At 40.3% G+C, this 288358-nt stretch overlaps 3 protein-coding genes across 6 annotated transcripts; all 3 read right to left on the bottom strand.

Annotated features, from left to right (window-relative positions):
* Window positions 1-10714: 10714 nt before the first annotated feature.
* Window positions 10715-47127, bottom strand: CGNL1 (cingulin like 1; the record flags this gene model as incomplete). Of its 3 annotated transcripts, none has more annotated exons than XM_084267985.1 (18): window positions 10715-10892; window positions 11511-11674; window positions 12554-12662; window positions 13180-13304; window positions 14659-14742; window positions 18789-18878; window positions 19542-19703; window positions 22058-22228; window positions 22823-22975; window positions 25864-25968; window positions 26248-26454; window positions 39500-39712; window positions 41587-41722; window positions 42251-42399; window positions 43115-43216; window positions 44216-44309; window positions 44942-45036; window positions 45547-47127. In XM_084267985.1, 18 exons carry the CDS (start codon window positions 47110-47112, stop codon window positions 10748-10750), a joined length of 3870 nt encoding a protein of 1289 aa, XP_084124111.1. In that variant the 3' UTR covers window positions 10715-10747. The 3 variants fall into 3 exon arrangements, with proteins under 3 accessions (XP_084124111.1, XP_084124112.1, XP_084124113.1); XM_084267986.1 differs by having other exon boundaries at window positions 10715-10889; window positions 45547-47112; XM_084267987.1 differs by lacking the exons at window positions 10715-10892; window positions 11511-11674 and adding an exon at window positions 11707-11740 and having other exon boundaries at window positions 45547-47112.
* Window positions 47128-102328: 55201 nt separating this feature from the next.
* LOC311194915 (transcription factor 12) lies at window positions 102329-151262 on the bottom strand. Of its 2 annotated transcripts, XM_084268158.1 has the most exons (12): window positions 151206-151262; window positions 130154-130259; window positions 128393-128537; window positions 126791-126855; window positions 122557-122635; window positions 117859-117932; window positions 115933-116139; window positions 108897-109011; window positions 107890-108061; window positions 106422-106654; window positions 104045-104198; window positions 102329-102446 (listed from the first exon to the last, which is right to left on the bottom strand). In XM_084268158.1, exons 2-11 carry the CDS (start codon window positions 130253-130255, stop codon window positions 104056-104058), a joined length of 1335 nt encoding a protein of 444 aa, XP_084124284.1. In that variant the 5' UTR covers window positions 130256-130259; window positions 151206-151262; the 3' UTR covers window positions 102329-102446; window positions 104045-104055. The 2 variants fall into 2 exon arrangements, with proteins under 2 accessions (XP_084124284.1, XP_084124283.1); XM_084268157.1 differs by lacking the exons at window positions 130154-130259; window positions 151206-151262 and adding an exon at window positions 128856-128987.
* LOC311195002 (transcription factor 12-like) lies at window positions 149983-264831 on the bottom strand (the record flags this gene model as incomplete). The annotated part of the gene is made up of 8 exons (XM_084268267.1): window positions 264790-264831; window positions 221536-221609; window positions 217868-217936; window positions 207973-208075; window positions 170747-170811; window positions 154085-154220; window positions 151206-151258; window positions 149983-150186 (listed from the first exon to the last, which is right to left on the bottom strand). The coding sequence occupies exons 2-8, from the start codon at window positions 221605-221607 to the stop codon at window positions 149983-149985; spliced, it is 702 nt and encodes a 233-aa protein (XP_084124393.1). The 5' UTR covers window positions 221608-221609; window positions 264790-264831.
* Between the last annotated feature and the right edge of the window lie 23527 nt (window positions 264832-288358).

The raw sequence follows: 288358 nt of genomic DNA, 5'->3' as shown, positions 1-288358 counted from the left end.
CAGGTGCAGCATTTTGCTGCACTTCTGGCCTACCCAGATTACTTCTTTGAGAAATTTATTCATTATTGGTTAATAGAGCACCATTCCAACTTCTGGAAATCTCTGAGTTGCCTGAAAGCTTGAAAAGCTCCCACAGTGGCTGGACCAAGTAACACACGGGACTCTATTAGTTCTCCTGGAGTTGGCCTAATAAGGCACATATCCTGAAGCTTGCTTGAGCAGAATCTCATATCTGTACCTGGCAGGGAGAAGCAGAAGTGGTATATCTCAAGAGACATCTTTAAATTCTTCCCTGTTGCAGGTTTGGGGTTTTTCTGCATAAGTATTTAATCATGGAAAGTGAGTCCTGTAGGGCTTCTGTATTTTTTCCAAAATGCAGCTTCTGCAAGACATCTTTTCCTACAACTCTAACTCACAAAGCTTTTTTTTACAACACACACATACCAAGTCACATGCGTGACAGCTGATTAACAATGCCTTTTAGCTAGTAACAACTTAATGTAGCTGATTTTAGAACTGCAGTATTCTAATGTAAGCAGAGAAAAGCAGATGTAAGAGGGGAACTGATTGTAATGAATGCTGAGAACAGACCTGTCTGGAACACCTATTCTCCCTGCTGCAGAAAAGTGACTCACAGAAAAAACAAAACAAAAAGTGATTTTAAAAAAATCAATCACTAAAAGACAATTGCCCTACTTCTGCTCTCATTGTTACTAGCATCTGCCTGATAATAACTGAGAAGTAAACGGAGGTGCTCTGGATATTAATGTGGGTTAATAGAATTAAAGTAGCACAAAGGAAATGTCTTACTGCTTTTTATAATTAACCTGGAGATCCATTGCTGCTGCAGGTCACTGAACAAAGAAGTTACTTGCACTGAAGGAAGAGATACACACAGATATGTATACAGGATCAGGCTTGGGTGAACTAGCTGGCATGAAATAAGCCAGAGCTATCAATCAGATTTCCCCCATGGCTAGCAATGATCAGGGACAGACTGACAGTAGTCTCCTGTGACACAACTGACATTAGACATGGGGGGAAGGAAAGGAGGGGATTTGCTTTCCTATGGGGCCCTGGGAATTGGCCACTGATGAAAACAGGATGTTAGACCATCACTCTGTCTCTGGAACTTTCTATATTCCTGCCTCCTACAGAAATATTTACCAAAGGATTAATATAATAACACAAGCCCAGTTCTCCTCCCTCTAAAATAATAGCAAAATTTCCAGTAATTTCTACAGATGTTACACAGAGGCCCTAATATATTAATACATTAATAGCATGCAGAATAGAGGTCAGATTACTTGACTACCTTTCTGTTAGCATATTTGGGTACCAGCAACCACTTTGAAACAGCAACACAAAGGTTATAATTCACTGACCCTGTTAAGTAGATATAACTTGAATTCCAGTTTCTGTAGCCACATGTGGTTTAGAAACTTATAATTGCTTTGGCTGAATTTTCAGCTGTCTTTTGGTAAATACCATCTGATTATTTTAATGTAGAACCTTCCAAAATGATTAGGCTTTTCCCATGTAGAAATTCTGAAGTTTCCTTTGGGATAGAAGAGCATGACTTTGTACAGAGCTCGGTGATACCAAGTGGGGAACCTGTTCAAGTAGAAACTACAGTCTTGGTAACATCTAACATTTTAGAAATTCCCAATAACATGGCTAGTGTAGGCTGCCAGTAAATCACACACATTTCATCACAGCTTGTGCTGTCCTGTGTGAATTCTGAAAAAGAGGAAGAACTCTTAAAGCCCACACTGAAATGCTGACTGCTTAAAACTCACTAGTTTGTGGATGTCTCATTGTGCACATCACAAACAGTATCTTTGCAACTAGGCTGGCCACTGGTGCTGATCCATATTCCAGTAAGCAAACAACAAAGTCATGTTTTCAGTGAGTGAGAGATGTCCTAGGATCTTACAAAGTCATATGAAAAAAAGGTAAACTATTGAGAAAGATCACAACAAGAAATGTAAATGTTCCAGTCCCCTAATAAAAGAATGAACATACCTGCTTGTACCTTTCTTATGCTGCTAACAACTTTCTATGTCAGTGCCTAAGTTAGGTAGAATGAAGGTCTACAACTGCATTGAAAATGGTTTGAGAATACGTTAAAAAGTTGAGGCAAAAGCAACTTGGTTTCTGGTAAATTCTTTCTGTCAAGTCAGTCAAGCCACAGTCACAAATTACCTCATATTGCCTCCCAGGTCATCACTCAGTAGTATACAAATAGTAGTAGTAATACATACTACTTCATAGTAGTACACATGTCCAGACTGCATCAGAGCTGCTGTCTATCTTGTCTATCAGTGGCCAGGATTTCCTGTTTCAGAAAGATATTTAAGAGCTTAAGAGAAGATAGATATTAATTATCCTCCTACTCCCTGCAAATATCTCCCTAGATTTCTAATTATTAGAGTCTGGGTTACTTCCTGAACTATTGGTTTAGTAACTCCTCCTAACACATTTTCATGAATAATAATTATTCTTCCTCCCTGATATGAACTTTTGTTTCTTCCTAAATTTATCAGCAGCAGCACAATGTCTCTAATCACACTGCCTAAGAAAGTACCAATTTTGATTCTTCTTGGTCAATTCTGGTGATTGTCTCCTTATTGCAGTGTTACAAAACCACAGAGCAGATGTCATCTGTGCTCTTTCTGCCCTTCAAAAAATGAACTCCTGATAATATTGTTTTCAGTCCTCTTAGACTCATGCTGTAGTTCTGAGTACTTCTTACAGCAGCAGCACTTTCATAGGAAAGCACCATACCCCTTCTCACACGAGTCACCTCATGGGCCTTAACATCTCAAATGCTTTTTTAACTGTGGCTCTATACTGAAAAGGAACTTTGTTGAGCAGCAGGTCATCCATACAGACTACTTCTTGAATGGTAACCTGGCTGCTCTGCATTGTATTTCATTGTTGGAGAATCAATTTCCAAGCGAGATTAAATAATTTCCCCCATCTAGCAAGAAATCCTGTCAGAGCACAAGATTCCCTTTAGTTTGTCAATCTCTTTTAGGTTGGTTTGTATATGAAACCTCCTTGCAGAGGGAGCATCATGATTGGCTCCACACCAGTTCCTGCCTGGGGAAACAAGACAAAAGGTGCACTATTAGAGCATAATTAACAGAAGGCAATAGGGAGCTTCAGCTGCTGTGACAGCCACAGCAAGACTCCCTGGCTGCAGTGCAGAGAGATTAATTTTTTCCATCCACACTATACTGAAGCATGCCAGCAACAAAATAAGGCAGAAGTGCCACTGGAGCATTTATCACCTGCAAGGAGTGACCAGTTCCAGGGATGTAATTGTGATTTTATTTGCAACAAGCTCCTCTGCTTAGGCAAAACGCATACAATCACAGAATACAGAGGGCATTGCATCCTTAAACACAATTCAAAATGGATTAAAACATACTTGCAAAAGGGGATTAAGGCATTTGCAGGAGGACTTTTGAGCGCACACCCATACCCTCCTAGCTGTCACCGACAGTACCACGCCGCAGCGCTGCCCACTCTCTGCAGCCACTTGCTAGGTTCACTCCCCTGGGCACCTTTGGGGGTAAGAATGATGTCTGTGAGCAGCTTGGTCATGCCTGCACATCCCACATTTAAGGCTTTTAAATGTTTTCCATGAAAAACAGTCCTCCTCCATTCAAAAAACTTTTACCAGCTTTCCCTTCTTGTGGTTTTGTGTTTTTTTTTTTCTTAAGAGCAAGAAATGTCCAAGTCTGCTAAGCACAGGAAAGTTTCAGAGCCAAGTTAATGGGTACCAACCTTCCTCTTCCCCTCCATATTCATTCTATGTACCTGCCAATCAAAGTTAAGACCTGCCTGATTGTCTCCACTCAGTCACAGAGTATCTTCACAGAGCCTCACAGCTGCTCTCTGGCAGCTGTGCACACTCACATTTGTGGTCAGCAACATCTATCCTTCAGTAAAATAATTGCAGTTTGTGCAGGGGGTACCACCAGTATGGTCTGTAACTGGATGGTATCTTGAGGACAAACTCTGAAGTGACAAGACTTACAGGTGTTTCTGGAATCAAAGCTCAATTACTTGATATCTGATGCCCTATGCTTGGCAGGCACGGGAGGTACAAGTCTGTTTAATCACTCAGTGTGGAGACCTACTACTCTATCCAGGAGACAGGCATCCTGTGCACTGGTGGTAAGCTCAACAACTTACAGAACCGATCTGTTCAGACTCCCTGCACCGCTGAGCTTCCAGGTATTCAGTTCCCTCCTGCCACCTGCAACTGCCCTTCAGATGCAACTACTATCATCAAGTAGCAAGGCACAGGGAGCTATATTTACAGTAAACATAGCCCCATTCAGGGAGTTTCCTTTCTTTGGTTGGTCGATGTTTTATTGGACAGACTTTATTTTTTTTTCTTTCCTCTTTTCATGGCCATTCTACCTGTTACACAATAAACCATTTACTTCTTTTTTTTTGCAGAAAAACAAATTAGAAAGTCCCCATAAAGCAAGAAAACCTAGACTTCAGGCAGTTGTTCTGCAGCAAAGACACTCCACAGATGCTGCTGGTTACTGCAGAGCCAGCACAAGAGCTCCAATCCCAGATGTGCAGCAAGAGAACCAGCTCACCACTTGGAAAGCACTGCAGCATATCACAGACTGCAGGGTCAACACAGAAAGTGGATACAATGAAAAATCTGATTCACTGAAAAATCAGATCCTTGGCACTTCCTCCTAACATTTATATCCAGGAAGGTTCAATGCAGACACAGTATCAAGTTTTCAAGGTCTAGTTTTGTGTTCCATTTTCTAGGCATGTTGACAAAAGTATGAGGAGATCAAGGCCTGAAGCAACAGCTCAGATTAGAAACCACTCTACTTCAAACTATTAGACCACCCTGCCTTCTCTGGATGGTTCAGCTTCTTTTGTTTTCCTTCTGGCAAGGGGTTTAAACAACACATTAAGAAGTTTGTTGGGACTCTGTCGAAAATCTTTTACACAGCAGATGTAAAATAAAAATGCCACAACTCAGATGAAGCTGGTCTGCCCTGGGAAGGATTTACAGCAACTACAACATGACCATAGCCACTGAATTTGTGTATCAGTTTTAAACAGGATTATCTTCTCAGGCAGGCAACCAAATCAGCTGATACAGCCCTTGCAGCAACACACACCCATCTCACTCTGCCTTCACTGTGTCTCTGTGTAGTTTATTTGCTCTTGCATACTCTAGTCACAAATACCCAATGAGCCTTTTTTCCTTAAACAGTATTTGTTGCACTTTAACCAAAAGACTTGAAGAACAAAATTTCAAGTATACTAAGCTCAATCTCATCTGTAGTGTGGAAATCACATGCTGGCAGCCTCAGTCAAGTACCAGGTCTCAGTTCTTAACTCCCAGGAAAATAAAGGCCAGGCTGGGCTGAGAACAGCCAGCTCTGCAGTTGAGAGGGGTCAATTTTTAGTCAACAGCTCAGCTCTCCTATGCACTGGGGAACTGCTTTCTAGAAAAGGAAATTTCATTTCTGGCACGGACCAAGTTTTCCCAGGGCCAAGTCCCAAACAGTCACATCTCTTTCCATTCCAAGGACAGCAACATTTTCTCTCACAAAAAACCCAGAGAAGTAAACACATCTTTGACAAAAAGGAAAACTCAAGGGAAAATGGAGAGCTACACACAGAATTTCGTTCTAGAAAAAGTAAAGATAAAATGTGAGTCATATAAAAAATAGATACTTCTGATACTGGCAAGCACTTGGGTATCCAAGGTTTCAAAATGCTGAAAGCATTTCTGCAAACCAGAACTACTCATTCTGCCCAGGGGTATGCAGCTAATTGGTCTCCATTAACAGTGCATCCACAGAAAGATCAGAAACATATGTTGCTCCTTTTCCAGCACTATCATTTGTCTCAGCTGGACTCTCATGAGAATCTTTGCTGCAAATGCATACAGGAAATAGGCATTTTCTAGCATTACTTCAGTGTTCTCTCTACCACTCTGATCTTGAACATTTACAGTCTTTCCCTGGAAATAAAAATCTATCATCCACCCCAGCCCAAAGTTAGGGATCTGTAAGTTTAAGATGGCTTAAGCAACATTCAGTTCCAGGCTCTTTAAGAAGAGTAAAGGGAAGATAATAATCAAATTAAGGAGAACTGGGTCCCATGTTGATCATTCTTACTTGTCTGTATTTTCCCTGTTACTTCACATTGGTAGGTTTCCTCACAGCCAGACTGCAAGCAATCAGAGTAAAAAGACATCTTGAAACTAGTGAAAATGGCTTTCTAACCTAATAATAGCATTGTTCAGAAAGTCCAAAGAAACAGAAGTACACAAAGTATAGAAAAACTCAAGTTACCTGTAATGAGTCCCTTCTCTGTGCTCACCTAGAAGTGTTTATACAGTTTTCCTAATGACAACTTGGAGAGCTCAAATTATCATCCTCCACCTGTGCTCAGAATTTAAGTAAAATCTTTTATATTGCCTGATCTTCTGCTAATGACATGAACTTCAGGATCTGAATGAAAGAGCAAATTGTTATTAGAAGTGGAGAAAAGATCAAATGTTCCCTCTTACATAAAACATACAGTCTCTGCTGTTTTCACATGAAGTTTACTGGCACTAATGGTTACAGGGCTGTCATGTGTCATGCTTCTACTGAAGTAGCCCAATTCCCTACTGCACTTGATCTTGTCTGTTTAACTTTACTCCCCTTAAGTCTTTCCTTTCGTAACATGTAAATCAAAAATCTATTCAAAAAGAGAGAATTACATTAATTTATACACCTTTTTCTCAATAGCCCAGTGATAAAAAATTTTGAAATAACAATGACATTTCCCCCACTATAAGACAGTAGGGTCAGAGAATGAGATATGTGACACAATCAGCACCTTATGCAAAAAAGAACAAATCAGAAGTGCTATAAAGCCTGTCAAATCCTAAAGAATGCTGCTCTTTCAGCAAAGTCTTTGAACACTTTGCAATCTTGATAACTGAGTTAGAAATTAAGCAGCTGAAACATGTAGCTCTACTCATAGGATAGGAAGCTCCAGTAAGCTAAAAACATCAACATTTAATTACTGAAATATGCTGTGCAATCCAGAAAAGGCCTGAAAGCTGAAGCTGTCGCACTGTGTAGCTCGCTCAGCAAAGCACATGCAGCTGGTCTGTAAAGCAATTGAGGAACGTACGTGGCTTCTGGAATAGGTTAGAAAATCAGCTTTATATCACAACAGACTATTGAATCAGGAAAAAAAGGAAGAATCAGATTAGGAAGAATGAGGAGAGATTGGAACAAAACACACATCAACCAACAAGTTATAGTCTCATCATCAAGAGACTGTGTAGTGTGGGGGGAACCTACCTGGTGATTGAAACATAAAAAGCAACTGCTGATGCTGAAGAAAGGATCTGCATGGTACAGGGCTTTCCTTAAATGAACTGCAGCACAGGGGACAGCAAGATTACAATGACTTTTTTTCTTTCTCCATGCACTAAAAAGAAATACGATGTCTGAAGGACCTTGATGCTTTTATGAAAAGAGATGCCTTCCAAACTCAAGGAGATTAAAATCCATTCTATGTGATAGTTGTACTAATAATTTATGGCTTGGACAGTGTGTGAGGAGTCTATGGATGACAAGAAGATTCTGTTTGCTTGTTTGTTTTACATTTACACATTTTGCATTTGTATGGGCAGTTGCCATACAAAGATCTTGAAGCACATGCTAAATGCAAGTTCACTTGTATTCTCCTGTCTACAAATGTAGGCTCAGAAAAACAAAACGATCTGCCAGAGCGTAACAGATTAGTGAAACTGCTCAAAATAGACCTTGGATTTGATCCTCAAAACCCAGGAACTCAGTGACCATGCAAGTTCTCTTGAGGCACCACTTTTCAGGAATTGAATATGACATTATTAATCTTACACAGCTGTTTGGAAAAGATTAATATTTAGGAAGAATAGAATTTTAATGGGAAGGAATCCTGTTTTTATAGAAAAATCTTTCACCACATAAAAACAGTCAAAGTCTCAGTGGGATTCAAAAGGCCATTAATCCCAGAGAGGACAAAAAGTTTATTGTTCACAGAATACTTTTCTAGTGGATGTTTCGCTCTCAATGGAAGTCAACAGGTTAATGATTTAGCTTGGGTCTGTTCGGTTTTGACATACTACAGTACTGAAGAAAATTAAAGTTCCTATGGCTCAGAATTCAAGCCATGTCCCTCACACATCAGAAACGCTGATGTTTGTACAAACTTCTAGGCACTCAATGTCTCACAACCATGTTTCTTCACATATTGTCCTTCTTCCTTTTATGGATCAAGAGCTGCTTCTGAAATGAATTTAAAAGTAGATCCATAGCTAGCAAGTATCGAGAAACTGAGCTACTGACCATTCAGGAATGAGTTGAAATACCCATCTCAACATTTTAGAATTTTGATTTCAGTCACATCATTTGAAAACTCTAATGAGAAAATGCCAATCCAAAGTTTAAAGAAGCAAACTAAAGACCAGTTACTTTTATGACATGAGGGGTCTAATAAGCAGGATCTCTCCCACCAGGAGCCTGCAGCAATGCACCTCCCTCCTCCTAACTTAAGTTCAAATGAGAAGTCTTCTAGATATTACACCTGCCACCTGCTTTACAATTCAGAAAGAAAGTAGCTACCCAAAAAGAAAAAAATGCAGACACCTTTTTTTTTTACAGCATCTGTATTGCCCAGAGAATTGTTTTCCCGTTGCATTTTGAATACATACATCTTCCATATGAAATTCAACTGTCACATCAAGCGTGCACAAAGTAGAACGGAAAGAGATGGTGGTTTATTTTAAGTGAATTTTTCTTTTACAGTTCAGTGTAACCAGAGGTAGATGCAATATTAAGTGATTTTGCTTCCAGTGCTTTGAAATAAGTCATCTATGAATATGAGGGCAGAACACTGCAAATGGGAATCAGTTGTTTAAAGTTAAGCTTATATAAACAAGTGAATGAAACAAAAAAATCACAGGAGTTTATAGGATTGTCAGTTTTGTACAGTGCAGATCTTCTTGGAGGAAAGGATGCTGCCAAAATAGTAAAGCTAGTACTTGAAAAGAAATTATGCAATGTACGCTACTTGAAAATATATGCAAGCCTCAGAGTGTTACAACTATGCCAATCACATTATTTCCCATATATCTCAAACCATCCAAATTAAGCTGAAAGGAATTACATGGCAAGAGAGTCTGCTTTCTTGTACGCATGCAAATATTTCTGATCCTGCAGGCAGGAGTTTCATCTCATACAATCATATGAAAATGGACACTGCCATTGTCAGGACTTTTGCCTTAACCAAGTCAGGGGCTAAATGTGTCCTCTTCAGTAGATGCCTTTGTCCACTCAACAAACAAGCATGTGCTCATTAAGCTGTAACTGGGGACAAATACTAATACCTTTCCTTAGAACTCTAGATTTGCAAAGGAGCAAAAATGGCCTGGTATAATATAAATGGCAAAAAATATTTTTGGCAATAAAATGGATTGTGTTTTTAAAATAAGATTTACAATGCTTTTTTTTTTTTCCTCTTCTTTTAAAATTCTTGCAGTTTGTTCAACAGATGGATCACCCAAGAGGCAGATAGATACTGAAATACTTATATCTGCATACATGACCATACAATGCGGTATCTCACAAAGAGATGTTCAAGAACAGTGTAGAAGGAAAAATAAAACCATATGCTTTGTGTTTCCTGTTGCATAAAATTTTGGGATAAATTAATGAACAGATTTAAGCACGTAGTTAATTCAAAGACTAGAAGTATTTTTACTGGAATAAGTGGGACTCCTTAGGGACTTCAGGATAAGCCTGTCCTGATGCCCTCAAACCAGCAGGCCTGTAGTGTTCTGTGCCTCTGGTAGTATGGACTTCATTTCAGGAAATAAAAAATGCCAAGTAATAACTGACCTTTTTCTCACCCTTACCTACTACGAACAGAAAGCTTCCCAAAGAAATTTTACAAGAAAGCTGTAGGCAAGCCTCACTCATCGTGCAGATGTGACGGTCCTTTTAAAGAGAACAAGCAGGATTAACATTTGAAATACAGAGTACAGACAATAAAACTTGCACTGGTTTTAACACAGGTATGTACTTCCTGGCTCGGGAACTGTGAATCTGCTCTGTAATGCACAAAATGTATATATCATTTGATTCCTTCTTACTTAAACCCCAAATACAGCCATCAGTGTAAATTCAAGTACTTTACATATGAAACTGATTGATATAATATTTGAAACTTTACAAAATAGTACTGAAGTAGTCAATAAAAAGACCAGGTTTAAAATATTCACAATTTATACATCATTTCCCCTTAACTTAAAATTATTAAACAATCTTCTGCGGTTTCCTTAATTTTAGGGAAAAGCTTTTAATAACTACAAACTGATTTTGAGCTGCTTTCAAAAGGCTTCTTACTTAATTGGAACTTTAGCAAAATCAGATGTGAAACATTATGCTTATGTTTTCAGTAGCAGTTACATATATATTTATATATATAAAATCTCCATGTTTTATAGCTGCTTTATAGTGAAATCCTATTTTCTTTAATTAACAGTGGAGATCTAGAAAAGAAAATGGCACAGTCTGGATGGAAACATTGTATTTCCAACTCTTTAATCCCTTTATGTCATTTGGTTTCTAGAATATCCAGTTTGCTGAAAATTTATGTTAATTTTCCAGTGCTTTCAAGGAATCATGAGTTTGATACTTATTTAGATTTTAGTGTCATCATCTTTTGAGCAGTTATTTCCTGAAGGTACTTCACAGAGACTATCACCATCCGTGCTGAAATCGTCATCATCGTCATCATCATCATCAGAATCAGCCAACACTTTACTTGGTGACTTCTTCAGTCTACTAAAAACAAAAATACACATGACTTGGCTATTAAAGCTGCATATTTACATGCAGAACACTTATGCAAAACTTGAAACACTGACATCTTTAAAGGACGTCAAAGAAACCTGTGCTCCAGTAGGGGTAGTTTATCACAGAGACTCTATTTTACATGAAAGAAATGCGCAAGAGAATAATCATATTTTCAAGTACCTGTAACTAAGAGTCACAGAGAGGGGACACAGTATGACTTTGCACACTGAGACAGTAAAAAATGGCTGAGGAAAACTAATACAATATAGCTGTACCACTCAGTCATTACCAGGAATTTATTACTACAAATGGCAAGTGTTGAGTCCCACCACTTTTTCCCATGTTTTATTCCCTGCCTCAATGACTTTACTCACCAGGCAGATCTTGGTATGTAGGTTTGGGCACCTAGAGGACTCTGGAAAGAGTTGCACATTTCTAGAGAAAGGAAATGCAGAAGACTTTCTCAAGTCTGCTTCTTAAACTCTGCTTGTGACAGACTTGAAGTTTGCTAGAGGAAGCCCTCAGTTTATGCACTAGAAAAGCAACTTATCAATCTCATGACTGGTGGTGTGATGGGTAATTTTAAGGCCTGACAAATCATCCTACCTTAATTCCTTCTTCGCAGCATTAAGCTGTCCTTGCAATTGTTCATTCATGTCCAGTTGATCTTCCAGTTCTCTCTGGAGTTTCTTTTTAGCATTTTCCAGTCTGTCTATTTCTTCTTCAGCTTCTTCAACTTGACGTTTCATTGCTTTCAAACGCAAACTCAACTGAAATATTTACATGTCAGCTGATTAGAGGACTATTTTAATAAAGTAATTTTATTCTTCCAGCATCTATGAGAGGGAGAATAAAGACACAACTTTGCCAGTGTAGTGACCCTGTAATCCTGTGCTTCAACAATATTTGAAAGTCAGCATTACTTTTAAAAAAAAGTGATAGAAAACAATACTTTAAGAAGAAAAACAGCAACAAGCAAACATAGCTTTGGTAGAGTAAGACAATACTATCTGACAGCAAGAGTCAGTTATCAGTAAAGGAGATTGGAGTTATTAGTGTGTCTTAAGTGAAGCAGTTTTACCAGATACTACAAAAGATGTTTCAGAAACCAAACAGATTTTAAGAAAACAGTTTCCTTAACAGATTTTCACTCTCTAGGCAGAATATTAACTCTCTCACTCATGTAAAACCATGTTTTAAGCAAGGAATCAACAAAGACCCCTGGAGTGGTACAGCACATTGCTATTAGAATATCAGTGTAAGCTTAATACTTACAGAAGCTGCTTTTTGTTAAATATAGGCTTTTTTTAAACAAAGTGGCAAAACATATTATTTGTTGATTTCAGTATTTATAGGAACATATACTATTATTTGCTTTATTTTGAAAATAATTATAGCATTGTTTCTAAGTGCTTCCTCTTCATAATTTTTGAAATTAGTAAGTTTAGTACTAGACAAAAGTATACGATGACAACGGGAACTGTGAATCTCACTAAATTCCAACCCAAAGCATTCTATGATTCTAAATGGGAGCCAATAAACAACAGAGAAATATATATCTATCCATATTATTCTCCTATATTTTATACATGATAATTTATGCTAGTAGGATTAATATCAGATATTTGCATACTAGTCTTTCCCTCTACCTGGTCCTTTTGGTCAGTCAACGAAAGATGTTCATCATCCACTTGCAACATTAGCTCCTTCACTTTTCTCTCAAGTCTGCGATTACTTAGCTGGAAATTAGCTCTATCTCTAGAAAAAAACAAACAAACCCACAAACAAAACAAACTCAACACAAAACAAACAAAAGAGGCTTATAAAAGAAGGAACTGAAATAGTTCCAATCCTGCTGACGTAATGGCTAATTATGACTAACGGCCCTCACTTTTATTTAGTTCAACATATTAAGTCTTTTGTTCAAATGCATCCAAAAGAATTTCTTCTATCTAGAATAAAAAAATACATTCCTCCAAAATTAAGCAATGAAGTGAACATGCAAATGAAATCATTAAACCACAGTTAATATTTCTAAGCCCATTGCTGATATTTGACATTGATAAAATAACGAAGCATGGCACTGTACTGCTCTGTGAAGTTGTAAATTTATAAGGCAACTTCTAATGTGCTTTCAAACAAACAGAAAATCTGCAACACTTCTATGAAGCAGTAACCATTTCAATTTAGTGCTTGTGAGAAAAATAAATCAAGTTGATTATATTAGAGATTTAATATTCACAAACATGCATGCTTTGATCTTAACTAGGTTCACCTCTCTTCATTTTCAAGGCGTTCTTCTAGCTCTGTGATCCTTGCTTCCATTTGAGCAACAAGACCCTCTTTACTGGATCGGTAAGAACCCTCCAGGTGAAGGATTCGACTCTTCAGGTCTTTGTTCTGTAGTTGGAACATACTTGATTACTACATGCATGCTCATATTAACAAATGTCTCCTTTATGCAAAGTCACTTTCTCCATGCAAACATAAGGTGACTGGTAACTTTTTAATTTAGTAAATATGGAAAAAGAGAGTGTCAGTGAGATTTTACAGTTTACTACAAACAAATATTCTACCACTGTGCTTTATTGAAGAGAATTTAGTGCTAAGTTTGAGAAAGTTTTAGGCTTAAGTGAAACCTTGAACTTCAGATGGTTGCAACAACATTTTACAATATGCTAAAATGTTTCAAATAGCATGGAATCTGTCATTCTCCACACAATCCTTTTGTCAAATTCTGTATTTTTCCCCTGCAACTCACTGGTATATGACTAAAACAAGTAAATACAGAAATTACTTGCATCCAGTATTGTTTTACTCTACCAAAGCTGTTACTGGGGGGTGGTTCCTCCACCTCTAAACTATCCAATACTAGCCCTTAATGATAGCTTGAAAACCTTTGCAAATTGCATGATCTGTAAAAGCAGATGCTTTGCTCAGACTTACACTTCCATTTTTATGAGACTAGGTAATTTAGGTTGTCAATGGGGACCTAATGATAAAGTTGCAAAAAACAACCCCAAAAAAACCCCAAACCTGCAGAAAATAAAGCTCTTTGTTACAGAGCTTCAAACCATGACCTTAGATCTCAAACACTAAAAAAGCTACATTAAAAAAATTCAGAACTAAAGTATAAGGATGTACATAGGATATACCAGTAGGTGGCATTGTTTTTCTCTAACAATTAAGATGGGGTTATTTTCACAGTTTAACGCACAACATTAGGTGTCTGGTATAAACACATACTTTAAATTCTGATTATAAGGTGCTTTATGTTTTTAAAACTGTCAATAATACCATTACTTGCTAAGATAGTTTTTCTCTGGAAAAGAGAAAACAATCTTGTTTTCAGAGAACACTGTGCTGAAGAACAGTCTTGCAAAAAGTTAGAAAGTATTTTTAATACTTTCCACCACAGATATTAAAACATACGAGTCATATTCCTTTCTAGACAACAGAGTAGCATTCTCCATCAGATCTGTGTCTTTTCTTTCCCATTTGTTTGCTCCTACAGAAGAAAATATTCAACTAATACCACAATTGCTTGAAATTATGATCTAGCTTCAACAGTGTACTCATACTATGTATGAAATATATAAACTGTGACAAATTTCAAGCTAAAACATGAGGTACAGAAGTAAAGAATACTAAGAGAAGACTTATAATATTATAAGCTGAAATGCTGAATTTCTTAATGAAGGTGGGTGCCCAGCCTGTTACCTTAGTAGTATGATGACATGCCAGCTATAATTACCTGTCTTTCCAATGAGATCTTGTCACACTCTAAATCTTGCTTTATAGCCCTTTCCTGAAGTAGCTCAATCCTCATTTGTTCAATCTATTATAGAAAGAAAAGACACAATTATTAAAGATGTAGTTTACATTTATCTATATGATACTGTGTGTGTATATACATACACAAAGACATAAAAGACATGTATTGGTGCAGTAAGAAAAAAAATGCTCTTAGAACTCAAGATATATGCTTGATTTCAGATGAAGTTCACAATTACAAACTTGAACAAAATTTTCTGCTTCAGGAAGCCCATTTTAATCCCAGTGCTGCTTCAAGGCACCTTACCTTTAACCTGTTGCCTAGTCAACTTTAAAGATTCACTTTACTGAACACAAACTGCTAACTGCAGAGAAGTGCCTAGACCTCAGTGAGACATTCTACAGACAACTCCAGTTTTCTTTGTCCATGAGAATCATAAAAACTCTTTTTCAACAGACTCTGATGCATATTGCATATGAACACTGCTCCTCTCCTCCAGTCAATTTAATGTCTGTTATACCAGGATAGGACAGACTTCAGGATTTGGGGAGGGGATGGGCTTTCTTTTATTAAAATACAGCTTCTACTACAGTTTCTGTAAATATTTCAGTTCCATCTTCAATACCCAAAAGGCAAGGACAGTCTCCATATCTAAGATGTTTAAAAACTATCAATACAGAATTAGTTTGTTATCTCACTATCAGACTTGACTGGAAAAACAGCTAAATAAAAATTTTGAGGACCGAAGAGAAACTCTGACTTATCCAACAGCTGCTACTGAACCTTCAGGGCTAAAGGAAAAACTTGGTAGTGCCCAGACACTTTTGTTGCTGAGACTGACCTCAAGTCTTTACAAATGCCTTTGCAGGCACAGCTAATGTTACCACAGCATTTGTGCTATCCCCTGCACAATGTTTACTACAATGAGTATCACCTGGGGATCACAATGAACATCTACATCAATCACTATACCTGCAAAAAAACAAACACCTGGCAAAGGTTTCACTCAGCACACCATTCTTCCTTGCTTTACAACAGTTATGTGTGAACCTGCATAAACACACCATCAGTGAGGCAGCTCTAAGTTACAGATTCATCTCACTCAAAGCCTTTCAAAAGCCATTGAGAATTCTTGCATTAAAGTGTCCAAAAATAATGCTAAGAATGTGAAATTAAGCAAGTACAGCACACAAAATTTCCCCTTTGGCCTTTATCTACCAGATTATAATATTAAAAGATCTATTTTTTTACTTAATCACATATTTAAAAAGGAATTTACTTGCTTCTGCAGGATTGCAATGACTATATGAATACAAACAACAGCAGCCGTGCATGCACTTGCATATTTTATGTCCCAGTATGGTTTCAGAACAGAAGGCATTCCTGGAAACTAAGGTTGTAAGAGTTACTGGACTGCAAATGTTAGCACGTGGGGCTGTTCTCAACAGCTGGGTAACTGCCTAGAAGTTCTCATTATCACATAGAAACCTAATAACAAATTTATAATTATATATTATACAGTAAAATATTATCTCATATATCAAGATGTTATAGATATAAGATATTAAAATATTATATATACACACAGTAACTGTATTTGTTAATGAAATGTGAGGAAAAAAGTTATGAGAAATTACATAAAAGTTACTCTGCTGTCATTGTTTAGCCATGAAGACAGACAGACAAATGGAAAAAACCTGACAAAATCTGCAGTAAAATCAATGGCTAATTAAAAATGCAACTGTTAACTGAAGAAAGGGGTTTTGTTTTATGTAGGAACTTGATTAATGGTCCACTCTGAAGTTCTGTTGTGCTCTTACTGTGCTCAAAGGCTGTGACAAATGTGTGCCTCCTTCCTAAGATCTCAAATTAAGCAGTTATTTAGAGGACAATTATGTCCTGTTGTTGGACACCTCATGCTAAAAGCAAACTCCCAGAAAAACAGTGGGAGAGAGAAAAAGTACTATATCTGATTAGGATCAGAAAGCTACATGCATATATATATATATACACATATATATATACACACAAGAGCTTGTAAAGAGAAGGGCATCAGGACACAGCTCTTGCTGGGGAAGGTGGAAACTGTTTTCAATTATCTCCTTGCACTTTTTATTAGTAAACATAATTAACATGAACAAAGGAAAAGTGCTTGTCTGCCAAAATATGCTCAAGCTTTTCACTTCTTTCCCATAGGCTCTGGTTATGTACCATGTGGAGCTTTGTGCTTCACATTCTACCTTTCCTCTATTTAATATATTCTAATTAAATTAAAAGAATAAACTATTTCTGCTGCTTAAAGCAACAGTTATCACAGCTAGATCTGAAGAATGTTAACAACGAAGAATTGAGAAAAGCAATAGTTTTACCAGCAGCATTTTGTGCCAGATTTCAGATTAGAAGCAGCTGTTGAGTTCACCATTAGTGAAAGCAATTTGATTTCTAAAAATACTTTTGATGCCATCATCACTGTTTACCATCTCATACTAGGCTCACAGCCTATGTTTCTTGTTAATAGCTACATAGGGAAAACTAAAGTATATATATACACATGCAATTCTCAAGTATGTGACAGAAAAACAGTTTAATAAGCAAGGTAAAGTCAAACTACCCTTCTATCCTTCATAAATGCAAAGCAACCTTCATATCCACGTCTTCATTTGTTGGCTTCCCACACCTGAAGCCAGCTAAAGAGCAGGTATAGAGGTATCTACTGGGAACACTTTAGCAAAAGGAAGTGAATGATGCTGTCAGTGCAATTTTATCCTTCTGTATTTATTCTAAAATCGCCATGGAAACTAACTAGTCTATTTTTCACACTTACTGGAAACAACTCAGACTCATGTTTGCATTTTCACACAATACAAGAATTGATGAATTAAGTATTTTTGAACTGTGTTGGCAAAAGTCACAAGAGTTACTTCATTTCACTTGTTTGTTAAGAAAAATATATAAACCATGAACTAAAGCATGCCTTGTCCCAGCTTGCTAAAGTTAAGACACAAAGGGCAGCTGAGTGCTCTGCTTTTCAATGTGCATGTTTTTTTGACCCTTTTGCTCTTACACCTTATCATTTAAAAAGGAATAGGATATGAGCCACCTTTCCCCCAGGTTGGTTTTTTTTTACTACGTCCACTTTGTACTTCTGGACAAGGATGGGAGTCAAGAACAGTATCTCATGCAGCCATTCCAAGACTCAAAAGGGTGTTTAAATTAAAAGGATAATGTTTCCTGGTAAACTATCAGCCTTGCCAATGTTTATTCAAACACTTAGCTTTAGGTAAAACAGAGCCAGTGTTTCAATTTGTTTTTACTAGAAATTTGAGTATTACAGTTCATTATCAGTATACTAAAATAACACATTTATAATTAAAATATATAGAAATGCAGATATTACCAAAACAAATCCATTATAATTTCTCCTATCGTTATAAATGCTTAGCAGACCCTGAAATACTCTTTAGTAATTTGACTACTTAGTCATTCTGGCATAAAATCAAGACAAAGCAACCTTTGTAACTCATGTGTGAAATGAGAAACTCCAGACCTCAAAATAAACACGTCTTTTTACCTATTATGTAACATTTTGGTCACCCATCTGTATTTTAGGTTTCCATTCAGTTAGCAAATTAACTTACTGTAGAACCCACTAGGGCAGCTATGACTAAGGTTCTTTTAACCCACGCTTATAACACAGACAGAGTCGGGTATTAAAGGGTTCCTAACTTAAGGAATGACTATGACTCCACATTATTATGGGTCCGTTACATTCTATTTCACCCACCGACTCAAGAGTCTGCACAGTATCAATGAAACAAGTGCCAAAAGAACTATACTGCAATCAACTAGAATCTCAGTAACCCAAGCAATGGTCTCTTGGTGTTTCAAGGATACATGAAGTAGAATTCTAATTCACTTTAAAACTCTCCAGCTGTCTCAGTGAAATATATAATTTCATTGAAGATACAGAAGCTAAGATGTTACTGTTTGTTCTCCATCTAAAATTAAGGCTATTAAAGTTATCCAGTACTCTTTTTTTTTTTTTTTGGTGATCCTAATAATATTTTTTCTTCATCACTATATAACAGTTTGAAAACTTGTCCAAGTACCTGTTCTCTGCATCTACTGATCCTCTCAGACAACAAATCCGAATTAGTCTTTTCTTCATCAAGCTCAAGTTCAAGGTGAGATAGCTTGTCCTAAATGGAATAAAGGTAGATAAGGCTTTGCAGTGAACTTGCTTGTCTAACAGAAATAAAATAGAAGATTCATTACCTTTTTTAACCAGTCACCAATTTCTAGAAAATAAGATAAATTCTGTAATGTTTCTAGAGATGGTTTTTGTAATGTCTAACTTACATTATACATTTAGAAGACAAATTTCTTTTCATACCAGTATGATGGTCTAAGTGTTTGTTAATGATAGTCAAATGGCAGCTTAGTTGAACTGAACAGTTATGAAGCTAACCCTATAACAACATAATTAGTGTAACCATGTTATTTAGGTCCTGTGATATTAATTTATATTAGATGTTTAATAGAACTTACATTTCTAAATACTTCTGAAGACCTGAGTGACTGCCTATGAATGACAGTAATATAATTTTGCCTAATATACTCTATAGAAAAAGAATTGAAATTTCATTAAAACCATGAATGAACAATTGCCATTTAGAACACATCATGCTACAATAGGTATGCTAACAGATCACCTTTAGAATATACCCAAATAATTCCTGTACTGCATGGACCTTGAACAGCATCAAGCTATTTTATTTCTGCTCAGGCATAATCTACACTGAAACACCAAAATTACTGTAATCAGTTCTAGTAAGATACCAAACCCTAAAAATGTCTTTTACCTCCATAAGTTTAATTTGTCTTGCCCGGTCGTCTTTTAAGTGGGTTTTGGCTTCCAGTTCATACTCCAAGCCTTTAACAGTCTGTTCTAGCAGCTGAGTTTTTGTTATTGCCTCATCCTGAGCTCTCTGGTGATCCCTCAAGTTTTCTTCCATAAGACGCATCTGAAACAGTAAGACAATAGCAATACCCTCCATACTGAGTGGGACTGACTGCCAACACGACCGATCCAGAAGCAGGACAAGGACTGCCCTGAGATACACGCTTTTCACACTAATTTTTGGTTTATCCACAAGATGGCACCACGAAAATAAACTTGTATTTAATATCAGATCAAAACAGATGCTTTACACTACAAGTTGTACAGCAACAATTATACATGGGGGTGTGTGTGTGGGGTGTATTTATTTATTTTTACACAGTTAGAGCAAGCCAACATTTTTCCAATTTTCTAAGTAGTTACAGCTTTTGAACTTTTGCAGTACTATTCCTTTCTTTTTCAGACTACCAATACCATAGCTCTTAAATAATCATACAGTCTGTATGTCTGATGACATAGAAACACAGCATTTTACCAATGACTTAACTTCTAACATACATAGATGTATGTAACTTTTAGATAAAGTAGGACTATTTATGGAGGACAGATATTTACTACTCTACCAACAGTGTGTACTCAATAAAACTAAAACCTTCACAGTACTTTGACAAATATGTAAGTAGTAAGGGGCGTTTTAGGTGAGACAACAATCATTCCTTACACTTGTAACACGTACATAAGAAGATATGCTTCAGCATGCAGTCTTTCCTCTTTCATTAGTGATGGAGCTGAGATAATGTATTGGTGACTGAGTTTGCTAAGTCCTGACAACAAAACATTGGACACCTGCATGACTTCCTGAACAGTTAGTTAAGTGCAGAGATATGTATATTAATAATAGCGTTTCATATGCATTTAGTATTTCAGAATGACATTGGATCGACAGCTTTCAAGATTAGCATCTTCTAGGTATCTACAGAGAACATACAAGAAACACAGCCATGAAGAAATCCCATACTGCCTTGCAAGCCTGTTTCATAAATTTTCTGCCAGAAGAAGATGCTGCTCATGTTACCATGATCATTACAATCCTTTGGATATAAATGAGACTTTCAAAGAGAATGTTTTGTGTACTATGACACCCACCCAAGGGGATTCTGATAGACAGCAGGCTCATTCAAGTTGAATAAGACTATCTATTTGTAATTCGTGTTAAACACAGAAGTGATAATAAAGAAATTTCAATTATCCTGAATATTTAGTTTCTCTAAGAAGTCTGCTGCTTAGCTTGCTCATCTTGTATTTTCAGATTTTGTTTCCTCTTTTGCAGCTAGCTGCCATACTACAATTTTAAGGCCCTAAGATTTTAAATACTGCCTCATGTAGATGTAGTATTCCACAACCAGTATTATTTTGTCCTTTACACAGAGTTTAGATTATTTGTCACATAATTGAAGTTTCTTTTTTCCCAATTTTTTCTATTTGTTTTGCATTTGTAATAGATAGCACGAGAAATATTTTTCATAACTGTAAATACAGCATGTATAAATATTTACACACACACATTTTGAGCTGTCTATTCTCATTTATACAACTTAAAAGCAACATTCTCAATATCCCAGTTTTATCTTCCCATTTCCATGAGTTTTCAGCCTTTCACAAAGGCTCTCTAACTCCAAATGAAATAAATGTAGAAGGAAGACAGAATAATAAATAGGAACTACACTTTCTTCTATTGCTGTTATTTTAAATTGAATTTCAAACCAGTTTGGTAAGGGGAAAGGGCAACATACAAAAGCAACGTAAGAGAAGTTGTGAACTTGAAAAATTAAATTGTTAAATTATTCTAAATACAGAAGAGATCTGCGAGTAGTGTATTCTCATAGCTTTTCCAATTGCAGAACAAGCATATGCAGATCATTAAAAGACTGGACTGCCTTTAAGGGAAAATTCACACATTAAGAGGCCAACTGGTTAATTCTTGGTTACACTCACATCTTTAATTTAAATCTGCAACTTGGGTCACATGAAGGAAGAGAAGAATGTATGTCAACTCCTTTAGAACCAGAATTTGATTTTTTTGGTTGGTTGGGGGATTTTTTTGGGTGAGGGTAGAGGTTGGGTTTGTTTGGGTTTTTTTGGTGTTTTTTTTTTTTTTACCCCAGATATCTGATGGTGTTTGGGGTTTTTCCCCTTAATTCAAGACTATTTTGAGATTCTTAATTTCTTCAGTAGTAGGAATTAAAAGAGCAGATCATCAGTAGAATCCTTAAGACAAATGTGTTGTTTGACAAATCAACGTATCTGTCAGTCTCCCCTGGCAGAAGCAGCACCCTGACCACCATGCTGCTTGAGATCAGTCTCTCATGAAAAAGTGCACACAAAAGCGTGGTAGCAGACATTCATTGTCCTGAAAACTATCTGAGCTGAATTCTAGGTCAGAGGGCAGAATTTGTCACTGAACTTAAGAGTCATTACCTCATCTTGCATTCTCATGGCTGTCAGGCGTGATTTTTCTACCTCAAGGTTTTTCTCTTTCAGCTGTCGCTGCACGTCTGCAAGTTCCCTGCGATTTTTCTCCTTGTGTTCATGAAGCTGGTTCTGAAGCTCCAGAGTTGATGCTCTTGAGACCTCTACTATTTCAGACATCTAGGAAAAATGTACATGTATTTTTCCCCTTAAACATTGCTACAAAAGCTTTGATCATTCTTAATACACACAAATACCTTTTTCCTAAGCTTTGACATTCAGTTCAGTATTTTTCAATGGAAAATTTATCAAACATGTTCCCAAACAGATTCATTTATATGCAAAGTATGAAACCCAAAAAACGTAACATTACTTTCTAGTAGTATGTGTGGCAAAATTATGAAATTATTCTCTTTTTCTCTATCAGCAGTTCTTCCAGCTGACTGATGTAATGAACTGCAGGCACACTTCAGTACATCATCAGTAAGTTGTAGGTTTACACACAGATGGCAAAATAAGTCTAATGCAGGAATGATTTGAGAATTAGCTCATAAATTCTGAAATATTGCTGTAGCTTAAATGAGAAATTAACTCAGATCTGAGTTCTTGTTTAAACAAAACAGAATTGTTTTACAGCAGTTAAAGAGACTAAGAGTTTTTGCATTTCATTTTTACACATTAAAAACCAAAATCATCCTTTACAATTTTACAGCTCATTGGCTTCTGTTTGTTAGATATTCAGATTCCTACCCCCTCTTTGGAGTAAACTCATACCTCCTGCTGTAACTTTTCGACAGTCTTGTTCAGTTGGCACCGTTCATTCTCCATTTCATTCTTTATCTGCTGTAACTGTTCCTTCTGCTGAGTTTCATCTTTTAGCTGCTGAGTTAACTGTTGTCTTTCCTGTGAAATACAGCGGATGTTCTCCTGCAGCAATTTAAAAAATATATATAATTAAATGTAGACCCTCTGTTCTAATGCCTTAAAGGAATGTTATATAACTATCTCTGTGCAGCAGTAATACCACCAGATATTGTACCATTAAGACAACCTTAAACAAAACGAAAAGTTTAGGGAGTTACATTTGCCAGCCATCATATGACAAACATTATTTTAGCAGTGAGGTGCTTTATCCTTCCTATGAATTCCTAAAACACTGTTACAATATTCATAGGACCAAAGTTAGACCCTTTTCATGAGTCTGTCACATGCAAAGCCAATATTTTGCTGCAGTTGCACACGTCAGCAAATTCTACCTCCTGCACAAGGTTCAATAGCATTTCAGGCTTCACGTTTTTCCTGTAATGCTCCCTTTCAGAAAGTCTTCTCAAAAACCTTTATTCCTAGGTAAAAAAACAAAATCCCCAAAATACAAACAGAAAAAACAACCCCAAAATCCCCAACAAAAACCCCAAACACAAATCTGTTTCTACAATGAGTGAAACTAGTGAAAGTTATTTCTTCCTGAAGTAACTTTTGCTGTTAATGTTCAAACCAGACCTTCATTACCTGGATTAAATTTTGAATGAGCTGCAGACCTATCCTGTATGTTTAGCTGTCACAACCTTCAAACATGCCTGTAGCACATTCAGGATGTTTATGAAGTTACCACCTTCCAACTTCTAAATACTGTCCATCAGCAAATAACTGTCACTAGTTCATCCCAACAGAAGAAAAGCAATTTATCTTCCATCTGCATGTTGGGACTCTCACCTCTTTCGCCCACCTCCATAATAAAATACCTTAATGGCCTTACTCTAAGTGTGCATTGCAAGATTAGAAAAAGGGTTTGTTTTTATTAAGTCTGAGAGGCACCATTAAATTGATTAAAACCAGATTATGGGCAGTTTAAATTGTTCCAACAGAAAAATGTAAACAATTTAAATCACCATATATTGTAAAAAGCATTAGAAAAACAGTGGTTTACCTTCTAATATTGGAATAGTTTTGTTGAATATCTATGACGCTCACTTTTCAAAAAAAACACTTAAAATGTGAAAACACAGTAGTATTTCTGAAGCCAATATGGGTCAGAGTCTCAATAAGTAACTGCTCTAAGAGGAAAAAATAGTCACATATTGGAAGGCAGAGATTCCTTCAGCCTCATTGTCTGTCTTGCATCCTATAACCTGTTGTATCTCTGATACAAAAAGGAGTTATGGTGAACGCCAAGAAGCGTACACATAACCCTAAAACATGCTGGCAGCTAAGAGATATTGTTTTGCAAAGCCTAATTCTACACCAGAATTGGTTTAGCTGACACCAAAGGATTTTAACAACATTGCAAAGGTTCAGTTTTAGCACTTCAGTTCTAAAAGCTGAAGTCTTGGGACCCTGCTAATGTGCTATATTTGCACTGGTTATAAAAACTTCATGTGCACCCCACTCCATCAGCCTTTCACAGATCATTTAACTTTACTGTTTATTTACACATCCTTGAGAAACAAATTGTGCAGACACAGAGCAGTGAAATACACTGTGGCAGAATAATAGTGCCAGCAGGATGCTGTTCTCCAATTCCAGTTTGCTGAAAAGGGAAGTAAACATCAGAGGAAATCTGGTCACTCTCTTTACTTCAGAGTTAACAACAAAACCAAAACTCAACGATTATTAATAGGAGCAGTTTCATCTAACTAAGAGAAGTGACAGAGTAATAATAAGTATCAATAATTAAAATATTTTGAAGAAAACAACAAATAGGGGGCTTGATGGAAGCAGTGGATCACCTCACTTTTCATCATGTCAGGCTCTTTTGTCTGATTTTCAAATATATAGCCAACTGAGATGACCAAAATGGAAATTTAGTTTTTTACAATTTGAACTATATTCCACCATCCTGGAAGGAAAACCTGATTTTTATGTATCGCATGGCCCCATTTTCAATGTATTTTCACTGTTACCAACAGTGTAAAATTTGTGAATATCAAAAGGGAAAACATATAGAAAAATTTAAAAGGATTGCCAGCAGTGTACATGTAGCTCATTTTTGAGTCTGACTTGTTTGATAGAATCACTTCAAAGCTTTGCTTCTAGAAGCAGAACTAAGAGAATTCTAAACTATCGCCTACTGTGGAAACAGATGCTTCTTTTAGTACATGCAAAAGGTGAATACAAGGAGGATAGGTGAAGTTTGGAACTTTTTCAGATACAGAACATGGTGTCAATAGAAAGAGACGTAAGATTTACACACAGTCATCTCATTACTAAACAGATCTTATTTTTCACTCCACCTGATCATTCCATCTTTACTCACACACAATACTGCCAACATCCCTCTCCACTGGACTGAGACAGATGCATTCTCCCCACGATTAATTCCTGGGCTGACCTGAGACAAAGCATATCCTTTTCCTCAATAATGAGTAGAGTAAGGACCAAGGTGGAATGAAGACTGCAAGTTCTAGTGATACATGTTAAATTCCTCTGTTTTTGTGATGAAATATCCTAGTTCCATGCCATATTTGCAAACAAGATAGGTTTGTAAAAAACGGACAAGCCAATTTTCCGGTATTTGTCTACTACCCGTATTTTTATCTATGTGCAATTACCTAATAGGAGAGCATTTTGTGATTCATCTCTCTGAAATTTTGCTAGATCTATAAATCTAACAAAAATAATTTAACAAGAAAACAATCTTAATTAGAAGATGGTATACTTTCAGGAAGTGTTTGAACATTGATTGCAGTGAGGTCTGGACTTTAAAACACAGTGTACTTCATAAAGAATGAGATGCTACTCTGCAGAAAACAATGGTGACTCAGGTAAACACACAGGAAATTTACAATTTAAATATTTCAAATTGCTCTTGTTCTTACCTGTGTATCTTCTAGTTGGCTTTCCAAAGACTTTTTTAACACTACCAATTCTTCTGCCACCTTTTCAGCATGCTTCAAAGCTGCTTCTAATTGTTGTTTCTCTTCCTATAATGACACATTTTGATACACTTAGAAATAGTGGAAAGGCTTTAATCTAACAAGTATGTTCACTCTGGCCTATCACTTATCTTCCCATTTCCAGTTGCATTTCACCAGTGATAATCAGTGTAAAAGCCAGTGTGACTGGTTTTCACTTAAGAAATCTTTCCTATACGTGTCAGCAAACTGCATCCTGCTTCTTGACACCTTGTTGGCAGTTTTTGTTCTATAACACATCCTTTGCAAACAGCAATGATATTTAAGAAACTTGTTTTCTTAACTTACCTCATATGTCTTTATTTTTTCCTTCACTGATTTTTCTTCTCCTTTCATATTATCAATTTGTTTGTGTAACTCTTCAGTTTTACTCTCTAGCTCAGTAACTATTCTCTTCAACTGTTCATTTTCCTCAGTCAGCTCTCTGACTTGATTTTCAATACTATTTCGCACCTCTTGTGCAGCATTTCTTTCACTGGCAAGGGCAGCAGCACTCTAATGAAACCAAATAATATAAGGTTAAAGGAAAAGATAAAGCAATTTTCCACATGTTTAGTACAGCACCACAGCAAATACAGCTAGATGATAACATTAGAATGTCAACAGAGAATGTAACTTAAAGTCTGTGTGCATTACAAATGTTATTTTTATTATTCACATAACTGTGGGAGAACACACAAGGAACACTTTTTTCTTCTCAGATATACCGATGTGCTAAAGCAACATGCAAGACCTGAACAGTCTCATGCCTGCCAAAACATCTTTTCAACCTCAAAACTCTTCCTCTTCACTGCCCTAAAATGTTTTCAGTATCAAACCCCACTGCTAGGTAGTTCCAAGTAATCTAAAAAACTTAACAGATATGGAAAGCCACATGGACCTTTCAGGAAGAAAATATTGAAGAGTGTGCAACACAAAAATTTAGGCACATCTCATCCTACTGCTTTTTCCTAGCACTAAGATATACAACACTCCATTTCCATTAACTATTTGTGGGGCTGCAGATTAAATCAACTTAAGAAACGGTATCAGCAGTGGGGGAAGGTTTTACAGGGATAAAGCCCTAACCCATTCAAAATGTGGTCCTACAAAGTGCTGTGTCAGCACGGAAGAGCAGATGAAGAGCAGGTATGAACAAGCAATAGGGACTGGCAATAGTTCACAGTGGTATTGGTGAAGCTTTAACCACATGCCTGGTTTTCAGCTACTGCCTGAGGATGGAAGTAGGTTAGCTACAGGGTTAAACTTGTTAAAAAGACACACTTTGTATTTTTTTCAGAAACTCAAATTAATATACAGCACAAATGATAATCTACTCATTGCAGTTTATCACATATGGTGACAGGTTCTTTTCTTGGCAGGGTAACTGGCTGAAGCACGTAACTTTATAGAGCTAATTGTCACCTTATTCTTGCCACCTATCCTTTAAAGTATCCTACCATTTATTGTGGAAACCATGAGTGGAAGTATGTGTCTATACTGTTAAGCTGTCTATACTGTTAAGCTATCTATACTGCTGTGCCATAAGAGAGACCAGGTATGTAAACATTTAGTTCTGCTGAGCAAAGAGCTGGAAGGATTTAGTTTTTGTTCTTGATTGACTTGGCAGTCAGAATCCCCTCCCATGAACTTCATCTGAGATACAATTTGCAGTTCTTGCCCTTGAGTACTTAGGATCTGATACAAAGCAATACTCTGTACAAAGATCTTGTTCTCATGTACAGGTTTACTGCCTTCTACACTAAGACCTTAAACAACAGCAAGAACATGAGAACAGACCTATCAATCAGTCTAGACCAGCATTCCCTCCAGTGGCTATAGCTGGTATTTATGGACAAAAAAAAGAAAGAACTACTACAGGATGAACCTTTCCCTGTTGCATACTCCAAGCTTTCACTGTTTTTCCACCATAAATGTATCATCCGTTAATTTCTTTTATCCCTTTGGCCTTTACATGATCTGGTGACAATAAGCAATTCTCATTAAAATATTAATTACTGAAGCACAGTATTTTTGCACAGGAGATTTTAGGTGGCTGAAAACAAAACAGTAGTTAATAAACTACTTGTGAAGGAAGCATGAAAAAAAATCACTGTCCAGAAGTGCTATTTTTGATTGCAGCTCCTGACTTTCCCCTCCCCACCCTCTGAAGGAGTAAGCCAAGTTATATAAAAGAGTGTTTACAAGTTGCGCCCTCACTCGGTTGTTTTCTAGCAAGCAACAGCTTTAAAATCATGTAAATTAGTTTGATAAAGCAGTAACTCAGAAAACACTCAGACTGTCTACAGGGTCAATGAACTTATTATACAAAAACTGGCAGCATAAGTAGGCTGACAAGTTCTGGTCTTTTGAAAATACTGAAAAAACTTGTTCTTCTAAGTACATGATTAGTGAAAAGCTCTGAAATAAATCTCTGTTGATGCTTTAAGTTCTCACATACTGAAATTTCAATAACATTATTTATATATTCCTTTATTTTTTGCTTTTTGCATGCAGCAAAGTTTTATTAATTAGCAAGCACTCCACCAGTGGCTCCTTTTTGTCTCATTTCCCCTTTCTGGAGCTGAATGAAAGCAGCTGAGGCATGCTGGGGAGTTCAAGGAAAGGAATGTTGATTTGTCTGTTCTTTTTCATCCAACCGCCTACGCAGGGCTGCACAGTAGAAGAGGACTGCAGCAGACCCACTCCGTACCTGGAGATTCCACTACCTCATCCACCACGGTTTGCTCCACTTTCCCAACACAGGAAGCATTATTTACTGAAATGTATATACACACATACTTAGAGAAGCCAACGACCAAACAGAATTCCAGATCTACAGACAGAAATACACACACACAGACTTTTTTTTAACCCAACAGGTTCAAAATTTAAGTTCAACCTACACCACCAGTGCAGTGGTATCTAGAACTCTGATCTAGCCTGCTTCTTTGCTGCATGTATTTTAGGGTACTGTTCCAGACACTAAAATTAAATCTAACCTGGTGTTCTCTCTCTCCCTTTTCACTACGTATTTCAGTAAGTTAACAAGTCGTTAGGTGATTACATATAAAAGGCAGAGAAGCATAAAGGGCAAGTTGCAATATTATCTTTATGAACCTAATTTAGCAGGCTGGAAGCAAATTGGATATTTAAATAAAACCTGCCTAAAGTTCCAGCTGCTTGAGTGACCAGCACTTAACCAGCAGATCTTTACAGGTCTCCGATGACCCTGGTTGGCATCATTACAGGGGTTACACCTTCACATGAATGAACTATTCCCAAACAAATTCTCTAACATCTTTAGTAGAAAAATAACACCAACAAGAAATATATACACTCACACACACTTTTTCAAGTAGGAAAATTCTCTTAGCACATATGGGGAACTTTACTGTACTGAAGTTGGAGAATGGGCATTTTTCTTCATATCTTCTGGGCAGAGTAGGAGAAATTTTCTATACAACACACATTTCACCATACAGTATTATTTCAACATCTTTTCAACTTGTTTCAGATAAGACTGAAAAGAAACACAGGAGTATCTATCCTATAAGTTCATCTACACAAGTGTGCTACACACATAAGGCATCTTTAGGATACCATTCAGGATATTAGAAAAATGGATAGATTAGTATCTTCAATTTGACAGTAAAATTTAAACAAAGTCAAACCACACAAATAAAATGTAGGTGTTCTTTGAATAGAAAATGCACACATAGCAACACTTCTCCAAAAGAGTCAAATTACACAGCTGGATTTAGAGTAAAAATAAGCACCTATACTCATGCACACCCAGTGTAATTAATGAGAATGGCACATAGACATCTTCACAAGTATAAATGAACCTTCTGGATTACAGTAGTTTTTGGTAATACATGCCATATCCCGTAGCATACTGCCATAGAAAGAGTACAAGAAAACCCTCTGTGCCTCTTCCCTTCTCCTATTATTCACTGTTAGTCTTATCTGCCACCTCACATCACCTTCTTCATCCCATCCTAGTCTTCTCTCAGGACGACTGGTGCACATGATAAAAAAGAACCTAGGTATCATTAGAAAAGATACTCAGAGGACACAAGCACTGAAATGTAGTTCTGACAGACCTTGTAAACATACTATTAAGGAAGAAACTGATGGAGAAAGAACCCTACACTGAAAAGGTAAAGAAAGAACTATATACTGAACAGTTAGGTAAGGTTCAGGCCAACAGCTATCAAATTGTTCATGGACACTGCTGAAGCAGATTGTTGCATCCTTTGACTACAGAACCCTATCAAACAGGCAGTGTACTCAACCATCCCCAAACAACTGAAGGGCAGTATTACTCACACACAGACCATATATTAAATTTACCTATCTGTCATCAGAGGTGGCCCACTATATTCTGGATAAAACTCCCCTAACAAAACATGCCAGTGGAAGATATGAAAACTACTGAAATTACAGAGAAATTACTATATACATTGATAAATTCTGAATGACAATGCCCTTCATACGCTAAAAAGTTGCAACAGCATAGCCAGTTTAAACTGTACAACAGATGGTATTTGCTAACAGCCAGCAGTAATCCTATTCTCTTTGGTTCTGTCTACATGAGCAAGGAGGCAAAGCTTTCACTTAAAATTCAGTGACTGGCTCACACATTCAAAAAAAGGAGTTGAAAGCTGTTTGCAAAAGTATTGAATTAGAGTGGGTTAGTGATGAGGATGAAAGCAGGAGGATAACTAACACTATAGGATTAGTAAGTACCAATAAGGGGAAAAAAAACCCTCAATCAAGGTGTGAACATGTGTACAGATTGTGCTGTGGATTCATATCCTCCAGTCCACACGTAACTTATTTGTAATTATGTGTGAGTTAACAGAAAGTCCTTAAGGCTTAATGACACTCTATCAGTTAATGACTCTGTCAGTGCCCATTCATAAATACTTTACATTGCCACATTTAATACTTGGGAATCTTGGTAAAGTTTTGGCAATAATTTTAACTAAGTTTATATAAATTTAACCCATAGTAGCAGAGCTGGGTAAAGGTCAGAAAGTAATGAATTAAACTGAATATGAAACATTAACAAAGATGTTAATGTAACATGATCTTTAGTTCACAGAATTTTGGATCAGCCGCTCCAGAGAGCTGAAGTAAGATTACGTGCACAAACTCATACAGACCACAGAACAGATGAAACTGTTTAAACAAGGTTCCTGAAGAAAGAAAATAGAATTATAGTATTTCAAACCTATCTGCCATACAAAAAAAATCCACCCAAACAACAAACCTCAAAACAAACAACTCTTTAAAAACTGGAGAAAAAAATGTATCAAGTATTGAAGAGGGTTCTTTAAAATCAACATATCTCAACTCCAAGACTGCAGTTTCCTCCCTATGTTATATAAAACATGCTTATTTCTTTTTGCTCACACTTGCTAGTTGTGATTGTATGTTTAAGTAAACATTCAGTATACAATTAAGGTATAAACCCTATAGCATATTCCCTGTTACGTTTGCCTGTGTTTGCTTTGTCTTTCCTTCCACTCTGCCTGTCCTCACTCTGCCTTCCAAGGCATTCAGTGCCTTCTATTTCCTATGTTTAGCCTGCTTCACATTCAGATTTCCATGCCTTTGATCTCTGAAGGAATAATACCTTCCTCAATACCCACATTCTTGCAGGCTTCTTAAACACACTCCTAACTTCTCATGGATTATTTTTCAATACATGAAATTTTACTATGCTTTATCAAATTTTATCACATTTAAACTCATGATTTAAGACTGAGCAAGCCTTGTCAGCAGACTTAAGTGTCAAAGATTAGGTAAAAGAAGTTGGAAATGTGTTGTAAATGTGTTGTAAATTTATGAAAAAAAGCAGGAAAAAAAGGAAGCCTGTCTAGAAGAAAGAGAACACAGCTGTAATGATGAGGTCCCACAATACAGAGTCCTCTGTTTGATTTGATTTATAAAGTTTTACCTAGCACAGGTCTGCCTATCTGAGCCCACATAGTCATAGCTGCTGAGCACATATGCATGCAAAATTTAGTTCTCAGTTTTAGGCCTAAGAAAGTTACTCCTCATAAGGCAATTTCACCACTGAAATTCAATTCTATCATTTCTCATCCTGCATCTGCTGAACAAGAAACGCATCAAAGTCTGGGTTTATGTCCTCAAATATAGTTATGTATGTGTCCAGAAATATTTTAATATATATTAAAATTAGTCAAGACCAAGTTTAAATAAAACAATAAATACTGTTCCAACTCCTTTATTGCAAAAAGTCTTGCTAAAGCAAATATATGCTCTTCTACTTTCAACTTTGGTGCAAGCAGTGAGCACATTTAATGAACTGGAGATATAAAGCTCAGTTAGTAAAAAAGGCATCAAAATCATTCCCACCACCCAGTACTGTGTAAACCCAAAGAAAGAGCACAGAACACAAACATGGTCCTCAAGATGAAAAATCAAATATTCTATTTCAACCTGAATACAAAAAAACCCTTCTTGGATAGGAATGTAGGAAATGTTCTGTGGCTCCACGCCTTTTTCTACCACACCTTCAACACTGGCAAAGACAGAGAGGGTTGTGTAACTGATCATTATGAATGTTTCTGGATGACTTCAGTGTTTCAGCTGGTGAAACTTCCTTTTGGCAGTGACTGCACAGTACAGGACCTTTAGAGTCCTTTTCCAAAATACAGGAAGAGCTAAAGTGATGGGAAGCTAAGTATCTCATTTGCAGCTTACTAGAATTGTTAAAGTTTGGCTAGATTCAACATTTCTTAGGCACAACCCAGCCAATTTCTCTAAAAACCTTTACATTTCCTTCCAGAATCAAGTTCCACTGAGTAGAACTGAATTCAACCAATTAACTGGTTTTTAACTGTTTTTTTCTTTAATTGCCATACTTGAAGTACAAATCTAAAGAATAATTCAAAATGAGCTAGAGCATAAAAACAAGTTGGTTGTTTTTTTTTTTTATAATGGTAGGAAGAAACTTTAACTTTCAAATATTCTTTCCAGATTATATACACTTGTGTAATCAAAGTCCATGACATGATAATTTTATAAAACCAGGGGTGGAGGGCAGGGACACGACACACGGATGGATGGGACACGCCAAACAAAACCCAGGAATGGTGCAGCTGTTCACTGCATTCTGTGACCATGCCGTGGAAGGCATAAGGTATCAAGATAGATATTGTCTGCTGGAACCAACTCTAAAGTCCACGAGCCAACTCTTTATACTGATGCTGGACTAAAGTTGTTTAACATCCTGAATTACACGTAAAAAAATTCATGTGGCTTCACAGACTCAGATCTACCCAGCTCCCTCAGATGATCCTCTCCTTTTTGTATATAAACAAATCTAACTTAAATAAAAAACTAGACACTGATTTTCCTAGGTAACATGCAGGTGACTTCCAAAGAAATAAAAAACAAAAAACCAACCTACACCCAAAGACCGACCCAAGGAGAAGAGACAAACATACTGAGTCTCAGCATAGCCCTTGCATTGTAATTATTAGCTCTTCAGAAAGGAGAGCTTCTGAATTCAGTATTATACAGGTACAGTCATCTAGTTTTTAAAGCTCATGAATGCAAATAACAGGTCTGCATTTCTGTCTGTAGCTCAGTTTGCAGTTCCGGTATTTCCCCCCAAGTCTCCCTCTGGGCCATTCTTCTAACCTCAGACACTCTTTTTTAAAGCAGTTGGAAGCCCTGGTATGAATAACACAGGAACACAGGATAGCATGGATAATAAAATCTCATACTTACAAAACAGGGAATGTAAAAAAACTCCTTAAAAGCATCAGGCTACCAACCCCAAAACAAGCAAGCAAACAAACTTTCTCTGGAAAAGAGACTAACTGTCCTGAACAGCCTTACTTGCTGCTTTTCTACCTTACACTGATTACATTAATTCTTCCCATCATCTCACAATAGCCTACCTTAACCTGCCTTTGGAGGTAACTATCATTAGTTACCTATTAAAAGGGTCAGTGTGCTTTTGTCTCTTAGCAAGGTACACTGCAGCCAACCTGAATCCTCAGTGGTACTTGCAGAGATTATCCAAGTAAGCAAGTGCACCAATCTGCAAGCAAACCAGGCTGCCTTGTCTTCCATTTCAGCTAGAGCCTTTCCACTAACTGATGAAAAATTATTCATTTGTGACAGCTTAGAGAAGAACTGTTTTCTTGCAACTGATCTAAATGGTATTATACCCTTAATATTATTTCCCCTTATTTTACACTAAGGATATTAGACAAAACTTCCCAATATAGGCATGACCTAACATCTACAGTTATGAAATCCAGAGCCAGGACATAGCCCAGGGATGTGGTTGAATCATTTTCCCTGCATGTGTTCAAAAAAAGGGTAGATGAGGTACTCAGGGATATGGTTTAGCATAGGATAGGAATGGTTGGACTTGATGATCTTTAAAGGTCTTTTTCAACCTTGTGATCCTGTGATTAACCTCTCAACCAGTAGCTGTATTAATATCATATTATCCTCCTAGCTCTGTATCATGACATTCTCAGACTAGGTTATACTAACAGTTTTCTCAAGGTTAAAAGTTGTTGCAAAGACTAGAGTAAAACATTAACCAGCTTTGTGTTCACATTGTACCCTACTGAATGGACTTAGGGGGTCAAACACTTCACATGCATACACAAACAAACATACACTTTCACAGGACAAACCACCTGAACACACATATACTGTCTTCAGCTCATAAGGACTAGAATTCCTCCTGATGATTTTAAAGAAGAATCTATCTGCACAGGCTCTTGCCAACTTTCAGGAACCAAAACAACCAACACAAACAACCCCCCTTCCCAGCCCAGCCCAGCTGAAAATAGTCCTGACTGAATAAGGTTCACAATGGTGAAATTACTAGTACAGATAAAACAAGGTGTTGATTTGGTTGGAGGTTTTTTGTCTTGTTTAGATGTGGTCCAGTCTGACTCAAATAGAATGCTGCAGAATAGTTTTGCTCAGAAACTTTCCTTACTCTACACACAGTATCAAACCCAGTTTTTGTTTCATGACATTGCCTGCATCCAAACAATGTCTCCACTAAATTAATGCAGGAGCAAACAGCTTGTAAATGAAAGACCAAAGAGGCTGGAACTTACAAAACCTGCCAAAGCACCAAAGACAAAGTCACCAAGTTCCATCTTCTGTGCACTTCTGAGGCAAAATTATAATTCTTGTTGAAAACACAGCTAATATTCCATAATTTGGTGTTTCGTTTATTGGGTGCCTAAAAACATGCATCCTTCCCATGCACAGAACAGACACTTACAGCAAAACAAATCAAATCCATCTCCCAGATTTTCTATATGCAATTCTAAAATCTGTGTTTCCAATAATAACGCCTATTTTAGGAGTGCCTGCAGCCTTCCTTCTACGATCCCTTTCTTTGCCCTACTCTACTTGGTTTGAAGCATCACAATGGAAATCAATCAAAAACATACCAGGCTTTTAGAGGGCTGGTAAAGGAGGGCAGAAAATGAAGGGGAACAGGAAGGAGGTTGTGAAAGAGGAAACATTGACTTGGACCACTCACTCCACTAGTCTGACTCGGTATACAGTTTAGATCAGTTACCAATCAATTTCTACCACTGAAATAAATCCCAAAAAATGTTATTTCATCATGGCAAAGACTGCTTCAAGCAAGCAGGAAGAAAAACACTTCAGTGGTGTTTGAAATTCTGGTTCATCTTCCTTAAATCTTTTCCAGTTATGTATCTTGTTTGAGGTGAACAGACTAGACTCAGCCACTGTATTTAGGATGTGGATTCATAATGAGTTATGGATGTACGTACACGAAAGCACCATGATGCTCTTATGCCCAAGTAATTCTTATCATATAATCTCTTTCTTTTCTGCTATCAAGACTATGTTTTAGACCTATTTATTATAACCCCAAGATTGCACCTTAGAGTGGCAGGAGTTCGTTAGGATCCTATTGGTTTTTTCCATATGTATAATTTTACAATTATATAAATCTATCTTCCACTTCATTTACCAAAGTGTCCCTGCAATGTTCCATAATCAGTTATGTCCCCACTTTACCCTAAGTCACTCAGGTAACCACTGTGCCAAAATTGGTTCTCAATAGCATACAAAACTTAGTTATGTTTCATTTTACATTTAAACTATGTATGCCAAGCCATTCCTAAAAGAAATGGCATACACAGTATACATAAGTATAATTTACAATGCTTTAAGCTAATTTTTGTTCTGGTCTATGTGGGAGCTTTTCATTAGGTTTGAAGAAGTATCATTATCTGGTTAGGTAGAAAAAGACACAGTCATTTTCATTTCAAAGTTCTTTACAACTCTGTGCTAGATTCACCTAAATTCACTATTACTTCACAGAGGTGAGGAAAAACACATGAGCTCAAAACCTCTTCTCATCTACAATGCTCAAATTTGTGTATTATTTTCTTATTTTAAAGGAGTACACTTTTAGTTCATAACATGCACAGAAGGTAACCACTGCCTTTTGCTGTTCCCACCTCTAAGCACATTGCATGTTTTAACACATACATGTCATGACCACAAGACTTACTGCATTCTTAAATGTGTTGATAAAATGAATCAGCTTCTAACCTCTGAGTGAGTGTCTGTTATCACTCTGAGATCAAGGTCAGAACTAGGATGAAGCTTGAATAAATCACTCAAGGTCAGGCTTTGATAAGCCTCTTCATAACATGACAATTACAGCTTTTTCTGAACAACAGAATTTGTGCAGACTGCTTCTCAAAACAGACGTAAATTTGACAAAGCTGTGCAGTTTGCAACTGCACTTCTGAACTGATAAAATTTCAGTGGAATTTGAACAGTACTAGTTGACATTTGCTACAACCTTTCACCTACATTATTACAATCCAAAGGCAATTTCCAAATTTCACTGAAACAGCAGCACTTCATCTGCAGAGACACAGCACTCATGGTTAAGTAGTACAATTCTGGCCTGTTAAACCAGGAGGGGATTCGTATTCATTTCTGCTCTAGCACTCGTAGTTACGGAGAAATCAATTTTTAATTAGAAAGATATGCCTTTTTAAAATTCATTATTATATCAAAGGTTATTATTACCCCACAAAGGTATGTTACCAAAAAGATTAAGACTTTTACTATTGCTAAATGGAAATGGTCTTGTCTCAGTCTTAATAAACAAGCAAGTTAAGAACAATCATAGCTCAAGACTACCACAAGCAAAAGGCATAACACAAAAATGAGTTTAAAAGGTAAAGAGTAGCAAAGAAAATTAATACCTTATTATTTGTGACTTTCTAGAGCAATTTCTATTTTAAAAAGCAAAAAAACCCAGCAGACCACATAAGTGAACTTGAGAACAGAGCCACACGTGACAAAGAGCCCTGGTCTGTTCTCTCATCAGATAACCTTGAGTATGTTTCTAATATGATTTCAGAACAAATCTACATGGCAAACTAAATAAACTGTTCATTACTTGTCAACCTATCTCATGTCTCCAACCACTGAAAAACTGTGTTAACACTGGCACAAAAATTACTCTCTTTTTCCCTGCAAAAACTTCTCTCACATGACAAAATACTTTTATTCAGTCTACCAATTTGGATGATATAGAAACAACACAAGAACTCACAGCCTTCTACATACAGACTCCAATATACCCTGATCCATCAAACATCAGCACCCACATTTTCAGTAGGATAAAATACTATTACAGGATTTGCACATCTGTTTTCCTCATTAAATACAACAGAGTGGCCCTTTCCACTATCTTTGATGTAAATTTCCCATATTTAAAACAAATAATTAACAGGATATGCAAGATCACAGCAGATCACTACTCATTTAACTCTCTGCAGAGACTGGTTATTCTTTCCTGATCGAGGATATATCAAACTCAATAACTGATCTCAGTCAGAAGGCAAAGAAATAATACTGGGCTTCAAAAATCATTAAGGGTACTTATACTAGTCAGATTTAAAAAAAAAACCCAACAACAAACCCCACCAAAAATAAAACCAAAACCAAACACCTTCCAACTAAGCATGATGAAAGTTTTACTTTAAAAAAAGTCACTTGAAGTAAAAACAGAAGAACAGAACTGGTGCTTAGAGCAACATTCGTTAAATTTCACTTTTTAGCATCTTATTAAATTGACTACAAGATAGACTATGTCATGCAAGTAAATAAATGTTATTTGTAAGTCTCTCTAAGCCACAGCAACCCAGTCATAGAGATATTTCCCAGACTGTGTTATTGTTATGCCAAACAGACTACTCTTTTATTTCTTGTCAGTCACAATTACAGTTCCATAATTGAAATACAGTAAATTACCATGCAGTAACTTTGAAAGATGGTTCACTGAGGTTAAGCTGTCACTACAATTACTGCATAATAAAAAATGAAAATTGAAATGTTCTACTTTTTTCTCAAACAAAAAAACCTCAATTGAATTCAGGCAGCTCACATCAGTCAAATATCTTTGTGATGATGTAAACAAAGAGAAACAACACTTTTAAGCAAAGCCAAACAATCTCAAGTAGAAGTCTTAGGCTGCATAAACAAATCAGTGTATGTAAAACTCACTGAAGAAAACTGCACATTTAAAAACAATGATTTAAAAGAATGCTCTATCCGAATTCAGTTTCTATCCAGCATCTTCCATATGTGCTCCTATTGTGCTCATAAAGCACATAAAGCTTTGGAAACTTCTTTCAAGTTTCAAACTTAATTTTAGGTCAGTTCTACATTATGCTTTTAGCCATGACCAGCAGGATAACTGCAATGCACTTAGGTGTGGGTAAAATATATATATTAGTAGGGACATTTGTAAGCATAAAACTGTGCCCACAAGCACAATTTGCATGTAGAAATTTTCTCAAATATTTGACAGAAATAAAATAAAATAAAGGGATAGAGAAGAGACATAATAATGCTCAAAATTTTATGAAAAATTTTGCAAAATTTTTTTGAATTAATTCCATGCTGCTGCCTCTGCAAAGATAACTTCAAAAAGGACATCTTTTGGAAAACATAACAGATGTGCACAAGATAAGCTCAGTCAGTGAAAAGGACACAAAATGAAACACATTAAAACCAAACAGTATACAAGGAAGTAGTTGAAGGGACCAGGTGTAAACAAGGAACAGGCTGTTACACAAAAAGAGCTGAAAGTTAGAACAGTGGACTGCACAGTACTGCTGTCATTTCAACAGCATCACTGGCATAGCACACTAGCTCTCTTTAGGTCATCCTCAGGGTTTCAGTCACTCCATTTAACCCAAGACAAACAAATAGTCCTCTGTACCATGCTCTCACCCATTCTCTCTCTAAGTCTGCAATGACACAAACATAGTAAATAACTGCTTGAAGAAAGGACAACTTCAGCTGTGACAATCAAACATCATACTAGTTTATGACATAAAAGAGAATGTCCTAGCCCAAATCTTTACCTATTTATTTTGCAAGAAAATAGTAGTATCTGAAAGCATCTAGTATACAACTTCTGAGTGAGGTATGATATTTCCCCATAGAGACTAATTGTAATTGCTTATTTCACCTCTGCTGCTTTCTCCAGGTTTTGTTGTAGATGGAGCAATTCTTTATTGTGTTGCTCTTTAAGTTTATCCATCTCCATGTCATGGCTAGATACTTCTTCTTTTAGTGCTCCTTTTAAAGCTGTAAGCTCTCTCTCCCTCTTTCTCAAAATCTCTTCTTGTTGATCCTTTGCCATTAATACTTCCTGCAGATCCTGTTTCATTTGCATCAGCTCCTAAAGAACAAAATGAAACTCAATTGCATGACAAATAGTTCCGATGGATGTCCTGTTTGTTTCAGAGGAGGAAAGCATCTAAGGATAAGCTCCTAAGTCCAACCTTGTTTTGCACGATACACTAAGAATTTACTAAACTCTAAGATGGTTAGAAGCACAGCACATAGCTGATGTTTTACATATTGGGTCAACGTATAAGGTGCTGCAAAACTGAAAATATTTTGACCGTGTATGTTATGCTGTCTGTAAAAAAAGCAGGAGTCAAACTAAGGCTGCCAATTAAACAACTCCTTCAGTCTTACCTTCTGTAGGAAAGAGGTAGATAAGAAAAAAAACACCCTCTTTTTGCCCACACTAAGAGACATGAACTCAATGATTATTTCTTGTTCTCTATTCTGATGGAAAGAACAAAAAAAGTTGGTTCAGCAACAACCAAAACCATGCATCTTCTAGTAGTACCTAATTTGGAATTTTTCAAGTTGTGAATAATTGCACTTTCAAACAGAATGTCAGCTGCCCCTGCACTGAAGCAGGATCAGTACTTCTAAACTGCTCTTGACACAAGTCATCTACTCTATCCTTAAAAGCCCAGAATGAAAGGGATTCTACTACCATCCCAGGCAGCTATGTTCCAGTGTTCATTATCTATATTGATAGAAAATGTTTTCCAACACATACTTGTTTTTCAGTATTATCATTTAGTATTATCATTGGTATTCCAGACATTCCCCTACTTATGTACAAATTCCAACTGCAGTACTTGAGACTAAGACAGTAATATAAGAGTAATCAAATCTCACCTACACAAAATAAGGTAGTTCTACTCAGCACATCTTGCATACAAACATATTCAATAATTCTCAGACCTATGCTTTTGCCCACTGTTTTGCATTTTAGCATTTAGCTTCCACTTTTTAAGCTAGTTCTTTGCACTAGTACTGAGAAGTTAATTGTTTTGGTATCACAAAGTATTAAGCTAATTATGAATTCTAACTGTCCTTTTGAACCATTATGCACTAATACTCTTACACAGCCTCACACACAAATTTAGTAAGCAGTGTTCCCTACTTTACCACCAGTATATCATCAAAGAGCTGGAGCACCTCTCCTATGAAGACAAGCTGAGTTGGGCTTGTTCAGCTTAGAGAAGAGAAGGCTCTGGGGGACTTTACAGCTGCCTTTCAATACCTGAAAGGTACCTGTAAGAAAGCTGGGGAAGAACTGTTCACAAGGGCATGAAGCCATAGGACAAGGGGTAATGGTTTTAAACTAGAAAAAGGGAGATTTAGGATCAATATTAGGAAAAAATTGTTCAGTATGCGGGTGGTAGATCACTGGAACAGGTTGGCCAGAGAGGTAGTGGATTCCCCATCTCTAAAGATATTCAAAGTCAGGCTTGATGGGGCTCTGAGCAACCTGATCTAGTAAAGATGTCCCTGCTTACTACAGGGGGGTTAGACTAGATGGACTTTAAAGATCCCTTCCAACCTAACACATTCTGTGATTCTATATTACTATAACCAGGGCTAAAGCAAATTCCTCTTTCATTCTCTAAACTGATCTTCCCTGTTCTGACCCAAATCCTGCCTAATAGTTAAACCTGAGATCATTACCTGGTAATAGTGGATAACTCAGCTGTCACTCAACCACTATGTTATTCGTTATTCTATAAAGCAATGGTACTTATACTTATCTTCCGTTTAGTGTTAATGGAGTTGTTATGTTTTTTTAGATCACCTAATAATGGTATATTGCTTTGGATTGACAGAATGGGGAAAGCTAAGACATGTATTTATTCTACCTATATCTTAGTTTCCATTTTTATGCAATTATTCTTATTTTTGTTATCCTCCTTCTGGTACTTTATAACCAACCTCAATCAGAACCTCTTTCTCCCCTTCATCAGTATGCTTTGCATTATCCAGTTCATCATGCATCTCAGAGAGCTGGTCTTGAAGATCTCTGATCTCAGTCTGGTGTTGTTCCTGCTCCATCTTCACTTCAAAAAGCCTTATCAGGAAAAATTAGACAAGATTTTTTAATTTGTAGAAATACTAATTTGATCTTTCAAGCACTAAAACAATAGAAGTATCTATTTCTGTGTTCCCTACAAGGTAATGGGATCTAATGAGGCAGAAAAATGAATCTCAGAGGGGTAGAAATGAGAACTCTCAAATAGATATTTAAGTGGAATGCTGTATTTTATTTTAAACCTGATACTATATTCTTGACTACAGCATTCAAGAGTTTCCATATTTTTAAGAGCTGAACTACATGACCACGAAGTAGTAAAAGCAATTCACACTAAGAGAAAGACTATAAATTCAGCAATCTTTATCTTCCTTCTAGATATTCTTTTAAAAAAATAATAAAATTAAAAGTTTAAAAATGCCTCTCTTAAAAAGTAGAAACATTTCCTACAATAACAAATGTCACCCTGATTCCATTACCATATTCTGAAGAGACAGGTACTTTTAATCTGAAAGGTTTAAGAAACACTAAACATTCCAACGAATAACTTTCCTAGAATTAACTCACTCCTCTAGGTTTTGCCTCAGTTCCTTCTCGTTTTCCTCCAGTTGCTTTTTTAAGGCTTCTTTTTCACGTATACTTTCATCAAGCTGCAACTGAAGATCTTTCAGGCTTGCTCGTGTAGCATCTCTCTCTTCTTTGGAATTTTGCTGATTCTGAATTTTGTACATCAAAAGTTAAGCATGATAATAGACAAAGCATAAATTAATTTAAGGTTCTTATTATAAGAAAGAAGGAACTTCAAGACTGTGATATTTTTCACTTGTATAAGGCTTATTCATGTCTGAATATCAAAAGCTTGGAATGCTTATTAAAACACACAAAGCACTGCTTTTTGATTTTTATTAGAACTGTGAGAAGTGAAGTCTCCTCAGTACCATCTAATCAATTTTAAGTGTACTGGTTCTTATGACAGACTCAAAATGCAAACCAAAAAAAATCCAAGTTGTTGTTCTCATGTCTTTAGGGCATGGATGCACTTAACCACTTTGAATTTAGCACTGCAAAAGTAACACTTTAATTAATAAACAGCAGCTACATGAGTAAAACAGTTTATCTCTCACTTAGTGTCTGTCTCACCGCAGTCAAGATTAACAATTACCTGTGCAGATACCCAAGAAGTTTTATGTGCATGTGCCTAAACTTTTTTATTCACCATTCCAAACTCCTCCTTAAATACTAAGAAAGGGATTTCTTAAAAAGAGTAACTACGCTGTAAGCAACTAAAATAAGAAGTCTTCAGTAAAAGCACAGGTATAGCTGGACTAAGAAGAATATGAAGCAAAGCTGATTCAGCTGGTTGATCAGTTTTCCCTTACTTAGAAAAGTATATTTGAAATAATCAAAAGCTTTATAACGACAGTGCCATACCTTAATTTCTAGATCTAGCTTTTTCTCTAATTCTTCTACTTTTCTTTCAAGTTCTGCTTTTTGTTCCATCAATGCCTTTACTTCAGCTGACGAATCTGAAACCTACAATTAAACAGACATGCTTATTCTCACAATGCCAAGATGTTCTTTGATAATTGTAATTTTAAAATCTAAAGTAAAACTAAAAGCAAGGCTAATAAAGTGTAGCATCAACTGTCTGAGCTCACCATGTACTTTTCATATGGATCAAGCCAAGTTAATATTTTCAAAGGAGCCATTACTTAAGTTTCATAAAACTTCTTGGTAATTGCTCAAGGCATGTTGCCAATACTAGAGAAAATACACAAACCTTAGGAAAAATTCATATTAGACCACTTATTAATTAAATTATAAGTACATGGGGCCAAATTTAACTGCCCAGAAAGGACATCAAAGGGATTCAAGCTCACATCAAGACTGATTTCCAAACACTGGTTTTTGGTAATTTCTTATGATGTGTTTCATATTTTCATGTTGACTAATTATAACCCATGCTAAAATAATCAACAAAAGTAAGCATTTAATCACTTTTATTCCCTCACTGAAACAACCAGGCATTTCTTCACTTTCCTTTAGAATTGAAAAACTAGGACACTAAATAGCAGGAAACAAAAAGCCTTCAGTAGGCATACTGTCAAATGCTATTACTGCAATACTGCTTTTAAACAATATCTTAGATTACTGCTTTCCCAAATTAAAATACTCTCTCCACTTAGGTATCCATTTACATTACTATAATGAAAAGATGCTTCATCTCTTTTTTTTTTTTTACAGCTAACTCCGCTGGCTTTTTCATCGATCCAACAGCCTTTTGATGTTCACGTTAAATTTGCATCTCCTAATACATACAGTCTCACAGTAGAGTCCTACATATTATTTTTAATTGCTGACTAATGGGCTTCACTCAAGTCACCTCAGTGCCTGATTAAATTAAAGCTATACTACTGAGGGACTACAAGAATAGCATAACTAAAATCAGTGAGAGGATTCAATCTTTTTAAGCACTGTTTGAACACTGCATCACTATGAAACAAACCAGAACAACTTCATTTCTTTTTTTACCTGTGTCTTTCCAGCAGCTCTTGACTTTAAAGTCTGAATTTTCTCAAAAACTAAGTTGACTTTCCTCTTTGTTGCATCATCATTATCAGCACTTCTAAAACACAGTACAAGCAAGCAATGACATGATCGAAGATACTCTCTTGTTAACATTAAGACAAATCCAGAGTACTGACCATAAAATGACACTTGAACAGCTCCAAGAAACTACTACATTAGTAAGGCAAAGAATTTTAAGTGCATCATGTGTATTTTAACTAATTTCTCCCTCCTTCACGTTTCAGTAAGTTATCATTAAGAAATACCAAGTAAAATTTACAAGTAGACAAGGATTAAATGCATGGCAACAAGACAGCTTCTGCCAAATGTTAACAGCAAAAAACTGTTTTCTATTGTTAAAAAAATCCATAAGCTTAAACCCACATGAAGCATGATTCGAAGTCTTCATGAACCTCACTACCACACGAAGTTCATCTCCAAAGGTTTTTAAAAGATAAAACAAAATTTCAGATTTCATATTTCAACTACATTTAATCAAATCCTGGACAGTACCTTATGTAAGCCTGTGTATTTTCACATTCTATAATGCCTTAAAGGTCACAGGTAAGATACAGAGTTATGAAATGGACATTTCATTTAGTTACAGCTTTGATTACATTTTAAATGCAATAGAAAATAAACACTGAGAAAATACAGTCTCCTCTCCAAAAGTTAACTATGGTTACTAACCCTTCCTTAAGGTAATTGTAAAGTATCTGTTTAGCAGTTTCTTCATTTGTTTGCTGTGCAAGATCCTGCTGGCCTTTTAAAAGATCAGGAGTTGCCTAAAAGGACAAGATTAAAATGTCAAAAATTATAATCCTATGAAGATTTTGATACAACCTGTACAATTGAAGTTCTCTTATTCTATTATGAAAACGTTAATGTACTGTGGACCCAAAGTTGATAAAGGCTCACTGGAGTTTTGACTTCCTGCATGAAGCAAGCATATTCCACACCAAAAGGAAGAAAATGTAATTTTGCATGGAATTACATCTATTTCAGCATTCTCCTGTTGCACACTTATGCTTAAGAATCATCATAACATAATTTACAAATTTTTTTTGGCCCTGCCATCTTCCTTCACACACACAAGGATAAACTGTTTCACAAACCATGTTTGCTATACTTGCAACTATAGTAATAATATTTGTATTTCTCCAGAACAATTCTGCTATTCCATTTGGAAGTATTGCATGATGGAAGTTGTTTCTAACAAAGAGCAGAGACCCATGCATTTAACAATATGACAGCTGTAGAGTGCAAAACACAATTTAAAGTAAATTCAATATTACCTGTATGTTAGGGACAGGTGGAAATGTTTTTACAGAAACCTTCCTGGCTCCTGAATCAGGTGGAACTGTGATTCGATTTGGCAACAACAAAGTAGAAGTTACTGTTCTGGCTTCTTCTCTCTTATTCTGTCCTGGGAGTGTAGATGACCTAGACATCAGGCTCTCAGTATCAGCTCCGTTTTGTTTATGGTATTGCAAAGAACTGAAATTGTTGTTCTGAGTGTCTTTATCAGGCATTTGCAGTTTTCCAATACTTCGAGCAGAAATCTTCATCTCCTTGGAAGGTGATTTCTGAGCTCTGGATAACTGCTTATGAAGGCAAACTTTAGATGGTCTCAGCAAGTGCTCAGTTGACTTACCCAAGCTTTTACTGAATTCACCTAAATAATCCGAATTTACATCAAGCCCCAGTGACAAGGCACTATCAGCGCTTCTTGATCTTTTACGATCATCAGGATGAATTCTATTCCTTTTCCCTGACCTACCTCTTCTGTGAGGATCAACTTTCTTGTCAAACTTTTCAATCAGCTGATCTACTCCTGGTAGTGAACCAGTGTCAATATCACGACCAGTTCCAGGCAAAAATGGGATATATCTTCTGTTTTCATGCCGGTTAACATTGTCTGCATAGATAGCATACTCTTGGTCATCAAGCAGAAATCTGTATAAGGAATTTGCAGAAGTGGGAGTAGCTGATGAGGATGATGATCTTCGTGAGTTATCCAACACTGTCCCAGCCGAATCTTGCCTACGGAAGGGAAGAACGTCTGGTCTAGGTTTTCTTGTCTCCTGATAAGCAGTGGGACTAACGCATGGGGATCCTGCTGCAGATGAAAAAGATTCTGAAACTTCGTTGGGGCTGATCATGCTGGTGGGACAATCCAACAGCTGCTTATTTTGGTCCTCTGCTGACCTGTTCAAATGGGGTTTTTTTGAATTTGCTTTGGTTGACTCTGCAAGATATGTGTTTGTTTTCTGTAGGGACACTACTTTAGATGAGGAAATCCAAGCCTTTGCTTCATTTTTTTCATCTTCAAAAGATTTAGATTTACTGCATACAGAAGATTGGTAATTATCCAAGTTCAAGTTACTTTTTTCAGGATCATAAGGCTGTAAGAGTTCAGGATGTTTTTGAAAGTTCAACAAATTGGAGGATTTAACTGTTCCATCTTTAAAATCTGATATTCCATTTTCCTGTTCATCCAGTGTGGTTATCTTTAGGCTTTTAAGCACACAGGGTTGTGCTACAGGAAAGCTTGTGTGTTCCCTGGTTTTGTCCTCCAACTTAGAAGCAGTATTGGAGTCTGTGGCTGGCTGGCTTACAGTCTGAGAAATGACCTGCTGTTCTTTTCCAGAAGGAGGAGAATTTTCTGACAAACACACTTCTGTATTGTTTAGCACTATGTAAGGATGTCCATCAATTCCTTGGACTCTAATACTGACACCATAGGACCCTGTCCTAGAATTCTGTGCACTTCTAGTTTTTTGTGTCTCCTCACTTGCAAGTTCAAGAGTGACTTCATAGTCCTGTCCCACATGCTTAAAACCAGCAAAATATGGCTCCATGATTATCAGAGGATTATAGCTAAATAGAAAAAAAAAATTACATCAATGTCAGCTTTAAATACTATAGATTATTTCATTATTTGCTTTATTCCACCATTCAGTGTGACTACAAAGATTAACAGTAATATGAAGAGAAATCAATGCACAACTTAAAGCCCAAAGCAAATGCACTGTAATACAAAGACAAATGCCTGACTGATTCTGACCAATGTAACGTTACTTTATGTCTATATATTTTAAGAAATAACAACAGTTAACATTACCTACACTATATTGGTGCCAGTTGCTTTGGAATCAAATGACTTCAAATATAAACACATCTAGTACAATTTTTTCACTCAAAGCAGCCTTTATTTTGGGTATCTCCACTATGATTACTGAAAGACTGGTACCCTTCACAAATCAACGAAGATTTTATAGCCAACAGTTACTACCAACCATATTAACATTTAAAAGTAAGCCTGGGAGAACAAAACTCAACCAGGCAGTTTTAGGTAACTGAAGCACTGCAAGGAAGGTCAATCTCCTCATGTGACTGAGTTGAAATTTTAGGTACCTGGCTTTCAATATTTGTTTCTAAAGGAATCTGAAAACAAACTTTTAAAATTATTAACTCATCCACAAGAATTAGCTTTCCTACATATTAATTAACAATCCCCAAATTGTGGGCTTGTTCCAGAAGCCTCTAGTTGCTGTTCTAAAGATTCTTTGCTGAGCAACAGAAATGGAAAAATACTGCTAGTATTTCCAAGGCTGATGATACTTTTTCAGAAGCAAAAGGAATGCTAAATCCAGCCTGTGTGTGCCCAAACTGTTTCAGGTCTAGAAAACAATAATTAAACCCTACCTGCACTTTTAATGTTAATGTCATCTGCAAGAGCTGAGTTTGTGGATAGTTTACTTTACTGTCTGTTGCATAATATAAGCCAACTGCCTAGTAGCAGAGGCAATGCAGTGACTGCAGGAGCTGTGCCTATAAAAGAATAAAACACAAGACTGTCAAACTGATGCAAAACCAGGAGGCAATAAGCTTTTAAACTGAGCTGAAAAGTTAAGTAATCACTAAAGCCTGACAAAACAAAGATCACTAAGCATGGTCAATAATCATCAAGAGGAAACAGAAACAGGATGTCTCATGGAAAAACAAACCTCTGCAGCCAGTTTCACTTTCCTGTGTATCTCAGCATGAATCATCTCCCTCAGATATTCTAATTACCCTTTTTTTCCTGACAGTGAATGAAAAAGTTTGGCTCAGTACTCACAGCACAATAGTTTCCACCCAACTCTTCCTTCTGGCAAGACAGTTCCCCTCAAAAAACCTTTTCCAGCTCCACCTCAAGAGTAGGCTTTCTTAATCTGAATGGTGTTTCTCTACACACAATGCTGGTTATCAAGTGATTACTTTAATGAAGAAAAGAAGTAGTCTCACTGTCAAAGTCCTCCTTAGAGGACTTAGAAAAAACTAGTTCACTAGTTAAATTCATCAAAATTAATTCAGGTGTTAAATCCACTATATACATTATGAATTTGACTTCCATTTAAGACCTGCTGGAGTAGGAGGAGAAACAGAACAAGGTGAAAGCAAAGATAAGCCAGAGAAGGCTAAGTAGAAAAATGAAGGAGCAAGAATCATTTAAGGAACAATTCATTGTTTTGGATCTCTATTTATGTACTTTCCTATACTTCTTTTTTTTACCTTCTATCCTGAACTCTCAAAATCTCATATTACACTGTTTCAATGTATAAACTGAGATTAAAATGACCAAGTAAAAAATAACAGGCAGATTCTTCACTGACATCCCCAAATGTCAATGAAGAGATCTCCACTGATTTAGTGGGTTTTTGACGAGGGCACTGAGATCAGCTTCTGAGCTGCACTAATAGGGGCTGAGAAAGCAAAGAAGGAAAAAGAGAAAGCTCTGTACAGTTATATCTTCAAATATACACACTGTAAAGGAACCAGACCACACTAATCTAATGAATGGTGGCTGGAGGTAAGAAAGAAACCAGGCTACCGATTCTGTTCTTTAAACGGTTGAATGGGTCCAGCTACATCATCACTGTCTCAAAATGGTTCTTTGTGTCCTCAAGGCAAAAAAAGTTTGCAAAAAAAGCATTTTGAAACTTTTATGTTTTCCATTTTTATATTATTGTTATATAATATTGATCTGAAGTTACTACTATGGGTATGTAATGAAATAATAAAAGTAATTTCCAGTTTTAGCAAAATAAAAATTAGGAAATTAAATTTCTCAGCCTTCTAAACAAAATCTGCATGGTTGTCTAGGGAAAAAGGGTTAACAAGACATGATTTTGCAACTGAAAATTACTAACACAGAAACTTCAAACAGCCCATGAAAAAAGCAACAGAATTCTACATCTTCTAAAGAGTGTTCAGAACGTCTCAGTGTTTTTAGAAAATACAAAGGACTCAAAACTAACTACAAATAAATTTAGTTTGCAGAATACAGCATGTTGGTATTGCTCTAAGTCAAAATCACTCATGGCATAGTTACATAGGACCACGTAAGAGGAAAAAGCCCCATGATTCATACGTAGTTATAGCCTACATCTCTGCAGCAGATCAGTACGTGAGTATCTTTTAAAAGGCTCTCCGCTTAGCAATACAAGCAAGATTAGAAATACCACCAAGAAGTTTAGACAAATTATTTAGTACAGGAAAGTTTACACTACATTGTAAAGCTGCACGTATTTAGCAGACCTATAAAAAGAGTAATGTTCCTCTGAGTTTGTCAATAGTGTTAACAATTAACAAAAAAACAAGAAAAAGAAGTCAATAAGAATAAACCTAAAATATTTAAAATGTATTAAAATCAATCAGCATAAAGCAGTAAATTACAATATGTAAAATTCAGAGTGACTGCAAATGTTGCACTTTCCAACATGTTGCTAAGTTTCTAAAAATATTAAATAACCAGAAAAGAAAACCAAAACCACACCACCAAAAAACCCACCCAACCCACAAACCCCTACAACTCAGAAAAAAACCCACAAAACCCTTGATAGTGGAAATAGTATTTAGGTCAATAATATACCTTAAATTAACCATTAATATGTTTAATTTGTCTCCAAAACTATACAGAAATAAGTGTATTTGTCTTTTTCATAATAAAACACTTAGTTTCACTATACAAAAGGATAAAAGCTTGTAGAAATCAAAATGCTAAAGCAATTGTTTTGAAATAAAACATTTGTGCCCCTTTCATTTTGGAGGTCCCTTCCAACCCCTAAAATTCAGCGTGATTTCATCTTTTTGGAACTGTTAAGAAATTATATATAAATCCCCAGTACATCTACAAAAAATAAAACAGCTGGCCCTACTGTTCAAATATTTGAACGTTTTACTTAGTTCTTATTTTATAGGATGTCAAACCACCGTGGATTATACTCCCATGAACCACATAATATCAAAAATTTATTTTACAGCACAAAAAGCCACTGGTTTTGTAATGCTGTAAATATTTTTAAATTTTAAAAAGCACTGCTGGTTTTCCTCACATGGCCTTCCCAATGAAAATCCAAACCCTCTTATTATGTTAATTGTTTAATTACAGCTACAGCACATTTCTACACATTGTACATGTTTTTGAAGGCTTACAGCAATAGATTAAGATGGGAGGACTGAAGCAGCTTCTTTTTCCCATCTGTCTGCCCAACTCATCTGATGCACATCACTATGTCAAAAACGAGAACATCTGAATGCTCTGGTGGCTGAGTACACACCTCAGCCAGTGAAATGTGCAGGCTGGCACGCTCAGGTAAATGCAATCAGCTTTGTGTTCCACACTATTAACAACTGAAATTCTGACATCTGATACAGTGGAGAAGCTGACAGCTGGAGCCACTGACAGCTACAACTGTCCAGTTTTAATCTTCTTTAAATCTACCGAAGCCCTCAAATGTTATGACAGAACAGTTTGTTTACTCTTAAGCTTACAAAAATAGGTTAGATATTTTAACAGCAGTTAGGAAGAGGTTTTCCCTGTTTGCAGGGTTACTTTGTGTTTCCCTGTAGTTACTTATAAAAAATAACAGGTTGCTTTGGGGTTTTTTGTCTTCACTAGAGAATGATACAGATTCTAATTCCAGGTTTTCTGCCCAACTAAAGCTTTTAATTTTAAACAATATAGTCTTACCAGTAATTTTATTTGCTGTCTCAGAGGAGTTTAAAAATCAGTTTTCACACACAGAAGTAACGATTCTGCATAAAGTCTTAGTTTAGGTGAAAGACTATCATTTTATTATTTTATAAAACCAGTTCTTATCTCCTATTTGTGAAGCAAATACTATCACAACAGCACATATAAATTAATTGGGACGTAAGAAATAGCTTTCTCAATAAGTTGTTTTTGCAAGTAAAATATTTCCAAAAGAAAACAACAGATGATACAGTCAAGGACATACAACAGATATGGAGTACATTCACTGTATGCCCCAGATGTTTTTTTATTTAGTATTTCAGCAAAAGAGTAATTTTCAACCAAGCATCTCCTTGAAAACTGTCAAGAGCTGAAAGAAAATTACTTAATGAGTTTAACAGAAACTCAGCCTGAGCCTGAAGGCATAAGATTTTCTATCTACATAGGCCCTTCCTCACTCTGAAACCCATGAAAACCAGGTGTCACCCCTGTGTGTTCACACCCAGTTTCATCCAACTACAAGTTCTTCAAAAAGTTCCAGATATGTGGCTTGAAAGATATTTGCTTCACTTCAAGGTTGTATGTTACCAACTGAATAAAAAACGTAAGCCATGACACACTATCCCCAAAATCAACAGTTCTAGCATCCTGTTATCTCAGTTTGTACCATCCTCATTTAGTGAGCCACCAACCACACAGCCACACATTTTGTTTGCTGATCTACAAAAAAAACCATACAGTTTTGCATCAGATCAACAAGTAAGGCACCAGGAAACGATTGGATCATCTATTTTGGCAGCAATGTGGCCCTGGAATGCTTGAAGCAATCATAAAACTCCAAACTGAATGTTTTAGTGTTTTAGATCCATTTTCTGGCACAGAAACCTTTAAAATTTCTGTGAACAAAGAAAACTGGCCCACAATTTCTTCTGAACAACTTTTTGGCCAAAAATAGAAACTATAACAGTTTTGTTTATGAAGAGAACTCGTCAGCAGAGGTTCTCATGTCTGAAAAACCAATCCTCTGCATGTTCTTCTGTAGTTGTTTGTTCTTCAGTTGTGATACAACACTTTACAAAGAATCACAAGTAAGGAATACTGAAGTTTTAACAAGTCAAAAACTGTTTGGGTTTGTTTTTTTTAATGCCTCAGAAACATTTCTTTGCACAGCTATGTTAAAGGTAGCTACCAGGAGCTACGTGAGACTTGCCTTACAAGAAAAAAACAAACTCAAAACAAAACTCCCAAACAACAGCAAACACACACAAAAAAACCCAACCCAAAAACAACCCAAAAAACGCACCCACAAACAAGCTCCTGTAATTCAGAACCCTGCTCTCCTGCCAACAAGAGCAGAAAAGAGTGCCTTTCAGACGTGGCTATTCCCTTCAGCGGCTCTGCAGCCTTCCTAACATTACAGCATCATAAAGGCATGAAATTGTGTCTGCTCATCCATTTCACTTCTTCTTTATCCAAATCTACAAGGCAGATTTATAAAGAAAGAATGCCTTCCTAACCCTGTTACATGCCATGCTCTGCACAAGAAGCTTGCTCTTCTGTACCCTGCCTATATAGAGTCATTATTCAGCATCTTTTAACACATCCTCCATAACACACCTCACCCTCTCTGCTTCCAGCATGCAAGGCAACTAGCTGTGCTCTTCGGATAAAATAATACACACAGAGATGGTGACCAGCGTGTGGGGGAACACACTATCCCACTGCTGATACGTTTCCTAGCATCCTTCAAGAGCTGCACAGGTATTGCCACACATTACACGTATGCACTTTGTGCATACAACTAATGAAGGAACATGGCCGAGTAAAAAGGAGCTGACTTTCCCTGTAGCATTAGGACTCCTCCCTGGCTCTCTCATTAGATACGAGGGAGCGCCTGTTTTTCTGTTATCATAATTCTGAGACTCCTAAGACTGAATCTTCTGAATATTATTCATTAAAGCAAGGTAATAGGGCATACCACACGATCTTCTCTTCAGAGGAGTGAACTTTTACAATTCTGAACATTTCAAGCTATTAAAAGGCTAATCTATCAAATCACATTTGGTCCCATGGAAGCTACTTCCAAATTTTCTTACCACAAAAGAGAAGAAAAAAAAAAAGTAGCTGTTTATGGATGCACAGCAAAATGCCAAGTAGGAACTATAACATGTGTCCTCCAGCTTTACATAACACCAAGCTTGCTCTGCCAGCTAAATAATGGGTTCTCTGTGCAACTGACTATTCAGAAAGCACCAGCAATATCACACAAAGTGGATGTTAGGTCAGTAATAAATGGCAGTGCTACAGAAAAAGGACAGGAAATAACTTCAGGAGAGAAGAGGAAGGAAAACATATATTGTGAGGTTAAAGAACAGGAAGCAGATAGGTTAATTCACAGCAACACCAAAACTTTTATGTTTTTCCATTTGGAACACAACCTCACAAACATGCCTTGCAAGCACAAAGGGAAGCTTTGTCACTGTCAATCTCACCTATAATCTAAGCTTCTGCAAAAGGAAGATGGGCCTGGGTTGCTGTCCCTTTTGGATTATATGGAAGACAGCTCTGGGCTGAGTAGAAGGAATAGTGACAGGTATGGGGACTGTAAAACAGGGCAGTGAAACTCGTTTAAGAGCAAACTAACAGTATCTAGCAACAGAACGACACCTGCAACAACTTTGCCATCTTTCCAGCAGATCTCTTGTCCCCAATTATTTTTCCCACTTGAGATACAAACATGAATTTATATTGACAAAAGATGTATCATATCCAGCAGTCAATCCTCAATTATGAGAAGGAAAATTATGATAGTTATGGAACTTCCACAGCTATATCTTCTTGTCCCTGTACTATCTATAAACTGCTGCTCCCTGTCTTGTGGTCAAAATTCAACACTTTCAAAAGGCCTATACAGAGGATTTTCTACACAACACCTTATCATAATTCAGCACACACAGGTCTACAGGCAGCAGTGGTGGGGAAAAAGCCCTACCCTGTGACTTCTTTTATTATTGGTCAGCTCTTCTGACGCCACCATCAAAGACCTACCTAAAATTTCTATAAATAAAGAAGTGTAAAACAGATCACTGATTTAAAATGCTCCTTCCCTTTAAAAGCAGCCAGAAAGCTTCATGTCCCACCTCTTGTTTCTACTTGTTGGAACAAAAACTGAAAAATTCCATTCTTTGAAAAAATTCATGTGTTGCTGGGAACCTAAACCATATGGCATGTAACTGTATATACCAGTGTTAGATCACAAAGACTTATGGTTGGTATCATACAGACACACAAGACCACATCAAGGTCTCTCTCCAGCCTCCAAGACAGGGCTGACATATCATGGGCAGAATTAACCTTGCATATTTAATGAAAAGTAAACTAGCAATTTTTAGTCTTCCAAAACCATAACTTCACCATAAGTGAACTGCAAAAGCAATTTCTAAACTCAGTACTAGATCCCATCTACCACTTTAGATACAGTCCTTCCATGCATCTACATTACTAACTGGTGTAGTGCAAAGGAAAGGGAACAGGTTTTGACCTGCTGTGTTCCACTATGGTACCCAGACTGCACACACATCATCACACTGTGACCTGCAATGAAATCCATACCCACTGCCAGTCCAAGGCATCCATAGTCCCCGTGTACAGAAGTAAATGCTGGAAGACTACACACCCACACTGCAAGCAGGTCACTGAAGCCTCCCTTTGAAAGCAGTAATTCCAGCCTCCACATCAGAAGCCATGCAGGTCTGTGCATTCCAGAAATGCAATTTTTTTTTTTTTTTTTTTTTTTTTTTACTACGTTGTGATTAAATATGGTAGTCATATGGCTTTGGGTGAATAATGAAAAATTAAATCCAGCCAGGAACACTGACCCATAAAGCAGCCTGGGGACAGAAGGAAGCCTGCCATCATAATAATGTATTTTACATTTCTTTCCCAAAATGCAGTATAGAAAAGAGCCTGGGGGTTGGCTAGTAAGTGGGTGAACATAAGCCAGCAGTGTGCCCAGGTGACCTATCAGGAATAGCATGGTCAGCAGGACTAGGGAAGTGATTGCACCCCTGTACTCAGCACTGGTGAGGCCACAAGAGTACTGTGTTCAGTTTTGGGCCCCTCACTACAAGGACACCCAGGTTCTAGAGTGTCCGGAGTAGGGTAGCAAAGTTGCCAAAGGGTTTGGAGCACAAGCCTTATGAGGAGCGGCTGATGGGGTTGTTTAGCCAGGAGAAGAGGCTGAGGGAAGACCTTATTGCTCTCTACAACTACCTGAACAAAGGCTGTAGTAAGATGGGGGTTGGTCTTTTCTCCCAAGGAACTAGCAATAGGATGAGAAGTGGTCTCAAGTTGTGTCACGGGAGGTTTAGATTGGATATTAGGAAAAATTTCTTCACTGAAAGTCATCAGGCATTAGAACAGGCTGCCTAGAGAGGTGATGGAGTCAACATCACTGGAGGTGTTCAAAAAACATTTAGACAAGGCACTCCAGGACGTGGTTTAGTTGACATGCTGGTGTTGGACAGACAGTGGGACTTGATCTTAGAGGTCTTGTCCAACCTTAAAGATTCTATTTTATAGCAAAGTGGAATTGCTGCTTTAGATGTAAGTAAATACTCAGCCAATAAAACTGAGTATTAACAGCCACCCTTTCAAGCGCTACAGGCCTGGGGGAGACTGGCTGGAGAGCTGTCAGGCAGAGGAGGACCTGGGGGTGTTGGGTGATGCAGGCTGAACATGAGCCAGCAGTGTGCCCGGGCGGCCAAGAAGGCCAATGGTATCTTGGCTTGTATCAAAAACAGTGTGGCCAGTGGGTCTGGGGAGGTTATTGTGCCCCTGGGCTCAGCATTGGTGAGGCTGCACCTCAAGTGCTGGGTCCAGTTCTGGGCCCCTCACCGTAAGAAGGTCCTGGAGTGAGTGCAGAGAAGGGCAACCAGGCTGGGGAAGGGGCTGGAGGGCAAATCCCATGAGGAGTGGCTGAGGGAGCTGGGGGTGTTTAGTCTGGAGAAGAGGAGGCTGAGGGGAGACCTTCTCACCACATACAACTACCTGAGGGGAGGTTGTAGAGAGGTGGGTGAAGGTCTCTTCAGCCAGGCGAACAGAAGACAGAACAAGGGGAAATGGCCTCAAGCTGGGCCAGGGCAGGGTTAGATTGGACATTAGAAAATTACTGAAAGAGTTGTCAGGGCTGGAACAGGCTGCCCAGGGAGGGGGTTGAGTCACCTTCCCTGCATGTGTTCAAAAAAAGGGCAGATGAGGTACTTAGGGATATGGTTTAGCTTAGGACAGGAATGGTTGGACTCGTGATATTAAAGGTCTTTTCCAACCTTGTGATCTGTGAAGTACAGCAAGAGAACTGTATTTAAGTAAGACTGTCAGCAGCAAGAACTATTAACAGCAGTTAGAGCAAAAGGTACAGTTTGCTTGCTTACAGTTTGGTTCATACTCCCTCTGGCTGAAAAATACTGTGAGGAAGTCTCAATGTCTCAAATGTAAAACATCTTGTTACTACTATGAAAGTACGTGACAGCTAAGCCAAATGTTTCAGCTATGTGATAAGTAGTAGGTTTTGGTGGTTGGTATTTTCGTGGGGGTTTTCTTGTTAGGTTGGTTGTTTTTTTGTTTTGGTTTGGTTTTGTGTCTTTTTGAAAGGGCTGTAAGTCAACATGACATTTTGGCAGATCCTCAGGTCCCATAAATCAGTTTCATTTTCTTAACCTGCTACGTATGAATTCATACAGTCATAATTTTACAGGATTTATCCCCAGAGAAAATACAGCATGACCTATTAATATTGCTTACTGAGTGGAAATGAAAGCCTTAATTTTTGTTAATGACAAAAGCTTTAAGAAAACCCCAGTTCTCATGTAACATGCTAAACTATTACAACTGCAACATATATGTTGTATCACAGTTAAAAAGATTTTTTTTCTTCATTGAAATAATTCATTTCCACGTTCTCCCAAATCATAAACAAAAGGGAAACACAGACAAAAGGCACATTAAAAGTATACTAAATCAGAAATGAACCTGTAACTGAAATGCAGTTCAAAAACTAATTCATGTCACCTCTCTTGACTAGTCCCAGGTCCTGTATACCATGATACTAGTTAAGTAACTGGAGGAAGATGGAGTTACATTTGACTCCTATAGTTACGTTGGTACAAGCTTTATGTGGACACAAATACCTGCATAAGTGAACTTATATCACTATACTGTTTTGTGTCCCACACAGGCTCATGTACAAGCTCTTTTTTGACACAACACAGAACTGAACCTACTGAGGTTATCTACTTGCATTTTAAGGATCCTGACACCACTGCAGTACAATTAACATTTATAAACTTCAAATACAAGAAGCAAAAGAAACAACAAAACCTTACAAATACTTATCTCAGAGTTAATTATACACATGTGATACCATCACACTCAATTTTTCCTCATTTTTAAGACAAACTTGCAAAGGAAGTTAAAAACAGGTAAAAAAACCACCAAGAAGAAACTATGTTTTATATATACTCTTCTAGTTTATCAAATTCTAGATGTTCACTTCTATTCAAGTGAGAGAAACACAGTTCAGTGACACAAGGATACTTACAGATTCTAAAAGCAGTTTGTGATTTCAAATACAATAGCTGGTTTGTATCCAAAGATCTGATATGATTATACTCACTCCAAAAGAGATTCTATGTTGTTTCACTACATTTTCCACCAATTGTCAGTGTTAGAAACCTTGTATATTGTTCCAAAGGAAATTATCCTACCTACATCCCAATGATATCATGATTGTTTAAAGTATCCTGTTCATATTTTTAGAGGAAAAATCTCAAGTTTGTTAAAATAAGGAGTACCTTAGAAAGCCCTTCACAAAGAAACTGAAACAAAGTTAGGGCAACTTATTTCAGAAAAGTTTTGGCACTGATTCAAGAGCACAAAATAAAATAACTTGTATTTTAAATAAATAGGTTCCTTACTCCAGAAATTACTCCTTGGCTTGAAATGCAACATATCACTTGGCCCTTGTTCTCAATATTCCCACTCAAAAAATATATTCTCTACAGAAATTACAGATACAGCAACACAGCATATTCAACCAGCATAACTTGATTATATAAGTATACCTTATTCCTAAATAAAATTAAGGATGAGCTATATGAGTACAATTGCACATGGAGACCAAGTTCTCACCTATATGAACATACACAAAAAAGGGTTAATTTCTATGGAAATGCAAGTTTTAAGTACAAAAACTACATTTAAGAGAGATCATGGGAATTGCATGTACACAGCCAACATAGGCCTACAGCTTCATGTGTATTCAGACTGGTTATGGCTCCCGTTTTCCTATTGTTAAACTCTGTCTTAATTACATAGTATTCTTTATACACTTGGCTTCACACCCATCTATTTCTTTCAACTAATTCAACCATGCATTTTAAAATGTAAATATGCAGTCAAAGCTGTGGGCCCTGAGCCCAGCCACCACAAGAACAAGATACTATCATCACACTCAGCCTGAGAGACATAAACTGAGTAGAAGCTTAATAACACCATGGAGGAGAGGAGCTTTATAGTGTGCTGGACCACTCCACCAGGAGATGCACCACTTAAAAGGGCTTAGGAAGTCTACGCAGCCAAAGCTGGCTGGTGCAGACCCTGCCTGTACACTGAGCACAGGTTTAATCAGCTCCCACAAGTCACTGCTCTTCTCATCTTCACACTGGAACAACATAGCCACTGGGGGAGGGGAGGGGGGTGTTTGTGTGAAAGGGGTAAGAGAGGTAAGGCTGCTGCTTCTTTATGAAGCTAGAAGTGTTTGTGGAATTATACTGTAACATTACATGCCAGTTGTTCTTGCAAATAAAGGCTGTGATGGCTGAACATTGCTACCAGCATATCATGCTAATGGTGTGCAAATAACTGTATGAAGGCATACCCCAACCCACTGCCAGCTTCAAGGTCTAAAATAATCTGAGGTTGCTTCAAATCACAAAAAACATTCCGCTATCTCTGTATAAAAATTCGTATTTTACCCATTACTTCTATATTACGCTTTATATTGCAATAGATCACAAGTTATTACACATTTTTAAGTGCTTTTATGTCCATAAAATACATCTTCCGTTCTAATAAACTTCAACAGTTCTTAGAGATACCTTTGAATACAACTTAAAATAGGGTTGAAACAATCCTAATAGCTGGTAATTACTTTACAAAGCTTTTGCAAGTGTCTAAGAGTTTACACATAGGCACATATGAATGTGTAAGCATGGGTATCCTAGCCAATAAGGGGTATTTCTATAGTTTCTATTCATTTTAGCTACATTAGAACAGTATTTGTAATGTATACATAACTAAAAAATAATTAACTTCTGCAAATGCCCGGAGTCAAATTCTTGCCACGCTCAGACTGCTGACAGTCATGCAGCTATTTGAATGGTAATGAATCTTATCGTGCCTGGGGACTTTCACAGAAAGGGGCAGTTGTGGTAATAATTGAAGCATCTTCCACTCTTAATCTCTCTGGGTTTTGATTTTTAAAGTCAAACGGCGTTTCTAAAATCACCTTTAAGCCTCATTGCTCTCTGCATTTACCAAAACCAAGTAAAATGTGAAAAAGCTATTGTAGAATGTTCATTTTAAATCTGATACTGTTGATCTGGTTAATACACCTCAAATACAAAAGATTAATCAATTTGATTTAAAACAGAGCTTGTTTGGCTAAAAAATTAGAGACATTAATGGAAAAACTGTATTATGTACTTAAAATGTTTGGCCATGGATTTTGTCATCCATTATTTCACATAAAACAAAAGGCTGTAAGCCTACATTCGAATAAACTCCTTCAAGGAGGCTGCCAGCTCTGTTGGCAGAGATGGTACAAGGTCATAGCAAATACACTGAGCTCTAATCCCAAACAGGAGTGATTCCATGACTACCATTCGACTAAATCTTTAGCACATGCATTCCTAACATGTTCATTTCTTCGGCTTGAACATTACATTTTCATACTTGGCTACACTGAAAAATGCTACTATTTAGATTTAACTCCACTCAGAGATGCAATGCCAAAGCAGTTTCAGTTAAACATGCCTAAATGAACACCCCATGAGCAAGTTCAGTACCTTCCCTCACACAATAACCTGGCAATGTAGCCGTCTCAGTCAGAGGATTCTCCAATCTTTTGTCAAGTAAGGAGAGAAATTATAAAACCAATGTTTGGGGGGTTTTGCACATCCTTCCAACACAGAATTCAAGATGTATTAAAAAACTCTGTAAACTGCCAAACGGAAGTTGGGGATGCATCAGGTCAGTACCATCTTCCTCGATATTCAGTTTGTTGACTCCTAGCAACAAAACTTGAGAAAAAATAGCATCTTCACCTCATTCTGGCCATTCAAGACTCAGTTGTTAATCTCTATATTGTAGAGCTGTAGTTCTTTGTAAAGCCAGGCTCCAAATCATATCACACAATTAGTCAGGTGGAAGGTAACCTTCTAGGAGAGGAGTGGGGCAGACAGAAGAAACACAAATTTGAGTCTGCTTTATCCAGATATATGGACTAGGTAGCTTCATCATTTCTACATCATTTCTGCATCTACCATTCAGAGATGCAGAAAGTGGGAAAAATGGCCCATTATTTTTGTGGTCACTGCCATTCCTCAGAAATCTCTCACACCAGTTATCCCGACCAGATTCTTGCAAGTTCCCCTCTATCAACACAGGAACACAACTATCTTAGGCTGAATATTGGTTGCGTAATGAGGCTTATGTGTTTCATATACATACACACATTTTCAGGTTATCAACATAGTAAAAAGGCCAAATAATAATGACATTATCATCATCATTGCCACATCTGAAACTTCAAAAAGCAGAAATGGTAAAACATCAGGCAGCAGAATTGGACTGTGCTGGTCTAGTTGAGTTTAATTCCTGACATCAGCAGAATTATTTGGCCTTGAAAAACTTAAGTAGCTATTTTTAAATAATAACCTCCCCACTATGGTCCAGAGTGAGTAAACTCCTTGCACTCAGTTCACCTTGCATTGCTCCACAACAAAAGATTTAAAAATTCAAGTCTGAGGTCATGCCATTTCACCTACACATTACAGGTGACACTGCAGAGCCCAGTCAAACCAGTTTCACCAATACTTCCAGAAAGGTCAACTTCCTATTACAGAAGGTAAACCAGAAGAAGGAACAGGATGCTGTCACCAAGTTGTCTTTTTTTAAGCTTTGTCATCCTTCTGCTGAGGTGCAATTCCTTATACAGAATACACCATAGACCATTTTTGCAACGAATTGAATTCCACATCACTCATCATCTATATAACCTGTCAGGGGAAACAAAATGCATTCTTAGATATTTTGCTAGTGACAGTGAGATCTAATAATGTAATTAACAGAAACTAAAATAAGCTGGTTTGATCAGAGACAATTCAGGCAGCCTAAGCAGTTATTATCTCATTTATTACATTTAAAAGTGAAACACAACTAAATCAGATACTGAGAATAAAAACAGTTGTGTGATTTGTAAACAAAGAAGACAGGCCCTTTGGAATATCACCACAAATTCCATAATCCAAGAAAACAGCAATGATAAGCACTTCCTCTTCATTACTGTCGTAACATTACTGACACTTCAGAAAAGAATCCTTTCTAGCATGCACTTGCACTGAAGTGGAATTTAGTTAATGTCTCTTGCAATTCAAGGTGTATCAATTAGAAATTCTTTTCCGATAATTAGAAAACTGCAAACCCACCTCCATAATTGTAAATAAGTAAATGTAAAACAATATCAGTCCCATTATAAGTTACTTGGTTTGAATCACTGCTTTTCTTGCTTAGTTCATATGTTTTTAAAGACATAACTGAAAACATCTAACAACAATTACCTTCTGTATGACTCTTAATATCCCAATATATTAATATTAAGATATTAATTATACATTTTACTTAATTTAGATTTTTGACGTTAAAAAGTATAGGTGTCTCAGAATAACATCCGCTAAAAAGCAGTGTAACAAGACAAACTTCATCTCCTTTGTAAAACCTATTGCTTACTAAACTACTAACGTTGCATTCCAATGCTGTAGGTGAAGTTTTCATTTCCACTTATAATCCACTATTAAAAAAAAAAAAAAAGCCGTTTATATCAACCTGGTATACTTCTAATCAGCAGAATCCACATAAGGCTTAGTACACCTTGTGAGCATAAGCAAGTTTATTCTGGGTCTGACATGAGAATATCCGAAGACAATTCAATGACAATTATGCTTCTAGAAAAAAAACCCTGCTAATCAAACAAGCTCTTACAAAGCACCATTAAAAAGCATTCAGCTGTTTGGTTTTGCCATTTTAATTTGTTTTTATAAAAGTTTTAAAGTTCGGTTAAAACCCGCTCTATAAAAAGATCAAACTATGAGACACATGACAGTCAGTTGCCTGAGTGTCAGACACTGAACCTATTAAATTCATACGGGTATATCACAAATCATTATACCCCGGGGGGAGGTGAGGGGGGGTGTCTTTGATTCATCTACAGGATTCATTTTATATGAAGTTAAACAAGTGTATATGTTAAACACCGTGTATATGTTCAAAGAAAATCCTTTTCAAGGACAGTTTTCCACTATTTCTACTTTGATAACTATTCTAACTACATTACAGTGATATTTTTCAAATACTTACATGCGAAGAACAGGGGGGAGATAAAAGCTGTAACAACTATTCTGCTAACTGCATACGCTAATCCAAACTCACAAGACTTTTATCGTGGCACTGACCTCCCCGTAAAGTTGTCATCATATGGGAGGGATATGAATTATATCAGATGCAAAGTTAATTGGGGAGAAGGACGTTCTTTTCCCATGAAGAAGAACACACACAATGCGGACACACCCTCTCGCGAAAGTGCGCTAATTCGCGGAATAAAGAGGAGATGAAGAAGTCAGAGTGCCCTCAGCCCGAGGAATGCCAAGAATCCCCGGAGGAATGAACGCCTGCGGGCCGGCGGCCGCGGCTCCCCCGACCCACCTCGGTGTCGGCGACCCGCGCGGGTCCCCGAGGCGCCGTCCCGCCCAAAGCTCCCGGCCCGCAGGGGAGGCCCGGGCCTCAGCGCCCCCCTCAGCAGCCAACGGCCCCGCCCGTCCCGGTCAGCGCAAGTTCACCTGAAACCAGAGGCCGGCAGCAACGCCTCCAGCTGAGGCAACGCAGCCACCACTGCGGGGCAGCTGCCCCCGGGGAAAGCAGCCCCCGCTCCTCGCAGCCGCGAGAGGAAAACTAAGTTACTCAGGTCATACCGGAGTCTGTTTTCCCGGCAACTCCCTCTGCCCTCCGCGGCCCAGTGTCCGCGCTCCCCTCTCCGTCGTTTCGCACAGCCGCCGCTCGGCAGTGCAGCCCCGAGAATCGCTCCGGGGGGGGGGGGGGGGGGGGGGGAAGGCCTGCCCCGGCACGGCCGGCGCTCCGCCAGCCTCCCCGCGCCTTACCAGCTGGTCGCAAGGAGAGAGCCGCGCCGTTCTTGCCTCACGCCTGGGAGGACTCGACGTCCTTGGCCTTTGGAAAGGAGCGTGTTTAACGGAGCAAGACGGAGGTTAGCCGGCGACCCAAGGCGCTTCAGTGAGGGGAGTCGCCTCCACAGCCGCGGCATCCCGCCGCGGACGGCAGCCCCCGGGGCACCACACGACGACGTTCCCTTTGCCCGCCGCGCGCCGGTCGGGTCACGCCGCAACCCTGCTCCCGCCCGACCTCGGCCATCTCGGCGAGGAGAAGCGGGCGACGCGGTGCCTGCCTGCTCCCCCACACCCTTCGGCTCCCAGACCTCCCGTCGCAATCGGGCGCCGCCGCTCTCCTCACCCGTCCCGGGCCGCCTTGCCCTCTGAGGGGGATCCCCGTGCGCTTCCTGCCGCACTCGCCGCCAGAGCTGAGCGCGAACTGCCCGCCCCTCCAGCGGGGAAGGGGTTGCCGGGGCCGCGCCCGGGCCCTGCCGGGGAGGAGCCAGGCGGGGGGCGCTCCCTCAGGTGAGCGAGGGGCTTCCTCGCGCGCGCGCTCGGCCGTTTCCGCCCGCCCTCCTGGGCTCCCTGTGAGGGCGCGTGGCGCGCGGCGTCTCCTCAGCCGACACCCCCAGCAGACACCCGTGAACGGGGGGAAAAGCGCCCAACTCTTCTGTGTTCGGGCCGCGGCAAAGGTGCCAGGACGAAAGCGGGGGGCAAGAAAAATCCCCTGAGGAAGAAATCCAACCCCAGGCCCGGGTTCTGTCAGCTGCAGGCCCGCTTGACAGTGGGGTTTGTTTTCCCGCGCCAGCGCGGCCCGCCGGTGTGCGGGGGCGGCTGGCGAGGCTCCCGCCGAGGCAGGGAAGAGCTGAGGCAGCACGAGGACGGGGCAGGGCGGGCGCGGTTCTGAGCGTGTGCTGGAGGTAAGAGGGAAAAGGAGCGAGGAGCTGGGCCGCGGCACGCAGGTTGGAGCGAAGGTGGCGGCGTGCCCGTGCTGCTCAGGGGCCGTCACAAGCACCTCCGGGCACACCGGGGCTGCCCTCAGCGTTTGGGATGATTTTCACAGTGCCTTCAGCTGGACGGGAAGCATCACAACAAGGTGCTCGCAAATTTCGAGAGAGTTCTACATGGAGAGTGAGAAGCGAAGTGCTGCTGTGCTACAGCACGTCTCTCCCCTGACCCGCGTGTGAAGGAAAGTTAGGTGCTAAGGACTTGAGCTTTACAAGTGTCATATAAAATACAGTGTCTACAAGCATCTCCCAAGGAGGGGGCCTTAGTTCATTTGTTTCACCCTCATAAATTTGTTCTCAAGATTTGAACCACTGAAAACAAGCAGCATTGTCGGGGGGAAGAAAAAAAAAATAGTTGGAGTAAATATGAAAGGAAAAAAAGACCACAAAAGTTGATAGGTCCTTGTCTAGATCAGAGAAATGCAGGGCAGTGAACATGAAAGGAAAAAAATCAGTATATAAGCTATGAAAGCTATTTACAGAGCTGTTCAATATCAGGGGTGTGGGTAGCCACACATCCTCTTTCCAAATCCAGTTGTGCTGGAGCTCACTGCTCCCCAGATTTCTGACAGAGCTGCTCTGCTACCTGTTACACATCTGTCAAAACAAGCCTAGTTAAACAACACTTGTCTGGTACTGCATAAAACTATATAGAGTTTCTGTAGAGAAAGCCCTTGTCCTAATTAGGATGTATTTCAACCAGAGAAGGAACTGCTGCCAATACAACACCAATATTGATATTTCTTGGACACTTCGTCCAGTTTTGGGTTGTGTTCTGGGAGAAAAAAAAATGAGGAAAGGTAAAGTTCATAGAAATCTGTGAGACATCAGAAAATTAACTCATTCTGAGAATTTTTAAAAGCATGTGTTTCTGTAGTATTACAAGTAAAACAAGGAGACGGAAAAGTAGCAACTGGCAGCAGTTGGTTGTGATAAAATACTAAACTGATGGTTAATCAGTGGAAAGAACTGTAAACTCTGGGAATTGGACTAATTATAGGCAGTTCTAAAGAACCAGCTAGTGAGGTGTTTCCAGACATCTAACAATGTTTTCCTTTGCTGAGAGCCTGGAAGTATTAGGTGTGACAGGGGCTATAAAGACTTCTTTTGTAGAAAATTGCACCTCTGCATAGTGTACTAAATTCATTCCCCCTCAAAATGGTTGTTGAGAGGAAAGTCATAGATGTATGGATTTTTCTGCCCTTGGTATAAAGTTGACTTGTCAGAAAAATGCTCATGAGACAGCACAGCCTGAACTAATGTTGCCAGCTTGATCTTTTACATATTTTATCATTTAACATTTGCTTTTCATATGTGTTTTTTTCACATAACCAGAGGCCATGACTAATCTTGGGGCTAAGTAAAAGATTTATACAGTTTGCTTAGTTCCTTTCACTCTAATTTTCAGAAAGAGCATGAAGTTTACCCCCCTGCCTCTCTAACTGGTAAAACTGAAAACCAAGGAATTGAAAAGAAACAAAGTAACGAAACTTTCTTTTTTTCCTCAGTCACAGGAGCTATGTGGCAAAGTTTGCAGTTGAACTCAGCTACGTGTGTATGTCTGCATTTCATTACAATTGAAGTGTGAAGAAATATGCTGGCCTCGTATTGTAGTTTTGTAATGTGAAGGAATTGAGCTTAATAGAAAACAAAATGCTTAATTAAAGACTTGTATACACTTAAAATTTTCAGGTTATTGTTAGAGGTTAATTAAAATAGGTGTTAATCAATGATGTTGTACAATAATACTTTGCATTTGGAAGCAAACAAGCAAACACAATCATTTCTTGCTAAAACAACCAGGTAAGCATGACTACTAGTCATTATTATATAGTCTGTAATTAATTTTTTTCATGATGTATTATTACCTATAAGGTAACAAGCTTAGGAGACAATTCAATTGCTATCTGGCATACTCAGCACTAACTGCTTAGAAAACTGTTCTCTTGTTCTCTAATGAGTTTCAGAAAAAAAGTTTCACATGATAATTAGGCCAAGGCATTTTTCTTTTTCTTTTTTAATAAAATAAAATAAAAAATGAAAGAGATGCATGGTAAAGGTCAGATGAGCACAATTGCTAAAACTTTATGTGAGCATCCCAGACTGAAAAAGGGAAACTTTGTATTTGGACTCAAAGGACACTTTATGGACCTTTGAGGAAAGTTTAATTTGAATTTTTAATTCTTCAGGAAAAGCATAGTTTAAATCAAACAGTTTCTTACAGACCTTTGGTGTATTCTGAACATGAGTTTTGGCAGTACTCAGTATAATAATGGTACAGACATTAAGACACTGTTCACTAAGAGCCATAGTCCAGCTGGAATGCTGCAAAAATACAAGGTTGTCCAGTGAGGTAAGAAGTTTTTGAAGGAATGCACACAAACACAGCAATAAGCTAAAATTGCACTGAAGACAAAGTTAGGTCATGCAGAGAATATAAGTTCAGTGCAGGCCAGCATTTCCTTTCCCACCCTGCATCCACCTACTTTTCCCCTCCTTTAAATGAGGGCTTTGGTCCTTGTTTACAAAACTGGCTCGACACTATGATTAATGTCTCTCTGTCCAGGCAGCGTATTATCAGGCAGTTGTGAAATACAATACAAAATGGAGTATGCAGCTAAAGCAAAAGCAAACAGCAATGCCATAGCAGCTCGTGCTGTAGATTAATTCCAGCTGCTAGCTACTCCAGCACTCCCGGGTACTGAATAGCGCTCCCTAAATTCAGCTCTCCTCTTGCATTGAGTCAGATGTTATTGAAAGCTTGGTTTATTAGTGCTATGCTTGACTCCTAGCAAGATGCATCTCTCTCTCTCTTCCTATCCAACTACACATTGAACTGAATTTTGACACTTTATTACAGTCCCCTGATTTCCTTGCAGGAAAGGGTCTGATCCAATAATCACAGCAGAAGGAAAAACCAGTCCTCACAGAATGTAATTACTTTGAAACACTGTTTTTGCTTCATCTGGTACAATATATATTGCATTTTCTCTCAAATTATTATAAAAGACTAGGTATTTGTTCCTTAAGAAATAACAAAATTGCTTATGTTTTTACTATATTCAATAAGGTACCAAATGCACATTTTTATCTTAATAATTTAGGTCTTTTTTGTCTGTGCCACTATTTTCACTGACTTGTTTTCTCAAAACGTTTTATCTTGAGCAGAATGTTTACAGAGCTGATTCTAAAATTTTATCTGTACATTTGTATCTGTATCTCAACTATTTTAACAAACAACAAAACACTTCTGGCTTCTACGAGCATCAGAAAATAACCTTTTATAAATATCAGAGCACTTTGGCTATCATAGAACACCAAGGACAGTTCTATTTTAAATATTAAATTTACTGTAGTATAAATTTACTTTCAGAGGGGGATTTGGGTTGTTTGAAAAAACTTAATTTTCCACTCTTACCAGCTGCTTTTTAATATATGACCTTTGTCTTTTTCTCCAAAGAAAGAGAGGCTCTTTGTATTCCACATTTCTTATCCCCCCACCCCTGCCTTTTCCCAGTGGCTTGCTTTCCTTATATTTCTCTTTCTCTCTCTCCTTCTCCCTTTCTCCTTCTGTTTCCCTTTTTCTCTTTGGGGTTAGTTACTGTCTTTTACATTGGTGAGCTCTTACTCTCCCATTCCTCTGTTCTCCCATATACAGCTGTCATACACACAGGATACTGCTGATACAACCCAGAGCACTGGGTTCACTCTATCTCTAGCCCAGATGCACAATGTGGAGAGGCATGTAACAATATTCAAAAAGCCCTGAATAATCCCAGTCATTAGGGTAGCTATTCAAGAATATATTTACATCGCAAGATATTTATCCCAAGAACAGATGAAATTCTAGAACAAGAGTAATATTTTCAGATATCTTCAACAGAGAAAAATGCCTGGTTTTACTTTGTATTAGACAAATCCACAGTAAGGAGTAAGTTAGGAGATGAAGATTTAAACTAATTTGGCTTCTATATAATTTAATTTTATTTTTGCTAGCTCAAATTTACAATTATTCTTCCTGCTGAAGACTGTACAATTATCAATCTTATGTAGATAGAAATCAAGAGTGAAATACAATATTCAAAGGTGCAAGGTAAGATGAAGAGAAGATACCACTGACTTTAAAAGCTGTTGAGGGGAAAATACACTCAACAGTTTGATCACACATATTCAGTATTTATTTAAGAAATATAATTAGTACTGATGTGAACCTCAGTTGAAGGTTTTGGACACTTCTGTATCTAGCCACCATGACACTCTCTGACCCCCTGTTTTTCTCCTTCAACAACTTTTGGCTATATCCGGATTTCTTCCTTTACCTTAACCACACAGTCTTGCTTCCATTAGCCTTGTAGAAGTAATCCTAGGAATGGCAAAAGCTTTTTCCAAGAAAAGCCTGCAGAAGTCCTAGGTACTGGTTATTTCACCCTGAAATAACATGCATATATGTAATGTTAAGCAAGTGTAAGCATTTGTGTATTTTAACTTTAACCTAACATAAATGTTTTCAAAATTAAGGTCTTACGATGTATATCAAAGATCATCTTGGTTTAGGGTGTGCAGGCAATTTAACACATATCTAGTCTACCAAACAAGACAGCTCATTAGAATAAAATTAATATTTCCATGTTTTAAAATGTACTTTGGTTAAAATTATAGAAGGACAAAGTTTTATTTAATTTATTGTATCTATTAATCTATATACTTAATGCATCATTTTAGTCACATGAGGATTTTCAGACACTTTATCTTATATTCCGTTTTCTTAGAAATGTGTGTGTCTTTGATGAGAACTAAGACAACTTTCCAGTACATAATGGAGGCTCCTAATTCCCACAGAAATAAAGTCACTTCAACAGAGAGGTGAAACGTTAAATACATTCTTGGGTTCAGACATAGATAAGTTTTGGAACAGAGATAAAATCATCACTGTCCCACATAAAAAATAATTATTTTTCTTATAGGCATGCATGGATATCTTAATTATTACCTTTTTTAAAAAACTTTTGTTCAAAGATAAGGAAACAATTCCAAACCTGTGGATGTCTAGAGCAGTATCTGCGCCATACCGGTGGCCCGTTTACTTTCCTGGTGTTGGGCAATGGCACCACCTGGTGGCTACAATAATTTTAACCGTTCTGCTTCCTTTAACAAACACATCCGAGTAGCTTGAAAAGACCGGGGGAAAAAGGTTATCGTTAATATTCTTTAGATTGCTTTTATCTCTAGCCATGCGTCTTAATCAGGTATGGTAATATCATTTAAATATCTTTGTGAAGCAATATTTTAGAAGAGATATAAACGTTTCAGTAATATCCCAGATAAGAAAATTTAATGATTGACTCACAAAGATATTGATCCTTCTGCTTCAAAGGTAAAGCATCAAATCCTGATTCACTTGCAGCATCTAAAGACAGAAAATAATACACTTATCTTTAAAAATCTATGCAAGATCCAGAAAGACAGGTGAAGAAAGATAGGTTTTAGAGGACTGTTTTCAACATTTATAGATTTGCTTTGTCAGGTCTGATTCAGAAAACTGCATAAGCATTTCATGGAAAATTAAGTTTTTAAGCAATTTTTCAGTTCCACTTGTGAAATGACTACTTGTTTTGCACAGCTCTTTCTTACAAAAAATATTCTGAGAACTAAAACCAGGACTAAACAAACAAATTAAATGAACCCAGGGAAACTAGTTCGTCCGGGCCTTTATCATAGTTTATTCCTTGTTTTCTTTTGAAAATAATGACCACTGTCTTGTCCTGGGTTTCCATTTCAGATCTCACAACCATCTGTTGTCATAAGAGAAGTATTTTACACCCTAATCATGAGTCAGCCCAGAATACTTCAGGTATTTTAAATCCTCAAATATGGAAGTTTCAGTGATGAAATAACATCTACCTTTGGCACTCATGTAAAGACTGCTCTTCTTTTCTGGGACTTAAGGCAATCACAAAGATATGTTCATATAGATTTGACACTATACTGATAAACTAACCTGCCAGTACGGTTTTCAGTTAATACTGTTTTCTCTAGAGCTTTTCCTGGTTATATGGTGCTTTGTGACTGTAGAGGGTGCTCTTAAAATACTGGTGATGGCAAGTAATGTATGGCAATCAGTCTGTTTTTCTGTAAAGGCTGGGGTGTTTATATTTAGCAAAGAAAGTTGCTGTACAGCTAGTGTGTTTTATTTTGGATGTGCACAAGAACCACCATCCACATTTGTATCCAAATACATCCCTGCAAACTTTTCTGGCTTTAGTTTATTTTTGCAAGTATGTTTCTGCTAAACAGTGATAGTATCTTCTGAGAAAACTATTGATGCTGCCTAAAACAAGTTGAAAGAAATACTAAATAGAGTGTATTTTTAGTTGCAAGGCCATTCAGAGTTGGATAAGAGCTTATTGTTTCAAAGAAGTAATTTAAATATTCACAAAAATTCTTTAGTTACTTGAAGTTTATGCTCCCACATTGTATTTTCTGGAATTCTGTTGGGAAGGATTTAACTTCATTTTACTTTGGTTTGTCTGTAGTTCAGTTGATTCCTCTACAGTACTCCCAAGCTATCTGTTTTTTATACTTCTCCTACTGAATTAGCAGGGAAGGGGGGGAATCTTAGATACAGTAGACTAAACCAAATTTTGTCCTGCTGTATTTTTCCCTCAGCCATACTCTCTCTATATATATTTAATATAAAATTTGTGTTTCACTCAGTACTGACAAGAAATTGAGTTAATCCTGTATGATTGGAAATATTACCTCTTTCCTAAGAGGGTATAGTCTATAAACCTCAGAAAGATAAGAATTTTATTTTAATAATCAGAACTGAAATAAGCCTGGTTTAGAGCAGTGTGAGGAGAGTTAACAGTTCTGAAGTCAGGACTTTAGCCAAGAATTCAGATAATAAGACTTTCACCAGTGCTCACTCATTTGAGATCCATACATCATATAAAATTAACCCTACTTCAGATTGGGTCTATAGAAGTTATTCATTATATATTAGAGTGTCACAAAGGCTGTGACTCTTCACTGCACCTTTGTAACAGTTCTACTGTAGTCTCAGTTTAGCTTGGGGTTTTTTTTTCTGGTGAAGCCCTCTGAGCTTTTTTTGGCTAATTTCAGCAGCATCTATTTTAAGGAGACTTTGCCAAGATCACTACATTAAGAAACCTTTTAAGCATAGACCAAGCTTAACAGATGTTTGCTGGCTTCTAATGAGATTAACATGGTCTGTTCCAGTCTCCAGTTTCTGCATCAGATTCATCACTCTATCAGTTTGCAGGTTAGGGCATGTCCCTTAACATGTTAGTGCATATATCACACAAAGGGGACTTTATATTACCTAGAACTGTGGCTGCAGGCTTGCCATGTGAACAGTCAAATTAAATCCTAGTTTTGTGAAAGGTGGCAAAATTAACTATCCCCACATATTGGGCAAGTCTCTTCAACAGAAGAAATGATACTGCCTGAGGTCTGATGGTGGAAAATATTCCTGATGGGAGTCAAGGGGAACACAATGATAGGCGGAAGACAAGGAGTTTGTCTCATAGGGCTTTCCTTCCACAGGATTTAGTATTAAGTAGTAATCTGAACAAACCAACCTAGGCCTCTACCAACACTAATATACCTATCTATCACAGTATTTCTGGTTGGCAGTTTTTTCATTTCCATGGGAGAAACTAGAAGTGTTTCACCTAAACATCCCCTATACTGAGGTTCTTAAAATGGGAAGTTTGAAATGCAAATCTAATAACCTTAGTAAGAGTCAAGACTTCCTCTGATCGTTAATCCTCTAATTCACTGAGATAAAACAGAAAATACTTCTCCTCTCCTGTTCTGTAAGAAAAGGTTGGCATAAATTTCTAACTCTAGGAGAGAGTTCAGAAATGTGTTTTGGAGATTTTCACATCTCTACAGCTGACAGTAAAGGACCAGAATGTGAGAAACAACTTGAATTCAAGATCCATCATCCTTTCTTCAGTCTCCCATAATGGGCAGTCTGGGTGAAACCTATCAACTTTGATAATTTCTTTGGTGCACTTCATTCTGTGTTGGAGATTCCACCACACAGCCAAACGTCACAGTGCCAAAGCCTTTAACCTGTAGCCGCTTATTAAAATTACCCAACACATTCTAAATGGAAGCTGCCTTCACTGGTTCATTTTTTAAAACACACTCTAAAATTCTAGAAAAATCTTAAAAGCTCAAAAAAGAAATCTTGCACTATACAGTACTTGAGTATTTCAAGCAGTGAAAACTGTAAATGATGCACATGTTGGAATGACAATAAGACAAATGGAAGCTTTCACTGGGAAAATGCAAACCAGAAGACAGATAGCTTGTTTTGCTTTAGGCAAAGCATGAATGCAAACATTTAAACTGGAGAAACTCCCCTTTCCTTCTGTGGCCCCTCTGAGCCATTACATTAATTACTTGGAACTATTTACCTACTTCCCTTTATTTAGGCCCCAGGTGCAGGCACTCTAGATACTGAAAATTATTTTTATTCTTTTCACTAGAGTGAAAAAACAATAAATGGAAACACTCATCTTTTCTGCAATCCAGGAATGTGAGGAGAGATGGCATTCTAATACATATTTTGTGCTTGCTTGTTTCTTAGCACCCCATAATAAAAAATAAGAGTGGTAGGGCATCAGTTATGTTTCTTTTTCAGAATACAATAAAAATATTTGTTTACTTTTGTTGCAATAGCAAGGGCAGCTGACAGTGTATGCAGTTATGTGTCTTCTAACAATTCACTGAAGAGATGTCCCTAATCTTTAAAGACAGACAAATACCTCATTCTGCAAATGGGCTGACCTGAGTTTATGCAGTGGCTCTGACAGCCTTCCTTTGTGATCAGAATGTTAGCCTGTCTTTGAAACACCTCCTCAAAGGATGACCAGGCAGATCCAGGCATGCACTTTTCCATGTGTGAAGCCAGAGAATTAATGGAGGCATTAAATATTTAGAAAATAATTTATCAATCACATTAGGAAAAAAAAAATTACACCAGAGGCTCAAAACCCCAAGTTTCTAAATTGGCAGCAAAGAGGATCAGTCTCAATATCTATGATTCTTTTTGGCAAGATGACTGTGTCTCAAAAGCTCTTGCTTAAAGTTTCATTTCCAACTTCCCTCTGGGGGAAAAAAAATGAACTAAACCTTTTCTTGTGCTCTTACTGCAAAGTTCTACTCTTGATTATTTTGGAATACAGCAACAGACTGTGGGACACTGACTGTATAGATATCTTTAAATAATCTTAAATAATGATTAACAAAATCTGTGGTTATTCACACAAAGTGCATTCACCTTTTCCCTTCCCAATAAAGAATATCAATCAGTTCCAGGGTAGCCCAGGTCATCAAGGGGTGGCTACTGAGTCTGGCTCCCCTTGTCACAGCTGCCTGGCAGCAGGCCCACCCTCAGGAACAGCCAGCTGGCTCTGCTGTGCATTTCAGCTTCCTCCAAGTTTGCATGTGGACCTGTGAAGCAGCTGAGTTTATTTTGCCTGATTGGCTTATTTGTTGTCAATCCAGAGAGTTTTCACATTGCCACGACTGCTGCTGATGCAGTCAGTTTGCACTTGGAGTTTTCAGCATGGCCTTTCTGCTCTGTCATTTCTGTTGGTCTATGCTGATTCTTGGAAAGATCAGATCTGTTTCACAGATTTTTATTGGTTTCCAAGTTAGTTCAGCTTCTCTGTTTTTATCCTATTGCTTGTCCAGATGCACAAGTTTCTTTTCTCAAGCTGCTAACTGCTGGCCCCTAGCAGACACAGGCTGTGAGAAAGACAAATCCTTCCTCTGTTTTCTGATATATTCCAACTGCATACCTGTGAAACTATACAGGCTACTAGGGTGAGCCTTCATTTATAAGATCTTGTTAGAGCATAGACAGTTATGTTCATCATTAATGGTATATGTATTTTTGACTAAAGTTTGATAACTCCCTCATAGAACTTTGCCCAATAATAATGCAAACAAACCAACTCATTCTATGTTCATCTTCTGATGTCAAAAGAAAGGTATAAGTAGCATCTGCCATAAAACCAAAACTTTGAATTCTAGGATGTAAATGCATGCATTTAAGGATTTTCAGAGGCAGTGATTCAGAGCAATTCACTGTCAAAAGAAGTAGAGGACTCTCAGAATAAAAAGATTATTTCCCAGAACATCTGTCTGTCTTTAAATTAAAAATATGATGTATTCCCAAAGTATGCAGAAACTTTCTATTCCCCAACTAATAATCTACTATTTTTCTGGAAAAGAAAGTTATTTGGCCTAGTAAATATAAGAAGACGACCTTGCAATTCATTTAACTATTTTGTTGTACTTTTAATCTTGTTAGATTAAGTAATATCCTGTTGCATTTAGTTACCTAGAGAGGGAGAGATTTTGTAAAGATCAGATAATAAAATAGGGGGTTTTACTGTATGCTGTTTTCTTATTCAATAGGACAGCACTAAAAACACCTATAGTGACATTCATTGCTCTATGTAACTTCATGATCTTCATTACCTAGCTGCAGCTCAGTAGCAGGAGTTCTCACAAACCTGTCATATGAAAGTCTCTGCAAATTGTTTGTAATCACTCTCAACTTTTGGGCTTTTTCTGTGATTGCAGTATCCTCACTGAGATGTGAATTTGGAGGAGGAAAGCCAGTCCATTCCCAGACTTCCATATCCAGGGGAGCAGAATTTAAGACCTTGTCATGAGTCAGTGGTGGCCTCCCTAAACTGGGTTACTGGTAAGTGCAAGAGAGGTCATTACTCCTCTCAGATTTAAACAGTGGTATTCACAGGCACAGGAAGAGACATTCAGCTGTTTGAACAACTATTCCTCTTCACTTCAGAAGAGTGTCAAATCAGGTGCAGTCATGCCTACGGGCTAGGTGGTAGAACAACCACTTAGTCCACAAGCCATGGCCATCTTGACAACTTCACATTGCATACTTCCACTAACAAATTGCATTTCAATGTTCTTCCAAACCACACTAGCTAACTAGAGTAGTCTCTTTCAGTATGAATTATTTTGTGCTCAACTGGACTCAAATTAATCTCCTTTAGTATGTTCTTTGTGACCTTCCCAAATATAAATAAGCATAGTCCATGTCAGCAGTTAGCACATTAAAACTGGCAGGTAAATTTATTATGACTGAAGCCTAGTTAGGATGGCATCTGAGCTCATGTCCAATCTAGGTGGGCAGAGAAGATACTGATGCTAGTTTCTGCATAAGAATCTTTTCAAAATGGGGCCTCTTTCACCTGTAAGGATGTGCAGCTGCTGAGGTGAAAAAAATTTACACAAGACCTCTGGTATGGAAATCTGTTTTACATTCCCTCCTCAATGTCTAATAATTAATTCTACCTACACTGCATTCACACATTCCCACTCTAATTCCTGTTAAATATCCTGTCTAAAGTCTCAGTTCAGGATTAGTATGGGAGTATATAAATTAAATATGGAGAAGAGAATCGATTTTAAATTGCAATGTTGTGCTTGAGAGTGATTACATTAGGCATAAAATCTGTGTGATTCATGATTGTTCCTGCTATTTCTGATTTTTGCTTAAATTGGAAATGTGCTGATTGTGAAGAATGCTACTGAAATCTTTTGTTTAAAAAGGAAGTTGGAATTTTTGAGGGATGTAGAGTGTTATCACTGTCACAGAGTGTTATCACGGTCATAGTATTTGAGGGTGGGGAGCTAAAGAGCCTGAGAGATGCTTTCCTATAAATACAGCATTCTTCAGGCACAAAGACTTGGGAAGGAAACAATTCCTTCTAATTAGGAAAGTAATTTTAAGCAGAAAAAGATGTAAAAGCTTAAGGACTGTTCTTGTCAGAGGGAGATGTTTCTGAGAAGAATTAGGGCAATAGAGGATTATTGTTTTGTTAAGCCTTTGATTGAAATCTCAGACTTTCATCAGTTCTGTAGCAATGCAAGCAAAAGATCTAAGGCCTAAACACATCTCCAGAAAAGAGATCTTGGAGAAATAAAATAAAATAAAAATTAAAAAACTAGCCCAGACTAGGATTTAGTGTTTGAGTATTTATAATTCCCAGCTGAGACCCAAGGGGAAGTTATTCTGTCATCACCCTGTTACTTTTAAAAACAGAAGGGGAAAAAATTTTGCTTTTGATTTCTCAAAAAATAGTGTTAGTTATTTGAAAAATTCCAGACCAGAGCATGAAAGATCATTTAAAGGAAAACCCCAGAGTTGTTGTTTAGAGGCTGCCCTCAGTATAATCAAGATTAAAGCCTTTAATGAAGGCAAAGCTTACTTATCTGATCAGATCCTAGCATAATGGTCTAGCATGTGATATTTTTCTGTATTAGTTACATAACTTTTTGTTTAAGAGCATACTTTACCTTCAACAGCTCAAACAACATTTTTAACCGCTTCAGATCCTTGAGATATACAAACAGATTTGCAGGGAGAAAAATGAATATTTGTTAACAAAGGAAAATCAACCCTTTCTGTGGCTTGGTTAAGATGAAAGCAAGACAGGAAACTAATAAAGAGGATCAGAGGACCTGGAAATACATGTTGACAGGCTTGTGCACTGGCAGTTGAAAATCACATACTATTAAGCATTAGCTTTCTGCTTAAGTGTTTGCCCACAAGATTGCCTTTCCCTAGTAAAGGCTAGAGATTACCCACAACTCATTTGTGTTTGCAGGTTTTCTGTGAGTATGTATGGGTACATCCTCCCATTTATCAGCCGCAATGCACTGAGGTCACAAGTCCCCTGCCTCATTAAAAGAGAGTGAGCCAATTGAAAAACAACTCCCTTCTCCCTTGGCGCATCTGAACATATGGTGCAGCAGTAGTATGCTTAATTTTCAAACAGTCAGAGCTGGGAAGAAGCTAAGCAGCTAGGCAAAAATCAGTTCATAAAACTTCGGATATACAGGGAGAATTGGTAGACTACAGATTGAAGCTTTTTAGGGTTTTTCACACCCTGAGAAATAAAGATTAAAAATTACAATATTAATAGCTGTAGTGGAATAATAAAAACAGAAGCATGACCATACTACAGTGTGGAAATGTCTCAAAGCTTCACAAAAAACATCAACTGAACATGGTGTGCTGTGTAACTCAGCATAGGATGATGTTGGAGCACTGTAACATCAGGGTGTTTGTTGCTGTCAGAAAACATAATGACAGCAGAGAAGGTGGTTGCTTGACTACTTGTATAATAGAATGCACTAGGTCACACACAACCATTGTTTGTAAGTTCCACAACACAGGCTTGTAACATTTACCACTCCACAACTTAGAGACACAGTCTGAGTAGTGTTGGTTGATGACTTGTCATCAGTCTCACCTTTTGCATTGACATGAAAATTCATTGCCAATTCCTGCAGTTCAGACTGCTTTTTTGCTAAGATAGGGGGTTTTTTTAAAAAATTTACATGTAAAAGTTTAACTTCTCACTCATCTATTCATCCTTTTGCACAGGGAAGCTGTTACTGTATCTTGAGACACTTTCAGGCTGTACAGCCTTTTCCAGGCTCAGGAACGGCTGTACTTTCACTCACCTTCAAAAATAAAACAGTCACTAAAAATTTTACACTTGAATGCAGACCTTAAGAGTTTTGCTCAAAATGATCCTCCAGAGAGCACAGTGCAAACAGCATCTCTTGGGAAAGCAATGGAGAAGCTTTCATCAGCATTGAGAATGCAAATGTTCATTGCTTCTGCAGCCAAGTAAATGCTCACTAGTTTGTGACACCGTATAGTTGATCAAAATAAAATCAGGTTTGGTTTTCTTTGTTATTCGCCCTCTTCCTCCCCATGACATCACATTCCCTGCTGAATATTAAATTGATTCTCATTCGCTAGAAAACAGTAATGTCAGACAACATGGAATGTGACTTCCTTGCAAATAAAAGAATGCTCTACCACTGCATCATTCTGATGGTAAATAATATAGTAGAATGGATAGCACCACTTTTCTGTAGGCTTAATGGTGCAAGTTCAAACTTTTGCATGAGAAAAAGGCCAAAAGAGAATGTTTAAGCAGTACTATTTAACTTTCCCTTCTCTGTCAGATATATAAGCAAATTACTTTTTTGTAATTCAGCAAACAAGCTGAACAAAGCTTCAGAAAGCTCCGCCTACCATAGCCACACAATCAAACCATAATACCCAGCAAGTAAATGTTTCTGCAGCTGAAGAAGGGAAAAAAACCCCAAATAATATTGAGGTAGAATAAATTGAACAAATCTTTTGTTCCTTCTTCCTTTTTCACCAGCTGCACAAAGTGCTGGGATGGAGAGTGCCACATTCAGTTGCTTCCCTCCACAACACACCGAGAAGCAGAGTAGCTGATTTTGTTGTCCAGCTCCAGAAACAGATGTGACTTGAATGTCTATGCATATGAGCATGAGTGTATGTGTGGACAGAAGGATATGTACATATACCCAGCTTATTTCCACATGCTCATACTTGATTAAGAAGTACTACCTGTAACTTTTTGAATCACCCACAGTCTGTAAGCAGTTCAAGAACAGCTCCAGAGCCAGAGTTATCCTTTGTCACCAGGAGAAGGGCTGTGATAAAGCATGATTAATCCAAATCCCTGAGAAGAAGCGAGACAGCTGGGACTACTAAGCCTGGCATCACTGGATTGTAGTGATCAAGTTGTACACTGGAGTAGGAAGACACCTGGAAGCCATTTCCTGCTTGTGCACTGATCTCCCTCCCCCTTCCTCTCAAAGATAAGTATATGCAATGTGGCTTTCGGCCACAGTGAGGTTTTTTGGATTTGTAAGGTCAGGAAGGTTTGCTTTAAAGGCACAAATCCAGGTCTTTCCTTACATATAAAACTTCAAAAGACCAATTTTTTTCCCTCTGATGCTTTTTCTCCCCCCCTCCAGTCTCTTCTGACTTCAAGTTTTTCCAACTCTTTGAAAAAGTCTTTGCAATTTCAACTTGAAGCTGGCAAATGAACTTTAACAGACTCAAGATTGCTTAGGTACCAGCCTGAGCTTTCAGGCTGCCAGTGCCAAAGCCACTGATGCTTTCTAGCCATATGTCACTAACATACAAGAAGTTAAGGTTTCCACCCATTTCTAAAAGAAATCTTGGTTTTTCATAACTGAAGTCTAGAAATTTTTGAAACCAAATTAAAAGAGAGATTATCGAATATTGCAAAGCCAGTAAAACCAGGTTTGCAAAGTCTCATGCAAAATGTCACTCACAAACATTCTTCAAGGCTTCAAGAAAATTACTTTTTACCTAAAGTCATTTATTTTCATGTGCAATTCATAAATATTACATTATTATACTGTTGTAGTTGTAAGATTTTAATCTCTTAATCAGTGATCTATAACTGCAAAGTCTGAATGCAGGCTTGGCCTCCAAGTCTTACTGGGAAAGGTAGGGCTTCATAGGAAATTTACACTCTCACTCTTTAGAAATATAGATGGTAAAGTAAAGTATAAGTGGTCAGAGAACAGCAAGGGCTGCCTCCTGCCAAAGGAGCCAGACTACAGCCATCATGGCAGAGGCCTCACCAGCCAGGGCCCTGGACCATAATGCCAGAGCAAGACAGCAGGGAAGGCACAAAGAAGGCAGCAGGGGTTGAGCAAAAGTCCAAATACCAGTCAAGTCTGCAGCAACAAGGCAGGTCCAACAGCAAGGCAGGCAGTCTGCAGGCCAGAGGCAACCCAGGAATCACCAGGCAGGACCATAGCAACAGTCAAGGTTGAGATGAGGCGAGGAAGCCCAGTTCACGATCTGATCAGCAGGATCCATGGCCTAAAACAGAGCTCAGGCAGAGAATGAAGCCACAGGACTGTGGGCAGGTGTGCAGGCAGAGACTCCAGATGATGCTGGTCATGCCATTGAATCCTATTGGTGCACTCAGGCCTTCTGCCCTAAGCCAGTAGAATATCCAGTCTCATATCTTCACACATATGCAAGAAAAGGGAAGAATTATGATTGTGGTTTGACCTGCGCTGCATTTTCTGACCCCTGAGTGCCTGATTTCTCAACCATGATATTACAATAATGCTATGTCTACCCACAGTTTATATAAACACAGAGTATGTTAAACAACTGATTTATGATGTGGTGCTTTTGTTTTCACTGAATTCTAGCCCATCTGTGTACTGAAAAAGTTCTAGCCTTGGAAAGATCTGATCTATTCAGTTCTTGCACTAAGTAGTTATTGATACCCCTGGAATATTCTGTATGTACTTTGAGATTTGTATTTCATTCTTTTTTTCATTGCAATTAATCCTCTGTTGGATCCCAAAGCTTGCTTGATACTTCTGTATTTTTGAAAAGTATTCCTTGTTCATCTTAAACCCTTAAAATGATATATTTATGTGCTGTTCAAATTATGGAAATTAATCCAAGCTTTTTTTTCCAAGGCTTAGAGTCCCTCTAGTATAGTTTCAGGTCACCTCATTTCTGAGAAACAGTTTAGTCCGTGTCTGTTGATAAGCAATGTTTTCTTTTTCAGCTTTCCTAGCTGAGGTAATCTGCTGCCTTACATTGTGGGAGCAAGATATTAGCAGAATTCCAAGATATAACCGGCACTCTCTACTTTTTGGAATAACTCCTGATATGTGTGTAGTGTCCAGTTGGCTAACTGTACCCCCCAATCTCTAATTAACAAAATGCATGATTCTCCTGTTGGCAGGGAGAAGTTTCAAAGCATACCAACTTCTACCAAGTTCTTAGTGGAGAAGTTTGGGCAGAAGGGATCTGTTTCAGTGCCTCAGATAAAGGAATCTGATCCCAGCAGATTATTTCAGTAGTACTGCAGCACAGCCATTTGCTTCCCTAGTTCTGGCTGGCCAGGACTAGAAGCAGAAGAGAAATAAGTTCTGTGCTAAATGAAAAGTTGAATACATAAGTAGTTAGGGGCATCTGTGCTGGGTCAAACCAAAAGCCCATCTAGCTCAGTATCCTATTTTGAACAGTGGTCAAGGGTGGGTGCCTTGCAAGAAAGAAATGGTTTCCAAATTTTCCTTGCAGAACTTATTTCCTCCAGGCCTCTTCAGAAAATCACAGTGGGCAGGACAACTGCATAAAAGCTAGTAATGCATGTTGTATGCAAAGATAAAAGGGATCCAGATCTTGCTGATACAAACACACAGTGATGTTGGCTTCAGTACCAGTTATGTCTGCTAAAGATATTACCTAAAAATTTTACACAGAAAGAATAGTCTAAATTTAGACATTACTCAGTAGCCATATCAGACTTCATAATCTGTCTGCTTTTGATGTCTTCTAGCAGATCATAGCACTGCTCTGTTTCTAGTCTGACATTTTGTTTTGATTTTAATAACCTAATATGAATTAAAATAGCAGGTGCATAGCAACACCTTTTTAGAATGAGTGTTTGATGCTAATAAGCATGTTTAGCCAAGACTTTGCTGAGCCATGGCTTTCATCTCAGCCTGAAAATACATATATGATAAAAAGCAATTAACCCCTTAGTTTCTGGCTAAAGGGCTGAAAAAATATGTGTAAAATTTCAACACAAAAAAATATGTATCAGTGAAGTTACGGGAGATCATTAGGAAAACAGGAAAGATTCAGTGTGATCACTTGAATAATATCACTGTACTCTGTATTTTTAATAATAATGCTATTGGCACTGGAAAACCTAGACATGGTCTGATACAGACTGATGCATCTAAAAGGAACCAAACACTACAAAGGATTCCTGCCCAACATAAAAATGAAAGAAAAGTGTGGGCACAGACACAAGCAAACTGCAGTCTGCATCTAGTGAAAAATTGAGGGCTCACTGAATGAAAGGGTTAATGAAGGGATTACAAGAATGAACTCCAGGCAGCCAATGGATTCAATTCCCCTAGATTGCTGGGACAAGGAAAAAGCTGCATATCTTTGTCTCTTGTAATTGCTTTGTTCATTGCCCTCCTAAATCCTCCAAACAAACAAACAAGACAAGCTCTCCTGTCACACATAGTCTTGCTATTACAAAGATTTTTCCCCTTGTAAAAACCAGTCTTTTCTATTTCTGCACTTTTTTACATTTTATCCTCTTACTGGGTTTAAGGTCAACAGAACTCATAATAAAGAGAAAATATTGTAATTTGTTTCACTAACAAACTAGTACTTTACTTGAGACACTATCAGACTGTGACAGTGCAGGTTACATATTTAAGCTGAGTCCAGTTTGAAATTCTGAAAAGACATCTTGGTTGGGTTTGATCTTTTCCAACCTAAATGATTCTGATTCTGTTATGGGTTTCAGCTACAATGGGGTCAATCACCATTTAGTTTCTCTTCCAGCTTCTAGAGCAAACCCTGTACGCTCCAAATTTCTCTCACATTATCATGTAGCACAGACCTTTTTGCATTCTTCCCCATTATTTCAGCAGTGCTTTTGCTTCCCTCAGGCCTGTTGTGTAATTTTTTGCCCTACTCCAAAGCCAGTCCTTCACCAGTCTTAATTCTCAGCAAGCTGTAGCTTCAGCTGAGGGAAAGACAAAAGGCTGGGTATCATTTAAGGCCTGGTAAGTTGCCTCTCACCTCACCTTTTCCTCATGCTGCTCTTTTTCTGTATGGGGCCTGAAATGCCTCTACCCACCAGTACCAGCTAATAGCCATTTCACAGATTAATAGTCAAGTTCCTAATTTGTTCTTCAGTTTGTTTCAGCCCCAAGGATCTTCCCACAGAACCATTACAGTTAGACAAGAAAAGCAGAATGATGATCAGGACATGAAGTAAAGCACAAGGAAAGAAAAAATCAGTGTGAGCCTTAGTCACTGGGACAGACCTCTTTCTCCAGACTGAATCCAGTATGGGATGTTGTGCAGTATAGATTAGGTCCAGCAGTGCCAAATGCTGTGTAGAGTGGCAGGACTGCAAATGGCAGGTTATCAAACTACTGCCTCAGGACAAATGTCCCAGATCCTTTATGATGCAGAAATTTTCCAGAGATTCCCTGCATCACTGGACTTCCCAGCATCTCTGTGACTTAAGTACTTGATTCAGAACGATAGACATAAAATGCTGTTCATCAGACTCAGCACTTTCTGGTAGGAAACACCAGCAAAATGGCAGATCTTAAGGGAAATTCAACTCATTTGCCAGAACAGGAGGGATTTCTAGGAGCTGCATGTTAAATTCAATTTTTAAAAAATATTGTTGGTCTCAGATATGACTTAGTGTTAGATGTATAATTGCATTAATTCTCAGCAAGGAAACAGAATTGCTTAAGTAAACACTTCCCCCCCCCCCCCCCCAAGTTTTCTTCTTTATCAATAAGGTGTCTTGATTTAGTTACAGTTTAGACAAAGCTGTTAATAGGCTGCATTCTGCAAAAGTGTCTATTAATCTAGTAAATTCAGATGCACTGCATGCATATTTTACATGGATAAACCTATGTATTTGAAATCGGTGAGCTTAAAACTGTGCAGCATAATTAGAGGAATGAGCCTCAGGTTGCTTTGTCAAAACATTCTTTAATTGCTGGATTTTAGGATTATTGGATTAGAAGATTAGATGGGATGCCTGGAAATCTTAATTTGGAGCATCTAGTCAAGTAAGGCTTCTCATGAATCAGAATTACAATATATCTATAAATCTCACAGTTTGTAAAATGGCCATGGTAGTTGTTCAAAGATATTTTCATGCTAGGACAATAGGATGCTGTTTTCTCTGATCTCCCTTCTTTTCTAACACTTTTCATTTCAAGGAACTTTTCAGTTTCGTGAGAAACAATTGCCAACTTTCCTGTAGCCATGGGTGCTACAGTCTGATCATGCTCTGTGAATCACTAATCTTCCTTGCCCATATGTTACTAAAGGAATCCTGCTACCAACCCGACATTGCATGGCATTCACCTTGAGTGTCTGTTAATTACTTAATTTCTTATGATCAGCAAGCACAGATACATTTTTTATAATGTTCTTACATTTACAAGACATACTCTGTTGTCAAAGCACTCTGCTTTGGTTACTCAGTGTCTCTGAGTCCCAAAGAGCATGATGGTCTGCAGGCTCTCCTCTTTCTTTCCTCAGTGAAATAGCAGATTCACTAGCAAGTGCAACGTCTTCACACACGCATGGCACACACAAAGTTGTTCTGTCAGGCTAGCTTATCTCACTTCCAGGAAAGACTTAGTACTTATGTCCTAAAATTTTATGTGAAGAAGATTTCTCCAGCTGCTGCTGTACTCCCTGCTTGGTCCAACATGCCGCATACCACACATACAGCAATGAAAACCACAAGAGAGGCTGTCTATATGATGTATATATGTGTGTGTACGAGTAGAGAAATAACGGCACAAAGATAAATAGATTACTAAATAGGGAGGGAAATTTTGGGCTCTGGTTCAAACTCCTCTTAAGAAAAATGCTATGAAGTTGGTCATGTCAATATTGAGCAGAAATGTCTGGTAAATTCTGCTGTGAGTTCTGAACCTATAGGTTTAGGATCTATATGTTTCAAAAATGGGACAGTTAATGTAATAGTATTATGTTGCTTTTTCCTGAGATGGTTTCATAAGCACTAGGAAGATTCATTTTAATTAGTATATTAAGAGTTTCAAAAGTTATTACTAAATACCCTGTCATCAGGTTTTTGTGAAGCAAACAGAAGAGGAACTCTGTTCACAAGCAATATGGAGACAGCTGTGCTAGCCAGATCCCCAAACCATTAACAGAATAGTCGTCAGCACTTCAAAGCACTATATTCCCATATCACTGAGTATTTGCACTGCTGAAATGACAGCGTCCAAAATAAAAGCCAAAACACTGAAGCATCCCAATATGATGAAGATCATGACTGTCTGAACAGAAGGATCACTATGGGAAGGTGTAAATTCTTTTCTTTTTCTGCAGGGAAAAAAAAAAAAAGAACCAAGATGCCACTTTTGTACGATTTTGGCGTCTTTTAAAATCAACTGCTATTTTTGTCACTGATTTCCACAAGGCCAGAACTGTGTATTTTGGGTCTGACAGCCTTGACAGGATTTAACATACCTGAATTAACAGAATTGTATGTAGTGATAGCTTTTATAGTTTCAAATTGAAACTGTAGGAATAAAAAGGATAACAGTTTATCACTTACTTCTTTGGTGACAGAGCTCTATCAGAAAGAAACATTTTCACTATTTTAAAAAATTCTGTCTGAAGCAGCCCAGAACTCTCCAACTCCCTTTAAAACAGTGATCTGTGTTTCTGGTTAACCCAGGGACTGCTATGAAATCGTTATACTACAGGGTAGCATAAAAGAAGGAAATAATAGCTTCACAGATGTTCAGTGGGATACATTTTTTTCTCTATTGTGGGTGCCTGCTCGTTACTGCCAAACTGAAAAGAAAGTATCTGTAAAAGCCACTTACATCCCTAATAGAAAAGGCAGTCTGACTAAGTCTTGTCTAAGAGTCAGAACCAGAGGAGTCTCTATCACTGACAAGAAAGTGAGCTCTAATGTGGGGCAGGCCTTTTGGCAGCATGGCCTCTCAAGCTGCTAGCAGGGATTGCAATCTTCAGGGTCTATTTTCCCCCTTTTTTCACCAGTGTAACTGTACTGTCTTCAAAGAATCTCACCACATGCACCGATTTAAGTCTGGCCAGAGTACAGCCTTTCTTAACATGTCTTCCCAAAGCATGTATCTCTGTGAGACATTGCAGCAAAACTCATATAAAAAAAGCTAGAACACACAGCTTGTAAATAGGGTCAAAAGTGGGTAGGAATCATTTCCCACGCCCACCCCATGCCCTTAACTGTTACTGTAAACTGGAGACCTTGAAATCAGGAGAAATCTCTGAATTGCTCTCACAGATAACATTATCCTCAAAGAGCACGATACCAAACACACATGGTTTGGAGGTCAGTAGAACCACTGCTAACTTTACGTCAATCAATCCTTTTTGCATGCCATTGACTAAAAAACCAGTTGGCTTTTTTGTCTTCTTTGCCTCTTGAAAGATACACAAGATATAGTTCTAAAGGGTTTTCTATTCTCAGAAGTTTACAGAGGAGAAAAGCTTAGAAGGTTATAGTAAGTGTGTGAATCCTGCCATTTAGATTACAGAAAGATTTTTGTAATCAAAAATATCCTTGCCAGAAAGTGTTTCAGGTTTCTTTGGTATTTAGAAATCCTTTGCTAAACAAAGTAAAAATGAATGATAAACAAAATCAAGTTTCCTTTGAGCCTGATGTTCTTGCAGCTGCACTCCACTTTTAAGAGTAACCCATTAGCAATTAATTTAAAATGACACTGGCAAGCAGTCCCCAGACTTTAATTAATATCTTTTTGACAAGCTCATAATCTTTCTAGTTAATAAAGTCTCCCTTAAATTAGTTTAACTCTGATTTCACTTACCGTTGTAAGCAATCAGCATCAAATCTAGGGTGCTTTCTCATTTAAAATGCTTTTAAAAAGAGAATATACAGTTTCATTTTACAGAGAAAAACCAGCATTTAATGAAGGTCACCCTCAATCTAGTGGCAGAGCTGGAAAGAAAATCTAGGTTCCTGAATGCCCTGATATTATTCAATTGATTCAGCAATGGTTATGTTTCCTGTCTCAGTGTCTGGCAAGGAAAGGATTAAATTCTGATTCCAGGTTACCTAATTGATTCTTTTCCTTTGTGCCAATATCAAGATCTTAGAAAGTTATAGAACAATATTGCAACTATAGTACAGTGAATTATTGTCTGTAAATGTTATGTAAATAGTAAGTATCAGTACAGGACAATTGAGGGGTGAACATTTCATTTAGATTTGTACTCTTAATATCTCTGTCTACTTTTGAAAACCTTTCCTGTAAAATTCTGTGCCGGGTTTACCTTTCTGTCTCAAACACAGAACCAATCCACAGGAGGACATGGTGCAGCCACATTTTTGTGTCTGGCAGAATGGAAGATAATCCTGTGAACTGGAAAAGATGCTGAGATAAAATCTTCGTTGACTTCCTGGTAAGTCAACAACTTATAAATGTTCTGGAACATGCTCTGTGTGTGCCTGTTTCATATGTGTATTATGAAGGGGAAAAAAGAAATTCTTTACTGAACCCATTTTCTTATATAGATGCTGTAATGAGGTAATTTTTGATATGTAAGATCACCCCAACCTTTCTTTCTACTTTACCTACTAAATAAACTATGAGGTTTACCAGCAAGTAAAGAATTAAACTGATCACACCTACAAAGAAAGATCTTTTAATTTTAAAGCTAATCAATGATTTGCATCTAACAGACAACTGTAAGAAATATCTTTCTAAGCACTGAATGACTCTACTGTAACTTTTTGCCAGGGGGATATCGAAGTAGGATCCTTTTTGAAGGTAATTTTTGCCAAGTGGGGATATAAGAGTTTTCATTTGGCAATTCACAAGGATGCCTTGTTTTAATTTTTACTTTGCATGTAATATGAAGAATGAGGTGAAAATGGAGTATGAAAAAAACCCCAGTATTTCCATATTAATCTTCTCCACCTTAAATAAACATAAAAGCCTAATTTAAAAATCTGTCTCATTAACAAGAACTAAGCTAATCATGACAGGTGAGAAAGGTAGGTGATCCTATGCAAGTTAATTGGGATCCCAAGACCAGAAGACACCTCACCATGTCTAGAAGTTATGAGCAGTCTGTCTGTGTACTCCAAAAGTATTTGCCTGTAAAACTGAAAAAAAATAATGTCTCAAACACCCTATAGAACAACTTTTGGATACTAACCTTGTGCAAAGAACTTTGTCTAGGTTGCTGCTTTGTTTTCTTCCTCTTAATTCAACAATGGGGAAGAAAAGGAAAAAAAAAAAAAAGATGGCATGGGACAGATATTAATTAATAAGGAAGAGTGAAAAAAAGGTTTCAATCAGTAAGATATTACTGAGCTGAATTCTGTAATTTTTCCATACGTGCTTGCTGCCTCTGTCAGTATCAGCATGCTGAACTAGAGGCCTTACTGCTGCTACAATTCCTATGTTTCTGGGGCAATGATAATTCCATTCCAGAAGCCACAAATTAGAAAATGATTTCTTAAAATGAAACACCAAATGAAACACAACATGGTCTTCCTCCTTTCTCATGCGTGTTAACTCTAGAAAGTTTCTGTCTGGAATGTGACTCTGATTACATTTCTCTATCCAAAAATAAACATGGTGCAAAAGAAAAGGATATAGGGAGGGGGGAAAGCCTGTCAATGGGCCACCCTCAGGAAAACCTCACAAGATCTACTGTCTGTCTGTTCAAGCCATGGAAGAGCTAAGGAAGTGATCCCAGCTTGGTGGTCTTATTTTTAATTAAAACAAATGAGGCTCTTTCAGCTGCTGCAGATAAATATTTGATGAAAAGAAACAGGGACAGATGTCAAAAAAATGTAGTAAATAAAGAATAAGACCAGAAGAGCAAATGTTAGAACAGCATTTTATACACCAAAAAATCCACTCAAAAACCCCAACAGAAAAAAAACCCAAACAAAACCACTTTATAGATTTCTGTCTAATTTTACTAAGATCATTCCAAATGCAGGAAGACTAATTCTTCATATTTGTTTTGACAAAGTAGAATGAAAATACAAATGAATATAGATGAAGCAAAGTTTTAAAGCACACTTCATGTGCTTAAACAGAAGGTTTAGTTCTTGGGCAATTGATGAGAGAGAGGACTTCAAAGTCATTTGTACACTTATATGAGAGTTTATGTTGATTCTTGATTGATAGAGTTTTGCTCAAAAATACATGTTAAGGATGCCCAGTGAGAAAGTGCCTAGCAAAATATAACAGCAACATCCCTGTTGCAATAACTTGTCACATTTGTATATCATGGCCTTTATGAATGGTTAATTTTCAAACATGAATAGATACCTCCAGAGGTCCCTTCCCACTTCTATTACTCTATGACTTGATAGCATTTGGTCCAGATTTAGTTTCTTTTTTATCAAATTCATTTATACCATTCTATGAAAAGACTGATCTGATGGAATTAACTGTAAAATAGGCCATAAAAGAAAATCAAGTCATGAAATGGAGAAAGTACCTCAGTAGTTGTCTCTTTCAAGGTTAATGTCTTCATTGGCAGCATTATATTGGCATTACCTGCTAACTGAAGGGCTGATCTTGCCATTCATGGAATCACAAAATGGTAGGGGCTGGAAGGGACCTCTGGAGATCACCTAGTCCACCCTCCCTGCTAAAGCAGGATCACCTAGAGCAGGTTTCACAGGATCAGGTCCAGGCAGGTTTTGAGTATCTCCAGAGGAGGAGACTGCACAGCCTCTCTGGGCAGCCTGTCCCAGGGCTCCGTTACTCACAAAGAGAAGAGATTTCTTTCTCATATTCAGATGGAACTTGCTATGTTCCAGTTGTGCCTGTTGACCCTTGTGCTGTCTCTGAACACCACTGTAAAGAGTCTGGCCCCATCCTCTTGACTGGGTGTGAAAGAACTGATTTTATAAATAGACCTTAAAAACTGTAGAATGAGTGTGAACCACATATTTAATTTAAAACAGCACAGTGGTTCAGTTCACCAGAAGCTGGATAAATACTAGTTAAATAAATACTAGTTCTGACTGGATGGCATTCTGGAATATTCACCTGACTCTGAAGATGGTCAAGAAGAAAAAATAAAAAATAATGGACTGCAGTGTGTAAGGGTCTATCTACATGGACCTACTATAGAGTCACACTAGGAACAGGTGAGAGCAGAGCAGTATATAGTGACATAAAACTAAAGCTAAACAAGATGGGATGAGAGATGAGGAACAAAATTTAAACACTGAGAAAAAGTAACTTTGAATTCCAGTGAACTTTCCCTAACTGGAGGTAATTAAATCAACCTAGCTTTCTAGTAACTATGTATCATTTAAATTGAGAGGTATGAACCTTTATAAAAACAACAGGAGGTACTTTGTGACTTCCTGAAGGTCAAAATAAATAATTGTAATTGTCTCTTCTGGCCCCAACACCTGCAAATTTGTAGCGTTCAGCATAATACTGTATCCCAGCCCTCTTGAGGTTTTCTAAAACTGACACAAAACTCCTAATCCATGGATCATGCAAAATACCTGCCCTTTCCAATGTTGAAAATTTCAGATAAAACCAAAGAGTGATAGTCTCAAGTGCAAAACAATCAGGTAACTTTCAATTTGAGGATCAAGCATAAAGAACTCAATAGGAACCTTGCTTGGCACAAATTTACTTGTGATCTGATGGAACCAATGTGAATCCAACGAGCTCCCAGAGATAACAGTTTGTCAATTTCCCATTTCAAAGGCAGCATGATAATTGAAAGCTTCCAGATATATCACATGGAAGTCAAACTTGCAGCAAACTTTCTGATAAAGGCCTAAGCCAGTCAATGACAAACCTCAGCAGCTTTTAACAGAAGTTAAGTGAGGATCAAGGTGAAAAACAACTCTGAAAACAGTTGTAATCAACTCAGTCCCCAACTAGGACATAAAAAATTATGAGAGAATGCTTTATGCCTGGGTTGAGAGTTCACAAGGAGTTGCAAGGATCTCTGACACTGCCCTCTGAGGTGCCCTTGCAAGAAGGTGATAGCATTTGGGAAGGTCAGTATGTCCCCAGCTAGCATGGCATTACCATGCCCAGCTGAGAACTTACATGGAACCTGACAGCAATTACCCTCTTTATTTAGCCTCAAGCTATCTGCAGGTTGTCAACACAAGCTGCAGCCAAACTGTAGTACTGGAGTCTAAAAACACACAGGGTGGCTGATGAGGCAGTAAATAAAATGAGTGGGCAGAAGGGGGACAACAGCTTTGTCTTCTGAAGAAATGTGTAAGGACTACAAAATGTACAATGCCAAACACATGGATGTCCAGTGTAGGACATGAGGGGGCAGGGACTCGAGCTATATGTTGCCTCTCTATGTCTCTGAAGCTGCCTGCAGCTAAAATGTGATTCAGCCTGAGATCAACAAAGAGTGACTGGACTGGAGCCACCTGCACCAATTGCAGATAAACACTTGAAATACCCACACACCAGTTCCATGCTACTGGAGCTTGTTGCCTGTTGTCCAAGCAACATTGTCACACTGGTAGACATCAAACAGCTTTTCTAAAGAACTTCCTTTCTATTTTTCAGAGTGCAAAGAAAATGTTTGGTGTTCCTAATCATCAGTGACATGCTTTACAGAGATCCACTTCTGTAAAGACTTCTGTGCTAGCTGAAATACAGGCAAAAAGAGAAAACTGTTTTCTCCAGGCCTTGTTAGAAAGGGTAAGAAGAAGGGCCCAGAATAATAATCACTCCTTCCTCTCCTGTACAGATAAGGCTAGGGCAGACAGAAATAAAAGGTCTCACTAAGGTCATACTACAGAGCCAGGTTTTAAACTCAGAGCTTCTGAATTCAAGCCCAGTGCCTGAACCACACATTCATTTTCTTCTCTGTATTCCCCCAGAATCTTTGGCCACGTGGCCACTATTGGTGAAATGAAAAACAGGTGCAGAACCATGAACAGATGGGAGACCAGCCCTGGCTGATCTCTGGAGGATAATACAGGGTTGTTTTCCAGAAAAGAGGATTCCAAAGAATCACATAGGCAGCACCCCTGCCTTAAAACTGAAGCTGCTCTGCCTCATGCTAAACTTTATCTCCACCAGGCCAGCAAGTGGGAGTTTTGAGGCATGGTCTGTTGTTTGTCAGCAAGGGCCACTGCTTTACTGACCTCTCAGACCTGCAAGATTGACGGGGTTTTTTTTTTTTCCAGGCATGCCTATATTAAAAAAAACACAAACTAGAAACCTAATTGCAATCCCATTCCTTGCAGCAACTGCAGCCAGTGCTTCTAACTTGCTGAAACATGAAGTTTCTTCCCTTGAGTAGACAACTCTGGAATTTCTAACCCTCAAAAAATGCCATTAGTCATATGCAGAATCTTTCTCTGGGAAAATCACCAGTGGTGTGGGACAAATCAAGCAGGTAAGAGGAATAATACATTTGTTCTGGATCTCTAAGATTTCCTGTTCATGGGGAGCTGATTGCTTACTCCACAATACATGGCTAAACAAAGAACTTGGGCTGCTTTCTCAGTGGGAAAGTGACAGTAGATAACTGAGCAATTACCTGGCCCTAAGCAAGGACAGAGTGTTAGGATGCAAAGTGCTCCCTTTTCTTGTGCGACCCACAGTTACAGTCCCTGCATGTGTCACCTGACATGTCAGGCAAAAGAAGGCACAGCAATCCTCAGTTTCCACAGAGCACATGTCAAACCCAAGAGAACAGCACATACAGGTATTTCATGTTAGATACTACTGGTCCCAGCCTTCTCACAGGTTTCTTATGCATCTTTCAAAACCACTCTTTTAATGCTTTGTTGAGAGAGATTAGTTGTTCTTGCTAAAGCTGCTTTTACAGCAAAAATGCATATCCACTTGTGCCAAGAAACTCATATAAAACCTGGCTGTTCCCTTAGACTCTATTTAAATTGGGTGCACAAAATCTGAACTGCACCCGTGGGCCCAGCCCACTCAGTTAACATACATGTAGTCTTCTTGTGCTAAACTGTAAATCAAATTGGGGGGGGGGGAATCTCTCTCATTTGTTTTGCTCAGGTTCTGAAGGAAAACATTCTCTACAGATAACACTGATAGAATTCAACTGCAAAGACCACCCAGGACACTGGGCAATCTCAACTGTTTGGCCTAAGTTTCTCTGAGCTGTTCTTCTCAGCTACATGTATGCTCCTTGAGAGACAAAAAAAGAATGTTTCCTTCATTTTGAACTTGTAATTCCCTTCTAGCCAAACAGTCACTAAAGCAGCTGGTCCCAGAGGTGGAGTGTTCCAAACCCCCGTTTGGAGCCAAGCATCTACGTTATGGAGTCAGTTGTGACACCACTTTATAGAGAACAGACAATGAGTTTTGGATCTGTAAGTACCTTTCCTCCCTGCAAATCAGTGCCCTTCCCCCATTCCTCTGGAACCATCTCAGTCTGTATTGGAAACAGAGGATGTAATTTATTTTTATCGCCTTCCCTGTCAAACTGGCCAACTGCCACAGGGTTCTGCTTTCAGATGGAGCAAGAGGCAGGAGAATCACAATGAAGAACCATTCATTTCAGTGGCTCCTCCTCTCTTTCCTTATCTTCTTTTGAGGCTACCTACTGTGCTATCTTATCACTTTTCTAATCCTGCAAAACTTCTCTGCAACTTAACCCCTCTGTAAAAATGCTGACCTGCTTAGACCTCCCTGCTTCTCTACTCCTGCTCCCTTCCTCCAAGAGCAAGTTGTTGTTCCCTCTGTTGCTTTAGGACTCCTTTTTCCCTGCCTCTCTCACCCCATTACTCCTTTTCCTAGCTCAGTACACTGCATCACACGTGCTAGCTGAATGTACTTTCAGCTGTGTGGCCTCCTTGGGGTACACTTAATTTCTCACTGTCCAGTCTGCCCTTTGATGTCTGCTGAAGAAGGATACATCTTCTTTTCCATCTCTTCACATGTGCCTATTAATTACTCTCTTCAGAGCGACTGTTTACTATCACTCTGTTTACAGTTGAATACAGCTAAACATTTGGTCTTCACAGTTCCCCCTCTTCTATACCACCCACCCAGTTTCTTCCCAATTGTTGCACAATAGATGTCTCCAAATCACTTTATAAAGTCACAGGTGCAACATACTTACATTCCCAGGCCCAGCTTCCTGCTTTCAAACACTGTTTTTCTTCATTCACGGAGAAGAAATATTTCATACTGTATTTTTTCCTCCAGTTCTCTAATAAAAAAGAGGCAGCAAGGTTTAACATTTTGACCTTTCTGTTGCACGTATTCCTACCGAGGCAGTGGAGAAACCCCAGACAGATCTGTAAGCATCAGTCTCCTGACCTGTGAAGAAACCATACCACCTGAGTGTGAGTACAGAAGCGTGCCTGCTGAAATGAGAAGGGCTATCCTATGCATAAACTCTGGAACCAAGGACCCCTGGGCAGAGGGAATTTTAGTAGGCTAGGAGAGGATAACAATTACTCTAGTAAATGTGTAGAAGAATTATATAGTTATAACACAGCAATACAGATCTAAGATAAAAATTCTTTCAGATGTCCTTCTTATTCCATATGGAGCTTAAAATATTACAAAATAATGTGAAATAAATTTAAACCAAATGTGGGCTAAATTACGTTTTTTTCCAACGAACAGATTATTGTCAATCTTTTGCCTTAAAACAGTGTTTGGGAAAAGGAAGGAAGCAAAGACCTCAAAGAGCTTAGGGATTATTTATGACAACGTGCATGGAGCTCACTGAGTGTGAGCAGGAGCAGGAGAGAGTGAAAGGAAGGCTGTCAGTAAAAAGGTCACGCACTTGCACAGTTCAGCAGTGAAACAATCCAAATAGCCCTATTTCATTTGTGTGCTCACATGGCATCCTCACCTGTACAATCAGAGATGGTTCCATCTCCCATGGGTAAGGTTGCCTACTGCTTTCCAATTCCAGCTCCTGTTTTTAGTGCCTGTTGCTTGACAGATTTTAACCAGGAGAACAAGTTTTCCATCCTGAGAATTTTGGCTGAAATCTTTTAAGATTTTTCAGCAACAATAATCCAGCCTTTCCAATAGTTTGATTAAGAAGAACTGCTGGTTTGTGTGCATTTTGTTAATATTAGTGAGGAATTTTACTGCCCTTACATTTACTGCTTGCAAATTGGAATGATAACAGAGCCTGACACGTGTCCTTGTGTCAGGAATGTTCCTTTTAATTGAAAAAGGCATAAAAGCCTACTGAGTATATATGCATATGCTCAATACAAGTTTATAATGAGACTTCCCATGTAATTAACTTTTCCCAGCCCTCAAGGTGAGTGCAATGCTGCATGCCAGAACTGAAAAGAAGGACTTGCTCTCTGTGTTCCCATCCCTGCCGCTCTCTTCTACGTGCTGAGGAGGAAGAGTCAGCAGCTGCTTTACCTAAACAAGGCAGCCCCAGTGCTGTGCCTAGAATGAACAGAAGCCAACATGCATCGGGCTGGGAGGGAAAAGAAGGGCTGGACCTAGAGCTGCAAGCCTGAAGGAACAGGTCTTTGAGGAGGGGCAGGATGAGACCAGGCAAGAAGTGGTGCAGGTAAGGGAGGCAGAGATGTCTCTGATGCTTAACCATGGATGCTGGAACCTAGCATTGTTGCACCTCACCATTGCTCTTCACACTGGAGCAATAAGCCTGCACCACACTAATTATTCCAGTAGTCAATTAGCAGCAGCATGTACCTGGAAATTAAAAGTTTTAAGCTTATTTATAACTGATACAATTTGGAGATGGTATCTCATGCAACAGAAATGGGGTGGGGCAAGGCCAAGGGAGGAAGGAGGTCCAGGAAGCCCTGTGGAAGCACGTACAGAGAGCTCAGCCCTCCAGCTGAAAAGTCAGCAGCACAGAAAGTGTGTGGCTGTGGTTATTTTCCATCAGTTATCCTGGAGATGCAGAATAGGCACACCAGAAAAAGAGACAGTGAAGCTTAACAGACACCTGTCATTTCTGGTTTTGTTCAGACTCTTTCCTGTTACCCTGATACTCCTCTAAATGCATAATCTGGTTTTATAAAAAGCCCTTTATACCCAGAGCTTTACTGACACGTTTTTGTATACTTCTATAAAACAGGATGATGACAACCAGCTGGCTCCAGTGACAGGCACTAATTTATATTGGGTTCCTACCTTCATATTCAGTAGGCTGTCACTTTTTTGTTTTAATTTTTAGCATTTTTGCCCTCTTGTACTTGCATTTTATGATGCTTACATTTGCTATTCTTGCATGCTAGGAAAGAAATAAGCATTTTGAAAGCTTTATGTTTAATTACACTTTCAGCTATTAATTAGTCATGTAAACAAATTAAATAGACTTTTAATTAAATGTTACCCTTTTAAAAGAGTAAACTGGAAGCAAAACCCCCTTGACTTAAAACCGACATTGTGTGCATTTATCTTAATTAGTCAGGTAGTGTGAGGGATTAATGTGCTTTAGCTATTATATTTGTAATCAGATACATTAGCATTTCCATATTTGTAGCATATAGAAAATCAGTCAAGATGTGAGCTCTCCTCTGCTAGGTACTGTACAAACAGAACTTGAAGTGTATCTGCAAGACTGACTTGTTCTGTGTCACCTTTAAAGGAAAACACCATGATACTCTCTTCAGGTTTTGCAGGTGGGAACTGAGCATTCTGAATACAATTCAAAACACAGGCCCAAAATTTTCCCTACCCCATGATTTTATATTTACATACAGGCTATTTCTCTACTATAGAGTGAGTTTTCAGTATTTTATGACGTAGACTTTTGGTTTTAGCACACTGAGGTTCTAGTCTGAGTGAACGAGGGTGACACATTAAATATCCAGCCCACAAATACCCTGAAGAGCTCATCTGACTGAAAACAGTTATTTCAGTGCTTGAAGAAAATAATTTGGGAGTAGCCTGGAGCACCTAATGTGGTTGTGCAGCAAACAATTGCCTATTTGGTGTCTTTACAACAAACACACAAACTAGACCTAATGATTAATCCTGTGTCTGTGATAAGCTTATGCTTCTGGTCCTGTGTATTTCTGTGCATGTACTGGTGCCAGGGAGCCAAACGCAGAGCGATGCTCTACCCCTCAGACATTTCATCCTACAAATGAGTTTATAAACTCGTGTTTGGAGAAATTACTTCTATAATGATTGCTACAGACTCACTCAGATTTCTTTAGCTGTATTTGAATATAAAAGACTTAACCTTCTACAATCCCACCACAGGTGTTTTCCTTTTTGCAGCTTAGATAGAGGGGATGTGCACTTACACTGTGTGTCTGAACTTCCACGTGCTTAACTTACTTGTATATAGAGTGATCTAGCAAACCAGTCAGTCTGTTGCAGCGTCTCTAAGAGCCCTCCTTAGCCTGTGAAATAGTGAAGGGACAGCAAAAGCCTCAGCACAAAAATAAAAAAGCGAAGCCAAAAATTCATGTCACCAAGTTAGCAAGTCCCTGTTGTGTCCAGCATGTATGAGAGTTTAATGTCATGCCCATTTACTTTGAATAAGTCCCTCCTGATTTGTTTTTTTTTTTCTTTAAGGAACTGCATTGTTGCATTTTCCAAAACAAATATAACTTACTAGGTTACAGCTATAGGACCTGCATAGGTTTCTCCTGCTTTTCTGAAGTCTAGGGCTAGCAGGGATCTCTCTAACAGACTGAATTTTGAGTTACACTGTAAATTATCTTCTCTTCTGTTCAGTCACATTTGGCAACAGTTACTCTTCTGACTGATGCAGTTTATATTTAATTCCTTTTGTCCCTGTATGTTTAGGTGATACTGTTAAAAATGCAGTGGATCCCTCCTGGAAATAAAAGTATCTCTAGTTTACCTGAAATAACATGACCACCGAGTTGCTAAGAGATCTGCCCCCGGGGTCAGTTTTATGATCAGCATTTTAAGAGAGATTTTTATCTCACTTGGTATTTGACATGTTTTTTTTTAAAAAAACTGTAAGTTTGTTTGCTTAACAGAGTCCATGCTAATTGCATCACAACCTTTGAGAAGTCAGGATTAGGAGAGATTTAAAAGCATTCTGTTTACAACCCAGATAACTTACGTTTTCAAAAAGATCCTAAGGCCTGGTCTGTGCAGCCTGTGACCAGTACAAACAGTCCCAGGTGACTGCAAGTCAAACAGGCAACCAGGCTGAAAGCGCGGTGAGCAGACCCGTGGGACAGGGAATGAATGAATCACGGTACTTCACTGCGGCACCCGGCTTGAACCCATCCATGTTCAAACAGCACAAACCCCCTGCAAACAGCACCTGACTTCTGTGCTCTCTGGCAGCAAAGACCTGAAGGGACGAGAGGAAAGGATTCTAGCAGTGTCCTGCCAGCACCGCTTCCCCACACTGCACTGGGCAGGTCAGCAGCAGGAAGGCAGGAGCCCGGGCTGTGCCTCTCCCCAGGGATGCAGCTCCTCTGAGTTAGTGATGCCCTGCAACTAGCCAGCTGCATTGTGGTGCTCTGTGCTCTGGCCACATCTTGCCTGCACAGAGGCAGGAAGGTGCCAGCTTGCTCCTTTGTTCCTTCTGGGCCTTCTTGAACCGTGCTCTTGAAATGCTGCCAGGCTTGCAATTCAGGAGAAATGATTTCTTCCTTTCACAGGACTTTGTAGTAGCCACAGGTTAGGTGTATTAGAAAGGATAAGGTATGACTGTTAGAAACCAAAAGCAAAGTTTACCAACCAGTGTCTAGGTTGTCACAGATTGTTCCATTTCAGTTTTGTTCTGCTGCAGTTTTCAGATGCTAACAGGGAAAATGGCAGCGTTGACTAACTCTTGGAGAAATGCTAACCCTTCTACAGAGTCCAGAATCTTCTTTCTATCAGCATGTACTCAGTGCCAGAGGAAAAAAGATGGGAATCCATTTAAAGCCTTTTCCAATGCTTTAGATTTACAGGAAAGCTTTCCTGCAACATTCCAAACACTCTCTCTAGAATTGCATTTAAGAAAGGGATCCCAATACACACAGAAAAGTGCAAATGGAAAAGGAAGGAAATTTGAAAAAAACCCAAAAGGAAGTATGAAGGACTTGTGATCACAAAGTGTAAGCACACAGGACAGCAAGAGCATAGTAAAGATGAAGGGGAAAATGCCACTTTCACTCTCTGAAAGAATTTATAAACTCGTAGCAGGTCTTATTCATAGAAAGGGGAGTAGTAAGGGATGCTCAAAGGCTTGAGTTAGAACTATTAGTGAAGTTAGATTTGAGAATGTGTGCAGGGGAAGGCACCAGAGCACCTCTTCCACAGGTACTACTAAAGGTGTAATGAAAGACGTACTTACATGGCTGAGTCTCACCTCCTGTACACCTGGCTAGAAGTGCTGGCACACTAGGGAAACTTGCCTGTAAATGCACACTGACAGGGGTTTTACACAGTGACCTACATCTCAACAGTCATTAGGCTTTCTGAGGTTACCAAGGACAGTATTGAGAACTGGAGGTGATGCAGTACACAGCAGCCACACTGACACACAGCACGGTCAGGCAAACATCACAACTTTATGTATATAAATATATATATGGTCTCATTTGCTTTTGTCCTTGCTGTGTTTTTCCCAGGGTTACTTAGAGAATAGACAAAAACCCTCAAGCATCTACAGTCTGCTTGTTACTTGAGGTTGTTTTTGCTTAAGCAGTTGTGGTCTAGGAACTGCATGAAGATTCCCCCACCATCTGTCCGTGCCTTGGGCACTGTGCGCTTCCATTCCCTTTTATCTGCACTTGCAAAAAGAAAAATTGTAGAAAACGTGAAAAATCCTGTTTGTAGGGTAAGCTACAGCCCCGTGGACCTTCAGAACCTGCGACAGGTTTTGTTCAGACACAGGTGTGAGCTGCCTTTGCCGGTGTTACTCATGACCTATGAGAGAAATTTAAAAAACTCACTGATTTACCATGTTAAAAAAAGATGGCACATTTATTGCTACATAAATGTTATATACATAGTGTTTTCTGTTACATTGACAGAAATTTTTTTGAACTTCTTGCTGCTGGTTGGAAAGGTTTATCAGCAATACCTTGAAATTTGACACAGGGTACAAATCTGCAATAAACCAACAATGGAAACTGGAGAACAAGATGAGAAGCAATTCATCTCGGACAAGTAGCTCTTACAATACTCCATAGGTACTACACGGTATGCTAGAACCCTACTATGGTCTTACAATGCTATTGTAAATTTCTGATATTAATGAACAGGTTATGGTAAATAACCCTACATTTTTACTACCTAATATAGTAAAATAAAGTAAGAAACTTTTTACTGAAAACTTTTTCGATTTCAAAAATCTAGAAAGAGTAATATTTAGAATTCAAGAAATTTTCTTACAAGATTATTGTATAAAAGACTAGCTACAGTGAAAAATAAGCCAAATGTTTTTTTCTTTCTATTTTATGAAGGAAAGCTTCTGGGCATACTGCAAAGTCTAATATAGCCAAAAAGACAACAAGCTTAGAAGGATAAAGGCCAGGCAGTGGCACGTGATCACTTTCACACGTCATAAGCAACAAATTTGTTTAGCTGATAAACACTGAAATGAAGAACAAGGCCACAGATATAATCAGGTGTTATTTGATGATATATGCAAATTAAAAGTCATAGAAATGAATCCACTAATTCCACAAACGGTTTTGTTAGGAACCATCCAAAACAAGAGCGGAAATTCATTAGTTTATTTTAACAATCCATCTTTGTTCTTTCAAATTAAGTGACTTCATGAAAATTACTGGTTTGTTCCTGTTTTGTGTGCGAACCAATTGCCAGTGATGAAAGATGCACTATCTAAACAATAGCTCAGACAACCTTGGCTTGGGAAACTTCCTCCCATGGTCATTGCAGTGGAAGACAGTTGCCATGGAAGTTCAGAGGGACTCGAACCATTCCAACACATCTGTGACAAAGGAATACTTATGGACGCTGTTCTGGCGGAGAAACATTCACAGGTTTAATGCTAATATGGCTTGGGAGGGGGGTTCCTTCGCACTCGATTCACACTTGGGGTTTTTTCTCCACTGACAAGCCATACGAAAAAGACAAGATAATTAATGTGTACAGGAAGGAAAAACTGGTGACCATTGCTCTTATATTCCATTACATAAGTAAGCCCACCTTACTGGTGGTTCTATCCTCATCACACTACCTGCCGTGGTGAATTCAGGGTTGTACGATTCACCGAAATTACAGCCTGAAGAAAAGTCTCCTTTGTATTTTAATGCATTTTGTGCTTACGTACAGCTAACACTTTACAGGTACTATATGTAGTACTTACTGCTCGGAAAACAAAGCAACTCTAACAAAGTAGATTCTCCCCACCCAATTTACACTTCACGTTACAAGCTTTACTATGAAGCCTAGAAGCCTAAAAAGGTTTTGTTTATAATTAGAAAAAAAAAAAAGTTTGAGGAAAGTCTGAGGGAAAATAAAAATCACTTTTTAAATCCAAGAAACGTTACGGTCACAGCGTCGCTCCTGCCGGCAGCCTTCGCGAGGCCTCCCACTGGCCTGAGGCACGGAGCGCAGCGTGGAAGGGTAACTGTGACCATAACTGTCCAGATTACCAGAGACCAAACATAACATAAAAAAAGCTATACCAAGGAATAGTTTCCTATTGCATGGAAAACACTAGTCATATGGCAAAAGGAGAGGAAAGGACAACAAAAGACTTTTCCCTTCCTTTTTTAAGACACTAATAGGTATGCTGGGAATGCTACGGGTCGACGGTTGTCACTGCTTTGTTCTCTGAATGTGAACAGCTTTAGTAAATGCTGGCATCCAGCTGAAATGTTATCAGCTTTTAACATGTTAACTTTTCCCTTTATATGTAGACCTTTACAGTTCCATAACAATAAATAAAATTTGTAGTTACAATGCATTTGTCAATTCAGTTTAGGCACAAGGCAACTTCCACAAGGAGTGGAGAGATCACAACAGTCTCTGATTGTGCAGAAGCGACACACTGCTTGCAACAGAATGATATGTTCAGAGTATTTCATGGGCTGAACTTCCGTCTGAAGATCTTGTATCTTCAATCCTGATGCAGGTGTTGACCAGTAGCTTTGATCATAAGATTGCATTTGGGTTTCTTGCTTCAAGTGTTTTCTCCTGTCAGGTTTGTGTCTTCATGTAATGTTAGTTGTCTGTGTCCTTGTGAAGAAAGGTCACCTTCTGTGTATCCTACCAATAATTCTGGAATTCTAGGGAGAAATTTGGGAGAAGACAGGGGTATTACACAAAGAATCACTAAGAAGCCTCTCATCAATGCTGGAGAACGAGTTTAAACTGTATCTTGTGGCATTTGCAGTCAGCTGAGTGAAAGAGAAAAACCACACTGAGAAGCCTTGAAGTTCCTCTTGCTAGGGACAGCCATGTCAATTATGATACACTGAACAGTTACTCACTGGAACTTTCTATTTGGACTCTCTGGATATGGGAGAAAGATCAACCTGCCAATCTCAGACCTTGAATTTGTGTTTGACTTTGTTCTTTTAAACAAGCAGGAGGAGGTACCTAATTTAATCGCCACTGCTGAAGGTTCACATCGCCAGGTGCCCAATGAGCCTGCAGTCTTTCCAGGGTAACATGTGCTCATCTTACAAAGTTACTGCTGTTTAAAATGCAAAGTGACAGTGAGCTTTGGGAAGAGGCCCACTGCGTTAATACGGCAAGAACAGACTCTAAATTCTGCTCTAAGTCCAGAAGTCTCTGACCACTCAGAAGCAGCCTGATGCTCTGGCACAAAATAAAACAAGTTAAAGAAATTCAAAGCACCTTGTTTTTCTAAAAAGAAAACCCAGCTTGTTGATGAAGAACGAAGCTGCTTATAAGGGCTGGGGAAAATGTACTGCCCGGGTGAGGCTTGGTTTAACTGCCATTTAGCTGGGAACTTCCACAAGACACATTCCAGCAAGGTGCACGCCGGGACCTTAAGCTAGAAGAGAAGCAAACCAGTCTGTATACACAACCACTGAGTTTTCTTGTTGAGGAGCTCTGTTAAGTTACAAATTAAAACAAGGGCACAGAACCCAATCTCTTACTGCTGTTTGAAAATTACAACAGCTGTACAGGTTTAAGAGAGGCAGAATACCCAGATTTGTTTTCTTCTCAAAATCATGTTCTTCCTAATTATTAAAAGAACCCAACTGACCAAGCAACACAGAATGAAGCCAAAGACTAATACTCCTGTCAGGCCCTCCCACCAGTGTGTTTGAAATGAACTGTTGTGTATTGGACTGTGTGGGGCTTTTGGCAACACCGATCTATCTCACCAAGCTGAAACATTGCTACGTGATCCTAACCATCTTACTAATGCAGGCCGTGCCTTAGGCCAGTCTGCAGGCCCTGCTGCACCAGTGAGATGTGAGCCAGAGAGAAAACCTCTCTGAGATGAGAGCTCTCTGTGTGTATCAGCACTGGGAAACAATACGTGGATTTGTAAGTGAATGGATGTGATATTTAGGCCATTAAAAATCTAGAATTCATCTCTGTCACGCTCGGCTTATCTAGCAAGCTGGGAACTGTTCCTCTGATGTCGTGCCAAGGCGGCCACCTGAGCCAAGAGATGCAGCCACTGGCAACAACGCATGGAAAGGAAGAGACTTCTAACAATTTCCTGGGGTTTGGTTTATTACAACACTGAACAAAGCTGCAAGCTTTTGCTTATGCTCAGATATAGAAAAGTATGAAGCAGCATAATGAACCGTGGTGCTACTGGCAGCTCAATAACCAAGAATGGACACACCCAGATCTCCCAAATGTCAGCAACAAGAGCCGTTACCCTCCAGACGAGACTCACCTGGCTGGTGTTCACATATGACCCATAGGGTTGGTAGTTTCACTCAGGCCAGGGTGGCTTCCTGGGTGTGGTGTTGGCGGCTCTGCCGATACGGCAGACACTTTTTCTTCTTCCCTTCTCTTAAGGCAGGCTGCTTTAGGGTTTAGGTTCCGTTCTGCAACAGAGAAACGATTCTTAGCATCCCGCCCGCTGATACCAGGGGGAATATGGACACATCAACCACTGCAGTAAAAATAGCTGTTCAGCTTCCCTCTTCTAACTACTTATGTCCCTGTGCTAAGACACAGGTGTCTACAGCTGCAGACACGTGCTACCAAAAGCCTGACAAGGCACCTCCTAAACTGCTATTAAACAAATCAAACGGCGATAGCAACCAACTTCGCTCGCTGCCAACATACACCTTCAAAGAAAGTGTCTCTCTTGTCACCAGAAGCTGCCAAGTGCAAAAGGAGAACTGGCTGTAACTCACAACGTAATAAAATGGGAATCTCTGTGTTCCGTTGGGATGTTGAAGTCATACCAACCCTACTGACCTCACACCAGTTCCAGTAATGTTCTCTCTTCTGCCTTCACCTTAGCTATTAGCCTGCTGTTAGGACAGGGGAGGTAGAATGTCCTAAGTCAATAGTTCTTTTCACAGGCCCAAGTCTGTGGAAGCACCTTGTGCCCATCTCGTACAAATCAGAAGTACATGATGACAGGGAGGAGGATTATGTTTTTAAAAATCATATTCCCTCTCACATTAAAGTCAGTGCTTCATAATAGCCAGTTGTGGATGAGCTGGCAATATCTCCATCAGTACATTTCCACTTCCCTAATTAGCTTTGATAGATGAAGATTCAGACCTAGTTTTCACCGAATGACAGTTTCCAGCAGTCAGCTGTCTCTGTTCTTCAAAAAGGTTTTTCAAGAATTAAAATACAAGAGATGTAAATTGCAACAGCCAAGAAGTGTGGAATGTACTCTACCAGCCCATGGGGAATTTATCAGCACTCTGAGGTAGGTTTTTTCCTGTATTTTCAGTGACTTGTTTTGCAGTTTAAGACTGCAGATATGGTTTTAACCTTCAGGAGACTGCCAAAACTGAACAGACGGCACAAGCCCTTCTCTTACTCTGCACAGGCGCCCTCCTAGTAATTGCTGTTTGCTGACCCCTGTGCATTTTACAAGGGGTAGAATCCAGCTAATCTGACAGAGGCAATTTTGGACAGACTTGCTAATTTTGCTTTCACCCAAGTCATTATCAGCAGCCTCCTACCGCATTTCCGAAGGATGCGCACTCCCCCAAAGAGTCTGCTGGGAAAAAAACCTGCTAACTTGTCTTAATCACAGTTTTCTTTGTTTAAACGTGGCTTGCCTTGAAGTTTTAAAGATTTAATTACGTGGAAACTTTGAAAGGAAGTTAATTTACAGTGATTTAGGAAATGGAGATAAAAATGCTAGCCTACAGTTAGAGCTTAAAATCTGAACCGTTTTCATTCTGAATAGCACCAATCACAAAATGAGAAGCTTCATTACCAGCAGCGAGAGGAAATTGTGGAGGCAATTACACGAGGCAGTGGTGAGAGCTCCTCCGGGGCTGCACAAAGCTCCGGTCACTCGCGCTCAGAACAGGTGCACAGACAGACGCGCGGGGTGAAACGGGGAACAGGAGGCACAGCCTGCTCGGGATCGGCCTCCCCAAACGCACGGACAGCAGAAGGTGAGAGGGAAACACGAGGAAGGAAAAGCTCTCAGTCTACACTGCCTGCAGAATAGGTCAAATTCAACTCTAAGCACCTTTAGAAAAAGGTTTCTACCAGAGATGTGAGGTTCAGGACCAACCTCTGACCCGGGCAAAAGGGATTTTGTTAGTTTTCATACAGAGCCTTTTGTGGAACACAGAATCTGTGACAGCAAGAGATGGACTCGATGGCTTTCAAACATGAAAACCCCACGCTTGATTAACATTACTCTGACTTCATAATATTCAACCTTACCTTCCAGACTACAAAAGAATTTGCCCTTCTGCACCTACCAATAAGCCTATTTGTTTCCTGGAAAAAACTTAAAGGAATCTAGAAAAGAAAATACATGTAAACTCAACCCTGATTCAATTAAAGTAGAAGTAGGTTTCCTCTCTTCTCCCTGGTATATGCTTAATGCAACAGCCTAAGTACACACTGCATTTTAATATTTCAATTACGTGGGGTTCATTTTAAAACAGATCTCTGATTTCTGTTAAAGCTTCTGTACTATTAAATAAGTGCTTGCTATGATTTAAAGCAAGATGTGTCAGTATTTTAATCCATTTACCTTGAAAATACAGGTGAAGAGATGGCTAACTGGCCAGGGGAAAGAAAGCAAGGTGTAAGGATCAGCCTAATGGGCTACTAACCTCTCACTTGCTGCTCTAGACTGAGGATGACTGCCACAGCCTGGTGAAGAATAAGCAGTTTTGTCTGTGGTTTTTCACTCTTCAGGTGGAGCTGACACATACGGCCAAGTTCTTTGAACGCCTCGTTAATGTCTCGCACGCGCAAGCGCTCCCGAGCGTTGTTTGCCATTCTCCTCTCCTTCTCTCTTTCTATTTTCTGCTCGGGGTTCAAATCCTCATCTTCGTTAGTACTGCTGTAAGAAAGTAGAAATAAAAGAACATTGAAGTATCACTGGCATTTTGAACAAGCGATCTGGCTGCTGGTTCAAAATGTGCAGTTGATGAAATGAACCTTCTTTCCACTTCGTCGCTTTCACATGGAAGCCCATTTAGATAACTACATGTGAGACAGCAACGCTTAACCAAGTATTCAAGGTAGTTCTTGCTGTTCCTGCCTCTTCCTGAAAATAAACTTCAAAAGTTCAACATGAAGAACACCCACAGAATGTTGTCTACAGACAGCAATCACCTGAACACCTCTAGGAACAGTAGTGACCACGTGCTGCCTAAACTACCACTTCACCCGCTCAATGACAATCGTTCCAACAGTGCTGAGGGCACTCTGCTGCCTTGTCAGGCAAAGGGCAAGTCGTTTTCAGTACAAAGCTTTTGCTAGTTTCCAGGGTATCAGCTGACATTAAAAGGCATTCAAGTAATTAGCAGTTTAATGTGCCTATTAAGTTTTAGTTTTGCTAAAGACCTTCCTGGACAATTTTGGAACTATTTTCTTCTAATGCCCAGTGTAGAACTACACAGCTACCTTCAGAATTCTTGTATCACTTCAAGTGACTGTCCTTAGCTGCAGAGCCACCCTGTAACACTGCACTGTCCATCTGAGTCTAAAGCTGCGCAAGACCTCTGCTCTACTGAAATGAGCACACCTGGGATGGGACAGACCCTGCTGCCCCTCCTTGCTGAATTCTGATTGCTTGCTGTTTTCTCCAATTTCAGTGCCTGTGCCAGGCCTGTCAGGCAGACCCAGAGTATTTCACCAGGTGTCACCTCCATGGTTTTTGTCTGTGGCTTGGGAGGGGAAAAAGCATTTAAACATCGTGTTCATCCCAGGCTCCCAGTGATCAGGCTGCCGCTCTCCATCACTACCGGTTCACAGGTACAAAGCACCACAAACTTCTAACATCCTCCCATCTCTATGTTGGGCAGGGCCCTCAATCTTTAATACTCATCTGTAGAGGCAGACACTGGGCAAGGCACCAACTAAGGGAACACATACTTTTTGGGTGATTTTCCCAGAAAATCCCCAATCTTGTGCTTAAGTAGATACAAACACTGTATTTACCTATTCCAGCTGCCTGTTAACATACGCACTGAGGGAATGCAAAAGCCTTGAAATGAATTTATCAAACATAAGGACAACATGCTACAGGGCATTAAAAAAGCACAAATTCTCTAGGTCATGTCAGCAACCCACCTTGTTCTGCCTCTAGATGAGACCTTGATATCCTTCTGGGAGGATTCATCATCTGATTTCATGTCATCCGATGAGGGGGGTTCATGGATATTTTCATCCTTCTCCTTATGTTCAGACTTGATTTCTGTTGGCCCTATAGCCACAGACTGGCTCTGTAAGCCACCCGACAGCGCTGCAAGCAACCAGAGATCAGTGTGAGCGTGATGGGAGTGAGACACTGAAGAGAATAACAAGCAGATACTGTCGACAGATACTGTCTGGCCTGGTGGCTAGACAACAGGAGGAACTACACCCTGGCAACAGGAACAAGGAGACTTCCCGATGACACCGCTGTGCTTGGACATGTGTCACAGGTTGTAAAGGGATCGTAAGCCACAGAGCAGCTTGATCAGCAATAGCTTAATCTAAGAAAGACACTGTCAAAGACTAAAGGACACGTAGTGAAGTAGGGAAACGTGCACCTCACGCCTGGGCTGCAAACCCAAGGGCAGAGCTGCCCTGACACGGAGGCTTGGGCTTACGCCAAATGTGCAACACACACATCCCTAAATGGTGCACACACGCTAACGAATAAGCTGACTTCTGTTTTCTATAGCTTACTTCTTTAGGCTAAAAACTGAGGGAACTGTAAACACTTGTGTGGAATAACTTCCTTTTATTGGCTAGGCTGGGATCTGGCCTCAGCTCACTCCGCAACTCTCCTGGCCAATCTGGAGGCGCCTGCAGCACTGCAAATGGCGTTATGGCTACTTAAGCCAGAAGAATGTGGCTTGTAATGCAGAGTCTGCTGCTGAAGCTATACTGGGACAAGCCCGACACAGGGACGCCCTCAAAGCTGCTGCAGAAACCCCTTGCAGCAGCGGCTCCTGGCACTGAAGATTTATGCCCGTTCTCAACGTTATCCACATCCCTATCCCCTGCACTGATGCAAGTTTACCAAGATCTACAGCCCTACTGCCCCTGGTGCTGCAGACCCTGTCGAGCATGTCATGTTGCTGGCAAGTTACCTCTGTAGCTTTCTTGCGTTTTATGATTTAGTTCTGTGCTCTGAGCAGAAACTGTACTGGGAAGAACAGAGTGGTTGCTGTTGAGGCTGACACTTTCCTCCCGATGAGTCCCAACCTAAAGCAAAGCAAAGGTTTCTATTAAAGATGTGAATGGAAGAAATAGTCCAAAAATAGAAGTTTAAAAGACTTAAAGTATTTGCTGGATTAGAGACCCGAGTTAAAGTTCCAGCTCGGTAAAGGAACCATTTAGCTGAAAGATGATGTTACACTAAACCACTTGATTACACCGTGCTGGATTAAGCTGCATTTCAAGCAGTGACCAACACCTGTTTGGAATAACATAGCAACCCCAATTTTTTTTTTTTTCCCAAAATTTTCCCCTTGCCTTATGCCCAAGGGCTACAAGATTTGAGTAACCTTAGATTGCTTCAATCCAACTATCAACTCTACTACTCAACATTTTCATCCTTAAGAGAAAATGATGGTCTCAGCCCGTGTGAAAGGTGTGCATGCTACCACACACTCATGTATACAGATTCATACACACATCTCCTCACTTCTTGTTTGCTAAAACAGGATTAATAAAGAACTGGATCTAATATCAGAAGAGTAATGTATTGACGTTAACAGTTATCTCTCACTTTCCTCCTGTCCCAGCCAAATAAATTTAGTTTTAGTCCCACAACAGAATCTTATAGTATGAAAATAGTCCAGAGATCTAGCTGTTCTTACTGCCTTCTCTCAAGTATTTCCTAATCTGCTCCTTCATAACACATAATGATTAAATTTCTAAGCAGCAAACACTGAGATGAAGTCTTACAAAACATGAATTGATGGCACTTCCCTAAGACAGTGATGAGTGCACATACCTAGCTTGAAGAGACAAAGTTGTTACAAAACTGCTGCTCAAAACAGAATATTGTTAATCAATGCAAACCTTTATTAAAAAGAAATGAATTCGGATCACAGATCACTTAAAGCTTTTGATTCCTAAAGACACAAAGGTCCTTTAAACATTTATAACCAACATAATATAATTAAACAGTTAAAAAAAACTGAACAAAGATGAGGGATTCTACTATTATTTGTATAGTTACAAAAATTGGCTACAGATGAAGCTTTTTATTGGAACAGTAGCAAACATGTCAACTAGAAGATTAAGCCTTTAATTAAATAGGTTTATTGCCTGGAGTTACACATGAGAACCACTGTTTTTCAATAAATCCTTCAATCCCAGTAAACTGCTGAGCTTTGAATCCCTCTTGAGTAATTAATGCAGCTTTTACCTTTAATGTCTTAGTATGGGTTTTACCCAGAGAGAGATAAATACCCTTATGCAAGTTTATCCTTTGTTTAATATACACTCGTTCCTGTAAGCTAACGCCGAGGAACAAGAAAGGGAAGGGGGGAGACCCCCCCTCCCCGACAACCCACAACTAATATCGGGTCATTCCGGGCTGCTATTTGTATCTATTCTTCTGCAGAAAATCTCCTCTTGTATGCTGCAGAGTATCTGCTGCTATTTAAAGTCTATTTTATCTTCCTTTGTGTGTGATAGGCTTTGTTTGTGCAAAGTCCTACCACAGATGCAGCCATCTCCGCTCCTGTGAGTGCGTGAATTCGCTGGGAGTTACTAGGGAGTGTAGCCCGGGTCTCCCAGCCCAGGAGACAAAACTCTTCACAAGGGGAACGTGAAACTCATTCTCCACACTGAACTTCCAAAACCAAGTCTTTCCCGAATTCTGTCCTGGAGGTTGTGTGTTTTGTTCTATTATTCTAGTCATGCTTAGTGCTAACACATGAGGGTGCTTTTATTCAAGCTACAGACTATCAGCCACTCCAGGGGCAGGTTTGTTCCAAAATCTTCTACTTAAGAAAGGCAAAAATTTCTTGAAGCTGTGTACAAACACAGCAGCTGCCAGAACCCCATCAGCTTTCAAACCTGGAGCCAAACTAAAAGTGTCAGATTAGCAAATCAGTTCCGATAAAGGCAGAAAATAGAAATAAAACCCGAATTGAAGCCCCTGTTCCTCTGAAACAGGCTTACAAATTCAACGTGCCCAATTTAGGTTAACAAGATCTGTGCCGAAATCTGAGTTTAAAGTGTTACCAAACTGACCACGAGTTTTAATCCCTGATCTAGGATGTGCTAGAAAATCAGAGAGGCAAACAAAAAACCAAACCACCCGAGTCAAGAGACTTGCTGGGAGTCGCTGAATCGGGTCTGAAGGCCAAGAGCTCTGTTTCCTATAAACACGGCTTATCGGTGGCCGCTTCAAGGCACCGAATCGGGCCTCGAGTACCTTCAAGATCGAGCTTAGAAAATGTCGTTTTTCTTTCCCTGGACTCCCACTTCACAAAAAAAGAGTCTCTCCCCATCTGCATTTCAATGGGCCCAACCTCGGGCTCCCTTTAAGTCCTCTGAAAGGCGTTTTATACCATCAGCTCCAGGCCCGCAGAACAAACAAGCCTGCGACACGTTTCATTAGTATTGTCCCGAAGCGGCTCTGCCAAACCCTCTCCCCGCGCTAAGGGTGGCTGGGCCGGTGCGTCTCCAGCCCCAGGGGCTGAACCCCCCCGGCAGCTCTGCAGCTTCTCCTCGGGCTCTCTCGGGCGCCGGGGCACCCCCGGCCCGCCACGACAATACGCGTGAAACACGCGCAGAGCGTTTGCAGAGCAGGAGGCACCCGCGGGGCCCCCGGCCCGGGCAGGAGCTGGCAGCCGCGGTCTGGACTATTTCAGCATAATGACGTTAGCAGAACTCCCTTTGTAACCCGATTCCTCCCACAAATGTTTCTCTCGCGTTTCCTGGCGAATTCCGCTTCCCCCCCCCACCGCCCCCCCCTCCTCCACCTCCAGCCCTCGCCCGGGGCACCCGCCGCGGCGGCCGGGCCGCGCCAGCTGCGCGGGGCGGGGCGGGCGCATTAGCATACAGCTGGGCGCCCGGCCCGGGCAGCCCGCGCCCCGGCCCCGGCCCCCCGCCTCGGCCTGCCCTCGGGTGGCCGCGGGCAGCACCTCTAAGGCGTCTCAGGCAGAGCCGGGCCGCTGCTCGGTACTCCGGTACTCCGCGAACAACGGCCTGCGGGATTTAATTTTATAAGCAAACTTGGAGTTAATTCGTTCTTTCATGAGCTCATTTGGTCTCATTTTCCTGATCCCTCTCAAGTAAACCCCGGCCGCTGCTCGGGCACACAAAATGGAAGGCAAACGGAGAGGCTGGGATCATCACAGCGTAACGCCGGAGCTCCCTGTTCAACAGGCGAAACACTTCAGAACAAACCGAGAAGCCCTCAGCACAGACACCACCGTTGCTGAAAGCAAACCCCTCGCCTCTATTTTCTCTACGCCAAGGCCACTCAATGTGTATTTAGGACTCTGCAAATGCGAGTTCCAGCTCGGTAAGATCACAGCTGGCGGAACCAGCAGTGCTGTGGGTAAGGCCGCCAGCCGCTCACTTACCAGGTGAACTGTCTTTACCTGCCAGGGGAGCGCTGCACCTAGGCCAGGCTGCAGACACACTCTGAGGCACTTAGGGGGAATTTAAAAAAAAAGGTGCTGAAATTATTTCAGTTGATCTAAGTGATAACATTCGGGATCTGACACCAGAAAACGAGTTCAGTATTTTTGGCAACTGAATAAAAAATCCCGAGACAAAACATGGCAACCGAGGACAGCCAGCACCTCTAAAAACCACGAGTGACACAGGGAAGAGGGCAGCCTTTGTCCACTTAACACTGATGCTGCTTCAGTTTCATTGGGATAAAGGCTCCTGAGAACTGGAAAAACTAATGAGTCTTTGTTTGTATCTGCCACAGGACTGACTTAAGCATACCTAAAAACACACTTTTCAAGCCACACTAGCTGCTCAATTTGGCCGTGGTCATTAACGTCATTTTAACTAAGGGAAGCGAAATTGAGACACTGAAAAGGGCTTTGGAAACCACGATTTTTATACTTCGGACAGCTCAAAGTCATTCAGTGGGAACACAATCTCTGCGGAGAAATACTGTTTATCACAGGAAGGGCTCTGAGCTATAACTGCCCTTTCGTGCTTATACTACAGCACACGCAGGGTAGAAAGAGGGAGATCGCCAATTTTCTTAGATTCTGTTATACCTGGAAAAAAACCCTGTGACTTAAGGATTGAGTTTCATCCTTAACTGAGTTTCCAGACCTTTTATTTATTTATTTTTAATCAATTCAGGCTGTTCTTTTTCCATTGTATTGCAATGACAAATAAAAAGCAGCTTGAATAAGAACAAAAAGAGTATTACTTCTGAACTTTTCAATAATACATGAAATAAAATACAAATCAACTTCAAAGGCCACTTAGCAAATATTTGATGAGTTTGAGATAGTAAAAATCTATTTGAATAAGTCTAATGGCCAACCCAGCTAAAAAGAAAACAAGACCATTCAGACCGAGCAGGAAATGAAGTCAACTAGAGTTTTAAAATAAATCTGGCTCAAAAATTAAGCAAATGTTAAAATAAAACTATGTCTGGTTACACTAATTACATAAAAAGGAGTTAAATTACTCATTTCCTAGCTCCTTCTGCCAAGATCATCTTCTTCAAGGGAAATTCAATTTATTTTTTTCTATTTTTTTCCTAAAGAACAAAAATGTTTTGTAAAAAGACCTCCCCTGCCTCAACAAGGAAGTTTCATTTAATGCTGGATCCCAATGAACACTTTTTGACCAGAAAAACCTTACGAGCACGTCAAACATAAACCAGGCAAACACCCTTACCCATGATGACATTTCTCTCATTATGTTAGCCAATACTTACTATTTTCTTAAAATTTGCTGGGAGTTCCTCTGAAGTACAATAGTATTTAATTCCTGAACAAAGTCTTACAGTTCAGGTTGAGGCTGAGCATCAAACACACTGCTCTCCTACATTTACAGATAGTACATCAGTGTGGTTTGAAATCGATTACTGCACAGTGTAAGAATCACACCTCACACACGGGGGGCATTACTGACGAGCAGTTGTCACTAACAAACCCCCCGCTCCCACTGCAGCCATACGTGCCAACCTCTGCTCGGTACGTATTTCAGGACTCCATCCTGCGCTGCGCTGAGCCCCTGCAATTGCAAATGATGTCAAAGGGCACTCTTTGGGGACTGGGCAAGGCCACAACAGGATGCCTTCTGTTGGAGCCAATTATTCTGATGTAACAAAATTAAGGTTAGTCCAAGACATTCTTTAGCTGACTCGCTTTTCAAGCCAGAACTGATCTGCAGGCTTGTTTCACAAAAGCAAATCTTTCTCTCATTCTCTCGCTCCCAGTTCCTTTCAGACAGCAGTGAGAACTGCAGAGCAATCACAAGATGGGAAATCAAGCCTGTATTACACTGAAGTTACACAGCTACCTTAAAAATACCGCAGACCAAGGAACTCTTATTCATTTTGGAGTCATTTTCCAGTGTCACCTATTTTAATCAACGCTGAGTGATACCCTACTTATTGTAGTTTAGTTTAAAAAAGAAACGGATTTTTATGTACAGTTCGGCACTACCTGCATTTGCCTGTGTCTGGCTTAGCAGGATCGGAAGGCTCCACAATCCAGGGAGAGAACAATTTTGTCCCTACAATTTCACTCCCTCCCTCTACTCCACATCATTAAGAACTAAGGAAAAAAAAGTTTTCTTTTGTGTGAGTAAATTTCAGTCTACCCCAGAACACTGTAAAACTTCCCCTTTAACAGCATTCTTTAAATATTAAATATGAGACAGTATTAAAAAATTCTGAAGAATTTATGCATCACTTCCTTCATTACTGAAAGTAATTGTGAACTTGTATAGAAACCTGAAGTTGGACGTGTGTTTGGAAAGTATTCCCCTCCTGAAAAGCCCCCAGACACACGCAGCTCATAGAAAGTAACCAGTTCTTTTTGATGTTTACTGCAGTGGTTCTGAAATTAATATAAATGGATGTGTGACGTGCGAATGGGAGAGCCTGGAACTAATTCTGTTTTATAGAATACAAACCCTTCAGCAATTGGGGTACCTAATTATTTTGATGATAGGTGAAGTTTTGCCTTGATCACACAGTACCCAGCTGTGAATCTGTTTTATAACAGAAAATTTCACAGCATGTAACTGGTCTTTACAATTATGCTGTAAACATGCAAACACATGGCACACTAAAATAAGCATGTTTTAAAAAGCTCTTTTTCCTTTAAGCATTTTTGAGAAGGGAGGAATGAAAAGGAAGAAAAAGGGAAGTGAGCAATGCTGCAAATAGATTTCGTTTACTGCATAATACGTTTAACACATTTCTGGTCTATGAAAAGCTCAGCGACGTTTTTTTCAGAGCAGTTCACGTTTTTAAAGAAACTCAAAAGAGATGGATTGAATTATTTCACTCTTCTTGGGGATTAATCTAAAAGTTGTTTCCTCTTCATTGTTACTTACACTACAGCTGTGCTCAAACTCCTTTTCATTTAGAAAAAAAAAGTTTAAATTTTGAGCCTGCGCACACTATGGTTCCACATTCCAACAGCTTCCTCCCAGTCCTCTGCCAGCATCTGCTATTGAAGACTAGTTCCAATTTACAATAAACAGCTTTTCCAGACCAGAACACTTGAAATTCAGTCCTTCTTGACTGCTTTTCCCATTCAATCTCCCTATTCACCATTTCAAGGAGAAAACTGTTCTGCCAATTATTACACATCTGGAAAAAATGCATGTATAAGCTGAAACGCTCTCAGCAGAAAGTTTCAGCTTTCTGCATATGGTCACAGCAGGATTTTATGGGCCACTGACCAGGCCAAAGTCTAAGTTTTCCCATCTTTCTCCACGCCCCCCCCCTTCCCCATTTCTGCCCACCCCCACCCCAACCCTCTAATTGGAAACCCATAGCAGGTGCAAGTCGTCTGCCATCTTTTTCCTCCACAAGAATCTCAAGTGGTTTCTTCCTGATAAATATGACTTACAGTCCACTTGTAACTCACGAGGCTCTGAGACAATTCAAACACATCACCCGTAACTGCTCTGCATAAATGGATATGTGCTTATAAATATCCTTACCATGGATGCTTGTCTGTTGGTGGTTACAAGGCTAGATGCTCCATAGTTGGAGTTCAGGCTTCCGATTGGCCCATTGTGGGATGGTCCCAGTAAACTGTGTATATCTCCGTGGCCGCCCGATAGGCTTGTTGAAGGCCCCACAGCGTGGTTTCGTAGCACGTGAATGGCATCATCGAGCCTGTCCAAGCGATCCTCCATCCGAGACTGCTGTTGGGGTGTAAAGGGGACAGGAACAGCCATTACTGAAGAAACCTGCAGACTCATTACACTGAAACAGTCTCTACCTCAGAGATATTCAAGATAGAAGATGAAATATGGTATCAAAAGACTCTGAAAGCACCTACCAGCACTACAAACAAAACAGGAAAAAGAAAAGATGATATCTGGAGATTTTGCTCAAGATAGCATTCATTCCACAAATAGGTGGCAGCTTTTAAAGTGAAGCTTATTATAAGGTTAATGTTACTCAGCTTCTATTACAGGACATGAACGAGAAAAAAAAGGAAATGCTACAAAATCAGCTAACTAATTCAGGGCAAGAAAGAACGATCATAAAATCAGCCTCATCATACCGGTAACAATTAAAAGAGGCAGCAGGCTTTCTGAGAACCTGCATTGCAAAAAACTGGGCAAAACCTCAAGTTACCATTTTCGAAAACGGATCAGATTAGGTATTTCAAGAATAAAAAGCAAGTTCTGTACGTTACTGGAGATAAGCCTGTCTTAAAATTAGTGTCCTTTAAAAAAAAAAAAGACGACCAAAAAACCCCAAAGCAAAACAAATTCTGACATCGCAGCTCTCTAGAAACTGAAATAGCAGAATTCCAGAGTCAAAAGCTGGGTCATACACTACACTAGTTTACATTTTTAATGGGGAATCCGAAGGAAGCATTAATTGAAACACAAAAAGGCACCATCTAAAGTGAAATAGTACCTCACAGACATCCTTTAAGAAGGACATTGCATCTTGCAAATGCTCGTGAAGTTGCTGTTCAACTCGATTTTTCTGGCAAAGTCAAGACAGAACAGGAAGCAAAGCACAGGTTAAGATTAATTCAAAAAAGAGGTGAGGAAACAGCTGATGTGCATGTCAGCAATAAATTGTTAGTCAAGTTAATGCAACAGAGATCTGATTATATTAAGATAAGAAAAGGCTAATATTTAACTCTGCAGTTACGTTAGGATTCTAAGATGTACGTATTGATTATGTTTAATTGCAAAAATACTGAAGAAAAGAAAACTGATTTCCCTTAAATGTATTCATCTTAGTCAAAAAAAGAGATTAAATCGGTGGAAACTAGAAATATTAACAAGTAATCAAAACCTTCCTCAAATTTTCCCCTTTCCTGATGCTGTATCAGAAATTTAAGAAACAAGTCAGTAACTTAAATCCCCTGCTGAATCTTGCAAAGAAGAGAATTTACAATGCTGTGGATTATTTCCTGTGTGTTTTTTCTGTAAAATGTTTCATTATTTAATAAATGAACATTCCCCAATGGAAAATAATGATTACAAATAAAACACATTAATACTTCAATGACAGAGTCATGAAAACAAGCCCGAGAGACTACCATTTCAGGAAGAGAGGGGGAAGGACGAGTAAATGCGACGGCATGAAGTCTTTATCTTTTCTCCAGACTGAACTTTAGATAAGAATTAGCTATGGATTTGTGAAAAGGTACCAGAATCTCATAACAGTGCTTTAGCACCAGCTGTCCTCAGCACAGAAGCCTGATGCCCAAGGAACAGATGGTGAAAGACACACCCTGCACGTCTTATATTGTTCAACTGAACAGGCCATTTGTTAGCGAAGAATTCATTTGTAATGCTATCCTACTGTTTCCTTTAATGATATGCAGGATTTATACAAAACCAAGCCTTCAACATTTAAATAAAAAGTACTATGTTGCTTTCAGCAATTCTTACCAAGGAGTGTAGAGAGTTTTCATAGTTTGGAGATGAGGGGGCTTGTCCTCCGCTCCTAGACCACTGACTGGCACCTGTCAAGATTGTCTAGGTTAAGGCACAGATTTCGGCAGCAGGAGTGGGAAGCAGACATGCAGTATTTCTCAACATAATTAAACCCAACATACTCTGCATAAAGGTAAGCTAACATATGGGGATACAAAGGAGGACAAATTCCTTCATCCTGCCTTATTGAGAGAGATGACTTTTATATCCTGGCATCTGCATGGTTAGACACGTTACCGATGACAAAAAGCTAAACCTTCAAAGTACTCCAACGTGAAAACAGTCAACACACACACTGGATCTAAAATACCTGCCTTCTGCCAGTGCCATCACAAAGAGGCTGCTGAATTCCTCCTTCTTCAGATTACGTTCAGTTTGTGTAGGCAGATCTTTAGTAGTGTTAAAATATGTGGGGTTTTGCATATTTAAAGAAATGAAACAGACACTGAAACGAAGAAAACTGGAAAACTTTTTATGATACTTCTCTACTAAAGAGATTTTAAAACTAGATCTAAAAGCTTTATCTATCTTATCTCGTTCTACACTATACCATTTTAGAATTCAAAACATTCCCAGTTTAGAACAATAAAGATAAACCTAGGATATTCCCATTTGTTTGGGGGTTTTGATGGTCTTTTCTGATACATTTACGGTCAACTGGCAGCTAAAGAATCACTGACTGTGCAACAAATCAACAGTTATATCCATATCACCTATACACTACAACTACGTATCGCTTCTAATCTGACATAAAAATACCTAGTTACATGTAAAATTTAGCAATAATTACACGTGAAAGGCAGTAACTAATAAAATGGTAGTTTAAAAACAAAGCCTGAAGTAGTGTAACATATATTTTTCTCACCAACTAATAATGCATCTTTTATAAAGATACTACATGAAATTCTACGTCCATTAGAGACAGCTTCCTTTCAGCCATACAAATGTAATAATAAAGCAATTACATTAATAAATTATGGACATACAATCCAAAGCAGCTCATTAAAGGAAGAGCCTGTGGGCTTGTTCTTTCAATAACAGCCAGAGCTGTACGTCTGGAAAACTGGGAAAAGGTTTAATAACATTACAGTTCCTTTGTTCAGAGAGCTGCAAGTAGTTACCTTTAAAGAAAGGGTTTTATTTAACAAAAAGAGTACAGCTTGCATAGCTATTAAGGTACCTACATATTTCCTTTCTAATTAAAAAAAAATAAACCACCTCCAATTTCATAAAAGCCCAGAGCTGCCATAACTGTGCTGGAATTCTCTTTTAAAATATAACTACATCAGCGAGTAAGTTTATAATTACCAATTTTCCCTTCATGCAGCTACTCTGGGTCTGGAGCTGTAGTCTCCTTCGGCATTACTGACATTCCTGAACTTGGGAATAATGCTCAGCGTCCCACTTATTTTTGCAAAGTGTTAATGAGAACTTTAGAGTATTTTATCTGCTCAAAACTCTTTCTAGAGGCAAGGCCATAGTCAAGGCTTTAACGAGTGCTTACTACTAACACAATTGAGTGCACTACTTCCTACAGTAAAGCATCAGCTGCATATTAAGTGGAAAGGTAATCAGTTAAGAAGAGAAGGCAAACAGACTCAATGCCTGTGCCTTGAGTCTGATGGGGTTTTCTTGCTTTGTTTTGTATGACGATTTTTTTGTTGTTGTTTTTAAACGGAAAAAACACATGTAAGCCCAGAACAAAACTCCTTTGAGTTGGGCCTTCTCACAAAGGAAACCAAAAGAAAAGGGGGTGGGGGGAAATATTCAACTCCTCCTCTCAAACGAACAACCCGACTGCAACCTGCAGTTTTTAATCACACCTCTAGTAATGCTCGTGCTCTTCCTGAGCGGTGGCACACACTGTCTCCATGTCTGTGCAGGTTGCCAGATGGCACCGATTTCCTGCTTTCTCATTCCACTCCCCCTCCTAGAAGTTTGTGCATGAAATCCACCAATTATGTTAAAAAGCATCCTGGCACCACAAGCCCTGCAATTAACAACTGCAGCTTTTAGTGCAGCACCAACATAGCGGCACGAAAAAAACAAGTAAGCCAGGCAAGTGTTGGGATTTACAGGGGTCATCCATTGTAATCACTCTAGCATTGTTCTTACTTGGAGTCTCCCCAACACTAATCCCCTGGCTCCCCTTTCAAGCACACCCTCGCACTGCAGTCGGCAGAGAGCTGGGTTTGCACCCTCGGAACCGACAGAACCCCGCTGAACGACTGATGCTGGGAGAAGGGCTCTTAAAATGCCAAGGCTCCCACCACCCAGACCCATATATAAGCTCCACATACGTGTAACACCATCATTCAAACCATGCCAACAGCTACACTCTGGGCACCTTTATGTAAAATTCGAAGTAAAACGAGGGTAAGGAAAATGAGGCAGGCACTACTGTCTCACTGTACTTGGGGGGTTTTCATCATGTTGTTCTCAAAGCTTTTTTTTAATAAAAAATATCATGAGTCCTTATTCAGCAATGTAGCAGCCAAAGATGCACTCGTATACTTAAATGTCTCACAAAGCTACTACCTTCCAATGTTCTAAAGGGCAGATAGAGTGCTCCTACTGCAATTTACAATTCAAGGATGGGTAAATTGTGACTTAGTCAAAACTATAATAATGCTACATAAACAACTACCTGCAAAAGAGAAAAACACAGTGAAGGCTAAAATGCTCCAAAATACATTATTTCAGTATACGTAAAACATTTGTTTTATCTGCAATAACTTTTTGGGTCAAGACAGAAAATGGGTACCAGGAGTATAAATAGCAATAAATACAGTAGTAATTACTTTACATTGTGCTTCACTGTGTTCTTAGTGACTCATCTGGGAATAAAGATAAAAGTCCAGATTCATAAATGAAGGTAATTAACTACTGGAGCAATTTACCCAGGGCTTGATAAACTCTGTATCACTGGATTAAAGGGGGTGGGGTAGGAGGGTATAACTGTAAAGCAGATGCTAAGTTTGCACCTGAGAAGGATTTCACTATTATTTGCCTCTACCTACTACTGTCTTACCCACCAGAATCCAGAGCAGGGAACACAAAGTGCAGAGTTCTACGTTTGATGCGGGTTCTGACAGATGAAGGCATCAACAACAAAGGGAAAGCTCAAACTTTAGGAATCTCAAATTTGTTTTCTGAACCCAGAAATTAGGTAGCGCTTTCACACTTACATGGTTAGGTGTGGTACCCAGTCAGGGAACTCCAAGTGGGATCTTACATTTTTAAATACTTTGGAATATCAGAACTTCTTTCTTCCAGCCACAGAGCGCTTTTCAATGTTTGCTTTGATGTCAAAATGAAAACAACAGTTTCCTGGTCTGATGTGCCCTTTCAGCACAACAAGGATACACAAAACTTTTGTCAACTGTAATCACTAAATCAAAAAACCCCATTGCTCCCATCATTACTCAAACTCAGCATGGATTTTTTAGCTATAGATACGTGACGCCGAGCAAGCAGTTCTCAGCTCAGTTATGCCGTGTCAGATAGCCATTAACCCATTAAGTCCAGAGAAAACCAGAACAGTGTCCATTAAACCTGACTGAAGTACAAGCAGGGAAAGTTTCCTGCCTGATGCTGTTTGGGTAGATGCACATATTCACATACATATGTATACGACTGCATTTTGCATGCAACAGCTTCACTATTGCAGAAGTGCCCACGTAAGCTCATTTGGTGCCCCTTTCATTATAAATCGGGTGGGGTTTGGGTTTTTTTTTTTTCCTAAAAACCAGAATTCTTGGAAAAAAGCATCCAACTGCCAGGAGTCTGCAGGGATATATTAAACAACAGAGAATGGGAAAACAAACTGTTGTATAAACGTTAAATAATTTAACAAATTGCACTATAGGAAAAAACAGGGTTAAAGTTACATCATCTTACTTGTAATTCTAGTTCTTTGTTAAACAACAAATTTAAGTCAATGGAGCTTTCACAGTCCTCTTTGTATGGAGAACAGCTGTTCAACTTTTACTAGACAGCTGAGGCCACAGTGTCTGTGAAAGCTGCACTACCCACTAATAGCTGTAGGCAGCTGCCCACAGTTCATCTCCACGCTGGAATGCTTCTTCCCACATTCACACTACGAACACACAAAGCACAGGTGACGAGGTGGCTGCAACACACAGCATTTATTTTTGAAAAATGCCAGAAATTCTTCTCCCATAGAATGAAAGCATTCACGGGAGATATGAATGAAAAGCTATCCTGTATAAAAACTGCAGTCTCGTAGCCGACTGTATTTTCATTAGAGGGAACACACATCTGCTGTGTTTGTCACTGAGCGCTGCCACAGAGGTTTAACATACAGCTTTTAAAAAAGCCCAGAAACCAAGCAAATCACTTCTCTCCAGAGGTAGAGAGCTGGACATGTATCTTTAGAGCTGTGATAGTATATGGTCATTCAATGTTTTCAAATATTATTTTAGTAAGGCAATTTCCAAAGCCAGTTGCCAGGATTTAAATGAACACTCGTAACAAAATATTTAAGAATCTGGATTTACAAGTCTGGGTTTAGTGCAATGGAAAAATAAACAAAATATATAAGTCATTATGCAAGGAAGCTACTGCTGATTTTGCTGTGATTTAAACCAGGATGTTTTCAAAACAAGTTAATGACAAATGGCTAGTCTCTACCTGTAAGAGGCGATGGTGATCCAACTGGTGTTGATGGATTCGATGGAAAACTACTGCTGGTATGATCAGGAGAATAAATCTAAAAACAGACAAAAGAGACTGTATATCAATACACATCATAAGGCATAGTAAAAAAATAAAATATAGTCATTAGGATTCAATTTCAAGCTTTTAATTGTCACTCAATGCTGGATTGATAAAAAACCAATTTGATCCTTCAATCACAGCTCTCCTTTATTACACTCAAGGTTCTAAAGATGTCCAGAGAACTTTCATTTTCAAGCAGCTGTCAAAATAAGCAAAGCCTGTATCTGATAGCAACGCAAGTGCAACTGATCTTCCTTCTACTTTAACAGCAGCAGAAATTACAGCCTTTTTATCACTGAAAGGGAATGATATACGTAAGAGTTAACAGTACACAGATAATTATAACAATCAGAAGTTCAGAAAAACACTGAGGAATGACGACTTCCCAAACTTCAGAGACAGAAAGGATCTTGGCAGTCAACACATGTTATCTCCTAAAAATTAATCCTTCAATGAGAGAAAATACCAAGGCAGCGTTCAGCTCTAGTTACTATTGGTACCTACCAAACAGAAAACATCTGACATCTTGTTGCTCTTGCCACGTACTGCAGCACACACAATTTTTCCTCTCTTATTTCTGTATCAATTGCTCCCTTAAGACACCAAACCTCAACTTGGAACAATTCATTCCTTGCTATTAATGTAATTAAAAAGTCTTGATAAAAACAGAAGACATAAAGCTTAAAGCTTTAATTAAAATTTAAAATTCTGAGAATATTGTAAAGCTCATTTTGTGAATCCAATAGGTTTAGAGGCTGACTATGGGCTTTAGAACATATTTTTATAGGTCATCAGTTCAAACCTGTTTTACTTGAGCAGAGACCAGGATTTGTTAGTCATCAGATGGCAGTTAAAAAATCCTCACTGGCAGTGTGGTTGATGTCTCTTCACACAGACAATATGATATTTCAGCATGTAGCTGACAATAAACTGGGACTTGGTTAAGTTCCATATTGTATTTTTTGAACTGACAAAACCAGGACCCGCTAGACCACATGCTCCTTCCTGGTCTATCGTATTTTTTCATTAGAAACACCATCAGCTCACTAATAGAAATACCTCCTTTTCATGCATGCTCAAAAGAAAATATATTTAAAAGAACAAGCTGCTTGAGATCATCGTAGGAAATTCACGCGCTGCGCATCAGTATAAAAATAAATCTTGGGTGTCAGTATGGGAACTGCAGTGAGTTCCAGACAGATAAGATCTGGAAAATTAAAATGTTGTCAGAACAAAGGCCACGAAGTTTCCTTTGCATCGGGTTGTTTTCCACCACTCTACCTGCCAATTTTATTTTGCTGTACTTTTCTAAGAGGGAAAACCTACATTGTACCAAAGCCCCAACTAAAACATGAGGTCAGAATTCATTCTGCATGCAGTCCCTGGCCGCTGTGCTGTTAAATGACCAATGATGAACAACCCTGACACCTTCTGCCAGGCTTAAACGGTAACATGACTCATTTTACTGCAACAAATAAGACTCCTCCTCCTATCAGTCATGGTCCATTCCAATCAGCAGGGTGCCAATATGCCAGGGTCTAATGAAAAGGCTCTTAGACAAAAGCTGCACAATTGAGAGCCTGCAGAGCCAAACCTCGGAGCTGTTAGTCCAATTTTTTAAACACTACAGTGTACATTTCAGTTAGGCTTTGTTATGTTAATGTTATTGAGTCTAAAGCAACAAAGAAACTTAATTCATGAATTACTTTTAGAAGTCAACTTCCCTACATTTTCTTTTCTTTTGTGAGAGGACCAGTGGCTATTTAAACCAGGAGACCGTACAAAGGCCTTTACCCTAGTTCTGAGGTAGGAATCAAAACATAAGTTATCACAAAGAGGTCTGATATAATCAACAAAGTTAAACAGTCCTCCTGTTTGATCTCCTCTAAATTAAAGACCGAGTGTTTTGATTTGGCATTAGGCAATGAAATAAACCAGATGTTTCTCCTGCCATATAACCCTCCATGGGCACAATCTTAAAGGGTTATTGTTTGGCAAATGTTCAGGGAAACACATTAGAAATGGCACGAATACCCAGATTTTCTTTTCTTTCTATCTATACTAGTTCATTATCCAAACTAATGCATAATCCACAGGGCTTTAGGAACTTTGTGTAAATACTTTCATGTACAATTCTCTTTCTTGCCTACCCTGAGATTAAGACCACAATTATCCAGGCTTAAACCTAAAATAAAAGAACCTTTGCAAATGTATTATCTGGCCTTACATGTTTAATCACATACTATTCTGTATGGTCTTTAATACCTAAAGTGAAGAACAAATGTCGTATCCTCTGATGTTTCGCACATGAAAGGCTTATTGTGAGATGTGCATCAACAGCGTTTCAGAACCAGGAATTCCTCTCGACAGTTGCAGCGGTAGCCTTTAAAACCCCAACAGAAAGGCACACCACCTCACCACAGAAAAAACTGAAGCTAAGACAACTGCGGCGTTCAGACAAAACTTGGTTCAAACAGCAGAATATTCCTGGCTTCCTAGCCCTCGGAAGGCATGTGTGCCAGCTTCACCTGCAGCACAGACCACCTCCCTCCGCCAGCGCCGCTCCTTGCCCGACGAGCACAAGAAGTGTGCTGGGTGCGCGCGTGTTGCGGGGGAAGCAGATGGATGAGGCGAGGGATTTGAAGTGTGCAGACTATGGCATGCACTGATAGAGCAGATGGAATGCATCACCATCAGCTATGACAGAAATGATTTATGGAATGACCTGGCTGCTCCTGCCAAGCAACAACACGGGATGACAGAAACAAGTTTCTATGACAACCAGAGCCCACCCACCAGTTAGATTAAACATTTCTGCCCTGACTTCCACTCGCAATATATTTAGAGTTTTCCCTCAAAACATCAGCCTGGTTTTCTCAGCTTAGTGGCTTAGTCACTTGGGCAGAAACATCTGAAAGGACGAGAAGGTGGTTTAGGAAAGGAGAGCAGTGGAAAACGTCACAGTCACACAGGTCTAACTGGCCAGTGTGTCAGACTTAACAACAGAAATTTTGGTCAGGCTGCAGAGCAGCAGACATCCTGATACATCTGCAGAGTAACTAACAGCCTTAAGTATGTAAGCACTGTGATTTCGCAGCCAGAACGATCCCAGTTCTTTTCTGACAGGTCTCAGACAGACAAAAAGAGCGTGGTAACTGCCCTCTGGACTTGTGAATTGTTATCTACATTGCTGAATCCCTGAAAGCAACAGGGAGAACATTTTTCGCCTCAAAGCCAGTAGGTCAGAGTTCTCCTACCCAGTATGGACATTACAGACATTATCAGATCTGGTATCTTTTAACATATGACCCCCTGGGGGATGCAAGGGTAACAGGATCTGCGCGAATATTTGCATTCACTGGTATGGGATGAGGGATGCAGAATCCAGCCCAGGAACTGTCTTTTGGGGCTGCAAAGTAGCCATGTCCTTCTTTTAAGTCAGACATAGTCTCCTTATTTGCTATGTATGAGAAATACGAAGTGTTCCCTCAGCCACCACGCCTAAATCTGAAATTTCTGCTATAAACCCGTAATTAATACAGTAAAGAAAGTACATCTGATTATATTAATGCAAAAATAATTGCTGTACGCATGCATATGTAAATGGAGCTTTTAGTAGACTGAAGATACTTGCAACGTTTTACATTATCTACACTATTCCAACAGGAGTTAAAAGTTTAAACTTTATGCATATACAGCATTTTTAAAGGCTGTTCCATAAATTACAGCTATACAAGACAGCATTCAAAACCTCTCAGTTTTATAAGGCCACTGAGAAAACATTTTAAACCTTGTGGCAGGACCTGCTCTAAGAGTAATGTTAAAAATATTTAACTGGAAAATGATTGAAAAAAATAAAAACCAAGCCCTGAACTCTTAATGGTTATCTTTTACTTTGTCTGAAGAACTTTCTAAACTGTATTTGCCCTAAATTTTTCAGTCACCAGAAAAAAAACGAGTCTTCCACAAATAAAAGCGTTTTCCACTGCTTTTCTATCGACATTTGTCTAGTACATGACATCGTACATTATTCTCACTTCACACATGAAAATTCCCAATTTGATAGCATAAAATGAATGAAACACAAATAATGGATGCTATGATCAAAATACATCTTTCACATCTGAATATTGTAACTGCTACTTACAGATGCCAAAGCCTTTCCAAGTGCATCACCTGTCTGTGAGCTTCCAGCACCATTTCCTCTGTTTCCTGTAATGTGGAAAGCAAACCCAACACTTATTTTTAAAGCTGAAATTTTATTTAATTATTTTATTCATCACATACAGTTGAGCAACCACTTTTTAAACGGATATTCTGAGGAAGTCAGTGTCAACAGAATCAGTTCTCATTATACTTAAAAATTTAATTAAAACAATTAGATTTAAATTTAGATGCTCTCCTCTTCAAAGTCAAACACAGTATCACCGTGATAACTTAAGGACCAACAAGCAAAAGCAGTTAGAATGAAGACTGAAATAATTTTAGGATGACAGGCCAATTTTAATAAAATGCAAAAAGAAAAATCAGAAATTATTTTATTGCAGTTTAATTCTAAACTTATCACTAAAGTGCTGCACGTTTCATTGATTCTCAAAGCCCAATTCACTGAACAGTTCTTCGTGTCTCCTTGCTCTCCCTGCTCTAATTCCCTGTGTTGTACTCGCATCTTCATTTCAGAAAATCCCTGAAAAGCTCTTATATCCACCAAGCTTTCTGTCACCCCTGCTCTTAGTTGCATGTCAGCAGCTTTGCGTGTCCTTTTGCTCAGCACACCATCAAGCCAAGAGGAGGTCTGAAGCCTTGCCAACTGGAAACACAAAAAGGACCTGCTTTACTGTAGAAGGCAGACCCTTTAAAACTGAATCTCTTCTCTCCAATTACTGATTTCTAACATTAAAAAAAACCAAAGAGGTATATACATAATGTGAATGTAAGCTATCCACATCAGAAATCGAAATCATGCAACACTTGCTGTTTCAAGTGTATGGTAAACTTGGATTTTCCAGGTTGAATTTCCCATGCAGATTCATCAACGGGGTTCTGTTCAAAGATCTGAGCGCAGAACATGTTCCCAAATCAAAGCCAATATAGTCACTCTAAATAAATTCCACTTGCCTAAAATGAAGCGAAGTGCAAATCATATTGAACTGACAAGGCACAAGGGGCTCCTACAAGCATTTAATTTCTACAATGTATCTTAAGATGTGCAAGTACGTGCAAGGAACAGATGATCATCCTCTATTTCTCCCTTTCTAGGTAAGCGCAAAAGGGACTATAGCAGCCACCATCCTGGCTACTTGGTACTCTCTAAACCAGCTGAGAGAGGAATTTATGATGCAGTTTATCAAGCTCCCCCAAGGAACAGTCTTCCTGCCTCTCTCCTGCACTTCTGAAAACTGCAACACCAGAACTAGTAGGTGAACATGTACATTTATCAACCTATGGAAGGATAATTGCCGTTAACTTAGAGGGACAAAACCTCCTGACCCACAGGCTTGGCTGTGAAACCAAATGAACTGGTAAGACTTAAGCTGACTGCAAAAGAATTTGCTTCTCATTTCAGCCATAACGAGGACAGAAACCTCACAGCAGTGCAATATCCCTGATCTACAAGCATCCCATAAATTCAGTCTTATTAATTTTGTGCATCATGCAGCCCTAAATTTAATTTTTTTTGTAAAATAATTTTTTTTTAAATTAAAAAAGAAAGAAAAACACAAAAACAGGGGCAGGAAGAACTTTTTACCCAGAATATTATCTGATCCATTGACAGGTGGAGTGTGAGAGGCAGCTACATAAGGTGAACTGCTGGTACTGCCACGATGGAAGCTAGACATTGGAGGAAGACTGGCATTTATATCTGTAGGTGAGACTGAATGCGGGGGATAGCTCTAGAGAGAAGAGAAACAGACATAAGACATTAAGTAATCTTTAAATAAATGCTGGTATTTTAAGATACCAAATATACAACACCCAGCTCTTTGCTAAAGAAAAAAGGATTCATCCGACCTCTGAACAGACCACCACACAGCCAGAGACTTTTATTTACACAACAGACATAAAGGACGTAAATCTAATACAGGAAGTTTGTGATTTCTGACAACTGAGTTTTTAACTGACACAAACAAGCAGCAAACAAGAAATGAATTCTTGCAAGTCAGACCTCCACATACAAGTACAAAGACGTGAATCTGCGCTGCGTGTCTTACCAAACGGTCATGTGTGTGCAGACTGCCGTAACTGCCGGACTGGGACATGTGGGAAGAGGAGCCTCCCAGCATCCCACCATAGCCAGGTTGGCTCATGCCATTGGATGAACTCCAGAGGTCAGAAGAATTGTGGGTCCCATCTTTTTTTCATTTTTTGGTTAAAAAAAGCAAGCAAGAAAACCACATTTAATGAAGAAGAGTACTGAATTCCACTTTTCTTTACAAAAACGTGTGACAAGAATACAGATTTCTGCTACCCGAACTACCATCAGCAGGGAAACGGTGACCAGTTTAAACTGTGTCTTCTATTTTCAATGCCACCACACTGTTGCTATATTTATAAAAAAAAACCAACGCAAACCCAAAACAACAGAGGCTTTATAGCTGAAATACAATCCAACCACAGCTGAGAAAATACCAAGTACTTCTGCTAATTACACAGACCTTCACTAAGGCCAGATTTATATCAAGAGGGTTGATAAAAATTCCAGACTGAAAGAAATAATAAAAAAGGGGGGTGGAGGGGAGAGAAGTTTGGCTAAGCAGAGCTCATCATAAACATACAGGGCAAAGCATCTATTAAACTAAAATAAGCAATTTATAGTCTAAAATACCTTAGCACCATAAAAATATAAAAACATTTCACAACAGCAGATTTAAGTAACTGAAATGACCGCATTACATAAGCCTTACGCCCGTGTGTCAATGCAGTTTTCCTTCTGCAGCACAAACTGAAGTGCTCTGTGGATTCCTGTACTGAGAGGCTATGCTTTCAATATGCTCCAAAGCCTCATCAGGCTACAGCACAAGCTAATTGTATGACGTGAGGCCAAGGAAATGAATTCTGCTCTTGTTTTGTTCAATGGAAAAACTTGTTGGGTTTTTTTTTTTTTTTTTTGGCATGCTGGATATACAAGCATTTGAGAACTTGAGACTGTTAGCTGATATTGTACAGTCAAATTCCAGAACAGTCAAGAAGCCCTCACCTCATTTTTCTCTATCACTCCAGTGTGCTCCTCTGAAGCCCCTACAAATCAAAGGATGGGGGATTCTGCCCATCTGGCCTGGTGTATAATCCCCTTAAATTTCAGTCAGCAATTAATGTCATGAGAAAAACTTTAAATCAACAGACAGCTCCCTTCATCTAACTGTTTAAAAAGTATGTAAGACTTAATCACAGGCTCTGGCACAGTATGTTGCCTTTATGCTTCCTCATTCAGTACAACGGTGGCTGATGGCAGACTTCTGCCTGAAGGACAAGTGACACCTGCCCATACATTTAAGGTCCTTTTACCTACCTTGCATAAAGAAAGTGCTAGCAAACATACTGCTTGGTGGCTTAGGAGACGGGTAGCTTGGAGATTCTCTGTTGAAATCATCAGAACTCGGGGATGGTGCATACACCTAAATATTGGAGAGCAATAAAAGGAGGTTAGTTCCACTTGGGTGTCGTGCACTGAGAAACCTGTAATGGCATACAGAGACAGATAGAAAGCACAAATAAAAAAAGAACAGTGTAGCAAGCTGCAGCATTTGTTGCCCTTGTTTTATTTGCTTTTTAGCAAGTTGCCACAGTACAGTGGAACTACACTAGAATGATCCTAACAACACACTTTCTGGTGTGCCAACTCAGCCAGGTGGCCTGATAAAAGCTTGAATGTTGATTTTGCTTTCTAAGTGCACGACTCGCACAGACTTGTTGCTCAAGATAAAAACAGCAAGATAAAACAACTGGGCCCCAAACAAATTTTATTTTAAAACAACTGCATGCCTGTTTGAATAATGAATTAGCTGGCATCCCAACAATCAGTAAGAAAAAGAACATCCAGTGACAAATAGAAAGGTTTTAATGCAGCCGTTCTATCACCCATTCAGAAACTCGCAGGCCTTTGTGTAGTCATCAGAAATACAGGCACTGCAAGTCCAGAGGAATAACCTGAGAACTGCAACATCAAGCAAATTATTTCCACGCTGGCCCAGCGTCACAAGAAACCCAGCACCATTGTTTTTTCTATGTGGCACCACATTCTCAATTGCAAACAACGAATCTTCTTAACAAGTTAAGAATTCCAAGATACAAATAAATATAATTGTTAGGAGTCTTTCACTGCAGTGACTCTAAGAAGAAACATAAAGAGTACTCAGGAAGAAGTAAGTCAAATCAGCAGACCAGTGTTCACAGGCTTGAAGACTCTAACCACAACATTATTTGTTTTAAACAATGTGTTTTGGTCAATATGCTGAATACTGCAATAAGACTAGTGTGCATAGAAATATTTCTTTTAAATACAAATCAACAGATAGGGCAGCAAAGACTCAAAAATATAACACTGAAAAACCAGAGCATGTTTTTGCTACAGAATAAAAGATGTGGTATTTGTTTTTTGTTACTTGTTCACCTTACTTGTAAATACGTAATGCTTCATAAACACACATGCAAAGAATAATTTCCAATTTTAAGGATTACATAATGCAATTTGCAAGGCACATTATGCCCTAAAATCCCAGAGTGAGGGTTTTTTTACCCTTCCTATGCAAACGCAAGCACATGCACGTATCTCTGACATTCACATCTCTCCCTTGTCGTTCTGGGGTGTTGTTTACCAAGCAAGAGAAAGGCCAGGCACAACAGGCCAGCCAAGGAAAAGGCCCAAGTTCCCGAAAAGAGAGCCATTGTTCTCCTGGAGGGTGACTGCTCCCACACGGATATTTAGGAAGTGAACTGGGCAGGTCCTGCTGCCATTTGCACAGCAATACCCCTCCTCCCTGCTTGCCAGGGCTTTTCTAGCAAACTCGCTGCTTGGTGGCTCTTGTCAGACCAAATGGCTGGGCATGTGCCTGCAGACAGCACTCTCTTCCATCTGAGGGACTAAGTTACCACCCTGACACTCCTCTTACACCAAGAGAATTTCAATAAAACCTATCACACTTCAGGATGATGGAATCAGGGCAAGGGCAGGAGGAATCAAGCCCGGGCATAGCTGTCGATACGAGCCATGTAATGAAAACAGCAGCAGGTAAAAAGACACCTGACTGTGAGTGGAAAACTTGCCAGCCTCAGTTGCATGCTTATTTTAACGTTTTTTAAGATGAAAATAAATTAATTTATTTTTAGGGAAGAAAGCCTTTCGGGGAGCTCTTGCTCAATATTTTACTCGCCATTTTCAGTGCATGGAATAAATGCAAAATAGAGATGCTCACCAAACCTGAGTGACAGAGTGACAATACGTTACAAGGGATGTTAACAGTACATATGTATTTACTATATATGATGAATGCATGGATATTCCATGCCTCGGACATATTTTAACAGAAATGTCACTCTGTCAAACTGTAAAAAATACTTGCACCTTTAAGACTGCAAAAGTATTAGGCAAAACCGAGCTTAATTTACAAGTTCTCTGTTGTGCAGAATAACGCAGCATATGCTATAGCTGATGGATAATCTATCACTGTCACAGGACAGCAGTGGAAACAAAGCTTTATGACATTTAGCACTGCCATGGAGATGTACACTGATTAATGCAAAATCACCTACAATGAGGAATTATACTTTTAGACTGTAACGTTATCAATGAGATTTGTAAATACAAGCTTCAGAGTGAAATCCAAATATTTTACATAATCAGCTGATTTATAAAAACTGATTAAACACTATCTCAAACGGGAAATTAAACTGAAAGCCCCCTACAAACGTATCATTTACAGATACATATGTACAAGCCATTAACATAATAAAAATGTTATGAATTGTATTAACGTAAAAGAGGCCCTTCCCAACAGCTACATGAAAGTCCTAGCACAGACACATAACTTTATATAGTTTCTGCTTGTTTTGGTATCTTAACTATAGCTTGCAAAAACATAGCTGCAATGTTATGAAGCTGCACTTGTGCCAGTCTAGATTTTTCAGATCAAAGGGTTCTTGCGGCAAAACACAACTGATGTGGTCTCAAAGACTTCATTAACTCCAGATGTGGGGAAATAGCCAGCCAATTCCACAAAAGGAGCAAGTCTCTTTTAGTTACAATCAGAACTACCCACAAATTAAAACCAGGCCTCTGATGTCATCTGATCACCTGCAGATGAGCGCCAGGGTTTTTTTTTTTTGTAATGACCTAATCGTAATTTTTATGTCGTGTTGCTACAAACAAAACTCAAAAGCAAAGAACAAAATCCACTAAGATTAACCTGAAGCCCACGAGATACAAAAAGCAAAGGTTTTAAAGAAAAAAGTTGATTTAAAAAAAAACCCCAAACAACCATTTCATTTTAAAGCTGGGAAGTGATGTATCAGGGCAACTAGTCTGTTCCCTCTGAAAGCCCCACTTGTGCTAGGACCCCTATCCAGCAGAACATCCCCTCTGTGGCTGCTGGCCCGCAGGAGGCTCTATGGCCGCGCAGCAGCTCCCGGGTCCACGTTACTTAAAGGGCTTTCTCTTCTGCAACAGCTGAGTAAGGCAGTTATAACTATGACGTGGCTGCTCAAGGCAGCCTCTTTTAGCTATTAAACTGATAACAGTGACATCCAGAAGGCATCAAACCAGTTTTTCCTGGCTGACATTCCCACTAAGACAAGGAATAATGTTAAAAGGTCAGCCTGTCTGCAAAGTCTCCTTGAGGAGGGTTGTCTCCAGCAGGTAGAAGAGGAGCCCATCTTCTAATCCCCTGAAACACACTGTGCCCAAAGGCATCGGATGTGTCTCCACGCTGACAAGCAAAAAACCACTGATTATGAATGGGAAATTCCCTTCTGATAAACACTGGCCAAACCCAGTTTTTTTACATGACTTACCAAGTGGAGGACTTGACTTTTTGGAGCCGTGCTAGAATACACATCAATCCTAGTGCTCCAGTGCTTCTGAAGGGTAGGTAGCCTCCACAAAGGGAGGTAGGACAAACGAGTTGCAAAGGACATGAAGTCAGAGACCCACGTCTGTCTCTTCCACACCCTGAACTGGTTTATGTTTCTCCAGTGGGAAAGGCAGAATAGCAACCAAGACACTTTTTGGAGGGGTAATGATGGGAGCTGATTTCAGAACAGAGCCAAGACGATGTTATCTGTACTACATCAGGTTTAAGCAAAACAAACACAACATCCAGCTCTGAAATCTACCCTGGTGATTAACATATGCAATGAACACTATCATGAAAGTTACACAGACCTAATCTAACTAAAAGATATCAAAGCACTGCACAGCGTGCTTCTGTTTACTAATATGAGTGCCAATAACATGAGTATTCATTTGAGGATCTGGGTTTACCAAATTTTATGCTAAGTAGAACTTCCAAGTCTCATCCTATAAATGCATTTAATAAATAGAATATTTAAGAGTCCTCCTGTTGGCATACTTTCTCTCAGGCAATTTTCCCATAATCTGTTTCAAATTCTTAAATATTTATTAATGTTTAATATTAATGTTAGAAGCAGATTGAAAAACACAGCAGTGAAGCAACCAAACCTTACTTCTGATGTAGTATCTCAACACCAAGGTTCCCATCATGCATACTGTTTATGGAATTACGAATGATTTTACTCATTTAATCCTAGTTATTAACAACTTTTGGAAGCTCAGGAAAATATTTACCGAACTGCTGGAGACAGACAATTTTTTTGAAGCCAGTAGAGATAGATAACCTATTCTGTAGCTTGTAAACTCTGTTAAGTAGTCTATCTACATTCCATCAGCATCAGTCATGCACTAAGCAAGTGCACACTGATGAATGATTTGTACATGTGGCAAAATTTTACAGTGTATTATCTGCAGGTTTTGAGGCAAAAGCTAATTCTGCTGAAAAGCAGCTCTGGGAAAAAGAAACTTGTTTTCATGTTTATTATATTTCTGACAAAATCATGCTCTAAAACTTCAGGAATGCAGAATACTAACTATAGTTTTCCGTGCTCCTCTCTACGGCAGGACAGAAGCTGCCAACAGCTCCCCCCCTGCCCCCGCCTCAAATTCTTGTTGATATTTAAGCAGGATGAGAAAATGAAGATCAGTACAGCATACTCTCAATTGTACTTTTTGTTTCAAATACCAGCTTTAAAGGTTCATGCATTTTGAAAACTCTTTTCACCTCTCTGAATGAAAATAAAACACTCCTTTAAGAGGACAGAGCATCAGTCTAGTCTGCAAATCCAACCATAATTTTTAAGGACGGTATAAAATTCAAACTCCTTGAAGTAGCTAAACTGAATTCCATCTTAAGCAAACATTTATGCAGTTTAGGGATGCTATACATGCCGATTTAGGTATTTTTGAAATGCAGAATCCTACTGCCATGCTACACAGCACAAACACTTCCTAGCTGCTTCTCCAGTAAATGGCAATTTTGAAATCACGTTAAAAAGCAATAGGCAAACTTACCAAAAATCCCAAATTCAGTATATGGAAAACTTTTGGTCTGTTCGGTTTTTTAATTATTATTTGTTTTATTAATCCATTTTTTAAATTGAGGGAAAGGAGGAAAAAGAAGGTAAGGCAACAGGAACACCATCAGAAATAAATCTATGTGTACAGCGCTTGAAGATTCTTTTATTATTTTATTTGTGAAACAAAAGCTATTCCCCACACTCTTCAATCTATACTATTACTAAAGGATGCATACAACTAAATCTTTAAAAAAATAAGAGTCCTGATTTAATTCAGACTTTAAGGAACTAAAAAAGGGGAAAAGTCAAACAAATCAGCCTGTTTCTTCGCCTGTTCCCTGTATTTCAGAAGGCTGTTCTAGCCATGGTAGGTATTCCCATCACCAGTATTGACCATAGACAGAGGGGTTGATATAACATTATCTTTTGCATTTCTCTTCCCCCAAACTCCCTAGTACTCTCAGTTTCTGTACCCCTGACACAGACTATTATATTTCTACAAACAGACCTTCAACATGCATGTGATTATGAAAGCAAGCAGACTGAGCAAACGGGGGTGTGTTACTCTCTGGTGCTCACATTTTGAGATATATAGATCCATCCAATACAGCACCTGATCCCATTCCTAGCTGCTTTTATTTGCCCAAGGAAATGGACATAACCTTCACTTTAAAGCATCAATAAAGCTTGTTGCAGACAAGACACCCTTCTGGCAGGGGACCACTGCTCAGTAGATTGTCAGTTCAACCCAATGCAGTGAGGCAGGGAAAACTCTCTTGGGCTGATGCATTGTAACTCATCTTTTTTTCAGCGGAATGGGGAGGGGAAAGAGGAAAAGAGGAAAAAAAATATCCAGCTGACCAGTGTTTACTACCTCTCTTTATTCAATGTCCACAGCCATGTACCCCCAGAGATTTTCCAGATGATCCTATATTTGTCCTGACTTACAAATGTTAGCTTTGACCTTGTCCAAGTTACTGTGGGCAGCATATGGTACAGAACAGCTTTAATTGTACTTTTCTCCCTGTATACTAACTGGCCCACTACTAATAAAGGGAGAATTGAATCGTTCTTTTTCGCACCTGGTTGCACCAAAATTTACCAAATGAACCCATTTTCCAGTGCTGGAAAAGGCCCTAGTGCATTATTTATTGCACAACAGCCACAGAAAGGCGTGCTGTCGTGTCATCTAAGCACCATGCAGCACTGTTAACGTGTTTATCTCCGCTGTAACGGAGAGCAATGCCTGCAAGACAGGCATTTTCCCTACTAAAAAACACCCAAATCTACACATATGCAATTCACACCTCTGTGGGTTTAATCACCTATACACACAGACCTGTCCATACACATGTATATGCAGTAACACAAAACTCTCAAGAAAAAACCCTCCCCCCAATCCCAGTAATAAACTAGTTGACAAAAAAACCCAACAAATCAGGAGACAAATACATACATGCCTGTGTGTAGATATATTTTAATTATTTTTTGCTGATTTACTTCCTCCCTTTTTCAAGCAGGCATTGTAGAAATCTGCTATGAAAGACGCAGACATTTCACCTAGGAAAGGGCTCAATAAAATCCCAGCGTAGCTGAGAAAAACAGTTCTTCATTCAGCACTGACAAATGTCCCTAGATAGGCTGGTACACCACATGAACCCACACAGTGTGCAGAATACAACTGCAATGTGTAACATATACAGAGATTTACTCTTGTACAAAATAGTGATCATAGGTGGTATCACCAAAAAAAACATTTTAAGGAATTATATTGATTTTATTTTGATAACACAGTACTCTATTGCCATTATATAAATCTAATGCTACATTACATTTAGAAATTAACCAATTTATTAGAATTCTAAATGTGTAGGTGAACCGAGAAAGAGTGGAAATCTTCAAATCTAGATTTTAATCTTTATGCATAGAAGAGATAAAACTTCTGTTACTTAAATATTATCTTGGTGCTACTGGAATTTATACAATTTACATTAAAAGACCCAAATGAATGAACAAGCTTGCTTAATTATTTATTAGCTTAGAAAGCAAAATCAAAATGTTTAAAAAGCGTAATTTAAATTCGTATTATTTCTACCTAATATTTGAGTGGGGGACAAGTGTTACATGCTTCAATTTTTGGGGGTCTGTAGCATAGCTCTTAAATCAAAGAGAAGAAAAGGTAAAACTTTAAAGACAGACAGAATTTTTAACTATCATTTTTCCCAAAAAAAGCCCTGTATTAAAATTTTGTAAGCATCCCATAAATTGAGACTATGTTCTATATATCAACAGGTGAAGGACAGAACAAACAAAACCAAAAAAAAAGAAAAGAAAAAGAATAAACAACTAAATGTCCCAGTTCAGTGCAAGTGCATTATTTCCTTTCTGAAATAGATGAGGGTCTTTTTTTTCTTTTTAACTTGATGAGGATTCCTAAATTATTTTTTTAAAATAACAACTATTACAGAGAAGGGATTTGTATTAAACCACTACTTTTCCCTTTCATGACTCCCTCCTAAAACATGCAGAAATTATAAAAATTTACCCTCTTCTAATAGTAAAAACCCCTACCTTAATTTTTAAACTTCTAATTTATGTGGCAGCCTATCTATTGGGGTGCACAACAGTCATTTTTTGGCTTAGTACTGAGCTTTCTTCTATGTTACAAATGTAAGAAGTTGAAAGGAACAAAACTTATTTACTAACACCTTTAGAACATTTCCTACATATGATTTCCCACTTTTTTGTGTGTAAATAAATCAGACTTCAGATACCTCAGCAGGTACACATCAATATCCAAAATCTAATACAATAATTGAATAAAAATCTGAAGCTCAATGATGGACTGTACTGCCAACTACTAACTGACTGAACAGCACAAATGTAGGTACTGTTCTCCGGGTATGGAAAGGTTCATACAAAGATTTGGCATACACACCAAGATGTGTGCTTCAAAAACTGTAACACTCCCTCCCCCCCCAACTTCACATATCCTTCTGTGTATTTACATTAGTAATTCAGTCCAACCTGCAGAATTTCTAGGAAAGAAAATGCTAAAAAGCTAGTGAGATGTTAAAAGAATTCAAGAAAACTTTAGGCAACATGATACAGGATCATCATATGATTTGTCATCTATTTACTAACTCTTCAAGCTCATAAAGGTCACCTCTGACCCATAACAGGCACATGCTATCAATTTTCAAGCCATGCTCTTCTACAGTACCAGCACTTCCATCTACTATATGCCTGGAAATACTTAATAAGATCAAAGCCTTTTTTTTCCCTGCTACAAGAACAAAGAGAAATGTTGTAATAGAGTGATCTGCGCTCTAGAAAGAATAAAATCAAAACTCCATGCAAGTTATATTCCCTTTGCTTCAGGGGTATTGTATAGTTAATTTTCCTTAAGTCTTATATATATCTTCACATAAAACTTCAAACGGATTGTTTTAGCCGGGGAGCAGACATGAAAGGAAAATAATTTCATATTTGAAAGACAGCTGGCATTTGTACCAAAGGAAATGAAATAGAGACCGAGCAATTTCACTCACTGCCCTAACCTCTCTGCCAGTATCTTTTCTCTTAGTCAGGAAGCTCTTACGCGGCGTCTTTAATGAACATAAAGATCCGCAGTCTAATTATCACCGAACAAAAGTCTTGGCAAGAAGTTTTAATGAAGGCGAAGCTGGCAGAGGTCGGCAAGAGGCGAGACACCAGCGAAAAACAACCCCAACAACTAACCCGCAACACAGATCGCTATCAGCGTCTCCCTTTTCCCTGTTAAACGTTATTTTTGTAACGGAGAAAAAGCCAAAACCACACGCACCAGACCGGAGAAGACACACGGTGCTGCATTTACCGCTGTGCGCTGGTTTTCACACCCACAAGTCAGGGCTGAACTTACACTGAACTTAAAAATTGTATCGAGCGGGACCCCGAGTTCCCCATCCCGCTCCCAGAGGCGGATTTTATTCCCCGCACCCCGCCGGTGGCCGCGGCGGTACTTCGGTTGTTCAGACCCGCACAAGCGACGCTCTGGGCAGGGCAGCGTTACGGGCTGGCTGGCAGCCGGGCGCTCCGCGGCTCCGGCTGCGGGGCGCGATAGCGCAGCGGGCGGCTCCCGGGCCGCGCCCGGGCGGCTGCTCAGCCCCAGCGCACCCCGCACCCACCCAAGGGCCGCGGCCGCGCGCCGACACCAACTTCGCCGCGCGGCCGGCGCGAGGGGGGACCGGGGTCCGGCGCGTGCAGGGCTGGGTGCGAGCGGAGCGGCGGGCCCCGGCCCTGAGGGAGCGCCGCCCGCCTGAGGGAGAGCTGCCCGCCTGAGGGAGAGCCGCCCGCCTCAGGGAGAGCTGCCCGCCTCAGGGTCGGGCACCGGGCGTTTCTGTTCGGGTCCGAGGAGACTTTCGCGCCCGCCCGTTACACAAAGCGGCCCCCCAGCCCCAGTGTAGTTTGAAGCCCGCTCCCACCCCCCGTTTGGTGCGGCACGGGCAGAGGCTGCCCCGTCGGAAGCACCCGCCGCCCTCAGAGCGGCTCCGCGACGGACTCGCTCAGGGCACCGCCGCGCTGTGAACTTGTATTTGCCCGACGAGCGGCCGCCAGCAGGGCACGGCGGCCCGGCGCTCGGCAGCTCCCGAACAAAGGCGGCCGCCCTTACCGTCTTGCCGTTGTAGTAGTACATGAGGGAGTTGCTGCCCACCCCGGGGACGGGGTACGCGCAGTACATGGCGAGGCTGGCGGCGGGCCGGGCTGAAGTGCACCGCCTCTCTCCACGACATCCACCCGCCCGCGCGCTTCCCCGCGCCGCCCGCGCACATGGAGCGCCTCAAAGGCGACTTATGCAAAGCAGGACTGAACCATCTCGGGCCGCGCGCGGGGGTAGGGCCGCGCGCGGGGCCCCCGCCAGCCTCCGCGGCCCGGGAAGCGGGGGGGGGGGGGAGTGGGGGGGGAGGGTGTGTTGGGAGGGGGGGAAGGGGGGGGCACGCGCACCAGTGAGCGCGCCCGGGGAGCGGCACGCGATGCCGAGTGCGCCGCGCGCTACAAAGGGCGGGCGGGCGCGTCCCGCGCGGGCTAATCCTCTGCTTTTTGTTCTGATGACATTAGGGCACCGGCGGCCGCGCGGCCGCTGCCTGACGCGGCACAGCCACGCGGCCATCTGGCCCTGCACGAAGTTGCCTCCAACTTCGGCCCAGGCGTCCCGGAGCCGCGGGGAGCGCCCGGGCAGCCAGGGCCCTGCCTCCGGGACCGGCGGGCCTCGGTGGTGACGGCACGGGCCGAACGCCAAGGCAGCGGCGCAAGGTCCTGGGCTCAGAAAGCCCCAAACGCCTTCATTTCCCGGAATCATCCCAAATCCGTCCCTCAGATCCAGCGTGCCTGGTGCTCGGCTAACAGAGCCCGGACGCCTTTACAGTGCATAACGCGTCTCTGTAAGAACAGAGCAGCCCTGTGCCCAGATAAGATCGGGATGAGAGCAGCAAGGGGGGAGGGACCCCAACAGCTCTGGCACATCACAGAAACCCGAGTTACACAGCCCAGCACAAACCCCCCCTCAGCATTCACCACCCAGCCGTAACTGCATTCTTCACAGAACAGCGGCATTTCACGAGTTAAGGAGGTCTACATTTTAAATTTATTTCAAATTTTCTACCTACAGTTGGTTATTAACTTGGCTCCTGAGAAGGGAGATGGGATTTCCATCCAGAGAAAAAAAGGTTAAAGCAAAACACACATTTCTCCACCTCTTTGTCAACTGCCAATGCTGTGAATTCTCCTGCCTCCCTCCCGCACAAAAGCAGGAAAGGAACTTCAGGAGAAGGAAAAACAAAACGGGCAAAGTTCAGTTCGGCAGTTTACAGGGAAAGCAAGCAAGCTGCAGAAGTTGGGTTCGTTCTGCCAAGCACCTCGTGTGTCAGAGAAGTCTTCTGAACTGGAAAGATCTCCTCAAGGGTGAAAAACCCAACTGCAGTAGAATGCTGCAGTGAAATAAAAACCATAGTGTGTCCTCTGTATAGTGTCCGTTACCCCAGGTCATAACTGCTGTCGTGTCTGTAAACACACAGAATGTATGCACATACTGACACAAGAGTCACACCACCAGCTTCAAAAGCTTTTTCAGGGAACTCTGCCAATCAATTAGGAAACCACTGTGCTCAGAGTACATCGGCAAATACATCCTGAAGTTTACATCAGCTGAAGAACACTGCAGCTCAAACTACACATCCAGAACTATTCAACTAGGCAGTACAGCTAACGCCATCTGAACTAACTCTCCTCCAAAGGAAAGGCCTAGAGCAGCTGCAAGAAAGAACATCGCTGTACTTCAGACTATTAAATCGCCAGGCCTGCAGAGTGACTTGCAGCTTCCTTCTTCCCCAGGGCCCACAAAGACCCGTTTCAGTCCCCAGAGTGTCTGTAAGAAGCTTTGATTTGCAGCTAACAATGCCATTCCTTAAAGCTTCGCACTAATGTTCAGGACTCTGCACATGAGATATGCTAAAAGATCTTCAGAGCCTGGCATGTGCTACTTCTCATAGCGCCCTACATTAAAATCCCCAGTTCACACTAATGTGCAACTTAGGAAAAAAAAACCCTGAAGACTGGAAAAGGTGCTCTCAGCTTGCAAGAGCTGAGGGAAGAGAACTCTTTTCCCCCTGAAATAATTCAAGCACACAAACTTTAAAATCACTAAAAACACTTCCAGGGTCACTGGAATCAGTGTACCATCCCCGTAGATGCGATTGTCGCCGTGCCTCTGTGCACACACGCTCAATTTGCAGAATAGTTGTATTTGTGATGAAGAGCATGACCAAGCCTCCTCTCCAATAATAAGCATTATCCACCCATAGTACAAGCAACTGGAAACACATTAACATGTACAGCAGAACCAACCTTACTGTGAAGCACAGGGAGGGGCTTTGGCACTACAACCGCCCTGTGCTTGTACAGCACAACTGTAACAAAGAATAGAGGTACTACTAATGGGTAATGTTTACTAACACAGACAACATCTATCAGCACAAGGCAATCATTGCCATTGTTCATCATCATCACATGGGTAAGAACAGCAACAAGATGATCAATAAAACTGACTAACACCCCTGCAAATCCTGCCTGTTTGTAGACAAACCGTTTTAAAGACCGGTACCTCCGTGATGACTCAATAAACGCATTTGCTCCAGAGTTTCTTTCCCACAAATCAAAAGGCTAACAATTTCACTTTACTGGAAAGGAAATCAGTCATCCTACCCTCAGTTACATCAGTGGGAATAAAATCTCGGTGTACACTGCTTAAAGCCTGTCACTGTCTCGGCTCTGTGTTCACTGCACAAAAACACAGCTTCTTACAGGACGCTTGCTAGCTCGATTCACCTTATGGCATCAAACTGTAATTCCACCAAGCACACCAAATTTCAACCCACAGAAGTTTCCTTTCACCAGAGTAGATGAAAGATCAACCTAAAATGGAAGAATCTGAAAGCCTGCACAAGAAATTGCCAAGTTGTTCCCAATAACTCCGTATTTGCAGGAACTACCACCAGATAACTATTCCAAAAGCTCCTGAAGTCTAAAGTAAGTTTTTGTTTCGTGGCTACAATTTTTATAATCCCCATTTAAGCCAAGCAACAGCTGCTCTGAAATTTGTTTTCTTAAGAGAATCATGTTACAGTGAAATGAATCATAGCTGGATCAGCGATACTGTACTGGGTACAGTTGTTTACTCCATTTTTCCTCAGTGACAAGTCAAGGGTTAATCTTATGACTCAGCCTGACAAAACAAGTCAGCTGGAGACAGGGCCAATTTTTTAAACTTGATTTCAGACAGACATGCCGTCAGCAGAGGAGCACTGAACTGACATGCACTTTGTAGCCCGAATTGTTTCCACTCATGACCCTGTACTGTGTGTCAAAAACAATAAACTGCCTGTTTCTAAAGTATGTAAAGAGATTATGAGAGCTGATGTCGAGTGAAATACTGACCTAATAATAAACCAAGCTACCTGTAGGAAAATATTTCCAAAAGACCATTTTAACAGTAAGGTTTTGTGAATGAACTGCATGATCTCCCTGAAAACAAGCTTTTACGTGAAATACTTTGTTGTCCAACTTGTCACAGCCACGCAGAAAATACACACCAAGCAGATGCAACCCACTGCTTCAAGTGATAAAGAACAAACAATTTCTCCAGACCACTGAAAATTACACCATATGAACGATAATCATGTAGCTATCTCAATGGGCAAGAGCCATCCTCTGGTCAAAGGTACCCCACAAGAGCGCAATACCAAACTACTTTATAAAGGTTATTGCTTTTTATCACAGTTTTATTATTTTAAATGAGTCAATTCAAACACAGCAAACAGCAAAAGCTTTTATAATTAATTACGTGCAACTAGAAATCCAAGTTCCTTTTCCTCCCACAAACGCAACTGTGATGCGAGAAGGAATGGTAACGTGGTAAGAGTCCAGAGCCAGCTTGGACAGGAATCCTGATCCTGTTCTACTAATTGCCATTCAGCTTCTCAGGGGCTAGATTAACCCGCTATCTTTAGAAATAGAGCAAAGGCAACTGCCCCAGGAGGCTCTCCTTTCCTCCCCACTTACTATCGATTTCAACCACCTTCAGCAGAGGAACAGGACTTTCCCAAGTGACTAAGTTGTTACCAGCTCTAAGAAAACTGGAACCTCAACAAGCTGATGCCCCACTGAATTGAAGGCAAGGAGAAAAGAGGATGGAAGACAAACTCATAGAAAATTATTCTGATACTGAACAACCTGTTGCTAATTGAAATAGACATATTAACTTCGAGCTGCGTCTCCTACAGCAATCCAAGGAAATAAATACACAGGCATCTTAGAACTCCCAAAGTAACTTACTTCAATCCCAAACATTTCTGATGATTAACTACAGCAAGGCCAGAGTTGGGATCATCGATGAATGACACGTTAAACATCATGCATAATGTAGTTGTTCAAATAGACAAGATCCCAAGCCTCAGGAAACAAACCCGGCTGTTTTCAGGGGAAAACACATCAGTCCTCTATTTAATTCATCTGTTAAGTACACGTTCATTTATTTTAATGTCCTGGAAGTATAGCCTTCTGTTATTAACCAGCCACTTGGTACACTGCTCAGCGGAGTCAGAGCACAGTAACTTAGAGAAGACAGTTCAAAAGAACCAAATTTGATAGACAAACCCTCTGCAATATCCAAAGGGAGACGTTATAAACAAATCAGTTTACTCATCTGTACAAGAGCTAAATTAGCTTGGTGGTTTTCCCATTCAAAAGGTTTCTCTTAAACACATTTAGCATCCGTGGCTCTGTTACCAGAGAAGAAGGGACAGTTTGCAGGGACAGAGAAGAGACAACAAATACTAATGAAATTGATATTGACTGCTACCCATCCCTTTTACCTAGCAATATTACAAGTTTTGGGAGGGGCTGGGGGTGGTTGGGTTTGGAGTATGGTTGGGGTTATACTGTTGTTTGCAAAAGCCTCCAGTTACTTATGACAGATAAAAAATAATTTCTTTTTTCATTTGGAAACTACAGATGGGAATGTCAGTAGTTTTCCAAGCAATACTGATTTTCAGATGTTTAAGTGTTTACAGGAATAGGGAAAGGAAAGAATGAGGAACAAAGTGCTGCACATCACATTCTTCAGATCAAACACAAAACAATTTGAGGAGCTTTTAGAAGTTGATTCAAAATCTTTCAAACACAACTTCAATAGGACATTGCCCCAACCCAGAAAGTTATTGTTTCACTGAAAATATTAAGTACTTAAGGTTTGAGAAGGCCTTGACTACCCATCCCTGAATTAAGGAGTAAACGAGCACATTTAGTATCCCGAGGCAATCAACAATCCCATCACAGCTCAGACAAGCATCATCCCAAAGCGTGCTAAAAACCTGCCCAATCTGACAACGAAACGGGCCCTCAAGGCCGCGCTACTGGAACTTGCAGAAGCCCCGTGAACGGCACATCTTTCAAACCTGCCAAGGAAATGGATCTGAGAGATGAAGACGGGCGATGGGGGGGTCCCTCTGCTGGTCCAACCTCGGCAGCGTTTCACTCCCAGCCCATGCCGCGGGCGGTGGGCGCCGCGCTCCCCGCGCTCCCGCGGGCTGCCTGCAGGTGGCTCCAGAGGCAGGACCCGAGCCCGGCCCGGCGCATCAGCGGGCGCCGCTCCCCTCTACTCGGTGACTCCCCGTCAAACGGCGGGGAGCTAATTGTGCCTCGGCGTGTATTTCCTCGCTTCCCTACCCTTGTTCCGTACTCCGGCTCGCTGCTTGGAAACCCTGTTTTGCAAATGAAGCCGAGCGAGCTGACAGAAGCCGAAGCAGCAATCCTTCCCTCAGCCGCTGGTAGGAATCCGCCTGCTGCTTCCCTACAGAACGGCAACAACTCCTCACAACTAATCCCAGCTATCAGTGCAAACAGCACGGCATCTCATAACGGAATCTCCAAGAACATAAACTCTCTCAGCCCTGACATCACAAGAAACACTGTGGTACTGAGCCTAGGCGCAACTGACGCCACTGTCTCGGCTTCAGTGCGTAACGACACGTCTCCCACCCGAAACGGCATTCCAGGATTTTACAGAGCTTTCATTTCAGAACCACTTTAAAACAAACAACCAACCCAGTTATTTCTGTATTGCCCGTTTCTGACAAATGGCACAGGCACAGGGAAAGCGCCCTGCCCAACAGCTGGGCTGAGCACGCTGCTGAAAAGCAGCATCTCTCTTCAGCACATCAAAGTCCAGCGACACAACACTGGCCGCTACATCCCAGCTGACTTCAGGGCTTATAAAAGCCTCCCCATCAAAACCAACAAGTATTATCAGGAAAAAGATACTAAGAAATAGTCTTCAAAAAAGCTTTTATCCTTATCTAGTGTTGTAAAACACCAGAGTAATTTATGGCAATTGACACATTAATCTCGGAGGTAAAGCAGAACTTGCAGCAATTGCATCTAACTTCAGATAACAGTTCTGGGACTGTGCGTGGTTTCAAGGTTCTTTTATGCAGATCTACACTGTAAGAGCAACTAATATACCACCTTGCTATGTTGCAGAAGCTTCAAATATAAAATACATCCAGTAAATCCAAACACAAAGAAATTATTTGACATTACTATATATTCCTCACACACATATAGGCGGCGTTTTCACACAGAGAACATCTCCCCATTAAGCACCCTCACAATAGTTCACTGCAGCCAGGTGACAGGATGGTTAGTTTGGAAAAATGCTGAGAGCAATAAAAAAAAAAAAGCTATTAAGTGAGGGTTACTTAAGTACCTTCATCCTAATTCACAGAGAACTCGATCTGAACTCTCACAGCAGGACTTTGCAATGGACTGCCTAGTTGTTTAATGACAAGTAAATCTGCTCATATAGCAAGGAGTGGGTGGGATGCTATAAGCTGAGGTCACTGCTGTTTTCAGATGGATTTCAAATAAAGGCTATGTTGAACAAAAAAATTACAATAACCTAACCAGAAAAACTGGTCTTTTTCTTAAAGTCTCCAAGAAACACTTTGTAACGTAATTTAGGGTTTGAAGGTTTTATATATATGGGCTTTTGTTCAAGCTCAGAGTTGAACACAGTGCATAAAAAGGGGTCTAGACCAAGTCCCTTAAAACTTTATCTCCTAAATCAGGTGACCAAAGAATGAGCAGAAAGCAAAGATGGAAGAGCAAGTCACAAGGAAGAAATCACAAGCTGTGTTGCATTACCCACCAGGATTTATTTGCTCAGTTTTGTTATTTAAAATTGCCTTCTAAACCACAGCACAGCATCAGAGGCAAGGGTCAGGCGAGTTACTGCTGTCTTCAAGGGTGTTAGATGCTGAAGACAAGTGACAGCTGAATGTCTTACTTGACTGTGCAAAGCAATTCAGAGCAGCTCTGAACAAACTGAACGCTGCTTTCCCATTCTGACATCGTTTCTGGCCGGTGGGAGCAAATCTTACCAAAAAAAAAAATCCCACCATAAAGTCAGTTAAACACATTGTCACAGTCAGGTAAACATCTACCCAGGATGCTCCAAAGCTTTAACTCAGAGCCAGAGGCTTCATAAAAGTATTCCAAGGACGTTGCTTTACACCAGGCTACCTCAGTGCACACTGAGGACAGAACAGTAAAGATCTTATTATTTTTCTTCTGGTACCATTGGTATCTTTTTGAGACAACTCTTGAAACATGTTTCTCAAGGTTAGTCTTAAAAGATGAGCATGATACCAAAAAGAAAAGCACCTTAAATGCTTGGTAGGTAGTTCTGTGCACGCAAAACAAGCTTCCCCTGGCATGGCTTCATAAAGAACTCTTGCAATAAATTAGCACCCATGGCCTATATGGATACTGTAGAGGATGAGATATGAGGAACCCCTATAATCAAGCTGTAAATTGTTTTAAGTGTATTGAAAAACACAATGAGTTCAAAATTAGAAAGATCTCTGGTATTAGAAAATATTATTTTGACACTGTCTTATTGAGTAAGTGGCAATCTAGAGTGTAATATTAACTGCTAGTCTCCAGTACTGTGCAAAGTCTGAAATAGTTATTAGAAATAGCACCACACAGAAAACAATCAGGTATTTGTGCCTGTGTGCCACAGCTGATTTTCTGTAACAAAAATCATTACGTATCTCAGGGTATTTCTCTGATATGAGACTAAATAACAAAAGAACAATAAAAGATATTCACGTATGATAACCTCACAACAGCTACTGAGTGTGGTACAGTCACAAATGTTAGCTGGAAATTTTTTCTGGCTACACCTGTAAATAGCATGTTTCTGCTCTCAGCCCATCCCTAAAGATGGCAATCTCCCTGTGCATTTCCAAGTGAGCCTTACTCTGCTTTCTTCTCCCCTCTGAGGACTGAACAGCTCTTTGAATACCTCACCACCCTGTCCTTCTTTACAGCCCCATCAGTTAGTCAGAACTGGTGTCAGGCCACATCACTTTACTAACTTCTTGGCTTAGTTAAGGCAACTCCTACACTCAGGAAAACTCTCCCAAATACAATAGTTTTGAAGCTCTGAGGATAACGGAACTCACTGGCCAGTATTTTTCCTTCCTGCTATAATACACATGGCACATCCTCATCATCCCTCTGTTCACCCAAGCCTGGTGAGAAAAAAATAAACCACCGAGTTTTTAGTTTCTCTCCTCCCAACAAGGCTTTAAATTTAGTAGTTGTAGTTTAACAGAAATGCTTGCACGTCAACATTCAACATGTTTTGGGCAGTGACTCACCACTGAGCAACTCACGACAGGAAAAGTTAAAAAATGGATTTGTCTGGTGCATTTCATTTTTACAGCCAAAGGACAAGTTCAGATTGACTTGCAGTCCTGAAAATAACTAGACAATTCATTAGCACTCTTCTCCCTAACTATTTGTACTTTAGGCCCTGATAAGAACACATGAAGACAGAAAAACCTCAGAAGCAAGTCATTTCAGAAAATGCCATACAAATCCAAGAGGGAAAGAAACAAAACTAGAGGCAGTTTTGGTTTTGGGGTGGGGTTCTCTGGTTTGGTTTGAGGGGTTTTGTGTTTTTTTTTTTTTTTAAATAATCAATGTTTCTTAAACAAGATTGCTATTAAATTACAGTTATGGAGGAAATTAAATTCCTGTTGAGTATCTGTTGACACAGCAGGCTTATACCAATGCAAAACCACTGCAGAAACCAACCTCTCAGAAACAAATAATGTAAAAAAAAAATTTAAACAATTTTTAAAAATACACCTTTGTGTAGCAACATTAAAGAGCATTTCTCTTGTGACTTTCCATATCATAATTAAACTTCTCTGAACTATCTATTAGCTAAATCAATTTTATCTTTCTCACAATATGTTCTGAGTTCTTCCCAAGGTATATTTAAAATAAAGACACCGCTTACACAACGATCGACTCAATTTAAATTTCCTGTGATGCTCAGTGAAATTTAGGTTTGTGTCATCTTCCAAACACATAATGTCTCTCCTCACTGCTTTGGAGGCAACGTGTCATTTTACTTCAAGGCTCTATTCAGCACTGAAAGCCCCGAAACACAGAGGAACAGTACTGAACACTGCAGCACCGCAACCATCGATGACTCACGGCAACCGCACTTCACTGCCCAGATTGGTACAACCTTCATACCAATAAAATTCATCAGCCTTTTGTCGTCTCCAGCCCCCTCACAGAAGAAGAATTAAATGAGAACCATTTGAAAAATATTGCTGCTTAAAATTAAAGCCTGGTAAGAGAAATGAGAGAGATTTCTCATTCCCTAAAATGATCTCTTTATACCTGGCTGACACTACTAAATATTAAAGGTGTAATGTAAGCTTTATTGCTCACCTAGAATTACAGCAATAAATTACCCCAAAATTGCACCGCTATGTGTTTTAGCTTCTCTGACATTTGAAATATGTTTTTGTTAATCTAGCAGAAATCATCTGCTAGACTGTAAAGCCACACTACATAGCACGCAACTGTTAAAATGTAAATTGCCAAACTATTTTTAGCTGCTGCTGAAGGGGAAAAAAGAAAAGGGGGGGGGGAAGGAAGAAGAATAATATTCCTGGCCTCGGGAATAATGATTTGAGGCATTGTGTTCATTTTGTTTATCAAGCAGCTATTCAGCCTCTAGTGGGGCCCAAGTGCTTATGCAAGCAAAAGCTTTTAAGAGTGCCTGCAGCTGCAATCCTGGCTTCCAGGTAGGCTGCAGGTTCAGAGCACAGCTGCCCCAGGCTATCTGCGCTATCGCAGCTCCATCTGGAAGTACGGCTGAAACAGGATTTCACATCCCCGTTTCTGTACGTATCGCGGCGAGCAGAGGGAGGGAGAAGGCAAAGAGAGGGAGGAGAGACCCGTGGAGACGCGGAGGCTTGGAGACACCGTCCCTACTCGAGACTCAGCGCGGAATACAAAGCTCAGAGCGGCTCGGCTCCCGCTCCGGCGCTGCTGCCTGTGCAGTATGTTCTATTCAGCCTATCCGGCTTTGAGTTATGACTCATCCGAGTGCACCTGCGCCCATGTGTTAAGTACTGCCAAATAAAAGCCCAACATCCATTTACACAACAAAGAGATGTACCCCGCAAGGCAGCGGAGCTTCCCCCTCCCCGCCTGTTTGTTCTGAGCCGGGGGAAAAAATCATTCTGTCCTTCACTTCACTGGGGATTTTTCCCTTCACATGGATGTTTAAATGCAGATTCATTTATAAACAATTTTCTTCCTTTTAAGAATAAAGCACATTTAATGCCACAAAACACCCCTATAGCATTAGATTATCACAGCCGTTAATGATTTTTCCACCAAAACCCTTCCAACCTTTTTCATCAAAGCCCTTTATTCTCGAAGGATAAATTTTCAAGCAAAGAGGGATCAACAAACTAGTTGCTTGAAAGCTTTCCTGATGCTAGGCTGAAGTTAGGAAAGGCTTAATGAAGGCTTTAAAATCCACCAGGGCTTCACAATGAACATCTGACTCGGTGATTTATGCATATTAATAACCTCAGTCCTACTGAGGCAAGCTGAGCTGTACATGTCCTCCGAATCTTAATGTCTTCAGCTCCACTGGGATTATTACAAATGTAAATTTCTAAGATTCTCAGCTATTAATCTCTGTCTGTCCTCCTGTTCAGCAACATAATGACTAATTAAACATCAAAAGACCTGTACAGGAGATCTTCTTTGACAGCTCCTGGCCCAGCTCTCTTCCCAAGAGAGGAATTCAAATGACAGGGACAAGTGGGTAGGAGCATATGAGCAAGCCACAAATCACTGCTATGAAATCTAAAAATTCCACATCAAATGTGTACTTAGTCCTCCAGAACCACTCCCAATTACCTAGCCTGGCTGTCCATGTCCAGTGGAGAGCCTTCCTAACGCTGAAGGTTGGTAATTTGTATGTATGTCAGATAAAGAGAGCACAAGTTGAGTCTGATTCGTTTACTGGGATTAAAAAAAAGTCTAGTACTTACCGAAGAAGGCAAACCAGGAGGCACCTTTCTTACTTTCTTTGTCTGCAAAGGATCTGTACACAAATAAAAGAACATTTCATCAAGTATCTGTATTACAGAAGACAAAGAATAAATAGCTCTGCTACACAGCTTTTCCTTGCCACGACAGATTTCTGATTTTCCACTTTCGTGCATTTTTTTATTCTGTGCCAACAAAATTTGTCTTTCACATCAATACAAGAATGTGCTTAAATATGGAACATGCTGATGTTCTTCTCTAAAATAGAGCTTTGCAGAATAGCCACTTTCAAGTCTCCTTCTGAGGAAAGAAGTGACTCCGATGAACACGGAGGCTGGAGGATACCCTGGTGCCCTTAGACACTTGGTAAGAAACAACATGAGATTCTGACATCTATAAGGAGGAAAATGGGATTGATGAGTACAAAAGTACTCAGCAACTTCACTACCTAATCAAGAATCTGAACCAATTTAGTCAGCTGCTAATAAAATTAATCTGAACAGTATGCATGCAAGTTAAACAGTTACCTGATGTTCTGAAAATGAGGATATGGCAAGATTATAATTTCTACAGTTGACCAATTGAGTCTTCAATTAAAATATGAAAACCCTATTTTTCTGTTTTCATTCAGAGCATTTAATCACAATTTTATGATACGTTATGACAAGATAAAGGTGTGATAAGATGAAAATATCTGCTGGATATCTTTACCCTGATCATTCCCCACAGGGTGTGTTTGAAAAGGAAATAAAAGGATTTCCAGAAGAGAGATTTACACTGCATTCCATGTGTCACATGGAAGGGAACATTGGTTGGTTTCAATGAACCTCAGTAGTAAATGTAAAGGGTTAGTCAAAATCTTGGTCAGGCAACTCAGGCAGCAGTTCTGTAACATTTAACTAATCCATTAAAAAAACAATAAATATTTCAGACATACTTTTCTCAAGCCATTGGAAACAAGACTAGAGATAAAAGTGCACTTCCTTTTCCTGGCTCTTCTGGAAAAGCCTTTCCATACATTTGTAGCCACCACTTGCCATGTCCCAGGTTACAGTCTCCCAGATCCAGCCATGGGAGAATGAGCAACATTCTGCTGTTACCAGTTTGAACAGGTTTCCACACCTTGAGCTTTTTCAAAGAAAAAAATACAGAGGAGTCCTACCCTGAAAACACCCCACTGGGCTTCATTTCATTGAATAATATCTGGAACTTTACCAAGCTCTATATAGTTTGCACAACAAACCAACTTAATCACATATTCAAGTATATAATAGAGATCAGACAGTCTCCTTCAGGGCTCTCCCCCAGTGACTGCTCCAACCCATGACTTTTCTGCCCACCTCAGTACCACTTGCTGCCCAGCACCCCAAGTCATGCTCCAGCAGCCCCCAGTTACTCAAAGCCACAGCAGGTTGCCATGAAAGGAATTCGTCACTAAAACCAGTTCAGTGGGGGTTAAAACTTAATGATACTGCTGCTGGTGTTGCTAACAATTTTAAACCCCAACTCTTCACTGCTGAAGTTCAAACAAACACCCTTCCAAGCAGCAAACAACTGAACTTCCCTCAGACTGTCCCTCTGCTGAAACAGACCTGCACAACTGCTGCATTTGAGTCTGGTGTTCTGAGGAACATGAATACTTACAAAAATATTTGTACAGAAATACAACCCCCAGATTAAACTGTGGTTGTCTTGTTAACAGGCTAAAAAGTTGTACAAAACTGATATTTTAAAATACATATATGCACACAGGTGTGTGTGTATATATATATGTATATAGGTAAAGTTCCAGAGTTGTATTTTTATAATTAGAGATTTAAAAAGAAATTCCAAGCATGTTCAGTGCTATTTTAATGCCCAAGGAGTTTCCAGTTCTAGTTAATACTAAAGTTATTTCAAGAAACAATGTACATTTCATGAAATCTTATTTTGGGTAAAGTAGGGTTTAAGTTACATGGTTCCAACAAACAGGATTTTATTAAGGAATAGAAGTGCTCTACAGAATGAGGAGCATTAAAAACCCAAACATACAACTAGAGTAATCCTAATGACATAACATACTAACATTGAAATATGGTAGCTTTTAAACTAGAATATCAGGTTACAGTCTCTCTTTTTGTACCAAAAAGAGGGTTTTTTTAAACTTGCACACCCAATTATTCATGATAGTCTTAGAGCAGAAACGACAGAACAGCTGGCTCATTCTTGATTCCCTAGTTCAATAAAAAGTCTTTAGACCTCTGAAATATTGCCATTGACTATGACCTAGTAGGAAAATTCCATTTACCTCTAAGTATCTGCAGAATAAAATATCAATACTGTCACAGGATTATAAGAAATTCAAAGCAAGTTCTTGCCTGCATAGTTTGCAAGATGGTTTGATTTCAGGATAAACTACTAGTCTCCAATTGCTAAGAACATTACAGGCATGTTGAACCAATTACAATGAACTATATCTCGCCCTGAATAAAGTTACTTTTAGCATATAAAAGGATAATTGTTTCCCCTTTGTGTCTTTCCCCTACTAAATAATGGTAATGACCTCAAGGTCAGGCATTTCCAGGAGTTAATGATGGCATGGGTTAAGGGCACTCAGCTGGTCATCAGCTCCTATCCATCTGTCATTATTGCTTTTGCAATTAAGGGTTTTATTGGAGTTTCTCGTTTGTTTTATAAGCAATACTGACCAGTGTTGAATCCAAACTAGCATCTGAAAGAGGATGTTAACAATTCCGGGTTCTCTCTTACGTAGCAGTTTGCTGTACTCTCCATCTCTCAGCACAGAGAAATTTCCAGTATACAGAATGAGCTGTCAAGAAAAGACTACAACCTGCAGGAACACACCAGGAAGAGAAGTTTAAAAACCATCCAGCTTACTCACCAAGAGCTGGTGAGTCATGAAGTGGTCTTCGGCGCTGATTTGTGCCAGAAAACGGGTAGTAGGGTGTTCCAGGTTTTCCCGAGGATGACAGCTGACCTGGACTTCCAAGCCCCATGTCTGACCGAAGCAGACTAGACTGCAAGACACACAGAGAGAAGGAAAATTAAGCTTATAGCAACTCAGCTGTTAATATACCAGGCTAACAAACTTTTAACCACACACACTGCTCTTGGCATTTTTAAAGAATTGACAGGGCTTTCAGCTGAAGGTTCAAAAAAACCAGCTGACTTCTTCAAAGTACTGTTCAGAGAATATACTATAGCATAAATCAGAAAGGAAGACCAATTTTGGCTATGAGCCTCAAAAAAAACCCAAAACCACAACAAACCAACCCCACACCATTTCGGTCGAAAACATCTGAAAGAATCAATTAATACTTAAAGACTAAACAAAAATCAGAATACTTTGTTTGGTTTGCACTGTAACACCTCTTCTATTACACAATATAAACATGAGTGATAAAAACTGCTAAGAGTTTATAGTGTGACGTTAGGTTTTAGCACGTACTTAGAAATCCAGCCTTATATTACATTCATAAAAACATGGAATAATTGTCCCAAAAAATCATATGCAGGCGAAAGCCACAACAGATGAATGCACAGAACATAAAAAGTTAAAGACATTTGAAAAACATCAAGCCAACAATGTAGTTGAACCCTACCCTTTTTGTTCCCTTTCCATGCAGTAAATACAGAAAGACTCTGAAGGCTTCAGAGGTACATTATGTATTGTTTGGGCTCATGTTATTTGGATTTCTTCTATGACACTGAAATGAAAGCTAATGAATTATGAGAACATAGCTTTGCCGTGGTTGATACTATGCTTCACCTTGTTTTAGTCTGAAAAACCCCGGGCTTGGAGTGCAAACCCCAGAGCTGTTTGGACAGAAAACATAATGCCACCAGGCAGGGAAAAAGCATTCGCCGCCGCTTCGCTCCGGGCTGTGGCACACAGCTTTCTCCAGGCAGCAGCCACCACTCAGCGCTGCACACAGGCAAGGACACCTTGCTTGCAGTATTTGCAAAATCAGACAGCGTTTTAAGGTCACCAGCCAGCAGTCTTCAGAAACAAGTAATTTGAATTCTTCACACTTGGCCATTATGTGGTGCAGCCGTCCTGCTGCACAGGGGGCACAGCACGCTGTTGGGTGGCAGGACAACAGCCGTGTGTTGCCTACAGTCAAAGGGCACATACATTTCAATTGTTGGGTGATGGTAAGACAAACTGCTGGCTGGCTTGGCTTTTATACCAAAGCAGACTTGAGGTGCCAGCTAAAGTCTCTCCTTCAGCCCCATGGCTCCCAAGCCAACTTTCCTCCTCCCATCAAGCAGGACAGGAAAGGCTCACCCGTTACAAGCTAAAGGAGGCTCAAGAGATATTAACTGTTTCTTGCAAGTCTATCACATGCTTTGAAGAACCAAGTTAATAATGATTAAAAATGGCAGGGCATAAAAATATAGTTTCCACTCAATTTCTTCATTCTTACCCTCACTATAAAATGGTATTTAATTCAGAATTGTTAATAAAAAACTCATACTGAAATGAAATACCCTTGTCTCAAGTGAACATTAAGCAGAAAATACGGGGGGGAGGGGGGGGGAATCTGCTTGGAGACTGTTTCAAAATTTGCTAACTTTGCCTTTGAGGAGCAGTGGAGAAGTTATTGTTTTTCAGAAAACAATATGATTATCAGAATATCTGCTTACATAGTATATGAAGTGTGAATTTAGCGAAGATGCTATTCTACACGTTCATTAGAGTTTCAGTGGTGAACCCTGTTCAGGAAAACTGGGCAGTGTTTTGTGAAAAGAAGTTGCACCAAACCAACACTATGCCAAAAGAAGACATCAAATCAGTTCTGCACTTGGCCCAAGACTTCACCTTTAGCCCAGGAATACCCAGGGCTGAAGGAAAAGTTCTTTATGTAGCCTGTGGGAAAGGAGAGGATGTATTGCAAAAATTGTCATTTCCAGGTTCTTGGATCCTCTGTTCCTCTCTTCATTAAGGGGGAGAGAAGGGAGATGGCAAAACAACCCCCAAACCAAAAAAACCATCAACAAAACCTCTGAAATTCACTTCTAGCAAGCCATTCCAAAAGGCATATGGCAGCCTTCCCCAGACAATCCCAGCCTCTGCCTCGTGACATTTTGCCACTCTTGCTTTTGTCCTAAGCATTCCATTCTTGACACTTTCACTGGACCCTGAATTTCAAAGCAGCATGGCTACTACACAACACAAAGTCAGTGTGTAAGTAACAGAATACATAGCCAATAAATTTCAAGCTATGCAGCACACTTGAAAGACATTTCCTGATCTATATTGTATTTCAGTGAGGGTTTTTTTACTTAAAAAAATGTGAGGGGAACACGACACACTACCCTCCCTCCCCCCAAAACACAACCTACTGTTGTCACACTCAAACGAAGCATCTGTTTAAAATTTTATAATTGTTCCTCAGCCTTCCAAAAGAAAATAAAAATAGATGTCATTAGTTCAGCTTATTGATTTTTCTGTCTGTCTGAACCAATTGAGAAGCAATATTGATTAGGACTGATCCTTTCCTAAGGGCATCTGATAAAGAAAGGAATACAAAAATACCACTGAGGATAGCAAAAAAGCTCCGTATTATCAGCACCAAGCTTCTCCTAAGTGCCTGAGGTCCCTGCACAGAGGCAGATCACTTACATACAGTTTGCAGCATTCTCCACAGAGAACGTTCACGCTCACTCCGAACCTCATCTGCTAAGCATGGATCCAATTACTGAAGAATAATCAATGACTGGTTATTCTCCTCAACACTGCCGAGTCCTGTCTGCGTTATCGTTATAAGTGGGCATCACCCTTCAAAACCCACCTCTTTGGGTTTTGTAAGGCATATTTCCAGCTTCAAGATAAGCCAGAGTTTATTTAAAGCCATACTTTCCCCAAGGAACGTGTGTTCAATAACCGACAAAAAACCTTCAACAACCAAACAGGAAAGCCAAATAAAAACCCAACAAAAGCCCGAGAAGAAGGGGCTTTCATTACAACCAACTGAGAACACAGCAAGCCTGATTCCAAAGAGAACAGAGGAGGAGAGGTAAACATGACTACTCTTACTTTTAAAATTCATCCCTTTCAGCAACACCCAGAAACAGTTTTGACAGCCTGAGGGGAAACGGCATGGCCTGACCCCAAGAAGAAAGGCTCTTACAAGAGCCACTGTCTGGCCAAATGCTTGAAGGGAGCCCTTGTCCTAAAAAGTATTCTCAGAAAAAACAAAATGCAGGGGAGTCATCTATTGGCACACTGAAGGGTGAAGCAGGGGAGGAGGATTCCTACCTGCCTGTGTCTGTGCATTATGCACCTTTGTCACACAACACAAGCAACTCGGCGTTGCAGCTGCGCTGACGCGCACGCAAAGTTCGCTCCCATTCAAACTAATCAACCATATGCTGCTAGCAAAGAGGGATGCCTGAGATGGAAAAAAAGCTCCTTACTCAACATATTTTAAAATGGATTTTGAATTGATTCTTCCAAAGAAATTGAGCATAAAAGTAAGACGGAGTTTGACTACTTTGGAAGCTTGGTGGTTGGTTTTTATTTCCTCAGCTCAACTCTAGGAATCTTCAGAATCTCAAACATACTATTTGATGCCAAAAATACTGCTCTGCCTTCACTGCACTTCTAGGACACTGGCCAGCAGTGTCCTAGTATGTTGGTAAACACTTCTCTGAGAGTCTTACTTCAATTAAAAAAAAAAAAAATCCCCAACAAAAACCCCACCAAAAAACCCACCAAAAACCCCACACCAAAAGATGGACAAGTAAAGGCCCACGGGTGTCCTTATGCAACAGTCCTTGCAGCTTTGCAGCATTTAGGCTACATGCAGATAGGAAAGCCAAGCTAACCTGCAAAACACACAGACATTTTCACCAAACACGCTCCCTACACTCCGCTACCATATATAGGGTTTTACCTTTTCAAGAATGTATCTGTTACAGGCTCTCAGCCTCATGCTTCTTGGTCTAAATCTTGTTCAGATTCATTTTTTCCCAATGCAAACGTCTCTGCAAACGCTTTAAGAGCTCAGGTTTTCCCCACGTAGCCATAGCTGAGCTACGCAACAGTCCCATCCCAGCACAACTGTGTGCCTTTACATTATTCATTATTTCCTATCAAAAGAATAATATGCTGGAGAATAAAAGCGTTAGCCCATTATATGCAACTGATTATGACAGGGCCATTGTGCTGGCATAATAAGGCAGGCTGCTTTGGCAGTGAAATGAGAGCTGCGACTTAGCGACTGCAAACTTAGATCTTGAAACCACTGCACTGGGTGTGCTCCCCCCACACCACCCCATCTCCCCTCCAATTAACTGGGCAAGGAGATTTCATATTTCCTAGGTTTTTTGCATTAGCTTCCTTTTCAAAAACCTTATGCTTTGAGCCCCAGTAGTCAGACTGTCCATTTTTAAGGCAGGAAAACTATCTAAACTTAACAAAAGGGGAAAGAAATGCCAAAGTGTTTAGTTAGAAGTCGGGAGGTTCAATAAGATTGTTCTGTACAAGTAAAGTAAACCTGTAAAAGTAAAGTAAACTTAAATCAAATCCCTCCATCATCCACCACACAGATGCAGACAAGCTCACCTGGCATTTCTCTATTTCCCAGAACGGCATAGAGCAGGTAGCAAGTGTGTTCCTTGCCTTATGCACTGGGCAGAGCAAGAATTTCATGTACATGTCCTTTTATTCAGTGAGACTTAAAGCACGTATATAACACGTCTTAATACTCCACGTTTTACTTTATAGATAAACCAGGCAATTTGCACAAGCTAGTTTAAAAGAATGGAACAAAACAAAAGTAAAACTCTGCTAAACTTGCAAAATCCCCAACAAAGTTGTATATATTGCTAGTGGGATTCCAAAGGAAAGCCCAGCACAAAAATAAAACATCAACAAACAATTACTCTGTGAGATACTAGTACAGAACACAGGTTTGGGCTGCAAGAAGACCGCTCACCTGAGCTCCACACCATGCAATTTAAACCAAAAATATAACCAAGATGTAAAGTCCTGAATTTCACTTTACTCAAGTCTGCAATCTTTGGAAATTGTAATGAATATGCACTCCAAAATAGGAGCTGAATTTGGAAAAACACTGACATATGATGTAAATTCATTTTAAATTTAAATTCTAGAGATATGTTTGCAATTATCAGCATGTTGTTAAAGAATCTCATCCTGAGAATATCATCAAATAGTAATGTGAAATACAGTGTTACCATTTTCAGAACAAAGGGACCCTGAATGAGTAATCAATAGCAACTGGCAGAAAATGAGGCATTAATTATCATCCTCTCTAGTGTTTTGTCTCAAACAAGGTTTCATTAAATATATTGTGCTAACCTGTACATCTTCAAGCCATTACCAATAGATTTGATCGGATACATTTTTGGTCTGTTTCAAGAGGAAGAAAATATCAGAATTAAAAAAACAAAACAACATCTAGAGTGTTATAGGATAACTGGAGCATTTTTTCCTTGATCAATTTAAAGGAAATCAGGGGTTGCTAATAAAACGTCTCAGGAGAGGATCCTCTAACAACACGCTGATAATTGCAAACATATTCCTCATTTTCAAAAAAACACTCAGATCTTATAATCTCAATGTAGTCTCTTGAAAATTTAATTATCATCTCCTATACCTAAAGTATCACGCAGGTTTGAGAAGATAATGACAGTCATCCATCAACCGCATCCTGCCAGCGTAATCAGGCTAATCTAGCTCACTGGAGTAAAAAACAGCTACCTAGGGTACTAAGCACTGCAGTGATGCAACCTTATCGACAACATAACAGACATTTAGTTTTACTGTCACCCCAATTCATGTTAACAGTGAAAAACATCAAGTTATCGATGTATTCTCCTTTAACACCAAAGCTTTGCTGGATCCCCCCACACTGCTGCTTCAGTGTGTATACCTGAGCGGGATCTGCTCCCAGGGATAGTGCTGGTTACGTGTACATACACTGAGGCTGAGCACAGGGACAGAGAGGGAGGGGAGAAGTTTATTCCGGATTGCATATATGTTTCCTTAAGCAGTGGGAGGAGTAAAGATTGAACAGGAAGGGAACACTTTGCATTCCTGCTGCAGATGAATGGCTTTAAAGCTCCCGATCAATACAGACACTGAGCGAGTCCCTTCCTTCCTGCCAGAGCAGCTTCCCTGCACTGACACCTCTACTGGCAAGGCTACAAATTCTGCCTCACGCTTCTAAAAGCAGCACCCTGCTGATGTCGGTGTCCAATCCCCGAGGTTATGCTGGCTCAGCTTGTCTCCGCTCATCCCCCTCCGGGCAAGGTATTTTTGCATTGCTGACTGAGTTCTAGGAAGGCATTACTAAGCATTGTGATCACAGGTCAGGCTCCCCTCCCTTCGCCTCTGAATCTTTTCGCTATAATGTGAAAACAGTCATTTGAACAGCTTCCTTACTGTGATTATACAAAAGCAGAAGGTTTGTGGAGAACTGAAAAATGTCAGAAGAGAAGCAGCTGAAGGGCTATTCATCTACTTTTAATTTTTTGGTACCAGCCTTCCTGCTTTTCTCTATGATTACAAGATATGAGCACGAGAAATCAGCGCTAGAAGAGAAGATTTTATGCTGAATCTAATCTACAAAAGTCAAACTATAAAGAATATTATGAAACAAACCATCCTGGCATCTGTTTCTCCCTCTGCAACTTCAGCAAAATGATTTTAAAAGATTTTGGACCATTAGTAGAAGGTTTAATTTGTATGGTATGGCAGCTGGTACATCTCCTCTCCCACACAACCAAGAGAAAAATCTCACTTGCTCTGAGGACCAAGTCAGAAAGTGCATAACAAAGTACAGCCCAAAAACTGTAATTAAAATAGCAGCCATTAGGACTTAACATGGAAGACACGTATGTTTTCACATATGATCACATGAAAGCTGAGTCCAGTACTAGAGTGCTAGTAAACAGATAGACAAGCCCAGTAAAGATCTTAAACTACACTCCCCTCTCCTTAATAAATGTTACCCCTCTCTCCCTGCTCTTTAAAATCTGTGCCATCAGGAGCGCTGTCATCTTGACAAGCACTCAGCACAGCAGAAACCAGTGCAAGCTGGATGGTTTGGTTCCACAGAAGAGGAATCAAAACGGCAAAGCTGTCTTTCCATCCACTGCCTATCTGCTCCAGCTACAGCCTCCCCCAGCCCAGCCAGTAAATACTGAACAGTAATCTCTGCAGATGCAAAGCTTGAGAAGCAACTTCATCACCCCGTGAAGCAAGAAAGGAAGATAAATGGGGACTCAACATAGAAGAGTAACTTTAGACAAAAGGAATAAATACTTGAAGAAAATCCAAAGCGCAACCCGGCTCATTTATACAGACAGGGATGGCTGGGAGAAAAGACTTGAGCTAATCTTTTCCCCATCCTCCAATAATACCATAAATTTGTGATTGAGAAGCACCCAGCTCTGAGGCAGCAAGATTAGCTGAGGACAAATAGTAATTGGCCAAAGAAATTGTATCTGCACACCATGGTGCAACATGCTTTTTACTTGCTCGCGCAGCAATGCAGAAGGTACTCTCTCTATATTTATATATAGCAATTCACAGCATATTTATTACCTTAAATACAATCAAACACCATCAGAAATTACAAGGAGGCCAAATTTGCCAACCTTAAATAGTGTGAGAAAGAGAAGGGCAAAGACAAGTAACAGTTTGCCTGCTCAAGACACTCTGAAGGATTCCTTGCAGAACTGTTCCCTTTTATAAATAGCATCCCTCCCCTCGCTGCAGTCCCTAGCACCTGCTACCCGCCTCACTGCGGGGATGTCTTCCCCGATTAACTTCAGGTGGTCACCTCCAGCTCTGGAAAAAGCCATCTAGCCTGTGCCCAGTACATTTCTGCTTTCTAAAAAAGTTCTGCAGGCTCCTCATCTGTTGGGAGACAGGAGCGATTTTCCCAACAGCACAATAAGTAATTCACTTCTAATAAATCGTAATCAAGAGAAAGTTAGTATTGCTTGATTTTACTTGAGATGTAAAATGAAGGAAAATAGACTGAAGTTTGGACATCCCATCTGCCCTTAAACTGTAAATCCCTCTCCCCAGCCCAGCCTTTTAAGATGGTATCAGCTGGCAGAATCCAGAGTCACTGCCTCAGTTAACATTGTGTCAGCCGCTCCTTCAGAACCCATGTCTCCCAGAGATTGATAGCTCAGCTGTGAAAATCTGCTTTAGGGAGACACCTGATATCAAAGGTGTCAGAGAAGAGGAGATTAGAAAGAGGAAACTTACAAAATAAAATCAGTTTGTCAGCTTTAGTTATTTCCATGTTAAAAAACCCCACACGTGCAAGTCTTAAAATTCCGAATGCTTCCACAACTCGGTGTTACTTGGATTCAAATTGGCATCACGTTCTCTATACTGTTTCTAAAACTATCTGAAATAAAGAAAACCAATGGGTGCCACTGCTGGTAACCTTTCCTAAGGCCCTACAGATAAGGAAGATGCAGAATATGAGGGATTTTTCTGCATCCTTGGAAAGATGCATCCACAGCATCTTCAGATACACTGCCAGCAGTGAGCAGGAAGAGCTCTCGTGGTGCCGTTTAACAGATGCAGCAGGGCTTGTTTGGGTTTTTTTAACAAAAGAGATAAGAGAAAAAACCCTTGGGAGTCCATCACTAATGCAACCTGACAGCTTTTATTAGCACCAAAGTCAATTCTAAAATTTAATTCCAAGCTACAAAATGGTAGCCCGAGCCTGAAGGGATCCGAGGCGCATGAGCTTCAAGGTCCAGCCTAACATTCTCCACAGACAATTATCTACAGTCTAGCATCTCTTCTGCCAAGGCTGCTTCTACAGCCTAGGTGTGGTCTAAACAGACCTATTTCAAATCATTCCTGAGACAAGCTAGTTACAATTTTTCTATTAATTTAAACCCTTTCATTAGTTCCATTAAAAAAAACAACAACCCCTTTTCAATAACACTGGAATATCATAGGAGCAGATGGCACATCCTCAACACAGAATAACTGCCTAATTATTTCTCTCAAGGAAGCCAGACAGGGATAGAAGTCTTAGAGACAAGCAATAGAAAACAGTTTCAGGATACAAACAGAATACCTCCAGGAAGAAATGAAAACTGCCGAACTCTGGATGTGAGATGGCTTGCATGAGCAAACTTCAGATACACATCAGGTTACCCAAGAAGAAACTACAAAGTACTGCTGGCTCTACAAAGAGCCACCTAATGTATCCATTCTACAGTTGTCCTGTTAGTTCTTTCATCTCCCAGCAACACATCCAGCACTCACTTCTGATGTACAGTGCCACAGTAAAGCATGTTAGTAGGGGTCTAGAACAACCACCCTTGTACTAAGTAATGGATCATCACAAGCTATGCAAAGCACCTGAGGAGCAACTGCAGAGAGACACTGCTGTGCTGCTATCCAGGGGTTCACCTGCAGATGCAGAAAGACTTGCTGAGCAGCTGCAAAGAACACCCCGTTTCAAAACGTGATGCACTACAAATACCCACCTTCTGCCCATCTGAAGTAACACGGCAGCTGTCAGACAGCCTAACACCCTGCTCTATCCCACCCCTCACCAGCACTCATCTCTTACACTCATGCCACTTCCAAGTTCGTTGTTCTTACAAATGCTGTATTTCAAATTGCCTTTTTCATACAGTTCTTTGCTTCCCCCATTTCTATCGGGAAATCTCATCTCTGCTTCCCACAAACATGCTTAAAAGCTTTTACCTCCCAACATTCACATTTCTGTCTGTGTGCATACTCTTCCAGCTCTTTAGTGTTATGTGATACTTAAAAAATGAACCAGTTCATCTTCTCCGTGATACCTTATGTACATTCTCCATGATACCTTATGTACAATCTCACAAGCATGTAGTTCATGATCATATTAAATACATTTAAATTGGTACTACTCAGTCCTATTACCTCTTCTCCATGCAGCAAGCTGGTATCTACATCCTACCAGGTAAGGATACCTTCTTTCACTCTTGCTTGCACGTTCCTCACCACCTCACCAGTAACAGGAAAGTTGCCCAGTTTGAGCAGGCTTCCGTGTTCTCCCTAGACACCTCAAACTCCAGAAGTTTTACTCTTACTACATTTCAGCCTGTGAGATTGCTGTTAGAGAGAGAGTGCTCTGAGATACTACTTCCCCAGCATTGCCAGATTGTTCTTTAGACTTGCATTCTGCTCAAACTGCTTGAAAGTCCTAAATTCCAAGGAGGCAAACTAGTGACTATACAAACATTTCTTCTGAAAAAGTGATCATCTGTTAAATTGCCCAAGAAATTGGTGCTAACAGCACAGTTGGGGTTTCAAAACTCTCATAGTATGTTTAAGAGACTTCATTTTTCCCCCCCACAAAAATAAACTTTTTAGTCTGAGAAGGATGTAATAGCTAATAACTAAAGCTTTTCATTCTTTAATACAAGGGCAAATTTGCAGATAACAAGTTGCAAGCCTCTGACATTCTATTTAAGTCAATAAACAGCGACCACATTTCTTTGCTAAAAAGCCAACAGTACGAATGAATTCCAGGTGCCCAAGACCAATACTGTACTAAATTCCATAATATTTCTGAGTGTAAGGGAGTCAGGCATGTAAAATCTAGCTTTCTCTGACTGGCACCCAGATAAGGAGAATGTTTTTATGTTCAATTATAGCAACAGTAGAAGATGGATGAGTTTGTTTCAGCTTACTTCAACAGTCAGTGAGAAGTCAGCTTATTTTTCTCTCCAAGGTACCACCCAACTAACAGCATGCATTTAAAGTCATTTAAGAACTACAAAAGATTCACAAAGGCCACTACATCTGTCTTAATATTCCAGAGAAGCTTTTCTCTCCCCAGATAAAGAAGAAACTGGTAAATCTTGAAAACTTGTCTGAAATTATGTCTTAATATGTTTACTTGAAGTATATTCCCATAAGGAGCACTAAGTATGGTGCTAATGTGCATAAAATGCTACTGTCATACTGCAAAATTCAGGCTAATTTAATAATGCCTGATGTGCCTTGCATCATGTTGCCATGATGCAATAATATGCTGCTAAATGAGTCACCTCACATTAGCTTCACAGCAATAGCAAAGCTGATGACTATTGAAGGGAAAACGGTGCAGTGATATTACTGGAAACACTGAGGGACCAGCTTTCTGTTGGGGTTTTCTTCTTTCATCCAAAAAGTAAAGATTGCAAACAGCTGTATTTATCAGCAACATGTACAAAACTATTTTAATAACAGCAGCAGAAATGAGAAAAATCCACCTGCCACTGCTAATTAAATATACAGAGAGAGCATACACAGTATCATCTAAATTCATGCAGCATGAAATATATAGTAGCATATGTATATGCATCATGCAATAAATAGAGTAGTATATATTTTAGCAGTATTATATATATATACATAGACTAATTAAAATGTGTTTGGTAAATAAAATGCATATCTGCTTCCAGGATTCACGTATACCACAGATTTAGCATAAGTTAACTTTTTTTCCTGAATGGATTTTGTAACATTGGAAGTGTCCTGTCATCATACAGAACATACAGCTTAGAAAGTTAAAAAACTGAGGGAGTGAAGTTGCTTTATAGAAAGGTTACACTTCAAACAAAAATTGGTGAATGCCTCTTCAGCTCTTGCCTGCCCTTCACCACCCTGAGCACTCGAGTCCAGCTCCTTTCTCACATGCAGGCTTGACATTGTCATGAAGGGAGTGTAAACGTGCTGTCTCCACGTGTCAAAAAATCCATACCGGCTGTTTCTCACCCGTGATTGTTTAGAATTAAACCAGAACATTCAGGGGACAGTCACAAATAATTCAGTATCTTCAGCTTAGTGATGCCAGTGGGGAGAGACAGGCTTTGCCAGGCACATGAGAACAGGCGCCGTTAGGCTAAAGGAGCATCCCCCCCTCTCTGCGCCAATTAGCCGGGGCACTGACAGGCTCATGGGGATCAAGTCAGCTTCTGTGAAGACCCACAGAAACAATTAGAAGAATTAGTCTAACAGCTCCACACGTATTGCACATTTATCTCAATTTCACTTTGAAAATAGCGCAGATTCCTGGCTTTCTGAGCCCTCAGACCTGTCAAAGCAGCACACAGCGACAGCTGGGTACCTTTCTGATGACCTTGTAAATGCGAGCCATGCACTCAGTATCTGCAGCCTCATCTTACTGCTTGTACAGAAGCTGCAGTTTCAGTGGTAAGTGACACAAATGCAAAGAAAAAAAAATTACAGGAAGCTTTCTGAAAACTTCATCTAGATCCAGCTAAAAATTAGTGGACACTGCCCTCCTCAAATCTGCCATCAGACAGAGATGTCGTGTCAGGCTCTGTAGCACTGCTTTTCATTCTAATAGCAACGTTTTTTGTTTACATTTCTTCTAAAAGCTGTCAATTCTTTGTCCAGGTAAAGGTTTTGGACAATTCCTCTAAACCAGCTCTACATAAGCCTCTATTTGTCATCTTACTCATATGCTTAAGAGTCTATATAGTCTATGAAACATTGGAGAGAAAAAAGGCTGTAAGAGTTGGAAAGGTGCAGCGTACAGCACAGACCTGTCAGAAGCAGAAAGTGTATGCAGTGAAGTGCCAACAGAGCCAAAAAAGGAAGAGTATTCAGAACTCAACTGCAAAGCACTAGACAAGCAGAGATTTTAATGCAGCACACAAACCACTAACCTTATTAATGCTAAACCACATGAAAAGCACAACTCCAGACAAAGGCAACTACCTTAACTCAGCACTGCTGTTTGTGTGAACGGGCTCAGTGCAAAGTGCTGTACTCAAGGCTGCTTCTGTTGGCTTGTGAAAACACTTGATGGAAATAAAACCTGAACGTGTGCACCTCCTGCTTGTAAAGTGTTCAGAAATTAGCCGTGTTTACACTCTCGAGACTAAATATAACACCTGAATCGCAGTTCTTCACCAAATTTTAAGCTACACTGAAAATCAACCACTCTTACAGCCAGTAGGTAACCATGGGTCCATGGGAGCCACTGCTTTGGTCACTCAGTAAAGGCTGAGAAGTGACAGCAAGAGGCTCAAGTATTTCCACATGCAGCTGTCGTGAGAATTTTCCTTTCAGCCCTCTGTATACTTAACAGGAAATACAAATTAAAACTCATCACACATCCACACCAGGTTATTAATACCATTCACACCAATGACATGGAAAAAACCTTGGTAAGAGAAGAACAGGTCAGAGAGCATTTGGGGAAGTTGGGTATTTTCAGTTGGGGAGGCACTCAGAAGATCGGCTCTTGCCATTCTCACAGCTTCAGAGACCTCAGCCACTGTCTTTGAGAACTCGTGGTTTGGTGAGAACACAGAAGGAAAGAGTAGGATTTCTTGGTTATTTCAGGGAGAAGAATAGCAGTGGCTTGTAATTCCTCACTGATTTAAACTGCTGGGAGAAAGAGACTGCAAATGCCAGAACATGACAAAGCAGCGATAGGGATTCAGCTGCAATACACCATGTAAAACCAGTCTCACCTCCTTCTCAGACAGCATAAGGGATGCTTTAATACAGCATTTACTACTTCCACATTTCACAGGTGAGCTAAGGAACCAACGGCAACTAAACCTACTGCTGAATACAGAGCACAGCTGTTTAAAAACCAGCAGCTAGGACCATGGATCAACACTGGGTGAATGTATTAACTGAGACTTTGCAGGCGTCTGCTTTGGGCATCATTCCACCTCTTAATTAGTGACTTGGATGAAAAATGAAGACCACATTTACTAAATTCACAAAGCAAATAAAGCAGAAGGAGTTTGCAGTGCAAGCCTGGAATTCAAAATCGCATTAACAGATTTAGAGAAGGTAGGAGCAACATGCTAAAAAGTAAAAACATTTTTGCATATGGAACTTGGCAACTTAAAAATAGAGGCTGAGGAATGATGAGCTGGACAGCATTACCATAAGAAGGTACTGGAAATTTTAGGCCATCCCCAATCAAGCACAATCCAACGACTGGGTATTTGTTATGAAAAAGTCAAATGCAGCACGGCAAGAAATTAACAGTATTGTCAGAAAGACCCAGGGAATTTCTTTTTGCCACATTGGTAAGGCCTTAGATGAGGCACTTCACCTGAAACTGTAATTCCCTAGGGTTGTCAACCTCCTGGAGAACATCTAGACCACAGCATAAGCTCTCCTCCAGTATTTCAATCTGAAATAGCCCCTATGAGTTACCCACTATTAAGAAGATACCCACGCTACCTTCTGCCCTGTACAAGCATTAACATCTTGTGTTTTCTAAGGACTCCTTATCATCTTAATCATCTACTGGATTTCTAGCCTCTGCAGACTTAGAAGAGCACAGATTCCTCACTGCGCCCGCTGTCTGTAAGACAAGAGTCAGATGCTTTTGTTACAATGATATTTAGATAAGGCATCAGGGAAACTTTTTCAAAGTATGTTTAAGCAATGGCATACAAAAGCCAGCGTCATAATGCAGTCTCTTCCCTCTCTAGAGGTTTATAAGAGCATGTCAGGGGCACTGCAGCTGGCTCTTCATTCGGGTTGTCAAAATGAGCGCTCGGGATGGCTTTCAGCCTTCTTCTCTACGACAGCTTTCAAACATGGCACCTCCTGTGAAAGCTGAATTTCAGGCACTGCCATGCATTTAGGAAAAATACAACATACACCAAAAGATTCGGAAATCCCACCACATTCCAAGTTAGCAATTGATTTCAAATCCTGTCAGATTTCACTGTTAGACCAAATAGAAGTACTAACTATAACTTACCACATAACTTTAAATTTTATTTTAATTTAAATTTAACTCTGGTATTTTTTCTATTGTCCTGAATATATAACAATAGGTTTACCTACATCAACATTTTTTTCCCTAAACTAAAAATGTTTAAGGAAGAAGAAACTATGGGAGAGCAAACAGTAGGAAGCGTATCAAAGGAACAAACAAAATTAGAAATTGATGTTAATGGAAACAAATACATACAAGATTTTGGCTTTAAAATAGCTATATGTAAAAATTAGTATTAAATGGGACTAGCTATAAACAATTAGAAGATTTAAAAGCATTTTCCTCAGTGAGAAGCCAAACAACAGGAATTACACTCATTACTGCAAAGCAAAATAGAGTTTTATGCAAAGTTAACATAAACCCATTTTCCAATACAGAACATTAACTTAATGAAAGAGCAACGTGGAAATTAATTTGCTTCCAAACTGATGTCAACTTGAAGTTATTATATTTAAATACAGCACACACAGAGTTACTTGAACAACAGTAATAACTCTCATACAATGTTTTACTGTCTAGACCGGCAATAATGTGAAGCCTATAACTGGAACTGAGAGAGCTGCAGTGCTTTTTGTGAGGCTCTTACTGAAAGCTCACCCATACAGTTACAAATGGGTCTTTGTTCCTCACATCTGTGCTGCAGAGTAGTAGTAAAGACTGCGAGCATGGTACCTTCTTAATGGGGGAAAGGCTGTGAGGACTGCACTGCCACATGGTGCTGCCCATGCACGCTTCCCAAATTACTAGGTAAGAGACTCAAAACCAAGATGTCAAACTTGTATTAGAAGTTTTAGCCTCCAGAAGAAAGATGTTCCTGAAAATACCAGTTCAAAGCAAATTGCCTACTTATACTAAAATTAAACAAGATTGTTCTTTGAGAAAACATCCGTAGCGAATTAATTTCTTGGAATTAAAACCATAATATATTAGTTATTTAAAATCTTTGTCAACAAATACTGAGTGCAATCAAGTGCTAATTATACTTTTCAAACATTCAAACTTCCTATATGTTCAAAACAGACTTTTAAACAATGATCAGAGTATTCTTAATGTCGATTATTAGAAACAACATGGAAGAAATCCTTACTCTAAAATGAAGATTTAGAGAGACATAAAAATAAGGTTTCCTTAGTTAAAAAACACATCATCAAAACCCACAAAAATGATACAGTATTGTACTGGATTAGCTCACTGTTCAAAATTAAGAGCATAGTAACACTGTTTTTCTTAAAAATGCACATAATCTCCACCAGGAGAAGCAGTTAATGAATGAACTTTATTCAGCAATTACCCATTTTTGGGGTTGGTTTGATTTTAACGATTTACACATGAAAAATCCAAGTATCAGTGACTAACCATGATGTGCAATCAGTACTGGTCTGCAATTCTGCTTGCAGACTTGGAAGGAGGAAGGAGTAACTGCAAAGGGGTAAGAAAACTAACCTCACAGTGATCTGTAGGAGAGATGTGATACACACAACTGAAGCACACTGCTCAATAAATTCAGACTAGTAACAACCTCCCATTTACTAAAAACATCACACCATGCTCATGAGCTACAGAACCAGTTCCACTTGCACACAGCAAAAGGATTTCCGCTCAGCAGATGTACCCAAGTGCAAGGCACTCTGACCACACAGAGCCCAGAAGATTTGTTCTGCAAAGTGCAGAGCACATTTTGTTTGGCGTGCTGAGCAGCCCAACACAGTCACATCACAAACTGCATGTTAGTTTGGATTATTCTGCTTGCTTTGAATTGTCACTGTACTCACCTGACAGCCTGGTAAGCCCGTGTCTCTGCCGTACAAGGGAAATGGCCCTCTGTCTGAGGCTTTTCCTGGAAGAGAAAGACATTTGAAATTAGGCTCTCTTTAAAATCTGCTAGCAACCTCCATCAGGTGTCCTTACATATGCTATTCAGGAAATCTGTTGGCATCATCAAAGTTGAACAGTGTGAATAGACGTAGGGTTTGAGGCATTTGCATGTAACACACTCCAAGAGCACCACTGTAATAGGGGACATACTCACTAAGCAGTACAACACAACCATGTGGAAGTGAACAAAGACTTCAACTCTGACCCCACACCAAAACCGAACCATGGCTGGACCATTCAGCTTTAGACACTCAGCCCTTCAATTGTTTTTAGTCCTTCCATTTCAGGGACATGCCATTTGGGTACAAAACTCAAGCAATACAAGGGGTCAACACAGCAAACTAGACTCTTCTGCCACACGTGCAGTATTTGCCCATAGATAGCACACCCTGGATATAGTGCCTCGAGCAGAGTGGCTGCCCTCTGATGCTGCAAGGCATTTGCAATGTATTTGTCAATAAAGAACAACTACTTGGTGCTATATTTGCTGCTGATGCTGCCAGACTGGTATGTGTGTATATTAAAAATCGGTGTGGAAATTCTCCAACGGGCTGATAAGTTTATCAATCAACACTGTTATAAAAGAAATCGTGACGAGGAGTCTGGGCTGAACCATGTCAAGGATCAGTCATCAAGGACGTGCATACAAAAACACCAAGTGCATGTGCCTGCCTTAATTATGACACAGAACTAAGAAACACCCCACAACACCACTCAGAGTCTTATCCAAAGGTAAGCATTAGTAAACCATAATAGTAAATAAATCCCATCTTACCCAACTAGGCACTCCCTCCTCTAAATAATGCATGTATCCTCCCGTCCTCACAAGAAAAGTAGCCTTTCTCTCAGTTCTCCCATTTCAGTGACAAATGGCTCCATGCTATTGCAACTGCACGTCTAGAACAGGACTTCCTCTGCTCTTTCTGATTGTTTTTGGTCTTACTACCAAAAATCCCTAATTGTCATTTTGTAAGAGGAAAAAATAACGTATGCTTATTGTTCCTTTGCAACGTGCACGTCGTGCAAGCAGAGAGGAAGAGGAAGCTTGAATCTCCTGGAACAACATCTCTGCAAGATTATCATCTTGATAACTCCAGGTAGTCTGGTCAACAATAGCTTGTTTGAAAAATGGCAGCTCTGCCATAACAAAGGGAGGAAAAAAGTGAACATTTTTCTGCTGAAGCAATTTTCTCTAACAACTATCGGGCACCAAGGAAATAAAATACCTAGCATGCAAAATTATATGAAGCAGGATGAATCATGCTGTTCATATTAAGCCAGACTCAGCACTTTCTTCCCAGAAAATGAGAATCTTCTACCACATGATAAACAACTTTGACTGAAGTATGCAGTATTCCAGGCAGGCTTGAAAACAAATATTTGTACAAGAGTCAATTACAGAGGCTAGAAAAATTATTATTTAAATTATGGTTTGTGTAGCAAGCAAGAAATTGTTAGATAAGAATGCATAAAATCACATTATTTAAATGTTATAATTTTAAAAGTCTGGCAGGTTCAGACTAAAGGAAAAAGCTGTCTAGAGTAGCCCAATCTATACTAAATTTGGTTCTAAGTAGTGACTGAGAAAAATCAAGGCTGCCTGATGCTGCACTGCCTGAATATTTACCAAGAATTAAAAGCTGGAGCAAATTAACACTTAACCTGTGTTCAAATGGCTAAGCTTTTCAAGTAAGGGTTTGGAAAGCAACATAGGATTAAGTACAAAATGGTGCCTTTTGTAGTCTCCCAAACTATTCCCACACAGTGTCCCAATGTTAAAAGTACACATTTTTCAACAACAACTTCAATAGGTAGTGCTATTCTCACTGTTTAAAGCCTTGTGAGCAAACCTACTTATCCATAGAAAGAGATAAGTAACACTTTGGAACTACTACCACAGTGAGTCAAGTGCTTGAAAGGCAGGTAATGTCAAGTTCAAGAGGATGACACTTCCTCATCAGTTTAACAACAGGTAAATCCCATACATAACACATCTGATCAATACACAGGCAGTCTCTGGCATCCAATGAAGTTCAAACATGTAGCCAAATATATCAAAGCAGAATCCTTTTAGTGGTTTTTAGTAGTTGAATACTTTTGTTAATGATTCAAATTCTCTACAGACTGACAGAAGAACAAAAAAACCATAGAGGTTACTGTAAAAAAACAACTTACTGGACTCCCAGTGTTCATAATACTGAAAGTCAAGGCAGACCCTAAAACTTCTTGCAGGTTTACCCCACAAGATCTGAGTGCTAAGTGTATTACACCCTCTGCCTGGTCCTATCCTCTCCATCCCTCTCTCAGGTCTAGTCTCAGTGCTCACTACACAGATGGCAATAACATCATCTTTATTATAGCTGGAGATCCAGAAACAGTAATGCTCAGCATTAAGGGGACATGAGGAAACTCACTACAGCATCTGACATTAATCAGGAGATGGGTATGCAAAACTACTAAACAACAAAACCATCACTGAACACTTCCCTTTCACAGGGTTGTGCAAACGTGGCTGTAAGGCAGAGCGCAGACACAGGGGCTGGGAAGGTGAAGTAATGCCCAAATTAAATTTGGTTCCTCTCCAGATCCTTTTTTATTTTCACAAAACATTCAGGAGAAGTAAAGCACCTTTGGCCAGTTTTCTCAACCCCAACACATCCCACCAGACCGAGCAGCAAGGCTTCCTACACAAGGCTGCTGAGAATCATCAGCTCCTCGATACCTCCTAACTCACATGTTTCTGAACTCATGTGCTGTCACTTCAGAAGCAAAATCTACACCTTGCTTATAAAGTAGCATCACAGTAAACGTATGTATTGGTCACTCTACATCCCCAAATTTTGTCTTCTAACCAGATTTTAACCAAAACAGCAGACATTTGAGTTGGGGGTGTACAGAAATCTTCGATCCACGCAGGTCAACTCACGAGGCATCTGAATCTTTAACTAACTTGGAATAACTTTGTTAGGATTATTTTGTTTGGTTGCTTGGGTTTTTTTTAAAGCAAGTTTCATGTGTTTTCATCAAGAAAAACATCAGTGACCTAATTGCTATCTGACAGGCTTAAAGCCCAAGGACTACGGAGTTAAAAGAAACCCAACAACACAAAAAATCCCACTGAGCTCTCCGATCCACCAGTATTTCTTAACATCATAAACACAAAACCTTGACACATTCTGTACCAATTCTAACATTAATAGGCATTTAGTAAATAATTATTTTTCCTCTTGCAATTGCTTGTCTAAACATGATATGCTCACAACTTAATATAGCCTTTTAATACAGCGTGAGGAATTGTATTCCATAATAAATCTATCTGTATAACAGCTGTGCAGCCTAAATACTCTTAACACAGAATGAACTGAAACAGCAAGATGCAAAGTGATAGTGAGCTGAAAACAGCCCTGCATTAACTCAGCTGAGGACTACTTCAGTGAATGTGCTATAAATGCCTGCCAGTAGTAAAACAGCCTTTCCCCACTGCTTCTAGATAATGCTTGGTTTATGAGAGGATGACAGCATAACTCTGCAAAAAATACTTCCATTCCCACAGAATTAACTCTTCACTGTCTTAAGACCTTTGTATGCATTGCTCAGAATTTATTTGGCTGGCAGTATAAAAAAGGACCACGATTTTTAATGAAGCAATGTTTATCACCCAGTAGGAATACCATAGTGACCACAGCTGGCAGCTGCTCCGTTTGTCAGACATGAAGTGTGTCTGCCCTACTTGTACAGCAAATCATCTTGCAGTGAATCCTGAAGCATGGTTTCACAGTTCCAACCAGCGCTTCATCCTCAAAAACACTGCTAACCAGTCACAACAGCGAGTCTAACTAAAACTCAGATTAGAACAAAACATTGCTGAGAACTTAAAAAAAAAAACCCTCAAAGGTATTGAAGTGGCTTTGGCAGATTTGCCTATAAATCCATTTTACACTGCTCTTCCCCCCCCCCCCCCATTAGGTAACCAAGCATTCAGCATAACATGCATCTTCCCTACACGCTGCATAAAGACAGTCAGATGATTTTTCATAGGCAGATCCAATGTAACAAGGAACAAGCTGCTGTATTGATAGGTACATACACATGGATGATGCAAGGAAAACATCCAGCAGCACAAACACTTTTCTGCAGCTCTTGGTAGCACTTTCCCCCATGCAGCACACCGTGCAGCTTACAGAAGAACATCCCTGCTGTGTCCTTTTTAAAATCTCACTGGTGTTAAACATTTTTATTCAGTATGGTGACAAAAAGTTGTTTGCTGGAAACACAAGGCCAGCCCTGCTCCTAGGATCTGGTGTGCTGCCTTGGCAGAGGCAAGGCTGACACATGCAGCCATAAAAGCTTCACTACAAATCCAGACATTTCCCACAGCACCCAAAGAATCCTTTCTTCCTCTTCTTCCACATCAGCCCTACTCATTAATAGAGGCTGTCACAGTTCTAGTATCTGTCTCATACCTACAATCTCATCTCTAGTGTTTTCAAGGCACCTAATACACACGTGAATATTTTGATGTGTGTTCACAATATATCACACGTCTTTTCCCTGGTAATACTTGTGGCCACAACTCATGGAAAGGAAACAGGTACAAGAAGCAACACCATTTGAAGAAAGTGCTTAAAAGAAACGACCTCCCTATTCTCTTGGCAACAATTTGTTTAGGCATTATTGGCTAATGTGTGCCAAGCACGCAGGCTGCTGGCTGCGCTGAGGATGTTTAGCAAGCCAGTGCCAACAACTGCAGCTGCTGGACTTGCAGCACCCTCCTCCTGTTCAGCACAGGCCAAATGATTCACTCGGCTATGAACAATGAAGCAGCAACACAGGAAAATGCTAAGTGCAAGTGAGATTAGTGATAAACTGTGGGATCCCTACAGAGGTCAGTGATTAGCAGGTCCCCAGTCGTAATCACTTTCCTAACCTAGCCTTTATCTCATCATAGCTCCATCTTAGCTCAGTCTCCCGACTGCAAGCAGCTCCCCAATCAATAACCCTTGAAGCCCTGCAAACTCATCCACCCTGTCTTCCCTTTTAATAACGCAAGGAAACCTTCATAATGCGAATCGTCTGCACACTCCTAGTACACATGTTGAACCTGAAGATTAACAGGCAATCCACACGTAACAAAATCACCTCACCAGAGAATTTCCTAATAAAATAACAGACCAGAGGGAAAAACACAACCATATTGAACAGGGAATGCCATGCCCAGGTGATGACCAGCAACACAGCATATGCAGGTATCCTTAAGAACGCTGGTCTATGCACTCTTGAATATAGCAATGGTATGCACAGACTGTGACTACTGAAAAAAATGGCATTATTTTAGATATTTTTTTCTTCTCCGTGCTGTAACATCTTCACAAAACAGTTTTTCCACAACGGAGAAGAGAAGGTTTAACAAAGATGGGGTTTATACTGCAGATTTACCCTTTACTCCTTCCTTTGGCCATAATTTTGACAAATCGTGATCCTACAGAACAACTCAATCTGCAAGAAGTAAGACATGATCATTTTGAATGAGATTTATGGGATTTAACTGTCCAGTCTCAGGTCTGCCAGAAACCTCCCAGGATTCTCCACGCCATAAATTCTCATTTGTAAGACAGCATTATACTTCTGCTATCCAGTCCTATCACTTATTTCTCTAATTTGAAGCAAGAGCTATTTTTCATACCTAAATGATCTAAAATGTGGAAGTTCTGAAACTGGAGTTACCTGGAAATCACTTTCCATGTTAGCTGCTGCAACTTAGGAGCAATGCTTTAGACAGTGAATACTAAAATATTGCTTTTCCTGACATTTGGACAAGATGATCTGAGGAAAAAACATGGTTTTTATCATTGTGCTTTCCAAAGATTGGAACAGTTCAGACGTTTTACAGTTGTGGGGGCATTTGCAGCTGTCTTTCACTAAGAATTCTGCTGATTGAACTGACCAGGCAATAAATCTCAGAGTACATTTACTAAGACATTAAAAACAGAAGTCAAGGGATTTCTCACCATTTCTTTAACACAATATTTTAGAAAGAAATAACACGAGTGTGTGAAGTGGTATTAAAGAACCTGCTTCCCAAAGACATGCCTTTGACACTTTCATCCCATTGATTTGTAAGTACTTCTAAGAAAAGATGGAAAAATTTGTCAGTTTGCAGAGCGCTGCACACATCATCTGCTATAAAAACAATTTATTAATGCTCTTATGTACTTCAAACACACAGGAGGTAAGGGGGGGACTAAATTCCACATTATATTTGGATTGACCCTATGAACTTGTAATTTATATGCTCACGTCGAACTGAGAACATTTCTATTCCATCAGTAGCTGATCCATGAATGCTCCTTCCTCAGTGCTATTCCTGTCCCTCCACTCACCAGGCTTATCCTGTGCTAAATTACAAATCAGATGTTTGCAAAGCTAAAAGGGACTGACTGAAGTCTCTGGTGGGAAGATACACACGAGTAACTGAGGGCACGGTGAAAAGAGGGAGCGCAGACCTCTTAGATGAATGAAGAGCTTTCTTCTCCTCCTCCCCCAAGCAAATGTGGGCAAGTATCTGTGGACCAAATAATTCTTCAAGAGCTGTTTGATGTATTTAGTTTCAATTCTCCACTACTATGTCTACCCTAGGCTGACCTTACCATAAATAATGTCACTGCTCTATTAACCTGTGAATTCATGCTACGCACAGACAGAACATCCAGTGGAAGAAACAGACTAAGAATTACCATGATAAAAATATACTTAGAAGGAGGGAAATCAGGGATGCTCAACATCCAGAAACTAGTAACTAAATTAAGTATGGACCTATCCATCTCGACTATGTCTAGAGTATCCAAGTGTCTTCACTATTAATGTTTTCTCCTTTTGCCACCTTCCTCATCTCTTAAAATTTTCAAGCAACTAACCAAGCTGCTCCTTGCAACTAACTTGAAAAACTCCCCTTGCTCTCCTGGTGTGGAATTTGTCCCAGATGTAAGGACAAAAATTACTCAGTGACTTTGAACATCAAGTACATTCTTAAGTCTAAAGTCAAGAGGATTTTATAATTGGAAATGAACAGAGAATCCACACTTTACAGCAACATGCTACACCTGTTTCTGATTATAAGATTATGTAGGTGACACTACTTACTACAAATTGCTGAATTACTTGATATACATATGAAAGTCTACAAAAATCTTAAAAGTTACTTGTATAGGTATCTATAGCTCCTCTCAACATCCAAGATCCATTAATTCTCCTTAAACTTGAAAAGCCAGCTTCATCAAAGACACATTTCCCCCTTCACCCATTCTCTATATAAACACAGGTACAAACACATCAAGCATCTGTAACTACCTTCTATTAGGCAACACACAGAGCAGTGCTCTGTTGTGCAAAGGTTCTGACAGTTTTCAAGTGGATGACTTGTTCAACTTATTCAAGGTTTTCCCTTCACAGGTCATACAGCTATCCCACAGACACAAGTCTGTAACACAGGTATTCCCAAACTATGGTCTCCAGACTAGCAGGAGCTGCTCAAAGGAAAGGGAAAAAACCCACCCCTAAACACACACCCCACCACCACCCCCCAAAAAACCCAACCCCACCAAAACCCCAAAGCAAAAGAAAACCAAACCCCAAACACCCATTAGGCACCAAAACAGATTTCAGAAGGAAACAAGACAACATGTGAAGTGTTTTCCCAGTATTACTGCTTGAAGAGAACAATTTCTGCAGGGACAGCAGAGCAACCAAGTTATCTGCTGAAACAGGAAGGGGGGAATCCTGACCAGACAGTGCTTGAAAGAAGCTGCCTCCTGTTTGGGGGCTGAAAGCACCTAACTGTTCACATCCACTATATGCAAGGACAGGGGAGCCAAAGGAAGGTGAAACAACCCCCCACGCCCCCACCCCCACCCCCCCAAAAAAAAAAAAAGAATAGTTATAGTCTGAATTAATACAAAGCACTTAAAATGCTGAGAGCTTAAAATAGGGTCTCTTATTTCAGTGCAAAACCAGTAAGGGACTTCAGACTGTTCAGAAGTTGAGAGCAATCCTACCAAGCCCCAAAACATTGAAAATAACAGCATAAAAGAACATGACTGTATTGCAGAAAAGCAAACTGGTGTTGGACCTATGCAGAGCTTTTAACTACTTACTAAAAAAAAAAAAAAACACAAACAGATATCTCAAAACCATCCCCTCATCTCTAGCCACCCCACACCTCCACACTTCTAAGAGGGCACTGATACCTTACTGCCAAGACACCTGAAGAATGAATATTGTTTAGGTCATACTAAAATAAAACCCAAACCCAACAAAAAAACCCCACAAAAACCCAAAAATCTGCAAACCCAAAGCAGCTGCAAAGGAAAACGTGTGTTCCCTGTTCAGTTTGGGAGGTGAGACAAGTGGCATTCTTGATACAGAAAAAGTCTTCCTGAGAGATTGTAACAGTCATGGGAATGTGACGAAAAAAATTAACAATCCCATCCCAGGTCAAGGTGAACATAAGTCTCAGGTTTAAACACACTGAGGAACGTGGTGTGCTATTCAATGAACTAAAGAATAAAACTTCACATATCAATAACTACCACCTCTCTGCCTGGATACCCTTGCTTTAAATGGGCTGAAGCAGATAAGGAAAACACTTTTCCTCTGCACGTTAAGAACAAAAGGAATACCCATGGTAATGGCAGTAATTATTTTATAGAATTGGAAGCATGAGTAAGAATGATGAAATATTTTCCATTTCAACAGCAAGGAAGATGTAAAAGCAATTACCAACATCCAGCAGGTCTACACTGCCTGACTCCAAAAGGATAAAAATATTTTCTTATATATAAAAACAAAGGGGTTTTCCCAAATATCAACACTGGTTTTTCCTTAAGCCTCGTAATACTCAGGAACTGCAAGATGTCTGCAAGAAAGTTTGTGTTGTACAATATTTAAAGTAAGCAAATAGGATTACCCAACTCATTTATTCCTCAGATAGCAAATCATAAATAATGAAATCACCAAAATGGAATGTTATTAATAAAGGATCACGTTAATGATAATGCCAGTCAACCTGAATGTGTGGGAAAGGTGGGGGTTTTACACTGTAAGCTGGCAGAACGCACTATCAATGCAGTTGATTTTTGTAAGGTTGGTGCCTTCATACAGCAAAATATTTTGACAAAAACCCCTCTAGATTACTTGTTGAAAATAGTAATTTAAGGGAATAATCTAATTACTCTGTTAATATAATAATGCATTAAGGGAGTAAAAGCCAGGCAACAGGCAGGGTTTTGCGATGCAACTGTAAACAGAGGATCATCCCAGAATATTTTTCAGTGACATCAATGTGACTCAAACCTTGCCCCTAGATTTAGTCTTTTTTTTATTTTTTACTACTTTTTTTTTTTTTAAATCATCAACTTGACAATGTAAATGTGTTACTGGAAATTCAGAGCTTGTTGGCAGATTGAAACAACTGAAGACAGGTCACTGATCTGGAGCGCTCTGAACTGCACGTAAGGAAGCAAGCTGCCTTTTTATTCAGCCAAGTGAAAAAGATGCCTGCAGGATTGAGACAGGGCCCTACAGCCTCCTGTTCCTTAACTAGATTTATCCGGGGGAGGAGGCAGACAGCTCTGGAAGCCTTCTGTGGCTCACCATTACCCTCGCCTTTCCTGCTGGCCAGCCTCAGCGAGAGGCACACCGGCCTTGGCAAATCCCGCAGGGAATCTCGCCAGGCGTTGAATGGGGAACCCCACATGTCTACCTTGGGGTTGGGAACACGTAGCTGCAGTACCAGAAAACGCCTTGCAAAGTGAAAATGTTCCTTCTAAGCCTAAATGGTATTAAAGAGGGAAGGCAAAAGACATGTGGGGTTTGGATCTCTATCTGTTTTACCTGCTTGTATTTCAATTCCCCGCATTACAGCACGGGAACTGTGGAGCCTGCGTATTATTCCAGAAGCCTTTTATACACAAACTAGGATTAATTTCAAAGACACTTTCCCATTTTATATCTAGCCCTTATCTCTGCTGTAAGCTCTCAACTACACATTACTCCTTGGTATTAAACAGCCAAAAACACTTATAAAAAAAGACTTTTCTTGATCCTGCTCTCTCTTGAGTTACTCATCTAAATCTCAGCATCTCAAGCACCTATTTTACTTCTCATGTATTCCTTTTCAACCTAAATTTATGGTTTTATCCACCTCCCTGCATCTATAATTTTGTCGTTACAAATTATACAGAGTATATAGACACCATCCAGCTTAATGTCTTTACCAGTAGCCAGGAGGAGAAGACAGAGAACATCCTAAAAATGTTTGAAAAAGACCTAAAATTTGGGAGAAGCGGTTGGTACACTGGAAGGCAGGACCACTATTCAGAGGAACGCAGACAATCTAGAGGACTGGGCCAAGAGGAACCTCATCAAGTTCAACCATAACAAATGTAGGGGATAGACTAACCCCTTGCAATGGTGCAGGTTGGGGACCAAGTCCTCCCAGAAGGACGGGTTGTCTTCAAACACAAGCTGCACGAGAGAGCACTGGGGGAGGGGGGGCGACTGTCCATCTCTATTCAGCACTTGTTGCACCATATCTAAAATACCACATCCAGTTTTGGATTCCTCAATTAAAAACAAAGCACAACACTCCCAAACAAACCAAAACCAAACCACCCTAGGCTAGAGAACAATACAGTCAACAGGAAATTCCCACCACTTACACCACGCACAATGCTGCATCTCCCCTTTTAATCGGTATCCATCCTGGGCTCTGAAATCCTGCAACTGGCAATTTTCCCTCCAACTTCCTATCACTCAGGTGAAATCACTTCTGCTCCTCCAATTTCTTTGCTCAGCTTCCTTTCTTTTTTTCCCCCTCACTTGGAGACAATGATTATGTATCTATTTCTGCATTGGGTTCTCTTTACCTTTTACACTCAGTTCTCATACTTCCCTGCCCCCAACATAAAAATTTAAGTGAAACAAATTCAGCTTTTCCAATTCAAGTGAATTAACTCCTCTAAGTAATTATTCTTTACAGGCTGGCTCTGCAAAAACGCTCCTGCATTCGCAGAAAGCCACACACTATTTATTCCACACCATCTTTCCATCTCTGCCCACAAGAGCACCATCCTGGGTACCTGGTCTCTGCAGCAAATTTTACGACTTCCAATATGCTGCATGAAACAGTAAACGATACTGAATGATGACCAAAACTATTCTGCTTTGAGCAACCCATTTGAAGAAAGGCAATAAAAAGGATTAAGATGCTATAGAAATGTCTGTACTTCTCCATTTTTAGATTAAAAATTGCACAGTAAAACACTGAATCCTTGTAGGAGTTGCCTGCCACAGTTGTGTCTTAAAACTCCCACTACTGCTTTGTTGATTTAATTCACATGGATATTCTAATAGAAAAACAAAGTAGCACTGAGGTGGTTTGAATTGTTGCACTTTTACTTTTAGGGTTATATTCACAAAGTCTATTTTAAGACCTGCTTTGGAAGCAACTGATGTTTTATGCAGTGAAGTGCTATTTTCCCCGATGAATAGAATATCCATTCTTTGGCTCACAGTTTCCATGACACTAAAAACAAAACATTCATCGGCACCAGCTCGGTGTTTGATGGTAAATGCAGCTGCAGCTCACAACAGCTCGCAGTGTACCTCAGCCCGCCTCGGCTGAACAGAGGCACACTATTTCCCCAACGCAATTTCATTGTTTTACAGACAAGCCCTTTCTTGCCAAACTCAAACATTTCAAACCCCTCCTGGTGTTCTGCCTTCAAATGAAAAAAGTTACTCAATTCTACAAGTAATGATGCTACTGCAAAGGCTTCCAAATCACCCAACAAAGTACAGAACCAGAAGAGAGACTTCAGTAACAGTAGCATTTGCCACCACCCTTAGGAAGAAATCTTCTGCCAAAGAACTCCAAACTTTGCTCCCTGTTGCAATTCCAACTCACTGGCTTCAAGTGAGTTGAAAGAAAAATATTGCAGGGACCATTTTAGAAGTGGTAAGTGGAGGAAGTCACACAGCGATTCAGAGAGGAGGAGCAGCGCTCGGCTGTCGGTGCTGCTTCTCTCTCCAAAAGGAGCACTGAAGTGCACACCTCTCTTCAGAACAGAAGGTACCATGAGGGATGGAGGAGCATTAAAGTGCACACCCCTCTTCAGAACAGAAGCTATCATGAGGAACAGCCTTCTGCTTTAGGGGAAGATGCAAGGCTCCAATTCACTAATAATGTAATCCTGCCCCATATTATCTGGTAATATATTCATTTTCTATATTCATTTCACACTGGTCAGCACAGTGCTCTTAGGCACATCTTGACTTATCCACACTGGTCCGACACCAAAAGCCACACTGAGAACAGGACCAGCACTCCACACTGCTCAGGTAAGTTAACGCTGCAGGCTGCTGGTGGGCTGCAGAGCAATGACTGAGACCTGACAAAGGAGGATGTCGTCCCAGCCCACTCTTAATGCTGCTTCTAAGAAAGTCAGTCAGAACTTCTGAAGATACCGAAGAAGTAACACATCAACAATAACCAATGTGCAGCCTACGGCAACTGCTCTTTTAAGCTAGAAAATCATTTCCCTACGTTACACAGCCTGAAAGACACGTCTGCTTTTGCCAGAGCACACAGCACTGCTGCACCTTCTCCAAGCAAAGACACAACACCCTGGCTCCCCGCACGCACATCTAAGGACAAGGAAGGAGACAGACATCTGAATTGTCCTGAAAATAACTTCCCAAGAAGAGTTTGCGGGGCAGGGGGAAGGAGGAGGGGGCTGCCCGCGCTCCCGGGGCGCGGCCCCTCCGCCTCCGCTGCCGCCGAGCGCCGCGGGGCTCGCTCGGCGCGGCCCAGCTGCTGCCGAGGCGAGAGCTCCCCCTCCTGCCCGACCGGCTCCCGGCACACTGCGGGCCGGCCGACCCAGGGGTAAGGCCACCAAACGCGCCCGTGTCCGCGGCGGCCTAGGACGTGCCTGCGCCGTTACAGAACCCATCAGACGGGAAACACAACCTCCAGGCGTTTCCTCACACCCACGTGGAAACAAGGCTCCTCTTCCAACCGAGTCCCTTGGAAACACAGCTCAATGAAGGCCGACATCGGCCCCAGCCCGTGGCAAGACTGATTAATAAAGCATTAGCAAAGCGAAAAGAAAAGAATTATCGTTGCTTTTCACCCCCCAGCCGCTGCCTCCAGGTTGAGGTTCCGCAGGCCCTTCAGGATCACAGAGGGTTCGAGCAGCTCGCTGTCAGAGGCGGCTGGAATGCGCTTGCAGGTGCTACTCAATCCATTGCTCTCGGTGGCCCTTCCACTGACAGCCCGCCCGACCTGCACGGCAGCCGCACGCCAAGCCAGGAGCCAGGCTGGATCACCAGCGCGCGCCCCACAGGCCCCTGTGGATTACAGGATCGGCAAAGAGCAGAGCCTGCTCTTCCAGGAGCTGAGAAGGAAAACCCTACAGACACGAAAAGCAGCTTCCTTACTGCCAACACAGCACTGGCACCTCGACAGAGCCGCACGGACTGGGCTGTAACACACGTGCAGGTAGTCACCGCTGTCACCTGGGGAAAACATTCATGGGCTTTTGCAAACAGAGCCTTGCAGAAGCTCCTCAGTGAGTCAGTAAACCCTGATACAGGGCACAAACACCACCTGCAAATTTTCACTCTTACTCAGTGTTTGCCCAAGTTGCAACCCCGACTCTCCTTCTGAAGCCAAAACGGACACAAGTTGTCCAGGAGGTGTTAGAAACTGTCAACTCCCCTTACAGTTCCTGGAAACAATTCTTTTATCTACAGATTTAAATTCTTCAAATTTACTGCAACACTGGTGTGCGTTTCCCTATCCCAGCGCTTCCCAAACAGTGGGCAATAAATTAGAGTGCTCCACCGCCTGGCTGGCACACTAGATAGGATGTTGTTCTCCCTCTACTTCAAATACAGAGCAAATTTTATTAAAGATGTTAGGGATATATTATGTGTCTTCCTGGGACAGTGGAAGACTGCAGTGGCAGTAGCAAATAAGGGACTTCACAGTAAGAATACAAGGAACACCGTCCTTAAGTCCGTAGTAAATTCCCACCTGGTTGTGATTATCACTCCTCCAGCCTGGTATGCAGGGGGAAGATGAATGAACCCAGAGAAGCTTTTTCAAGTATAATTTACAGCATGAAAGCCTGAAAGAAACCCCACAGAATCACAGAATGACCTGGGTTGAAAGGGACCTTAAAGACAATCGAGTGCCAACTCCCTGCCATGGGCAGGGACATCTTCCCCTAGCCCAGGCTGTCCAAAGCCCCATCCAGCCTGGCCTTACGTGAAACTTCCAGGGTGCAGGCAGCCACAGCTGCTCTGGAGAACCTGTGCCAGGGCCCCACTTGAAGAATTTCTTCCTATTACCTAATCTAAACCTCCCTCCTTTAGCTGAAGGCCATTCCCCCTTGTCCTATCACTCCATGCCCTTGTGAACATTCCCTCTCATTTTCCTGTAGGCCCCTTTAGGTACTGGAAGGCTGCAATAAGGTCTCCCTGGAGCCTTCTCTTCTCCACACTAAGCAACCACAACTCTCACAGTCTGTCCTCTTCAGAGGTGCTCCTCTGGACTCACTCCAACACATCCATGTCCTTCTTGCACTAGGCACCCCAGAACTGGATGCAGTACTCCAGGTGGGGTCTCATGAGAGCACAGAGGAGGAGAAACCACCTCCCTGAACCTGCTGGTCACCCTTGTTGTGATGCAGCCAAGGACACAGTTGGCTTTCTGGGCTGCAGACACACATGAATGGCTCACGCTGAGTGTCTCATCCACCAACACCCCCAAGTCCTTCTCCTCAGGGCTGCTCTCAATCCATTCCCCACCCAGTCTGTAGTTGTGCTTGGAATTACCCTGACCCATGTGCAAGACCCTGTGCTGAACCTTGTTAAACTTCATGATGCTCGCACAGGCCCTCCTCTCAATGTCCCTTTGGATGGCATCTCTTCCCTCCAGCACATCAACCACACCACACAGCTTGGTGTCATCAGCAAACTTGAAGGTGTACTCAATACCACTGCCCATGCAACCAACACCTATGGTGAACATCAGTGCCAGTACTGACCCCTGAGGAACACCACTCTGCTTGGATATTGAGCTGTAATCACAACTGTGACCATCCAAACAATCCCTTATCCACCAAGGAGCCCATCCATGTCCTCCAATCTAGAGACAGTGTCAAATGCTTTGCAGAAGTACAGGTAGATTACATCAGTTGCTCTTCCCTTATCCTCCATTACAGAAGGCCACCAGATTTGTCAGGCACAATTTACACTGTCACCAGCCCCCCTATTTGCCATGTCCCTGAGCATGGTTTCCAAGAGGACCTGTGCCAGGCACAGACACAAGACCGACTGGCCTGCAGTTTCTTAGATCTTCCTTTCCCCCCACCCTTTTTAGAACTGGGGATTATGTTTCCCCCTTTTCAGTCAGCAGGGACTTCACCAGACTGCCACAACTTCTCAAATATGATGGAGAGTGACTTAGCAACTTGCAACTTCTGCCCGTTCCCCCAGGACCCTTGGATGTGTCTTATCAGGTCCATGGACTTATGCATTTCCAGGTTCCTTAGATGGTCTCAATCTTCTCCTACAGGGAGTGGTTCTTCATCCTCCTAGTCCCTGCCTTTGCCTTCTGCAGCTTGGGTGGTATGGCTAGAACACCGGTTGGTGAAGACTGAGGCAAAAAAGTCTGAGCACGTCAGCTTTCCCCCTAAACCAGATAACCAGGTCTCCCATTCACTTCTAGAGAGGGTCCACAGTTTCCCTAGTCTTCCCCTTATCACTAAGGCACCTGTAGAAACTTGTCTTGTTGCCCTTGACATCCCTGGCCAGCTTTAATTCTATCAGAGCTTTAGCTGTTCTAGCCTGCTCCCTGGCTGCTCACACGATGTCTCTACATCCCTCCCAGGCTACCTGCCCAGATAGGCCTCCTTTTTGCATTTGTGGAACTTCTATTTTAAACTAAGACAGAGTGTTCATAGGCTTGTTAATGATCCTTTTATTTGCTCCTATCTCCTTTCTGAAACTTTGGATAATGATTAGAAATGCTAAAGTGGGATGTCAACCTATGAACCTAGCAATAGGGGAGGGAGACTGGAGATACAAAATGATACCTGTTATAATCACAACCAGTATCCCTCCTCCTCAAACATGAGCCATGTCTTCTCCATCTGCTCCGGTACTTACCTCCAGAGCTGATTTTTAAAAAATGGACAAATTCATATCCATATGATAGTGGATCAAAGAAAAAAAAATAGTTACAGCTGCTATTTTGGATAAGAAAAGTCAAGATCTCCAGAGTCTCCAAAAACCCTCCAAAAATGATATTCAAAAGATGACTGCTTTTCAGAGAGCAAAACACCCGATTTTATTTGGAGTGAAACTCAACCACAAGTGCAGAGGAATGCTGAAACCATCTCATGTAGCTCTATTTGAAAACCTAAATATGGATTTATGGCCCTGATCCCTCAAACAGCTACATACGTGCTTAATGGGATTATGCATGCTTAGAGTCTCTTAGATGTAGAAGTATTTGTAAAATGAGGACTTACCTTGGGCACACAATCATTCAGTAGGACTCATTAGATTTATACTGATTTTTGTTAGACTTTAAGACATTTGGACACTTCCCATTGTATCAGGCAACCACCAAAGAAAGCAACTGAAGCCATTTCAGCAGTATTTTACTTCCTTATATTACAAAAAGCTTATAATGATTATTTTTTTCTGTAAAACAGGGTGCCATGAGAGCTTTACCAAAACATCAGGATCTTAGAGGTAACTGGTCATTTTGCCCATGACAAAAAAGTCATCATATTTAAGCAAAAAATCAGAGATTTGTTTCAATAGTTTTCCCACACAATCCTAGAGCATCTGGATACTTGAAATACTAAATACTGAAACAGAAGATACTGAAATATTTTGAAAAGCTGAACCACTTATGATGTTACTTGCAAAAATCCTGTAGGCATACACGTGTGTGAGTAACAACACTTCACCTACGTTTCTGCGCATCCAAACCAGTTCAGCCACACAGACAGAGTTTCACTGAGATTTTTCTCCCCTGAGTAAGATCCATTCTTTGTTTACTACTTTTTAATTCTTTTTTTAAAAGTCTTTTTTTTTTTTTTTCCAATTACAGGCAGGAAATAAAAAGAAACGCAGCTCTTTTATGTAAAGTAAATCCATCTGGATGTTTGCTGCATCCTATATTATAAACTTGTGATCCCCAACCAGAATGAGTTATAGTGAAGCTGCAGGCAAAATTGTCTCCATATACCACAATCCATTATCCCTGTCAAGTTAATGTTCCATGTTGAGCCATATGGCATGGGTACACACTCAACAAAGGAAATTCCTTAAACTTGTTATAATCAGCACTTACAGTCATCCAAAAAAAACTGACATAAACAGCTTTATTGTGTTTTGTGCATTTCAGTTGATATCCATGACAAAAAGAGGAAGCTTCAGGAAAAAAAAAAAGAAGAGGGGGGGTCAAAGTTGCAATAATAAAAAGGGGGAGGGAAGAGCAAGGCAGAGACTGTACATTTCATAATTACACAACATTTTCCTTAGCAAGTGATTTTCAATTACAATAAAGCTCAAGCCTCCTGACACTGATACACTGTGCCAGATTAACAAGAAACAAACAAAAAAACCCACCCAAAACCCCCCTACATCAATACCTCATTTTCAGTGCAATTAAGAAATCCTATAGTTTCAAAGTGCCTGACTCATGTAAAAGGCTCTCAATGTAAAAAAAATCATCATCATTTTTAGTTTTCCTGACTTTGGAGGAGGTTTGCCTTCAGTTGTTGCATAATTACCAAGAATTTAGCAGTCCTTCATTAACAATATGGTAATTTAAGTAAAATATCTTTCTATGCATTAAGTGTAGGTCACAGCTGAATTAAGGACTCCCAGAAGCCTCTGCTACCTGGCACAACCCATCACATCAAGCCTAAGTCAAGGTACAAGTAGAGCAGAACTTCATTCCAGCCCCCGCAGTGACAACAATAAAACGCTGAGAAAACACACTATCAAATACTGAACTCAGCATCAATTTCTGTTAATTACAGCCTTGTCAGCAACGTGATTATTCAAACAGCTCATGCAAATGTTAATGAGTCCTTATTTGCATATTTATTTTTTCCTTTGTTGAAATGTCATTGATTATTACATTCTACAATGATGAATGCTGCTGATGATGTGCTCTGATATGTAATTAGTCATTAAGTGGAATGAATAGATCAATTATGAAAAAGGAGTGAGATTAAGAAATATCAAACAAGACCGCCCAATGTAACTATAGAATTTTTTTTAAAGGAACTAAAATAATTTCTTGGCATTTAAAGTGCAACATCAGTAGTTTTCAATAAATAAACCACTACTTTTCTGAGGTTAAATAAGATCTTCCACATGCACTGCTACTGGGGTAATCTAATTACAATAGCAGAGCGCTTTTGTGAAAACAGTACGAAATCTGCAGGGTAACACAGAGGTTTTGGGGTTTGGTGGTTGTATCCTGTCCCTCCCTGGGTGTTTTTTTTAAAGAAAAAAAATACAGATGTCTCAAAGCTGCTCAGGAGGTAGCCTGTGGCGTGCTCATCTTTCAGCAGAAAGGAAAACAGCACTCGCTGCACTTGCAGCAGCCCCACTTTGTTCTGGAGGCAGAGGCTTGTGCTGCCTTTTGCAACTGCCGGCTCTGACTGCCCAGCCAGCGCTCGCTGTTTGCGGGTGGAGGGGAAACGGGAGAGAAGAGGAAGGAAAGAAGGAAAAAAAACCCCAACACAAAAAAAAAAAACAACCCACATTACTGCAGACCAGATGGGAACATTCCACATGACCAAACCAATCAATCACCTCGGTGGGGCGCAGGTGCAACACAGCCGTGTAGCAACACACCATTTCACAGTCTATCGGGCACAAACACATGGTCACCAATCAATGGCACCCCCAGGACCTGGGGGGGAGGCTCTCTCGAGCCTTACTGGTCCATGCCTGATGACTTCATAATCACACATCATTTCATTCACTGGAGGATACAAACCAGCATTCTAATAACCTTCCCCCGAAACCGGTCATGTTGTGCATATTAATAGAGTGCCGGGTAGAGCTGAACCACCCGCTCCACGCTGCAATCCCAGCACAGCCTGCAAGGAGGGAACAACCTGAAGCCAAGAACTTCTGCCCGCGCAAGGACAGCCGGCTCGGACCCAGCGTCACTCACTCTGCCGAAATAAGAGGTGTGTGATGGTCACCCCCTCCCAAAGCACCCCCTGAACAACAGCAAGCAAGCAGAGCTAAGAGACAAAGCAGGGTGGAAATCACTGGGAGAACGAGCTTCTGCACTTGGTGATGTGTTAGGCAACAATTCCCAAGCAAACTGGACCATCAGCAATGACAACACCTCAAAGTTACAACTTGGGGGGAAAAAATCATCTCTACACTTGCCAGTGCTCTCAGGGAAATTCTGGTCTTTAAAGCCAGTATCACAGATGAGTTTTAAAACAAGCAGGAAAACAAAACGTTTACAGAACATGACGTGATCAGGCCACACCAAGACTTGAATCACAGCACTGGCTGCTTCTGACTAGTTTGCAAAGAAGGGCAGTTACAAATGTTAATTTATGTTTGTGTTATTGATGTCTCCAGAGTATAATGAACTTCAAGGACATAAGGATATGGACACATTTTGGCCAGAGCTTATCACACCATACTGTGAAGAATTTGCACTGTCAAAAAGATACTCAGGAAACAAATATGAGCATCTTCTCCTGAAATTATATTATGCCTTATGGCTAAAAGTCAAATGAGTTCCAACTGAAATGCAAAAGACCAAACAAATTATTAACGTGCACTTGTTACATTTAGAATGCTCTAAGTGCCCAGGTAGGTGTGACTCCACCATTTGGTATAAAAGCCAAGACCTGCATTTCACTTAATTTTGTTTCTCTTCAATTGATTACATGAAGAACAGAGATCTTGAAATTATACAGTTAAATCAGGTAAATCTACTGAACCACCTCAGCTTTGCTTTTGGGCATAAATTGCTGAGAACTACTTGGAGAAATAAGAACAGCAGGTGTCCTAAAAGTGTATTTGTTAGGTAGCACTCTATAGCACTACATGGTGCTTCAGGCCAACAGTAACTCCTCCTTTCCCATCCAGGAGGCTACAGTGTCAGCCTACAGCACCCTTTAATCCATAAGGAGGGGACAAAAAAAATCACGTTGGAGGCAGAAAGCACATTTTTTGAATAGTCAGAATCCAGATCATTGGGTGATTGGTACTGTTGCAGGCCCTTTTTATTCTTCCCTTGGCGTCTACCCCAAAGATCTTTCACAAATGCACAACAGCATTTGCATTTTGCTCTCAATTCAGAATCTCCATGTGATTTGCCTCTTCACAGGGCCAAATCAAAGTCCTTCAATCCAAAAACTCCCCATAAGAAGGTGGCAGACTTGGTGCGGTTAGACAGGGAAGCACAGAAGGGTTAAAGAACAAACATAAGTAACATCAAAGGAATATTCACATCCTTTTGCTGAATTACATTCACCAGCAGCAGATGAAGAAGTATTCTCCCTCACTAGAATGCAAAAATCATTAATCAATAAATCATTAAATTAAGGGCCTGACGACCAGTTCTATTCTGGGCACTTACAGAATGCTAATTACTGGAGTATCTGGGGAAACTACAGTGTTAAAAATCAAAGTGTCTTCTTTAATAAGATCAGATTTTTAGATTAAATCCAGCTTCTTTTATTTTAAAAGCTCTTGAAAAGAAATGAAAAATGTCATGTAATGAATTAAGTACTAATATTAGTCACAATTCAGATGTAACACAGGGCAAGCTGATGGCTATGCTACAGACTTGACACCTCTTCAGAGAAGAAGAACTAACAGCTGGCGACATCCACAATGGAAAGGGCCAGGAGGAGTTTGACAAAATCTCACCCAACATGAAGCCCTCACCTGGTAACATTAAGTAAGAAGGAAGAACAAGGAAACAGCCCAAATGTCCAGGCCAATCTGAGCACCCCACCTGCCTCCACTGAGCAAAAATGCTACGTGCTTGATGCCAGGGACACACGTGTATCTGCTCGGGTGTACAGCCCAGACACTAAGCCTCTTCTGAGCCTCTCTTCTCACTGACTAAGGTGGGAAAGGCAGGGGTTTTTGCTTGCTTATGACATAATTATACCTAAAAAAGCGAAGATACAGAATCTGAAGGTTCAGCTCAACACATGGAAACTAGAACACAAATAAGTTTATCAAGACCAACTGCAAAAGGAAAGGCATCCCGAGCTGGCTAAAGGTGGCACTGCTTGCCAGCAAGGGCATTGCTACAACGGCAAAAGGAAGTGCAGAGGCAAATTCTGGTGACCTTCTGAAGACAATTAAGATGTGCACGACCCCAGGTTCAGACAGCAAGTGTTGTAGGAATTATACAGCCTTATAAGGCCATCAAGAGAACAGGAACAGATTTTGATCAGTTTGTTCAAATGAGTGAAGGAGTCTGACAACAGTAACATGGGTTTTCACCCCTAAACAAAACACCACATAACTCTGGAAGCATTTCCAACAGTGAAGGACCTATACTAAGATTCTGAGCTTCAAAAATTACAGGAGGGAAGTGATTAATAAAGTATTATATATACATTTCACAAGCATATAGCATAGAAAATAGTACAATTTATCTTGCAAGAAGTAGCTTTGATTTACTAATTGACTAAAAATTAGACAAGCACTACTCCTTGTAGCACAATGGTAACTAGCTACAAGGTTAACCTGGAAGGGATTGCTGCAAGAAGCTCTCATGGTACCACAAGTGGAGCAAAATTAGTATTTGCAATTAACAGGAGCAAAAATGTGCCAGAACTGAGGAGTTAATAGCTAAGACTGAAAGGGTTTTGTGATTTCTTGAGCAGAAATGGTTGAGAGGCAGTCAATGCAAATGTTATACTAGTAAAATATGCACATTTGCTCAGTGTTAAAAAAACCCAAACTTTACACAGTTCATTCAACAAATAAAACTGCAAACTGAAAACAAGGCTAAAATTAGGTATATACCTCCCTCAGTAAAAACAATTTGTTTAAGCATTCAAATCCAAAGAAAACCAGTAACACTACTAGGAATGGGTTTTAAACACTAAAGAAACATACAAAGCCAGCTAAACTGAATGCTTTAGAGTTCAGATACAAGCTACTGCTAGACTGGTCACTTCAATCACCTACACTGACATTACTCAGCTTTATCCAGGGTCAGCAAAACCAATCCATTCTAGGTTTTGCCTAACTGCGTTCCTTATGGTCAGCTGTTAGCATCGAGCTGTCCCATCTCCACTCAGGCTTCTCAGCTGGATCCATCATTTAAAAGAGAACATCAAACCTTGGGCAGACACACATAACTGCCTTGGACTTGAAAATAAGTATTCTATAACTAATCATGCTATACTTGCTCAAATAAAATTTACATTCCAATAGGATTTTTTCAGTGACACAGACCATATACATTAGAGAATCGTCAGCAGCTGTCCAAGTTGTAGATGTAGAAAAGCTAACAACCCCAACCTTTTTAATAAAAAAACATCTGGAAGAGGGCCAAGAATTTATTCCAATCACTGAAAGTCTTACTGTAAAGAAGAGTTAGAATTACATTGAGGCTAAGGTTGGGGGGGTGTTTTACTTCTTTAAAAAGGAATAAGGAACATTTTGGGCTTTGTTTTAACAGTAGTTACTGAGTTGGTTCTTAAGGAGTTGCTAACTCTTAAATTCTCAATAAAAAGAAGGATTTTTAAGGTACTATAGAGAGAATGCTTACACTATTTTATCTTTAAAGGTTGTTCTTGATAACAAAAATATTTTCCACAAGATAGACAGTTACCCTTAAAAAAAAATAGGAAAAAAATCAATATCCTCAGGGGAAAAGGGGAAAGCTGTGGAAAATTTTTCATTTCAATTTGTCTTCCAAAGTAGAACAGAGATGAACAGCTCTCCCAACAATGCTTATTTAAGCAAATATTTGAAAACAGTCAACAGAACAAAAAGGAGAAAGGCAGCCTAAGTTCTAAAAAGTGGTTCTGTGTACAAATGCCAAAGATGAAATATGGCCATCTAGTAACTCACAGTTCTATTTCCACCCTGGTTTTAAATCACTGCACAAGTCTGCTCATGAAGAACAGGTGGATTTTCTCATGGGGAGAGAGTAGAGAAGGTACTCCCCCCTCACCACAGCAGACCTTGAACAGGCTACAAAAGGAGTTAGGGACTCCACACGGGAAGAGGAAGACACAGGAACAGGGACTGTCAAGAAGACAGTCAAAAGCAAGAAGGCAGGAAGGGGAGGGATATAAATAACTCAGAAGGATAACAAAAACAAAGCTCAAAATAAAATTTACTTCCTGTAGTTTGTCACTTGGTATGTCCTATTGTTGACATGCTATTTGTATTCATTTGCAGAAATGGGAAAGACACATCTTGCCACAACAAAATCAAAGTACTTTGGTTTACACCACTGAATTTGGGAGCCAAACAACTGGATGTGAATTCAAATTTACCTGCTGCAAACGTTGAAAGCATGAATTGCATGAAATGCTAAAAACATTACGATATATTTTGAAAGTGTTCTTCGTAGCATGGTTCCCCCAGGTTCCCCACAGCAAATTTATGGGCCCCTAAAGGAGACAGTGGAGCAGGATTCAGCATCTTACCAGCTGCCATTACTCCTGTCTCACCAGCCAATACAAAGAATATATCCACGAGAGGTATAACCAGGAAAGGTATGAAACACATCACACCCATTACTTCATTAGCAATAAAGAGAAAGGAAAAAAAAAGAAGGAAGAAGTTAAAGACAGGAGAACACATTTTGGACCACAGCCTGCAGTTACAATCACTCAACATCTTTCTTAATTTCATTTTTTTTTAAACTTCAAATGAAGTTATATTATCCCTTTAAAGCCCAAGTAGTTCTTTTTGTGCCTTGTTTCTGGAAGCAGTGCCCTCTGCATATATAAGGTATGACCCCTTTTGTTATTTACAAGCAGAAATAAAATGTGAGAAAGTTGGGATTTAGTACTTTCTCAACTGGTTACAGCAGAGTAAGCTCAGATGGGTAGTGGAACAGTATATCCTCAGGGAGACAAGAGTCACCCCAGAGGCTTTGTGGGCAGAAAAATCTTTAGGCAAAGTGATTCATCATGTGTGGCAAGATGACTGTGACATCTAAAGCCTCTTGCCTTGAGCAGCATGGTACACGCTGCAAGGGCCCAGGCATTCTGAAAAGCATCCACACACGTCTCAGAAGCTTCAGGAAAAAGGACATGTTTTAAATAACACACACAAACGTGTGTGTGAATTTGCTTCTTGCAGTGGAAAACTACAAAGCTCTCCTTCAGCACCTCTGAACTGATGCTGCTGATCTAACATGGGAATAAGCAAATTTTTACTGATTTTGTATTCAAACTCACTCTGTCAGAGTCTAACCAAAGGATGTTTTAACATCTGGCTCACACTCCTTCCTCCAATGTAACCAAGCCACAGCCTTGCAGGTTTGTTTACAAGTTAGACAATTATTTTTCCACTTTAACACTTATTTCCAGTAGTGGCTTTTATTATCCTCTTGTCCACTCACCACCACTTCTAGTTCTAACAGGATCAGAGAATGCATCACTACGCCTCCACTGCAATATGAGAACAAACAGTTTTAATTTTCCAAATCTAATCTGTCCTGTGAAGGAGAATAATGACTGTGTACACAGCACCTCTCTTCAGAATCTGCACTTGAAGACCACCCAGAAGTACTGGGTTTGAACATAAATGTCTCAAGTGAGCCAAAAGACCCTCACAGAACAGAAGTCTCCTCCAATATGGTGTCCAACCAAGAGCACTGGCCAGTAACAGGTGCACAAAGAACCACAAAAACCACCACAGAGTTAATAGAAAGGATGATATGCTGGTATTATAGCCAGGAAAGCACCACAGCATAGGTAACAGAGTATAATCTGCTTCAAAACTATATTTACTTGATATTTAAGATGAAGGAAACAGAAGGAAAATAGATCTACAAAGACAAAAAGCACAAAACCTCCAAAAAATGGCCTTTTAAACCAGTCAAAAAAGTCAGCAGCCTGAGGAAGACAGACAAGCCAGGTAAGGGCAGGAAAAAAATCCCCAAGTGCAGCCGAGTGCGGGCCTGATGGAAGTGCTCAGGTGGAACAGTGTACGGATCCAGATGGGTGCACCCAAGGTTTAACTGCACAGTAAAACTGCAGTAAAATTATACTCCACTGATTTGAGGACAGCTGATTCTGTTGATCATTTTAGTACAAATTAAAGTTTATGTTACTTCCTACCTCTGATGCTTTGGCATATTTGAAGCAAATAAATTGAACCAGTGGCACACAGTTGAGTTACATTAGAGAACAAGAAACCACCATGAAAGCACCAGCAAGAAAACAGGAGAGGTTCATAGAAGGGTAGCAGCAGCTTTAAAAATCATAGCTTTCATTTCAATAGCAATGCTGAAGTTGATTATCAAGGGAATAATGATGCTTTTGAGCACAAGTTAAAAGAAGATTATAAAAAAAAAAGTTGGTGGTGCCTGGATAACATTTTCTCCTGATGAATCACTGCCGTTCAGTTGGGGGTTTTATTTCACATCCATTTACTGGCATTTGCACTATGTCTCTATCATGAAACCACGCTGTGTCTGTGCTAGGGGAAGAGGGGGAGGCACACAAAACAAACTTGGAGGAGTACAATTGGCAGGGAAGCTTGCCTTCATATTGCAGAATGCCAACCAAGCAGTGAAGAGCCAGCTAAAGACAGTATCTTGTGTTCAAGACACTCATGGCTCCAAATTTTCTTCCGTGAAGGTAAAACGAGATAAATCAATATAGAAAACTTATAAAACCCCAACTGTTCTTCACCTTTACTCTGTTCTGAATGTATTGCTGAAAGCCCAGCATTTGTTGTGTATATGTAAGCAAGTGATCCTACATGAAATGGCTCCTGACTGGAGAAACACACAGAGTTTTTCCTTCTGCCAACAAGCCATTCATAGTTTGCAATGGTGACACTGAACTAACAAAAACCAGCAGCAATTATCTTCTGGTCCCTCTCCCTTTACCCTCCGCCCCAAAATACCAGAGGAACAGGTTCATCCTCAAATTGTTTAACAGCTTTCCAAAGCTGTTGAGTTTTTTAACCGTGTACCTTTCCAGCCACATTTCTAGGAAGATGTTTCTAATGTAATAGCAACAATATAAATGAAATAAAGAATATACACATATACTGGACAAAAACATTCATTACAGTTGTACACAGGGCTCAGTGCCAGATAGCTGTCAAACAAAGGAACAAAATCATACAGTTGTTTGGCATTCAAGGCTGAAATCATTGTGAAACATGCACTGTTTATAAATTGTCATTGATGAATAAAAGCAGTGAACAAAAAAAATTAAAGGAAATGCAGCCAAGCACCAGAAAGACAAGCCAGTCATGGCTCCTCCTCCCACCACTCTCAGGAATCAAACAAAACAAAATCACCCCCCAAGCCCCCAGTAAGCTGGGCAAGAACAACGTGGTGGAGCAAGGCAAACCAAGTACTGCACCAACACGTGAGTGCCTTCAGATTGTGCTCCCAACGCAAAGCACCCAGAGACGTGAGAGATTCAGACACTTGGGAAAGAAAGGCACGTGGATTTCACAGCTTTGTTATTTATAAAGTCAGATGTTAAACATTAGTTATGCTAGTGACATTTATCTTAAGCTTAAAAATATCAATCCCAGAAGATGTGAGGAAAAATTACTTCAGTGATGGTGAAGTATATGGAGAGTTCTTTCACCAGAGAACACGGCACTGCTGAAAAAATATCACCTCACCTATCACTGAGAAAAAAGATCTAATTCATGTCAGGTGAAAGGATGACATTTCTCCAAGTACAAAGAAAGACAGAATTGTAGTCCAGAAAATAAGAAAGAATTCAGTTTCTGATCTTGCATATCTGTATCAATTCCAGTACCTTTCAAACTTGAAGCTGTATAATAACGCAGCATATCTATATGGAACCAAACTCTCCCCTAAAATTAAAGAAAAAGGTACTTATAAACATACAAGAAGAAAATCTAATTTTTTGACTGATAGGTAGAACATAAAGGCATGCTAAACGTTTAACAGAGGTTAACACACACAGCCTTCTGCAAGCTCCTTTGAAGTTAGGGTGACATGATCAAAAGATTCTCTGTATTTCATACGATGTGATTTTAAGGTAGGTAAGGCATATTTAAGATATACAGGCATTAATTTTTCTAAATCTCTATTCAAGCAGGTCAATCAGCCTGTAGTTTAAGTTGGAAAGTACCTCAAGATGCCAAATAAATATATGTATACAAATTATTTAAGTAAACTCTAAAGGGGCAGCTTATAACAAACTAGCAATATGTGAAACTAGTTATGCCATAGGAAAGAAATTAATCTGGTCTTATTTATCACAGCAAAATAGTGAGGCAAATTTCACTGTGCTCCTATGATGCAGAAAACTGAAACCAGCAGTACTCTGCAGTACTCTCTCTCTCCGCAGAAGTGTTTGAAGACACGCTACACATTTATTTAGGAGACAGTCAGACACGTCGGTACGCAGCGCAGACCCCAGGGATCAGCCCTGAAGCTTGCAAGGCTCTTAAGAACTCACACGTTACTCTCCAGACTTCTGCTTTCTATGCCTCATTGTATAAGAGGAAAAAATAGTTAAATGCCTTTTATATATATATATATATATATATATTGCATTTGTGCCTCAAGTGCTGACCAGGCTTATTTTAAAGGTCCCAATTACACCAGAAATTAAACTACGCTCTGGCTACAGTTACAGTGATGTTAGTACTGCTTCTGCACACAGTGTGTATAATCCAGATTTGAATTTACACACTTGATCTTCCCAGGTTACGTATTTTCATGTGCTTGTTCCCAACTACCTACAAGTATCACCGCTAGATTTCAGTGGGTTTGAGAAAACTGTAAGATCAGTCTTGACTTACTTCAACAGTAATTGCTATATTTCTTTCCCATTCCCATTTCAATTAACCTTTTTTATTTCACCACTGAATTTAAGGCTACTGCTTTTTTTACAGGAGTCAGCAGCAGTTATCCCAAGCACTGTCAGTTTCTTTAATCCTATATATAAAACATGATGTATCAAACCTCTTTCCTATTCCCTCTTCAGATGGGTGATGCCTGTGAGCAGCCCCCCCCAAAAACACACACTCTCAAAAAACCCCCAAACAAACAAGCAAGCCAGCCAACAAACCCAAGCAGCAGCACCCTCCCTCTACTGAACACCATCCTGGTGCAGTATTTCCACACGTGAGATAACAAGGTTTCTATTTTTCCAAGTGACCCTCCATCTGTGTGCCTAAGAAATCACTGCAGAATTTTCAGCTGACTTCCCAATATACATACATGCTCTGGGGTGACAGAAGCTGAACACCCATCTGAGAGCTGTGAGGCTTCAGAAAAGCACAAAATGACTGCAACCAAGAGAGCCGTGCCAATAAAGCAAGCTACTACCATCGCTTAACAACACCAGTTGCAGCTTCTCTGGTCTTCGGCACATTTCTGCCACACTGAAATCTTGCACCCAATTTCCAGAAGCAAACACCTTGGTGCAACAGTGGGCTGAAGTGGGAGAGTCCAGACATGATGGTTAAAAACAAAATGAAAAATTTCAGCTTCTTCTGAAGAAACTTGTTTCATTCATCCACTACAGAGCTGAAGCATCACACACCTACAGCAGCCTGCAAGCCAAGGGAAAACACCGGGACCAGCCGAGAAACACACAAACACAACAGTGTTACAGGTCCAACATGCACTTAAAAAGAAAATTAGGTCTTTTAGAGGCTCACTCATTCCATTTCATCTGTTTTCCTTTTCCCTCTGAGGTGTCTGTGTATCTAAAAGTCAGGTTTCCAGCAGCAACAAACAATCGACTCCCTGAAACAGCCTCTGAAGAAAGCCCTTAACAACTTCAACCCATATTAATGCAAATACTATAATGCCCCAAATCACAAAAGCCACTTGTTTTGGCACAAGCAGCGCAGTTACAACATTTTGGTTGATCAGTTCATAATTTAATCACTGGATCCAGGCTGCTGCATTTATTAAAAACCGGACTGCCAGCAACTGACAGGCTGCAGCTACGTGCATGAGAGAAGGAAAAAGAATTAATGGAATGAAATAGAGATTAAGTAAATGATTTTTATGCACCTGGCGATAAGCAAACATCTTTATTGCAAAACAAAGACAAGCCATGAAAAATTACAAAATTATCTTTTAATCACCAGTGAGCTTTCTCCAGTCTCCTATTTGAACAGGATAATAGTTATTATGTAGATCCCTAAGCAACTGCCTCATGGGGAAGTTACATCACCAGTATGGGAAAGAATCACCCCCTCCTCCCTTCTCCCTGGGAAGGAGCTTGGCGCCTTCAGACAGACTGAAATTTAAAATCCTACAGCTTCACCCAGCTGATCCCATCCACTGGAACACATCTACAAGTGCCCAGGGATGGCAGGAACCACAGGAGAGAAATATGCCCTTTCAGCATTTCATGCACTGATGAGTCTTGTAACAGATAAACATACCCTACAGCAGCTAAACTGACATGTTATAACAAAGAGGAAATGCAAGACTTAAAAATTTCATCAGATTACTATTTATTCCCCTTTTCAGAGGCAGAGTACACTGTGAATAAATCAGCACTCAAATGTATCAGACTACATCAATGAAAACACAAGCTTTGCAGAACAAATTTTGTCAGAAGTAAAATATTTCAAAATTTAAAACCCACAGACTTGCATGTTTAGATTCCCAGCCTGGCAATTCAGAAGTACTTAGTATGACAAAAATTCTGGGTTTGAGTGTGAAACTGTTTTGCAGACAGCAACATCTCATCTTCCTCCAATACGACCACTGCTAGGTCCCCCGTGTTCTCCTGCTCACACACAGTGCAACACTACTGCCTGCAGGACAGCAGGACTGCGAGTTCTGCTTTGGGGCAGGCTGGGGGTTTGCAGAAGCTGCTGCAAGTCCTCTGAAGGCACCTGGGGCACTGGTAGCACCCAGTGAAACCGTATTGGCAGCTCTTCCTACCGCGGTGTTAAATCGTGCAGTTCAGTGGCTTCCCAAGGACAGATTTCTTCACTTCCTGACAGGCCAGAAGGAAAACCTCTCTGGCTTTTCTCTCGAACCGCAGCTCCCCAGACTAACCCTGCACACAAGGCTGATGTGGAGATGACAAAATGCAGGTGAACTGCTCGGCACTCCGGCACACTCACGGAGGGAGCGGATCGCTCACGGGCGGGGGCAGCCCAGCCGGTGCGCACCTGCTCCCCCCGCTTCACCTTCCGCGCCGCGAGCTGCCCACGGCACAGCGACGGAGGCGCAGGGAGGGGAGGCAGAGGAGCCAGCAGGCAGCTGCGGCCTACCTGGAGACCCACACCTGAGCACCACCTGAGGAGGGTCATCAGGGCCCCCCTGCCACAGCTGCTAACTAGGAAGAAGAGGGAAGTCTCAAGGGGGAGAGCGCAGAAGCAGACACCTGCTCCAGCACGGCATTACGAAGGACACGAGCTCCCTACCACATTTCTGGGAAGCCTTGAGGTATCACTGTATTTAAAGAAACGTTAGGAAAGCCATTTGATTGAAATATTACTGTAAACAGAAGGGAAAACGAAGCCTAACACACTCTTGTGAGCAAAAACCCCAGGGTAAAAATGCCCTGCACTTAGCACTGTCACTAAATGACTGTGTAATTTAATTTCCCAGAAACCCATTAGCTTTCACAAAAGGAAAATGAAGAGCAGATGAGAGCAATTCTTTGGTGTGAGTGGAATTTATTTAATGCAATACCTGGGGAAAAAAAAAGAGAAAAGAAAGAAAAAAAGAAAAAGATAAATCTGAAACTACCAGCAAATACGAAACATCCCAACTCTAGAAAGCTTCAGCCTGCAGATCGGCAGCTCTGCTCTGGCAGTAACCAGCATGTCAGGGTAAAGGTGCTACAGGCCCAGCTGACAAGAGCCCTGCCTCTGCCCAACATGAGACACCAGAGCCAGGACACAGCCAGATGCAGAAATGCCCCCAAAAAAGAGATTGCTAGCAATTAAAACAAAAATGGGGAGCGGGGGGGGAGCAGGAAGAACACAGACATGACAAGGGGTCACAGACACCTCAGCTGCTCTCTGGAAACTTTATTCATATAAGAAGGTAAGTATGATTAGCTGTAAAAAAAAGAAATGTTTGATATTTAATTTAAGACTTTGCTCCAGGTTTGAAGTTTTCATTATAAACCCCAAGGTACTAAAAATCCACATTGGACTTTCAGTCAATCTATGATATCGTATGAAAACAGCGTCAGTCAAGCAGTTAAACCCAATGACACACCCAAAAAGGAAAATGAGCATTCTTAAAAGGAAATTTAAATGTAAATTTTCCCTTTGCCAGACTCATTATATGCAATGATTTGGGAAAAAAAAATGAATTTAAAGAACTCCACACTATTATCTGAATCAACAAAACATGAAGCTTTACTGGGGTGAGGCAATGGCAGCACTTACTCTGGCAAAAGTAGCCCTGAGTTTGCTTCTTGATATTTTTAGCTTGAATAATTAAAACATTAAGTGATTTGATAAAATGGAAACACAACACTGAAAATACACAATGCCAGTTACTGTGAAGTAAATTTCAAGGACCTTTTTGAGCATGGGAATCCATGCTTCTGGTGGTGATGTATCTTAAGAGCAGACCAGTATCCCTGCGCATTGTGGCTGTGGGTGACCTTGGACCTTCTTACTAAAAGTTTCACTGAACTCTGAGCCTACAATAATATTTGACAGATAACTGTGCATTACGTGAAGCTCATTAACTGTATTTTTACAATTTTCTTTCAACTTACTGCCCAACTTCTAAATGCCCATCTCATAAAGAGATGAACTGAAGGACTTGTCATAATCTTTGGTCTGCCCCTGTTTTGTCATTTTCTTCTTTTAACATCTTCCTCTTTCTTCCTAATGGAATCTCCATGGGATACAAAATACTCTGTCCCCACCATTCTCCCAGTTAACACCACTGTAACTGCATATAAATTATTTCAGATCAATCTTGCCATCACTCTTGTCTCTAGAGATCATTCCCATTGTAATGCTTTTTTTATTCCACGTACTAAATTAGTAATGACTAGAGAAGGCAATTCAAGGAATCTAGCTATTATTTTGGGCAAATACAAGGTCTGCCAACTCCCTACTCACATGTGCCCTCTCCCTTCCTATAAGGTAATTAAAACAAGATCCCTTGCAAAATCTCTAATGACATATCTCTTCATGTTTGCCATTTTAGTAACTATTTCCTACTATTGCCTTCACCAAAGTAGTTTGACAATAGTCTCTATCTCTTTGATTCCAAAATTCTTTTACTGAAGTGCTGCTCTAGGCAGAAAACTAGCCTTTTTCCTGAAGATTCCCTAGCTAAGAACTCACACATGCCTCCATTCTTCTAATTGTACTTTCAAGTCAAATCCCTCTCCTTTTACTGAGAATAATATTTCTCAAATTAAGTTTTAAAAGGCTTACATCACCTGTTCAAGAACAGTATCAATACTGGAAAGCTTACAGAGGTTTCAGCTACTTAACATGTTGTTTAAAAAAAGCCACTAAAGTTTACCTTTAAAAATCCCTGCCGGTCTCTCCAAGCCAAAGTGCTTCACTTGCACTAAAGATCAGGCACAGGCATTTCACTGCTTTGAAAGATGCACTGGCAGAAGCACAACCATTCTTACAAAACCACATAATCTATCAAGTCAATTAGGAGAACAGCAACTCTAAAAACAGAAGGCACCCCAATCCAGGTATTGGTCATTCACTCATGTGATGAATCCCCAAAATGAGAGTTGAGTTTCACGCTGGCTCGGACAGACCCGTGGAGTGATGCTGCCTCTGGAGATCCATGGAACCTCGCTGCAACTCAGAGCACTTCACTCCTGCTGCCCCTCACTACACCTGGTACAACACAATTCAACACTACGAGAGAGTAAAGTAAGTGTGTGGGGGTGTATAGATGCCATCCACTAACAAATTCTGTTTTGTGAAGCCTGATGACACCCCACCCCACCCCAAAGTGATTCAAGCACATCAAGTACAACTAATGTTCAAATTCACTCTGCAAAACACCCAAAACATGTAACTCTGCTTCCATTAGAGGGCTGTGTTCTGTTCTTTCACCTATTCATCACGATCAGGGCTAGAGTCAGGCTTACTCTTTATGTTCACAGCATAAATAGTTTGAGTATAAGAAATTTGATTACCAATTTCAATCATTCCTAGTTAAGCTTCTACTCCCTCCCTCATAAACACCAACTGCTCTGTGTCTTAACATCCCCCATACTCCTAATGCTAGCTTGAAACCAGTATCATAGCCGTACCTAGCATGTTGCAGCAGTTAGTTTATTAGGAAGAGGAGCAGGCTCACCACCTCACTAGAATACTAGCAGAGGTAAGTAGTAACATCATCAGATGGTAAGAAATGAATTAGTAACTACAACCCTGTAGCCAGGCTGAAGTCATCGAGTGGAATCGGAAAGATGCAAATGATCTAAAATCCTCCATTCCCACACACTGACAGTTTCAAATTATCTTGGTTGACAGGTCTTCAAACCTTGTGGCTAGCTCTGGAACACCCAGAGCTCTAAAATCTAAACCAATTAAGCTGTTGAGAAATTACTTAAAGAAATAATGAGAAAACAAGGACGTGTACTTGTACATGGAACACAGAAGTTTTGCCTTTATCTTTTCTACCTCCTGTGGCAAGACAGATGCACAAAAGTAATGAAGACATTCACTTCATATTTTCAAGATGGACCAACAAAAACCCCTTGAAGTTATATTCAAGAATGACCTGCTTTCTTCCTGGTAAGCAGAAGTAGTAAAGCTCAGTAGAATAAAGCCCAGGGAACAGTACAAAAGATGCAATACCACATGCTTTGAGAGTCCCAGCAAAAACTGACCTCTACTTCATGTAGAGAGTACTAAAAGGCAGCATAATTACAGAGAAAAGAATCTCATATCCCTGTGAACAGTTTTCTGGAATGTAATTAAACCAGAAAGTGTTGAATAAGCAAAGATTATCAAGTCTAAATGGAGCTACAATACCACCAATATATCTTAGCCTGATTTTCTACATATCTCTATGGATACCAACAGACTACGCTGATGCCAAGAGGATTCAGTGGTTTTACTTAAAATACAAGCAACGGCCCTTCTTTTTTTATACTAGCAAATCAACAGGATAATTCTGGAATTCATTAGTGAAGAACACTAACCAATCCAACATAATAGCTTTACTTCCTCTGCAAAACACTTCAAAAAATATCTAAATGAATATGGAAATGCATCTTTCTGTGGCAAATTGTTCATTATTGAATCATTATCAACTCTTGTTAGACAAAATTTCTCTCTTTTGCAATGTACAAGATCATTAAAATGTTTGAGAGCTCCATCATGAGAGACAGTGGCACTTTATAATCCACTATCTCTTCAGGCAAATATGCTTACGGCTGAACATAATACACAAAATAACAACATCCCCTTGACACACAATTCTTTCTTTTAATGGTGCTCTTAAGTGTTGACAGCAATGGTGAAATATGTTGTTGCTCTTTCCTTTTTTTTTTTTTTAAATAGTTTTTAACTATTTCAGAGATATGATAAAACATTGGGAAGGGACCTGTTTCTTAGGTCTTCAGCATGAAGCCCAGACACTCCATCCTTCTTATGAGACCAGCGAGACATTTCCTATAAGCTTGTCAAGTTAGTGTTCTTAGCCTCCATCTCCTTTTAACCTCTGAAGCCCATAGAATATTAAATCAATACAGAAATATCATCTGCAGTAACTAATAAAATGGGTATTTTCATTCTGTTTATGGGAACATGTCCCCAGGTTGATATTAACAAGCTGCGTAAATTTGTCTAAAAAAACAACCAAAACAAACTTAAATTTCATTTTTCTTTTCAAACCCATAAACACAGATAGCAGCACTACATAAAAACATGGAGTACTGGTTTTCTATGTTGCTTTTATCACCTCTCCATACTTTCAGCATCAACTTAAGATACGCTGCAAAAATTCATTACGTGAACGTATGAGATATAAAGCTGCATCCTACACTGTAGCAGGGATGGAAAAGCCACAGGTGGAATACTCATTTAAACCATGCTTTTATAGAGTTTTGAAGTGTACATTTCTTCAAGATCTCTACTGAAAGCTTTTTGTAATTCTTCACTGCATCATTGCTCCAACAAAATAAAATCCAAGTACTGTTAGCCAGGCAGCACTCTGAAACTATTTCAGTTCACAAGTGCTTTGGGTGACTGACACACACAGATCTTGCAATTCATTAATTCTCTATACAAATCAACCTCATGGAGTCTTCTTCTGAAATCTGTATTAATGATATAATTCTATTATGTCTAATGAGAACATTTAGCCCTCTCTTCAATACAACTGAAGAACTAAGACAAAGTTGCACCAATCGTTTCCTTAATATATTGAACAGTAAATATAGTTTAGAATCTGGATAGCTCAAAATAAAAGCATGAGCAAGTGGTTTGCCTTTGCTCATACAATCTTTAAAAAATAAAATTTGATACATGTTTTATAAAATAAAATCAGTATCCACTACAAAACCAAGGGCCATTCCACATGTGCTAGTGATCAAAATACTGGAGAAGCCATCAACGTACCTTGGCCTTTCAGTCTCCTGTAATTAAGAGGACAACGTATCTGAAACAGCACTGAAGGGAAGGTCTACTCTGCTTTATCAAAATAACTAAGTGAAACTGCATTTTAGCTTTGCTGTCTTCAGATGCAAGTATTATTGATCAACTGATATGTACTCTCTCAAAGACTACAGACCTGCTCATTTTAAAATCACATTTTTGGGTCCATATATGAAGACTTAAACAATATTTTGTTTTCATCACTATCTGTGGGATATCTGCCTCTATTTCAGAGAAAATTAAAGTAGTAAACAAAGACTGAGCAAAGTAGAAAGATTTCCAAAAGAAATTGCAGACCACCAGGATTTGGATTTAGGTAATCCACTTAGATTACCATGGCTATGTCTTAAAAGGACAATTCTGAGATCACAAAATAGGTCATGTCTGCAAGACACAACATACACGTGAAACAATGACAAACATAAACATTCAGAACAAGCATTCAGAGTAATCTCTAAGTTTATAATAAGAGAAAAAAATAATCCCCAAACCATGTACTGCTAAACAATAAATATTTTGAAATAACGTTTTCATGCTCCAAACTGAAATAGGAAGAAGAGTCACAAACCAAGTCATCAATGCTAACACATTTCAGTAACACAAAAGTCAAGTAATGAAGGAAAAGCTTTCAATACCTAAACCTGCAACACTGCACACATTCTACTTCTCACAAGTAGAACATGTTGAACATCCACGGTCCTGGAAGTGGTAACCACATTTGCCAAGCAAAATAGGAGTCTGCATCTATGTCTTAGAAGTGACAACATTTCTAAGGCAGCTAATACCAAAGAACTTATAAAATGAGAAAATAAGCCAAGCCCTCAAATTATTAAGAAAAGCCTAAAATAAATTGGTAGGTAGTTCAAGAATCAGTAGCGTTAGAAAAAAAATTTAAATACACAAATTAAGAATTGCTACATGTATCTTCTCACCAAAAATTAAGGAAAATTCAGTTTTAAAATAATTGAGAATTTACAAGAGCAGTGGAAAAATCAAATCGAAATATACAAGCTTTTTACACCAACTTGAGAAAATCTAGGTGGTCCCATTCCTGCTTCTAAAAAAGTCCTGGACAAGACCCTTTATGAGGAATCTGCCCAACATTAAAAGATTTCAGTAGGAAAGTCACTGTTGCTACAGGAGCAACTTCCAGATGCTTGACATGTCAGGCCTAGACAAGGGAATGAAAAATGTCTCTTTCTGACCAAAGAGGCTTTGAGGGGATACTCGTAAAGAATTACCTACTTACCCATCAGATTTGAGTTCATGAAAGGTGTCGGGGACAATCCTTCATGGGGCCCTAATCGACTGTCATTCAAGTGATCACTGTAATGAGGACTGTCTGCAAAACCCTAGAGAAAAAAAAAGACCAGAGTATTAAACAGATTATTTGGCAGCCCTGCTAATTGAGTGTAATGACACTTTCCTAATTAAATGTGCAGAGTCACAATTGGTCATTAATCACAAAAGTTGGCTTTTGGGTCTCTCTCACAGAAATTACTCCCTGCCCACATTTTACTTTCTTCTCCTCTTTTTATTCCTCCCCCACCAAAAAGAAAACCCGTAATTTGTTAATAAGCTGGGTCCTCACAGGCAACAGCTTTAAAAATTGAGTAATATGGAGATTTTTGAATCCTCTTAGTGTGACGTCACTAACCACTGAGAGACAGTAAAATTAGTCTGAAGAACTTGCAACGGATTTTTTTTCCCCCTTGAAGGTTTCTGTTAATAAAATAACACAGTAAGAAGGTCATGAAGAGTCACTGACACTCGGAAAAAACGTTGGTGTGAAGGACAAGAAGAAATTCCATTTCCCCTTGCAACCTGCTATTAGTGTTACAGATTAATAGGCATTTTGACACTATCACATTACTAAACAACACAGCTCACTGACAAAAGGTTTGCTTCCAAATAGCCATTAAAGGAACAGCTTTGTCACCTGATTTGCAAAACAGCATTCAATCTGAAATACTGTTTCACACTTCCCTAGCATTAGTACAGACAACTTAGGAGTCAGGAAACTGCCTTCCTGAAACCTCATGCCAAAGGTGTAAGCACAGAGAACAGAGATGCCCAAGGATGCACATATTATTTAACCCAGTAACTTCAAACTCTCTTGTAGGTTTCAAAATGCTTCCAGCTTTTCCATCCAAAGGTATGAATACCATGCTTGTCGTTCACACTGATCTAATGTGCACCAAAGTACTTACTCAATACCCAAACATGACAAGCCTGGCACTCAAAATGGGACCTCCTTTGTAGCCAAAGGTTTGAAAAACCTCTTGTAAACCTTCTCTTACACTTCCCACTTACTCACTTCTCTGAGGCTGGTAGAGACTAAAGCTCAGACCTAATTAAAGGAGGGAGGAAAATTGTTCACAGCTACCAGAAACCACCCCAAGAGCCCTGGGACTTAAAAAAAAATCATCAATCACTGAACATTTATCATGTTTTCAGACTGCAGGCTCACATTCAAGACAACATTAATGGGGCTGAAACAGGCCTCACTGTCTTTGCAGGCGTGCTGTCAGTTCCACCAAAGGGCCAGTAACTGAGGGCTACGGAACTGTCACATCGCCTCGGCTGCTTATGGATGCGTGTCACAAGTCCTGCTGCTGTTCAGCTTCAGAAGTAATCTTCTGGGAGTCCCAACTCCCAAATGGATCTTTGGCTGACTTTATCTACTTCAGAATCGACGATACACATGTGATAGGCATTCAGAAACAATCTTAGTGACATTTACAACTTGGTTATGACCACGAGGGTGTCCTCTGGTAACCATGACCTCGCCCTGTCTGTCAGACAAGCAGCATGGAGCAGCAGCTGCTGAGGAAACCGAGTGGCTCCTAGCTAAGGTCACCACATGTGGTTTATTTTTATGCTGAAATGAAACAAAAGAGAAATTGTATCTGCTGAATAAAGAAACAAAAAATTTGCAAACAGAGAACCAAAAAAACCAACATTCCAATTTGGCTCTCTGCTTGTACTCGTTATTGTGGGGGTTTAAAAACCTTTTTCCTTAAAACAATACTTCATCTATATTTAGTTTTTAAAAGAAACAAACTAGGAAGGATACTACAAATGATAAAAGAGAACCTGTACCACAGACACTCAGAAAGCAGCATCTAGATGAGTCCCAGAAATTAAAATCTTCAAGACATCTTTTTTTACAAAGCAAATAAAAATACTGATATATAGTAAGACTCATTTCAGACACTGCTACACATCTTGCAAATCAAACTACTGAATACACAGGATTAATAGTGCTCCTCCCCACACCAATATTGCACATCTCCCCCCCACACCTCCCAGTAGAAGAATCAGAGAAGCAGGTGTGTAGTTTACACTGAAAGGAACACTCTCCCTTCTGCCATCAGACTGCCTCCAAATAATCCTTTATCTCACCTTCCTCTCATATATACCCTCAGTTTCCCAAAATGCATTTGCATCCAATTACCACAGCATAAAAGTTATATTTCTACACCATGAGACAAATCAGCTACTTGATCTACCTGAAAAAAGCTCCAATTCCTCCTTCACAACACTACAGCCATAGAAACAGAACATTCACTATACAGGGGAAAACATACTAAGGCACATGCAAAGACAATTGTTTTTCCTGCACTGGAATTCAACTCCTAACTAAAATTAATTGCCAGGCATTTCATTGTGTGTCATGCATTAAAGAATTCACATTTCTGCAGAGTAACCTCTCTCAGCCTTCACCTACAGCAGCCCTAGGTAAAGAAGCCTTAGCTTGGCCACCATCCTTGACACTGGTCATTCAGAGTCTTAGTAAGGAGCTATGGATTATCAGCTCAAGCACCAGAGTTTTGTCTGGGATTAGAAACCCTGGGCTGATTCCCACATAACTCACCCACACTCAATGAATACAAACTAACCCCAAACACACGCAGTTTTCATTTAACAAACTTCTTTTGCACTTCACAGAAGCAAATGAAGGAAAATCAGAAGGACTCTGAGGACAAAGATTTAAATTACACAGAGTTATTGCAGAACATTCTTCACATTTAAGCTGTATGCAAGTGAAACTGCATTCCTGATACCATTCCTGGATTTTACATCTGTATTGTTAACTTACATAATAAACAGCACAAAATTCTACTGGGAAGAGTCGTAATCAATCATAGATGAAAACTTGAGAAGCTTCCAATAGCTTCTGAAAAGCTACTGGAAGCTTCTAGTCATACAATCCATGCTTAAAAAATGTCTCTAACAAATATGGTCATGCAAATTGACAACATATGTTTACTCCTTAAAGAAGAAGGCACTTGAGAGTCTTCAAAAGTGTCTGCAATACCAATAAAGGATAGATGTTTATTAAACTGTACATCCCACCTGCATGACAGTAACAACGAGAAAACACCATCCACTGGCATCCAAACTCATCCCTCATGGCAGAAGCAACAGAAGGAGATATATATATATACACACACACACAGATATTTCTATCAACAGCCCTTTTCAAATCCAGGTTTTGAAGAAGACTCAATAACACAGTGCCATATTTCACCATTCATTCTTTCTGGGAACAGAAGGGAATTTCAGTCCACAGCAGCTTTGCAAACCATTCTCTGAAAGGTGACTCAACTGGTGGTAGCTGGGTTGATACAGGCTCCCAGCAGAAACAGGAGCTAAGCAGTTATGTGAAAAGGAAATCTCCATCTTGGGAAAAGCTGTTTGATGATGTATATTCTGTTGACATATTTTCCTTTGGACCACAGGTGGGCTTCCAGAGCCCCTCAGAGGGTTGCTACCTACTGTTACCTACAAGGCAAGTCTGTCATAGAAAGGTTGGAAGGAACCACTTCATGCCAAGTACACACCCCCACTTCTGCCCCCCTGCTCCTCAGCAACCAGAGCAATGGATTAGCAGCCCAGTGCACAGTTTGAGTATTTAACAAATAACTGGCAGAAGTCTGCAAAGTAGGAGTTACTGGACAAATTTGTTGCCTGTTCTGAGCACCCTATTCTGGAAGGGCTGCAGACAGCTTGGGGCATTTTTCTGTTCACAGACAAAACCTTGTTTTGAATATTAGACACCATAGTAGTTAACTCACAAACCATCTCATGAGTTCTGACTCGTATACAGCTACTGGTCCTGGGTCTGGCCAGGCCAGAGTTAGCTACAAATGCAAGCTTTAACCTTCCCAAAGCAAGACAATAATTTTCCTTCTGTATTACTAGATCCCTAATGAAGTCTAAGAAGGGTCTAACGAACTGTTCCTTACAGCATCTTGTACTGCTGTCACTGTTCATTTGGCAACAGCCTCTCCTGGGATTTCAGTCTTGCTGCATGCTTGTGATCAGAAAGACAAAGTCAGATATGTCTACAAATAAAATCAACAAGCATTGCCTACTAATAATACCTGTCATGAAATACAGTTAAAAGACTAAAACTAATTAGTTCTCATTTTACTGAGCAAGAGACTCTCACTGTTGAACGTTTGATTCATTTCCAGGTATTTGGATCTGTGATGTTCTCAAATCATTCCAATAAATTAAGTCCAATTTAAAATCTAAAAGAACCAAACAAAACAACAGTTGCAACCGTTCTCATTCCCACCTCTTCTGGGTAAGATGCCCCAAGTGTCTAATTGATTTAGGCTTGATCTGCATCAGGAGGATTTTTTCCATGCATAGGTATGCTAACACTGCCAAACCATCTGAAAACCTGAAACTATTCACAAGATCATAAATAGTAGTGCACATCACACCTGAAAATTATCTTGCAAAATAAATTGTTCTAGAAGATCTAGAAAAGGAAAAGAAACTTAGTAATTATTTTCTGAACTCACACCAGGATTTGTGCCTGCATAAGCAGAACTGTACTCCTGACCCTCATTCAAGCTGTAGGCTTTCTGAGTCTGTTTTTTAAATATGCACAACAAGCTATTTCCACTTCAAGATAAAATTTGAAAAATGAAGGAGATGCTGTAACTACCTGGCACATTTTATCCTGTGCATTTATTGACTCCATGGCCTAACTTCTCCCTGTTGGTTAACAGCCCCACAGCATTTTATTTGCCCAAGTCCACTGAAACAGAGAAATTTTTTTTTTTCATCTATTTCTCCTCCCTCATCCCCAAGTCCTCTCCCTATGCAAGTGCCTTGGCATAGATCAAAACCTGAACCAGCTGTGGTACATGACCAAGCTGCCACATCAAGGAGTTGGCATTTACATTTTAACCAATTACAACAGAGCTCAATTATCCCCTTTCAATTTAAGGCATTCGAATTCCACTAAAAGGAACGACGGATTTCGGTTCGATGTGGCTACAACCAAAAGATCCAATTCAATGAATTCTACTTCTGATTCCTTGAGTTTTGTTGTTTTAAACTGAAGAATACTGAGGTCCCACCCAAGCTGAATTTGGCTATGATTATAAAAATCACACAACGGTCACCTAAATGCCCGACGTGTAAATGAATGACGGTGAATCTTCTGCTGAAACCCACTTCATTTTGCATTATCTGCCTCTCCAAACTAATCTCAGAGTTCTAGAGACAAGCAAGAGGGGAAAAACACAAGGCAGAGGAAGTGGGGGAGAAAGCTAGACTCAGAAACAGCAAGACAGATGGACAGAAACACGGAGACTGACTACACCCGGAACATTGTGGTGAGTCACTGATTGAAGATTAGACAAGAGGCTCTGGGCAACAGTCATACCAAGGTGTCTTAGCTAATTTAAAAGATTATGGATTATGGGATCATGTATGTTTCCAGAAATAAACAACCATTTTGTTTTGGAATGAGTATTTCCCGTCACTGAATCTAAGCATTTGACAAATGCTCTTAGAGGAAAGAAAGACAGACATCTCCTCTCCTCTCTGCAGGCTCCACGTGTGCCTTCTCCCAGCCTGCTCACAACAGGCAATACTGCAAATCCATCCTCCTTTATTGCGTGAAGAACTCATATAATACATCTTAAACCAACGAGTGAATGTAGTTAGCTGCTGGGGATAACCCAACTGCACAAGAAACAAGGAGCTGTACACTCTCTAGTTTTAGTTCCAATTCCCTTTCACTCTCAGCCCATTTTAACCACTACAACACCCTAAAGACAGAAATGTAGCTTGATATGTTACTTAGTCACCTGCTACATGGGGAAGGGGGGGGGGTGTAGAAGATAACACTAACCCAGGGTTCAGGCATTGTTGAGAAAAATCAAGAGAGCTTTCACAAGTACCCTCCCAATGTCACCATAAGTTATGTGCCTTCTAAGAGAGCTCTACAAATAGTCATCAGCTTATTTCCACATGCCAAGTTGAAACAGATTAAAAACTATGCATGCAGGAATGGAATATGAGAAGAACTGAAAGCATAGTTTGTTTATTAACCTGGGAGAGCTTTGGAATGGGAACCTAACACATTCAACAGGGAAACTATTTTGAAATAATCACCATTTTCTCCAGTTCTAAACCCATTTCCAAAAACTTATCTTACTGAGTGATGAATCTGATTTAAACAGCTAAACCCTATGGCCAATTACACCCTCCCTAAGCTCATGAGACAAATATCAACATGATACGTAATGGAACAATTCCCTGGCCACATGGAAAATTAATTTATGAACAGTTTCCAATGCTAATTCCAGTACAATAGTAGTTGCAGTAAAATAACACAGAAAACCCTTCTCCAATATATTTCGTAGGATTGAAAACAGATTTTTCTGGCTCTTATCTAACCTATAAACCAGGAAATAAGATAACATGTAAGTATGTATATACACTAACAACAAATGCTTCAATACAATACTTTAAAAACCTAACTAAAGCGTTCAGAACTTAAATATCAAAACTGGCTTTGAAAAGTGCTGCCCATAAAGCAAATTACAAAGTAAGATGCAATTGTGAAAGTGTCCTGTGCACTGAATGTGGGATATTCAATTTAGACTTCGATTTTGCACTGAATCATCTGCTTACTTACAGAATATAACAGGAAAAGCAAATAACCAGCTGAAGAGTCACCAAACAACCTCCCTCCCCCGCAGTGGAAACCAACAGAGGACAAAAAGGACACAAATACAACAGACTTGATAACACTTACTGTATTTCTGTGTCCCTCTTGTCTTGTTTTGCTATTTAACAGCTTCCTTTCTTGTTATGTACCTGAGATTAAGAGGTATAAAATACTATTTCAAAACCTGCTATCTCATTGCTATTTTCTTGACTTCTGTGCAAATCAAAAATGCTACTGTTGGTAGAGGGAGGAGAAGAATAGTTTGGGCATACAGTATTTCAGGTTCCAATTAGTCTCTGAGTATTTCACATACAATAGAGGGCATAACCTGTTGACAACCTGTTGACTGATGCTAGGAAACCATCTAAATCTAGCATCTTGATCAGTTCAACTCTGGCTTCAAGTTGATACACAGCAGTTACATAAGTGAAAAAGAGGATGAGCTGCATTCTCAGAGCTGAAGCTAGATTCGATGGTAAATCAGGTCAAAACGTACACTCACAGCTTTTAGTGAGACATACATGCTGGAAGATACTTAAAACACCCACAGTTCAGATTTGGAAGAAAAATACCTCAGTTGATTTATGCTAAATTTTTAAGAGTTAAAGTTACTTATTATGTGTGTGTATATGAAAAGGCTACTGGGCAAAGGAATGTCTTATGAAAAATATTTTTAGATTTGTTTGAAGTGGAGACAGGAGCCTAAAGAGATAAACTAACTTGCTCCTCTTACTGTCAAGACATGCTACAAAAAGAGAAAAACACCAGAAGAAAACCTCCCAGAGCATTACTCTTCATGAAATCACAGCAATCATCAGCCATGCCACCATGAAAAGCATGGTAGAAAAATGGTTAATTAGAAGACAACGTTCATCCCCCAGAAAGTGATTATACCCATTTGTTGCTAGGTTAAGAGCATAAATTGCAATTCCCAAATGAAGTGGGAAAGCTAAAAACGTTCAGAAGCATCTCATAACAGGAACACAAAACTTTCAAGTGCTATGGGACAAGACATTACTGTGCAGCAAACATGCTACTTGGTTCAAGTGCCTCGGAATTCGCTTCAAAGAGCTCAGTAGAGCAAGGCTTTCAAAAAGCAGCTTTCCAGCCCTCTGCAACATACACTAAGAGCCAGCTACCCTCCTAATGCAAGGGATTATGAACACACACAAAAACATCTCTAGCTCTCTATCACTTAGATAAGGGGGGGACTCGCACACATTAACCAGAAGACACTCACTGAAAAGCCACCCCTGTTGCACAGGTGAGAATAAAAGCAAGATCGGAGAGTTCCAAGAGAAAACAAGCACCATGAGACAGAAAACTCTGACACAGGAATGCATATGGACTCCAGCACAAGGGAGAATTCCACTGGCTTGCAGTTACATTGCTGAAGTAGTCCTCTAAAAATATAAAGGTTGCCTACTTTTTTCTCCATCCCCTCCCCCCCCCCCCGATATATTTGCAAATGATTCATTTTTCTAACAAAACACTTGGCCTATGCAAAAGAGATTTTGCACCCAGAAGTCACTAATGTACCTTTCCACAAATTGAAGGTCACCACAGCCAATTCTAATACAAACAGTCACTGCTGTCTCAGTGTTAGAACACTATTTAACATGATAGGTAACGAAAAACAGGGCTTGAATAAGGTTCTCTCAAGCCTCCAGTGACTCTCAGCCTTCAACGTTAGTTCAAAACACTACTGAAACAATATTGAAATAGCTTCTACTAAGATATTACCAGAGACTCTTAAAATAAACTGCTGTAATATATGAGAGAAGGATCTTCTGTGAATTTAATCAAAAGATTAAAATCCGCAAACACCCAACCCCAAGCACAGGAATATGTCACACTGAGAAGTTACCAATGTGTTTTCCCCACTTCCCCAAATAACTGTGCTCAGCCCAGTGCTCTTCAACAATCCCATGAAGAAATCAAACAGAGTGGGTGAACAAAGACTCAGTAACATCTGTCAATAACAAAACCACCATTTAAAGATGATCCTAACTCCACGCTAGTGCAGTTGCAAAGCAAGTTCTCCATGAAACTGGCAGCGCAAGAGCAGATAAAATTTGGTGTAAACTACCACAAAAGCAGCATGTTAAAAAATAACTCAGTGTCACAGCAGTCTGGTAACTACTACACAGTGTAGGGAAAAATACAGTGTTGTTACATGGACTTTTAAACAATACCACTTCCTAGAACACTGACAGTCAAAAGATTCAAGCCTTAGGAAGAAGTGAGAAAGGAACAGAGAATGAAAGTATCATTATGTCATGCAGAAATTGATGGCATACCCTCATCTTTACTGCATGCAGCTGTAGCCACCCTAACTCATAAGTTACACAGAAGCAACAGAAAGATTCAGAGAATGGCACCAAGAACTAACCACAGGTGGGGAGAAGTTACTATACAAGCAGACACCAATAGATTATGATTCTTCAGTTTGGTTGAGGAGAAACATATGAGTGGCATGTCAAATAAAGATGTTGTTGGATGGGAAAAAGTAATTATGAAGCACATCAGTTACAACCAATCATGTTCAGAACACATGAACATGGTAGAAATCAGTTACATCACTGGTCAGCACACTTAAGACAAAACCATCAACATTCTATCCACAAAATGCTTGTAATTGTTGCCAAAACTGCAGTCAAAAACCAAAAACTCACACCTCTCAGAGAACAAGTCCCCCAATAGCTATAAGAACAACATCCAGAAGTTCAGCTCTGTCCAGGACACATCCTAAACCCCCAAGCACTGGGCTTAGCCAGGAGAGTACAACAGTGAAAGCAGCAGAATACCTGCCCTACGCTTTCCTTAAGCATCATTGCTGGACACCACCTGACCATCCATACTGACCTTCAGCAGGAGTTGGGAAAGTAAGATCTCCTTTAGCAAGTCTTCCCCTATATTTAATTAGCCTTTAATACATATGTAATTAACTATAGCCAAATGACAATTCCATTCCATTGATAACTGCTTATCTTTATGTGCCTTTGGAAATTCCAGACAATACTGAGCTAACAACTTAAATTCTTAAATAATTTGGTCACTGTATTGTGACCTTTAAAGGGAAAGTCCAGCAGTCATCTGGACACAGATTTAAAACCAAAACAGACTGAAAAAATAACACAAGATGAAGAATAATGGGTACCTCTTGAGGTTTCAACTTCTCTATGTCTGTGGAGAGGTCTGAGCTTTTCCCATGAAGGCTGCCATTCTCCTGTGAACAGGCAAGTAGTAAAAACAGTTAGGGCAAGAACAACACTCTGTATTGAAACTATAGGAGAAGAACTGGGTTTTGAAGTTGAACTCATAAGACAATTATAACTTAATTCTGTATATGTTAATCACCACAAGGAGTAACAGAAGAACATGAAAGGCTAAGTGTATTTGCCCTGCCTCCTAAGAAACTGATTGATATTCTTACAATAGACCCACACTTTAGCTCTTCCCCAGTCATCTGACCTGGCAGCATATGAAATAGCAGTCTGAACTTATCTTCACTCAAAATTTTGAGCCAGCAATGCAATGTGCCTCATCAGTTGAAAGAAAACCAAACAAAAGTAAAGACCACGTATCTTATCCACAACTGATGTATGCAAACTTGATTTAGACTGGTAAATGAAGTCCAGTGCTTTTTTTGGGTGATTTTAATGCAGGAGAGAGTTTCCTCTCTTCTCCATTTTTGCAGAAGAACATGGCCATGGCATGAATTAGCCATCACCAATTCTATATACAGACAGTATATATTGCTAGTGTTCATTACTTCTCTGGGGAAACACAACAATTGAGTTTTCCTATAAGGAAATTCAAATAATTGAAAGAACATCCTAAGCAACCACATTCCTTGTTGGTTCATGCAGAGCCTCCACAGAAAGTTAGGGGTTTTTTCCCCCTCTCACTGTCAAATTTTTAGGCGTACTGAAGGCCTGGGGAAAGACCTAAATTCATTGACCAAACCCTCTGAATTCCTTCAGACAGCCATTTCACATCAGTTCTGCACATCTTTGCCAACCCTGTGGGACAGGCTTTCCTTCTTCCTCAGTGCATGAAGAGGATATGCTGCATAAAACCGAGCAGCAACACATTTTGCAGTCTTTCAAAGCCTAGCCCCAGGGGCTGAGCCACCTGAGACAGCCCAACTACACCAAAATCTCAGGAAAATCTGAACCTACCAGCATCCACTACCTGGTCAGTGATCCCAACAGGAACTGCTGCCATAATGATGCTGCAGGGCTGCAGAGCCAGCAGATCACAGCTAAGCATTTTATGGGCAGTGCAGTGCCACATTCTGTGCTAACATCAGAATTGCTCTGAAATTTATATCATTCAGCACGTTTTTTAAAAAATGTGGTTTTACAAACGTCTTCCTACATCCACTTTCATCTTAACATCATCGTTCCATAGAATTTAGGGCTATTGGGCATTTTTTCCCCTCCCACAATTTCTGATGATGTTAGAGAAATAAAACAATTCACTTAGTGAGAGAGACTTTATCACCTCAACACAATAGGAACAATTTATTTATTCCCCCTCCCCCCCCCCCCCCCCCCCAAAAAAAAAGAAATGGCAAAATATACACAACTTTTTTCAGGAGCCAGAGGCAAGAAGTGATCCTGATGATTTCATTTTTAGTTTACAAATCAAGAAAGCTTGTGTGCTTGGGTCTTCTGTTCCACATTTTATACTGATGCACACAAAAACCATACCATAAAAAAAAAAATCACTAAATTCAGCCACAAATACAAGCAGGGAAATAAATTTACATGCAAGCATTTCAAAGCCTCTAACTTTCTGTAAAAGTCAGACAGCATCAACTGCCCATTCTCTAAAATTAAACACATTTTACAACGTGTTTAGTTTCAATTAAGACAGACCTATTAAAACAGTATGCTCCAGTTCAAACAAAAAAGAACGTATTTTTTTAAGAAGCAAAACAACAAAAAATACCACATTACGAGCTGTAAATAATTGGTGCTTCACAATGGACTCTCTGTATCATCTCCAACTACCAGCATGCAAGAGAAAAATCATCTGCACTTAGCCAGCAGAGGAAGAAAAACTTCAATAACATTCTGGGGATAGATTCCATCAACTCTTAACAATATATTCACTCTGGCTACAGTCCAACTGGCTTTAGCTGCAACTGTCCTAACATAAATCATGATTCAGCAAGAACTGTTTGCTGGGAGGACAATTTTTTTCTGTCTCCTTTGCTTCTTTTTTTAAATATATAAGCTATTTTAAGTCTCAGTTGCAATTGCTGGGGGGAGAGAGACATTCAGTATCTTTAAGAATGTAACATCCCTCTTATCCCTGAAGTCTTCCACAGGTCTTGAGACAAACCTACATTTATTTACATGTGCTTTTCTTGGATGCACCCAAATAGCACCAGCCTCTTGCTATGATTCTAACTTCTCATATAGTTCTGTTAGAGTATTAACACCTGCCTTTATTATCAACTTTAGGGTATAACACTGATCTGTAGAGAGTTTGATTCTTGATCAGTGTTTAAATTTCCTAGTCATCAGTGATGGTAAAAAACCCCAACAGACAAACACCCAACACCACAAAAAAGCAAAACAAAACCCAAAAATGAACCAAAAAGATGACTAACACACCCTGACTTTACTTTACTGGAATGTTAGCTGGCAGACCCTCCAACATGAGAAGTCATTGAAATAGCCACAGCCAACGAATAACAAGTTCAAACTCCAGTTAACTCAGCTTAACTCAAATTGATTAAAATTAATCAGCATCATCATACATTAGTGCCATAACACCGACCAAACACAATAAGAATTATGCCTGTGCAATAGGATTCCATTTCAAATGTAGAAAATGCATCTGAAGGGTGGGCTTCATGCCTCAGATTACACGGGAAGTTTGAAAAGCACATCTGATTTCAATGTTGCACAGAAATACTTCTGCAATGCAAGCTCTATCTTTTGATTAAATTTACTTACCAAAGACCAATGGAAAAAATAAGACTTGACAATAAATCTTTATAATGCTCTCTTCCCAAGTCAGACAGAGGTTTTTGCAATGTCCAGTGAGCTGGACAAGACCTTGCAGCCTACCCACTAAATCCCACAGGAAGAGAAAGCTGGAAATGCTGCAAGAGCCCTCTGGCTCAAAGGGACTGAGATCCAAACAGATTACTGAGACTAGGCCCCTTGCTTATGCTGTATATTTCAGCAATTAATCCATTAGGTACTTAGCTCACTGGCTTTTTAGGGAGTAGATATTCATAAAAAGAAAACTGAGTAGATGAAAGGGAATGTGATTTACTAAAGGGAAAGCTTGCTTTTGTCCACTGAGTCGGGCTTTAAAAAGGCAATGTTATTTTAGGATATTAGATACCATCCAAACCCTTTAGCTCAATAAAGCAGGATGGATGAGGCTACAACAGGAAGAGGAGGAAGGTATTCAAAAAGAGAAGCCTCTCTCCAACTTCATGACACAGCACATACTATAGCTGGCTAACATTAATGGAGAGGCAAGCATTCCATATGCTGTGCCAATAAATCTGGTCCTGAATAAGTAACATGACTTCTGTTTTCATTTTCTTACCACGGGGTAAATAGAACACAATTTCATCATTCAAGGACAGAGTTATGTACAGAGGTTTTATTCATAAACTCTTAGCCTATATATTTTTTTAGCCTTTATAGCATAAAGCCATTAAAGTCTCTGAAAGATGCTATTCTATATAGTTAAAGGAGATCACCCCTCAAAACCATTGCCTTGTTCTTACAGCCGATTTTCACCGTACATTGCCATAGACTTGCACTGTGAATTATTCCATGGGAACCTTACCCTTGAAGACTCATATGAAGGACTTGGCTGACCACTTGTTCCCCAGGATGTGGCACCTGTTCGCTCATCCATACCTAGTAGTAAAGACAAAAGATACAGGACTATAAGAAACGATACCCACAGCAGTATGTCCTCTGACGCAACTTGAAAGCAAACACATCCACTTCCACACACTTAGAACAAAATCATCTGTTCCATGTATTTAAAGCAGCATTTCTAAACTCAAAACTTAAAGATGAACAGTTTCCTTGTTAATGAAGCTGGCTACAAAGCAACCTACTCATTTGGACACCTGCAGCTGCTGAAAACAGGAGCATGAAACGTCAAGAAGATGTGCCAATCTGCAGTGTCTACCCTACCCAATCCATAAGAAATTAGCATGAACAACAAAACAAGCACAGCGATGTTAGTCTGGCCTCCTGCACAGCCTGACTTATCCTGCAAATCAAGTGCTGAATATTGAGGCACATACTAGCTATCTACTCTTTGCTTTCATGTCTTGCTTCATTTCACACATTTTATGATACTTATTTCCCCTACCTGGTCTTTTCATGACATGCAAGATATTTTAGCGTAAGGGGGGAAAAGGCAAGACAGACTGGTTATGTTTCAATGGCTTAATAAAGCCACAGAGACTCGTGGTGTCTGCTCTACTGAAACAGGAATCTAACTCAGTAACGGTTCTTTTAGAATCGGTTCCTTTTATGCAAATGCAGTTACAGCTCAAAGGAGAAAGGGGAAGGAAAAAACAGGGAGACCTTTAAACTCAGTATCAGTGTGTGTATATATATCCCCATGTAATCATCAAGACAAGTAGAAATATCACTGCCAACACTTTCTACAGTTGCTTTCTATTCAAAGTTAATTGGACAAACCATCTTTAAACCACACTCCTGAACAACTAATTGCAAAGGTACCTGAATTCCTATAGCCAAGTCATCCACCTGGGATAACACTATACTCAGTAATTAACTTTCCAACTTTTGGTATCACAAGATTATTGGCCTTTTAGAACAAGTGGGATATTTCCATCCTCAACTGCAGACTTACACACTTCGGCCTACAAAACACATCTCCTTAGTTCCCTGTCACCCAAACACCTCTCACACAGAGCTCTGATATAGAGCATAAACTCTCTGTGATGCCTAGTATAAACTGCTTATGAAGTTTTAGAATGTCCTAAGTTGTAACAGTTCTTATTCATAATTCAGAAGAGCTGAGTGCAAGTTACTCCATACAACCAGCCCTAAATCCTTACTCTGTATTGCAACTCCAAAGTCTTCATGCACCTCTCTCCAACTGGCCACACTACAAAATAAGCTGCAAGGAAACACTGTCAATAGCCACCTACAGCGCAACAGCATTCGAATCAGTTCCTTACAGAAACTGCTTTGGCCAAGACAGCCCTCAGAAGGCACGTTAAACATCGTACAGTACAGTCACCCAGATGAAAGCACTAGGCACCTCTGGTGCATTGCAGGAAAGATCTCCAAGGCTGGAGAACACTCTAAGAAAATGCAAGCCACCACAGTATTGAGGCAGCAGTTTGTGGAAGTTGGTTGCATTTTGCAGCTGACAGCATTGTTGTTCCATTGTAACTGGTCCAGGAGCTGAGTAAAAACTGGTGGCTGGCACTGACAAAGGCAAAAGTAATCTTTTGGCACAACTGACTCTTTTCTGACAGAAACAACAGCACCAGTAATCCAGTGATTACCATAACAAGTCTTCCATTGCTTTAGTTTCTAAGGAGACACGGGGGTGGGGGTGTGTAAGAAAATCAAAACTATCTTCTTACAAGACAAAGTCTTTGGGAAAGTCTAAGATACAGTAGGTTATACCAACCCTTTTTAGGTCAGCAATGCTCAACTATGAAATGGAGTACATGTCTACAGTGGTGCTCAGGAAATCTCCTCTGGCTTGCACACAGATGTTTTTCCACCAATGATAAGACTAAAACCAACCAAACGCTGCAAGAGACAAAGGTCCAGAGAAACTCCAGCAGGCTGGGCACAAACAAACAACGTGCACTTTAAATATGGACAAAGGTGGCTGTGCATGAATGAGCCAGGAGCATAAGATACATCTTCCAGCTGGGAGGAGAGCCTGAACTGGGGAACACACAGTAAGAAAGGGCACAGGAGTCATCTATGGTAATAAATTCAATAAGGACTCCAAGTGCATCAAAAGTGTTCACATGTTTTCCTGGGAAACACAAAACAGAACAGAGGAACCAGGGGGATCATCACCTTCGTATAATGCCTTCAACAACGAAACTCAGTGTCCAATTCCAGTGCCCACTAATTCATCATGGATGTTAAAGGGCACAGAAAAGCTGTGCCAGTTCACAAAGCACTGAAAAACACGCTGTACAGGAGAGGCTGCAGCATCTCAACCTCTTCAGGCAATACAGACAAGGGGGAAATCCAACCACTGCGTGTTCTAAAGGTCCAGTAACACATATATGTGCAGTCAGGTAGAAAGAAGCCTAATGAGGTTCTATCCCTGCTTCTTTTTTTTTGTAGCAGGCATTGAGGATGAGAAGTAACTGAAATGACTCACGAGTCGATTTCATAGTGCTCGAAATCAGCCACTTGTGTAACAGACACGCAGGAGTTCAACCAGGGAGTAAATCAGTAGGTTCCATCTTTGTTCAAGTGGATTCAGCTGGCAGCCCGTGGCTGGTCTGGCTCTCACAGCACCTCCACCACACTCACTACCGCTGGACCAAGGATGACCAGCCAGTCAGACAGATGGAGCGCAGCCCGAAGCCGGGACCCCGGCCAGGCTGCAGGAAAGGCCAAGTGCTCCTCACTCACCTCGACAAGCAGCCCATGAGGATGCTTCCTGGCTCTGCACACTCTAGCATTATAAAAAGCTTTGCTTAATGTCACTTTTAAAGATGGCAGTGTGAACATTCCAAGCTCTTCTAGAAGAAAAGCTGAAGAAACCTGTTGCCTCATTACTTCAACACATGTATTCACTCTGAAGAAACAGGTCCAAACATTCATCTAATAAAAAAATTGGATCTTACAATCCAAGTGAAATGAAACTCGTTGTTCTTGCTGGCATAAGACATGACCATATTTAAAACTTATTTCAAGATACACAGGCTCTAATGTTCGTGTAAACAAGATATTATACTTTATAGGGTTACCATCTGCTATGATGTTGATCAAATAAACCAACTGACAAAAAAAAAAAAATCACATTGTAGACAGTTACACTAGGTACTCAAGGTATGAGTTTCTATCTTTTATAGCTTCTTTATTCAATTTTGTTTCAGAGTAATGATATTCCTTCAGATAAGATTCAACAACTGAAATCAATTGCAAAAAATCCTAGAGCACAAACCATAACAGCATTGATTGCATTTTGCATCTTAGACTCCCAAATAAATCAATCTACCATTAGACCCTATATTGAAACAGTCTATTGAAGTATGATACAAATTATTACCTAAAATTATATTTTAGGTCTGGACTTTCTAGTAAGGAGATATAAAGAGAAATATTATTTGCTGGAGAAACACTACCACAGTTAAAGATTTCAGATTTCAATAGGTTAAGAGTAGCTGCAGGCCTCTCCTTGTTGATTCCAAAGAGAATTTGTCTTATTTTATAGTAGACTTAATATTTTAAATAACAATCAAATCATCTGTATTCTGACAAAGTACCTGAAATTTGCAAGCCAGATAAACAAGTGGGGGTTCCCCACATTCCTGGGGGGTGGGTATGTGGGAGGGACACCACTCAAAACCAAAACCAGCTTTGACAATACATGTCATGTGGTAGGCTTAAAATATATGAAGCAAAGGACATTAATCAAATTGAGAAGAGAAATGAAACTCCAGTAACCTATCAACAGTCTAACCACTTATGTGCCATTGGGATAAATTCAGATGCAGCATTATAATTAGTTAAAAGACAAACCACTTTCATTTCAAACTATATAAATAGAGGGCTTTCTCTCCACCCACCCCCAAAAGAAAGGCATGGGGAAGTACTTCAAGCCAGGGTTGAGGGCAGGGGGGAAATCATAAGAAACTGAAATCTCAATCCATACGGTTTCCTGGAGAATATACCAACTGCCTTACAGCAGCACGGGGATACTGAGTTCCCCCCATCCCTATGGATTAAAAAGGAAGATCCCTCCCCAGTAACACAACTGCAGTAGCAGAGCTGCATCCCTTTTTACACCTTTTGCCTTAGAAGATTAATGGGTCTATGTGTGCCACAGAAACGCTATCTTGTGGCTAAGTTGTCTGCTACAACCCATGGACTCCACAACTCCTTCAGTAACTTCCCCAGACAACTTCATTCCGTGGCATGGTGCTGCTCACTCTCCTTGCTGCGCTGAGCCACGCTGAGGCGGCACCGGTTATCTCCGCTACCCATACACCTCCAGCTTCATTTGAGTGTTTTTCTCTGCAAGGATCAGTTTGTAAGATCTGTTTGAAATATCAACAGTAAATATTAATAGCCATAAATAAATTCATTTTCTGTTTTGAAACAGTTTATCCTGGAGTATCCCAAAACATGATTACGTGACAAAGAATAAACATTCACTACGCTGGTTATCGTGAAAAAGATTTGAAGGACAGGCAATAAAATATGCTATACAAGTTTATTTCCTTCCTCAGAATAAGCAAACACAATTAACACTTCAGCAGAACAAAATTATTCAAATGGGAGAAGGTACAGTAAGTACACAACTTGTCTGGGCAGTAACCAAAACTCAGACCAAAATTAGCCTTGACAGGTGTTAAAAATTAGTTGGAACCTACAACATGTCAGGAGGCTGAATTCTCCAAGTACAGAAAGCTGGTGAAAACCTGTACTTCCATATAGAAAATTATCCGTGGGAATGTTTTCTCAGGTGAGAATACAACTTTAGGGAGTACACCTGAACTTTTTCTAATACAACAAAATACTTCCATTGTTTAGAATCAGAACAAAATGGGGGGGGGGGGGGGGGGGAGAGGGAATCACCACACTGGTTCAGGAAAACTGATGAAAAGCTCTGATTTGCTTTAACAGAGTTTGTTACCATCAGAAATCAATACCAGTAATACTGTTCCTGCATAACTATCAAGTATGGTTTAGGTTTGTTTCCACTCATTACCTAAATACAATTTGCTATAAAAAAGGGCAATTACTACTTTTAACTCAGTTTCACAAAGAATCCTATTCATTCCTTGCAGTAAGGCCCATGCATTCCCCATGAACAACACTGGGTTATTAATGCCTGTAATAGCAGCTCTCTTACACAAGTGTCACAAATTACCTGCTGCTCTTGCCTTGCATTCCCTGCTTCCCAGGCTCAAAATCACGTCACCAAACACACCGAGTGACCTGGCATGACCTGGATACTTTAAATACTATACAACCTGTTCAAAAGGAAATGGGAACTGGCATTTCCCACCCAAACTGTACTAAACCAGAAAACTGCACATTGCTACACCCATCTTGCCAGAAAAAAGTGCATCAGGTACAGTTCAAAGAGATCATATTTAACTGTGTTACATACAGCATGGTATTTCTGTGTGCTTATTCAGATAGTTCAAGTATAAACTAAGGACAAAGACTATCAAAATTTGCATTTAACTTTTTTTTTAAAAGACTTTCCTTTAGAGTCCACAGAGATGCTCAGAGCACTACACATTAAAGCTATACTGTGTCACTAAAAAAAGATATTTCCTTTCATTAATACAAGATTTTATATCTTGCATTCAATTTAAGGTTAAAATTCTAAAAGGAAAATTGAAGTGCAAATCTTCCTGGATTATATACTGTTTATAAATAATATTTACACGTGTGCATACACAGCCTATTTTGAAACCTCCCTAGTTACAGACATGAAGACAGCAAACCTGCTTAGAGATCAAGCCTTTGGGCAGGGACACAACCCAGAGCCTTGTATTCACATGCAAACACACACAGTTAAACCGCTACTGAACTGCATCACACTGCTGGTTCTCCTCCCTGTACTGAACCATGAAGTACCAGATTGAACGGCTCTTACAAGCACCTCTTGGACCTATTAGCTATCATCATAATCCATTCTACCACTGGCACATTTTCCTGTGGTTACTTCAGTTATGACTCATCAACTTTATATAACCACACACTTTAAAACATATAGATATAGATATTTATATATACACCAAATCAAGACCAGTGTCACAAGACTGCACGTGCCAGGCCAAAAATATCCCACTATAGCCTCACAGTCAACAGCTACTGTGACCACCTCTACTGCAGCCCTACAGGACACTGACAACAGAGCACAAGACCAGCCCAGTTACACAGCATTACACTAACTCACAAGCAACACCACACTGCAGGTGTGGCAGCTTTTTGAACAAGATATCTAAAATTGTAAAGAAGTAGTGGTTTCAGTCATTTACTCTGTAACAAGGCATCCAAGCAAACCCTGACCCTGCTGAATGCAAACTGCAGGATCAAGCTGAGGTCAGCATCCTGTCAAGGTGTTGGTGATTGCCACACCTCTTATTGTGCCTATAATTAAAGTTATCTGAATGCAAGAAATTACAACTACTTAGTTGGGAAGTAAAAGGCCATAAATGCATTAACACTCAAACCTTGTAAAGAAAAGGAGACCCTCTAACACATCAAGCAGTTTAAAGCTGAAGGGGGGAAGCTGGAAAAAGAAATTTCAGAGAAACATTTTGTGTGTTGGATTTCCAAGTTCTGCATGTGGCCAGGAGGAGAAATAAACTATCAGAGAGAACTCCTGCATCTGAGCAAGCCAGGGTTTTGAGCTTGAAGTAAAACAGCAAGTGCAGGGAACAGCACAGCCAAGGAAATACCAGTGCAATTCCACTTTTACACTTCTATGAACAGAAACTGAGCTATTTACAGGTAGGCAATCAAGATCAGAACTCTGAGCCTGACCTTGTGAAGACCTAGAGGAAGCAGTTTGCTAAAAACCTGTGAGAAAACCTATACTTTGCTAAGCTACATACCACCTCTCTATCAGATTTCTGGCTACATTACTGAGATCTGTAGTCAACATATTAACAGCAGCATGGCATCTCCTATTAAAACCATAACAGTATAAAATAATGTTTTTCATAAAACAAAGTGTGCAGAACACACATAACTTTGCAAGGTTTTCAGGTTTACCTCTAGAGCAGCATATATTTTAAAAGATTTCTTATGATTATTCATTCTAAAGAGCACATCTAGGACTCACCCATAGGGCTGAACTCTCATTACTGAGCAAAACAGAAGTTACACACCAGGGGTTGTGTGAATACAAGTTCTTTGTAAGAGAAGTTGTTCAGCTGGGGAAAAGCATCTATTATATGAACATACCAGCATTGAACATCATCTTTTCACTCCAAACCCAAAGTATATCTATTCAGTACTTAAACAGGGAAGGATGCTTAATGGATAAACACAATCACTGCACATCTTTTCATCAAAGCCAGAGAGGTGGTAGGCTAGCTCTAAGTTACATGGGAAAAGACAATAGAATAAATACAGCAAGTGTTGACTTTGGTCAGCAGCCTGGCTCACTTAGCTCTCTTCTCTTTCTCAAAATCAAGAAGAAACCCTCCACACTTCTCCATTTTAACCCACCAGAAAAAGCTTTTGCAAGGTTAGTGCCTCACAGTTTGCCCTGCAGCACAAAGTCCCACCCCGCTGCTTTGTCCAAGGAAAAGACAGCACTGGTTCCCTCTATAAAAAAAAAAAAGCAAATGTTTTCCTCTATTATTTTATGTATGGAGAAAAAATTAACATGTAGACTAAGCTGTTAAAAATGTTCAAGAAGCATCTCAACCTGCATTTAGAGTTGAGAATTTGAGCTGATGGACGTTAGCATTAGCCTGTAGGATCAAGGGTTGCTTTTTCCAGTACGCACTTCGCACTAACCAGTACTTCCCCCTCCATAAGCTAGCTGGAATGTAGTAAAGCTCTTGCCAGGTGTTGTCCTTTTGCAGAGGTCCAAAACCAACAGCTCTCAATAATTCCACGACTTCATAAGTTATAGCCAGAATTCGCTCTGAACAAATGATGGAGAGCTGGCTCAGCCTGTGCTACCAACAAGACCTTTAGACACCTTACAAAAAAACAGCCCAAACCCCCCATTCTCCCCACCCCCCCAAAAAAAAACCCCAACCCTGTAACACAAAACCAATATGCCTTTCTTTCCTCAACACTGAGACTACTTCAATGGAGATTTTATTGGCATACTTGAGCCTTATTCTCATGTAAGAAAACATGATGTTCACTGTCAAAGGAGAGACACCCATTTTTACATTTCCCAGATATCGCTGCATCTTCCCAAATATTTGCTGAATCAAGCTCCTTGCTGCCTGGGCTGTTAGCTGCCTGCTGAGGCAGGCAGGCAGGCTTTGTGTTGACAGCTCCCTTAGCATGAGTGGCAGTAAATGACGGTGTGCCCACAATGCTGGAAAGCTGATATGATACAGTTCAGTCTCCTACATCAACAACCGAGCTGGAAGGAAGATCGCTGCCTGGTGTTAAAGGGCTTTGCACTAACAGCAGTCGTGCAGCAACTGAGATGTCCAAGGAAACCTATTTTTACCTTCAACCCCCCACAACATTTGTTTCTGTTCATTAGGTATTTCCACTCCTCCCCTTAACTTAAAAGGAAGGATGCTTCTCCCACTGAACCATGATGTCTTGTCACAGCTCATTCAATTAAGTCACCTGACATCTATATTCATGGGTTTTTTTCATAACCAAAAGCTATTACCTTACTAATTTCTGCTGCATTTCAGGATTATCTATGTTTTAACATTCTCCTGCTACTATATCCGAGTTGTCACAGCTTCTTACTCTGGAAAGATTACCTTCTAATCACAGAAATCACACCTTCAGAGAGTCAGTAACACAGAAGTAACAACTCTAGAGCAGTCAGGACCCCTAGCACAGAGGTATTTAAATGCTGACTAATTATTACAACAGTTTAACGCTGCTAATTTAGCAGAAACATCCAACTATTCTGAAAAGAGCTTGAAGTAGTTTCACACTAACTAAAAAAGCCCCAACAACCCCTTATTTTCCTATTACAGAAATTAACTGCTCAACCTGGCAGGATCTGGGTCTGGTGGAAATGAGTCCAGAAATATCTACACTTGTTAGTGAAGATGTTGAGATTTCTCCAACTTCACTTCTTAACCAAAGATTCTTTTCCCCCTGTTTGAAAACTCCAGTGCTCTTCTGTCTATTTCTTCTGCATTTCATTTAATGCTCCATAGTCTGGTTGGACTGGGTAACATTCTCCTTGGCTCAAATCCTAAATATCACACTTTTTATAGAAATGTGAGTTTTCAATGCTTTTCTTGTAACAAGTGTTACATGAGCTAAAACACTCTTAATAAAATGCACCTCAAAACTGTACACACTTCAGAAGCAGAACTTTTCCATCCAAGTTAGAATTGGAATTTATATTCAAGTAGCCCCATTTTAACTTGCCTTCGTTTTCTAACAGCACTACAGCTGGAACTGACATACCTGTCACTGTTCAAGTGCACTCATGACTTTTCCTCCTTTCTGTTTTTTAAATGAGGACAAGTTGCACTTTTGAACAAACAAAAAAATTTGCTGCTGCTTCTCCCAGCTTGCTGATACAGCAGCTTAATAGGTTATAGCTAGAAAAAGCTCAAAGCCAATAAAATGCAGTAGACAGTCTGTAGTGAAAAGCACCCTTACCATGTAATTATCCTTCCTACAATGATGCAGTATTAAACACTTCCCAGCATTAACTTGAATACTCTATAGACAAAAAGCAAGTAGCAATCAATAACTAATTTATTTCTAAATATCTTCTCCCAAGATGTTTTGGAGTTCTCTCTCTCTCTCTACAAAAGCATCAGTCTCAAATTCATTCCTATCAAATTCTTGCCTTAAAAGAACAAGAGATTTCTAAGGATACTTCATGAGAACACAGAAACTGATGTTTTTACATGAAAATCAGGACAAATGAAGTTTAATATTACAGGTGAGTGAGAAGCGGAAGGACATTAGAACCCTTCCATTCCCTAGCACTGCAGAGGTGCGGTCACGGCCAGCCCAGTGTCCAGCAGAGCCCTTACCCAAAGCACCAGCTGCAGCAGTGCAAAATCTCCTCATGCTAAGCCTTCAAACAGGCAAGCAACATGTAACAACTCCCAACAAGGGATTTTGATGCAGGAACCATTGCCAGACAACAGCTTATGAGTCAAGTTTTACGTACACGAGCACAAGCCTGATGACTAAGATCTGGCTGTCACCCAAAGGAGCCCATCCTGCTTCACTTCATGTTCTGCTGTCCCCACTGCCCATATCCCAGCTTTTAGGTCTTCCTCCCTTATACAAGCACCAGTATTTTGTAGGGTAAAACTAGTTCAGGAAGAAACTAGTTGAATAACGGAACCATAAAAACCCCCTTGTTGGTTTCTGGCCAGATGAGCTCACACAAGTATTTCACTACCAGGCCAGAACACCATCAGCGCTGGCAGAAAGGAAGGGGAGAGTGCAAGGAAACAAGAGAGACAAGGCCAAAGTCAGGGTTGCACTAAGGGCTAGGGAAGCCAGCCCACCACTTTTCAAGCACTCTCGACTAGCTGTATTTTAATAACATAATAATTTCTTCAGGGGAAAAAAGGGAGACAGGAGAGGAGAGAAAAGGAAAATAAAAAGACATGCTGTGGTGATGCATAAAATCTGGCAGCTTACTTAGGGACTCCTGGCTTTACTGGACCATTGATACTGTGCCAGTGGGGTGGGGAAAGCATGTTTGAAGTGCATCAAAGACTAATAAGCTTTATAAAATCTTGAAAATAGCCAATCTGATCAGCATTAGGGTAGAAACAGATTATCCACAAGTTCAACACTGCCAGAACATGCTTACATACACTTTATCGTTCACTTGCTGAAATTTTGGTCCAAATTTAAAGGAAGAGTAAGTTGCTTTCAAGTAAATTGCAACAAACCCAAAGAATTTTCCTTCCCTCTTTTTTCTGTAATCGAAAAGATAAAACGTAAGAATCTTTATTTAAAAGTTTCATTACACTTTGAGTTTTAGCCAAAACAAGTCTTGGGTTCCATGTCCCAAGGAAGTTGCTTCTATAAATTCCTGCAGCCCATTTTCTCCCGTACTTTAGAATCCTCAGCATTGCCAAAACAAGCCAATTGAAACATATTGCCTCTCTAGGTGGTGACTAGGTTTAAATTTTGTTGGCCTTTGGTTCTCTTTATGTTACTGCTTTTAGCTCTGGCAACAGCTGTCAGACCTTGCTTTACTTTGTACTCTGCTTTTTCACACTCCAATACAATGAAATCTGTACAAGTGCCCAGCTTTTCTCAGCCACTAAAAATAAAATATTACCATTTATAAGGATTATCAGATCATTTTAACAGAAGAGAGATTTTCACATTCTGTTAAATATATACAGTAACAAAGGTGAGGGAAGAGTTTCTGCCACTTTGAAAGGGACAGCCTTCAATACTTGGGAAAGAACTTCTTATATTCCAATCCCAAAGAATATTCTAACCCTCCAATGTATTATCACTTAAATGTTTTGGAGATCACACTTAGTGTAAGGGTAATAAGCCATCAAATGTCTCTCCACATCCCAATGTCTATGTGAAGTACTGACAGAGGTGCAGAAAAACAGCATCGACCTTCCCTCCCAGATGTAGGAATTTCTGAAAATTCACACCTGTAATTGCCCAGAGAGGTTGTAGGGCCTCCTCTGGAGACATTCAAAACCCACCTGGATGTGTTTCTGTATGACATACTCTAGGGGATCCTTCTCTGGCAGGGGGGGTTGGACTAGATGATCTTCCAAGGTCCCTTGCAACCCCTAACATTCTGTGATACAGAGTAAGCATCACAGAGCTCCACAACACGTGTTCACATGGACTAAAAATAAATGGAGTGCATGTTCCTTCAGGAAAGGCTGGCCCACACACTTTTAAGAACATTAAAAACTTGTAAATTTAATTAATACCTAAACATTCTTCCCCTGAATTCAGACAAGTATGCTACATTCTCATACCTGAAGGGCTATACTAGGCAGCACTGGTGTCCTTTTTGCCCATTCCACAGATGCATGTGGGATTCCCCTGACAGCCAAACCAACACAAGTACTTCACTGAATTTGCACAAGTGATATGAAAGCCCAGTGGATCAAACAAATACAAATTAAGGCACCTGGCAGGACGCTCGCAAAAGAAACGTAAGAATTCAAGTACCAAGAGCTTCAGTGGCAATTCTGTCCTACTTCATGGCACTCACCATAAGATGTAAAGCTTGTATTTAAAAGGCCACACAAAGGAAGTCACCCAGGTGTATATATATATATGCAATTTGGACTTGAAGCTATGTGTATACCACTGTTACACAGTCAACTTCAGACTGGAGAATACGGATTGTCATCAGGATTTTATTCCTTCCTTAGCTGTTTTTAAACACCGGGGACATCACTTGCCTTGAGTAAGATATATATACACACACACACAGACACGTAACCAATTATCAAGAAACCATGACCTTGTATATGCTTCAGCCCTTGAGAACCCTTTAGCCTAGTTTTCTTTTTCCCTAAAGGACTCGGAGCATATCATTACCTTAATGCTGAACCCACTGTGGAAGAAACAAGAGAAAGCAGAAACCAAACAAACCCCCTAACACCTATAAAACTGTACACTGAAGAGAAACCTGAACTACAACCAGCAAACCAAACAATGGAGAGACAACCTATACCTGCTTTATTTAAAGCTTTACATGTGATGGGACCTCTGAAGATTTATGCATCCTCTAAGTTATCCAACAACTAACTAGGTTTTAGTGAAGTCTCACAACTGTAACACAGCCTATCTGCACAGACTTTCAGCTGAATACAGGTTCTCAACTCTTCCATTGTAAAACCAGAGTTTAGTACTTTACAAAACATTCTCAAAATGCAGATGAAGCTAAGCACAACCAAGTACATGGGAAGCCAAAATCCTTTGCTCGGCACAATCAATTAAATCCAGAGTAATGCCATCTATAATGCAGGTTACAGACATGTAGAAGAAGAATCTGATGTGGTGCCTGTATTGATCTAGTGTTGTACTTCTCACTTCTTCTATTGAAGGTCAATTACATCTCCTTCACACCTACATCCCTCACTCTAATACAAGGTTTACAAGATTTTGTTAAATCATAATAATAAACTTTCTCCTGACCAGAAAATAGAAGAATTCTAGAAAGGAACATCTGTATTTCAATCAGGTCTATCAGACTCAACATTTGGCTTCAGAAAAACAGTGACTACAATTACAATAGTGCCATTATTACGTGCATGCCATCTATTACACAAGAAAATCCACTCAAAGCCATTTCTGAAATAGCTTCAAAATTAGAAGTCTCTAACTGCAGCAATCTTAAGGCTGTTAAGCTTCTAGACCACAGCCAGTTCATAGCAGGGCTGATTAGCTCAATCACAGCACCTTGTTAACAGCAGCAGAGAGCTCCAAAATGAATCTAAATCACATCAAGCAACTCAAAGCACAAGCAAAAGAAGTACTTCATCCCCAAAGCATCAAGAATACTGAAATAAAAATGGATGGATAACCTACAAAAGTTTGCAAGTTAACTACAACCCTCTGGTACATCCTGTTCCCACAGACAGCAAACACATGTTTGCAACAAGTCTAGAAACTAACCTAATCAATGCTCCTAAACTATGGAATATTTTCAAGTCTAATGCTCTGTCCGAACTTAGTGACTGCCAATATGGCAAATAGCCCAAAAAACCCAAAACATTTGGGGGTGGTGGGAGAAAATATGCTCTTGATGAGACACTGGGAAATAAGAGCTGACCGTTCTACCTAAAAAAAATCCTTTATTAGCTTTTTCTTTGTCCCTTGACATTGCCAGCCTCAGTGGAAAAGAAATGTCTCTGTAGGATTTTCTTTGCTTTTCAAATGCAATAGAAATAATTCAAGGCCACCAGCAGTCTAAAGAGGAAGAATAAACCACCTGTAGAGGTCAGTATCCCAAAAGCCTACCAGTAAAAATGAAGCAAATTACATCAAGGTCTCTATCTAAGATTGTGTAATGATCATCTAACTCATCTATACACAGACACACGTGGTGTTCCCTGTCCTTTTGACAGACACCAGTACAGGAGTGCTTTTGCTCTGATTAATGCAATGTGGAAGCAGATGAAATCAAACAAGATTCCTGAACTGGTTCACCAGAGGAACAGTACTTGAACAAAACCAGTTTTCAATAGAAGGGAGCCACCAGTATAACTGTTTAATGAATTTAACATCAAGAATTGCTACAGATAATTTCCTAGGAAAACAAATATATAGATGGCAGTATCTTTCAAATTTACATACCAAGTTTTTCATATTAAAATCACATGGTAAAACTCATTCCCCAGACCACAGAGTTTTGCTGAACTCATCATCACCAAATGTATATGCTGTTGTCAAAGGCCTTTCTGGAAGACTGAGAAATACACGTGCACAGTTCAGGAATTTAAAATACAGACTATACAACAATTAAAACATCTTTTACTGGATCATATAAATGAGTAAGGTATAAAAGAACACATGTACTATTAATATGCTTTAAGGTGAAAAGGATCCTAAGAATTCTCCTCAGTGCATCTTCCCTCTGCAAGCGTATGGCACACACTAGCCAAGACAGCAGGTTTAATCAAACCCTTCTATTGATTCCAGCAGGAAACAAGCACGGAAAACACCTGCTCCATAAAATCTCTGATTTGTTTCTTTTGGTTACACATAATTCCTCTGTGTTGACCCCAGCATTTCACATGCAGTTACTCCTTGTGTGAAGAGGAGAGAAGCAACCTGATTTTACGTTAGAAAAGTGAAAAGGAAAGACTAACAGTTCTTAGATTTTCCATTAAATTGTTAGTTGAAAAAAATTAAACCAAACAAACCTCCAGCTACAACATCAATGCCAAATTCAACTAGAAAACTTTGGCTTTGAATTCAAAAGAAGTCAGGCACCTACAGTATGAGACAGGAGAAAGTTACCATACCTTCTTAGCAAGGAAGACACAGAAACCAAGCATATTGTTGTTCTGAAATGGTATATGAGCAGAGTAATTTAAACAAATTTGTGTATCACCCTGCAGTGCTACCTCACTGTTTTTTAAATACTATAACCTCTTTCTCTTACTCATTGCTTTTGGTCTTTAGAACATGCTACAGATGTCTATCTATTTCCTGACTGCAAATCCTCCCCTTTGGGAAAGAGTTGTTCTCCATCCTCTTCAATGCACATCCAGTTACTGTATTTGGATCTGGCTTCAGTAACAAAACAATTCAGTCTCCAGACAATCACTTCAGCAACAGAGGTCAGCAGCAATGGTCAACGGCTGTTCTGACAGAGCATCTGTCTAGTAACCTGTGCCTGACAAGTCATAGTCCTGGCTGCTGAAAATCTTTCTGCATTAAAAACAAGGAATCCATCTACTAATCCAGAACACTCATGTTATCCATCTACACTGGCAAAGCAAGAAAAAAGTTCTTGAGCAACATGACCTCTGAGAAATCCTATCAGCAGGACTCCCTGCATCAAGGAGCTCTGCACTCTTCAGCCCATTTAAGCAGCCAGAGTGTGAAGGAATTACTTGAGTGCATGATCAGAATATTAAGTATCTCACCCTGTCCAGATTCACAGTGAAGCTATCAAGTAACACAGTCACTAGTGCAGAGTGAAACTTCTTTTGCTCACTATCACCATCAGCAGTACCAAAACCAGCAGCAGCATCCTCAGTTTCATACAAGGCTACACACTACTCCAAACTGTCTGTCACCATTTGGGAAAAACACTGTTGTAGCTGTCAAATATGCTCTTCCACAATCGCTGCCAGAACCACTGCATGCTGTGACAGAGACCAACTCCCTACAACTTCAGCATCATCTAATTTTAGGGAGCACTGAAGTGATCTGCCATTTCTGAGAGCCTTAAGTGGATTAGCATTTATTAAAAAAACTTACTTGAAATCCTATCTCATAAAGGATGTCTCCTGTAAGTCTTGAACCAAAAAATACTTGCAGGCACTGTGCTAGAAACACCACAAACCTCACACAGGTGATATTTCCTTGTCAACACATTTCCACTGCATACCCACATCTGTAATACGTGGTAGCAAAAGGAGAAAAGAAAAAAGCACTGAAAGAAAATATGAAAGTCTGAAATGGTTCCAGTCCAGAAAATACATAAAAACATCTTAAAACTATCAAAATAATTTACTGCTTCCTTTTGTCATTGCAGCTCAAGGACCTTTATTAAAAACAAAGGAGAATCATCCCTGCAATGCACAAGTACTTTTAAAACTGCAGAAGCAGGTAGTTTTCCATTGCAGTTACACAGCAAAAATATACATTAAAAAAATGATGAGCCAAACAGTTTCAGAGTTTGATGCTCCTGATGACAAGCTTGCAGAGTTAAACATGGAGAGATGCATCTTAGCTTAATGTCACTTATTTCTCTGAGAATAACTGTGGATTCTAACAAAGCACCAACAGAAACCTTGATCTTGGCAGTTCCAAGAGTAAACTTGACCAAGCAGCTTCTTTACAGGAGCTAGGCAACTGTATATTGATAAAAAAAATAAATTTTCTTCAGAAAACCCTCAAATTGATGATGTATCCTTTTCTAGAAAAGGCTCTCAACTTCACTCTCTTCCCAATAATGTACAATTTTCTATTAGGCTGTTTTCTCTCAAGTTCCCAAATGCATGCAAAGAACTCAGCAAAAGCTTTTCTGACTCAGTTGTAAACAAAAACCATCTGAAAGGAATTAAGAGTAAAAACAATTTGATCTAGAGCTGGACTAAGGCCACTAATCATAAAGACGACCCAGAATCTTTTAAATGGTTTCAACTGGTTGAGCTATAATACAGAAGTATCCTTGCTCTTTCTTAGAAGACTGCATCTCAACATTTCAGCAAAGTTTAAGATGCAGGTGAAACTGAACCTGAAAAAGCACAAGCCCAAAACAAAGAAACAAATAAAAACGACCCACACCTCAAAGTGCAGAAATTTAAAATCAGACATTATCTAGCACACTGCTAAGAACCTCACTAGAAAAATCAATAGCTGCATCACTGCAAACAGCATTTCTTCTGACTTAGCTGAGAAGCATAGTACGAAGTCAGAACCTAGCTCAGTCTCCAAAAGTTTAAATTAAGTCTGCTAAAAATCTAAAAGAGACACTTAAACAAAGAAAAAAGACAGGCAGAAAAAGAACCCTGCAACAGGAGTGCTCTTCAAGTGATGCAAAAGGCTGACACTAACTCCAGAAAGAGGCAGTATTTCTTCAGAATTTCTCTCTCCATATCATAGCATATAGGCAAGACAATCAGCAAAATAAATGTCCATAAAATGGTTTTCCAGATACATAAAGCCATCCACAGTTTAGGAATACAATGCAGAGCTGCAAATTTTCATGGACTGCTACAGCAGCCTGTCAGTGTTTGCTTAAATGCAATACTGCAAACATTCTATTGATGGATTTCCTTTTATAACATATATACACAAAGTACTATAGTGGAGTGTTGAAATGGTGTAAGAGTGAGGGATAAAACAGAAGAGAGGTATTCATCCATCCTCAGGTGCCAGACACCAACATCCAAATTCTGTAAGGAGCCAGAAGGAAAGTACAACCTTTGCTTTTATCTCAAGTTTGACCTATTCATACCACTGATGATTCATATACATAGAGGACTTCAAAATTTATGCCAGAAGTTGCATAATCTAAGCCAATGGTACTACTTAAGATTCAGCTGAATATGTAAACTCATTAATTCCCCGTGCTGAACACCACACTTACTTCATTATCACAGGTAAGTGCTGTCAGTTGCACTTGTTCTACAAGCGTAAACATTCTTGTGCACCGTGTTTGTTACTCGCTGTGTGCATCAGAAAGTAAGATTTGAAAAGCACAGAAGCCAGGATATGGGTATGAGGCCAGCCTCTCCATCTGGAAGCACACTAGGAAGGCATTCACTGCCGGCACTCTGGATGGGCTTTGGGGTTTCCCACACCCAGCGTCACAACACACCCAGCATCAGGTTGGCTCAACCCAGTGTTTTGCTGCCATTATTCTCCTTCTCCCCAGTCAAAAATATAAACTATTACAACGTGCCTGGGAACCAGAGTAAGATTCAAGTCTCACCAGGTAGATCCTGTTGTGAGTTCAGTTTAGGTACCTGACACGAAGCCGCTCCATTGAAACTCTGGTGAGTGTTGCTCAGAGACTTCAGGAGGAATCATTAGATACTAAGAAGGTTTTACATTTCTCCTAATTACACATATGACATACAGCTGGTTTCATATACTAGAGTCTGACATCACACTATCCCATTTCCTTCTCTCTCATTTGGTAAGTGTCTTACATGAGCTGCAGTTTCATGTGTACTAAAGCCATTGCTACTCTGCCTACTCAGATGGAAAGTCTTTGTGTAAAAGTTACAAAGTCCAAAACTAGGACTGTTTTTAACATGCAGACTTCCATATCATTTCATTAGCTATTCCAGTTCATTTAATCCAGGACCAATTGCTTTCAGTTTTCTCTCAGGTGCCTCTGCTCTCACTTGGCAGCGTTCTATGGCACTAGCACAAGCACCACCAGTTACCAAATGGCAAGGCTACCAGCACCGGCTTGGTGTTCACTCGCTACTATTCCTGCTTAACAGCTCAGAGAGTGTTCATCATAAAACAAGCAGCTGACCATTTACCTTCCACATCAGTATAATCTCTTCTAGTAGTCCTAGTAGCTTTCATTGCTTTAACATTTGAAAAGCAGCCTTTGGGGCAAAAATAAACCAGAAACAGTTGGTTCCACACCCCATGTCAAAACAATCCTAAATCCAAGAGAGGGGTTGACAGCTTTCAGTGCACACCAAGACAACCAGGTAGTACCACAGAACTCTACAGACAGATCTCAGCACCTCAAACCACTACACATTGTGCAGTCTAAAACGTAAAGAAGCTGTAATCTGCTCCACCAGTTTACATTCAAGCCATAAAGCCCCAATTTTACTTCTTAGTGGCAAACATTTCACTCAACTGCCTGAAAACCCTGAACTGCAAGCCCTATTTAATAGCAAGTAAGAATTATCATCTTTCACAAAATAATACCTAAAACAGTGAACAGAAGCCACCCCCATGATCCCTCTCTGATGATGGGTACCTCTCCACACTAGCAAATAACAGCCAGTCTGAGACAGAAACACTCCTAACCAGTTACAGCTCTAACTGCTTTCTGCATGATATTCACTGTAGCATATATATTAGAAAATATGTACCTGATCAAACATGTAAGACCACTGCCAGTAAACTTGACTTCACCAATGGATATAACTTTACCTGCTAACTAGGAACTATCTGTGCCATATCTGTATTGCTGTAGTACAATCTTAAAGATTACATTTGCAAGGAAAGTATTTTTGATTGATATATTAAGTTTATAGTTATATTCTTACATCTGTTGCTACATGTCTTTGGAAGCAAAGGTGGGCAAAGGTAAGCTTTACCAGATGCTTTTTTCCTATTAAAGAAGGTCACAACTAGATTCAGAGAAAGCACCACTCGGAAATAGTGACAGCTGGAATAAAAATGTGAATAAAAGGAAATGGGGAAAAAGGGATTGCTGCAAAACAAGCCAAAGGAGTCCTAGGGACTCACGGAGTGAGATGGGTTTGGAGGGAGAGTAAGCAATTAAGGACAAGCACAACGACACAGATAGTAAAGTATTTTTTAAAAGGAGAAACATTTGAAAAGCACCAATGGAAGTATTTCCCAATAACCAGCACACGTGCACACACAGCTCCCTGCCCTTGCCTCCTCCTCTGGGGTGAGCAGCCCTGCCTGAGCCGCTTCCAGCAGGCAGGGCTCCCCCCACACCCCAGCCTTCGCTGTGCGCCCCACGGGCACCAGGCTTCCTCCAACTGCAGTACAGGCAAGTGAGCCTCTTCTTGCTCTTACCTCAGCAAGGCTACTTGTTTGGATGGCAAACAGGGAAGGTGGGCTACATTACCACCTTGAATAGATCTGGCTTATAAAAAGAACAAAAGGCCCACACCACCTCTGCCTGCATTTGAGTGCAAGGCAGAAAGCCAGGGAAACTAAGGGCAGACCTTACCTCAATAGACCTACATGAAAAGGACATTTATTTCAATAGCAGGCTCCATTCTATCATCCAGGTGCTACAAGAATACTCATTTTCCAACTTAAAAGGAGATGATCATGTTACAAAAGATCAGAGTAACAGGCAACATCAGACCACTAATGCCACAACCTCCCAGAGCAAAGTATTTCAGCATGATACCGACTCCGTAAGATGTAAGATACCAGCACACGTGCAACAGCCCATCCTTTAAGACACCGGTATTAAATGGTTGGATTAATGAGTTATAAGGGAACAATAGCAGAATACTACTGATACTTCTTAGCAAAGTTGCTGAAAAAGATGAGGAGGAAGAAAAAAGAAAAAAAAGGAGAGATCAGCATTCTGGAAGCATCCCCAGGGGAAAGCAGCAGCCGATCGTGGCACACATTACCTCTGCCCCCTTGTTCATCCATCTGCTGCACCCCAAGGAATGCCACAGGGGAAGCAAACATGTGGAGCACAGCTAATAACAGCAATTCTGCCCATATTAGAAACTAATTATCACCCTTTCCTATCAGGATCAGTGCTTCCAGAATTATAAGCAATTTACCCTACTAAATGCAGTCTAGAATTTAACACTCAATAGCTTTTTTTATAAAAAATGATGATTTGGACCATATATAATACAAATTATATTTCCTGTCCTTTCTATATAACCTGCCCTCCTGCATCTGAAGATTTAACTATTATTTTATTTTTATTTATTTATTTGATAGCAGAAGGATGAAGAGAAAGGAACTCTGCTTTAACACAATCCGGTGCATTTTCCCTCTCAGCTCAGAACTGCACAATAGCTGGGATTAAGTCTACGTAAATCTAACAAAAAAAGACAAACATTGGTTTTGTATTGTATTAGCAATCTTCTGGAAATAACAGCATGAAATCTCATTGCTCCCTACCAAATATATTACTTTTCATTAGATACACAGACCATAAAACTACAAAATGAGATAAAAAGCTGTGAATAGCATTTTATATACTGACCTTGCAAATAGAAATCAAGAGTTTTTCCTTGGTCTATTTTCATTCCACCAAACTAAAAAATTAACAACTTTTGAGAATTGCTGAGAACCCTCCCCTCCCCACATTAGGCTGCTTTATAGGAAAGTAATTATTTACTTCAAAACTATCAAGTTAACATTTCTTGTTTTAATTAACATCACCTATTTGAGGCACTACTTCTGCACAAGTAGTCCAAGTGTTCAGCAGCACAACCCAAAGAAACAGGATACACCCAGGAAAATTACACTATTAGTTCCAAGACCTGAATAAAGAGCATTGCTAAGGATCAAAACAGTGATTCTCCCCTCAAGGGTCTTAATTTCTATTTGTTTTCTGTCCAGCCACCCCTTGAGCCAAATACTTCCATAGCACTTGCAAGCCAACGTTTTTGTATCCCAGCCTACCAAGACCAAAGTACCCTCTTCCAAATTCCCTCAGAGCCCCTCCTGGTTAGCCAGCAGGTGCTACTTTCTGAAGGAAGACAAGGTCAGCATTCCCCTCCGGATCTGAGCAAAACGCCTCCTGAAGCCAGCAGCCTGGGATTCAGCTCGGGTCTGCTCACTTGAGACTCGCACATGCTGGCTCAACGCCTTGAGGAAGCAATGTCAAGAGCTGTTAAAGGAGGATTTACAAACGTCCTGGGGACTGGAGTGAACAGCATTCTAATGAAAACCCAACTGCTTCGTACCTTCGAAGAGCAGACACCGACGTTACCATATAAAACATCCCCAAAACCAGTTAATTTCAAAACTGAACAGAACTTGGATGCTGAGGAACTGCAAATACATCTCCAAGCACTGCCTGTTGTGCAGAGCCAAGCGTATACTGGTGTGTGTTTGAAGTACTTACTTCAAGACAGTATTTATAGCCAACTATATCCTTGAGCATGAAAGGACACGAAGAACAAGCCTAGTGCAAAACACCAGCAACTTGGCTTAATAAGATTACAGTACATTAAAAGGTGCTCATAAGCATTTTCTATAAATGAAATGTAAAGCCTCATGACTACATAGGATCCGGAAGACCAGCCTAAGCTCATAATGCAGGTACTGTGACAAAGCTTAGTCCCTAAAACACCAACAGAACGGTGTACTCCTGACATAGCTGAGCATTTCACACCCAGTATGAGACACCCATGTTCAAGTGGCTAGTTTCAGGGTAGTAGTGTTCTAGATTCTGTGATCCATGTACCAGTTACAAGGCAGATAATACCGAGTTTATCTAGAACATCATATTCCTTCCTGTCAATCCCACTTCTCCAAATGACAGCATTTCTACAGCACATGGCTGGAAAATTTAATCCATGTGTTGAGCACTCTTAAAGAAATCAGTAATAATAAATGCATGTTTAACTCAGCACAAACCAGTTTATTTTTCTCAAATGCAATGAAAAAGGGGTTATTACGATGATCTGTGGGAAAATCCAACTGGCAGACTACATAACTAATCCTACCCATTAATTCATTAAGTAATGGCAGTAAGAAGAGAGGAGGGGCGGGAAGAACTCCTGCACTCCAATCACACACACCCTCTAACAGTACACAGCAGTAAGTACTAGAGCAAATCAGTAAATATTAGGCAAATTTGGTTTTGTTTCCTCACCTCTGCAATTTTGAGCATGTTTAACCCCACGCCCACCAGTAATATGCACAGCTATTCTTATATCATCTGCATCCCTTCAGAAAAGTAAACAATCCTACCCAAGACAGTCTCAACTAGTCATGACGCTAATTTTCCAAAACAGATTTGTCAGCAGGGGAAAACAGCATATAGATGGTTTTACCAACATCCTACTTACTTATTGCTCTTAGTTACGTTCACTAACTAAATTTACATTACAATAATGCTACAACTGTACTTCAGCATGCAATATAAACTGTGTTCCTTACTATCTCAGCATGAATAATCCCCAGGCTTAGGAAAAGAAAAATATCTTTTCTGTGTTTTTTGCTCTTTAAAGCCACAATCATTGACTTCATACCTGGATGCCAGACCAATCAAAACATCACACCAGTTCAGGTCTTTATATATATTTATATATACATGGCATCTCAAACCACAGACAGGCAGATCAATTTTATTTGTAAGAGTTACCAGGAGGTCATTGTGCATGCATGATGCATACAGCGTGCTGGGGAGGAAGAACTAAAATAAGGATGCTCTTACCAAGCTATCCAACCACTCTTGCTGCCATCTATAAAAAAAAAGAAATTATAAAAGAAAAAAAAAAAGAGAGAATGAAAAAAATTCTCTTCTGTAAACTGAAGTACCTAAAGGATTTCTTTTTTTTTTTTGTGAATTAACAGGAAAACTGAGTTCTACAAGAGACAGATTAATTCTTTTAATTTGAATTCAGTAAACATACAGGCCTTTCAGCAGATGATAAATCTACAGCCAGGTGTCCATTTCTTATAATTAAAGCAGGGCTTTAGGTGCAGTGCCTAAGTGAGGATGTTTTTTCTTAAACACTAGCAACTTCTCACAGGCCAGAATACAAAACCAAAGGGCAAACTTCTTAACCAACTTGTCATTCCTAAAAAGTCCAGATCTAACTACAGACACCCAGATGTACAGAGCTGAATCAGAGGCTGCACAAGGAAGAAAAACTACAGCTAAGTACCTCCAGAGTCAGCACTGGCAACACAAGAGCCAAGTCACATTGGCAGAACATCCGTACTCCCAGCAAGCTCCTCCTGTGCAATACCTACAGCTTCCCAGACACTCCTTCACTGCACTGCACCCTGTGTTACAATGACATTTTGGCTTTCAATTAAAGCTCCAGCCACATGTCACAGAAATTGTTTCCATGCACATGGAACATTAGTAAGTGTTGTCTGTAACACAGAAGCATTTCCTAGGCCGACTGTCACTAACACCAATGCTAACGAGCACTAGAGGTTAAGTGCTAAGAGCAGTCAGCAGAACACCCAAAGTCAAAGCAAAACACCAAGATGTGTTACATCCAGCATGGCAACACTTGAACAGTCATATTAAAACAGGTCCAACTGGAGGCAGCACATTAGAGGCATGCTGAGAAGAGGATACTCTCCGAACTGAGCCAGCCCTCCCTTGCACACTGCCACATGCACAAGCATCCCAAGGCACTGCCAGTACTGGGCCACAAGCAGGTCCTAAATGCAAAGAACAGTAACTGACAGGCTATGGAAGCAAACCTCTCCTGGACTTATACTTGCCTACAGATAATCTTGTAAAAGAGCAAATGACTACTGAACAAAAACAGTCTGAGGCAACAACCTTCAAAGAATAGACACTGCTCCAAGCCATCAGAGTGAAGTTAAGGATAGCCAGATGACCAAGTTCCTAAATATAAGTTTCCACACCCAAAAAACCTTAGCATCCTGGTTGAGCTCTTTCCCTCCGAGCAGCCAAACCCTACCAGCCCCCTTTCTGCTACCAAAACCCAGCTGGCAGTAAGAGCAGAATGAATTCACCCACTGCAGAAAGTGCAACATGACCAAGCCCTGCCACATGTGCAATGGTAGCTGTACAGGCAAACAGCTTCCAGCCAGCCTGACTCCTATCAGCCCCAGGCAGACACTTCAGCAAAGGCTTGCTCACTGTGGGACAGCCACAGAAGGTTTTTACCTGCACAATTGGAGCCACTATGCCAGCAACTTCTGTTCACTGACACCCTTTACCGAACCATGTAGTTACCTTCCCTCAACAGGGGAACATCACAGCACAGAGATAATGAGAGTACATGGGAATAGTCCCAAAATGGCTGAGACCACATGAATTTAGACACAAGTGTGTGAAGAGACGTGTAAAAACTGCCAGCATGCAAGTGGCAACAATCCCAATGCTATGAGATTGTTAACCCTGCACCAAAAGCAAATTTCAATGGTCATATTCTGTCCTATAAAGGTAATGCCAATACATTAAGTGTGTTATATTAGACATTAAGTTATTAGTCTTAGGAACTTTACAATATCAATACTTCTTTTGCAGTCCATACATAAATCAAGTGACATCTCCACTGCTTGATCCTCCCACCCAAGCCAGGTATCTAAGTAAGTGCTTGACTTTTAACCATACAGGTATCATCACTGGCTGTTCACTGATCTGAAGTTACATCTTCTACTCAAGAGAGATAAATGTAAATCTGAAGTCTGGGAAAACAAAGGGAACACAAAATGGACATATCCTGTCAGTTTATTTAAGGTAAAAAAATAATAAGAAATTAGAAAGAACTTTAGAAGTGCTTAAGAATAATGGCAAAGGACTACCAGTGTAGAAGTGACCAGTAAGAAAAAACCAAGCTTATTAAATTTTTAACACTAATAATATTATTTATAATTATAATTTATTAACACTAGATCACCACAGGCAGAATTTAAAAGAAGATAAAACCCTCCAAGATTATGTATGTGGAAAGTGACAAAACTAAGTAAAATTAGACAAATTAGTAAATGCTCACTGAAGTTCCACATGTGCACAGAAGGGTTTTGGATACACACTGAAGGTATTTTGGATAAAAGAGAAGGAGAGATTACTTTCCCTAAGAAACAAGACTATTCCAGAATTGAAGATTCAGCATCTCTCATCACAGCTTCTGCCCATTTGCACACTGTAATAGGGCAGGATCATAGAGGACAGGTGGCCAGTATTCCAGTGCAGACAGAAACAGGACACCAAATACCTCTAGTTCTTTTTCACTTCCACTTTGCTTATTACTACCACTGTTACAGAACACAATATAGCATTTCACAAGTGCAAGCATGCTTTACATTAAGCTTTTTTTTTTAAAAACAGGAAAATAAAAAGCCCACAACAGATGCAGATACCAAATTTGCATTTCAGCATAAAGGTGCACTGGATTTTCAGAGGAAAGCTGCCAGGCTTCTGACAAATCAAGTCATTCCCTATCTTCCTAAATTTTATCTGAATAAGTTCAACAAACTTCCTAAGAAGAAACAATATAATTCTCCATATTATAATTCCAGATGTGTGCTAATTAGTTCTATACACTGGGTGGGTATTTCAAAAAGGGCTGGAAATATTTTCATTTTTTTTTAAATCTGTCTGCATTAAGTCAGGCAGTCACAAGGCTTTAGAGGAAAGAGCAGGTTAAAACCATATTTAGAAACATATTTAAAAGCCTACTCCTAGCCCCAGGAGAATGCAAAGTCTCAAAACACTGGGTCTGTCACTGTTTCAGGGGTGGGTGCAGACACTGCTCTCGAATACACTTCCAGTTGCACATTGCCAGAAACATCCATAAGAGAAGAAACTTTAAGACAAATAATTTTTAAAATTAAAAAAAGATTTGAAGCTTTTTAAAGGTGGTTGTGACAATCTTAATTTCAGGCATTCTGGAAGAACATACAGTCAAAGTGAATCAAAATATAGCTCAGAACACAGAGACTATTTTTAACATTTATGGCCACATCCTTCAGCATATCATGTATTCTCTTACTGTACACACACAAAATATCACTGCTACAAGACACCACTAGCAAGAAAAGAAAAAAAAGAAAGATGAAAAACTAAACAAACCAAAACAAACCCAAAGATCCCCACAGCACAGCACCAGGAACATCAATGAACGAGAAAGTTATTGAAGCATACCTGGGAATTTTGTCCATCAAGGCATATTAGATTAGTTGAAAGTACAAATCACACTGCAGAACACAGCGTTCAGGACTTGGCATTTGTTTGGTTCATACAGTACAAGAGCCTGGAGGAACCACAGGCTCCTAGAAGCTGTATTAGACATGGGTGAAAGCAATTCTAAGACAACACAAATGCCCAAACAAAATTTTAAAGTATTGTTAAACATCAGCTGAACATCCAGACAAACTGAGGTACACCCTGTGTGAAAGGGGTTAACTTCACTGGTTTTCTTGCTACCCAATATATGAAGAAACTTCTAATGACAACATTAATACTTATTAGAAGCAGCACCACTAACAAACTGTTGCAAAAAAACAACAATTCTTGACCTGGAATTGAGAACTAACTTCATACTAAAAAGAATTTGTTCAGGAATTGAGAAGTACTCCACACCAAGGGCAGAACAAAGCCATTCCCAACTATCAAAACCAGTAACAGAAACCTGGTAGCAGACAGCAGTAAGCACAGGGGAAGGGACGTGGCCATCTGCATGAGGAATGCCAAGGGCAGTGTAGCAAGTTCTTTATTTCCCCGCTTCAAAGTTGAACACTACTCTTTAGAAATGTTGATGCTCTTAAGCTTTGTTCTGAGTTTCTGGATAACATAATCCTGCCAAAATAAATATGAAAGTTACTTTCATATTGTGTCATTACCACTTAACTCAGGCAAATATTCTTCAACAAGAAGTTGGAAAAGACTTCTATCTACAATAACAAAACAGGGAAGGATCAAACATGTACCTTGCACATCAACAACAAATGAGGTGGTAAGAACCCTTCATTTCTTGCACACCAGGCACGTGGGAAAGCAAGTAACCTTCCCACACAACAGTTTCAACCAGATCCATCTCCTGGGCTCCCCTGGAAGATACTTCTGCCTCCTGATTTCCTCAGTTATCTCCATCTCCTCAAATACCAGCTTCAGTGCCAACATCCCACCCCTCTCAAAAGCTGCTGTGAAGTTTAAAAGGAAGCACCTCAAATCATTTGAGCCACAAAAAGATGAAAGACTATATATCATTTTAAAAAAATATAGAGATCCTCAAAACAAGTATCACGTTTGAAAGTTACTGAAATACAACTGTTTAACCCTATTTATAGGTTAATTCCTCTTCCTAAAGGAACGTTTAATTCCTTACATGGGTTCATACATTCTCCCCCTTCAGTGTTTTCTAAGACATTGCTAGCCATATCAGAAAGTCAATTGAAACTACAAGAGAACAGAGTTATGATTTTTGGAACACCTGTTTCTATCCTGACCTGGTTGATTTTTTGAGGTTTATAGAATGTAAAGCACCTTCACCACCACCACCCCCCCAGAAAAAAAAGCTAGAACCAAATACCAAATAATGGTCACAACATGAACATTTGGCAAAATGCACTACTGAGATTTTACATTATGATGAATTGTGTGAGGGCCAAGGCATTTTTTTTCCTCTTAAGGGGTATATACATAGAGATAGGTTTTACCAGTCAAATACAATTGAGACCAAAGCACACTGTTGGCACGTAATAAAGTGTTTGTTTTCAAAATATCTAGTGTTTGAAGTCTTCCCCTTTGACATGTATTTACTCATCAGTACTTCTTACACTTCCCCTCACCTAGCAGGATTATGATATAAAAGACTTGTGCATTTCACAAAGGGCTCTATTTAATGGTATACAACTGTTCTTAGGACAGGAGAAACAAACAAGGTAAAAAGCACTTCAGGGGAAGGAAAAATTAATGTTTTGAAATTCAGTTCGTGATCATTAAGGTTAGATCAAATTTGTTTCATAACTTTAAGACACACACTGTTGTAGCACAATTAGCTTTTGCATCTCTGTTAAAGCATAGGCTGTGTCTACAACATCCCAAAGGGTGTTTATTAAGTACTCAGAATACAGGGGCGGTAGCAAATGCAGCCACATTTAACACGGCCTCATTTCTTGTTCCAGTCAGAGCAGGTTCTGTCAAAAACCACACTTGATTACTGAATCTTTTTCGACTACTTGTTACCATATCCATGATTATTAGATCATGGCCATAGGCTAGACACTGGTACATATATCCAGCTGTCAAACTGAATTTAATCCATTAAATACAAAAGATAGCTATGGACAGGGCTGTTTTCTGTTTATGTACCAGGAAACCTTTTCAGACTAGTAATTTTCTTCCTTGAAATTTAGGCAAATCTATTTCTCTGTGCTTTCTTATTTGGATTAGATTCAAATAAAAATTTACAGAAATGAGAAGCAGATGTAATCTGTGATGGTGTGCTGAAACAGTCTCTAGAATGTTGCTGTGAGTCCTGAACTGAAATTTGTATTTCTGTATTTTTCAATAATAGAGCTTGCATTTTAAAGGCTGTCTAGTAGATACAGTAAGAACTTAAAAAAGAATAATAAAATGTTTGGGTTTTTTAAGTAAAGGATTGAATTAAATAAGCAGAGACATAGAAATTACATATAAAAGGAGGGAGTGGATATTAACACTGAAAATCCGGGCAAGCTAATTTAACTCTGCTTGGGTCATAAGAAGTTACTCTGATTAACCCATTCCAAATCCACTACCTCTCAGATCAAAGGAAGTTAGAAAGTACTGAGTGTCTCTTACACAGTGTGAGCACTAGTTCTTATTTCACAGCTGATGGAACCAGAATATGGGTGTGGGGTGTGTGTGAAGGCACTTCCTCAAAGGGTCATAGGAACCATGCAGCAAGATGGCCAGAAATTTCACCTCTTAGCTATGTCCTTTAAAACTCAAGATTATCCTCCTTCCTTATGTAATAATGCAATCTTGGCAAAAGTCTGTGATAAATTACAAAAATAACAGCATAAAGTATCAAGCAAGTAGTAACACATCCTAGGAATCTCCTATTCCTAGTGAATTTCTGTATAAAATTCGCATTTTAAAAAGTCATAAAGACCAAAAATCGCACATTTTGAGAGCTTTGTAGTTTGTTCATAATTCAGTATTCCATATCTCTTTAATTTGACTGATCTGATAAAACAGTAGCATAGATGGAAACAAAACCAGAGGATATTAAAAAGTATTGAATAGCAAGAAGCAGCTCGTTACACAAAGTACAAGAGCAGCTCATCTCATTTTAGAATCAGTCATCCAACTACAAAATGCTTTCAGAATTAGAATTTCAAAACATAAACACCTAACTTCTCAGACTAAACTCATTTTAAATGTTAGCTTTCCTAAGCCTGACAAAATCAGGCCAGTATCAATACATACTTCCACATTCAGAACAGAGTGAGTTTATCTAGATGTATTTCAGTGAACTTATGGCCGCAGCCCCCAAAACAGTGCCTACTCAATCAGTATTAATTGACTCAAAGGGTAGAAGAGGACTTTTGTTGGAGCCATGAAAGATTGTTTTTCCCTAAATGTGACTTGAGACCAACTGGCAAAACAGCCAGAGGAAACCTGGGTGATTAATGTCATGCTCACTCCCAAGAACAGCCAGGGAGCTTCAGTACACACGTCCGCTGATGCGGCATTAAATTTGCTTAAAAAGGGAAAACAAGAACACAGAGGCACCTTGCAGAGTCTAATTCCCTCGGTTCAGGCTCTCAGCGTAATCAATGCTGATTTCTCCTTGGTACAGGATCTGGTCACCATGCCAAGGTCACTTAGACCATGTCTTGTCTACCCAGGTTAGACCAAGACATGTAGAAACTGTAAGTAACAAGCCCTGTCTGTACTGCTTACAGCAGCAGCTGGGTAACGCTTCCCAAGGCCAAGCCTATCTGACACCACACTTCTTTCCCACACTGGGAACGGGGCAAGAGGGGGCAGGGATTAAAAACCAAGACCAAGCTAAACATGACCACATCTTTATGTGCGCACACACACACCCCCTCTGTTACAGCAGGCAGAAGGTTACTTTCAAGTACAAATAAAGCCTTAATTATTTCATTCTTTCTTAATTTCACTCAGGAGGAGGAAAAAAAAAAAGAATGAAATGTTTGTTTCATTCTCATCTATTAGATACCTACTACTCCAGATAAAACTAAAGACTATGTTACATGAAAAGCAGCAAAGGATGGAGCAAGCTATGAGGGTGACGTCAAGACTTTTCTCCTCTAGAAGCTCTTGGAGTAATAAAGGAGCAGTTAAAAATGGCAATCCCAGTCCACCTGAAAGAATATTCTATGCACTGTTAACCACTTCAATTGTCTCCCGAAGACATAGGAAAGTTTTCACATCTTTATATTCCTCAGTTGTTAAATTGTTTGATCTTTTTAAATAAGGACAAAATTATTCAATCCATCCTTACAGCACGTGTAGAAATGGATGTTACCCATGTCCAGAGTATCAGTGCTCTACAAGTTGCCTTTCAATTCCTACACTTTGCCATGGAGAAGAAAACCTTGTTTATCAAAGAACTGTATACCTGATGAGACACAAGTTACAGTCTTTGCTTACCTTGATAACAAAACCACACTCTAAGGAGGAAACATTTATACACAAAGATCTATCCCAGTTTCCTGAGAAAGGCATCTTAGTTAAGGTATATTTCCCAGAGCTATACAACTCCACAAGTGTCATGTTTAGGCTTCTGTAATGAATAATATGGGAGCAAGACAAATACTTCACTACAGGGAAAAAAAACCCCAAACCATCAACTTGAAAAGCATTATGAATAAAGCAGTATGTTTTCATAACTGTTTTGTGGTAACCAAAATCACAGAGGAAACTCTAAAAATATATTCAAAGTACTAAAAGGGACAAGTACATTGGGAAACTAGAAGTCAGGCAGTGAGACTTCTGTAAAAGGTAATAGTTGGCTCTTACGACAGCTCAAGCTATCTCTGCATTCCAGCTACAGGTGTCAGATATAAGAACTGTTCACAGTGTAAGGTTTTAAAAAGCCTTAAAAGGCTTTATGAACAGGGGGTTCAACTAACAATTAGCTGTGGGGAAAAAAAAGTGATGGTGTGTTGTGGTGGTTCAGCCCCAAGCAGTGGCTGAGCGTCACAAGCTGCTCTCACTCCCAGAGCAGTGACAGACAGACAGAGCCCCCGTGGGCTGGGACAAGGACAGTTTACTGACAAAAGCAGGATGAAAGTAGAACAACACCAAGTTACACTCACAGCTGGTGATAACACAGAGTACCTTACCAAACCTGGTGATAACCAAGTGGTGCATGAAGCAAGGACCAACCCAAGGACCGTGCCCTGGAGGCACCCCTCCCTGACCAGACACTTTTATGGGGCAGTGATGTCAGGTGGTGTGGAAAACAGCCCAGGCTAACTCAGCTCACCTGTGCTGGATGCTTGGGGAGGTCAACTCTGGCCCAGCTGGAAGCAGGACATGTATTTTGAAGAGATGTATACTTGCCACTCTTCTCACTCCAGCTAGGTGCTAATACTGACAAGGCACTTTCAGATCAATGCACCAGGCACTTCAGGAGATACAACAGCTCTGCCAAGAATCCTGCCTTCAAAAGGACTTCCATTGCTATGGCAACAGCATGTTCTCCAGCATCCAATTTGGAGACAACCTATGACACATGCAGGAGAAATGGCCAAACTCCAACTGATTCCGCGCCGCACTGCAAGTCACATTGTCATACAGGCACCAGTGTTCACTCCCAGAAATACCAGGTACAAAACCAGGGGGGGTTAAATAATAGTTCACCAGGCACTTAGGTAACCTACAAATAAACAGCCTCATCTAGAAGAAAAAAATGCCATTCATCCCATAAAACAAATATAGACTATTGAAAGGCCTAAAGGAATACAGGCATTAGCATGGAACATAAGTTGTGTTACACAGCATCTCCCACATGCAGGCATTTACCTCTTGTCTGATCCCAACTTCCCCAACAGGACAGGGCACAAGGAAAAAGTGTTAGCACACAGGAAACAAGCAGACGATTGAAACTGTTACTCAACAAGTGTCTTGAAAATAAACTGGGTTTAATGAGTGTTACACATGCATAAACTTTGATTTTACTGCCTCACTTGAAAAGTGCAACTACTTCTAACCCTTCAACTTCTACCCAGAGATGTATCTGTGAATGCAGTCTTGCCATATCTTGAGGTTCATTCACCTGACATGCAGAGTTTTAACCATCCATGATATATATACATATATATCACAAATACTGGTAAGAGTTTTTGTATTACTGCATAGGGACTAGCCAGCAATTTAAGCCATTAAAAAGGATAAGAAGGAAATTTAAACTGCATACACAGTTCTGCACTTCTATTACATGACAGTTTTCAAGAGGTACATAAAGAATCCATCCTGTTGTTGCTCACCTAAGTTCAATTCCCCCAGATGGCCAGATATATCTTTCCTCTAACAACATGGTGGCATTCTTCACGTTCCTGGTAACTCTAAAATAGTTTAGCAACCTTTATGTCTAGTTGTGCATTACAGTGGTCATATACTCTAGACTAACATGCAAACAGGAACTTTCTGTAAACAATCACAACATACTTTAATATCTCAGTGGGAAAAAAGAAAAGAGATTAACTTCTATAGAAGTTGACTACTTCCCACTTTAAAGGGGCTGACCCACATAGGGGGAAAAATAAAAAGGTCTTGTGGTAGCACAGTGTGTCCTGGAAAGTGAATGGTCTCACATCCTTTAAAGCCTCTCTGTTTCCTTTTGAAGTATCAGGCATTACCTAGCTTGCTTTGCAAGTATTAATATTATAACTTAAGGAAAAAAACAAACAAAAATCCAACAGCCACCCCCCCCAAAACACACACACACCATACCTACTAATGAAATTAATAACTGAAAAAGGCAAAAAAGACAAGGTTGGTGGGTGGGGGAGGCGGTTTGTTTAGAGTTTTACTGGGGCTTGGGTTTTAGGGAGGGGTGGGGGGAAATGTTTGGTTGGGGTGTTTTTTCAGTTGAGGAGCTTTTTTTATTCAGTATCTGATGAGTACTTGCAAGGAAAGTATCTAATTCAGATGTTCCTGTCATCAGCAATACTGACAAAGTTCATGCTCTGGTTTTTTGTGTGCTTATTACTGTCCTCTGGCAAGGGAATACGATATCAGAGATGGTTTCAAGGTTACCAAAACACAAGCATCACACAGAGCAGAGAACGCCTGTCAGACATTACACACATTCATACACACCAAGTGGAAGAGATGTGCATTTCTCTTATAAAATCAAATGAAGGGAAGTTTGCTGATTTACTGCACCACTCAATCACCTCACATCTGAGCCTCAGGAGCGCTGGTCTTGCCAAGACACACTACAGAACACTGCCATTTCAACTCTGCAGCAGTGAGCACCACACATCATTTTTAGAAATACACAAAAGCTTTTCATTACTCTAAAACTCGGTCATCTTCATTAAATCACCATCTCTTCATAAAAGCCTTGGCTTCATTTAGCATTCAGGAAGATGAAAGAGCAGCTACTCTCCTTATGGATTACTTCTCTATTACAAGAGAATGTTTTGCACGTCAAAAGCAAACATTAAAGGATTAAATGATATTGTCATTTCTGCTCTTGTTTATCTGCAGTGGGCAGTGAATAGAATTGCAAAGAAACAATCGGTGATTATTTTAAGCTGTGTTCTTTTGCAAGGATTATGACTCATGAAGTTGCTGCATAAAGAAGCTGGAACAGGATAGGTGTCGCATTGAAAACCATCAAAACATCACAATATAAAAAATGTTTGTCCTACAAGCAAAGCTGTCTGGTTTAATAATTTCACAGAGTAGCCACAATAGCTCTTGGGATAACACCAAGACAATAGCATCTTGCACTCAAGCAAACAAAAAAAAAAGTATAAACAGTGAATTCCATTCTCCTACAGAAGGCTAAAAATACTTTTTGGATTTTTGGACAGTATATTTATCTCCACAGCATCCTACTAACACTAATGCAACACAGCAGAAAATTCAAGAGATCCTTGGTTACAAGACACCTCTGTAGCATGCAAAATTTAATTAATTTATTGTGGATTTATCTACATCTTTTAGGCTTTAATCATGCTTTTCAACAAAACTAGAGAAAACAGTTTTGCAAAGCAATGTTATTTTAAATCAAATTCAACCTTTTCCTCACACATTATGAACTAGTGGGTATGAAACACTCGGGTTAGGTTTAATATTTCACTAAATCTTCTGTCTGGTTCCCTTACTGCCTCAAATCAAGTAAAAAGCAGTTCATTTTGGCCTTTTACATAGATGCTAAAACCAAAGCATGTACATGCAAAGTGCACCAATGTGCTTTCAGTTTGTACTTGAGGTAAGAATTGGAACTACTCAATACAGTAAAGATTTTACCTGGAAACCCCGAACACGGACGACGACTGCTAGAAGACTATAAATCAAAGAATTACACTGCTGATTGAAATATGTGTATACTTTGGCCATACTCTAAACAAATACACACAACAGATAATGCTACAGACCACGTTCTTGTTTATATTGAGGGGTAAACTTTGGTTTAAAGTCAATTTCATTTGATAGACAGAACAGGCACATTCATGCTCTGATATTCATTGCTAAGTTACCCACAGGATGTACACAACTGGAAGTGACCACTTTTGGATTCTGTCTTAGTAGGCACATTTTTCTAACCATTAATTCTCCCTATTCAGCTTTATACTTGAAAAGGGAAAACACACACCACCTAAAATGTGATTCTCACAAATCAAGGCTCAGGATACACTTGTATAAACAACTCCAACCCAGACTAACTTAAATCTCTCCATGTTACCAGTGCTTCATCAGCTGCAAAGAGCTTTCAAGAGACAGGGCACAAACAAAACATTTCCTGTTTTGTTCAGGCAAAGGAAAGTAGAGAAAGTAGAACAGCAAAAGCAGAACAGCAAAAGCAAGCAGTTCAATCTATTACTAGAACTCCACATAACTAAAACTGATGAAGACATGGGTACACGACCAGTTCTGCACTACTGTACCCAAAAAAACAAGTCTGAGATAGCAAAAAAAATACACCCAGACTTGAAAAGCAAAACATAATTACCTCACATGCTTACAAAAACAAAAAAGGGCAATTTCTACAACACTTCAGGAACCAGAAATCAGATCCACTGCAATAAACAATTTACTTCATAAAGAAATTAATTCAAACCTGCCAGCTCTACATCAATATATATACACACAACTACTTCACACTTACCAACACAGAGAAATTGTGTGTAATACCAGAAAGGTACAATTTTCACCTTCTTTAAATGCAATCCTATAGCTTGAGCAGCTTTTAAAGTTTTTCACAGCATCAACATGGATGTATATACAACTTCCCTGTCCAAGACCAACCCTATTTTATGCTAAGGTTTTACTAGCATTCCTAGCGAGCATTACCCTACTCACAGTGCTGCAAAGTGAACCCCTTTATCAAGTCTCTTCCTCTTCACTTCCAAGAGCTTTTTTAAAACTCCAGCAACAATTCCTTTGCTGCAATCAGGCAAGATTCTTCTGCATTACGTCAGGGAGAACACGACTTTTGTTTCACTTCAAGCAATTTCAGCTCCTCCTTTCAAAAAAATCACTTAAATCACCCCCCACACTGCTAGCAGACAAGAAGACTCTAACAAAGTCCTACAGATTGATTTGGTACATTTTAGCCTGATTATCCTCTGAAGACAGTGGGATATTATTAAATATAACAATAGCTGCTCTTTCCGATCACTCTTGGTATTCAGTTAACATCTTCACCAAAAAAAGATGTCCTTTATGTTTTTGAATGTTGTGTTTACAAACACAGCTTTGTTTTACAAGTGAAAAAAACACAAGGCATTCATTCAAGACATGAAAAAAAAATTCATTATCTCATTTTAGACTCATAATAGAAAAAAACCTTGCCCCTACAACCACTCCTAAATAATGGATGGTAGTATTCAAAAAGTTCACAAGTACTTTCAAATCATCAGGATTAAGTCTACAGTAGAAACAGGGACTTCTAAACTTTGATTTTAATAAATTTTTTAAAGCCCAAAAAAATTGAAGGAGTGATCATCACTAGTTAGACAAGAAAAAAAGAGACTAAAAATACATTCCCTGTCCTTCGACTTGTAATTATTGACTGAAATACTTCTCACCCTTTTCTTAGAATGCCTAATAACTAAAAAAGTTATTAAGTCCTATACACACTTTAAAGCTATTTATTAGAATAACAGTCCCCATCAAATAATTTACAGACATTAGACAATGCCCCTAAAAAAGCTTTTTAGAGAGCATGCTTTATTGAAACTGAATTTACAAAATGATAAATATTTATTTTGAAGGAAATGTAAGATACAAGACTTATTAAATACATAGATCACATCTGGCTCTATAGCTAACTTAAAAAATTTTATAAAGCTCCTGAAAATGCTCAATGCTATTCCCCACAACCTAATCCCTAAATATTAAAAGTACCAAAGAATCCCAAACTGCATCCCACAGCCAAGGTAAGTCAGTTTAACTAGCTTAAGGTCTAGTATAGTCTCCAAGCTTATGCACATCTTTCACTTTTCAAAATTGTCTCCACAAACTCCAGTCTTACTAGTGTGCTATTACTGTACTAGTGCCTTACACATCCTTCTGTTCATGAATACACACACATTATTTTCAGCCAGAAAAATTACACTATACCTTCTGCAACTTAAAAGAAAATACAGTTTCCCAAGTTTACAGTATATAGTAGACTACCATAAATTCATATAACAGTATCCACAGGCTCAGCTATGGATGAAGTAGAATTGGAAGACAAACAGCTGTCATACCAACTTGCTAGCAAGATGACTAAGGGGTTAAATCCTCTTTGTGTGACAGCTGGAAAGATGAGGGGGAAGGGGAGTGTTGGCATGTATGTATGAATGACAAGCTTTTCACATGAAATACCCTTGCCAAAGACCAAAAAAGGACCACAAAGGAAGCCCAAATCTTAGCTAAAAGCTACAGACATCATGAAAGTTCTGTAGCACTTAAAAGAACTGAGTACCAGTTCAGCTGCCATTAAAGAACACACAAATACCTAAGAATCTCATTTATACTTCTCTTGAAAGAAAAGGAATTCCTCAGATAACACATTTACTCTTGGGTCTCTTTCCAGTATTCTTCCCCCACCACCCAACCCTTTAGTCCTAATATTTGTATCAAAACTGCTCTCTGGATAAATCCAGGAACACAGCAACAGGCCATTTCAAATCCTACTCCTTCCCACATGCCATTAAGGCTGCTCTCCAAGGCATCTGGATACTCTTCATCACTTAAGAGTAGATCAGAAAACTTTGGCAGATCAAAGAGCTACTGGCTGGGGTAGAGGGTGATGGCTGCAGATGCCCCACTGCCCCATCCTGGGTAGCTCCACATGAGGAAAGGACAGGGCACTGATGCGACCCCAGACCTGAAACCACAGAGAATTAACTCCCCTGCTCTGTGAGACAGGAAGGTTTATACAGGGATTGGAGGTCAGATGTTGTGCTTGTAAACACAGCAGTGGCATCGCTGCTCCCACTCAGGGAAAACTGATGGAAAAGTGAGATGAACTTTTTGAAAGAATGCTTTCCACATGCCAGTGCAGCAAGAGTTAGTTTCCCCTATTAACAGTGTTAAGTGTATCTTTAAACAGAAGACAGGCCAAATGCTACTAAAAATTCTAAAATTAGCCATTTGGCAGACAGCAAGGAATTCCTGGCCAACTGACATGGGGTTCATACCATCACCTTCAGAGAGAACAGTCAGTGCAAAACCGTGGCTAATGGCAATAGATGACGGATGCCTATCTGCTCCCCAAGCCAGATGCAGAACACAGAGCTGCTCCAGTCACTTTTCCTTCTTCCTAAAAAAAAACCCCAACCAACCAAAAAATCACAAAAATACCTCAATATCACATACACACACAAACACCTTGCAGGATACTGTCTGCTTTCACATTGGGGTATCAGAGTTTTCCCCTCCTCTTTCTTAAACAGCAACCTTGAAGCAGTTACTTGGTGCTTTTATAGGCTGTACTTTTCACAACTGTTCATGGAGTCAAGTGTCTGATAATTTATCTTTCCAAAGATAAAGGATGGGGAGAAGAAAAAGAGACAGCACTGGTGAGACAGAGGCCACCAACAGCCAAACTGCAGATCACATTTACTAGCACTGTACCACCCTGCTTGGATTTTAAGCACACTAGATGAGGAATGCAGACCTAAATCCTCATCTCATTTACATTTGCACCATTGGAAGGATAATCCATGGGTCTTCCCTACAAACAACTAGAGGGGAAAGAAGATACAGATAGCTTTCTGCTTTCAAGCATGCAACTTCTACAACATTCACCCTGCTCTTGGTTTGTTTGTTTTACAAGGAACTGCTGATGCCCAACCAAAAAGGAAATAAGAGTTAACAGGACTAACAAACAGCAATCAAGGCAAGTTTTGCTTATTCTGGAAGCACTGTTTGGTAACTTAATAGACCTGCTAAAGAATTGCCATTGTGTCCAGTCTCCAGACACATGGTGTTAATTTAGGGACACTCAGGTTAATGGCAGGCTATCAATTTAAATGGTCTTTGCATCAAGCCACTAATTAGTACCTATCCCAGTCCATTCCTTAAAGCTCAGTACAAGAGTAGAGAGAGGTGGGAAGGGCAGCCCCCGAATGTACATAAAAGGGGACCAAACTGATACAAACAGGTATCTGAACGGGCACATTCAGGCTTCTTGCATGTAGGTCTAGCATGAGGAGTGTCGGGTACACACACCATTTGTGCCCAGCACTGTCCAAACCTGCATACTCATTTTCCATGAGCTTCAGAAGAATTTTACAGGCAAGAGAAGCATCATATTTGGACAGTTTAGCTCTTGAACTGTACCTCTGACTACAAACACTTACCACTCTGTTTTCTGTTAGCCATTCACATCCTCCTTCAGCTTTTCAACAGATACCTTGCATATGCATGTGCAAAGATAACCTTATTGGTACAATGAGGCTACAAAAAGTGAAGGTAGTAGGTCACAAAGGAAAACATTGGCTCTGGTATATTCTTTTTTAACCTCTAAGAAGTTATTTTCAAAACGGAAAAAAAAATAGGATGTGTGTGGATATTTTAAGACACCAAACCTGAGATGGAAAAGTTTCAGTCACAGGAAAAAACTCAAAATTAAGATGAAACCTATTGGGAAGCCCAGGAAAACTGCACCATCACTGCTCATGGCAGCAATCTGGATATTGCCACCGGATTTTCATGTAGTTACTGTTACAGGTAGAGGGCACTGGGGAAAACCAGTAACCATCCATTTATTGGCATACGTTTTGTGGGCTCGACCAAGGCAAAACAGAGCAACCTTTCACTATTAACCACAGTAACAACACAGAAAAACATCATTTTAAGTAAAACCCGCAAAAAAAGCCTGGTTAAAAGGCCCAAAAGAGCCCACCTCTGACCTTGGTTTTCTCTTTCTATGACTTCTAAGACAGAAATGGCTTTACCTTCACAAGTTTGTTTGGAAGGTAACAGAATGGTAACTTCTGTTTTAAATCACAGGTATGACAAGGGCTATTTTGTGGCTTGACTCCCTGATGTACGTATTGGGTTACCTGTCCAATATGTGTATTTTCACCAGTAGCCTGGCCAAGTTATTTGGCTTTATCAGCAGATCACACAACTTACTGTCATAAAACGCTCCGATATGGGATTGGTTTGACTTATTTCATCTGCAGCTTTCGCTGGTAACTGACCTGCAGAAAGCAAGCCCGCCCCAACACCAGACTTCAGCTATCTTTTAACCAAAACACAATGTTCATGTTAACCCACAGCAGTATTTCCTTTTAAATTATAGATATCAGTCATATTAGCTGTTACACTTATGCAACCCCATCACAGATATTTTTTGCAGCATAATCAACAGAAATATTGCAGAATTAGACCAGATCAAGCTTGTTACATCGGGATTAATAACACACACCCTAGTATTTACAACACTTCAAAGCCACACCTGAAAACCAAACAGAACTTAACCATCCTTTAACAGTAACTAATTTATCTTTTTTAACTGGAGACCTGGGGGGGCAGTAAGGAAAATGCATCAGGAGCATTCCTTCCTTCTAAATTAGATTTACCAGAAATATAGGGTCCTGAGAGCCACCAAGACAGGCAATTGATTTTCACCTACTTAATGGGGACCATTAGGCTGCATCTGGAATCGCTGTTGGTTGGGAGGGAGCAGGGAAAGTGTTTTCAGATTTGTTTATTTTAAGTTTAAATGAGAAAAAGGGGGCTCCAATAGCAAACAATAAACACATTCTTATTTCAGCTAAGGAAAGGAAAAACACTTTCCTTCACTATACTTGTTAAGAAAAATAAGACAACCAATTTAAAGGCAAAGACAGTGAAGTAAGCTTCACTTCTGTAATTGCCATCGAAATCACAGAAAGTCTCTGCAAGAGGCAGCATCATTCCACACTCAAAGAAAAAAGTACTTTTTAGCAATCTGTGCCTACAGTGCTTTTCAGTACTAGATAGCTCAAAGCAGTAAACACCTCCTCCTTCCATGTTTCCCTCTAAAAAGTGGCCTCTAGTAGTAAAAAAAAGTTCTCAAGCACTGTTTGTCATAGAAGTTGAGAACTCTTGAAATTAAGTCAAGATCACAATTAGATCAGAGTGCTGGAAATTAAATGCCTATACTTCATCAATGATCTTTACACAGTCTTTCTATAACCCTTAACGCTGACTCAGAGCGCCACTGATATAGAAGTTTGTCACCTCACTCCCGCAGCATAATCCCCCTAGGTCAAGGCTTAGGTCATAACATTACAAGAATTAGGGCATATAATCCCACTAGCCAGTAAATCTCTACAACTAGAAATGTTTTGAATTAAACCCCACAACATTATCTTTTCCGAGGGGAATTAAGCTGAGGTTGTAGCTTGTTTGGCAGCTGCAGTGTATTGTTCATGATTGGTATCTGTGTGATGATACACCACGTTGGTAATGGAATTCATAGAGTCCTTAACAGAGTTTCTCTCAAGAAAGCAAAATATTCCATCATTCTCTCTTTTTCTGAGCCATCCAAGGGAAGAAGGGAAAGTGTCACCTACAACCAGGGCAAGCTGTGCCACCTGTGACTGATCTCAGAGCTAATCTAAAAATTAAAGCTTTTCAACAGATAGTTACTCTACTCGTTCATGAAAAAGGGGAAAGGGGGACAAAATGCTCAGGCTGTGCTCCCCACAGTAAATTTTAGCTGTCTGGACGTTTCTCAAAAGCTTCTTTTAAAAGACAACTGCCTTGAATGTTTGTATTTCAAGGGAAAAGTAAAAACCACAACAAACACCTTGTGTACAGTTTTGTCCTTTTCCTATTGCAAATAGTTTAAGTTTTACATACTTTCAAAGAGCAAAACAAAAATACATGGATATTTTAAGAAAGCATGCTACAGCTACATCATGTGCTACCCACTTTCATTAAATTAAATGTAGGAGATAGTATTGAAGAAGCTTGCAAAAACATGCAGCTGAGAAACTTAAGGTGCTTGTAAAAACAAAAACTCTGAAGTGTCACTGAACCGCAAGACGTCATTTGGACTCTCAAGAGTACCAGCTCAGACACTGCAAGAAGCAAAGAGGGGATGCTACTGCACAATTTCAAGCAGCTACTTAGCTGCTCTACTGGCATTCTAAAAATGTATTTTCATTAACCTGAACTAAAAACATAAATATAACTTGGCTGCATTCACAAAAACAAGAACATCACTGTATTCACAGAAAATAATCCTATGTAGAAGAATGAAACACAATATCAAAAACTTACTTGAGTTCCTCTTTTGGAAGTAATAATAAACAATCCCATTGCAAGAGTGAGACAAGTATCCTGTTAAAAAGTATCACTTCTTTCCTATCACAGGTTTAGCCTAGAAGTCCCTGAAAGCAGCCATTAGGTGGACCCCAACGAGAAGGCATTGGAGCCACAAAATACAGGAAATATATACATACAGTTATTTGCTTTCCAGGTGCACTGATAAAGGTTCAACATGAGAATAATACTTCTCCAGACTTTGAGAACTAGAAAATTGTATTAGCCTTACATTTTCCTTAAGAACTGCATGTTAAAATTTATCCTCCAGTCAGAAGTATTTCACCACTTAGCTTATTACTGCTATTTTCCCCTTTCATACAGGGGCTAGGAAATACTTATATTGAAGAGGTAGGCTTGATTTCCATGGAACAAACAAAACAGAAGAAGCTGTTCCCTTTTAACCTAACAGCCAGACAACTGGCACACCAGTACAATTAGATACATAACACTTCACCGTGCCGGAACACGCAGTCTAGGGCACGGAGAGGAAAAGTGTGGTTGTGGTTAACAACACGCACTATAAAGTCAGATCAAAACAGCACATCTCTCATTAATCTCGACTATCTTGTAAGAATAAGTAAAAACAAAGGATCACCATACTTTTAGAACATGAAGATGAAGCTAAAACATCAAGACCTAGTTCCATGAACTTTATGTATCTCAGATGCATCCTACCTGATCCACTGAACTGGCTGCTCCCTAGCGTGGTTGGTCTGGTTTTCCCACTGTTAACAGGTGGGGAAAACATCTGCAAAGCAAGAAAAAAAGATGAGTTCAAATTGGCTTTGAAACTCCATGCTTTATTATTAAGGCAAACTTAAAGTTAATAAAAACAATTATTTGATTTTTTTTTTGTTAGAAGATGAACAGAATGTTGCAAGGTTCATGTTCAAACCCATGAAGTCAGCAAGCTAAAGTACTACTTGCAATTTGATAATAGCACTAAAACCTCTTTTCTAGATGAGCCAAAACAACTTAAAAATACAATTAAAAGGATACCAACGACTACTATGGCAATTAAAGGCTGTAAGATATCTTAAATTTTACTAATCGAAGTATTTATTTCTTTCTGATCTGTGAGTTTAAGTCACTGGATAAAGACAGCTCTTGAGAGGCAGTGGCTTTCTACAATGTTTCTGAATCAAGCACTTCCTTGCAATCTACTAAAATAAGAGTATCACATAAGAAACTGCTACAATAGTAAAAGCCAAAGTTGCTGTAGAAACTATCAATGAATAACCTGTTACTTATGGGCACTAAGAATTATTTTGTTTAAAAAAAAGGGGGAGTGGGTAGCCAAAGCAGCAGCACCACACACCAGCTTAACAAACGTGAATGACTAGATTATGCCATCACTGGGTCAGCCTGATTTTAACCAGTTAAACCAATTGACCCAGCTGGTATTACAGTATTAAATCTGGAAGTCTAGACATTACATCAAAGTTCAGGTGTCCAACTCGGCCGAGGCGGACCCAGCCAAGCCCTGCACGCTGCTGCCCCTACCCCTCCGCTCGCTTTACCGCGCGAAGACCTCGAAGAACGTCCTACCGCACTGAAGTCCAGCAAGTCGCTCAGCTCCTTGTCGGTTCCTATAGCGGCCATCCTCTGCTGCTGGGAATTCATCCTCCTCCGCTCCCCTGCTAGGGCACAGGGAGAGGGGCACGGGCAGCGCTTCCCCGCGGGGCTGCTGCCGAGCCCCAGCACGGTGAAACCGGCCGGCAGCCGAGAAGGGCCCCTGGTACCCGCACCGCTGACGCGGGGCTGGGGGAATCCCGGGGAGCCCCTCTCACCGGGCGGGCTGACGGAACCGGCGGCGGCAGCTCCCCCGAACTAACCAACTCTCCTTAAGTTTCCTCGGGCTCCCTCTTCTCCCTCGCTCCGCTTCTCGCCCGCCCCGAGCGAGGCGCAGGGACGCCGCGGCGGGGCCGCCGCCAGGAACTGGGTCCCCCCCAGGCAAGCGAAGGCAAACAAGCGGCCGCGGCCCGGCGAAGTCCGGAGAATTAGCGAGAGATTAAGTGACTCAGGGCCTGCACAACAATGGGGCTGAGCGGCGGGGCTGCGGGCGCCTCAGCAGAGTCATCGCTGCCCCGGCATTACCGCCGGCCAGCCGGCCACCCCTCCCGGCCGCGGCGCCTCTCCCCCCGCCCGCGGGCCGCGATCGCCGCTCCGCGCTCGGGACCGGGGCGGGAGCCGCCCCCGCGCACCGCACGCGCACACGCGGCGCGGGGCCGGGCGCGCGCGCCGCCAGCGGGCGGGCGGAGTGGAATGCGCGTGCGGCGGGGGGCGTGCGCGCGCGCGGCGGGGTGGCGGGGAAAGGCGGGGGGGGGGGGGAGGGGGGCCGGGAAGGAGGGGCGGCGGGGTCCGCGCCTTCCCTTGTGCCTGGCGGGCGCCGCGGGGGAGCGGCGGGGGCGCTGCCGCAGCCCCTCTCCCCTCCAAGTTTCGGAGCCGCCCGGCGCGCCGGGGCCGGGATGCGGCCGCCGCGATCCTTTATGAGCGCTGGGAGCCGCGCGCCGGGGAACGCGCGCCCCGAACGCCGCCCGCGGGGACTCGCTCCTGACCGGGGCCGGGCGCCGCCGCCCGCCCGGGGCCCACGGCCCGGCCCGCCCCACCGCCGGCGGAGACCCCGGCGCCCTGCACTCGCGCCCCGCCACCCGGGCAGGCGGCCGGCCCCGGCTGCCGCCCCTCGGGCTCCCCGGCAGCGCCTCCTCCTCCTCCTCCGCGGCCTCCCCGCCGCCCCCCGCGGCGGCCCCCGGGCAGCCCCTCTCCCTCCCGGCCGCGGCCCCTCGCCGCCGCCTCTGCCCCTACGAGCGCCCGGCCGCCGCTTCCCTCCCCCCACCGCTCTCTTCCAACTTCTCCGGCCCCTCGTCGCCCGCACATACCTGCTGCCCCCCGTACGCTCCGGTGACCAGGGCCGGGCCGGCGGCGGCGGGCGGACCGCGGGCTGGGTGGGAGGCGACGAGCTGAGCGCTCCCCCCCCCCCGCTGGAAGGAACTTGTGGGTTTCCCTCAGGCAGACATTTTTTTGCTTACACAGCCTCAGCACCACGTTCACGGCTCCGGCTCCGTATCCCTCCGCGCCGAGCGCCGCCACGGCCTTAACCCTTGACGCGCCGCGCCACCACCGGCCGGGAGGCGCCGCCGCGCTGGCGGCCCCGCCGGCACCTCCGCAGCCGCCCCGGCACCCGCCTCATCCCCGGGACGCCCCCGCAGCCGAAAGGGGTGGTGGCGGGGCCCGTCCGGAGCCCGGGGGCCGCCGGCACCGCCGCGCAGGACCCAGGCGGGCGGATTTCGGCGGCGCGGGGTGAAAGCGGGAGCCGGCGGCCCCGGCCCGCTTCGGGAGATGGCAGCGGGCAGCCGCAGGCACACGCACCGCGCGGGAACGGACCCGCCCGCCCGAGCCGCCGGCACAGACCCCGACACGCGGCGCTGACAGCAACGCGCGTGTCCCCGAAGTGCACTGCCCCGCTCCCTCGGACTCCGCGTACCCCAGAATGAGCCTCAACACTTTAATATGCCGCTGTACACGCAGCCTTGCTTCGCTGAACGACCCCGCGCGTGAATGGCACATGGCGCTTCACACGCGCGTTAACAGCTCCCTCTTAACACACACACACACGCCACCGAACCCGTCCCGTGTCAAAGCACAGAAACGCGTATCCAGCTGGACTCTGACGTTCTCCCAACCGGGTGACGCTCAGGGCGAACGAGCCCCGCGGTTTCCGCGCAGGAGAGGGACGCAGCGCGCAAAGAAGCTGCGCCCTCGCCCCGCTGCAGACACGCTGCTCCCCGAGCAGCGCTCCCGGCCCGGCCCGCCGGGAAGTTCACGTCGCGTCCCTGCGCTGCCCGCGGACCGGCACAGCGGCCCCGGGGAAGCGCACGGCTTCTGCTCACGCCGAGGAGCGTGACGCCGCTGCCGACGCTGCCTTGCACGGGCGTCTCTCAAGCCTGCAGAGCCCCCAGGTGGCACCTCCTTGCCACCTCCCGGGTCTCGGCCTCTGCCTCCCGACGCCCTGACACCGAGGGCCACCAACTCTTCTCTCTGACAGCGAGAATTAGAAAATTGAACATCCCCGCAGCCACTGGCAACTGTTCTGCTGGAGCAAGGGGGGGCTTGCAAATCGCATGGACAAAGAAAAGGGATACTAAACATCCTGGAGAACCGAAAACGCTCCAGGGAGAGAGTAAGCGCCGTGAGGAGAGGCACTCTGTGCAGAGCGTTCCACCCCTCACTGGCTGCTGCCTGGCGGTGCCCCGGGTCTGAGAAGCCCCAGGCTGCACGGAGGGTTCTGCAGCCCCATGTCCGTCCCGTCCAACTCAACTCTGCCCACCCCCAGATCCTTACAGTGACATCTGCCAGAGGAAAGGGAGGGTGACAACAAACTGACCACCCCTGGAAAAGATAAACTGGAGGTTCTGGGCCCCATACATGTCATGTAAGGGATAGCTAGCTTGTGATTCTATGAATATTCCTATATTTGCCACTTAGAAATGCAGGAAGCAATTTGTATTAAAATACCCACACAGTGACTTCCATTCTTTGTGCCTCTGAGGAACAGAAATACCCACTTCTTCCCTTTGATGTATAAATATTTCACTTCAGAGGAAAGCACCCAGTGACAGAGATTATACATTTCAGGAGGAATGGCCTTTTGCATATTCCAGGTGCTAAAAAGATCCCCCATACACACACAGTGAAAAGGCTGTTGTTCCCCTTGGAGTGGTGTTTTTTAACCAGTACTGGTACTGAGTACCAGCTGCAGCAGTCATAAGCACTGATGAGAAAACTACTACATCTGAAGAAGGGGAAAGCAATAGTTCTAACAATTATTTATGCTGATGTGTAAGAGCATTAAAATTAAAGCTTAAGTATAAATACAGTACTTTTTATTTGCCCTCTAAGGCAACATTTTAAGGTTCACATTCATAGGCTTTTAGTTGCAGCTAGAAACTTGGAGTGGAAGGTGGTATTTCCACATAATCTGCAACACCAGGTTTCAGGACAAAATACCATAAGAAAATCTATTTGGTTCACAATGACATGTCACTTACTCAGGCTGATGCTGGCTGTAGATACACCCACTAGCAACAGTCACATCATAGCAGCTGTTCCTTGGCATCACACCTCTACAGGTTGACTGCTCTCTTTGAAAAACTTCATTTCCAAGCACCTGTACAAAAAAGACCAGAACATCAATGAAGTCTCCAGAAATTATGCCAGTGTATTTTGGCCCAAAATATACTGTGAGTCTGACCTAAAGGAGACTGCTCTGGGAAGCCAAACTTGTAATGAGTTAGCCAATTCAGAAATCTCAAAAGCAACTTGACTAAAACTGTTGTGAGAGATCAGTAACTATTATATCCTGTACTACAATAAAACCCTAAAAAGAGATTTAACCTAATGTTTCCCAGTCACCGATGATCTGCCACATTGGTGAGATCTGAATCTTAAACCTCTTCAGTTTTGTCTTGGTTTTGGCTGAAATAGAGTTAAACTAGCTGGAGTTAAACCAGGACAAGTTTTTAAACCCTCTTCATGTAATGCTGATCAGAATGAACACATACATTTGAAACATTGTGGCGTGATATTCTATGTCCATGTAATATTGTATTTCAACTCTTGTCAGAACCTCAAACCCCTTTCCCAAGCTGGTACTTCGTATCCCTTCATTTCTGCTGCTCCCAATAAATGTTTCCTGTTCATGGCAAAGACAGGAATTTAAAAATAAAAGCCGCCACATACCCTTATCCTGTCATAGTCATACAAAGAAATTGAAACAGAAACAATGTGGTCAACGTTCAAAAAAAAAAAAAAAAAAGCCCCAAAACAACCCAAACCAAACCACCAGCAAAACAAACCCTCTGCTTTTAGTTATTTAGAGATCTATCCTCATGAGGACACATGACAGAGTAGGATACAAACATTTTAAAACATTTCAAGAAATGGGTATCTGAAAGGAGTTTAGGCAATTGCACATTTTCCATTTACAACAGAGGAAACACTTCCAGTTTCGTTCCTGTCTCAAACCCGAGCTACGGCTCCTTCCTTCCTCCTTCTTCCACATGTGCCAACACAGCCAACACACTACACAGCCCATACAATGAAGACTCCCAGCGTCGCTGTCACGCAGCACAGCACACAGAAAGCTGAAACACCAGTCTTAGTTACACCCTTTATTTGTCAAGAAGGGAAAGAAAAAAAGGTCTTCGCTGCCCACAGAGCAGCGGATCAGATGGACAGTGCGGGAACACAGAGCAGCCGTAACCACCCATCTTTCTGCCAGTGATTTTGTGAGCACAGACTCCACAGCACTCAGGGCTGAACTCCTGAACATGCCTGCCCGATCACAGCATCACCGGTTAATTTTCTAGCAGGATAAATTCATTTCTTAGTCTGGCAGATAAATAGCCTTTCCTCAGAGAAACCTTAGGTCTGTCACAGAGGAAAGGCAGGTAAACCCATGCACGCAGAGTCACTGAACTCCAGCCTGTGGCAGAGCATAGGACACAACTGTAAATCTTTACAGTAACAGCCCTGACAGCTGATCTACCAACATCAATATGGTCAGCTACCAACCAGAGCAATCAGGGAATTACTAGTTGCCAGATGGCGATGGCAACATTCTTCCGTATGCTTCAACATGACCATGAAAATGAAGAATTACATACAGGATATATTTAAAAAAAAAATAAATTAAGAGGCATACAGAAACCAAATCATCTCAGCACAAATGCCTGAGAATAATCACACCCATACGCTGTCTCCACAGCCTTCATGAATTGCTTTCCACCCACTCCTTAAAGGAAAAAATACTTGCTACAGCAGGCAGCTGTTGTGCATTCAGGGATGTGAGAAAATGTATTCTATATTACTATTTAATGTATCATGCCTGTGTGAATAAAATCATTAAGCTTGCATACGTCCTCTTAGTTTATTTATTCTTAATTTTACACATACTGGATCAACCCACTACCACCCCCTCCAAACTGTAGGAGCTCCTAGGGTGTACCTTGACAGAGCATTTGTGCCAGGATGGAGTTTTCACTGGAATGGCTCCTTTAAATCAAAACGTATGCACTCAGCTTGTATCCACAGCCAGCAATTTATCCCTGATAAATGCCATTTCTCAGCAAATCCATAACCTTGGAGAGAAGTCAGCAAACTGTCTTTCCCTCTCCAGTTTGGGGTTTTTATCTGTTTTCTGCCTGTTTTATCTGGGTGTGTGTTTGTGTGTTTTTTAACAACAAATTCCCATCCCCACCTAAACAAAATGAATCCTCCCTACTGCTTCCCGTGGCCTTGCTAGCTGACAGCAATGCTCATTCGGAGTGAGCAGTAAGGAGAACACAACCTTGCTTCCTGCAAATACGGCACAGATCAAGCAATTCTGTTTTCTCACTGACTTCTGCTTGTGGTCAGCTGGAACCTGACTCAAGCCACCCAAATTAATTAATAGATTTCTGTTGTCACGCTTAAAACTTTCGGATGAAGCTCCTGGGGAGGCCCTTCCCCAGCAGACTTGAGGGCAGTACCCTGGAAACAAGCTTACAGCTGCCTTCCAGTGAGAGCCCCGCGCTCGGGCAGCGCCTGCCGCTATCAGCACGGCCCATCTCACCGATAACTGAATTCGCTGCCTCACTCGCTCTCGGCTGTATTTACTTTGCGGTAATTAACATTATATAACGCAGATATTATGTAACAGCCCACAACAGGAAACGTTTAGAGCGTTCGCAGGAGGCTGTGCGGGTGAAGCCGCTCACCCACAGTACGCATCACTCGTAAGGAGACCTGAGCAATCGCGCAGGCTGACGGCTGGGAAGCCGAAGCCTGTTTCGGGGGCACGAACAGCTACGCTACAGCCCTCGCTGACAAAACGCTGGGCGGCCAGTACTCCTGGCTGAGCGGGAAAGAGGGGAGCGCTTTAGCTCGCCCTAAGGGACGGTCCTCACAGGAGGAATGCTTGCGACAGCAAAAAGTTGACTGGGTGGAAGGAGGAGGGGGAAAAGAACGCCAAAAGCAAGCGATTCGAAGCAGAAATCGCGGCGGGAAGTGGCCTCTCCCGTCCCCGATCACGCAGCCAGGCCCGGCCCTGAGCAGGGGGCCTCCCGCCAGCCGTGACCGCCGCCAGAGGCCCCGCCGCGCTGAAGGACGAACACGGCGAGGCAAGCGGCGCGGAGAGGCGCGGAAAGTTGCCGCCGCCCCGCCGGGGGGTCCCTCAGGCGGAGCCGCCCCAGCGCCGCAGAGCTCTGCAAACCCCGCACCGCACTAGCCCGGGCCGGCGGCGGAGCCCTTCCCGCAACGCGGCGGCGCCTCGGGGCGCGCAGAGCCCGACCCGCCCCCAGCACCGCCCCGGACACGCCGAGGTTCGCTTCCCCGGGGCCGGCCGCCACAGCGAAGGCGAGGTGGGGGCACCGAAGTTGACCGTGGCCGCCCGGCCCTTCAACTACCGGGCTCCGCGGCCCCGCACGCACCACCCCCCCTCAGCAGGGGCGGCGGCAGGACGGCACCCTCCGCCCGGCGGCCGAGGGCAGCCCCGCTCCCCGCCGCGACGGACGAAAGTTGTAGGGGGCCAAACAATGCGAGGAGGACTATTTGTCCTTCCGCGGCCGGCTGTGACGGGAGGGGGTGGTGCAGCCCGCCACCGAGCGGGAGGGGCCAGGGGCCGCTCTTCGCCTCAGGCTCCCGGGGCGGGGCGGCTGACCCCTCCCCGGGGCCGGTTGTGAAAGCCCAGGCAGCCCGGCCGCGCTGAAGGCCTTTGCCGGAGCCGCACGACGTCCCGGCTCCCGCTGCGGGGCTGACAGGGAGGCAGCGGGCGAGATGGCGCGTCCCGGCTCCCCGCGCCGTCCTGCCGTCACCCCGAGAAGGAAGCCCCGCTCTCGCCCGGGAGCCCTCGGGCTGCCCGCCCGGCTCCAGCCCCCCGCCGGCAGCTCTTACACACGAGCACAAGGTCTCCGTACGGGCGCAGCGCAGCTCGCGGGCCGAGTGCGGCCAGGGAAACTTCTCCCAGCTCAGGAAAGGAACCCGAACGGCAGCAGCGGCACAGTGAACGCTTCAAGTCAAAAAGCGACTTGAAACTCACACGGGAGGTGGTTTGGATACTTGGGCTGTTCAAACCAGCCTTTCCCCCGTTAACTACAAACCATTAACAAGTTTAAGCTGCAGCAGCACAGTGTGTTCCTGCTTTTCAGCACCGTGCCGCTTAACGGGCAGGGAGCAGCCGCGGGAGACCTGCGCTGGCTTCACAGCGCTAAGCCACACTGGCACTGCCTCAAAGGTGACTGCAAACAAACAGGTAGATACAAAGCTTGATTTAACTCAACACCCAAACATATCCCTAAGCACAGCATTCCTTACATCAAAAGCAGATTGATATGCCTGGAGAAGAGTGTTCCTCTTTCAGCATCTCCCACCCTTTCTGTTCAGGAGCTCTCAGCACGGCCACGCCAGTCCTCCTAACACAGCCACGGCCAAGGGTACCGGGGGCCAGCAGGCAGGCTGCAGGCTGCAGCACAGGGCTCGGCTACTGCAAGGGCTCCTTGCTGCTCGTTCAGAAAACTCCTTTATCAACTCAGAAGACACAGATTACAACAAGGAATCACGTAAACTGAGACTATGAAGGAAGTTATTTTCAGTAAGGAAGTACATGCGAAGTTTCCCATGTAAACTATATGCCCTTCATTACAAATGTTCATACCGACTGCATCACATGGCTCGACCTGAGCAGTTCTGAAATATCCCTGGGATCAGCATTACTGCTGAAAGCAACTAGGGCAAAGCATCTTTCACCAACCAAAAAGGTGTCTCACGCTAAAAGATGTTGGGTAGTTAGTCAGAACGGAGTTCATCAGCAGAGAGGATAGCGCATGAGTAATAAGCACCGTTTTTAGCCTGGTTTCCTAGGGAAATCACTTGCAGACACCTACACTGCCTTCAGCTAGATGGGCGTGTTTCCTTAAGAAATCATAAAATTATTTCACACACTTTTAATGGAAATAGGGATTGAAGCAGTAAAAAAAAGAGGGTTGTGTCTTTTCTTCAGTAGGTGCACCGATTAGTTGAGGTGGACCCTTGTCAGCGACCAAAGAACCCAGACACAGGCTGCAAAGCCAGAGGAAGCTAACTTGAGGTAGTTTCCCTTCTGGCAGAAAAATTTCCGGTATTCTGCTTGCCTCTGAGAGCTGGAACCAGGAAGTAATGGCTGTAATGTAACCAAAAGCCATATAACCCACAGATAATGTTTTCCATTCTAAAACTGCTTGAAAGAATGTGACTGAAGTCTGGCTACAGCCATTCATCAGCCAGTCCCAGATGGGCCTCTCATGCATGAGATTCCCACTGAAGACTAATTCCCTCCTTGGCACTGAAGGGAACAGGTTCTCTCCCTCACACAACTAATGGACCGTCAGATGATGCATTCTGGGGAACTGACGGGTGACAGGAGACCAAACTTAGAGAGGAAAATCGCAGCTTGGAAGAACAGTGGGAACTCTTTATACCCAGCACATACAGAATTAGACTTCACATTACACTGAAGAGTTTCATTTCTTAAATCAGTGGAGTGATAATACACAGGGGTTTGTATTGCTTTCTGTTATTGGTCTGGGGTCTTCCTAAGGTTTTATGAAAAAAACCTCTTAAAGCTTAAGTTCCATTTTGAAGACCTCTGCAGCCTCATCTTAGGTGGGCTCTCATACAAAGAGAATTGTGAACATTCAAGTAATTCCCTCATATGTTATGATGATTTTTTACAACATTATTTGGAGAGCACAGCAGATGAATTTTCATTTGGGAATATAACTGTGTGTAGTCTCTTCGTCATATGTATTTCTAGTTTCATTCTGATTAATATAAATATTTCTGTTAGAAATAAAGGATAGTCTTGCAAGTAACTCTGTTCGTACAACTATTGACTAACTACATTTAATCTTCCTTTTACATCAGTCATTTAGGATTGAGCTCCATAAAATACATCTTGCTCCACATTTGCCCTTTTGTGGCTTTTAACATCATAAAATCTGGAGGACGTGACTCAATTATTGGAGATACTTGATTATCTAATGCCCAGAAAATCCCGCTGGAAAAATGTTTCACATATAACAAAGTGTTAGGATTACTGTGTACAGCATATTGCCATTCTGTCCATAAGCGTTTCCATGACAGACATGCAAATATTCAAGGCCAGATGACTTCAACAATGGTACCCATGCTTTTGATGAACTAGTTTGCATTATTTCATCTGATCCCCTCTTTTATCATATGTAGATGACATGTTATACATTCACATGGCTTTTAACATTGTCACATGCAGATACTTATTGCAACTACATAGTTTCCAGATGCTAGAGAATAGTGCAGCATCCTATTCAAGAATGTGTCCAACCACAATTCTCCGTGCTTGCACTCAAACTGGAAACTAACATGGAAAATTATGCACGTTATACCATGTAGTATGTAGTTTCACACAGGTTTCAAGTCTAGAGCTTAAGTAGATTTCAAAGAAAGTGAAGGTTTTAGGTTTTAGTTTTACCTCTCTTTAGGGGAAGGGTTTACTTTTTAAACAGCATATTTCAGCTTTCAGTTCTTCTGTGCTTATACAGCACTAGTTATAACTTCCAGAGCCATCATACATCACAGGTAATCTTACCCTAGACGCAGGTGACAAAGAGCTGGCATGTTTCAAACAGAGGCTTCTAAATGAAAATTGACCTTTGATGAAGGTTTATCAGCTTGTAAGAACAGAGAATATAAGAAAGGCCATGCTGCTCAGACCAAAGGTCTACCTAGCCCAGTAGCCTGGCTCCAAACCACCACACACTACAGTGTCTGTTCAGTTTAATCTCTCCTATCTTCTCAACGTAGTGACTATTCAGTGGGATTCTGGAGAGCAGAGATGGGGTTGGCCCTGTGCCGGCTCCTGGTACTGCACTGTTTCCAGAACAATGAAGAAGAACAGTCAGCAGCCAGTAGGGCACACGCAGGGAAGAACCTAAGAACCAGGCATGAGCAACGCCATCCTCTATCTGGCGTTCCCTCTCCTGCCAATTAGAAATCTGAGAATTCATCAAACGAGGAGGTGCATTTGATTATTGTTCTTAATGGCTATTGAGGGTTTATTCTTTATCATTTCTTCGGTTCATGTTGAACTGTTGTAATTACTTAGCAGTTGCACATGTAGAGATCATGAAAAAAGAGTCAGCAACTAATAAAACTTTTTTATAGTGTCAATGAGACAAACCTATTCCCAGACCACAGCACCTGGAAAGTCAGCAAAAGAGATCCAAGTCTTGAGGAGGAAGACTTGTATTTGTTCTCCATCAAATACAGGATAAATATATTGAAAGCTCTAAAGCCCAAGCTTGATTTCTGATAAAATCAGAGATTTTAGTCAGTCATTTTGCACTTCCTACATCACCTTATCTCTACTTGTAAAACTAGATTATCTAATACAGAACATACTGTGATTAAGCCAGGCTTTCACAGTTGGTTTGTTGTTACAGGCAAGCTATTGCCCCTTGATTGCTGGGCAGACCAAGCAGAATGGTTAAAGCTCAGTCTCTCTCTGCATTTGCCTTAGTAGGTCCTGGGGTCTTTCACCCAGGTTCTTATTTTCATGAACCTGTAGACATTTAGTGTCTTTGACTCAAGTATCCTCTCTTAAATTTATTGGAAAGACAGGCAAACAAATGAACTGGTACTGTGACCACATAAACATATCATCCATAAAGGAAAAAGAATAAAAGCTGTTAGAGAAGATTGAAGTCAATGGATATGAAGCTGTTGGCTTCAAACAGTGACCAAAGCCTAGCCTGACTAGTGCCCCTTTGGGAATATTCCCAGCAGAAACATCACAGCCTGTCAAAATAATTCATTTTACATGTAGAAATTTTTTCATGAAGTTCCACATGAAAAATTATTATTTCAAAGCTGAGAGTTTTTTCTTTCCAACATTGTTTTCTCTTAATCCTCTGTTTTTCAAACTGCAGAAAAAATTCAAATGAGTTGTATAACTCAAGGCAATTCCAAAGTATACATTCATTGCTGCTGGTGATTGAAGTGATGGTTATTAGAGACCTGAGCAGCTGCATTGCCATCAGGGTCCTGGCTCAGAACTGATAATTGAGGGGTTGCTGAGCCCAAGCTGAAGTTCAGAACATACTTTTATCTCTGGGAGGCAAGAATATGGTACAGTTTGCAAACATTTTTTCCCAACATCAGACTTGGTGTAAGGTTTCTGAAATGCTACTATTGCACAAGGAAGGGTGAATGCTGCCTTCCACTTCATAGCTTTAAATATTACAATCCCTGGTTTTACACTTAAGGAAAATATTTTAGCTGCACAAACAGAAGACTTGCAGCAGAATCTTGTTCTCCTGACCTGCCTCAAAGTTTTAGGTTTGTCTTCAGTGGAGCTATGATCTACTCTCTGGCCTTTCAACTCTGCCAATAACTGAGGAGTTTTGTGTAGCTCAGTTGAATTTTCTTTATCTCAGTTGTCTGCCATGTAAAATGAGAGTAGACAATAACCTTTCTTAAAGGGTTGCCAAAAGGAACTAAACTGTAAGATCTTCAAATGAAACACATAATAAAAAATAAGATTTTAAATAATTTAGCATTTACAACTAAAAATGAGTAATTTTCTGCATACCTATGTGACTGTATTTTAATTTCACATTATAGGATAGATGGGCATAGAAAAAACCTTACGTAATTTATACAAGCTATCACTATGGATATACTACCTTCATTTAAGAAAGCTAATAATGTTCATCTAAACCCCCCTCATTATTACTATTTCATACACAAATATTTAAAGTGAAATTGTCCTACAACTTCTTTAAACATATTTTCAAATTTTGTTATAAATGTATTTTAAAAATATTACCTGTGGAATTACTAGAACATAAATATATTACCTGCATTTCCCAACTGCTGTACATTACCTAAAAAAAAATAATCTTAAGATTCTATTAACTGGGAAAACAAGGATTTTTCTAAAGAATTGTTTATATGCAGGGGTGACAAATGTAGTTTTCTATATAAAATTCCAGTGGCTCAATTTATTGATTTCCCAGATTATGTTTTAAAATATGTTATTAATTTCAATAGGAAACAGTTTCTATGGTTACACCTTCTACCTGGTGTTACAGACCCACTGTAAAATATATGTAGTGACTCAGTATCAATATAGCCTGTAAACTCTCCTTAAATTAAATAACAAACCAGGAACTGTTACAGTTGCAGTTAACTGAGACCTGCTTGTTGGGGGGATGTATTGCTTGTCGGGTATTTCAGGTTTGATGCTGCAGCTGTGTATTTGTATATTGCATTTATGGCATCAAAACCAGAATGGTAAGACAGCAAGAGAACATGAATTATCCTGTGATCTTGTGATCCTAAGATTCTTCATATTAGTGGGTCTAAGGTTTCTTTTCAGCTCTCACACCAGCAGGGCAATTGCACATGAAAACATAAAACTTTCTCACAGAGGGTGGAATGATGATGCCTCTGACCTAAAGTCAGCCTTTAGAAAGGTTAGCAATGAAGCATCAGTGTCTCAGATCTAGGGGAAAAAAAAAATCAAAACTATTTGTTTAGCATGATGTAAAGCCAAATTAAAACTAGGACAGAAAGCTTTTGGGGGAATAGATGCATGGTAAATAAAAGTGGCTGCTGCCACTGCCACCCTGCAGGGCCTTACAAGATATCATAGAATGTGTCAATGTGATTTATTTTTATGAATTACTCCTGTGGGCATTATGTATGTATTCTGTGAAGATTCAAAGTTGTTGTTTCTTTAGCAATACTACATTAAGAAACACCATAATGTTACAGTTTAATTTCATAAAATAAAAGGTCGCACTCGCGGAAAAGAAATCACTGTACTTAATATTGCATACAAATTCCATCACAGAACCATTCACAAGGCTGAATAAATTTTTAAAAGGCAATAAAACCAGAAATGAAAGACATGAGGCAACAAACAAAAATATTTTCCAATTCTGAATATAGTCAGAGATGTATTTCCTCTACTGTATGATTTAATTGTCGTAATTATATCTGTGAGCCCTTCAAGAGCTAACAAAGTTGTTCCCTTTGTTGCCCACTTTTTAAAAAGAGGTCCAGTCTGTAGAGGCACTGGTTTCAGTGGATCTGTAATCTCAACCCACAACAAGCAAGACTGTGACTATCTCAAAAAGACTTCCAGTGGGTTTTGTGTCTGATGATCCATACTGAAGGTCACACTACCCTGGATGCAGGATTACCAGTTATACACACAGAATCACAGAACTGTAGGGGTTGGAAGGGACCTCGAGAGATCATCGGGTCCAATCCCTTTCTATAACAATTAACCACAACAGAATAGAGTATGTTTCTGCACAGTACTGAAGCTTCAAGTAACCCACAGCCAGTGTGTTTCAGCATCAGAAAGCATTTAACCACTGGCCTCTAGAACCTGCACTGATTCTGACTGTGGTTATAAAGTTTCCACCAGAGTACATATATTTTTAACAGTTGCTGCTTTTGATTTAGACAGTACTCCCTACACATTTAGCCACTGCTCTCCAGGAAAACTACTACTGCATCCAAGAAGTCTGTCAGAATTCTCTTCTGCTACAACCTTCTAGGGCTGGCCTTGGCTGCTGGCTGTGGCTGATACCCACGCTGAAGGGCTCAACTCTGAGCTGTGCTCGCTTTGGCAGACATGACCTGAATATGTTTCAGGCTTTAGGCAGTACAGAAGGTTTCACTCCTGTGTGTGAGAGGACATGAAAATAATCCATGTCCCAGCTTTATACATAGAGTGGACATCTGCTTCTAAATTTAAAAAGCCCACCTCATGACATTAATTTTGAAGAGTATTAGTTCATTTAATTTTCTGTATATATAGATAACTACTTATGTCTTTTGATACTTGTATATTCCTCACCCTATCTCATCCTGTCCTGTGATTAAGGTAGACTCTTGTGTTTTAGAATTGTTTTGTCTTTATCATTAGATGCAATTTGTTGTGGCAGACCTCTTATACACAAGAATACAACTCCATTTGTGCATCAGCTATACACATGTATTTGCACAGTTGTATATGTTAACTACAGCACAGGGTATTTGAAAAGTCACATCACAAAATAATTGTTAAACACATTATTTCTTAAATTAAAAACTGCTCATTACTGATGTCCCAGGTACTCATTTGAATATAAAAATTACTTCATATCGGCTTAGTTTTAATTAAATGAGCTTATTGAAAACACCCATGGACACAAAACCAACAGAAATCAGGAAAATTGATTCTGTCACGTTCTGGATATCATTATAAGGTAATTTATCACTCATGAAGGGACTTGAAAAGCTCATGAACATTTAAGGAACCACATATCAAAAAGAAAGTTAAGTTCATAAACGACTCACCAAACACTACAGGAAAAAGATAGTGACCCTGGGCATCTCAGAAAACACTGATTTATGTCCAAAGGCTGTTCCAAAATAACAAAGAGTCTGAAGAATGAACAGCACATGTAAATTTTCTCCATTTTTTTCAATGTGTACATTTGTATTATGCTTCTAATAGTAAAAAAAGACATCAGCTTAGAAACCACATGACAAACCTTGCACGGTCTGAGGCAGGGCCCCAGTGCAGCAATAAGCTCTTTTGGTAATTGCTCTGACCAGTCTCACCTGAGGTCTCTCCACACCTTTGGTCAGGGACTCTATTTAAGCTCAGGTTGGGAAGCTTAGCTGTTTCTTGAGCTTTGTCTTATATATGCTTGCTGCTCACTCTGTTCCTGAAGTGCTGTAATGCATTCCTTTGTGAGCCTTGTATCCTGTCTTGTTTGGGGATTGTTGGACTGCTGTTTGGAACTGTTGCCAACCTGCTCTGCTTGTGGGCCTGTGGTGCTATGAGACCACATCCTAATGGTGAGGTCGGTCCTTGTCTAGTCTACTCTGTAGCCTCCCCTTAGTTGCCAGCTCAACTTGCCTTAGGGAGTAATCTGCTCTTGCTGTTGCTTTCTGCTATTGTGCTTAAACTGTATTCCTAAAGAGAGACACAGTGGAAAGAATTTCTGTGTTGTTAGAAGTGTGTAAAGCTCATAATGAGCTATCTGAAGTCTTTGTTCATCTTGTGATGGAACAGAAAGCTGCAGCCGGATTGATGTGCCCTTTCTGGGCTTGTAGTTTGTACCTGGTTCCTGAGGAATCTAACTTTGGAGTCAACACAGACTGGTACCAAAGTACACAGCATATGATGCTATCCAGGTACTTACATTCAAAATAAATACTGTGATATGACTTCAATATGAAACCACTATTAGAGTAAGCATGCTTATTTTATGATGTACTACAATGTAGTTAATGGGGGATTTACTGGAAAACAGAAGCTGTTTGCAATAGGTTCCATGAATGAGGTCCGTCTTGGCCAGTAACTAAGTCTTGACTGTTACTTTCCCATTTTGTTGTGAGAAAACAGAACAGTCATGTTTTTAATAAGACATGAAGCTCTCTGTACTACCTTTCAGAGATTAAGCAGGATGGCAGCTTACCTTGTTCCTCCATTGCTCAATTTCAGCCTCTAAAACAGGTTTTAAAGAGTTAGGTACTAACCAAAATTTTTTCATCCACACAAAGGTAAGTCTTATGGATTCACTTATCTGATAAGTGTTGGAAATGAGTCATAATTTTAGGAGGTGCCCCTTTTCTATAGTATGTTAAATGCAAAAGCATAGCAAGCATATTACCACTAAGGTTTATTAAGTCTGTCAAAAGCATTTTGTTCAAAGTAGTGTTTGCTGTGTATCACACAGCTCTAAGTTGAATTTGAAATGAGTTCCTTTGTTGCAGTTAACAGGGGAAAAGAATTCTTTCCCTGCCTTAACTCTCTGTGAGCAGTAATGGTGTCAGCAGACAGCTAGGCTACAAACATTAGTGGTGCTCATTTGCAGATATGCCTTGAGCAACTGTGGAGTCTCTTTGCCATGATACCTTTACCCCAGTGTAAGACTGCTGAAGGATGATGCTACATAGTTGGCCCTTCTCCTGTGGCCTCAATCTCAGTCTCTAATTTACTGTATGTTATAGCAACAGCATTATTTTCTCCAGGTTAAAAGGTTTAATTGTTTACCTGATATTGCAGCTGATTGCAGGTGCATATGCATTGCAAGTGAGTGCTGCATCTCACATATGCATGGTTGTGTATGAAATTAGTCACTTCATGAAGTGATACTGGGGGGGGGTTGTGAAATAAATTGCAGCAGCTAACATGGACATGAAAATATGAGTGATCTGAGTGTTTGTTTCAGTTACTTTAGTCCAGAAGGCTCTGTGAGGCTGTGTGTATCATTAAGAGCCTCCTGCGCAATTAAAACACTTTCATCTAGAGAATAGCCTAAATAAGCAGTACAAGAACACAAGGAGCCTCTAATTTATGAAAGTGGTGATACTGTAAGACATGCCTTTCGTTTTGACCTTTGCACTCTGAAGCATGTGGGTTTGTAAACGTGGTGATACAGCCACGACTTTTTCAGGGTGAATGTGAAAATACACCCTATCCACACCACACTGAAAGATCGTGAGAGTCTCTGAATATTATTGACAAGTGAAAACTTACTACAACCTTCTCATGCACCCTTCTGCAGCCTGCCCTGCCCCCAGTTGTGATTCATGAGAATGAATCTAAGTTGTGCTTTCTAAAAAGAAGAGTTGATTCTGAATGTGGCATGTATTTGTCTAAGCCATAAAAATACTATAGAAGGAGAGGCCCAAGGCTAAAATAGCAGGTGTTTTTCAAGCTAGAATAGAAATCAATTGGCAGCACTGCATGGGGGAAACTTGCACAGCATCTTCCTGAACTCTGGTTTAAGCAAGTGTGGGGTATCCTTATTTTCATGAAGTTAAGATTATCTGTTTTTTCCCCAATCAATTAATAAAAATATCATTTTTCATCAGGCCTTTTAGCTTAATGCTGGGATTCCTGACAGGTAGAGAAATCTGGGAATTTCTTGGATACAAGCAAGAGCTAATACAAAACTGCAGCTCTTTGCTAAGTTCTTTGAGCAGTGGCTTTGACTGCAAAGTCTGTCAGGTTTTTTTAATGGTTCACATTTCAGCATCAGAACTACGGGTGGTATTGGGTGTCTCAGTTTAGCACCATTTCAACCTGGCAGCTGTTTAATTTACCTTTGCATAATAAAACCTTGGAATAAAAAGGGAAATTTGAGAGGACTAGTCAGAGCAAGATCACTAAATGCCACTTTAGATGAATTACAGCTCTTTGTAGTGTCTCACTGAGCGTAGGTAATAATTTTGAAGGGACAGGTTCTCTAGGTTTATGAACTCCTTGTGTTCTTCAGCCAGTAAGAAAAGACCAGAAACAGGGCTGATGACTGGATGCAAAAGCTCACCACCAATAACTGGCAGTCTTAATGGGGCAAATGACTACAGCACCCTGGGGTGGGGTGGTGAGGGTGACTCCAGTGCTCAGGGTCACTGCTAAGGAAGGATTAGTGCATTCCCCAGGTTGCTGACATCGGTTATAGCCATAGCATAATTGCATCCACAGATAATTTGTAGTACTCTTCTAATCCCTAGCAGAAATTTGTTACAGCAAAGTACAATGTATGCATTTTAACAAGGTTTTCTGAAGGTCTTGCACTAAGGAGTGCCTTTGTCCTGGGCACAAGGAAGGTTCCTGTCCAGGCTGATCGCCGTCTTTCCTGACACTCTTGATCAGTTGTTTTACTAGGGGTCCTGCTAAGCAGTGTGCAGGATGGTGGGCATGAACATTCTTCCTGGGATCATGGCTGAATGTTTACCCTGTTATTTCTTAACCCATGTGTGTCATTTTGAAGGTAGATGGTATTTCCAGGTGCTATTAAACAAGCTCAGAATGTGTCTTTCCTCTTTTAGGCAGAGCACGGCCAGACTAGCACCTCAGTGGTGGTGAGTGAGAGGGCAATAGGCACAAACTAAAACACATTAAATTCCATCTAAACACAAGAAAACACTCTACAGTGAGGGTGACTGAGCACTGGAATAGGTTGTTGAGAGCGACCGTGGAGTGTCCATTCTTGGAGACATGGCCCTGGGCAACCTGCTCTAGCTCACCCTGCTTGAGCAGGTGTTGGATTATACACAATTCAGATGTCTTCCAACCTCAACTGTTCTGTGATTAGATCACTTTCTTTAATGCAGATCACATGATTAATGCCTTCCACTTTGAGATTGGATATTTGTAACTGATCCAACGGGGCAAGGCCTCAGGCCCCCAGAATATGGAGCTATGAGAGTCACAGCCTAACAGTGAAAATGAGATACCTATTAGTGTTTTATGTCTGTCATGACTTGGGTGTGCTTGAGGAGGAGTCAGAGTTGAGTTGACTACAGGTTACCATCCTGGAATTGCCTTAAATGCCACCACACCTCTCCCTCTCAGTACTGCACAGTGCTGTAGAGATGACTGAGCTACCTGCCAGCATCTCCCCCCACTGGTGCACCTTTCCCTCTGGTCTTGAATAAGCAAGTGTTGTGAACTCAAGACTGTCTAAAAAGCTGCAGGAATTTCACAGTAGAGAGGCATTGCTGCCAAGATTTTCTTCAGCGTTAACAGGGATTTTTAGTCCTGTGAATGTTCTGAGGACAAGGCCTATCTGCTGCTTGCTGCACAGGGTTTGTGGGCATCACTGCTTTACAGAGAGTCATTTCAAACAACGAGAAAGGTCACAAGTATTCTGGCTGAAGTCATGCTATGATTCTATGTCTTCATACATTGCAATTTACCCCTTTTCAGAAGCCACCCATACAGAAATAGCTGGCTTTTGCTCCAATGGAACAGTATAAAAAGAAAGAATTGCCGAGCAGACAGGTTAGCAACAGTTGCACTTCCAGGTGATTGATACTTTAAGCTTAGCTCTCTAGTCATTTTATACTTGTGGAAACTGAACAACAGGTACAGACAGTGGAGAGGCCATGAGAATTGGGTTTATACTGTGACTTGTTGGCCTCACCAATGTGACTAGATTGCTAGCAATAAAACTTGCACAGATCATGGAGCTAAATATATTTGAGCAGAAAGGCCCCAGCTGTACTGGCTTGGAGGAATGCACTTGCTGAGCAAAGACTTTGCAAACAAAATAGCTCACTTCAAAAAGTAGATGCAGAAATCTTAGAGATTATGATGTTATGTGTCCAAATGTGAGCAGAATGTGGTTTCTTAACTTCCAAAAAAGTTTATCAAATTTCTTTCAGGGGATAGCAGTTTCAAGGGAAAAAAAACCCAACAAAAACCCCAAACAGTCCACCCAAAATCCCAAACTACTGTAAAGCAAATAACTGATCAGTAATTTTTAAAATGTTATTCCTATGACACTGGAACCAATTGTATCTATCTATTTCAAATGTAGAGCCTTAAAAACTGACTGTATTTAGGCAGCCCTATCTGTATAAAGTTACATGAGGCATTAATACCAGGACACCCTTCCCTATACCACCAGAAAATGATCCCCTTTGCTATCTTTTCAGCATAGCAAGCTCTTTCACCCGTTTCTTTCACAAGCTGCTCTTGCCACTATTCCCCTTCACAAGTCTTGACAGCTGACTCAAGTTGATGGCCACACTTCCAGTGACTGCTGTAATGCAACTGCCAAATCTGTTTCCTAGTGTAAGACCGGTGCTATCTGTAACTCTGGGTTCTTAATTTGCTCCCAATACATGTATCAATTCATTATGCATATGTTATTGTGGAAATGATACATGGGTCAAGAGAAGAAAAAAAAGCTTTGTCTTCTTTCTTGCTCTTTTTCTGGAATAACCAAATCTTTATGAGTGAAAGCACAGGATGGCTGAAAGCAGGTGAAAAGAACTATGTTTTAAAAGTAAACTACAAAAAAAGGAGGAAAAAGTAAGTTGAAGACGCTAATCAAACAGTAGAAAGTCCTTGAGGAGGTATGTGTGAGATGTTTCTGACTGAGGAAAGAAGGGCAGTGTTAGTTGAAACACACAAGGTATGGGCCCAGAATCAGAGATTATGGGCAACAGTAGTTGTTTTGCAGACAATAGGAAGTTGGGTTTTGACTGGCCATCTGGTCTGCAGTCTATAGCTACAGCTGTGTTAGCGAGCTTAGAGGAGGAGCTGCAGCTGTGTAATGAATACATACAGCGTAGGAGGGTGTGATATTTATGGCCAAGATAAGAATTGATGAAAAAGTAGGACTGGACATGCTTTAGGCTTAAGATGTCATTTCAAATCCTGTTGTCGATGATTCAATTTGGGACATACTCTTAAAATATTCAGACACCTGAAATAGGGTATTTGATTAATGACTTTTCTGTAGTGTGTGTAAATACCTATGTTAGGAATTCATATATAGCTGCTTGGCTCCAATTGTTCTGAACAGTTACACGAGCACAGGAATTTTTTTGCCAGGCAGAATGATCAGATGTCTTTGCCTTGACAACTTAGTATCTAAGAATTCAGAATTTCTTTTACATAGTGGAACTGTGAACACCTTGAGCACCCTTCATAGTACTCATGGCAATGAATCAGACTCAGAATTAGAGATGATCAATAACAAATATAAAAAAAACAAAATAACAAATTGTCATCACAAGACATCTTCACTGATGTAACTTGTTGGTATTTATACTTTAGTACAAAATCACAAATTGTAGTGGAACTTTTCATGTTTGTATTAAGATATCTACAGCACTTGTTAAAAACATTTTACCTACTGGCCCTTCTACAGAGGTTGTAAATAAATAATGTGAATATTAACTGTCTAAATGTATATCTTTCCCTAGAGAATATTATTTACCTGCCATACATAGAGCAATTTGCGATGGCTCAAACACTGGTAGGGAAGTATTAATCTGCCCACCAGTGACTAGTAGACAGAAGCTAACATTCAGCTGCCACAAAGTGGCACAGTGTCACAAAGAAGGTAGACTGTAATGGGTGGAAAAAGAACTGCCAACAAGATATCCTCATTTTTGCCTCGTAGAAGGAATGTACTTTGGATGGTAGGTACTGCCCTGGAAAAAAAATATGCAGCTAGAAGCCCCGGAATAGGGAATTAGTCATATTCCTAGTTGCTTTTCCTGTGCCCAGGAGAATTTGTGACAAGCATGAAGTGTGAAAAGCATTGATAATAAATCCAGAGATAACATTAGTCTGAAGAGTTCGTGTCCCTGGAGCATAGAGGAGAAGTGTTGTTCTCTAGTATTCCTTAAAACACTAAAAGCAAGTGGGTATTACTCTGCCTATGAAGACGTTCTCAGAAATCTAATTCTATCAAGTGCTATTGCCTTAAGTACTAGAAGAGAGTTACCACCCTATGTCTTCAAGAAGCATTTGTTCTCAATGGGAAAAAAAGGGCCAGACTAAGTTGTTAGATACATGGGTGGACGTAAGTAGTTGGCATTTGTTTCTAATTTGTGTTTATCTTATTTCATTGCAAATTTTAATTCATCCCTTCCAAATGAATATGGAACATTTCATTTGCTGATCTTTTGCATTAATGTGGTCAATATAATTGGATCTGAAGTGAGCTGTTTGCCAGACTTTCTAACTGCTGCCAAGAAAAACTTGGGTGTCATTTTAGAAAAATCCATGGGTGGAGGAGGAGGAGATCATGACCATCTGTCTGTGCATCAAAGGCTACAAAGGCTAAAGCCTTCTTTTTTTTTTTCCTTTGGGGGGGCAGGAATTTCTGTGTTGTGCTTGCCAGCCATGTTCCCCTCTAAAGTACATCCAGTTAGTAACTTTTGAAGATAAACATCCTCAAAATTGTCTCAGTGGCTCAAACTTTTCTTGGAAGGAAGTGGGGGAAAAATTTAAATGACAAACTGTACAGTTGGGAAGTGAAAGATAGAACAAGAGGGTAACATTGGAGGAAAAGTGTACAGTCTCCTTGGAGCCTTCCCAAATGTCTTCTGTCGCATCCCTCTCAGTTACAGGATTGAGGAACTATATAGAAAAGGAAGTCTACAGTCTCTCACTCCTCCTGCAGACAAATTACACCCTGTGCTCCACAGTATTTACAGGCATCTTAGCATTTACAAAGGGACAACTGACAAACAGCATTTGAGCGATGTGACAGTAAATATGCACCTGGACCTAAGAATTTTGTTGTCTCTCAGGATAATAGTCTGAAAATAACTGTAGGGAGAAGAGGGGCATGATCTGTAGCAGTGCTAATATTTTGCTTTTTAACTTGGTTGTTATTTTAGTTAATGCACTGCACAATTAGAATTTTGG

Source organism: Gallinula chloropus, assembly GCF_964237585.1.
Source record: "Gallinula chloropus genome assembly, chromosome: 9".
NCBI classification, from domain to species: domain Eukaryota; kingdom Metazoa; phylum Chordata; class Aves; order Gruiformes; family Rallidae; genus Gallinula; species Gallinula chloropus.
Note: the sequence above shows the minus strand (reverse complement) of the source record. Positions and strands in the feature narration are given on the sequence as shown.

What these genes read in the sequence shown, in the direction of transcription:
- LOC311194915 (XM_084268158.1), bottom strand. Translation starts at nt 130,255, where the DNA reads ATGCACCATCCCCGAGTTCTGATGATTTCAACAGAGAATCTCCAAGCT. An exon ending in TGGATCAGATAATATTCTGG is followed by an intron (nt 126,856 to 128,392) that starts GTAAAAAGTTCT and finishes TCCACATTACAG; the next exon opens with GAAACAGAGGAAATGGTGCT. An exon ending in ATCACCATCGCCTCTTACAG is followed by an intron (nt 117,933 to 122,556) that starts GTAGAGACTAGC and finishes CAATCTTGACAG; the next exon opens with GTGCCAGTCAGTGGTCTAGG.